This window comes from Phoca vitulina, unplaced genomic scaffold (genome assembly GCF_004348235.1).
Source record: "Phoca vitulina isolate PV1807 unplaced genomic scaffold, GSC_HSeal_1.0 scaffold145, whole genome shotgun sequence".
NCBI classification, from domain to species: domain Eukaryota; kingdom Metazoa; phylum Chordata; class Mammalia; order Carnivora; family Phocidae; genus Phoca; species Phoca vitulina.
Genome location: NW_022589848.1, coordinates 7,101 through 255,980, shown reverse-complemented (window position 1 = coordinate 255,980; position 248,880 = coordinate 7,101). Strand labels below are relative to the sequence as shown.

Sequence of the window (248,880 nt, the reverse complement as noted above, 5' to 3'; positions counted from 1 at the left end):
TTATCTGACATCTTGTATTCAAGCCCTTTCCTCTTTTTTTTTTTTTTAAGATTTTATTTATTTATTTGTCAGAGAGACAGAGCACAAGCAGGGGGAGTGGCAGGCAGAGGGAGAAGCAGGCTCCCCGCTGAGCAAGGAGCCCAATGTGGGACTCCATCCCGAGACCCTGGGATCATGACCTGAGCCGAAGGCAGGCGTTTAACCGACTGAGCCACCCGGGTGTTCCTCAAGTCCTTTCCTCTTAAAGATGCTTGTAATTTTGTAAACAATTAATGGAAAGTTAGACCTCAAGCCTCTCCTCCCAGTTCATAAAGCTCATTAGGTTGTGTTATCAGGTGGGCCTAATGTGCTTCAGAATTGGCTTTGCTTCGGAGGCCTTAATGAGAACATCGAATTTCAAATGAGGACTTTTAAGACACCTGCGGTCTTGAAAAGTCATGGAGTTTTAAGCTGTGGCGTCAGTCTAAGAACTTGTGAGGAAATTGTGGTGGGGAACTGCATAGGAAAAGAGAAGCTAGAGTAGGATTTCTCCATCAGGTGGGATAGCACATTCATTCATTCACTCGTTCAGTGTATATTTGTTTAGCTCCTGTCATGCCATTGGCAGAAATGCAGATAAATGCCCTTCCCCGTTCTCAGGGAGCTTATACTCTGGCTGCAGGAAGGCGAAAACAATGACAATACTATGCAATTACCCAAATGAAGACACTGTTGGAACAAAGGAGAATAAACAGCAAATTCTAAGTAGGGAAGCAAAGGAAGACTTTCCAGAGGAGATGGCCTTTGAGCTCAAGACAGGGAGGAAGGCAGTTCAAGAATAAAGAATGTCGTGTCTCCCTGGAGGCCAAGGGGAACTTGGGGTGAACAAGAAGCTCAGATGCCACCCACTCAAAATCAGAGGGAGCGTGGCTTGAGTTAGGCTCGATGGGAAGACGAGTATAAGCAAATGGGATATTATGTCCAGGGGAGGATCCGGCTTCAGACTCAATCCAAGAACTCATAGGTTGTCGTCAGTTCTTTCTCCGTATCCCCCACCGTCTCTCAGCTCTGCTGCTCTCCTTAGCTTCTGATTCATAGTGTCTCTCCAGAGTAAATGAGATGGCTACCAGACTCTTCTTTTCTCCATGTAGCAACTCCAATATCCATATACCAATTCCAGGGAAGTTTCTGATTGCCTCTGTGGGGTCACATGCACAATCATAAACCAATTATTCATGGAGGTTGGGGGAATGGGGATTCCATTCTGGGTGACCGCCTGGGCCATTCTTATGATCGAGGGGGCAGGCACCAAGTCTGACAGCTCCAGCAGAATCCCAACAGAAAGCTGGGAAAGAGATCTCTAAAGAAACTAGAAGAATAGACACACGCTGGGAATATAAAAAGTGTAGCTACCACTGACCACAAGAGCAGAATTTGATTACAATATGGCAGTGGAGATATGGAAGAGACGATAGACAAAATAGGTTTTCAGGGGCTATAATTGACATTGAGACTTGGTTTTTGCTCCCCTGATCTTCTAAAAAAATGGATTTCTGTCTTTGGCAGCTACCTTCTCCCAGTGGATGCCGCCACTGGGAGAAGATTGAAAGTATTGGTAGTCAGAGAGGGCTAAATAAATATACAGAGATAAATATATAAGTAAAAATAGATAGATAGATGATAATAGAGATATTTATTTGTTTATGATACCTTTCTTGGTTCCTCCAAAGAATTTGAGGCAACTTATAGGGATAATATAGTAAACTAAGAGTCATATTACCCAAGTTCTTATCCAATTTATTATAGGTGGGTTGCAAATGTAGTTCTTTGCTTCCTGGAAGCCAAAGCAAAGGGGGCAACATTATCAGTCAAAAAGTTTACAATGATTGGGCGCCTGGGTGGTTCAGTTGGTTAAGTGTCCAAATCTTGATTTCAGCTCAGGTCATGATCTCAGGGTGGTGGGATCGAGCCCTGTGTTGGGCTTCACACTGGACATGGAGCCTGCTTGAGATTCTTTCTCTCCCTCTGCCTCTGCCCCTCCCCGGTTTGCGCGCTCTCATTCTCAAATAAATAAATAAGTAAAGTCTTTTTTAAAAAGTTTGCGATGATCATCAGAGAAACTTGATCATTATTGATTCTGAAACCTGAAAAGGAATATCTCTCTGGCACTCATAAAGTTGTCATTGTGTAAGCTTGTAGTAATATCGTTCTGTCAGTAAACATAATAATACAGTTTGTGGGGATCTTAGAATGGTTTTCAGTGGCGGCTAATATCATATAGCTAAAGCACTGGTTAAGAGAAGTAATGTACTCTGTAACAAATCCAGGATATTTTGCAATCTTGGAAAAGTCTTGCAGAAGCCAGGTGAATCCAACAGTTAGATGAGTATTAGCGTTTATTGAGCTGTGAATCCCTTTAGTCAGGGCATGGGCTCCCCGTCATTCTTAGTGTCTTACACCCAATTTATTTCTGTTACTTGTATTACCAGTCTAGCCCTTAAATGCATTTGCATATATGACTTCTGGAAGAGATGTACATAACCCAGCAGTCCAAGTCCCCCTCCACATTTCTCCACCTGCATATCAGGATACTGTGGTATCTCCGCCCCCCCCCCAGCTGCCTCTTATACTAGTTTATCAAATGCCCCTTCCATTCTCCAATCTTCTTTGGGCGAATCATCCCATTCACCCCCTCCTGCTCTTGGCTTCAGGACTGGGAAGGTAAAGCTACCATCTTCCTAAAGACTCAGCACCCCCACTTGCAGCGTGGTGAGACTGATCCATGTTTTTGGATTGTTTGCATGACTGGCCTGGAAACTGAAGCCAAAGGAATTCCCAGTGAAAATGCTTTCATCTTGAGCCAAGAAGCCTGGGTAACTTTGAGTTCGGAATGACCATAGCTGCTTGTCTCGGAAATCTGAAGTAGCCCAAAGATTTGGCTTTCATTTTCTGGTGTGATGTGAAAGCAACACTGCTTGCCTAAGTAATGGGTAGTGGAGGAAAATCCATGCAAACACCTGAAATGAGAGTCATTTGTACGTGAACTCCCTGCTTTCTTTGAAATTCAAGATTCTGAGGATGAGTGAGTGTATTTGGCTCCAGCTAGTAAGTACAAAGACTCCCAAGATGGAGGAAGGCAACTGCAAGGTTTTAAAGAAGTAGCTAACTACCTCAGATGAAAACCAACTGTTGGATGATTTTATCGTCTAAGATTCTTGACAATGAATGTAATTTAGGAAGTGATACACATGTGTGTACTTTTAAAAAGAGGAAGTGGGCATTTAGAATTTTTATTTTAGTGTGTTGGGGAGAGCATTGTTAGTACTATATTGGCACACCAGCTATGCAAATCAGGGGGTTGGGCTGACCATAAAAGAAACAAGAGGGAGAGAGAGAAAATAAGGCTTGAAATGAACTGAGATTTCAAAACCTCGGTGGTTTATCTAGGGCTCTTTTTGATAAGGGGCAAATGGACAACAAATTTCAAGTGTAGTCAAAGAGGGCATAATTAAAAACTTTAATTTTTAATTTTTTATTGTTGAATTTGCCCCTGTCCTGCAAACCTCATTCATTTATATTTCCTTAACGATCCTTGCCTGTTTTTGGGGAGGTAGCCCCCAGATCAGCTTGGGAAGTAGAGGAAACTAGAAAGAGGTTGTTTTTTTTTTTTAAATTTTATTTTATTGACGTTATGTTAGTCACCATACATCATTAGTTTTTGATGTAGTGATCCACGATTCATTGTTTTTGTATTTGAAAGAGGTTTTTAATTGTTTAGGTATTGCCTACAAAATCCATAAAACCTCAGTTGTTCAGCCCCTCTCAGGCTGCCTTTGGCAAATGCCTTCTAAGCCCCCGCACTCCTGGGGTGGCCCTGGCTCTAAGGCTCACCGGGACCCACTGTGGTGACTGAAGAATGTCCTCACAGGAAATGGCCCCTCCCTGAAAGGCACACTGGGTAGCTCTCCAGCTCTGACTCTCACAGAGGCAACATGCCCAAAAGCACCTGCTTGGCAAATGGGCTCCAGGCACCAAAATGCATTGGAGGAAGTGGAGGTAAGGCCTGGAGTGGAGCTGCCCCCATCAGCAGATGCTGCTGGGGCCCGGGGGTCTCTTACTGAACAGCACTTCTATTCTCCTCAGTCCTCACATTCACCTCTCCTGCCCTTGGCCTCGGGTCCAGGAAGTGAAAGCTCTGTCTCCTTAAGGACCGGCACCCCCACTTGCAGTGTGGGAGACCAGTGTGGGAACTCCGAGAAGCCCCATGTTCTCTTCTACTCCCACTCTTGGTTTAGCCAGAACTGTAGGGAGATGGATTTATTACTCCCATACAAAACGTCCCACGCGTAATTATTCCTCCTGAGGCATGTATTACTTCCCTTAAAAAATTACTTGGCCTGACAGAGTTGCCTGGCACTTCATTCTCACTCTGATTCGCATCTGAGACAATGAAATTTCTTAAAACCAGCCTCCTTAAGCAGAAGGACAAGAGTCCTTCGCATCACTGGAAAGAGGAAATAGATGCTTTGTGATAGATTAGTAAAGTCCTTTCTCCTCCTTGCCTGTGAGAGTCACCACCGTTTTCACCTCGAACCCTCCTATCTAAATTGCTCTTAAGGTGAAGTATGGGCTCCCGGCTGTCTTTGAAATGCCATTCCTAATACGTGGGGATGCTCTGTGACCTAAAAAGCCCCCTCACAAGGTGAGATGACACGTCATTACAGACTGTAATTTCTACCGAGAACTAAGAGACATCTGGAGCGAAGTAACTTTATGAGGCAGAAAATTAAAGAACTCACTTCCAGCCTCGTCTATGGTCTGCCAGAGTCAGGATACATGCCACTATTCTCTGCAAAGCCTAAAAGCAAATAAGATATTGATTGAATATAAAAGAAGAGAGACTCTAGTAGTAAATAATCACCAAGAAAGTTTGAATGCCTAGTCTGGAGGGTGAGAATAAAATCTCTTTTCCCATAAGTATCGCTTTTCTACTTTGTATTCTTATAGCGTGGTGCAGGGAAGTAGATTGAATAGTTTTTAAACAAAGGCCATGTTATAACCACAAGCAGAATATTGCTCTAGAATAGAGAAAGGTATGAAGAAAATTACGCTATGGCGAAGAATTTCTTACAACCAATTAATTAGTTCTGGTGACTCGTTTCCTACCAAAGCTATTAAATGAAATACCTTTTGGATTCTCATCTTGGAAATTAGGAAGACACTTTCATTTTGCATAGCCAGACCATGAATTCATAAATTATTTAATATAATATTAATTTATACCAACTACTGACTATAAACCTCAATTAAAATATTCTGGAAAACTCATTACCCATCAACCTATCTCATAATGAATGTGTCATATCTTATTTAGAGAAAATAAATGAATGTCAGCGCAAAAGGTAATTGGGTTTTCTGAGCATCAGAATTCAGCTGGGATGGTAATAATCAAAATGTGGTCTTGAGGGTTGTAGAAACCCAAGGCTCTTCCAGATGGACACCGAAGAAGTATCCTGTAGTCACTTGATAAATATTTATTTCTAGCTTCATAAAAAAATATGCTTTCTTGTTTCTGGCATGAATTGTTTGTTCATGACAAATCTCATTTTGGCCCTCTCTGCTTTCTGCCAAATGGCTAGAGAAAAAGAGAGAATGGGGGACAGTATTTCAACCAAACTGAAGAGGTCTATGAATTGAAAAAGCGTGAGTCACTCACTAGAGAAGATCTTCTAGAGGAAAGAGGTGGGTCTCTAGCAGTCATGTGGTATGATCGTTAAGAACACAGGGTTTGTCTTCACAGACCTGGGTTTGTGTTCCAGTTCTTTCTTAAAGCACTGTGGCTGTTCTTGTTTGGACTTGCATTAGTTACAGTAATGCTAGCCATCGTAATAAGGAGATTCGATGCAGTATAATGGCTCAGACATAATCACAGTTCATTTCTCCTGTAACTGCCTGAGGCAAATCCTATAAGCAGCAGGCAGCTGTGCTCACGCAGCGAACGAAGTGACCCAGACTCCTTCCATATTGTGGCTCTGCCACCCTCTAGGTCCTTGGGATTGCAGCTGGTGTAAGGAGAAAGAGAACATGTGAGGAATGCAAACCCCTTCTTAAAAGCCTTGGCTGGAATGAAGACCCCTCACACCCACTAACATCCCATTGGTGAAAATCGATGATGGGTTGCATCTCGACGTAAGGGGATGGTGAGTGGGAAATGTAGTCCCTGTCTGTTCAGCTGCTTGTCAGGAAAAACTCTGTTAACTATGAACATGATGAGGAGGCATACATTTTGGCAGATGGCTGGCTATATCTGCCATAGGGCTGTTTATCAGAGACAATACATTCTGTGGAAGGGAAGTCGCTGGATTGTTGATGAAAAGTTTGGAGAGGTGAAGGACTTAAGAAAGAGTCAACCAGTAATGGGGGAGCAGGCTTGAGAACGGTGAGATTAAACCTGGGTAAAAGTCAGGTCAAGGAGCTCACCTCTCAGCTAAGCGGAGAGGCATCAGACATCAGGAAGACTAGAGTGCCACCAGTTAATGCCACTGTCAAAAGGGTGGGTCCCAATGATCAGAGACTTTCTCTTCCAGGGAAGCCTCCCTCCTTGGTTCTGTGCTGAGGGCTATAGTTACTGGAGTGGCAGAGGCTGGCCTCTACCCTCAAACAGGAAATGGAGAAAATCCTGTATTCAGGAAGCAGATGATGGCCCTTGGAGGCTGTGTAATAGAGAGAGAGACAGTTGTGTCAAGGAAGTGATACCCATGCTCTTTAAAGATGAAATGATGACAGATGAAAATGAGTTGGTGTTTGTCAGAACTTCTCTGCAGAGGCCTCACCTGGTTTTTCCTACCTTAGTTAGCTTTCTGTAATCTGAAGTATCTAAACATGATACCAAGTAACAGTTAAAGAAAAATGAGGTGATCACAGAATGAAAGCACAAGTAGATGTAAGTACATGCATGCTTATTGATTGCATCATTGTTTTTAGTAGCAGAAATCTGGAAAGATCCTTAATGTCTATCATTTAAGAGAATGGCTGAAGGGGATTACTATACAGCTATTAAAAAGAATGGCTTAGATCTGTATATACTGACCTGGAAGGATGTCCATGGATAAAGCAGGTTGCAAAGCCCTGTTTGATGTGATCCCACCTTTGTATAAACAAAGTGAAACACAAAACCCATATGTGTGTATCTGTTTGTGTAAGCATGGGGAAAAGTGTGTAAGAATACATTCCAAGTTTTAACATTGATATTTGGAGGAGGGAGGTGTTAGAGATTGGAGTTTTTAACTTTTTCCTTAAGTATCTGTTTTATAAGTTAATGATTAATAAACAAGAAAAAAAAGGACCCACAAGGGTGTTTTAAATCTCAGAAACTGATAAAATACAGAATGCTTCCTCCATCCAAACCCTGATCATCTACTTCTCTTTTCAGTAATTATTTATTGAGGATCTACTGGGTGCCAGGTGCTTTCATGGACATTATTTTATTCAAGCTTTAGAATAATCCTGAGAGATCTTATTTACAGGTGATAAAACAAAAGAAAACAGAGCTTTAGTAACTCGCTCAGGGTCAAATCACTGGGAAGATGGTAGTGAGCATTTGTGCCCAGGCCCTCTGGCCCCAGAGCCTGTGTGCTCTTGTCTGGACTTCACGCTCCTAAAATCAGGAAGAGAGGTGGCCCTCTTCCCTATTTCTGAGGTCAGGGAACTGAGCATTCTAACAAAGCCTGGTTAACTAGTAAGGGTCCTAGTTCATGAACAGAAGGGTGACCTAGAGCAGGTCAGAATCCTGTTGGGAATAATCCTAGTCCTTGCTGAAAAACATAAGCAAAAGGACTGGAAAGACCCAATCTTGAAAGAATCCCCTTGGAGGTGAGTCACTTGGTGACAGCCATAGGGGGGCAGAGAAGTACACTGGCTATAATCTTCTTGAGGGTCTCAGGGCAGTGGGAAGAACCGCTCTACTTTTGCAGAGAACCGCTTTGCCCTCAGAGGTGTTTTCGGGGGCCCTTGTGTGTGTCAGCTCACTCTCTTCCTTCTCCAGTTAGGAGCTCTCTGGTTATGATCATGCGTTTCCAACAACTGAAGAACTGAGAGGCCGTGGGTTTCTTCAGAACACATTTCCAGCCAGAGAGCATTGTGGAAGACAAAGAAAAAAACTCATTTCTAAGTTTTTGTTGGAATTGGCAATTCTGGCAAGGATTTAAAAAACTAGGATAGTTTCTCTTGGTGGGCTGAGCATTAGTGTCGAGACTCGAGGCTGTGGACAACCCAGGAGGCTTAGGTCACGCTACTGCGCTTCTGTGGGCTCAGGCGTTTTTGTGGCACACTTCCTGGGTCAGCTCTCTCCAGAAGTTTCAAATTAGTAGGAACGTGTTTTAATTAGACAAAATTGTAGATATTTCAAAAATAGCTAAAAAAGAAGAATGTCTAAGGCAGTGGTTCTCAGTATGAGTATCGAGTTCAGGCCACACCCCGGACCAGTTAAATCAGTATCTGGGGCCAGTGTTTCTACAGTTCCCAGGTGCTTCCACTGAGCGGCTGAAGGTGAGAGCGACTGGCTTACTGACCAATATTCTCACCCAGCTGCCCCAGCAAAGGTCCGGCAGCTGGGCCTGTTCTCAGGGCTGAGGTCACTCCGGGCGATGACTGACAGCTGGTGCAGGACTCTGAACCTCCGAGAGGACCCCTCTTTGGGCCCCACCCTTCACTCACTGGTGAGCAGCCTATCCTGCTCAATAGCCAACTCACAAAAGCCAAAATATATTTATGGGCTATAGTATTTTTCCATCCCAAACAAAAATAACTTGATTAAGGCCCATAAAAAATGATTAGTGTTACAACTTTAGGTTACCTATTTTATTAAATAGAAGACTGAAGTTTGGCAACTCTTAATTACTCTTACTTAAAATATCTATCTGGGTATTTTTAAGAAAGGGACAGGTAGACAGTTGTCTAAACTTCTATCTTCATGTTGTGTAAGTGATGAATCACTAAATTCTACACCTGAAACTAAAAATAAAACAAAAATAAACTATCTTCAGATTACATCATGGACCAAATAATGAAACCAGGTGGTCTGTGGGTGGTTCTGGAATGTTGACTGCACATCTCCGCTTTAGTTTATGATTCTCTAATACCTGCATGGACATTAGCTAATTATTCCATTTTGAAACTCTACTTACTGGGGAAAATCTGTAATCTACTTTAGACTTGGCATGTTTCTTCATGAGACCAAACAGAAGTGGTTAAAATCTGAACCATGGCAACAACTGGCCTCGGGAAAAGAGTAAACGCAGCATCATTTGTTCATGTGGCAAATTTGGTAAATGGAGTTTTGATGTGGTAACAGGCTCTAACAAGACCAGGGGCTTGTAAATGGTAAAGCGCTAACATTCCAGATTGATAACTGAGCCCTGACAGAAGTGGTGATGTTGCTGAGGTTGTCCTCTTTGGATCACACACACACTCACACACACACACACACACTCACACACACTCTCTCCCTCATATACACACACACACACTCTCACACACACACACACACACTCTCACATACACTCTCTCTTACACACACACACACACACACACACTCCACACCCTTCACAGTCTTCCTGTCAATTCTCCACATTGCTTTCCTCTGGAGTACTTTATCTTTTTCACTGACAAAAGCTTCACGGTGGGGAGTTCAGTTGAGGGAGTGCGAAGAGGTGAGAAATACAGCCAGTATCAGGCTTGCTAGTGAGCAAAAAGACATATCCTATGAAACAAAGTTTTAATTTTTATTTTACATATTTATACATAAAACTTTCAAGGAACCCTCTGAATCCAACAGAATGTTAATAGCACATCTAAAAATGAACTTCAGGTAGTCAACATTCACAAAATGTTGAAAACTGATTAAAATGTACGTATTACGGAGAGCGACAACTTCACTACGAGGCAGGCATGTATTTTCTGACTTGTAGAGATAGCACCGTCATTTACAGTTCTTCTTTAAAACTACAGTGAAGAATGAAAGTAGTCAGTGGTAAAATACTGCTCCAACTTAAAATCTCTAAACAAATAAAAATAAAGTCAAAACTACCCTCTTTGAGAACCATGACTTGTGATGGTGTCAGTACTGTACATTTTTTGTAACAATATTTTATTAAAATGCCTGATATTTAGTGGCACAGTAAAAAAATTAAAATAAATTAAGAAGCAAAGGCCAGTCACTGGACGTTAAGCTTCAGACATTATCAATGGCTAACACTGATATTCGTTTGTTTCTGCGCCACCTTTAGAAACAGCATTTTTACAACCACGGAAGCAAAGAAATTCTAGCTTGTCCTCTCGGTCGGATGGCTTCTTTTACTTGGCAGGCATTTTCTCTGCCATGTGTTTCTGCTGACTTTCCGCATGTCTGTAAAATGAATCATACGATCATTTAGTGCCAAGGGGGAAGATTCAAACTGCTTTCTAATCCACAGCTACAACAATCCCCCAAACTGAGGCTCAGAGTTACTCATAGTGAAACCCAGAGAATTAAGTAACAGTACTTAATCCAAATGGCTTTGCCCTCTTTAATTGGTATATTTTATGTACGATTCCATTTATTGAATAAGCCACTAGATTAACCTGAGAATGGTAGATGTCACTACTTTTGAGAAGAAAAAGCACGGTGCTTAAAAAAAAGAGAGAGAAGTATCTGGGAAAATACAGCCAACAAATGTTTCATGTGTTTCCATGTGCCAAGTACTGCTCCTGGTGCTGTGAATTTGGCGGTAAGCAGACACTCAGTTCTTTGGTTTCGTGGCATGTATATTCCAGGGGAGAGGGGCAAAAGGGAACAGATAGCAAAGAAGGAGATAGCAGATAGAATGTAAGTGCTAAGCAAAAAGTCTAAACAAGGTGTTGTGACAGAAGGGAACCGCATGACTGCTTTATCTAAACATGCACACAGACACAAACATAAGCATTCAAAAGGCTCTTGACAGAAATTAAAGCCAATAATCCAGTTCCCCTCTTACAAAACCTAGTCTTCCTAACAAACTGTGGGTCTCTGGAGATGCCAAGATTTTCCATGTTTGCATACTTCCCCCGCCCCCCACATTCGTCCCAAGGGCATGATCTTGGCAGTGAGAGTAAGCGGTAGAATGGGAGGAGTCTTCTTAGTCATTGAGCCCTATTACGGCCCGTGAGCCCCACATCCAGCCAACCTAGCCACTGGCCAGTGGAGACAGAGGGGGAAGAACGGCCAAGCTGATGACAGCACCTGAATAAGTGCGCTAATTAAACGTTTTCCCAGAGAGTGGGAGGGTTTGACGTCTGCAAAAGACAAATGTTTTGAAGGACAATTTTAGGAATTTATAAATTTGGCAAGAGAAAGCATCTAAGGCTGTGGTTTCCAGCTGTAATCAAAGGCTCAGGGGCAGTTTTTGTGTGCTGCCTAGATTTGGGTAGTCAATGACGTCAAGTTGAACTCACTGGTTTTGTGCAGAATGTCTCCTATCTATGGAATAGGGGAGACAAACCACAAATACTTTCAGAAATAGGGAAGTGACAACAGCGTCCTTGCCACATTCAACAGCCCACAAATAATTGGTGATATTCATTTAACAATAAAGGAACTTGAGAAAAAGAGATCAGCCCTTTATTCCTAAAAAAATATGCCCTTCAGCAGACCCTGTCACGGCCCTGTTTATGTGTATAGAACAGCCTTGATCACTTTCATCAAGTAGCTTATGGGACTCACTTAAATTCAGCTCAAGAAATATTTTGATGCCCACTGAGCTCAGATTCCACTGTAGCTAATTAAATTATAGTTTCTATAGCAGTTTAAAAATATGTATCCATGTGAGTACACACACGTGTGCACGCACACATTAGCGAGGGGTTTTTCTGAGCGAGAGGGACAGGACAGGAAATAGTTTCAGAAAATACTGAAAGCTGGGTGTTATTTTGAGACATACATACATACAAGCACGAATTTCATTAGCGTTTTAAACAAAGGAGGGAAAAGGTTTTAGTCCATAAAACTAAAAGGTTCTCATCAACTATTTATATGAAAGTCCTTATTAGCATTTGTTTGACTCAAGCCCCCCCACAAGGACTCCTTTTTTAGCAACAGTCATTACCGAGGACCTGTGCCAGGCGGGCCCCGTCCTGGGCTCTGGGGACACAGCAAAGAATGAAAATGCCGTGGCCTCTGCTTTAGATGGAGGAGGGGGCTGTGTGCAGTGAGTAAGGAGAAACAGCAGACGATTTAACACAATATGATTGGGCTCCACATGGAAGGGATGCCATGTTGCCAGGAACACCGAGAAGGGGGTCCTACCCCAGTCTTGGGGGCTGGGGGGACAGTCAGGGAGCACTTTTCTAAAGGGGCGTTCTTTAAGCCAGTACATCTCAAATTCCGCTCTGCATTGGAATCACCTGGAGAGGTTTAAAAAAATCCGAATGCCCAGGCCACCCCACAGAATCATTAAATCAGGATCTCCGGGGTGGGACCCAGGCGTCAGCAGTTTATAAATCTCTCCAGGCGATTCCAATGTGCGGCTGAAATTGAGAACCACTCATCTGCACTGACACTGGAATGGCAGAATGCCTCATTCTCCACTGGACAGGTGACGGGGACAGGTGAATGGGACTTCCCAGCCGGTCGCTCTCAGCCTTCTGGGATCTGGCTGCAAAATTCTGACCTTGCCACCTTCAGGTATGTTTAAGTACCCTCAGATCCCCCCCATGAGCAAAGGTACAGCTCGTAGCCAGGAAGGGACATAGAAACATCTCCCCACCTGCTCCACTTTAAAGAGTTCCTCTAACAATTGTAAATTAGTAACTCCTCTCCTTTGCACCCCACAGTTCTGCTTGCCCTGTTTCCCATGATCACACCAAACTTAAGGACTAGCTTAACACCCGGAGAGCGGACAGGGGCCTCTCGGCGTCCCCCTGGCGATGAGGAATGCCGGAACTGCTTTGAGGAGCGGAGGAAAGCTCTCTGCTGTCACAGGTAAGTCACAGCGTTTACAAAAGAGCTCACATTGGCTTTAGAAGATGCAAGTTTTGGTCTTAGATTTCACTAGTGATTTCCCATAATCTTAGTATCTATATACAAATCTCTTAGACAAAACAAAAAGGGACGTGTCTTACGGTTGCTGGAGCAGCGCCTGAATACATGGGTAGGGGCAATAATGTTATGTGAGTGTTATTGTGACATTTTAAATACACACGAATGTACTAAGAAGGTCTGAGGCCTTCTGGCTCTTTGTTTTTGTTTTTTGTTAGGGGCGCGGCAATACAATATCCAAAGCATACAACACAGAGTACTGCCCGTAGGTCTTTTTTAAGAAAAAGCCTAGACATAGTTCTATAGCATTTATTTTGCTACCCAAACTATTTTTATAACACTGAATTTAGAAAAATATTTTTTTACCCAGCATTACAATTGAGAAGGGGTCCTGTGGTAGGTGCTAAGTGCATTTTCCCTACATATGTTTTCAAAGCTTCTCTCGGATGGTTCTGGATCGTGTGGTTAATTCCTTATGTTACTGTGACAAGCAGTGTTCTTTCTCTCCTTGGGGAGCCTTCTACTCTCTGAATCCCATTTCTGGGATTAATAGTAATTATTACCTCTTGGTTTAAAGACTTCGTATGTACTGTCTCAGAAAAGGTAGCAAAGTAAATATGAGATCATACGAACGTTCACAGTATTTCATATACTTTATATACTTACGGGGATAGGCTTTTCTACAAAGAAAACTACTAAGAAATGCGAGATCTTGACTGGCCTTAACCTCCTTTCTGTATCCCGGTGGGGCGGGCGCGGCGGGGGAGGCAACATTCTTTCCCTCTGTATAGAGGGGTGCTTGGAGCCAGGCCCAGCTGGAAACTCAAGTCCTGGAGTCTCCTCCCCAGTGAGAGCAATCTGGTGGCACTGGTGTGGTGGAAAGATGCCAGTGTCCCTGCCTTCTGGACATGGCAGGTGCGAGCGAGAGCTGGGTGGCACCCACCGCACGGCTGCTCGTGTGCTGGACGCGTGCCAGCATGGAATGACTTAGGGCTGACTGCCCAGGGGGACAGTCCTTCAGGAAAAAGTCCTCCTGGGCCAGAACTGCTGACCTGATTTTGGTGGGGGTGTAAGAAATTCGAATGCACTGGGAGGGCGGTTGTGAAAAAGCAACACATTTGTGTGTGTGTGTTTAAGCAATGCATCTGGAAAGGAGTTTTAGGCACTTCCCCTCCATCTCAACAGCTGACACCAGCAGAGATGAGGTGAGTTACTCATGGAAGTAAGGGGAAGGAGTTCTCTAGAGCTTGCTGTTGCCTTAGTTCTTAAACTTCAGAGCCCCCTGGGCTTCTTTCCTTTTTCGGAAAGGGTGAGGCATCACTGACCTGGTCAAGTCCTCGATGTCCACCAGCATGGCGTCTTGCTCTGTGTGCAGCTCGTCTCGGATGAGGAGCAGCTGGACCAGCTCTTCATTCAAGCCTGGAGCAAAGAAAAGGGAGCATTTAAAAAACAGATAAAACTGCATCTAAGTCACAACGTGCAGCTATACGGACCCATTATACAAGCTACTTTTGCTAAGACTTGGAATTCTTCTATTAGCCTTTCACAAGCCCGGGAGAAGTCCTCAGTTTGAGAACATGACGAGTTTGCATAATTACAGAAGTGTTGGAAGAAAAGGACCACAGTATGAAGGATTTCCAATGACATTCACGTTAAAGTGGGAAATGAAACCGTTACTTGTTAGGGAAATAGCTTGCTAGAAAAAGCAGGGTTTTGTTTTGCACAAATGTGAACAAAAACGTCTGGGCCATGTTAAGTTTTCCACCTTCCGTCTTGAGGATGCTCCCACCCCCGACAGCTGGAGGGACATCCGGCACCAGCAGAGGAGGGGCCTCAGAGATGCTCCAAGGCCTCCTACGGCCCCGCAGAAGCAACAGCCCCGGGGCGGGCTGTTCTCAGTAATATCTAAGTCCTATCTCAAGTTATGTGAAAGCCAGATGCGTAAGACCTTGAAATCCCGGATGAGTGCCAAGGAAAAGATTCCTTAGGATTTATGCTGGGAACCAAACACACAGAGAGAGAAACGTTTCTAATCCTCCTGAAACCAGTGCACTGGGTGAATTTAGCTCCTGTTCCTGAAAAACAGGAACAAGCAAGGGGCTCTCTGATTTTTAACCCTTAGATCGAAGCTTCTAGGTCTGGACGCATGGACGCATGGGCCATAGCGTTCATTTAGCAGCAAGAGCTCTGGGCCCAGAAATAAAAGAAAGGAAGGAGGTATTCAGCTAGGTCCTCCTTGGAAATGCTTTTAGAGATCCTGACTTCAAACGATGCATTGATCTACCTTTAGTTCAGACTAGTTTCCAATTTAAAAAAGGGAGGGAAAAAAATCATACGAAGAGGTCTAAATTCATCGACTACTGAAAGGAGCTAGATGATAATTTTAGTATTTAGAAGTCAAAGGAAGATGTTTCAGTGGTAAAATATCAGAAAGCCTTTAGGTCCTTGAAAGAATTATAGTCCTAGTAATTTGCTCTCAACTAAAATTAAAATGTAGTAGAATTAAAAAAAAAAAACCCTGTGAATCTATGGTTTCTTAATTAGAATGTCAAACCCTTTCTCTTGATTTTAAAACAACACTGAACATATTAACTTAACTCTGAATATGCCCAATTCTATTTTTTTCACTATGTTCTCAGGGTAGCTTTTTAAAAAATTAAAAAAAAATCCCAATGGAGTTGCTTTTTATATTAGCACTCAGTAGAGGGCCCACATAGTGCATGGAATTTTTTTTCCCATATGAAGTTTTTCACTTTTTACTCTGGAAATTTTCAAACTGATATAAACGCAAAGAGATTGATTTAATGAATCCCCATGGCCATGCATCCAACCAGCTTCAAAAATGATCAACTCATGGCCAATCTTGATGCATCTATCTCCCCTTCTCCTACCAGATTATTTTAAAGTAAATTTCAGATATTGTATCATTTCATCTGTAAATATTTCAGTATGTATCTTTAAAGACAGGGCTCTTTTTTTTTTTTTTTAAAGTTAACATACCCACAATACCTCCATCATACCTAAACAAATAAATAAATCTTTTTTTTTTTTTCAGAGAGAGCTTGTCAGTTGGGGAAGGTGGGGAAGGACAGAGGGAGAGGGAAAGAGAGAATCTCAAGCAGACTCCATGCATGGAGCCCGACGTGGGGCTCTATCTCATGACCCTGATGTCATAACCTGAGCTGAAATCAAGAGTGAGCCACTCAGGTGCCCCATAAATAAATCATTAATAAAACATTCAGTCCGTGTACAAATTCCTTGGTTGGCTCTTAAGTGCTTTTTTATAGTTAGTTTGTGTGAATGCATTTGGTTGGCGTGTCTCTTAGGTGGTTTTTAACCTGTAAATTTTATAGAATCGTATGTTCCCAAGGTTGGAGGGCACATGGTTTCCGTTGGACTAACCACACTGCCCAAGTGAGCATTTTCTATGTTCTCTCTCTCATCAGGCAGAGCAACTGACTGCCCTTTTCTGCACAACCAGCCACCTCAAGGGAGTGCCACTCATCTGCCACCTACTTGGCACACTTCTCTGAGAGGCCCTTCTTTATTCTGGGGAGAAAAAGGCCCATAATTTGTCATCCTGTAATTGTCACATGCTGCTCATACATATTTTCCCCACCTGGAGTCCCCACAAAGTAAGCTGAATCTGACTGATGAGCTAAAATGAAGAGATACACAAGTAAAGTTGAGGGTATAATTGCATAATTAATGAAGTGTAACTACCAAATTGTAGTCTAGAAACACATGTTGCGAGCCAAATACACACCAGCCACTGTGCTAGGTGCTGGGGGTTTGAGATGAATAAAAAGGACCTATCACCTCTGCGAACCTTGAATAATTCTTGAACTTTCTGAACATTTTACGGTAAAAAAACCAAAAACAGAGCCTTGTGATTCTCTTCCTTCTCTTGCAGCACGCAGGAGGAACCCAAGGAAATGGACAAAGGAAGTGAATCAAGGAGGTAGTACTATCCCACGATATTTCACACTTGACACCCCATTTTCAAGCACCCGCACACTTACTTTCTATCTGGGAATGGAGATCATTGACTATCACTTGTAGCTGCCCGAGAGTCATGTCCCGCAGGTCGGTGGGCTTTAAACTTCTTTTCATCAGGCATTCGCTTATGTGAGGCATGTGTGGTAGCTGAAGATGCAGAGGGAAGAAATGGAGGTGTGACCCGAGCAGCCAGGGCACTGAGCACAAGACCCACTTTTCTCCTGACAGACCCGCTCTCACCCACTTCCGTTCAGGTTCTGCGCTCCACAGCTTTCCCAGTCTGAGCTTCCCAGCGCGAGCTCCCTGCCCCCCAGCCCCATACACCACGTTGTCCAAAGCTCTACTGGCATCAAAATGCTACACTACTCAGATCAAAAGCTATCCGACTGGTCATGAACACAGGCTGTGACAACCGTGAGTCAGTGATCATGTCCACAAATGAATGACTAGGGAGCTCCACGAATACCAATGACATGGATAAAATTAATAATATCCGCTCTTTATGAGTTTGCACATGTTACAAGCACTGTGCTGTGTGCTTTGGATGCTTTGTTCACTGAATTCTCACAATTGTGCTCTCACAAAGGTGTTATTATTCCCATTTGATAGATGACAAAACCGAGACTTCAGTAACTTGCCCAGAGCCCCGCGGCAAGTTAACGGCCTTGCTGGATTTCAAAGCCCAGGGCCCTTATCCACCATGCCGTACTGTCTTCCCTGAAAGGTGGGAATGACAGCCAAGGCGATAGTGAATTTACCACAACCAGTAGGTTCTAAACTGATACTGCTTTAATGACACTAAAATATTCCCCTGACAGCTAATACCACCTCTAAGAAATACAGTAGATATGAATCAAAAACAGTTTACTTTCGTGTAATCTCTTATGTATCTTTCAGTGATACAGTAGGAAGGAAAAGGAAACAAATATTTCTCAATGACAGTACTTTTTACAAACTGCCTTGTAGAAACCCAAGTTTGCATAACTCTGGGAAAGAACTGGGACCACGTCAACCATTTGCAGCCACCAAAACATTCTCTGGCGTTTCAGTGTCTACTGCTTACGAGATCAGCGACGGGAGACTTTTTCCTGTTCTGTTTTTCCACTTCTACTTGCATTTTGGCCATTGGTTTGGCCATGGCGAGGGCCATTTTGGCTTCGGCTTGCAATTTCTTTTGCCTTGTGAGGAAATCCATGTCATCCAGGGATTCGGATTCCTCTTCAGTAGTGTCTCTATCAGAATAGGAAGAACTCTGTTTGCTCTGTGAAGGAAAAAAGAGCAGGCCTGAGCTTTCTGTGTCAGGCGCCATCTTTGGAGATGGGCTGCAGCAGTCCCTGGGACCTCCCAGAGTGGCTGAGAGAGAGTCCCCTCCAACAACGCGACTCGCCACCTGATTTGGTCTGTACAAATCTCAAATAACATTAAAGCAGATGGTTTCTTTCCTCAGTGCCAAGAACAGACTCTGATTTTAGCAGAGTCACATAACAATAGGGAGAATCTACTTATGACAATAAACTCGAGAGGTCCCTTTGATTCTTGGTCTCAAAACTTTCCTGAAGGGATCAGACACAGCAAAATATTTAACCCAGAGCTAAGGCAGTGTGTTCTCTGGAGTGGACAGGATCTCAGGCGTCCAATGGAGTTCTGACCTTGCCCTGCACTCATGGACCAACACAGTTTCCCGCTGGTTGGTCTTTGGTAAGAAAGGTGATAAAGACTTCACAGAGAGTAAAGGATTCCAGCAATTAGTGGCCTGGATCATTAAGTCATCCTTTGTAGTATGTGTGCAAGGAATGAGTAAGGAATGTTTTATGCACATTATCTTGCTGGTTTCTCTGAGCAACGTCTCTGCGTGCTAGCGCTCCCATCCTCACCCGGATCCCCGCCGCTGCCTTTTAAAATGTGTCCCACTGCCGGTCTGCACTTAATATTTCTAAGCCCAATGGAGAAGGACTGGCATCTAGCATAATTTTCTGGGGGCATATGTGATTTCTCTCATGGCTTAATGTGAAAGTAGTTGCTAACTTTAACAGAGCTTATGTCTCCTTGTTGTATCACAGCTTTGATTCTTCATTGCCAAATTTTAGGAGCACGCTATGTCAAGAAATGGCACGAGACGTTCCTTTTTTAATCTCTGCCATGTTTTTTTCCTGACTAACAGCAACAAAAAAGAAGCTAGGTGACCAGGAAAGCACACACACAGAGCTTTGGTGGCTTTGGACTCACCATGGGAGACAAGGGGGTGTCCAAGCTGGTTTCAGTCTTACTGTCATCAGCATCGCTGTCCTTATCACTGCCGCTGTCGTTGACGAAGCATATCTGCAGGTTCATCCCACTCTGCAGCCTGCGTGGAAGCAGACAGGACACCAATCCTGCTCAGCTATTTGTTATCTGGGGGCACGCGTTACAACTGTCTGGCTTTGGTAACAGAAAGCAGGTTTAGGTGTTCTTCGCGTGGAGAAGTGGGTGACCAGTATCACTCCCAACTTACAAATGAGAACTTTTACTAAAGGACAATGATGATAACTTAATGAGTTCATAAGTTGATAAATGATAACTTTTGCTAATATTATTTTTTCTCACACCAATTTCATGTTAAGTGAAAGATAATTTAAGGCCACATATAATAGCCCCCGGCACAATACCAAAAACATGGTGGGTGCATAATAAAAACGTGTGGAGTCACTGAGTTTACATTCCTGTTGATAAAGATGAATGGGCTCCTCAGCCTGCTGTCATCTAGTGTCCTGTCCCATGGGGACAATCCAAAGAAGTGCACCAGAGCCAGCCTCCCAGGGCCACGGCTCTCTGAAGAAAGACTCCTTTTTTCCCTCCCCCAAATAGACAGAATAGGGCTGTCTGAAGGAAAACTATGCTTTGAGTAAGCTGCCAAAAGCCACCCAAGGGAGCTCATTTATGTCATTAAAAAAATACACCACAGGTTCACCGTAGAGAAACTTAAGGAAACCCTGAGCCCAGTCAGAATGGCCCAGCCTTGCAACCCAGCAGAGCGCCTGGAGCACAAGAGCCTCCGAGGTGGAGACTTCTCCGGAGCTCATGATGTCTGTGGTGAATCCTGTTGCTCCACGAGAGAGGCTGCTGGAGAGGTGACCACAGACGGTCGCCCAGTGGTGTGTCCGTTCCACACGAGGGCGGACCCCAGATACAACTTCTGTCCTAACCTTTTTTTGAAATTGAACACATTTCCATACTGTTTGGCTATGAAGAGTTTTCAAAGAAGTAATTTTCCAAGCATCCCTGGTAGTCCCACTGTGTGTGTCAGGGTAGAAGAAAAGGCAAAGGAAGCTCCTCAGCAGCGAGGGATCATAAGGAGACTTGTCTAAGCCAGGTTTAGGAAGCCGACAGTGAACTGCTCTGGCATTATTACTGTCACAGGGAGGAATGCAAAGAGCAACTCGTCTGATAGTTGACATTAGTATCTTTTTTTATTCCAATGGGCAGGGATGCTTTGTAAAAATTGTTCAGATGACTCACGTAAAGTGATTCTTTGACAACGATAGGGAACCTGGGAAAAGAAAATCTACCGATTTAACACAGGCACCGTCACTGTTACGTGTATGTACTGCCACCTATCGGTAACTTCTGGAATTACTGAAAATCCAGTAAGGAAAGGCAACCTTCCCCTGAGCAGACAAGGAGCCAGGCCCTCGCCAGGCCTGGAAGGCACACGTTCTGCTGTGGTCAGCTCAGGATGCCTGGGGTCCGTCGGACTTAGGTTCTGAATCCTCACTTCTTTCTCTGGGCCCATTACTTAACCGCTATGAACCTCAGTTTCCTTATCAGTAAAATGGGGTGAATAATTCCATGTTTTGTTGGAAGGATGAAATTAGTTCAGCGCTAGGCCAAGGGTAAGTATTCTGTACATATTCATAGTCCTCCTTTTTCTACTTTCTGAAAGCCCAAAGGAATACAGAATTTTAAAGGTGATGCGGCTTTGTAAAGGGACCTCTAAAGTCACTTACTTGAAGACCTCGCCTGGCCTTGAGTAGCTCTGACAGTATTCTCAAGCTGTCTTAAACTATTCGGCAGTTTGGGCTTCTACTGAGCTGGAATTTATTGCCTTTTAATTTTCTTCCATTGGAGTTTTTTTTTCCCCTGGAGAAATCTAATATGTTCAGGTTACCCTATGATCCCACATAATTAAGTTTTAAAATTAATTTAATTTTAATTTAAAACTCAAGATATATGGATTAGGAAATAGTGGGAAGTAAAACTGCAAATTAAACAAAACACATTAAAAGCATATTTTAAAATTAAAAAGGCATTTTAAATTAAACTTAATTTGAATCTAGGAATACGTAACATTTTCTATTTACTGAACTGCTAAAGTCTTGAAAAGAAGTGTCTGGCCACTGGGTGCACAGATTATAAAAAAATATAATAACCCATGATACCATTACAAAATAAGGTTTAAAACATCCGGGGATATATATTTTCATTCTGAAGAAAGTCTGATCATAAATTCTGTCATTCTGCCCCCAACTGACCTTTGTGCTAAGGATCAACGCAGACCTCAATCAACCAAACCATACAGCATTTCTAACTCAGGAAAGGCAAAGGAAAAAAAAAAGGGGAAAGATTTAGTAGTCAGAATGAAATGAAAAAACACCTCAGGTAGAAATTCAGAAAATCGCCTTAGTACCACATTATCACCGTGGGAAACTGAACAGAGCTTCTTACGGGGTGAGACTTATAATTCCTTACAGCAGTAATCACCAAGAATGTTACTCTCAGGAAAAGGAAATTATATGACATAACAGCTAATGGTTCAGAGGGGATTTTAGTAAAGACATCTTAAAATGGACTCAGGTTTCAAGAAGGATTTGTTTGCCTTTAGCCTTTAAGCAGGTTTTAAGATGAAGACGGCTTTGGGGAAACTCAATCGCAGTCCGGCTGGGGGGTGAGTGGGGCCACCTGGTGCTCTCGAAGGCCTCTGTGTCACAGGGTCAAGCAATGATAACCCCTGTTCTGCCTCCCCCCCTCCCTACCCTGGGGGGAAGCACGGCTGCTCTGAGGCTCACTCCTGCAACCTGGAGTCCCCGGCCTTGGTCCCGCACACTGCGGTGCACCCGGCCTCACTTAGACCCAGGCTACACAGTCTTGCCAGATCCATGCTGCCAGGGGTCTAATTTGCCTGGATCTCTCAAGCAACGTCAGAGGTGAAAACGAAACATGATCCTCATCTTTTAATTAGCGATATAATTTAAGGTATCCAAGTCAAGGTTGCTTGATGTTTCGAGCAGCATTTAGCAGAGTGTTGCACGCAAAAGGCTGCCTGCCATCTGCCTTGCCTGTCGATATTAGAGCTGGAAGGTCTGTGTCCTGGTCATCCCGGAAACCTCTTCCCCTTATGAACCGCGAGGCAGTGAAAAAGCACACTGCAGCCCGGAGTTACTGACAGGGAGCCCCGGGACCCGGACAGAGGGTGTTCCAGCTGGACAACGCTCACAAATATGAAGACACAAAGACTGTGTCTTCTGGGCATCCCAGCGTGAGTGGAAGGGGCTTTCTTAGTGACAGCGCCTGCTCACCAGCAGCAGGAAGGCATTTAGTCGGGAGGGCGTTCAGCACAAACATCTGCTGGCTTTTAGGGCGAGGAAGACCTTTTTTTGTAAAACGCCTGTGCTGACTTCCAACTACCATTGCCGGGGATATTATTAAAATACGCACAACGCCAAGAGGATGGCAGAGGTGAAAGGTTTTGAACTACCAAGAGGACGGTATCTCAAAAACCTAGCCAAGTGATAATATAATCTGGTATATAGATAATATTTTTTTCAAAATACAAGGGCAAGACCAGTTTATTCCCGGAGGAGACTGATGATCCTAAAGTCTGCTGTGATTCCTAGTAGGGCGGTAGCCACTGTGAATCTGGCCTTTGTCCTTGGCCGTGGTTTGAGGTGACTGGGACTGGGCTGTTGTGAGGCCCGTTCTGAACCCCAGAGCTACTTGGTGTTTTCTGATTTTAGAAATAGCAGTGTCCCAGCACCAGCTTAGACCGCCGGTGTCTACACAGAAACGTTTAAGATTCTGTGGTTTTTACCCCCTACACCATCCCTTAGTTAACTTCACTTGAACTGTTGCACTGAATTTGAGTTTAAAATGATGTTCGCTCGTATTGCCTTGTTGGGCTGTAAAACCACCTGTGGGTAACAGGCAAGGTAAGAGCTAGTTACTCAGAGACGTCAAAAAAGTTCCCCAGACCCGTAACAGCCTGCTTTGTAAAAATGGTCCCGATTCTCCCCTCCCTGCACCTGCCCCTCTGTAATGTGACCTTGCAGCTTCTCCCCTCAAGGGCTGGAGTCTATTTCCCTCCCCCCGGGCTGGCTTCTGACATGTCTTGCCAACAGGATGCACACGAAGTACCAGTGTTCCGGTGCCAAGTCTCCCCCTCAGGACAAGTCCAGGCTCGCCTGCTGGCAGATGAGTGACTTCCTAGCACCGAGCTCCATCAGCAGTTGTCCCCACTGAAGCCCCGAATGCCCGAGAGAGCTCGGCCAAGGGCGGTAAAGGCACCTGACCCACTTGCAGCGGACTGCAGACGCGAGTAAGCCCACAGGAGCCCATCTCTGATAGAACTGCTCGGCCAACCTAGAGGCTCCTAAACAGAAATCAATGTTTATTACTGTATGCCGCTGATACGGCTGTTTTTGGATTAGACATCATCATTGTGGTGACAGGTAACTGGTACAAAGTCACAAAGAAGAGACTACAGGCTGAACCTCTGGCTTTTGAATCCAGGGCCCTTCCCCCCATACTACACTGAACCTCAGGTCTGGGTTTATTAGCTCTTGCCCGTGTGTCTGCTAATAGAATCTTAGGGGGCTTATACCTCCTGCAGTTGCTTATACTTCTAAGGTAATTGTTTGGTTTTCCTCGAGAAGCGGACCGAGAAGGAACTACCCATATGCTTATGGTTTCAAACATGCCTTGCTCATTTTCTATCCACAACCAGAGTGGCTGTGGGAGCCACTGGCCCTGCTCTATCATTTGTTGCTCAATATCCCCAACTAGTTTGTGGCTGGGCCATTAAAATATGTTATTTCCATGTATTTTAATGGATCTTTGATGCATTATTCAAAGACTTTATGCACAATAATCACCCATATTTTTATAATATATCTTTTTTTGTTTCATGAAACCTTCAAAGGAGAAGGAATATAAAATGTGGGTTGTAATTACCTAAGGGTAGCTGTAAACGCATTTCATCTTTCTAAGGATGTGTTGTGAAGAAAGAATGCGAGAACAATTGTGGTTTGGGTGAGCTCCCGATGTCCTGAATGTGTGATGGGTCCCTGCGGGGTGTGCTGAGGTGGGTTAAAATGAGGTGTTGCTACTCCTTTGATAAAAGACTTTTCCCATCCCCAAACCCTGACACCCCCCCTCTTCTGCTACCCAATATTTGTTATTGTGGAAATACTATTCTAAAATGCTATTTCTTATTTTGTGGGATTGTGTTCATTTCTTTTTCTAAGCGGTGTGTAATGCATGGGATGATCATTTATTGGACTTTTAGAAAAGACTGGTATTTATGTAACAGGTGTGAATATTGCTGGTCCAGCATATATCATCACAGACACACACAAAATATAAATGATTTTTATACTAGAGAAGGGATGTTTAACTGTTCACTCATTCACTCATTCATTTGAGGATCAGGGAATACCTTCTCTGCAAACTCCACGGCACCAACATGCTGGTGCTAAATAGCTGCTGTCCGTTTTGGCCAGGGCATAACAGTTTCTAATTTGTTACAGTCCCTGCTACTCCCTATTGCCTTGTATCTGGGCTTTTTCACTCATGTATGTTTCTTGCTGACCCCTGAAGGCATTTATAGTTCATGACCCCTCTGTTAAGTGGATGCATAGTTAGTAGTTGAACCACGAACAGAAATCCGGTTTTTTAATGGGTACCAAGTCTTCCAACAGGTACCATGTGCTTGGATCATTAAATCATAATGTACAAATAGAAATGTGGACTACATAGAGCATTGGAAGAGAACTCGAAAAACACGTAGTAGATACTATCTATCTATCCATCCCTATACTCCCTATATGAGAAAAGAATACTTTTATGACCTGGACATCCATTAGTAAATAAGGTGTTAACCAAGAAGGGTGACTGAGCAGGGAACTGCAGAAGAAAGGTCTTGGGAAATCGGAGCAGGGCGGGGGGCGGGGGAGATAAAGGCAGGAGAGATGGGAAAGCCCACCCTCTGGCACGCACATGCCCAGAGAAGTTCATGGTAGCTCCAAATTCCATGCCGCAGAGAGGACTGGGGACAAGAGGGGACACCATGTCTCTTTATGTCCCATCCTGACCCCACATCTTATAGGACTCAGGCATTCGGCTTCCTCTGCGAAAGCTGAGGAAGGCAGCTCCAAAGGTGGCTGGGGTGTGAGTGGCCCTCTCTAGGTTTTTTTTTTCTCCTAATCCTGCACATAATTTCTTTTTCTGCTTCCTTTTCTAAGGCTAGTTCTGGACCTTCCATCTGTACATGTTCGCATGATGGCTGGATGGCATCCAACACCACACAGCCACAGAATCTTCTCACCACGTAAGAAACTGATAGAAAAGGGGAAGAGGCATTCATCAGCTTTTCTTTGGTGAAGCATCACAGCCCCAGTATCCTCACCTGATTCTCCCAAGAACTATGAATACTTGCATTCCCCAGACAGCTGTTGGTTCTAATTTCACATCGGTGTCCAGTTTCTTCACTAATGACCACTTACATGTAATTAAATTTGGAATTATACGATCTTAATGTTGAAAAAAATGCATTTCACCTGAAATATTTTCTACCATGAATTGAAGACCAGAATGAGGCTTCTTGTGTTATTGGAATGACGATGGAATAAAACAGTCATCTCTCTTAGGTACCAAATGTGGTCTACTTTCATCTTAATCAAAACCAAATGATTTCTAAGCAATTTACATTCTGAAATAAAAAGTTACTTTTTTTTTTTAGAGAGGAAGAGGAAGAGAGAAAATCCTAAGTAGGTTCCACGCCTAGTGCAGAGCCCGATGTAGGGCTTGATCTCACGACCTTGAGATCATGACCCGAGTCGAAATCAAGAGTCACACGCTTCACTGAATGAGCCACCCAGGCACCCCAAGAGTTACCATTTTGGATCATCTACTATGTGTTAAGGCACTTCATATATATATTACCTCTACCCCTTAGATACACTAAAGTATTATGAGCCTCATTTTACGTATGAGAAAACTAGGATTCAGAGGTTAAATTGCACAGGTCACAAAGATGGTATTGTACTCTAGAAGAATCTGTTTTGAGAGGCCAGGGCACTTTAAGAGGACAGAATAAATTCATGAATGGAAGAAAAGAAAAGATGAAAAAAGAAAGCAAAAAAACAAAAACAAAACAAAAAACTGGAAACAATTCCAATGGCTAACAATAAGAGATTGATTAAGTTTATTTGGTGAAATATATAATGGCCATTATGCAGCTAGTAAAAATACATATGATAGAAGAACAGTTATGAACATGGGCAAATGTTCCTGATACACTGTTAAGTGAAGAAAAATCAGGCTATAAAACAGTAGGTAAACTACGATTCCAATTTTGTAAACAAAAATGTGAAGATATATTATGCATAGAAAAAATGGCAGGAAATATACCTAGATCTTTTTTGGTGGAAGAAATTCAGTTGACTTTGAATTTCTCTCCTTTGATCTCCTCTGAGTTGTCATGTGTGGGCATTTAGCAGGAATTAAAAAAGGAAAAGGAGAGGAAATGGGTGAGTTGATTAGCACTTGTGTGTTGAAGAAAAGGTGAGTAGGATGAAATGTTTGACAGCTGGAAGAGGACGGCTGTGTGTCTGACTCAGACGTGGCTATGCAGGGAGCATCACTCACATATGAGTCAGGCTGGCCTTTTGGTTTTGGCAAGGGGCTTGGGACAGCAGATCCTCTTGGAGGGCAGCAAGAACCGTGTTCTTTTAAGCAAACATTTCTGGAGATGGACTCTTTTATCAAATGTTGACATCCCTTCCAGGCCCAGTCTCAATCCCATTCTCCCCGCTCGGATCTGCAGTAGATTGTAGACTCGGAAGTAATTGATACACATTTAAATGTCTGTGCTTTTAAAGCCAGCCTGCTTATTTACTCCTCTCAGCCCAGACAGAGTTTAAACTTGTATTTTTCTGACCTGTTACAAATAAATACAGATGAATTTCGGCTGCTGGAGATGAAGAAATGCTTGTGGCCCCCAGACCGATGATAATGTTCATGTGTCGGGGGTAAAGATATGGCAGTTGGAGAGTCAGTGCCTGTGCATGGTTCTGAGCGGTATGACTGGATTTGATGACAATCTCAAGTGCAAATTCTTTTACTCTCTTGTACACTGAATCCTGTTTTCACCACTTTTTATATTCATGTTTTAAAAAAGCTGGGCAATCACTTAGGCTTGGTTGCAGATAAGCTTTATCCCAAAGACATTCTTCTTTTTTTTTTTTTAAGATTTTTAAAATTATTTATTTATTTGACACAGAGAGAGCAAGCAGGGGGAGCAGGAGAGGGAGAAGCAGGCTCCCCGCTGAGCAGGGAGCCCGATGCGGGGCTTGATCCCAGGACCCTGGGGTCATGACCTGAGCCGAAGGCAGCCGTTTAACCGACTGAGCCACCCAGGCGCCCCCCGCAAAGACATTCTTTTTCATGATTTAATTTGTGGTCATTTGAATTATACACAGTCATTCAAAAGAACGTAGATCTACTGAATTTCATTGATTCTAAGAAGCGTGGTTGTTCATATTTTGCCATCTTTAAAGACAGGTGTCTCACAATCTCAGCCACTCCAGCGGCTGGTGGCATGACTTTCACTGAGCTGTCACCCCCTCAGCCAACAAACCAGTTAAGGACCACTCATGAAGAGGTGGGATCTGGTAGTTCAGGTATTCATGCCTTCTGATAAGAACAACAAAGCTCCAGCATCCAAACCTGCAGAACAAGGCTTGGAAGGTGATGCACAGCATCTCCTGATGGCAGAGAGGGGGACACTGTGGGGAAAAGCAAAGACTGACAACTCGGAGGCTAAGTGGTTAAATGGAGAGTTGGATGCTGAACATGAAGAGGGTTTCAGACTATCTTAACCAACATACATTACTTTTTTAAATATGTACAAGACACAGGTGATAAAAGTATATATCCAAATAAGTCCAGAAGGCTTCTTTCAATCACTAAAATAAAACCCTAAGTGTTAAGGAGGCATGTGGAATGGTGGTGGCAGGGGGTTTTCAAAGCATGTGATAATGTGGACGAGAGCAATCTGAGGGGCACGGAAATTTTCCAAGATTGAACAAAAGGACTGTGTTAAACCTCCAGATGACACAGCCCACTTGCAGTCAGTGGGAGTGTTTTCTCGTAGCAGTGAATGCTTTTGTGAACTCTCAAAGGAACGCAGTCTTCATCTGAGCTGCATGTGTCCAGACACATGTATGGGAACAGTGTCCAAAGGGAGTGCGAACAGCAGTAATGAAGTCAGGATCACTTGTCAGAGATGATGCGCCAATGAAAAATCATTCCTAGAAGCTCTTTTAATTAAACATTTAGCTGTCCACTGGAGCCATTTTTAAATATAAAATGGAGCCCTGTGGCCTTTTCCTCCCTGCCACCCACCCTTTTGCAACAGTTCCAACAACTGAATTCTCATTGGTGATAATAAAAAAATTCGTAAGACAGGGTACAGCACAGCTGGCTTTGCCTCTAGCAAGATGTCAACTTCCGCTTGCACAAAATTAATTGCACCTAATTAAACTGGGGTCATTGGCATTATTGTAAAGTGAGGCTATTTATTAGACAAAGAAAATTTCACAAATACCATTTTGCTTTTCTTTCAGGTTTGTGAGAGAGAAGAATTGCTTATATAATTAAATTTGCTTTGCCATTTTCATCTTATGACTCCTCAAAAGATCCACTTCAAATCTTGCTTTACTTTTAAAATTGTGTGCTATTTTAGAATAGTAGAGGTAATCCTTGGAGGAGGACATAAAAAAATGACAGGTTTCCTGTAGATTACCTAATTGTTTTTCAAACAGCGTAAAAAAATAATTTGTAAACTACCATTTACAATGACATGTATCTTGGAATTACTTACACGAAGGGTTTCCTAAGCAAATTATTGGTACATGTGTAGGAGATTAATAGGAAGTTTAAAAGATACGTTGCATGTTATAAATAGGTTGCTAGAGTATGTACCTATTACTTCAAGAGAGATGCCACGGAAAGCAAATTTCATTGTGTTGAAATGGGATTACCTCTTTCCTCACCCATGCTGGGTATATAGGACTACGCTGCTTCTTTCTCCAGGAAATAATGCAAAAATTATTACTGTTAGAGACAAAAGGATGATTTACTTTCCTGGCAAAATGATGCTGGTTCAACTTGGGATTCTGTGGCTATGTATATGCAGATTCCCAATTCCTCATAGTCAAAGCTCCTGTGAATCCAATTTCTTTAAAGGTTCTCTCCATCACTGTTATCTGTCCAGTTGATACAACTCCCTGGGCTGGGTGCCTCCCCAGCCTCCATCCCCAGCCCAAACCCAAGAGAAGGGGGTAGGTATCTATGATTGGTCTGGTCTCAGCCATTCACCAAGAAACCTGTAAGAATAACAAAGAAATGGGTTCTGATTCGGGGATGTTGGAATGGTTGAGATGCGTAAACAGTAATCATTATTCAAACCAGCTGCTCAAAAGCTCTCTGGGGAATTTGCTTCTCATAATATTTACAGTGTTTAGAGAGAAGGGTATAGCCTCTTCCAGGTGCCACCTTCCCGCTGTATACTTCATGAAAAAGATGGTATTTATATTTATATGTATATGTATGTAAATAAAAATCTATCTTGGGGTAAGGTAAGAAGAGAGGGAAGAGTCAGGTTTATTTTATGGTTAGTCTGGGGCGAGGAGAATGGAGAAGGCCACAGACGTTTTCTCCGCAATGTCAGATCAGGGTGTAATGTCTGAAAAATGAAAGGTCTCCCCGCTGTCTGTTACAATGACCGCTCTGTGCTCCCACAGCAGTCAAGCCGGCTCCAGGCCTTTAATAACACCGAGCTGTACCAACTCAGAGTCCCAAAATATTACGGTGATTCAAGATTAATTTCGTCAATGAAAAAAATAGTTTATAGGAAAGTATGATACTAGTATTAAGAGAAAAGGAGTATTTTTTTTTCAAGAACGTGACTACACTGAATATTTCTTAGAAACCTATTTCAAAAGTAGAGTAGGTAATTCACTTTTCTCCTTTCCTTTTAAGCTTTCTTAAAGGTTTCACCGAAACATTTCTAAACAGGGAAAAATAACAAAGGTCATATAGTCTCAGTTCGAAAAGGCTGATTATGTGTGGATTAGCATGTTCTGAAGAAGAAATGGCGCCTCCTATATTTGCTGTATTTCAGCGTAAGTCAAATTTAGTTAGTTGAGTTATGAAGCAATATCAAAATTTCTTTTGCTGCAGTATTAGGCATGAAATGTCTTTATGGGATTATTATAAGCCTCGCTTACATTTAACAGCTTGTCGCTCTTTTAAGAAGTGCTTTGGGAGACAGCACCAATTAGAAAAATTCAGTGGGGCTGAAACCCAAAGGGCAACTCGGAGGCCCTTACACTCACAGGAATAGCTCATACATGTCTTCCCAGAAGACCCTCAGCTTACTTCACAATTTCTCACACAGTGTGTATGAAGATAATTTTTACAGGTGAATGCACCTTCTTTAAAATACATAAATAGAACTCCATGATTTTGCCAAAGGTCCCACTTACTTGGGGACGTCTCATCTTAAAAGTAAGCTCAGCACCTCAGAATCCATTGCTTGGCCAATTAATTTTAAGTCCTCGGCCTCATTTAAAATTGAGCACTGAGCTCTTTGGAGTCATACAGTCAAAAAAGATTTACCTGGTTCTGATGATTTAATAATTCAGCACATGTACTCTCGTGCATTCTGGAGCATCATATTAATGGACTTCCAAGTTCTAACGTCCCTCAAGTGCTTTTGTAAGTAAGAGGTGAGGTATTTCCGGCTCAATGAAGAATTTCAGGGATTGTAATACATTAGAAAAAAATTAATTCTAATAGGGATGGCGAATGTGGGTTACACAATCGCAACTGAACATTTCCTGAGGCTTTTTTCTTACATTATTACTGACAAGGGGAAATGACAGTCAGTCTTTGCAGACTTTCCATTTACAGGGATAAAGCGATATTTCTTAGAAACATTAAGTCTCATCATTAGCCATCATCCTAAAGGGTATCCAAAAAGTCACCGTGTTCTCACTGAGGATGATCTCATCCCAGAATGTGGAGATGAAAACATCTGAAAAAACAGGATATAAATAATCTTCCTTATGGCGAGTCAACAAGCAGAGCTTGTTATGAGCTACTGTGAGATCCATATGTGTTTCAATAGCTGTGTCTACACCGGGGGTAGATGACGACTCAGTGATTTTCAAATTTGGCTCTGCCTGAAGAGTTTCGGGTAGGCTTTGGGGGCGTGTAGGGAGTGCTGGAGAGAGGTCCTCGGGTGGAGGCCTGGGGAGGGGCACTGAGGGGAAATGACAGGGAGGCATTTTCAGGGCAGGGGTATCCCAGACCCTCTTCTTCTGTCTTCCCAAACTACAGGAGGACAGCTTGGTTTTACACACAGGGTTTCTGCACAGGATTTTATTTGAGAAGATACTTCTGCTATTAGAAATAATGAAAACCATCCTCCAGGAAGCCATCTGGCCCAAACTTTCAAGAGACATCTAGTTCAACATGGCATTTTGAACACAGGTATTTGTCTAGTCTCTCTTCTGAAATCCTGGTAAAATAATACTAGAGGAAGAAAGAAGGCATAAACCTCTAGGGACAAAGAAAGTGGGAAAGGAGACAATAGCACACAAGAGAGTGTGAAAAAATGTTGGAAGATAAAATGCAGATGGGTGAGAGGTATTTGACTTAAGATTGCAATTTGCTGGGTGCTTGCAGGATGGCTGGGGGAGGAAGTACATACACGAGCACTGCCGAGGCCCAGACACGCTCAGGTACACTGCAGCCCGGGGAGTGCGCTGGCCCTGCACACCAAGAAAGACTCACTGAGCAACCGAAAGGACTATCCAGACCCTCTATTTGCCCTGTCCGCTGTGGCCTGGGAGAACGAGGAAGTTTACTATCTCGAGAGGTTGAACCAGGGGAGCTCTGAAATGGGGCACACTCAGCACAGCTGAAGTATCAAATGGAGGGCCTTTACTGACATCAAAGGAATTAAATAACATTCTACATGACGAACCTTCCACCATTCCCCTGCTAGAGCCTTAAAATACTGGCAGCCAGGCTTAAAACCCCTCAGGATGAGGTTGGAGAGTTCTCGGTGGCCACTTAGAGTCCAAAAGAAAAGAGCTTTACATACTTTTATCTGGAGGCACCCTAATGAAATAGTTGCATTTTTATTTGACCATTCTAAGGGGAAGTTCACAATTCCTTAATACAACAAAATTCAACAAATCTTTAGGGACTATGTATTAGGTACTAATTATTTTTATTTTTTTTAAAGATATATTTATTTGAGAGAGAGAGAGAGCATGTGAGCAGGGGGAGCGGGGAGAGGGGAAAGGGAGAGAGAGAGAATCCTCAAGCAGACTCCCCACTAAGCATGGAGCCCGACACAGGGCTAGAACCCAGGACCCTGAGATCAGGACCTGGGCCGAAATCAAGAGTCAGTCGCTTAACCAACTGAGCCACCCAGGCATCCCTGTATTAGGCACTATTTAGTCAATAGTTATGGTGGAGAACAAAATAGACCTGCTCTCTTGGAGCCCATATTTTAGTTTTAGACAAAGACAAAGAATGAATCAAAAGAAGAAAAAATATCTATATAATACAATATTAGGTAGTGATAAGGACCACAAAGGAAAGCAAATTAGGGTAAGAGGATAAGCAGGGTAAGAGGAGAGAAAGTGATAGGTATGTTGGGTGTTCACTTTTTAATTGGGAGGTCAGGGAAGGTCCCTCAGAGGAAACAATGTATGTCACCAAGCCCCAACCATAGAGTTCACTTACAGTATTTAGCATTTTACACTTAATTGTTGACGGGCAAAAATCAAAACAAACAAAAATAAACTCAGAAAACATCATGGACAATGTAGAAATCAGAAGAAAACATTTTAAACAATTTACCTATAATCAATACCTACTGTAAAATGAGAAAGCATCATTTCAAAAATTTTTGAAAACTTAAAGTGGGACAAATTTTTAGAAAAATACAACCCACCAGAACTGACTTAAGAAGAAATAAGAAGCATGTACAATCTTAACACCATCTAAAAACTGGAAGCAGTTAAAGCAAACACACAAAGTAAATACCAGGCATGAGAGTTATACAGGTGAGAAATAGCATATTCTAATATTATGCAGACTTTTCTTAGACATTATGTAATAATGTAACCAACTAATTTTTTTAAATTTTATTTTATTATGTTATGTTAATCACCATACATTACATCATCAGTTTTTGATGTAGTGTTCCATGATTCATTGTTTGCGTATAACACCCAGTGCTCCATTCAATACCTGCCCTCTTTTATACCCATCACCAGGCTAACCCATCCCCCACCCCCTTCCCCTCTAGAACCCTCAGTTTGTTTCTCAGAGTCCATAGTCTCTCATGGCTCATGCCCCCCCTCCGATTTCCCCCTCTTCAATTTTCCCTTCCTACTATCTTCTTTTTTTTTTTCTTTTTAACATATAATGTATTATTTGTAGCCAACTAATTTTTAAGCCAGCCTTGCCCTGATACAAAAACAAGAAAAAAATACCATAAGAAAAGAATACAGCAGACCCATGTCACTCATGAATATAAGTGTAGTAATCCTAAACAAAATATTATAAATAAAATTCAATAGTGTCTGAAAAAAAAATCCAACCAATTTTGCTTTATACTAGGTATGCAAGGATTGTTCAATATTTTAAAAATCTATACAGTAATTCATTAATAGATTAACAGAGGTAATCCTATAATGATCTCAACAGATGCAGAAAAAGCATGTAATAGTTATATGCCTAGTCATGATAAAAATTCTTTACAAATTATGAATATAAGGGAATATAATTAACTCATATAAAGAGAGACGTTAAAGAAAACCTAAAATTAACATCATCCTAAATGAGGAAACACTAGAAGTATTCATTTAATATGAGAAATGAGCTAAAGATTCCAACTACTACCATTTTTAATCCTCAATATATTAGGGCGCTACCCATGCAATAAAAGAAAAAAACCAGAGGCGTGAGGATTGGAAAGGAATAAAGCTGCTGTTTTTCAGATGACAGTATTTAAAAAACCCAAAGAATCTACAGACAACTTTATTAGAAGTAACAGGAGGGCAGACAAATAGTAGGAACAATATAACGAAGTGGATGTATTTAAGGCTAGTATAAAAACTAAGCTGCATTTCTGCTCACCAGCAGCAAAGCAACGAGAATGCATTATCAAAGAGAACTTAAAATAATATCAGAATGCCAAGTATCTAGAAATAAATACAACAAAGGATGTACAATACCTGTAAATGAGAAATTACGAACCTTATTAAGAGATACTCGATAAGATCTAAATAAAGGAGACAAAGGCCATGTTGATGGGTAGGGAGATACAATATTGTGAAAAGGCATTCTTCCCTGAATTGATCTATAGATTCAATACAATTCTAGTCAAAATCCCAAGAGAGTATTTTGCTGCACTTGATTAGATGATTTAAAGTTGATATGGAAGAATACAAAAGCAAGAACCGGTAGCACACTTCTGAAGAAAAAGAGGAGAGGGACTTGCGTGCCTGTCCAGATATTAGGACTTATTTTGAGGCTACAGTAATTAAGACTGTATGGTATTGGTGCCGGGATAGAAACACTAACCAATGAAACAGAATGTATTCCCATTAATGTATAGTATATGCAGAAGTGGTCTGTCAGATCAGTGAGTAAAAGAGGGATTGTTTAATAAACAGGATGGAAAAAATGGTCATGTGAATGGAAAAAGATGAAATTAGACATCTCCTCCATAACCATATCAAGAAACCAACTCCTGATTGATTACAGACTTTAAAAAATCACTTTCAACTCTTGGTAGGAAATCTAGGTTAATGTCTTTTGGACCCTAGGGTAGAAGATTTTTTGTACAAGACACAGAAAACATGGACTATGAAAATTTGATAAGAAGAACTCTGGTCATAAAAGACACAGTGAGGAAGTGAAAAGACAGGCTACAACCTGGGAAAAGATATCTGCAATACATACAACATATTAAGGATGAGTATCATGACAAAAGAACATTGATAAAACAATTTTAAAAAGCATAAAGAATACAATAGAAATTTGGATATAAGACCCAAACTGACATTTCACAGAAGGGAAAGCAAAGATGGCTAATAAACACAATGAAATACTATTTAATACCCACTGAATTAACACAAACATAAAAGGGATGAGCAATATCGTGTGAGAAAGACTATGGATCCACAGGATCTCTGCAACCTTGCTGGTAGCAGTGTAACTTGCTGCAACCACTCTGGAGAACACTTCTGGCATTATCTTCTGAAGGTGAACATTCACGTATTTTCCTAGTAATTCTGTTTCTAGGTGTGCACCAAAGAGAAGCTCTTGCATGTGGGCAGCAGGAGACATGTTCAAGAGTGTTTACAAGCAGTGCTGTTTACAAGAGCAAAACCCCCGAAACAACTCAGTGCCGATAGTCAGAAGAGTGGCTGAATGAAGTGTGATAGACTCACACAGTGGAAGATAATACAGCAGTCAAAACCATGGACTGGCAAAGGGAAAAAAATGGGGCAGTTCTCATTTCAAGACAAACAGTGATGCTTCTCAAGTAATCACAGCTTACTACATGGTTCAGTGTAAATAATCAATGATCTTAATAATGTAAACAATGAACGTTATTTGACCCCAGATTATGAAATAATTATAAAGGGAGAATATGGGGAGTTATATTGACATGTCTGTGGGAAGGCTGCAAAAGATGTGAATCATCATTTTCTATAGCTGGTAGTCAGTAGATGGTTATTTAAAGTAAAGACTAAGAAAATAGGCATTTTACTTAGAGATATATAGGTAAATTACCTTTTATTAAAAAGGAGTTAAAAGTTAGTGTTAAGAGTTAAAAGTTAAAAGTTATTGTTTCTGGAGAGTGGGACAAGATAGAGACAGATGGGACAGGGGACTGTAACTTTTGTGTTGTTATTATACATCTCGTAGTTATTGTTAATGCTATTTTCAGAGCCTTATATGCACGTGTGTGTGTATGTGTGTGTGTAACTTTGATTTTAAAAACAAAACCTCCCATTTGGGCCAGATGAATGTGACTTCGCTGAGCAGAGAGATGGGGCTTCTAGAAGAAAACTTTTCGGGGCTTTGGGGAATATTAGAGAAAAGCAGTAAAGATCTATATGGTCAAATCTCATTTTACAAAAAACAAAGAAACTGAGGCATGGTACAACGAAATTGTTAAAGTCTCAAAATCAGAAACTGACTAGGACTAATCCTCAGTCTCCCGGTCCCCAGGCGAGAGCTCCTCCTGCCACATCCTACTGGGAGGGGAAAGAGGTGCTTTCCAGCAAAGGGAAGGCTGGCCTTCCAGCTCTGGAATGACACGTGAGAAAAGTGAGGGAATTCTAGGAGACCCAATTAGCACCCAGCTGAGGATGAGATGCCGTGATTCTGCAACTCCTGTCTCCACGTATGAACCCGCAGCGGTGACTCCTACATGTGCATATATGAGAGCGTGTGTGTGCTTTCTGATTTTTGCTGATTCAGATGAGTCTCTAAGGATGAGACTGAAATACAAGGCTTACTGAAAGCCAGACAGAATAGATTTAAATAGACGTTAAAGCGTCTAATTCTGGGCATCACAGTAAGGAGAGAGTGGAAATCTGTTGGTTGAATAAATGCATGAACGCTATCATGTGTCTCCCACACCTGGCTTAACATGGTAAATATAGCCAGTATTTATACAGGGAGTGATTCATATGCATATTAAAGTTTGGGAAGCTCTAGTCTACAGCCCTGTTTTCTAGGTAAAATTATAATTTTAATACGTTTTAACTGGAATTAAAAGCTATGCAAATGACCAATGGTATCCTGAAATAAATTATAATAAATGAGCAATGATATCCTGAAATAAATTAAGATTAAGGAAAAATGCCTGGAGGACAGGTTAAGTACTGTAATAAACATCGAATGATCAAAGTGGGAATTGTATTTCTCAGTTACCAGTATTCATTGCAATCAAATGCATCAGGGGCTGGCGGGGGGGGATGCTGGATGCTTTGGGACTGCTTAATGGGAATTCTGGTGGTCTGCCACACTTCTCTAAGCATCAGTTGGCTTGATTAAGAGTGTGGCTTGATTCCCCCATCAAAGTGCAAAATCAGAATTGTGCTTAGGAAAAAAAAATGAAATATAGAAATATGACCTCAAGTGGCTAGGCGAAAACTAAAAAGCAAAAAACAAACCCAACAGGTGGGGAGGGGGCTGTCTAGAATCCAAATAAAGTGGTAGTATTATGGGGAAAAATACTCAAGGGCTTAAAGGATATCTTTTATTAAACGTATAGTCAGATGACAAAATCCATTAGGGACATATCAGAAAATCAACTCAAAAGAACACTCACCGAGAGGAAAGGCTTGGCTTCCCACTTTTGCTACAGCTGGTATAAATTCCTGGGCCATCATCAAAGAAACTTCCAAGTGCCAACTTCTGTCGGATAGATTCTCTCTCATTTTTCTGTGCCTAAAATTTCAGGAAAATAAAAAATGCTGATAAGCGGGCAGATCCATCACAGCCATAGCCTGTCTAACTGCTAAGTTTCTTAGAACTGCAACCTCAGAGGAAACACCAAGAGACCACAGCACAAGAGCATGGGAATTATGAAGAGCTGAAATTCACCCAATCTTTCCTGGTTTCACCTCCGCAAGCAATTTCAGTTCTTCAGAGCCTTTCACGATCACGGGTCTAGGAAATCACCACGGTGGTATTAAATGGTGGTCACCGGAAGACAACTAGATTATTGGGTGCTGCAATCTTCCTTCTTCTTACCTGCTAGATTTGACAGCAGGTAAGAGTAAAGTCGTGGAGGGCAAGCACTTTGTCCCAAATCAAATCACTTTTATCCCAAATGTGGCCTTTCCCAGGATCTTGTCTTCTCTCTTCTGTATATCGTCTCTTTGGCCCACTTTCTCTATTGCAAGAATATTAATTCATTCAGCCAATATGCACCAAGCCTCTAGGAGATGGCAGGTGCCACATTACAATGTGGAACCCAGCCCAGGCTGGGTCATCGCAGCCCCTGACTGCACCTAGCTTACAGTCTTGGTTCAAGAGTTCTCCTGATCTCACCAGGTTCAGAACCCTAACATAGGGCCTGGAATAGCTGGAGAATTCTAATTGGGCCCATCTGTTTCATATTTTGAAGGGAAGTCAGGGTCAGTGTGCATAGCAAAAGAATGTGGGAAACTATACTACTGTGATAATTTGGATATGTTTACAACACTTGGCTTCCCATAAAAGTCCCATAAAAACTCACCATGCTGAACTTTTATACCCTTTAAACAACAGGGGAGAAGATTAGAAATGGTTTCCTTAGTTAAAAATAAAACAACTACAAAAACATAGTGAGTGAGAAATCCTGGGGTGAGAACGAGAGCTTGGTTATCTGTTCTGTGGGATGATGAAGGATGGGAAAAGCACCTTCGGATGTTCTGAGTGGGGGCTGAAGACAATAAGCAAATTTTATTACCAAAAGCAGCTCACATGATTGAGCGTGGCTACGGAAGGCAAGATGGCCCTTGATTCTCCCCGTAGGAGGTTCTGGAGCCACAGCTGCTGCCACAATACCCAGAAATTACACGTGAAAACTCTGAGCTACCATCCGAGCATCACTGTGTCAGTGATGAGACGCACAACCTGCTGGAAGGGTCTCTTTTCACCCCCAAGTGAAGGTGGTGTACTATAGGTTAAGGCTGCTCTAACATGGTGGTTATCAACCACACGTGGCTATTTACATTTAGATGAAAAATTAATTAATTAAAAGTTCAATTCCTAGGTCACACTAGCTGCATTTCATGAGCTCCGCAGCCAGGGGGCTGGGGGGCCCCATATTCAACAGAGCAGAATAAAATACACGAGAGCACAGTGCTGCTGAGACAGTGGTTCTCAGTTGCCAGCTTCCACAGTTCGCGTCAGAATTTCCCAATCTCCCGCAGCCTTTAAAACACACATTCCCATAGCTTCTTGGTCTCTGGCTAAGATCAAGTGTAAAATACACACTCCAGGCTCCAGCAGCAGATTTTTAGTTTTGATAGGTTTGCGAACTTCTAGTTCAAGTACCCCTCATCTCTGTTCTCCTTTTCCCTAACATTTTTCAATTTTTGGCAACCATAGCATCCTTTCGACTCTCACACTTACGGATTATACCTGTATCTATTTATTTGGATAGCCGTCCATTTCGGCATGTCCCAACTGGAGCTGTGTCATGCCCAAGAGCTATAGGGTATGTGTGCTTGCGTACAGCCCCCCCCGCAGTAGAAGACTGCTTCATATAGTTACAGATGCGATGCTGATACATTGTCGCGGGCTGAGCACGGCAAAGTAACCGTAAGGTTGTAAAGGAGAGCAAGACGGCTTTTAGTTTTATTAAATTTATTTAATTAAAGCGACCCACCCTCCCAAATATGCAGGCTGGTATTTGTGATGGTTCTGCCAAAACAGAACCATTTGATATCATTTGTCATCTTTATAAGTTCATTTCAAAATCCCAATATCTGCCGGGCAGATTTAGTGTAGTTAGTGAACCTATTTCTTAATTCATATAAAATACAAAAGAGATTTTCACCCAATAATCTTTACAGTCAGAAAACTGTTGAGTGAAATTGAATATCCAAAACCAAAATCAGCAGGTAATATGAATGTTAATGACTAAAGTTCAACAATATGCTGGTGCCCAACATTAGCCGGGCAGAGGTTTTATTTGAAGAAAATACCTATCCCAGGGGTGAATGTGTGAACGCACCCTTGATTCCATGTCTATCTTTCCTGATTTACTTGGTCCCCTAGAGCTATCGATACTGGAGAAGGCCTTAAAAATATTTCTATTGACATTAATTACAATTCTCCGTACTTGGATATCTCATGACCAGTTGAAGAGGACTGTTTTATAATACACACTCTCTCACACTTCCCTTCTCTCTCTCTCTGGATCCCACTGAACAAATCAAGAAAAGTGTAAATAATATATATATCACCCATAATCCCACCCCTTAGATATAGATCACTGCTAACATTTTGGGTTTTTGGGGATAGCTCTTTTTAGCTTTTTAGCTTATGTATTTTTTCCTTTTTATAAAACTGGGATCATATTTGTTTATTCATTCTGAAAATTCCCTCATATCATTTAGTATTCTTTAAAACGCAATTTTTAATGGTTGTATATCATTCTAGCCTATGGAACTACCTTCTATTGTTAGTCATTTGGGTTGTATCCAATGAAAAGTAACACAGAAGTTAGCATTTTTACATAAATCCCTGCCCATGTGTCTGATTATTTCCTCAGGAAAAGTTCCTGGATGTGGAATTACCAGATCAACTGAGTGTGAACATTTGTTGAAGCTCTTGACACATTTTGTCACATTGTTCTAGAGAAAAGCTGTTCCAATTTACATGCCCACCAGCAACGTAAAAGGGTGTGGCTTTCACTACATCCTGGCTAACGCGGAGTTATTTTCACTGAAAAAAAAAAAAATGCTGTTATTTTTATTTGATAGGCAAAAGTGGTGTTCTTTTATGTTAATTTCTTGGATTAGCAGTGAAAATATTTAGATTTTTTTAGTTACTGTACTTGCTTTTCTCTGAATTACTTCTAGCTTTGCTTATTTTTCTATAAAGATCTAAAGTTTTGAAATTTTTATATTAAGCATATTAGTCCTTTTTTGAGTTTAAATCTAAGTGTTAATGTAGTTAAGTCAATAGATTGCTTTCTTTGAAGTGTCGTTGAAGGCATTGTGCTTGGAAAGCCCTTCCTAATCCAGAGGTAAAAGATCTCACTGGATGTTGGGAGGAAAATGAGGAAATTTATGGAAATTGCTTAGCAGCAGTGGTGGTGGTAATGTAAATGTGTGATAAATGGTAGCTATTATGGTTAATCCTCCAACAGTTCCTGCTTTGAAGATGAGGGACTGGAGGGTGAAGGAAGTTTACCCTCCTGTTAGACAGAAGACCTAGGATTCAAGGCCATCCTTCTGGTGCCGGATCTTTCTGCCCTTCCACACTGATGAGTGAGGTGTCCAGGCAAATAATGGTGGGTGCCATGTTGGAGATATGATGTGGGACTTACGAGTTATGGATCTACTTCTTTCCAGAAATGGGTGTGATGTGCTTCAGAAAAGGAGAAAACATACACACCAAGGCCCAATCATAGCCGCAAATATTTACAAAACAAATACCTTCTCATCAGAGCCACTCTCCTTGATACCACTGCTTAATCTTCCTTTTGGAACAAATGCCTAACATTTCAACTAACTATAATTCAACTGACTAGTGAAACAGTTTTTCTCTTTAAATTCAACAACTGGAATTATTTTCCTTTCAGTTGCCCATGTGTGTGTGTGCGGGGGTGGGGGGGTGGGGTGGGGGTGGGGGGGTAGTTTCAAAATTCTTTTGTTCTTTAAGGAATTATACCTGCAGGGCAATTATGTCCTCCAACCTCCTGAAGCCCAAATGTGCCCCAGTGTGAGGAACAGGGAAGTGTCCAGGAAAAGGAAGAGGCAGACTCAAAACTACACTGTTGGCTGGGCTTCTGGCATGTGGAGCCATGTCCATTCCTAAAATGGCCTTGGGAACTACCGTCTTAAAACAAAAGGAAAACATGGAAAATGGATAACTGCTTGCAAAAAGCAAATGGGCAGCTGAGGAATAGTGGCTCATCACTGTGAGACAGAAAGCCTATTCAAGACCAAGAGAAGAGTAAAAATGTGCTCAGAAATTCACCATTGTCCAGCCACAGGCAGTGAGTTTTTGTCCTCGCCTGTCGCTGAATTCCCTACTGCCAGCCCCTGTGCCCGGGCAGATAAGACTCACAATGGCTTCTGAGGGCACCACGTGAGCACGACCTCAGAACACAGACCACTGAGCGCTTCCAGCCCCCACACGCCGATGCTCAGCCCTTCCCACCGTGCCGCTGCTCAACTGCCATTCCCCAAGCTTGATAAGAACAGAGAGGGCTGTTTGGTAAAAGAAAGAAAAAGCAAAATGTTCTGCGTGAGTGGGTACTGGCCCTCTCCAAACGTGGTATGTCCCCAAGTCCTTTGCACACTTTCTTCAGGACGGGGTAGTGCCTGTCCCTTACACATGGATACCATTCCGAAATCCCCGCCTCTGGCCCTGCCTGTGGTCTCCGGCCTCTGAAGTGGGGGCCACCTTGTCTTTCACATGCTAACCTGCACATAAATTTGTAAATGGAAGACTGGGGGTATCTTGTGCATTTCTAAAATTTATTTGACACACTGTATTTTTTGTGGGGGTAGCTGTGGGGCCACCAGGCCTCTCAGGAACACGCTTTGGGAAATAACATCCTAGACCTCAACCCAGCTGGCACTCAGGACGCTGCAAACAGCTGCTTCCTTCTGACTCCTGCACAGATGATGAAACCCACGTAGCCGGAAAGGGCCTGTCTGATAAAAAGGGCGGTGTTCCTTAAACTCCCCAAAGGAGGAAGACGTTTAAAGAAGTTTGGTCTAGAAAATCAGAGGACCTGACTGATGGGAATGGCACAGCAGTCTGTAGGAATAAAGGCAGATGTGAGCTGGGGAGCAGCAATAATCTGGCCAGGCCAGGATTCAGTTGTGGGCCTGGGAGAAAGAAAACGGTTTCCCCCAAATTTTCTGTCTTCCATCTTTTCCCTGGATTGATCTTCCCCTCCACCCCAGTTCCACTTGTTTCTTACTTTTACTTGTTCACCAAGGGAACAGAAATAACCTTTTATTATTGGATGTGCTTGTTTTTTTAAGATTTTATTTATTTGAGAGAGAGAGAGGGAGAGGGAAAGAGAGCACACGAATGGGGAGGAGGGGCAGAGGGATAGAGAGAAGCAGACTCCTTGCTGAGCAGAGAGCCCGATTCGGGGCTCGATCCCAGGACCCTGAGATCACGACCTGAATCGAAGGCAGACACTTAAGCCACTGAGCCACCCAGGTGCCCCTGGATGTGCCTGTTTTATAATGCTAACCTTCTCAGTACTCAGTTCACTTCTAATCCTGGAAGATCCCCCTTCTGGCATCTTCCTTTCTGCACTGCTCAACTGCTGCCTGGTCAGGGCTTCTCACACTTCAGGGTGCATGGGAATCACCGCTGAGGAAAAACTTCCTAAGAACGGGGGTGGGGGGGCTGCATTATTCCAGAAGCTGATGAATACCATGGTACCCCATGGCCTGTAAAGAAACTCAGGATGCCAGGAGGTTGCTGGAACACCAGTATGCCACGTGGAGAACTGCAGAGGCAGACACACGTACAAAGTGGCCCTCTGTCACAAATTTCTTGAATCTGGTAGTTCTCAAACTTGATTATGCATGAGAATCACCTGGAGGCCTTGTAAAGACACAGACTATTTTTCTCATTCAGAAGGTCTGGGGTGCAGCTGAGAAAACGCATTTTTTAACAAGTTCCCAGATGCTGCTGATGCTGCTGGTTCAGATACTTTGAGAACCCTGGCTTTAAGCAATTGAACAGATCAAGTAGCTAGATGGAACACAGAGTGGGTTCTTCTCTAACTGAGTACACATCTGTTCCATGCGGATGGCCAGACTCTGGATCCAGGAGGATTTCATCTGCAGCTGCCCGGCCTTGCCAAGGCCTTGCCAGGATGCCTGTTTTGAAGCAATTAATGAACCCCTCGCTTCAGTGCAATCTCTTGCCTAGTGATATCGGCATCATCACCATTAACAGCATCCACCAGGGAATGCAACTGGGATTCTGGAGCTCCCTGTGGAAAAGCACTCTTCCTTTAGGAAAATAGAAGTCACTCTTATTTCTCTCCTCAGCTCTTAAGGAAGACAGCTTTACTCTAACGTTTATAGGCAGCATTCCAGTGCGGAGGAGTTGGAGGCTTTTAAACTCTGGGAACCAGAAGTACAGAACTTATTTGTTCATCAGGCAAATTGTGTGAATTTTCTTAAAAACAAAAAAAATACCCAAAAGAAAACCCAAGTATACTGATACTAGTTATTTTCCTATTGAAACAACCATGGGTTTGCCACAAGATCAAAATATGAAAACATCATTCTATAAGAAGATAAATTGTACACTTTTGGATGTCAAGTGCATAAATACACTGTGCAGGTTTTTTCAAGTTTTTGCCTCTTATTTTATCCCCTGGGAAGAGCTTTTCAATTATTAGTGGAAACAGAGGTTAAATAACCTGGTATCTTTCCATTGTATCACCGAATGGATACTTTTTGGATGTTTTCTTTCCCGTTTGTATTTCTGATGTTTTCCATTTCAGACACTTACACTAATCAGTCCAGAAAGAATTCCTGAAATGCTGTTGAAATCTCCTATCTTTGCATCCTTGCACTGATCTGCCTAAACAAGTCCTCTGGACTAGATGTCAGGCTGGGCTGTTGGGCAGTGTTGAGGCCTGGGTTCGGCTTGCTCAGCATCAGTACTCACGAGAGAGCTGGCCTTGGAGACCTAAAGTCCAGGACGGTCACCTAAGGGGAATGACTGTAGGGCCCAGGGTCTTCTGACACCTATTTCAGAGAACTGCCCAATATTAAAAGTGTGGGGATGCCAGTCCAGAGGATAGAGATCTTTGTTTACAATTAGTTCATCCCGAGGATGGCTTTGCATATTGACTGTATTCCTTCTCCTCACGAAATAGGGAGGCGATATAAACAGGAGCAGGTGGACACAAGTGCTATTGTGCAGAGTCCCTAACAGTCCCTGAATACTCTTAATTGTTAAGGACCAGAGCGAAGGTATCTAACACCTGGGGTTGAGGTTTAGTAGCCAATTACTGGCTGAATGGGGGAACTCTGATGAAGGTAACAGGGCCCCAGGTGCAATCCACAAAGATGACTATGTAGTGGAAGTGTTTCAATATAAACCCTGAGGGGATACACTGGGAAACTAAAGTTTTCCTCCCCTATGAGTGGCATATTCCAAACAGGAACTGCTGGGAGCATATTGTTTTTGTGTGTGTGTGTTTTTTTAAGATTTTATTCATTTATTTGAGAGAGAACACGTGTGCGCACGAGTGGGAGGAAGGGCAGAAGGAGAAATGGACTCCCTACTGAGCATGGGCCAACGTGGGGCTTGGGCTTGATCCTAGGACCCTGGGATCATGACCTGAGCTGAAGGCAGACGCTTAACTGACTGAGCCACCCAGGCGCCCCTGCTGGGAGCATCTTGAGCTCTTTCTGGTTCTCCCATTACTAGCCACGGAGACTACTTTTTAACACAGGGAAGTGTTGTCTGGGAATCTTTCTAGCAGGTGACATTTTAGAAGTCTCTAAAACCACCGTCATTCAGGATCACAGTGAGAACACAACAGTTCAAAACACCTACTGCATGGTTATGAAACAGCCCAACCTCCATCAACTTCCAGGAAGCTGATGTCCTCAATTTCCCATGTCGGGGTGGATTTAGGATTGGGAGAATCGGACACAGGTATGACCAGAAAGGAGGCAGGGTGTTCAGGGGATTTGGGGTCAAGAAGACCCAAGTTAACATCTTGACTCTGATGCTTACAGATGCAAAATAAAGAAACGCTTTAAGCCTCAGTTTCTTTTTCTGAAAAAAGGGATACTAATACCTATCTTACAGGTTGTTTTAAGGATTAAATGAAATACTATACAGAAAGGACCTGGCACAGTGCCTGGCCCAGAGAGAAACTTACCCAATGGTAGCTGTTGTTAACATTAAAGGGTAGGGGTGGGGTAAGCTGGTGAAAAGAGTGCAGAAATGGATAAAAGAGAGCCAGAAATGTCCAGAACTGGCAAATCTATGAAAACAGAAAGTAGATTAATGGTTGTGGGGGAAGAGGGGAACTAGAAGTAACTGCTAATGGGTACAGGGTTTCTTTCTGGGGGTGATGAAAGTGTTCTGGAATTAGCAGTGGTTTGCACAATCTTAGGAATATACTGAAACCCACCAAAACATACACTATGGAATGGTGAATTTTAAGGTATATGAATTATATCTCAAAAAAAAAAAAAAATACCCCCCCCCCCACAGGGAACTCACATACCACATATCTGGAAAATCCAGTTACCTGAAACAACCCATTCCTGACCACACTGGCTGACGAAGGCGTGCCAACAGGGTGATAGGATGGAAAGAACCCTGAACTAGGAGCCAAGAGGCTCCATATTTAGAGCATCTGAGACCAACCAGGCCAGTTCCGCCCTTGAAAGAAAAGGAGACCGTGGCCCAGAAAGCTGAAAAGATTGTCCCCAGGTGGCCGAGGTAAGGCCAGGCTCCAGGGTTCAGTAACTCCACGGAGCTCTTCAGGCGTATTCAGCCCTTCCAGGCAGGAAGACGTGAGGGTTAATGGAGGTCGACGGCTGCTTTCCCTCCGTAATTGTGTGGGGAGGGCAGAGCTCTTGTCTGGGATGGCAGCAGGCATTCTGTGCTCCTGTTTATTGCAGTTTATCTCAAGCAGTCATTTCCATTCACCTTTTAAAAAAAACATGAGGCGCAGCTGTGGCTTCCCTTTAAATATTGTTCCTTCCAGCCTTTTAATTTTTTCACGGGCTCCTCCCTCATCTTTCACCATAATTAGATGCACCACACTGGAGACAGCACCTCGGAGAAACAAAGCGAGCAAGCTGGCTTTTCCATGCTCTGACCACACACGGCACTGTTCACAGCTCCTTCTTCTGCAAGGAGTAGCCTGGGGACAGACCCAGATCCTTCTTCTGCAAGGAGTAGCCTGGGGACAGACCCGCATCCTGTGTCTGCTCTCCTCCGGGACAAAGCGGGGGCCAACATTCTATGTTAAATTCTCCTCATTTCCTTGCCCAGGTCCTGAGATGGCAAAGGCTGCACGTTTCCCAAGTCCCCGCTGGATCCGAACATTCTTCTAGGCAGCATCAATTCCATGTCAGCTTACTTGTTGGTGTGCCTCCCCACGTGGACGCTAAGCTCCTTGAGGCGAAGCCCAGCCTCCCTTCTGTGATCCTGGCCCCTATGCAATGCCAGGGGCTCTTAGGAGTGACGGCTGAGGAATCAGGATGTGGATCCCATGCTGCATGCCACCGGGGTCCTGAGGACAGTCAGCTGTGTGGGTCTTTGCCAAAAGTCAGAGGTTGCTCAGAGCAAAGCAGGACAATAATGGACTGAACATACACACCTGAGATTCTGCCGTGGTGCAGGCTTTCCTCCCTATATACTAAGATCTGTTTTACTACTACTCTACTGAATAAACCGGAGGTCCTTAATGAAACATCTTTCTTACCATTAGGACCTTCCCCCTGAGGAATAGGAACAGATGTATACTCTTTTCCTTCCTTTGCTAAGGTGGAATCTAATTTTAGTCATCGGAAAGTGACCTTTCCCCCAAAGGCTGTTTGCCTGACTCTAAAACAACCTTGTAAAATAACCCCTAGACACATGTGGCATTTATTAGTGTGACTGGTATAGGAAATTGTATTGTACCTAGGCAGGGGTATACCAATTTTCCAACTGTTTTTGACAACGGACCTCAAAGTGACAGGAAGTAAAAGAAGAAATTATTGAAACTTTTATATTTATAAACATTTTATATTAAAAAGATCTATTTGTGTATAGGTTTTTTACATACAAAATATGTATCTACAGTAGTGTATATGTATAATTTATGAATAGATCTATAGTAGAGGTATGGGTTCAAAAACATTTTACTGATGAATCCAAGGTCAAAAAAGCCTGCAGACCACTGCTTTACAGCATCTGATTAACTTTTCTACTTAGCCAACCAAACAGGAGAAACATGAGAGAGAAAAAACAGAAAAGGAAGATGTGAATTAGGAAAAGTGATTTTTATACTAGGTAACTGTTTTCCTAGTCTTTATATTTTAAAGAAAGCATATGTCTTGCCCTGATTCACCAGAAGTTCATGATAAAATTATCAAGTGTTGTTTTTTTTTTTTTTAGCATACTGAAGCCTTCAGAGTAACCAACATGTACATTAGTTTGAAAGTCCTTGGCTTAAGAAAAGTAGTTACAAAGCTGAAATGACAAGAGTGTGCTCATGTTTAGGGGCCAGAAAAATACAGATTGATCTCTGTTTATCCAACACATCTAGTAGGTTTCATCTCGTGGTCTTTTGTTCTCCCCTATTAGATACTGTTTCTCCTGAAATCACAGGTGGCATTCTCCTGCCTTAGTTAGATAAGGCACTATACAATGCAACTCTGTTTTGTTGCTGATGATGTTTTAAAGCCACTTGAGCCTCACATGTTTGTCATTTTAGTCAGTGCTGTATCAGGTTGCCGGCATATCATCGCTTGCTCATTCCAGGCATGTGGGCTCTCTCAGTTTCCAAGGAGGGAAAAACTACAGCGGTCATTACTCTGTTGTTACTGCAATAGCCACGGTATGTCTTTCATTTTTTCCTAAGTGCAAAGTGACCTATGCTTTTCTACCTGAGAAACGGTTTGAGCATGACCAGTCCTTTGGCACTGGAAACAGAGGCAGGCTGAGAACTATGTCACTTGTCTTCCGGGCCGGGTAAGTGACCCACTGTGATGGCTGAGTGTCCCATGCCTCTTTTGCACACCCGCTTCTGGCAGGAAGGGACAGCTGAGAGGTGTCAGAGTTTCAGTATTTGGCACACTTATCACTTTGCGCACTCGTTCCCTTCTTGTGGAGTGCAAGGGAAGAAAAATGCATAGGGCAACATGGCAGGTCATTTAAACCTCTTTTACACATTTAAGTTTTGGGTTCTGGAGAAAAGAGCATCAACTATTGTGAACTGCTCTAAGAAATAAAGTACATACTTAAAACATCCCCCACATTCAAACACAACTTAGTGTATAAGATATAAAATGCCATATTTTACATTATTATACTTAAGAAACTATCATGATAGAACTTTCTATATCTTACTCTGGGGGAAAAAAAGTTAATGACATAGTTGATCAAATTAAAAATTGAGCAGCAAGTTTTGCCATTCAAGGAAGCTGTATTAAGTAGGATTTACCTCTGAAGGAAAAGAGGTCTTACTTTCAGGTCCATGATGGAAGGAACCTTATTCTTCACACTGTGATGTGTTGTGACCTACACTTGACTTGTGGAAAATAATAAGGGGGAAAGGATGTAGTGTGGTTTGGCCTTCTGTGGACAGACAAGCATATGCTTGTAGTTTAATTTCATGACCTCACTCATATAACTAAAGCTATTTTTACTTGGGCCTGTTATTACCGACAATTACCAGATAAAACATTCCAAAAATATATTTACTGTCTTTCAAAAGAAAAGGCTAGCAAAGTATTGGCAGATACTATATCAATTTTTCAAAACCCCACTCTTCTCTTGGTAAAACTATATTTTTCATGGTTAAAAAAGTCACACTTAAAAGACAGGTTAAACATTCTAGTAATTATTTACTGGGGGTAAACTATCAACATATGTCAAAAATTTTTAAAAATTATTCTTTTCCATAAAAAGACTGCCTAGCAACTAAATGCATGATAGGGTTTTTTCAACTTCAGAATAACAACATGTGTATTCCAGTTACTGTATAATATATTAATGAAGACAAGCTGGGAAAAGCAGAAAGAAGAACCCTCCCAACTTAATGCCTCCACCTCTGCATTTAGGCTTTCCTGAATATATTATGGCAATGGCTACCGACTGTGGAATTTGGCCACTCCTCAAGGGTGTTCTTTCTCCCAGCTAGAAAAATGGTCTGATTGTTTACAAACAAAAGAGTTCTCCCCCCACCGCCTTACCTTTTTATAATTCCCCTCCATATCCAATGGGGATTCTTGACTGATGATGTCATCCATTCCATCACTGGCCAAATTCATCCTTTAACTCTTTAGAATTTCACTTAAGTAATAACCTCCCATGAATTCTGATAGGCTGCTGTGCCAATTGCCCAGTACCCTGGTTCCTGCTCATGCTGACATGGAGAGCCAGCTCAGAGCCTGTGCCTGGTTGTGCGTGTCCTTGCCCCTTCTCTGTCCCAGAGACACCGCCCTGCGCGGCCTCCCTGCTCTGTCCTGAGCTCTGGCACGGGGGCAGCTGCTGTTTCTGAGGCTTGCTCTGCCTTGACACACTCAGCTTGTTGAATGTCCAGCCTTCCCACGTCTACTGTCCCCTTCCCCCGAGGGATCCCGCCTGGATTCTTCTCCAGCACCTTTCTTCCTCCTCCCAATCAAGGGAAACCTGATTCAATCCCTCCCCCCACCCCCACCCCCCCAGTTCAGGGCTGAGTGTGGATTGGAGCCCTGCGAGGAAACCAGCAACCTTATTCCGAACCAGGGTAGTGTGAGGGATAAAAATAGATGCAAAACCCCAGCCTCCCAGACTTCAGTAGTGACTTAAAAGCCGGGTATCCCATGACAAAATGAAAACAGTATAATTTAAAGGCTAACCTGTAACACAGATGTTTGCTTTTCCCCCCTTTGTCCTATAACCAATCATTTCTTAAAATCAGATGGGAAAATCTCATCTGGTATTAGCCCGAGCACAAGGATAAAATTTATTTCCAACTCAGAGAAGGACCCCTCTGCCTCAGGATCAGCGCTTTGTTCTATCCATATAGGCAAGAGAAAAAGATCCATCAACTTTTCTTTAAAATCCAGTCAGTGGGGAAAAAAACTCCAGCCAGTGGCGGGCTTTTTCACAAAAGACAACGTTCCTTTCTGCTGCTCTCTTTACCCTTTTCCCATGGCTTTTGGTTTTTACTGGCTTTACATACAGAGAAGGAGAAGGCCCACAGCTGGGGGATGTTTTGCCGCAAGCAGCCAACAGAAGTGCACACACAAGCACATACTCGTCATTATCAAATTACTACCACCGTAAACTAAAAATACACGCACTATTTATTTAAAAAAAAAAAAGTTACTGTTTGCAGGAGAAAGGGGCCAAAGAAGAATTCAAAGGCCAAGCCCCCATTTAACAAGCCATCTTATACCCTGACATGCTTGGACAGAAAGCAGCAAATGTCCTAATCAGTACATTTTCCAATAGGAATTCCTGACCAACCTCAATGCTGTTAAGACCAGAGTTCTAAAGTAAAAATGCCATTCAAGATAGCCTTGACACGCTCACATTCAGTGGTCTGTTTATCTCCACGAGTTAAAAAAAAAAACAAAACATTTCAATTTGTGGAAGGCTTGTGGCATAAATGTGTCTTAATGTAGTTTACTGCAGCCCTCCGTCTATAAGGCAAATACTGTCCTGTGCAGTCCCTGACTCAAATCCAAATCCTGCCTTTAGTCCACCCTCGTGTCCCGAGCTCAGTCCCCGAGAGAATGACTTGCACGTTTGCCAGATGGTATGAAGACAAGTAGTATCTCAGAAGCCTTGCATTTGGGCAGGGTTTCTTCCCAGTACAGATCTCCCTTATCCTACGCTCCTCCAGACCCCAGAACCCTCACTCTACACAAGGGTCCTACTATGTGCATGCAGAATGCCTTCCAGGCCTGGGAGGCAACGCTGGCCACCAAGTGTGGCCCCAGCGTTGGTGTTCCCAACATTGAAGAATTCTCCAAAGCTAAGGCTTTGGGTAAAAATGTTTTAGTTTCAAGGACCCTGGGACTATTAAATACTGCCAAAGGAGGTTAGTTAAAGTGAAGGAAGCATGCATCTTATTATTGGACATATGTTAACATAGTAACATTAGCCACCCTTTGTGGAGGGGTCCCTAATGGGCCAGGCACTTCATAGGTGCCTCTTACATATGTCTTTAGTCCTCACGGTAACCCTCTGGAGTAGATATTATTATCAACTGCATTTTATAACTGAGCGGGAGCACGGTGAGGTGAAGGAACTTGCCCAAGGCGTGGCAGCTGGCCAATGGTCAGGCCAGAATTGAAACCTGGGGCCTCCGCTGCTGGGGCTCACATTCTACACGGGCGTGCTAGACCGCCTCCGACTGGTTGCCTCAGTAAGAAACAACCGCACACAATACAATAATCCAGCCTAGCTTTTACAAATTCAGGCTTAGTTCTGACAGGATTCTGGCAGCACACAGAATATCACGCACAGAAACGTTTTCTAAATTGCACATCTGGAACACCCAGCATCGATCACCACTATCCCCTGACGATTAGGCTTCAAGAAATGAAATAAAACTCCTTCACTGATGGTCATGACCTAACACGCTGTAGAGTGAATTTTCCTTTCTCGTTTACCATGGTGTTTTTAGCGCCACTCTGGCTTCTTTCCAACAGCTGTTATGGTTGCAAGCTTTTTCTAAGGGGGCAGGGATTTTGGTTTATCCGTCTTGCCTTCCCCACAGTATCTAGACAATGCCTTACACACGTTAAGTGGACAGTGAAGGATCTTGAATAAATACATGAAGAGAGGAGAAATGTATGTGTTACTTAAAATGTTTCCTCTAAATGCTCTACAGTAGGAAACATTAGTAGTTCATATTAGTGCTTTTCACCTGAAATCTTCTGTGGAAATCATGTATGTTCAAAAGGTAAAAATGGGTCTGGATGGGTTGAAGGGGAGGGGTTACCACAAGTTTCAGGAATTTCAATCTCTTGCCTAGGTTAGCATCCTAGTCCACTTAGCTATTTGTAATCAAGAGTTAACATGGATGAAATCATAAAAATCTACAGGTTTACAAGACTGAGTATAATACACAAAACTAAATTGCTAACATCTTTTTACTTTAATTTTAACCAGGTGGGTTTATATATATATAGTTAAAATGACTGAACTCTCACTATTAACTACATATATTTAAGTTAATATATATACACTAATAATATACTGACCACATACATACATATATAGGTATACACATACACTATTAATATATCATCTCTTGGAGAAGGGCACCTCAAAATCCAAGATGGAAATTTCCCCGCCAAATAACAGCAACAAGGATTAGTACTAAGAAAGTAGTAAGGACCATTCCCTTCCTCTAACCCCGACACCTTTTATTGTCATAAGTGGTTCTCTAATAAGTACTACAAAGAGACAAGTGCTAGAACATCACCCCGAAACACGGATGTAAGAGCTTGTGGGGTGGTCCCCAGTGGAGAATTTCCTTTGTCCCTCCACCTAAAGGAGTGCTCAGCACATAGACAGGTTCAGAGCTTAAACCCTTTCCAGGAGGAGCTGTACCACTGCTATCTGAACGGCTTGTGCCATCCTGAGATCTTTAATATTTTCCTACCATGGGGACTGATCTTTGATGCTTTCAAGAGTTTTTGCTACTCAAAGTGTGTCCTTCTGATGCAGCATTTGTATCACTGGCAGCTTACTGGAAATGCAAGCTCTCAGGTCCCACCCCAGATATACTGAATCAGAAATCTCATTTTTAAAAGAGCCTAAGAATTTTGAATGCTCCTTACATTTCAGAAGCACAGCTGTAGACCTTGGGAAAAAATTCATTAGAAGCTATTATCCTTCTATTTCAGACCACACTGCCAGGCATGGCGGCAAGACCCTGACTTTAGATGCTTGGGATCAACACTGTAATTGATTTCACTTCCAAGAGGTCCATCCAAATGAGTAGAGGAAAGGAAAAAACAAACAAAAGACCACCTCGGAAGACTTGAGCTGAGTATAATGTTTGGTGGTTTTGCAGTAGCTATGCAAACAAAGGGATAACAGCCCCTCATGTCCTTCCTACAGATAATTTGCCCTGGTTCTTTCCTCTACCGCTGACCTCTCTAAAATGAACTGTGCTGACATAGCATGGGCCCAGATGTTACCACTTTCCTTTGGAAAATGTACACACAGCCCCTCACAGTCCCTGGGCTTGAGAGGGCCTCTTCTTACCCCCTGCCCTGAAATTTAAGGACTAGAATGGAGAGCTTCAGTTTCCTGTCAAGGCCATAATCTGAACTGTGAGACGCACTGGTCACGTGAGCTAATGCTTTTAAATGATCATTAACGGCCAGTGGTGGAAATGATCGACTCTAAAAACACTCACCGCATTCCTGGGAAATCACTTATGCATTGTCAAAAGATTTTCCTATTCATAGATGGAAACTTTAGTTCATCTTGATTAACCCTTCAGCATCCCATTGCCTTCCCTTCAGCCTTAACATTCAAATGCCATGTACTATACAAACTGATGCCTGATTTATAATCTCTTTTCAAATGAACCATTTTTTTTCTTTTGTACAAAGTTTACCTAAATTTGCTTTGCTTTTCCATTAAGGTAGCTAGATAAGCTATGAAAACATACAGGTTATTTATTTAATTTTAGAAAGAGAACACATGTGTGCAAGTTGGGGGAGGGGCGGAGGGAGAGGGAGAATCTCAAGCCCACTTCCCACTGAGTGTGGAACCCAATGTGGGGCTCAATCTCATGACCCTGAGATCATGACCTCAGCCAGAATCACAGTCAGACACTTGGCAGACAGCCACCCAGGCGCCCCACAGGCAATTCCCCCCATCCCACCGCAGGCAATTTTTAAATAGACTTTTTGGTGCAGGCTAAAAAAAATTAAAATAATGGCACTGGGAATGTGGGGTGGAGGAGGTGAAAGTGTTGGCAGTAGACAGAGTACCAGACGTTTACCCATATCAAAAAGACTGAGGACCCCAGACGTAAATCTTTCTGCCCAACTGAAAATCTTAGGATAAGAAACACTACTGCAGTCATTTCGATGGCCGCATCACAACTTCCAAGTGGGACCAGTACTAACGCCCGCAGTGCGTTTCTCTGTGGTCTTAGCATTCTTGGCCGATTAATGGCTCACTTAACGTTGATTGTCACAACCTCTCTGATGTTGCCTTCTGAATTCAAGTGCTTTTGTCAAAGTACTCACTATTTCAGGAAGTTTGGTAGTTCCTGATGCTTCTATATACTGCACAGGGAACAGTAAGTACATCAAGATTTCAAATTTTCCCTTGGTATAGAGGATATAAATAAATACTAGGTCTACGGCTGTACCACCCTGAATGCACCTGATCTTGTCTGATCTCAGAAGCTAAGCAGGGTCAGGCCTGGTTAGTACTTGGATGGGACCGCCTAGGAATACCGGGTGCTGTAGGCTTGGGGTGCCTGGGTGGCTCAGTTGGTTAAGTGTCGGCCTTTGGCTCAGGTCATGGTCCCAGAGTCCTCGGATCAAGCCCCGCATCAGGCTCCTTGCTCAGTGGGGGGTCGGCTTCTCCCTCTCCCTCTGTGTGCTCTCTCTCTCTCGAATAAATAAATAAATACATAAATCTTTTAAAAAAATAAATAATAGGATATGGCTCAATTGGGATATGTCTCTCTTAATGTTGAGCTTCTGCATGTGAAACTGTGATTAGTTACCCAAGATCGTGTGTGTGTGCCTGTGTGTGTGAATGTGGGGTCTCTACTCTCCAGAAATCATCCATGCACTGATATTTACCATAGAGATGTTCCTCTTTCCTCCCCTTCCCTCATCACACCCCCTTTCCAAGAGTAAATACTAGATCTTCATCTTGAAAGTATGTTGCATATTTATTTCTTAAAATTACTTGAGTCTGAATCATGATGTTTGAAGTCTCAAGTGCTACTTTAAATAGGAATGATGTGTTGTGCTAAATTTCTGTTTCAGATCAGGCCCATAGTGAAACCCCGTTGAAACAATTTTTTTTTTTTCATCTGCGCACTTATCACTGGGTTCCTTTTGTGGTAAAACATATAAATTAGATTTTCAGCTATCTTGGCTAAAAACAAATGCAGATGAATTTACATCCAGAATTATTTTCTTAATTAAATAAGGTGATATATACGTTACCTCCTCCTCAGAGTAACACAATTATACATCAACCAGGCAAAATAATGAAGATGAAGTATTCTTCAACACTATTAACTACATGAAAATTTTTTTCCAATTAAAAAAATCTATAGACTAAGACAGAACATTGTTTCATCGAACTTATATATAAAATCCTGTATGGTGCCTGGGTGGCTCAGTTGGTAAGCGTCTGCCTTTGGCTCAGGTCATGATCCCAGGGTCCCAGGATCGAGCCCTGCATCAGGCTCCTTGCTCAGTGAGGAGCCTACTTCTCCCTCTCTCTCTTCCTGCCGCTCCCCCACCTGTGCTCTCTCTCTCTCTCTCTCTCAAATAAATAAATAAAAATCTTTAAAAAATATAAAAGCCTGTATCAAATAGTGCACAGAATGCTTTCAAATTCCCTTTTCTGTTAGGTCAATACATTTTTTTTCCTGGCTATGGATGAAACCAGGCTTAAACTGGGCAGAATCTTGAATGAACTCAAATTTGATATCTTGTTTTCTCATTCACAGGAAGAAAGGGATTGGGAAATGAGCCCTCACTTGGCCTGATGTCAATAGGGATAGAATATATTTCCTTTCCTTTGTTAACTATTAAATAACCCACTAGAATCTTGGCATGTTTACTATTTTCTCCAGCAAGAATTTAAAAAATATCTTGTACTACTTAAATTGCTATCTCCCTAATTTTATTGTTTGAGATCAATACAGGGCATCTTTTATCTTATGTGCTGGGTATGACACGTCAACTGGACTGAAACGTTTCACCTAAGAAAAATTTCCTGTTTCAGGAGGCAGTAAAACTACTGCTCTATACGGTAAAAAGATGCACTGAAACTCTGCAAAATCGATACTTTAAGGAAGGCAGCTTAGGGATGAGCACTTGCTTCAAAAGTGCTTGGGGATAGACCATGAGGTTCACCTTGGGAAAATTCTCTGCGTAAAGGAGAAATAGGTACAGAGGTATGTTCTTAATGCATTGTCCCTGGGAAGGCTGGGATGTCTGTCTCATTTATTTTATTCCTTGCACTACATCCCCCTTTTTGGCACATGGGACGTTTGAAATGCTGGGAACCGTCTGACAGGTCCACCAGCCAGATACAAGCAGTACTGTGCTGTGGTCAGCTTCACCACCTCCCTGTTGCAGTGCACAGATCTGAGCTTCCCTCTAGTGCTACGATGGGCAATCCTGATCCTGGGGACTTAGAACAGCACCAGATGTGGAAAATGCAATTCAATCCAACAGACATTTATTGAACACACATTCTATGTGTACAGTAGGGAAGTAAAACAAGGTCCTTCTTTTCAAGAAGCCTGTTGTCTGATAGGGGAGACAGACTTATATGTCACCAGCTGTAAGTGGGTTCTGTTAGAAACAAAAACAAAGTGCACTGAGAAGGAGAAATTTTGAGTGCGGGAAGAAAAGGGAAGTTTCCCAAAGGAGGTGGCATGTGAGCCCTGAAAGCTGTATGCACCTGCAATAGGGTAGGAGCAGGTGGTGTGTGGGTGGGAGCCATCTAGGCTGAGGTACCATAGCAAAGCAAAGAACTGAAGGCAATATGGGGGCAGGAGTGTAGGGATTAGAGGGAGAAGTGTTTCTGCCCGGGGTTCAGATCACAGTTAGCCCTTGAATGCCACGGAAAGGGGTCTGGAATATATCCTAAGGAAAATGGGGGAACATTAAAGATTTCTACTGTGCTTCCTCAAGACCAGGTGTGTGTTTGAAGAAGCATCTCTTTATGTTCCCAAAGGAGGAAAGAGATGAGAGTCATTCACATACCATTTTCCTTTTTTTCCTTTCAAGTCTCCATTCCCACAGTAGCTAAGAATGTGAGGGTGTGATCTATATCTGAGTCATAGGGGAATTTAAGCGATGGAAAGAAAGGGATGAAAGCATGTCATTGTTTTTATATACACACTAACCCCAAAAACCAACTGCAGGGAAAGAGGAGAAAATATTTGGGAGCTTTTAAGCAAAATGGACCCTTTGACCTAAACTTGTGCTTTCAAGTTAACAATATTTCAAAGCTTGCTCTCAGAGACTATTTAGAAGAATTTGTCCTCTTGAAGGCTGCCAGGCCTGAAGCTGTGGGCAAGGTTCTTTCCTGAAGAGATTGGCTTCCTCCCAAGACTGGAAAATGGAGGTCGACAGCTCTATCTTTTAACATGGCTACAACCGAAAATGACAACACATGCCTCAGTAACCTCTCAGCTAATGTAAATCCTGTGAGGGAGAAGTACACGAAGACGATGACAACGTGAGAACCTTTCGAAACAAAACAACCATAAAAAGTCCTGCCTGAGAATTTCCCTCTGAGCATCCCTCCTTGGGTTAACTTGTTCAAAGCCCAGTGCATCCAAATACGTCAAACAGAGGTTTTCAAGCTCTTGGTAGCAACGAAATGCTCTTTTTCAAAATAATCATCTACTTGGAAAAGCAGTGAATTAATTATACATCCATACCTTAGCAACAAATAATTGGGAAATGAAGTGATACATGGTTTTCCTGGGCCTCTTTACAATCTTCACTGAGCCCCTCATGTGCCTCAGAAGAAGGTGGCTCTTAATTCACGGTAACTGACTTATTCATGCAGAAAGGTGGCTTCTGGCAGGAACCATGCCAGGATGTTAACTAGGGAACATCCCATTTCATAGATGAGAAAACTAACAAGAAACAAAGGGATATTATGACCCACAGACGATGAAAACAGTGCAGGTTAATGGTGTGTGTGGGGGGGGTGGGGGGAGGAAGGATAGAGTAAGACTGAAAGTCATCCCAGTGGCTATTAAAATAAGAAACCACGATGCCATAGTATGTTTACAATGCCTTTATTCTTAGTCAATTTTATACATAGTAGGCCTATCCATCCATATTACCTGCGGGTTTGTTTTAAGCACTGGGAAAGCACATGGATATAAATATAAACACCCCTGCCATCATGGAGCTTACATAAAGTGAGGGAGACAGAAAATAGACAAATATGTAAAATATGTCTCTGATAGACAGTGATGAGTGCCAGGTATAAAAGTAATTAGGGAAGTGTAACAGAGACACTGGGATAGAACTGGGGAGTTGGAAATTGACATAGTTAAGTCCAGAGAAGGCCTTCCCAAGAAGGTGATGTTTCAGCAAAGACCTGAAGGAAGTGAGACAGTTACTGACAGGAAAAATACAGGATGCCAAGTTGAATTAGAATTTCAGATAAACAGAGAATGACTTTTTAGTATAAACATGTTCCAAACACTGCAGATTATCTGCTAAATCTGGCAACCCTACATGGGAGTACCTAGGGGAAGCACACACCAGCAGAAGGGACAGAAAGTTCAAGGCCAGGCTGGCATAGTGGGAGGGGAGTGAAAGGAAAGGGGAATGTGGAAAGTCCCAGAGGAATCAGGGGCGAGTTGATGCAAGGCCCTCAGGGTCAGGGACCTGATTCTGAGGAGGAGAATTTTGAGATGAGTGACATGCTTTGACTTAAGTTTTAATAGATCGTTCTGGATACTGTGTTGAAAATTAGACACAGTGGGGGGGGGCAGGGGGAGAGTAAGAGCAGGAGCAGTTAGGAGGCCGTTATGCTCCGATGATGATGATGATGATGATAGTAATAATGTACACCTAGACATATGCACCAAAATGTGCATATAATTTTGGGGAAATGGTCCCTGGAGCTCCATTCATGGACTCTTCATTAAGAAACCTTGGTATACATTCATGGGAAGAAAGGAATCAGTCCTACAAATAAATTCTTACTCACTAAAAATGCTACCCTAAGGAATTTGCTTTAATCACTGCATTTTCATCCTTAAAAACAAATAAATAAGCTTTCATCCGAAAAAGGGCAAGTTTCTGAAAAACATCCTACTGCTGATACTACCAGGTGCCTATGATAACATCAAGCCAAGGACTTAGAGAAACTGCCCATTCTGAATCCAGTCACGTGCAGTGCCAGGTGGGTTCTAAACCTAAGGTTTCTAAGTAGATTAAGACTTGGCTTCATGGTGAATGTTTTTGTTTTTACTGATTTATGAATAAAGGGAGGGTGTTTCAAACATACACACGAAGGTAGTTCTACTCCAAAACCCCAGAGAGATACAGAATCTACTGACGATTATTATCTGCCTAATACACTTAATTTTATTGTGAAAATAAACAATAAATATTTCAAAACTATTAAACACACAATGACAGTGTTATATGTTGTAGTTCGTGTAAAATAAAATCAATTTGTCTCCTTTCAGAAGCAGTCGGCTAACAAAACCCCTTCTCCTCATGAAATTGCTGATATCGGACCAATTTTTGACCTCTAAAACCAGTGATTTCATGACCAACTTAATGAAAAGGTATAGGGAATAATCTTATAGTAGTTTGCCTTTCAAAAGTTAAATTACATAGCTTCTCTGAAAAGAGAGTAGAAAAATTATTTTAATTTTATAGTAATTTAGTCACCTGGAGCCATGCCATCAATAGGCGAGGCTCTCCACAGGTGTTTGACATTCCCCATTCTCAAACCCTGTATTGTGTATAAGTGAAGTTTTGGGTTTTCCTCAGCATCTTCCCTTTCTCATGGGAGGAATTCCTGGGAACCGCAAATCTCGATATTTAGGCTCTCTGGACCTAGATGTACTATGAAATGAAAATACAATAAAACAAGCCCGTGATTACAAAATTCCCATCTTGAAGCAGAGAGAAGAGTGGATAAATATATTTTACAGGCGCACGTTACTTAGCTGAGAAACCACTGTCTTGAGTCCTGTGAAATGTACGATTCTGCCTGCATACATTTACCTCTGGGAAATCTGACCTAATGAGAAACACCTGCTTGTCTCAGGCAACCCACCTCACACAAGGCAGAGGCATTGTTAAGTTAAAGAACTGGTCTCTTCAAGCTTCTGAACTCGGTCAGTTGAGTAATCCCCCAACAGTAACCACCCTGGACTTGGATTAGCCATGCCTGCTGCCGCAAAGAGCAATTACTCTGAGAACATTCTCGTTGTCTGCTTACATCGAGGACGCTTTCAGTGTTGCCTTGACAGTCCAAGTTGCAGGAAGGAGTTATTAACACTCTCGAACTGGTCTTTTGAAATCGTCTAAGTGTATAATTCAAAACTCCACATAGCAAATTAGCACAAAGATGGATATGTGATACTAAAAAATTTTCCATGTGGAGTTTTTTTATGCACGTCAGCCCCTTAATTCTTATTTGCTAACCACTGAAAACAACATGCTAGTAAAAATAAGTTTGGAAAGACATACAAGTGCAACTTTAAACATCAAGTGCATGCTGGCCGATTTTTGAAAATGTCTCAGACCATCACTTACGCTTCTTATTTACATAACTTCCTTAAAGACAATCCTAAAAACTGGATGCAAAACAACTCCCATCCTATGCAATGAGCAAAAATCGCATTTTGCAATGTTCCCCGAGTGAATTCTGACCAGGTTTTTCCCTCCGTGAAGCCCCTTAAATTCAATTACAGTTTACAGCAGTTCCTCTTATTTGCCCAGACACAGAGAACGTGCAAAGCACAGATCACCTCAGTGGATTTCACGGTATGCTTTAAGGGCCAAGGAAGCAGTGCTTTCTGCCCCATTACTCCCCAGAAAACCTAATTACAATTCAGATACTGTATGCGGGGAAGGCCAAGAGTGGAGGATGGCAAAATCCCTTGCAAATCCGGCAAGAGGCAACCTGCTGCTTTGGAAGAGGAAGGCCTCCTCTCCCAGAGGATCCCGGCCTCACAATCAGGCTGTAAGTCTTACCTGATACGAACAGTTCTCCTGATGTACCATCTCAGTGCATCCTAGGGCCCAGACCCCAAAGCAGGACGGCTCAGCGAGGCTGCAGAGGCCAAGCGCGGAGCATCCACTGGCGGCGAGAACGCCCTGGGCAGGCAGGGGCTCCCCGCAGATTAAAATGGATGCTGTTTCGCTGAGCAACCTGCGCAGTGGCACCGCCTGTGCCGGGAAGCGCGCAGGGAGCCGAGCCGCTCTCCTCGGAAACCAGCAGCGAGGCTCACAAACATGGAGCTAGGACGGGGCTGGGGGAGGGGGCGCGCTCCTCGCTGGCACAATCAGCCAATTATATTATAGGCACAAAGAAAAGGATCAGTCTGGGGCTGGTGTGACCTTCTGGTGCTTTATGAAGGCAGCTAAGTGATGTGGAAACATGCTAGTCCTCATTAAAGGGAAAAAGGCCAGCGAGGGAGAGGGAGAGAGGCAGACACAAACCAGTGTTGCAGTTGAACATTTCTAACCTCCGGCATCATCCTGCCAGCCCACAGATGCTGCTTGCATGGTGCTTATAAAAAAGAGGCCTTGAGGATCATTTCAGAACTTTTAACGTGCGGAAGGGAAAACAATCCATTCTGAACATGGACGCTGAAGGGATGTTTCCTGTGTTGAGTTTTTGAAGTGTTTGTCAACTTTATAACGAAAAGGAGGGTCTTCGTTCCTTAAAAGGATGTTATTTGGTAATGCTTTTGAGTCCCCACTTCTTTTTGGCTTTTAAGCTTCCTTTTAAGTCACACAGAAATCGATGAAATAATTATTTCTAAAATTTTTTTAGGGAGGGAGCTTATTAAGGTATGAAAGTCAGTATAAGTCATTCGTTTCATGAAAATGAAACTAGATTGTAAGGTTTTTTTTTTTTTGAAAATAAGGTTATCTCTATATATAATCCAATGCCAGGACTTGAATATATAGATACCCTAATACAGGACATACTATCCTAGAGACAGACCATTCTACCTGAGAGTCTGTAATGGAAAGAATTCTGGACTTGCAGATAGTATTCAAGGGAAATACGTGTTTCTGAGGGCGGGGGGAAAGGGAGACAATTTCCGAAATGCTTCACAGGGTCATTCTGGGATTTTAGGATATATAGAAAGAAACAACTAGCTCTGTAAGTTCTTGAAACTAATTTAATGACGGCAAATTAAGAAAATAAACACAATAAAATAAAATTCCTTATCTAATTGCCATAGGCAATTTGTTTTGTTGTTTCTTAATAATATGGCCCTGAGCACATAAATGATACTCAATAAAGACTTGACTAAATTTAAACCACCAAATTAAAAAAAAATTCAATAGGGATATTATTCTTAATTAATTTTTACCTATCTATCTCTCCACCTCCTCAAAAACTCTTACTATTAGCCACACAGTCTTCATCATGCTACTGACAGAGAAAAACAAGTACTTTATGCCTGAGGAATGAAACCAACATGTTTGACATGTTTGCGCATCAAGCCCTATCTTAAGGAATGCTGGGAATTTGCATTAGGAATATATGGTGATGTATTTATAATTTTGTAAGAACACCTCTGTTGCTTGGGAAGAGAAAAACCTATTTTTAGAAATATTCTTCAATTTTGTGATTTGAGATTCAAACAGGAGAGAAGTTTGCTACCTGAGTTCCACTCCAGGGACACATGCACATGCATGGCTTCAGCTTCCCGGTTAGGGGAGTGAAGAAGGGGCAGGGAAGGCCCCATGGATGATCTCACAGGTTCGGGTTTTGGCACCGGGTTCACCGGGTCCCAACGAAAAGTACCCTGGAGGTGTAGCCTGCGGAAGCTCCTAGCTCCTAGCTCTTCTCTGTGGAGGAGAAAGGCCGTGGGACTGAAGGACTCTTTAGGCCTGTTCATTGGCAGGTGGCACAATGAAAGTTTGATGAATGAAGCAGAAACCTGAGCTAGATCATCCTAAACGTAGGATGAAGAAAAGAGGACAGAAACTTTTCAGGGAAAGGAAACAATATTCAATACACCCTCATCCCAAACTCCATCCTTCTCTATTGAGTCATCCACACTGGACAGAGACATAGACTTCTGTGTGGAACACCTTGCTATACAACCCCCTAGATTAAGTTTCTGGAATCATAAGTATGTGTAAGGAAAAGTAGGCCCAGTAAAAGTTCCTTTTGCAAGGTGATAAATAAGATGAAATGAAAATCCTATTCCTAATATAGAAGGCATACCCCAACTTTCCAACTACTTTGACAGTCTATGACCTAAAGACTCAGGAACATGCTTTCAAGCTGTAAAGGCCTAAAAAGCCGCTTCCAGGACTCTGTTCTCTTCTGAAAACTAAAGGCTCTGGGATAGATTACATAAGCTCCTAAAAACATTTATCATGTGTTGTTTAAAAAAAAAAAAAAGTCTAAACATGATCCCAGTCTTCACAGTTGCTGTTCCATAAATAGTGGAAGTGACTCAGAGGTGGCTCTGGGGAGAACAGATTTCTGACAATTGTATCCCAAATCCTGTCAAAAAACCCTCTCAAGTGGTATAAACAAGATTAAAAAAAGGTAATGTATCAAGCAAGCTTCCCTTTATAGTCATTCATTGGAAAGGACTTTGTGTTACAATTTAAATTATGATTTGCTAGTACAAAAAACTTTAAACAGAAACCAGCTGTTCCAAGAACATTTAAGCTAGAATAACTCACCAAACTACAGTAACATTTGTTATTTTTGGACCAAAAAATATTGGCAAACTGTGGAAGTATGGTCTATGTAGCGTAGAGATTCTTTTTTCTTCTTAGGTCTACACAACTTTCCTTCCCATAAAAACTATTGGGTTTCAGATTTAGGCAGGAGATACAAGAGATACACTGTTATTTTCCAGATCTGGAAACTGAGGCCTAAGAAAGTTGTGACATGCCCAAGAATATAAATCCTCCTCTCCTCGAATATCAACAACAAGGCATCAAAGCAAGAAAAAAACAAACAAACACAAAACTCCAGATTTTCTAGTTCATATCTTGTGAATGTGTTCTTATTAAACAATGCTAAATAGAGGCCCACTAGATTTGGAGAAATAAACCCCTTTGACTGAGCCAATGTAGGTTGGCCTCAAAATCAAAATCTATCATAAAGTAAGAGGCTGCAGTATCGTTCTACCTAAATCTGAATCAAAGGTATGCTTAAAAGGAAGAAAAATTAGAGTATTTCTTGATTAAGCTGTTTTTCTGGGACTGAGCAAACTATGGTGTCTGTAAATCCAGAAAAGTATTTTTTTCAATTGTGGCAGTTAATAGCAATAGAATGAAAGAGATTTTTGGGGTAGTGACTGGAGTGATAAAAGTCACGTCTACAAGTCATGTGAGCACACAGTTTCAAAGTGAATTATTGGGATTAGGGACTAACTCGGAGGGGGCAGGGGGAACTTTCTGGCACAAGCTGTGTGATTTGATAAGGGCTTGGCTTACACAGCTGTGTACATTTGCCAAAACTCATTGGATAATATACTTTTGCACTGTATGCAAAATTTACCTGAAAAGAATAAAAAAGATCTGGTGAACAAATTCTGAACTGTAGTTAATGATATGCAGGCATTTGAAATGCATCAATAAATGAAATGAACTGATGGATAGATAGAGGAGATAGTTTGATGGCAAGCTGTGACAAAGCAAGTTTAGTAAAACTTTAACTGTAAAATCTGGATGGGGCATAAATGGGTATTCACCTAAGAACTGTCCAGTTTGAAAATGTTCATAATGAAATTTTAGGAAACAAGGCAGTTATGGGGGTGGGAAAGATGAGCAAGGAAGTTATTGTCTTAAGCATTGTTTTAAACTTTTAAGCTTTTCCTTAAGAATTTTGGAAAAGCAGGTAGACATTTTTTAAAGCTTTCAGCTGTGCTTCCTTCAGAGCAATGGAAGAAAAGGAATTATGAAAAACATCAATCCTGGCCACATTAGGGCAACTAGGTCCTTGAAGGACCTACCAAAGAACACAATTGGTGTCATCTAGACAACAAACCTTGGAAAATGGCTTTATAGTTTACAAAGTACTGTCCCTGACATTTCCCTCAATTCTTACAACCTTGTAGTTGAGACAGATTCCTATTATGTGCTATGTGAAGAAGTGTTTCTGTCCTCAAGGAGTTTGGTAAGAGAAATAAGGCAGTATACAAATGATTGTATATAATGGTGCATGATTTGTGCCTTCAAAGAGATTTCGTTGTTTGTTCACTAGGAATTCTGGAGACGAGGAGAACTCTTAGCAAGGGTACACCAGGAGACTGCAGTAATCTTGTTCATTTGGTTGTTCACGTCTTGAATACCTATCTTTTTTATTTCTAGATTAATGTAAGTTTACTTAGAACTTGGATCTTGGTTGGTTTATTCAGTGCTAATATCCCCAGCATCTGAAATAGTACCTGGCATGTAACAGGCTCTCAATAAATATTTTTAACTGAATGTATAAATGACCACGACCTTCAGAACGTCATCTCATTTATCTTGGGCCTCAGTTTCCTCTTCTATCAACTGAGGATGTTAATTCCTTGTTTATTGGATTGCTGACAGGATGAAATGAGAATAACGTGTAAAACAGCTCTTGGGTGCTCAGGAGAGGAATAGAAATGGATTTTTCCCCCTCTCCTAATTAAAGGCAATGCAAGAGGTCAAGAACAAAGAGAGGCCTGAACGATGGAGGCGATAGTGGGGATGGAAAGGAAAAGACAGAGGGACGAATTGCATGAGACACCGTGAAAAACGAACTGATGCATCCAGCCAGCGGTCTGACTTGCGAGTGAACAAGACAAGGAGTCATAAGGCTTTGAGGGTACTGCTGGAGTAAAGCTGGTGCTGCGCAAAGAACAGGGAAGTCAGAAGGGGGAACTGATTCTGGGGGACTGGGCTGCAGTAATGAGTTCTTTTATTTCTCCCCATAAGTTCTGAGTTGAAGGTGCAGGAGGCAGCTGGGGCTCAGGAGACAAGTCAGGTCAACAGATAGAATTTGGGTTTTTTTTTGCAGGGACAGGAAAGTTGAAGCTGTAGAAAACTAGATGAAGGGAGAGATTGTAGAGAAAAAACAGTAAGAAAACAAAGACATCCTGTGGTAAGCACAATAATGACTTCCCAAAGTATCCACATCCTAATCCCCACCTGGGAAAGGGGAATTAAGGTTGATAATCAGCTGACCTTGAGATGGGAGATTATCCTGGTTATCTAGATGGGCCTAATGTCATCACAAGGGTCCTCAAAGTAAAAGGAGGAGGCCGAAGAGGAAGGATCAGAGAGATGGTAATGTGGGAAAGGCTTGGCCCAGTGTTGTTGGCTTTGAGGACAAAGGGAGAGCTCACAAACCAAGGAGTATGGGAGGCCTCTAGAAGAGGAAAGGAGATGGATTCCCCCCTAGAGCCTCCAGAAGGAGCACAGCCCTGTTGACATGTCCATATTAGTCCACTAAGACTCCTTACAAACTTCTGACCTCCAGAACTACAAGATAATTATTTGTATCGACCTAAGTCACTAAGTTGGGGTAAATTTTTGTAGCTGCAATAGGAAATTAATACTAATCTTGGGTGAAAGCCCACATTTAGAGAGCAAGAGGAAGCAAAGGGAATGTGGTTAACAGGGTGGGAGGAAAATGAAAACCAATGTAGTGAGGGGATGATGGGGGCTGCTGGCAAATTGCACTAAATTGCTTCAAATGCTTTTCTGCAGGGAAGCAGACAAGACTAGTAGGGTGGAAGGTAAACACAACCAAGAGCCATTAGTTCTGACTATTAGGAAGTCGTCGGTTCCTCTTGAGAGAATAATCTCAGTAGTAGTGTTTTAGGGTGGAAGCCAGGTTATAAGTGGTTAAGAAGTTGAAGGACTGAGTAGAAAGCAGTTTGTAAGGAAGTCTGTTGATGAATTAAAGCATTAGGGTGGTAGGCTGGAGTGCATAGTGGAATCAGAGGGGCTGTGGTTGTGGTTGATTTTTCAGATAGGGGAGACCCAAACATATATGTGTTCAGCAGGGAAGGAGCTAGTGAGAAGGGAGAAATTGACGACAATTGGTGAAAATAACCAAAAGGGCCAGGTCCTGGAGTTAGACCAGGAGCACATGATGGGTCTTCATTCAGCCGTGGACCTGAAGATATGATGAACAGAGTTATGAAGCAGTGTTGAGTAAGGAGGAGGTCACGGTGGTCCTGGTGGAGAAAGATGCAGGAGCACACGTGGGGAGTATCCTTGGGCCCTTAAAGGAGGAGCAGGTGGTTAAGACCTGAAGGGCAGGGAGGGATAAGGTGGGATCAGAGAGTCTGGACCAATATGGTGGAAAGCTTTTCCAAGAGATTTGGTAGAGGGTGCTGCTGTATTTCTTGAAAATATTCAGCTAATGCTATAGAAGAACAAGAAAAACAAATGGGATGAATGAAACTTATGAGGTGTGAAGAACAGATGATGAATATGTAGTAGCCTGTCAGACATATGTAAAACCGCATAAGATATTTAGATGGAGACAATGAGTGCGCAAGCAGACAGAGGCAGAATTCATGGTATGTGTTAAGTATCAGTAAGTCAGTCAGTAACCTGGATGTGTTAGACATGGATCAAGCGTGTGTGTGCAGGGCACAGAAAGGAATGGAAAGAATAAAGAAGCACCTAATATTCACAACACGCTAAATAACCCGAGGCATTCAATATTCATTAGATTGTACACTGACTGTCCACTGGTGACATCCATTCTGGCCCTACGTGTCCTCTGCCCAAAAAATGCAAATACGATCCATAGCTGCTCATCAGCAGAGGCGGCGAGCTACAGAGGAAGCCGGAAGGACTTGCCCCTGTGTCTCTGATAAACCAAGTTGCATGTCATTGGCAGGCACCTCTGTCTAACTGGGCCTCCCTTCTCCAACTTCAACTCTGGCTCACAACCTTATCATCGACAGGGAAGGTGGCTGTGGCAGAAAGGCTGGACATAGCAATATTGCATAACCTAAGATTCAGGTAGTGTGGTCCTACGCCGTATCCTGTGTATGTCAGTGTGTCCCCTTTCCCTTGCTTTTTGATGTGCATTCTCACTTGAGTCAATGAACTATGATTTGAGCATGTTACTTTGGTCTGCGACTTCTGGGATAGAGTGTCTGTAATGGACTTGGAGGCTCCTGTTGCATCGAGGTCATTTCTCACATGACAGAGAGAATGCTTGGTATCAGAATATTCCCACAAGCTCTGAGGCCCAGAAATGGGAAGTGAGAGAAGTATAAAAATGAGATGGGTTATAATTTTTTTATCCCTGTAACTATAAATAAGGAACTTATCTGAGAGTCTTACAAACCACTGTAAACTAATTTACTCAGAAGTTTTTACTATTCTGACCCTGGTTACCTTTGTTTCAGGTATTAAAAATAGTTTCCTGAGCAAATTATTAGCGTGAATCAATGGTTGTCACATTTTCTTTTCTTTTTTGAAGTATTAGAATCTGTTTTTAAAATGAAAACTGATATGCAAAATAATAGAAGTGTTTTTAGAGCAACATAAAATTTTTAGTTCAAATTTATGATATTTACCGATTATATCCTTTATTGAGAACATGAGGCTGTTTTGTTGTACATAAATATTTGAAAATAGAACTTACAGACGTCAGTTAAAGTTTTAGTCCAACTGTATTTTTACATTTATTTAGTTTGTTTGATTGCACCACATCAAGAGAATCTGGTTTCACATAGATAAGTAGTGGGAAATGGTAGCCAGCCTTTTTAATAGCTTATGTTGCAATCTCTGATATTCTTCATGAAACATATCTAGAAGCTTGACAGCAAAGTAATAAGAAATTTATTTCCAGATTGACTTACTAACACCATAGAGCAACTGCTCACATTTGTCATAAGGAACAGATAGAGAAAAGACAGAGTGCCCAAACTTCCAACAGGTCATCTCTCTAGAACCAGACCTGCTCATTTGAGGTATGGGCCATTCACTTGGCATTGTGCAATCTACCTATTAGGCTTGATGAGGGAATGTGCCCTAACCTGGCACTGAACTGTGCTGGGCCCCGTGGGCATCTCAGATAATTTTTCCTTCTTGGACATGCACAGGCATGACTTTTTAGTAAGACCAGTCCAGAGGTACCACCTACATGGTCAATGACACGTTTACAAGTTCAGTTTTAAGGACCTTTGTAAAAGACTACTTAGCCTGGAGAGATAAATTAATATGCTGATGTCAAAAAGGGGGTGGGGCAAAATACTTTGCATAGATATGAGGGAATGAATCACTACATTTGGGCTGAAATGTTATATTCTTCTTACCACAGCTTTTCGGGACCACTCTTCTCCAAATGCCCAAGGCCTCACAGACAATCTCATTTGTATCTATATTCAGAATTATTTTCACATCTCTTTAATTACCAATTTGATTTTTTTGGGGGGGGGCTGGGGGTGAGGTGTTTAGCAGCTCATAGAACAGGTGCAAGTGAGCCTTTAAAAATATCTCCCACAACCCTGGGTTTCTACAGACAACAGTTTGAAACCAGATGCGTCAGGCCGTGTTATAGCAGGCAGGCTCCCTCTCCTTCTAGAATAATGCGATGCTTTATATTTCAATAGAATCTGCCAAAGTGCTTGTTTATTGGACACGGTCCTAGTCCTCTCCCCATAGTATTTTCTGGCCAACGCTGACTGAAATTCGCATGCTGTAGAAAAATAGTAACTGACTCAGATAAATTTGGGTGAAGTCTACATGGTTTCATCCCAAATTTATGTCAGTTTTTAAGGACCATTTCTTTTCGTCTCCATTTCCCAGCCTTTGGAGTCACAGAGAGCAGTGGCAGGAAAGTGAAAGGTAGTATAAACCTGCCAGGGCTAACACAAAACTTTCAAACAAGAATAAGTTGGTCTGTCAAGAGGAGCCAAGCCAGAACTAGCGCAAAGTGTGCGTGTGTGTGCGTGTGTAGAGGAAGCAGGGGCACACTCTCCCTCCGTCCCTCCAGGTTTTTCAGTAGCCCAGACAGCTTTACCTACCAATACAAGTACGTGTAGCTACAGCACCACATGGAATCCCCATGACAGAAAAGGCTGTTCATTTCTCCAAGGTGGCGGTGCTTGACTTAAAACCAGGTTAACAGAGCATTAGGGAAGGGGACAGACCCTCATCTTGAAGAAAGGTGACCTCTAGTGGACAACGGTGTTTTAAAACCGGTTCCAATTGTGAATAGCATTAGAAAACAAAAATCATGTGAAAAGTGTGCTTCATTGTGTAACTGATCTTCCCAGGATGTTTTTAAATACCAATTCTAAACATAAATACATAAGTCTCCAGTTACATTAATGGAAGAGTTTAAAGTTACACCAAAGCTAAGACATCCACAGTTACAATCTAGGCTATTTTTGATAGTTCTGGACTTGATGGAGCCTCGGACCAGGAGTCACAGAACTGGGTTCTGGGCTCAACTGTGCTTCTTGCTAGGCAAATTCACTCGGGTAACAGCTTCATATCTAAGAGTCTCCACTTTCTGGGATGCCTGGGTGGCTCCCAGGTTAAGTCGGTTAAGCGGCAACTCTTGACTGGCTCAGGTCATGATCTCAGGGTCCTAGGATGGAGGACCCGGTCGGGCTCTGCGCTCAGCAGGAAGTCTACTTGAGATTCTCTCTCTCTCACTCTCTCCCTCTGACCCTCTCCCCACTCGCACGTGCTCTCTCTCTAAAATAAATAAATAAATCAATCTTAAAAAAAAAAGGAGCCTCCACTTTCTAATCTACATGGAATGTTTGGACTCAGAACTGTCATCTTCCTTTCCCGCTACCCCCACTACTACTTCTAGGCTGTCAAATAGCTACCATTTAAAATTAAGTTTATTTTATATCCCGAGGTTTCCAAATGAGCAACAATAAAATTAATATCACGGTAGACATTAGCATTGGGCGAGTCAGCAAAAAACTATTAGATTTCAATTCAAGGTCTTCCTTATATAAATGTAATAAAGATAAAGGCACTGATTTTTTTTTCTTTTTTACGTTGCAAAAAAAATATTTCAAAAGCTACACACACTAGATCATCAGTTTGTGATGACATTTTAGCTTATTATGAAAATTAGCCACCATTTTCAAAAGATTTATTTCAAAGAATAAAACAAAGTAATGATGAAAAAAAGAAACATAATTTATGTAGTATATCTCTTCTGGAACCTGCTCATCAACTGACATATTTTCCTAGTGTGTCACTGAACACAGGAAAGAGGCATAATTTATGAATAAACTCTATTAACGTAATCTCTAAGGAACTATTAAAATTCTTTAATCTTAAATCTTATTGTTCCCCCTCCCAATACCAGAGTAATGTAGAGATGCTATTAGTTATAATGGGATTTAGTGCTTAAGATCTTCCTTGGGTATATTCTCTAACTAGTTTTTCTGGGGCCAGTTAAGCAACAATCTGAAATTTATAATCTTTCTAATAGTCGCTTTTCAAAAGAGGTGTTGGAATGACTTTTATTTGCTGAAGGGTAGGAAAGCAAACATTGGTCCAAAAAGTTTTTCTGAAGTGTAATAAAGATGCTAGAATGTCATTTAATGATTTCATACACTTAACTTTATCTTAAAGCTATCGAATGAAAGTTTCTCATCTTTTAGAAATAAATTCTTTCTGAGGAGAAAGGTACTGGTTAGGAAATTATGCTCCTCCAGACAGTGGACAGTGAGTGGACTCATTCTTGGAGAGGAGGGTTAAAATCCGTCATGGATTATTCATAAGCAGGAAAGGTAATCTGCGTATTAATCCGGACTCTTCTAAAACTCCCCAGCTGAAACCAGTTTTCCTCTGCGAATATCAAAGAGAGCCTCTTTCAGAAACATAGGCTAAGCCAACAAAACATTCACTTATAAGTCCCTGGCGTTTTCATTACTTATTGAGAAAGTCAAGATAGGAATTAGCAGTGTTTTTGAGGTTCAGGGCGTCGCAGAATCCCTATCCACCTCACTCTGATATTCTCCTCTCCCTTCACCTGAGACCATAGAGTTGGCTTGTTTTCATTCTCAACAGTCAAGCAGAGCAAAAAAAGAAGAAGAAGAAAAAAAACAAAACCCTAGGAAAAGAAATACAATCCGTTATGACCAGACACCAATGCTTCCTCTCTTTCTCTCACGGCCTCTGACTTGCGTGAGAATAGCAGCCAGCTAAAAAGGCACACGTCTGCTTTACAGACAGCAGTAGAAACTTATACTGATGGTTTAAGCTACTTGTGTTTTGTTTTGAGGTTTTTTTAAATCAAATTCATGTTCCAAAAGACAGAAGCGATCTCTTCAGCAGAGCTGTTGCTACAACTAAGGTGATCAGACCTCTGGCCCTAATTTTAAATGGCATACATTTATAAAGCATCCTTTTAAAAGAAATTAAGCCTCATTCACTCCCCCAGTTGCCCTATTTGATAGTTTTGAGAGTTGCATGCTTTTTGATATAGTTCCCAAATTGTTATGAAAAATTAAGTGCTTGCAGCCTTACCCTTTGTGAATGAAAAGTACTTCTAAAAACATAAATCAGATTATGTCACGTCTTGGTTTAAAACTCCTGGTGGCTTCCCAGCACCACATGAGGATGAAACATTTAGCATGAAATAATAATTTCCTCTCCCTGCTGCTCTAGGTCCTGACCTACGTTCGGGACTTCTTTGCACTACTCACAGTCTTGCTCACTTCGCCCTGGGCGTACTGGCTGCCTTTCAGTTTCCTAGAAAAGCCAAGCTCGTCCCTGACTCAGGGCCTTAGCGTGTGCTACTTCTCAACCTGACCATGCCTCCCTCTTTGGCCAAGTAACTTCTGCTTAACGCTGGAGGCCTTTCCCTAGCCCCTGATCTAAATAAAGTCTGGCCTCAAATGTAGTCAGTACATTATGTTTTCTTTCTTAGCCCTTACCACAATTTGTAACTATTAGATAATTTGTGGGATTTGTAATGTTGACTTGCTCCACTAAGACGGTACGGCCCATGAGAAAGCAGGGGCCGTATCTATGAAGTCTACCATTATATAACCAGCATATGGCACAGTGCCAGGCATATGTAGTAGGTGTTCAACGAATATTTGAATGAATGCATGCCATTCTCAAAGTTCTCTCACGTCAGAGCCTTGGGCTTCAGGGCAGGAAGCATGCCTGCACCCAGCTGGTATTAGCTGAGTTCACTATTGCGGTAAAGCTGGTCAAGTGCCCAGCTCGCCAACTCAAGACAGTGAAGCCTCACCTGGAGAGCCAACGGCTGCCTGCCAGCTTGCAAGCTAAACCTGGTGAGGCCTTCTGACAACATCTCCCTCCTCACTGTGAATTACAGCTTTGGCAGGCTCATCGGGGCCCCCTCCCCTTGCTGATGTGTCTCAGCGGGAGGACTGACCGGGCCAGCTGGACCTGAGGCCAAATAATCATTCACAGCTTCCCATATAAGGCTAACAGGTACTAAGCTGAATCCACTAAGCCTCCGATTTAATTCAAAATCAGTAAGGAGAAAAAAACCCAGCCTAATGTGTTCTCCCCCTTCTCAATTGGCTCCCTTGTGTAATGGATTCTTGACTCCATAGGACAGCCTGGAAAAATAGCAAATAATTTGTCAACTTGTGCACCCCAAAGAAGGATATTGATAAGAGTAAAAAGTCAGAATCCTTATATTTAAGGAATGTTAATGTTCCAGCTAGTTTTCTCATTAAAAGAATAGGATGTAAAATGACCAGTAGGAAGGTGAACTGAGTTTGTGAAAGACTGATACCTTTATTTCTTATTTTTTTTAAAGATTTTATTTATTTATTTGAGAACGAGAGAGAGAGAGCGAAGAGAGAGCACGAGTGGGAGGGAGGGGCAGAGGGAGAGGGAGAAGCAGGCTCCCCGCTGAGCCAGGAACCCGATGTGGGGCTTGATCCCGGGATACCGGGATCATGACTGGAGCTGAAGGCAGACGCTTAACCGACTGAGCCACCCAGGCGCCGCTAAAGACCGATACTTTTAAATGTGCCCACGGTGGAGGTTTAGACCGGAGGAAAAAAGGCAAAAAAATATTTTTTAGCGTTTTACTTTCTTAGAAGAAAACAAACAAAAATGACAGCTAAAAAACAAGCATTAAGCTACAATTTAGGCTGCAGCTTTCCAGAAAGGGTTCTAATGTTTAAAGAAGAAATGCTGGATGTGGCTTGAGTGGCTCTAATCCAAACGCTCCCTCTCTGTAGAAAATACTTGCTATTGTGTATCACAGCATCATCACTATGATTTCCGCAGTAAAAGAACTACTACATTGTCAGTATTTCAGGTACCTGCTTGCCCGGTCTTGGTGACAAATTCATCTTGAATCTGGGTCAAGGGTGCATCGAGTACATGTCTGGCACTGTTGAATCTAAAAAGCCCGTGTAGACTCCTCATTTAACACCAGTCACCATTATCCAGGTTCAATGGCTTAATCTGTGGAGGGCTCTGCTCTCCCCAGACTATGAGTGCAATAAGGCAGGTCTGCCATCTGCCCCCAGATTAATGATGATTCCACCTGCTATGTATCCTTGTCCTGCCCTGCCCTGCCTGTGTCACCTCTTTCTTACCCAAGACTACGGTTCTCGAATGGACGCACCAGAGGATGTCTTCTGTAAAGACAAGGGGAGAGCTCCTACATGCAGGCATGAAGCATGCTCAAGGAAGAATTCAATCTTCTCTTTGGCATGAACAATAATAATTCAGTCATGCTTCACTTGGAGTTAAGAATAACTTTCAGATTTTCAACTTATTAATACGTAGAGGTAATGGCAATAAATGAAGAATCCTTCTGAAAGTGATGCTAGTTCCTCAGGTTGAAAAAAAAGATTAAAAACTGGGAGTTCATAGGTTTTAGATGAACTCAATTATTTTCTTATTTACAAATGGTATTGTTAAGGTGTTTTTCATTATTTTCAAAATCCCCTTCATCACTAAAATGTTGACACATCGATGGGATAATAAATCAAATGACCTGACCCCGCCAGGGTCATATTTTACTGTTATTTGGTTTTTTGGAGGGCAGGGGGCTGGAATAAGCACAGGACCAGCTACATGCTTTGCAGAGCCCTGTGCAAAATGAAAATTGGGAACCCTTTGTTCAAAAATTAAAAATTGCAGGATGGCAACAGCAGAGCATGAAGCCAAGAGCCTTTGTGACTTTAGAGGTTACATGCCCATGACGCCCGTCCTGGGTGGCAGATGGGGGAAGAGAAGGGAATCAGACATACAGTCATTTCATTTGAGAATTACGTGAGTTCTTGCTTTTGGAAGAAAAAAGTATCTCTGGCTTTTGGCACACAAATACCAATGGAAAGACATAATAACTTCCTTCAGTGAGGAAGGAAGGAGATGAAACTAAAGAGGTTGCTGGGGGGAGAGGAAGAAAATGACCTCTACGAAACACATGTCAGCTGCTGGGCCCAGGGCCGGCCCTGACACTGTCACCGACCTTTGCTGCTCTGGCATAGGATCGATTCCATACTAGAACCACAGAAGCTAACTGAGGCCAATGAGGAGTTGAAGCTTAACTGCTTTGAGTTTAGAAAGAGCAGGTTAAGAGATGCAGACACGGGACACCTGGGGGTATTCGGTAATTCCGGAAGGGATTTCTTTCCTGACCCACATCTTCTGCTTAAGACCACTCACCCCCACTGCTATCAGCTCAAACACCCCAGAACTCTTCCTTTGCCTTCAACACTAGCAGCCTCCCCTCCACTATTCGTCTTGGAGATCAGCCAGCCTTACCATAACATCTGTCCACTCTTAGTTATGCCCCCTTAACTCCCAGGTCACTGCTCATCCACCTAAGTGCCTTCTTATATGGCATCCTATACGCCTTCCTCCTCAGACCCCTGCCCCTCAGTCCTCCACAGGCCTTCCAGGGGGCCCTCTTCGTGGAACATTCCCTTCACTGTCTGGCTCTCACAGGAGCCTGAAGGCCCTGTCTCCCCTATAGCTCTTTCAAGGGGTGGCTATTTTCTCTCCCACCTCCCTTTTGCCAAGGGCCTGTTGGATGGGTAGATGTCTTCCTTGCTCCTGTCTTGCTTCCAGACAATTGTTGCTCCTCCCTAACGACCTGCTCTGACTCTTCTACCATCAGACTCCTGATACCACCTCTAATCAGCCCTCCTAGCTGCAGTCACCTCCCCCTAGCTTACCTGCTTCATGCCTTGAAGACGCACTCTCTGACGTGAGTTCTAATTCTTGCGGATTTCCATGTCAACTAGGACATCCCTCCGATATCTTGGCCTGTAAGTTCCTTACAGGAACTTGACTTCCTTCCTCTTCCATTCTATCTCAGTGACACCAACTCCCATGGTCCTATCCTGACCTTGCCATCACCAACGTCACGACCTCCAAAATTTCAATGTCAATCCTCTTATTCTCCAACAGTCTCATTTTCTCATTCCAGCCAACTCTCTCTAGTATTCTAATTCCAATAATTCTTCAACTACAGCAGGCCCTGCACCCCATACACTGCCCATCTTCCTCCATCCCTCAGTCCCATTATGTCCTCCCTTCTCTCCTACACACCTTAGATTCCATGGTCCATCATTATAACCACCAACTTCATACTCAGTTAGTTAAATCCCAACTGTGGTTAAATTGAGCTCTTTGCTACTCTGTGCCTCTTTTCAGGCTGATAAATGTGGCTGGAGAAAAATATACCACCACACTCACTTTAAATTCATGACAGCTTACCCCAAGTGTGCCCTTGGCACCGCCTGGTTTCCTCTCTATTTCCCCAGTCCATTTACTCCTGCACGCTCCTAGACAACCACAATGCTTCCCGAAAGAGTCGTCCCAGACTTACTGTCTACATTTCCCTCTGCCCTTTATTCTCTTTTGAACACCCTCCAGTCAGTTTTTTCTCCCCCATGTCACTGAAATGGCTATACCTTCCTAAATCTCAAGATCAATTCCCAGTCTTCCAGATCTTCTAAATCTATGAGCACTATTCAAGTATTGTATATTTGGTTTCCGAGACAACATTCTCTTCTGGTTCTTTTCCTGTGTTAAAACCTGTCCTCTGCTGATCCCTCTCTGCTTCTTCCACTTTTAGCTACTGGAGCTGTGCTGCCCAGTATGGTAGCCTTGAGTTACATGTGGTTACTTAAACTAAAATTTCAGAAAACTGGAAATTCAGTTCCTTAGTTGCACTAGTGCTATTTTAAGTGCTCAATAGCCACTTGTGTCTAGTGGCTGTCATACTGGATGAGCACATGGAGAATATTTCCATCACAGAAAGTTCTACTGGACACTGCTACACTAGAATACCCAAGGCTCAGTCCTTGGGTTTGTCCTCTATCTGGAACTCACTCTCTTGGAAATGTCATCCAGTCTCTTGGCTGGTGACTTCAAAACTTATACCTCTAGCTTGGACTGACCCCTTAACTCAGATTCCTTCATCTGACTGCAAACTCACCATTTCCGCTTGCATGTTTAATCGATATCTTAAATTTATAATGCCCAAAACGAACTCCCATCTTCCCAACACCTGACTCCTGCAAACTCTTTACCCACAGTCTTCCCTGTTTCAGTAAATGACAGCTCCAAGCTTTCAGGTGATCAGGCCTAAAATCTGGGGGTCATCCTTGACTCTTTCCTGCCTCTCACACCCTACAGCCCACCAGCAAATCTTCTTTGGCTGAACCTTCACATATATCCAGAATCTGCCCACTGTTCACCACCTCCACTGCCACTATTCTGTTCCGGACCACCATCATCTCTCACCTGGATTACTGCAAAGCTCTTCTATCCCGACTTTCTGCTTCTGGCCTTCCAACCTGCCTTACCTGGACAAATTCTCAACAAAATACTCAGAATACTTCTAAGAGATAATCTGATTATATTATTTCTCAGGTTTGCTCAAAGCCTTCTCATAGTCTTCATCTCACTCACAATAGAAGCCAGAGCCCTGCTAAGAGCTTGCAGAGATTTCTATCATCTACCTCCTAGCGCCCACAGGACCTGTTCTTCCTCTCATTTGGGCCCTGCCACAAAGCCCTCTTTAACAGTCCTTGATCAAGCTCAGCACTCTCTTACCTCAGGGCCTTTGTACTCTCTGTTTCTGCTTGGAACTCTCTTACCCCGGATAGCCTGTGACTTGCTACCATACTTTCTCCAGATCTCTCCTCAAATGTTGCCTTAGCTTTCAGGTCTTCCCTGACCACCCTGTCTAAATTTGTAATTCTTACTTGATGCCTCTCCCTGCCCCCACACTCCCTACCCTCTCCCTCTGCTTTGTCTTCCTCCATAGCACTTACCACATTTAAAATACTACATATGTTCTTGTTTGTTTATTGTTTAACTCCCGGTATCATATCAGCTCTAGAATAGCAGGCGCTTTGTTTTGTTTATAAGCTATCCCCAGCATCTAGAAAATTAACTGTAGCACTCACCTCAGTAAACATTTGAGGAGTGAATGATCAAAGAGAGGCACATATTTTCTTTCTTTTCTTCTTTATCCTCAGGTTTCAGTTACTTTGTTCTAGTAACTACCTCTACCCCTTTAGGGTAAAATGCACTTGATTTCAGGCAGAATGAAAGCTAAAGGTTTTAAAATATTCTATACTGATAAACTCACTTGATTATACACACACACACACACACACATATTATATATATACATAAATTATATATATACAAATATATATCCATATATTTTTCTTTAAGTATAACTTGTCTATAATTGTGATTTGTAGAAATTTTAATCATTTCCTCTCAAAGGAAGAAATCATAATTTCAAGTGTTTAGTCTTGATGTCTGATTTAAGTGGCAGAAGTTCCTAATACTTATTCTGATTAAGGTAGGTGCAGTGGGTGAAAGGTAAAAACACATTGATTTTAGAACTGGTTCTGCTCTCTTCTTCTAAGAAAAAAATCACTTTAAACTATAGAATTAACCTTAGGGTCACCCTCTTGGAGCTATAGAAGTCTTTTTACGGAATGTCCACCTGGAGTCTGGTCAGAGAGCTGGGAATGGCCAACAGCAGAGTTCTCCAGGTTGCCAGGTGACCCTGGTAATTAGTATAGGTTCATTCAAACCTCGAAATAGCTGGCTGATTCCAACCAAGGTCAACTGGCCCAGGGAGAGACGGCTCCCAGGACCTAAAGACCTGAGCCATCTGTCCTGAGGCTAGGAATACCAGGCAGCAGGCTAATCCCCACCCTGAGGCTCAGGCCTCATCTAGGGCCACAGGAGGAGAAAAGTTTGTGGGGGCCAATCTACGCGAGAGCCCCAGGTACCAGCTCAGCCTTCTGGTGGCCTCCCTTAGGTCACTGGCCTACAGGATAAAGATGGAAGGCAGATTCTAGACCAAATGCCTGGCTCAAATCAGAGCTTCATCAAAAGGACAAGTTGTATTATCTGTACATTTTCCAGTCCCTGTAAATCCCTTGGAGAAGTAAAGATTTCTCTGCTATGCAAATAACCATTTCCTTAGGAAGCAGTTCAGGGGTGGGGAAATGTTTTCTTAATTGAAGCCACTGGGTGGTAAGAACATGCAAGTGACCGTCAAACAGAAAAAGCAAAGTGATTTACTTTTAGGGGTGGTGGTTTTTTTGTTTCTTTCTGTTTTGTCTTGTTTTCCTCAGAAGAGTGGAGACAGTGGGGTGGTTTTAAAATATGTCTAAAATTCTTTGATGCTCTTCCCTTAATGAAGTGGAACCTAATTCCCTTCTCCCTGAGTGAAGGCTGAGCTCAGTGACTTTCTTCTAAACATGAGAGATGATGGACTCTGAGAAACAAACTGAGGGTTCTAGAGGGGAGGGGGGTGGGGGGATGGGTTAGCCTGGTGATGGGTACTAAAGAGGGCACGTATTGAATGGAGCACTGGGTGTTATACGCAAATAATGAATCATGGAACACTACATCAAAAACTAATGATGTAATGTATGGTGATTAACATAACATAATAATAAAAAAAAGAAAAAAAAAGAAAAGAAAAGAAAAGAAAAGCAGATACAACACACCAGCTACTGTGGAGACTAGGTTTAAAAAGACACATCCGCTTTCTCTCTCTTGTTTTCTTTCTCTCCGATCACTTGTACTAAGGGAAGTTTGCCACTATGTTCTAGAACACTCAAGCAATGTATGGAAAGGGCCACATGGTGAGGAGTGGAGGCCTCCAGCCTCCAGCCACGTGAATGAGCCAACTTGCAAGAGGACCCACTCAAGTCTTTGGAGGACTGCTGCTCTGATGGACATTCTGACCGTGACCTCATGAGAGACTCTGAGCCAGAACTACCCAGCCAAGCAGCTCTCAGATTCCTGACCATCAGAAACTGTGAGATAATAAATGTTTGTTGTTTCAAGCTGTTAAATTTTATAGTAAATGGTTATAAAGAAATAGATAACTAAGACAGAGAGTAAGGACCACACAGTTAAACTTTTTTTTCATTTTTAAATTAAGAACCTGAAACACAGAACTTTTTTTACATTAACAAAATTATATAATTTGCCAGAAAGGAAAAGGACTTAATGACATCTCTGCAGACCTGGGCAGGGCCTCGAAGCGGGTCACACCCGATCCTGCTCAGTGACTCTTTGCCCAGAAACTTGGCTTCTCTGAGCCTCAGTGTGTCCTCATAGTGTGGTTATGAGGGCTGCATGCGTTCAGGAGAGCAAAGCCCCTGGCACTGAGGGGGCTGATGGTAGTGGCATTCCTGTACCCCAGGCTGGCCTACAGACATGCAAAGGCCCGGCAGACTCCCTGACAGTGCTCTGCCCATAGCTCCAAAATGCCCCTTCCTGGGGAAGAGGATGATATGAACTTGAGGTGATAAGGATCAGAGAGGAGATGGCAGAGGAAAGCTGACGACAAGTTGTTCAGGGCGTTTCCAAGTGGTCAGCCTCGCTACACTATGTGTACACTCTTCTCCGCTTTACTTTTGAATCTCAGAGTGTTACTGTCCCCGCTTTAAAGTATACCCAGCTATGGTTTCCAGCTTTCCAGCTGCTTTCTATCCCTAGGACAGTAGTGTTAGACGCAGCACTCTGACCGTGGGCCCTGGGATAGGAGCACTGAAGCTACTGCTTTGGTGTAAAATGCTTTCTTCATTTAGCACCATCTGAGGATGAATGACATTTTCACACAATGGCAGCTTCCTCCTCCGTGCCCACTCCTGTGCTACTTGAGTGTACTATACATGGACTTGATAAACACTCTTGCACATCACCATTGACTGTGTTGCCTGTCTTTAGGGTGTACGTCTAGGCTTCAGTTGGCTTCAGTTGCTGAAGGTCTCACCATCGGATGAGTGAGAGGGGGCTGCATGTTTATTTTAAATTCGGGTTCTTAAGACTGTAGCACACTGGAAGTATATGTGTATAAAAAAGAAAATCCAAACAGTGGGGACACTAAAGAGTCTGGAAGACCATATTCCCGAGGCCATTCAAAACCAAGGTGTCGAGGCTATGACTGGCAGAAAACACAGCGACAAAAGTACAGTAAGGAATTCAACCAGGAGCTGAGAGCTTACATTCAGTTCCTCCACTGTTGTCATCTGGTTGAAAAGAAGTATTAATCTCATGGGTAATTCACCATAGGATCACTTGGGTTAACTTTAATCTGATCTCATCAGTAGTAAGGTGTTCTTTTCATAGCAATCCATGAAGAAAATAAGCCAAATTGTAGGCATTTTTAAAAAGGCAGCCACGGAAGTACAGATATGGACCAATACCCAGAATGGCCACACACAAAAGTGGGAAAATGACTTTAAACCCAGCTAAGCACTTCTCAAAGTGATTGGTTTTCAGGGAAAGAAAGACACAACTCGGTGTCCATGTTGCTTTATACGACACTTTAGGTTATTAGAATCTTCCTGGTGTCATTTTCACTCATGACACCCTGTTGCCCGCTTTGCCTTTTCAGACCTTACCAGTCATCCATGGCAATCATTCTTAATCCACAAAGAGAATTCTTTATCTGAGCATGGGTTATATTCTTGATGTCCAGGAGCTGCTGTTGGCTTAGTTTTATTTATCATAGATATTTAATTCCTTCACTTGGTCCATACCATTCCTTGGTTTATTGAGTGTTTAAGATAAAACAGGCGTGTTAACTGTACAAGGAATACAGAGATGAAACAAGACACATCCTCTCTTTCAAGGTGCAGATAGACACACAGACAGACAATTATACATTGCAGAATTGATATTATTTAGACATAATATATATAACTGGTTAGGGCATCTAACCGAGTCTGGGAAAAGGAGGGGTCAAGAAAGATTCTCTGGAGTAGGTGATGGCTGAGCTCCAGCGATGGGTAGAAGTTAACTTGGCAGGTAAAGGACGGAGTGTGCAGGGTAAACATTTCAGGCAGAAGGTAGAGCAAAGGCATGGAAGCTAAAAACAGCATGAGTTCAGCTGTTCAGCAGATCAGTTTTGGTAGAGCATAAGAAAATAGCAAGAAATGAGACCAGAGATAAGAAGGATCCAGACATGGGAAGCCTCTAATGCCAAATTTAGGAGTTTAGGCTTTACCCTGAAGAATTCATTAGAGGATTTGAGAAGGAGACCCACTTGAACAGATAGACAGGTAGGTAAATTAGGGGAGGGATTTAAAGGGTACAGGACTGGATGGGGGGAGACCACGTGGGAGAAGCTGTAGAAGTTGGGTGAGAATTAATAGCATTTGTAGAAGGGCAGGGATGGCTGTGATGGGGACGGGGATGATTTGAGACACATTTAGAAGGCAAAATTGGCAAGACTTGGTGACTGAGTGGTCATGGATATCATGGATATGATGGTGGAGGCCACTGCCGTTATCTGAAATGAAGGATACTGGCATAGACTCAAGTCAGAGGAGAAGATGATGATAATGAGTTAGTTTTGAATGTGCTGCATTTGGGATGGTTTATGATTGATCTTTTCTCCCACTGTCTTCAACACGCAAAGGAATGTATAAGTTAAACTATAGTCTAAAATAAAGGTAGCGGGGGGCGCCTGGGTGGCTCAGTCATTAAGCGTCTGCCTTTGGCTCAGGTCATGATCCCAGGGTCCTGGGATTGAGCCTCACATCGGGCTCCCTGCTCGGTGGGAAGCCTGTTCTCCCTCTCCCACTCCCCCGCTTGTGTTACCTCTTTCGCTGTGTCTCTCTTTGTCAAAAAAATAAAATCTTAAAAAAAAATTAAAATAAAAAATAAAATAAAGGTAGCGGGATGCCTGGGATCGAGTCCCATATCGGGCTCCCTACTCAGCGAGGAGCCTGATTCTCCCTCTGCCTGCTGCTCCCCCTGCTTGTGCTCGCTTGCTCTCTTGTTCTCTCTCTCCCTCTCTGATAAATAAATAAATAAAATCTTTAGAAAAAATAAAATAAAGGTAGCAAGGACTGTGTTAATGGATGATGTCACAAATCCATCAGAGCACACTTGCTCAGATAGTCCAAACACAGCTTCAGCATCCTTCTCAACACATTGCTCTGTCCCTGCAAGGTAGCCACCATCTGCTTCAGCACAGCAGGGTGGCCGCTACCTATTCAGTGAAGAGGGCATGCACTGGAAACCCATGTTTCTCCCCAATCTAAAAGCTTGAGAGAGTACCATTCTTTAAAAGATACATGTCATGATTTGGAGGTATCCTTGAAGTGAACTATACCTAGCCAAATTAAATAAGCAGGACCATGTTGATCTTGAGTACCAAAGTCAATGTGAAGTCTTACCATATTTCTGAGAGATTCCTAACTTTGTTTTCCTTTTTTAAAATTAACATATATTATTTGATTCATCAGTCTTACACAATTCACAGAGCTCACCATAGCACATACCCTCCCCAATGTCCATCACCCAGTCACCCCATCCTTCCCACCTCCCTCCCCTCCAGCAACCCTCAGTTTGTTTCCTGAGATTAAGAGTCTCTTATGGTTTGTCTCCCTCTCTGGTTTCATCTTGTTTCATTTTTCCCTCTGTTCCCCTATGATCCTCTGTTTTGTTTCTCAAATTCCTCATATCAGTGAGATCATATGATAATTGTCTTTGAGGGAATCCTAACTTAGTTGAAGGTCCAGGCAGGGCAGACCATGGTAACTGGTATCATCTGATTTAACATTTACTAACTGCCTGTACAATGGACTAGGGTTTCTCAATATGACTTCAGCAAGACACAAGCCTAGTAGATGCTCCTCAGAAGGTGTCAGGAGTGGGGAAAGGTCTTCCTGATGAGTTAAGGTAAGATGATTTAGATTACATCCCCCTCCTTGAGACCACAAGACACAGCAACATATTAAAGACTAAGAAATCCTACAGTAAAGATATCCATTTAACTTAGTTTATTTTTTAAAAGATTTTATTTATTTGTTAGAGAGTGAGAGAGAGAAAGAGAGAGAGAGAGGCAGGCAGAGGGAGAAGCGGGCTATCCACTGAGCAAGGAGCCCGATGTGGGACTCAATCCCAGGACCCTGGGATCATGACCTGAACTGAAGGCAGATGCTTAACCAACTGAGCCACCCAGGAGTCCCTATTTAGTTTAGCCTAGCAACACCCAGAGTTATTTTGGCATAGAAGCCTTCTGTCACGTGATACCAATGAACTGCCTCTGAAATTAGGAGTATTTCAGTCCTCAAAACATACCCATTTTCCAAATGAGAAACAGAAGTTTTAAAGTCACACAAGAAGAAAGTTGGCAAGGGAGATCTTAAATTCAGACTTTCCCTTTCCGGCTTCAGGGCACAGTTCATAGGATCAGATGAATGGGGCAGTAAATGTTCAGGGTCTGGGCCAATATCTCGGTGACACATTCATTTTACCAAGGGAATGTCAGGGTCAGCTCCAATATTCTCACTGGGCATGTGGGTCAGCTAAGGCTTTCTGGGGTGTTCTCCATCAAGGCTGATACCTCATTCTGTTTTTCAAAGTCCTCCACCATTGGGCCCTGTTTTCTAGCTTCTATAAAACACTCTATTCCATTTATTCTCTGCTATGGCCTCAAGAAGAATTCTGGCCTCTATGCCTTTGTTCATGCTGTTTTGGCTCCTTGGAAATCTTAGAGATCATTTGGAAGTCATCAGCAGGAACTTGATCGAGGAGCACGCTGGGGGTCCACAGCTGGGAGGGACCAGAGGAAGTAATATAGGGCAGAAGGGGAAGCTGGCTTCTGATGCAGCAACAGCAAAGCCTAGCTGATCCTGTAAGGGAGCTCTGGGGCTGGGCTGGCCTTTCAGAGTCGACCCAAGTTGGGAGAAAGAGGCCAGGACTTTATGTCCCAGCACCAACCGGGCATTAGATAAGGGCTGCCCTTCAGAAGGGCATGTGACCTTGGGCAAGGCAGCTCTCTTTGGCCATGAGCAATCCCCAAAGAGGCTCCCGGATGAGAACTGTTGACTGCTAACCTTCCCAGAAGCTGGGGGGGAATGAGCGCTCCATTACTGAAGGCAGGTTGGGGTGGTGTCATGGTTCTGGGCTGCCTGATAGTACCCTCTCCACCGTTCAGCTCGTGTTTTCCTACTTGATTCCTCAGGTCCAGAGAGTTGTCTGCATTCTAGATGCCAACAGAACTTAGTGTCTGGGCTGTGGGCTCTCTCACACTAACTTTACTTTTAGCATGTTTCATGGGTTTTACCTCCCCTACCTAGATTGCAAAGCCTCCCAAAAGTTTTCTATTTCCCTTGTGTTTAAGGGGTTTAAGAAAGTGATCAATAATCACTAATATATGTAGCAGAAAGGGTAAGGGATTTGGAGACCGAATTCCTAATTTTAAATCCCAGAATTGCCACATATAGATGTATAAAATTATACACATCACTTAATGTCTGTGAATCTTCGTTTCATCATTAATAATGTGGGAATAATAAAAACCCTTATTTTACTGAAGCTCCAGGGTTGCTCTGAGAATAATAAGATGGTAAGCTGAAAATGCTTTGTAAACTAATAAACTAAAATCAGTGTTTTCCCATGTTGAATACTAGACACCCATTAAAGGGAAAAACATTGGGTCAATAAATGTAAAACTAGGTAAAAATTCTTTATGCTGATAATACATGAAACAAATTTACAAATATAAACAAACATGATGTACAACCAATTAATCACAGTGAATAAATAGTTATTGTGACAGATGATATTGCTTTATTGGCTTTTACACATTTGGTACTAACTGTAAAGTGAAGGTTCATTCGGGTTGCGTGTGTGGATGTCCTGCATGCCAGGTGCTTACTCAGTTTTCTCATCACCGTCTCCATTGTCCACTGTGAAACTGATCATTCATCTAATGCACCAAGATGGTATGCAGCCTTCACAGAAAAACATTATGTATGTATGTTAAGTCTACTTCTATTCCTTTAATTTTCTATTTTATCTGCCAATTAGAACATGAATCAGGACTTTGATTTAGCAGAAGAAAGTCCATAAAACAGTGACTTTAGAAACTAAGGAACAAAAGATGAGATTTATAAACTGAAAACTATAAATTATTGCTGAGAGAAATTAAAGAAGACCTAATAAATGGAGAGACATTCTATATTCATGGGTTAGATGACTCAATATAATTAAGATGGCAATTCTCCTCAAATTGCCCTGTGGATACAACACAGTTCCCATCAAAATTCCAATAGACTTCTGGCAGAAACTGACAAGCTGATCCTAAAATCTATATGGAAATACAAAGGACACAGAAAAACATTCTTAAGTACAACACCAACAGCATGATCCATAAGACAAAAAAATAGAAAAAATAGATTCCATCAAAATTAAAAACTGTTGTGTTTCAAAAATTATCAATAATACAGTAAAAATATAAAACACAGTTTGGGAGAAAATATGTACAGATATTATTTCTGATAAAGGATATATATCCAGAATATACAAAGATCTCTTACAAACCAATAAGAAGACAGACAAACCCATTAAAAAAATGAGCTAATAAGCACATGAAGAGATGTTCATTATCATTAGTCACTAGGGAAATAAATGCAAATTAAAACAACAGTGAGATCCCATTTCATGACCACTAGAATGGGTATAATCAAAAAGACAATAATTATTGGTGAGAATATGGAAAAACCGAACCCTCATACATTGTGGGTGGGAATGTAAGGTGGTGCAGCAACTTTGAAAAAGTTTGGCAGTTTCTTTAAAAAAAAGTTAAACATAAATTTACCATGTGACCCAGCAATTCCACTCCTAAGTATCCACCCAAGAGAAATGAAAACACATGTCTCACAAAGACATGTATGAGTTCATAGCAGCATTATTCATATCAATGGAGTAGAAACAATCCACATGTCCATGAACTGGTGAATGGATAAACAAAACATAGGAGAGCCATATGATGGAATATTATTCAGCAATAAGAAAGAATAAATTACTGATATATACTACTACATGGATAAACCTCAAAAATGGTAAGCTAAGTGAAAGAAGCCAGATGCAAAAGAATTGCACATTGTATGATCCTGTTTACATGAAATGTCCAGAAAAGGCAAATCTATAGGGACAGAAAGCAGATGAATAGTTGCCTAGGGTTGAGAGTGGGATTGGGCAAGCAGGATCTTTTGAGGGTGGTGGAATTTTTCTAAATTTGGATTGTAGTGATGTTTGCACAACTTTGAAAATGTACTAAAAAATCACTGAATTGTACACTTAAAACAGGTGAATTTCATGGTATGTAAATTATTATCACACTAAGGCTATTTTTAAAGTCAGCTTATTGTTCCCATATAATAAATCGTCTGTAGATAGCCATACTCATGGTTGTCATGATGTTTGTTGGGGGTTTTTTGTTTTTGTTTTGTTTTGTTTTGTTTTGTTTTTTGCAGTCACTAGAGAGTCATACTCATTCCATTTGCAGCCATCCCTAGCATGTTTTCTTGCCCTCCTGGTCATAACTCAGTCTCTTTCTAGGCTAGAAAAGAGGAAAGAATAGAGAGTGCAAAAGGCATTAGCCTGCTAAGTGGCTACATTTAAGAATCTTTCTGGGAAGCGCCACCCAATAACACTTACGTATCATTGGCCAGAACAGTGTCACATGGCCATTCTTAAATTCAAGGGAGTCTGGGTAATACAGGAATATTGCTCCCTGCAGTGAAATCAGTCTTCTGTTAGGAAGAAAGGGAGAGTGGGTGTTGGGAGAGCAGCTAGCAAATCTCTGAGGTGGAGAAATACTTCTTGGTGTCAATGTAAACATAATTAGAACCAGAATTGCTTACGTAGTAGAGTAGTACTCGGTTATAAAGTGATAATCCAGGTGATCCAGAATACGCTTATTATTAATAGTTTCTTTTTCAAAATGAATACAAAGCAATTAAAATCTCAGTGAATATATAAAGGGCTCCAGAGAAACCATTGTTATTGTTGAGAAACACTAAATGGAATAAATGCTCATTGTTGCGTGTATTTTTATTTCAGAGACAAAAACTTGAGTACTGCACCATTTGGTATAGTAGAAAGAACAGGGTCTTTGAGTTTAAGAAATGTCTGGATTCAGAAGTTGGCCACACCCTTTAGAAACTATGCCTGGGGCAAATTTCATAACTTATCTAAGCCTCAACTTCTTCATCTCTACAAGGAGAATAATAAAACCTGCTTCAAAGGGTTATTTGAGGACCTAATAAGACAGTAGGTATGAAGCACATTCCTGTGCATTTGCTTCCCTCTGTCGCAAATCACACTGCAGCATGCTACAATGGTGCCTCAAACAAACAAAGGAGAACTCCATTTTCTTTTTCTTGCCAAAATTCAACAGCTGTGTCAGAGTTCTCCAGCCATGGTTTCCCCACATTTCTCAGACTGAGACTTTTTCTCAAGAGAATTCCTAAGTAGTTATTATCTATTACATACACACATACACATACACACACAAATGTGGTGGTATGGGGGGAGCAAAAACCAAACCAAAGGAAACACACTGAAGCTAAAAGTAAACCTGTGGAGAACACAATTCTAAAAATACTTTTATTTTTCTACCTAGTGTTGTAACCTTCCTAATAGTTAATCCTCCTTTTACAGAGTCACAGAGAGCACTTAGAAAAACATACCAACCAAATTTATGTACTTGGCACATTTTTAAAAGGTAGAGCCCGTGTCAAGTGCTTGTGAAATCAGATAAGTGGGGGCAGGGGGGTTCTGCTGGCACGAACCCCAGGTCGTCCATTACTTGCCCGTTATTCATACATCAGTCCCATGAAGCCAACATGGAGCCACTTCCATCACTTTCTCCCTGAAGCACAAACACAGCTTAAAATAGGACTGTTCAAACTGGTTGATTGGGATTGGTTTGCAATGTAAGTAGCTTTCTAAGTCTCAGTGAAACACTGACTGAATAAAATCTGTATTTCTGTAAGAACACTATGTATCTTAGAAGAGAAGAATGAATCCAAAGTGGAATCAAGCAATTTGTCAACTGAAAGCGAGAATATTTAGTATCTATCTTCATTCTCAACAAAATACCAAAATTGTATTAATAATGATGATCTTGACAATAAGTAGCATTGCCTTTACTTAAGAGACAAGAGGAGGCTAACAAAACTGGTACAATGATAGAGTTTGATTTTTTTTTTCCCCATCCGTGACCCATCTGACCACGATGGCACGGACTTGCCCATTTCCCTTCTCCCCGTGCAAAGGGGAAGAGAAAGCGAGAGTGTGACTCCTCTCCTGGAAGGGCTCTTCCAGGCTCCTCCTCAGGAGAGCCCCTGGCCAGGAGCAGCCCCGCTCTCTTCAGTCAGCAGCAGCCTGGCCTGCCAAAACCAAACAGCTGTGGGAACTTCTACAGCTGTGGCTGCCACCACTTCCCAGAACACTCCCCCGGACCTCAGACTGAGAAATCCTATCTGTCCTTCGGTGCCCTCCGCAGCCAGGGGCCGCTCATTTCTCCTCAGAGGTTAGCGCCAAATTTCTCTCATCCTGAGAACTGCCACGTTACACTTGAATTGGAAGTCAATTAAAAGCAAAACAAAATTTAGACAATAACGTTATTCCATTTTTCTCAAGATTCATCTTATAATTACCATTTACCTGCCTTTCCTCTCTGCACCTACCCCAAAACATGGAACCCAGGAAATACGCTGTTACCTAAAAAGCATGGACCAAGGGAAGGCCCCATCTAACCCAGCTTCACCCACAGCTCAAAATAGGGCTCCTAGTAGCAATGTTTGCTGATTTGGTTAAAATAAAAAGCTCTGAACAATCAGTGTCTTCTCTGCTACCCTACCAGCATAGTGGCATTCCACGTCACAAAACATGTGAATTTGGGGTTGTTGGCATACTTTCATATTTATATGCACATATTCCAAATACAATTGGTTGCTCAGTAGTTGTTGATTTGCGAACACAAGCAGGCTGATATATTTGATATGTACAAGTGAAAGCAGTGGCTAGGGAGGGGGGCAGGAGAGCTGAGTGACATCTGGGTTCTTCATTTACTCCGCAAGTATTCATGAAACATCCATGTGCCAGTGGCTGGGGGCTTTGGGCTCATTAAAGGACTTCTAGAAACTTCATTTTGCTCACACCCTCATTGTGTGAAGGGATGGCACAGCTTTTGTGATTCTCATTTCAAAGGTGAACCCAAATCTCTGGATTCTCTGTACAATGCTCTACTTTAAACACTAGGGGTCAGCAGCCTTCCAAAAGTCACGAGTCAAGGGATGAGCCCTAATTCCTGGGCTCTTGGGGTGCTGCTAGAAGCGGGTGCGGGCTGATTCTCACAACAGGGAGAGTCCAATAGATACTAGATGCTTTCCCAAGCCCTATTCCCAGTCTTTTATAAATATAACCTTTACGTTTATTTGGGTACCCTCAGCTTCTCATGCAAAGCCCAGGTGCTTGGGGGAAGTTAATCTGGGAGTGGGATTTGTGGCTCAAAGTTAACTTGCATTATCTCACCTCCCAGTTTCACGTACTGGGTCAGGGACAAACACCTGACCTATTTGGACCAATAAAGACTGAGGGAAAATTTGCTGAGAATGACAGGGAAAGTAGTTTCCTTGCTCTTCTTTCTGTAACCACCTTCTTCCCCTCTACTCCTTCCCTACCTCCCTTTCTCCCCCTCCTCATCCCCCACTCCCCCAGGGGGACGAAGAAACCCAAAGCCCTAGAGACACAGTCATCTGGTAACTAGGGACAGCTATAAGATGAAGGCGACTGCGAAAACAAAACAAAACCAAAGAAGCACCAAACAAAAACAAACAAAAAACCCCAGAAAAGTGGTGAAAAGCAAGAAACTGGGGAAAGAGTAGGGCTCCAGCCCAGCTCTTTGCTATGACCTCCCTCCCCTGGAGAGCTCTAAGCAGTCTGCTCCTTTGGCTCTGTAACAGCGGCAGTTGCTAAGTTCACTGGTTCAGTAGAGAACCGATGAGAGGGTCCAGGGAGTGCCTGTCCAAGTCCAAGGACCAGGAAAAACCTCTCTACTTTCCCTAGGCTACTTACACAAAAAGAAACATTGAATGGGTCCTTGTACCTTCTTGTATTTTTTAAAGATGAGGGGCTATGGTGATAAAGGGTATGGATTTTGGAGCCCACCAGACCCAAGTTCAAATTCCAGCAACTTTCCTTACTAGTTATGTGACTGTCTCTGAGCTTTTACGTCTATAAAATGAGAATGAATAAAGCCTACCTTTCGGAGTTGTTCTCAAGTTTAAGTGTAATAATGTATGTCATGGGTTGAGCATTCCAAAAATAGTTGCTAGGATTATTATTTCAATATTCCTTGAGAGGAAAGAGCACTATGACGGGAGAAAGCAGAAAAGCGGCCAGCTCCCTAAAAATTCTTCCCAATGCATGTATTTACTTCCTACCCATGATGAGATGCCCTGAGTGTATGTGTGCTGACGAGAGCGGGTCGCAAGAACTTCGGAATCCATGTCCCTCGTGCAGTCTGTATCTATGTCAGGGAGCTCAGACCTTCAAATGGAAGTCGCAAGCTTCTGAAAGTAAGAGCAGGTTTTGAGCTAGTGATTCATTAGTAATGTAATTCCTCAGGTAGGTCTTATTTGTAGTGAAGCAGCGTGCAAAGGAGCTACTAAAAATGATAAAGTTGTCATCTTTTTTTTTTTTTTTTCTAAGGCATGGGCTCCTAAACATTTCTATCATTCATTCGAAGGCAGGCACTCAGCGTAAAAGGTGAGGACCCACATCCGCACATTTGTCCCAGGATTCCCATCCTAGGCAAAGCATACATAAGGTATCCTCAAAGACAGGACCTGAGGCAATCTTTCTCTGTTACACAGTGATCTCCTTTCCATTCTTTCTGTGGCAGACTACTAGTCCCCCAGTAGCTGTTCTCTCCCTCTTCCTCATTGAGAGAGTATCTCCTCACCCCCACACCCCAGGATGAGACTCCATTTCCTAGCCTCCCCTGCAACCAGGGCTGTGTCACACACATGTGAGTACATTCCAGCCATGTGAGTCCATTCTGGCTAACTGGATCTAGACAAAGGCGTCAGGTGTGACTTCTGGAAGGGGTCCTGAAAGGAAGGGAGATGGGCCCTTCCTCCTTCCCACCAGCTGGATTACAATGTGATAGAAGGTGTTCAAGTCGCCAGCCTGGACCATGAGGAAGAAAGGCCTGTATTGACGATGATGGAGAAGCAAAACACGAAAAAATCTTCGGTCATCTTGAAACTGCCTTCAATTCCTGACCTCCACATTTCTTTTACATGCACGAGAAATAAAATTCTACCTTGTGTGAGGCGCTGGCATTTGAGGCTGTTTTTGGTCACTCACAGCTAAACCTAATCCGAACTGATATCTCCCTATATCCATCGTTTATGTTTTCTCCGTTCATTTGTGAGACCAGAACTGCACTGTTTTTAACAATGACAAGCCACTTACAAATGGGGTATGGATTCATCAGTCATTCCCATCATACTCCCCAAATCCCACTCACATCCTACAGAATGAATTCTACCCACGGTGTAACGTCGGAAAGGTCACCTCCCAGACATGGAAAGAAATAGAGATTTTTTTTTAAACCAAGAACAAAACCTTTTTGTTTATTTTACAGAAAAACCTATCTATTCAAGATGACTGCTTTCTCCTACTTTAGCCAGCAATTTTATGAAACGAAGACTATTCTCTTAGTGACCTAAACCTCTCAAAGGCTTCCTATCAGTTAAAAATAAAATACTTGCTACTTGCAGCATCAATTAGATACAATGTAATAAGAGACAATGTACTCTGGAAGAAGGTCAGGGGCTTTGGCTTCAGGTCTAGGAGCACTTCTTGGTTTTGCCACTCACTTGCAATGTGACCTTGGTAGGTGATTTAGCCCTTTTGTAATTCCAGTTTCTTCATCTATAAAATGAAACCTCATACAATACAGTTGACTCTTGAACAACACTGATTTGAGCTGCATGGGTCCACATATACACAGATTTATTTCAATAAATACAGTATAGTACTATAAGCGCATTTACTTTTTAAGTGATTTTCTTAACATTTTCTTTTCTGGTCAACAGTAGGGTATTAGTAGTTAAATTTGGCGGGAGCCAAAAGTTATATGCAGATTTTCAAGGGCAGGGGGGTTGGCACTCCTAACCCCTGCATTGCTCAAGGGGTCAACTGTACTTGCAAAAAAATTAAATGAGCTAATATGTGCAATGTACCCAGCACATAAATAGGTGCTCTAATAACAAAAGGTTCTTTTTGTTATAAATGAAAGGCTATGGAGTTTAGGTCAGTAGAACTGTGTCTTAAACTTTTTTTTAGTCTCTAAAACTTACTAGTTTTACAATAATGGACTTCGGTTACTTAAGACTCAGTTTTTTCAAATGTCAACCAGGCTTACAACAGCAGTGATATCATTAAGCATAACAATAACTGTTGACATGTTGCATGGTTATCAAATTTCAGGCACTGCATTAAGTCCTTTATTTTCATTACTTTATTAAAACCTGTATTTTCTACCTCCAAGAGATGTTTTTAAGGATGTAAATAAAAATGAGAAGCTGATTGTAAGGATACCGTGCATAAAACAAATTTATAAAGCTGTAAGGTACCTACTAATATAGTAGTATTGACCAAATAGATTACTTCTTTTAGAAGCAAATACCTTAATTTTTAGAAAGCAAAAGATGACAATCATGAAGGAGATATAAAAAATTTTTTCCTTCCTGAAACTTGTATTCAATTTAAAAAGCAATCTAAAGCTATATAACTCAGAATAGAGGCACCTGCTTTTGTTATTCCTTGCCATAAGAGATGTAACAAAATATCCATGCAAAATATATGAATTTTCTTTCTTTTTTACTTTAAATAGTCCTCACCATTTGATGCAGGAAAAAGTATCTGACAATTCCTAAGAAAAATATATTATGTACTCATATGTTCTGTGTGTAAATATATATTTAATACATTTGCATGCACTTTTTTCTTTTATTTATAAATAATGTTTGTGTTCCATAATGTGTTTGTAAATTGACCAGAATTCAGAAATTTCTCCCTTCAGAGAAACATTTACAACTGTAACTTACTTACAGTAACTGCTACCACCCCAGCTGAAAATTCTTCCTTATATAAAATCCTTGTATATACATAAACTTACTTTGTATATAACTTTTCTATAAATGCAAGAACATTTTGCCCAATTTTGAGTCACTCCTATTGGACATAATGAGGGACCAAAGGACTCAGTGAGGAGTGAAAAGGGGAAAAAAAGTATATGCCACAAGCAGAGGTTTCTGCAGGACAGCCTTCGATAAGATAAAGGAAGAATGCAGCCCACAGAAGATTGCAAACCGTTGGGGTGCCTGGGTGGCCCAGTCGGTTAAGCATCTGACTTTTCATTTCAGCTCAGGTTATGATCTCAGGATTGTGAGACGGAGCCCTGCACTGGTCATGGAGCCTGCTTAAGATTCTCTCCTCTCTCTGCACCTCTCCAAAAAGAAGGAGGAGGAGGAGGAGGAGAAGAAGAAGGAGAAGAAGAAGGAGAAGAAGAAGGAGAAGAAGGAGAAGGAGAAGAAGAAGAAGAAGAAAGAAGAAGAAGAAAAAAAGAAGAAGATTACAAACTGCATGTTTTTTTAAAAAAATGCCCTTAGTTGCCAACATTTAAAAATGGGGATTTTCACATAAAAATCCCATGACCTGCATTTCACCACAGCCCCAAGGAGCTGGTTGTGCACAGTGCTATCTAGGTCCCCCTAGTTTAAGTCCGCTGTCTTCATTTTTCAGGGCGGGGTAAGGGTTCCCTTATTTAAGGCATATGAACTTGCATATATGATTGAAGGTATCTTGAGTTTGCGCACACACACCTCTGCCCTAGGTAAAAATAAAAGACTGTGTAACTGTAGATCATGGGCCTCCAGCAGCAGAAAAAAGATCTGGCATGGTTCAGTTGTCCTTCTGTCACTGAGACCCTCCCTGCCCACCAGTGGTCAGAGACCACAAGTGGAGAATCACTGCCATATAGTCGCATAGCAACAATTACTGTGGAGGTTGGGGTTTCTCAGACCCAATGGTCTCATTGCAAAGTTTACCTTCTAGCACCAGATACCACTGGGTAGCAGAGTTGATGATGATATTCTGTCACTGTAAGGTGGTTTAGTTTGTGAGCCTGGCTTTGAATAGCTTTGAATCAGTCCCTTTCCTGGATCTGTTAGTGGGGGAATGGCAGCTGCAAGAGCGGCTCCTGGGGGAGAGGAGAAAATTCTGGCTTTTAGGACTTAGGCATGCCATTATCATGGTCAGAGGTATGCACTGACTGTGCATTGGGGAGGTTGGCCAGAGAAACACGTGGTCAACTAGACTTGACCTTTCCGTCTAAGAGTGAGATCAGGGAGGGAAGCATCAGCCTGGTCATAAAATCAGGTGTCGTGTGGGTTTCATTTATACTCATTTGTGTTACAGGATGACTGTAGCTCCAAGAGGCAGAGACTGTTTGTTCACTATTGTATCCAGGGCAGTTGAAGCAGCGCGTAGGCATACAAAGATGCACAATGAGTATGTGTGGAATAAGCGAATGAATGAAAACACCACTTCTTTCTTCCTGGAGGCCTCTTCTTCCTAAGACCAGCCTACCATCATCTCTCACCTGGAAGACGTCCGCTACCTCTCAGCTGAGTCAGACCTCAGGCCTCCATGTTTCTCCCACTCAAATCCAATCTCTACCCTGAATTCTCTTTCTAGAATCCAAATCCATTGTATCACTTCTCCATGTAAAACCCTGCAATAGGTTTCTTGTTATTCTTAGGATAAAGTCCAGGGGTGCCTGTCTGGCTCAGTCAGTAGAGCATGTGACTCTTGATCTTGGCACTTGTGAGTTTGAGCCCCATGTTGGGAGTAGAGATTACTTTAAAAGAAAATTTAAAAATCTTAAAAAAAAAAAAAAAAGGATAAAGTCAAAATTTTTAAATGGGACCCCAAACCCATCCCTCTCAACCTGGCCAGCCTTACTGAACTTCTCTGCGTGCCCAGCAATCTCCTGCATGGCCCTCTTTCCCATCTCCCACCAGACTGGGGGCAAACTCCTCGCTTATCCATCGGGTCTCAGCATGAGTCTTCCAGGTGTTCTCACCGCTCCTTATTCCCCACCATTATGCTGACCATGCTCCTCTGTAACAAGCTGCGGGGCCATCTGTCTGCTGGCCAGTTAACACGGTCAGGCTTGTCTGTCTTGTCACTTTGGTCCCTGACACTTGGCTCAAGGAGGGCCTGGCACCAAGGAGGCAGCAGGAAACTTTCCTGGAGAAGTAGGTTTTATTTTGTGCCAGGTCTGGTGCCATGTTCCTTGTGATTCTCCATTTCATGACCTCAGAGATAAGAAAGCTGAGGCTCAGAGTGCTGAAGTAATTTGCCTGGGGTTAGGATTCAAATTCCAGTCAGCGGACTCGAGAGCCTTCCTTCCCACTGGGCCATGTGGTGGCGCTTAGCCTTCCTTTTCCACCAGAGCAGCCCAGGCAGCATACCTGTGTCTGAGTGGGCTTGACGGGGCTTGCATCTGTTACCTCAGGAAGAAGCAATGCCTGAGGAGATGGAATTTTTGGTGGTTACTCAAGACTGTGCACACAAATAGGAATAAAGCCTCTTGAACACCAGAGTAAGGAATGTAGGTCAAATAAATCGCTCTGCCCAGCGTCTCCCTCTATTACCCAACTTTTCTCACTGCACATGTAAAGCCACAAGTAGAAGATAGCTAAATGGAAAATTCCAGGAGCTCTGTAACAGAATTAAAAACAAAGGCTCAAGAAATCAAGGAAAGGATTTTAAAATCACTTTCCTTTTGTATCATTCCAATTCAGAAGTTCAGATTCGTTAATTTAAGAGTCAACCAGGTAGGGGCGCCTGGGCAGCTCAGTCGTTAAGTGTCTGCCTTCAGCTCAAGTCTTGATCCCGGGGTCCTGGGATCAAGCCCCACATAGGGGGCTCCCTGCTCTTCAGGAAGCCTGCTTCTCCCTCTCACGCTCCCCCTGCTTGTGTGCCCTTTCTCGCTGTGTCTCTCTCTGTCAGATAAATAAATAAAATCTTAAAAAAGAAAAAAAAAGAGTCAACCAGGTATAGAAAACTGCAGTAAGCCTTTGGAAAAATAAGCCTTCTTTGGCTGTTATGAAGATGGAGGAAATGATGATGACAATGACACAGAAAACTAACATTACTTATGGGTCAGGTGTACATACACATTGCCATTTAATTCTCTAACAACCCTGTGAAGTTAGGTACTATTAATAGCCCCATTTTACAGATGTAGAAGTCAAGGTACAGAGGGGTCAAGTAATTTGCTCAAGGTCACAAACTAGAAGGGACAGAAAGGATTAGAATCCAGCTCAGCTGGTTCCAAAGCCTGCCCTGTTCCACTACACAGTACCAACCTTCTGGTTTGTGTAATACTCATATAAATTGCACTTCCTAATAGATTAACATTTTTAGAAAAATGTGGTAAAGATATGGTCTAACAACATTTCAGTACTAATTTGTGTCCTACATATGTACTGTCTACAATAAGAAACTTCACAAAGTTGATATAATGCTTAATTCCTTCTAAGGTAACAATGGAAGAAAAAGAAAAATCCCTTGGAGGAAGAATCTGAAGGAAAGACTTAGGAAGTGAGTGGATACAGGATTTCCACATTTTAACCTAAGAGACATTTAAGGACGTCTAATAAAATCAAGGTTTATAGCGACCTGCTGGATACTGTTACCAACGGAGGCAAAATATTCAGGTTTGAAAACATACGACGACGTTACCAACTTAGCAAATACCATGGCTGCAGAAATAAGCGGTACCATTGCCTCCTGCCGATTTAGAGGAATTAAAAAAATAGTCCTTCATGTTAATAATTTTGCAGGATTTAAGGCTGCACACAAAGATGTGGATCTCCTGAGCAGCAGAAGGCCAAAGACGAAACACAACAGGAAAAGCCAGTTAGGCATGGAAAAATGGATAATTCAGTAGCTGGTCGTTTAAGTCCTTATTCTAACTGAATGACATCATCTAGAAGGAAAACACTGTGGTGCTTGTCCAGAAAGTTTCAGTCACTTCCCTCCCTGATATACAGAGAGCATGGTTTTAGTTTTTATCTCCCTTTCATGATTTCATAGCCTTGGTATGCTCTCAGAGTGATTATTCATTTCTCCATGATCAATGTAAGGCTTTATCTTCACCCAAGTGTTCTTGTTCTTGTACATCTCTTCTTTGTTTCGGTACCATGACTCTCAATTCTTTGCATTGAAACTTATGTCCCACATTTTCAAATTCCCTTTTACTATTGTTATTATTACCTAGCAAGTGTCACAGAAGAGGGGGGACTGTAGCTGTGCAGATGGCTTTCTCCCTGTTACCCCCAGGTATCACTGCCCAGTCATGCTGTTTTCATCTCTGCTTTTCTCTGGGGAGCCGGGGAAGGATGGGTGCATGATGGCTCCAGCCTGGCAGGCCTCCTTTGCAAGTAGTAGCTCATCAAAGACTCCCTGGATTCCAACCAATCACTTCGTGCCAACCCAATAACCCAGACTCCTCTCTGATCCCCCCTCTCCCCCCCCAACACAGACCATCTCTCACTAGGTTCTGATGATTCAACATGCATTACATGGCTTGTATTTCTGCCCTTCTCTCTTCCACGGCCACCCTGTCTTCGTTCAGGAGTGTTTGCACTGCTTCTGATACACAACTCACTCAGCACAACCCTGGAGAAACACTGCTCTGCAGCCTCCCTCTCGCTGCTGGCTACCTTCCACACATGGTACTCCATGGCCATGTGGTCCCCATGCAGTCTCTCTTCTATGTCTCCATAATTTTACACGTGTTGCTCCCTCTGCCTCGAATGTCCTCTTCCACATCCTCCTGGCAAATCCAGGGTTAATTATTTTTAAAGACCTAGCCCAAGATTCTCTTCTCTGACCTACTCAAATAAAGTGAATCCTTCCTGTGGACCACCATCGTGCCTAAGCGGATGGGAAGGCCAAGATCAAGGTGCCCCCATATTTGGTACTTAGTGACAGCCTTCTTCCTATATCCTCACATGGTGGAGAGGGGAGAGGGCACTAATCCCATCATTAGGGCTCCACTCTCATGACCTCATCTAAACTAATTACACCCCCCCCAAAGACTTCACACTTCCTAATACCATGACACTGGGGGTTAGGGCTTCAACATACGCACTTTGAGGGGGGACAAAAACATTCAGTCCACGACACCAGCTATGATATTAATATCTCTAAGTGCCATCTGTAAATGGAGTGAATAAAAGTACCTGCCCTATTCAGCTATTGGCACTATCCTAGGAAGTACTGATGTTAGTGAGGAAACTAAAGCAAAGAGATGAAGCACATTTCCAAATATCACAGAGCTAGTAAGCAGAGAAGCAGGGGCTTAGCCCCCAAGCAGTCTAGCTCAGGCCCACATTCTTAACTAGTGGAAACCTGTATTCCCTACTAGGAAATGAACTGGCTAAGCTGTTGAGCTGCCAAGTGTCTAAATTTGGTTCTATCCTGCTCAAAGTTCGCAGAGTCTTAAGCAGAATTTGGCAGAAGCATGGGGCAGAGGCAGGGTGAGCTAATAGACTTATTGCCCATGTCTGTGTCCCAGCTCTATAGTACTGTTTCTAGCTCCTTTACTGAGCCCTTCACTTCAGCCCTACTCTTGCAGGTCTTCCCGCTCTTCTTCACTTCTATGAGACCAAAGTCAACATCATTTCTTCTATGACAGGTATTAGAACTCTGCCAGGAAAAATCAAATCAGAATCTGTTGGTGTGTCCAATAGATTTGGTAGTTTTAAGGGGCACCACCCACCTTCTGCTCATCATCTCAATAAGCAGCTAGACTTAAAAATCATTGCCAGGAGCTTCCCCTTCCCCTGAGCAGCTTCCTCCATCTCATGATCATCTTTTTGGTGACACCTACAATTCTTTTAGGGTCCTATTTGTTGGCCTGTCACTGGAGTTCTTGACCATTTTAATACCATGAAAATTGGCATTCTGGTGAAGCCTGTGGACCCCTTTATAGAACGATGTTTTTATATGCATATAGCAAAAAACATAGGATTACAAGGAAATCAGTTATACTGAAATACAAATATATTGACCATTAGGAGTGACCAGGTTTGACCCTGACCTTAAGGTCAGGAATCCAGACTTCTTGTATCTAGGGGCTGAACACACACTTGGTGGTCAACAAATGTTTGTCAGGAGAATAAATTCAAGAGTAAGTCACACTCTGTGGAGAATTACTGTTCTAGTGGCAGAAAAGTACTCTACCTGAGGGAAACTTTAGCAATGTACCATTTCAGAGCTGATGAGATTCAAATGTTATGCAGTCTATCTCTGAAGCAAGTTCCTAGGCATGTGAAAATTTAAAAATTGTTAGGCTTCTAAAAAATCAATAAAATCAAATTTCTGAATATGGTATCATCACTTCCAGCCTTTGGAAATATTCCTCTCTTGCCTATCAGAAACTAGAAAAGAAATGTGATTAACTCAGAGGTTTCTATACTCAAATGAGAAAAATGGGATTTGAATTTTTTTCCTGCTGCAGTGGGCAGAATAATGGCCTCTCCCAAATATGTCCATGTCCTAATCCCCAGAACCTGTGATTATATTTCCTTACCTGATAAAAGGGACTTCATAGATGTGATTAAGTCAAGGGTCTTGGATGGGGAGCTTATCCTGTATTATCCAGATGGGTCTAATGGAATTACCATCTTTATAAGAGGAAGGTAGGTAAAATCAGAGGAGGAGATGTAATGACAAAAGCAGAGGTAGGAATGAGGGGCCATGAGTCAAGGAGGGCAGGCAGCCTCTGGAAGCTAGAAAAGACAAGGAAACAAAGTCTCCTTTAGAACTTCCTGAAGGAATCAGCCCTGCCAACTACTTGATTTTAGCCCTTCAAGACTATTTCAGACCTCTGACCTCCAGTACTATCAGATAATAAATGTGTTTTAAGCCACCAAGTTTGTGGCAATTTGTTATAGCAGCAGTAGAAAACTAATACATCTGCCTGTATCCAATGAGCAACAAAATGGCCAATAGATGCAACGTAAGAGAACGAACCAAGCACACAGGTTGGTTGTTTCCTTTATGCCAGTGTTTTCCAACTGGTTGCATGTTAGGACCACCTGTGGAGCTCAGATAGATACATACATACATATATCCATAGACAGCCAGACAGGTATAGATAGAGATACACGCACACGCGCGCGCACACACACACACACTAATGCTAGGGTCCCAACTCAATCAGGCTCTTAGGATAAGAGAGTGATGCCTTGGATCTGAATATATTAAAGGCTCTCAGGGTTTGTGATACACAGGCAAGGCTAAAAACCCTACCCCATACCAACAAAAGTAGAATAAGATATAGTTTATATACAGCCCTTTTCATCCAAGGTAAATATAATGCTATGTATAAACATTCTTATTAATTCTTATAAGCTACTGTGAATCAAGGAGATGACAAACACAAAATAAAAATAAGCAAAGAATCAAACAGTTTGCCTACAGTTGTTGGCAAATCTCTGATGTGGTTAAACAAAGAATCCCAGTTCTTTCTAAAAATTCCATTCGGCACTCTAGTCACTAGAAGAGAACACATCTCGTCACCTCAGCCCCGATCAAGTCTCCATCCCGATTAGCCCACTGTCAGCCTGCAAGGAAGGCCTGAAAACCCCAAGGCCTGAAAAACGGTTAAGGCACTTGAGTTATTTATTCTTAATTCTCTTATTAAAACTTTAGAAATGAAAAGCCAGTCACCTAAATCCTTTCTGGAGGTAGGAAAGGGAGTTGCATAAATCCTAAACAAACTAATAACTTTAAAAGAAAAATTCCCTTCCGAGCCAATGACAGCTAAGATGCTGATTAACTGTGCAAATGAAACACAAATATCTCAACAATGAAAACTTTACTATTAAATTTACTAATGTCTAAAATGCCTACCCAAACTATGAATGATTATCAAAATGGTAATAATTAATAACAACAGGGGCACCTGGGTGGCTCAATCAGTTGAGGCTCCAACTCTTGATTGCGGCTGAGGTCATGATCCTAGGGTCCTGGGATCCAACCTGCATGGGGCTCCCCGCTCAGCAAGGAGTGTGCTTGAAGATTTCTCTCCCTCTCCCTCTGCCCCTCCCCCAACTTGCATGTGCATGAGCAAACACACACACACACACACTCTCTCTCTCAAATAAATAAATAAATCTTTAAAAAATAATAACAACAGCATGTTACCATTTATGGAGCACCTCCTACCTCCCAGACACCATGTCAAGTACTTTACACACACTATCTTTTAGCTGCCCTGTGACGTTAGTGTTTATTCTCACATCACAGACGAAGAACTGAGCTCAACAGGGTAAGATACCGATGTGGTAGAGCTGGAACTCAAAGCCGACTCTGTCCGATGCCCAAAGCCATGGTACTTGACAGGCCCTTAAGAAAGGCTTCTTGAACTGCTCTGAATGTGATACAAGGAGGACACTATCATTACCAACTCCATCAGCCCTAAGGATGAACACACAAAGGAATTCTCTAAAAAGAGAAACCATGGAATTCTAATCTTTAGGAGAAAATGAATCATTTTTTTTTTTCAAGACACAAGACAGACACACCGAGATAAGAACAGTTATTACGAGGACAGACTTTTATACCCAAATATGAACATGATGTCAAATAAAATCTCAAAGTGAAATAAGAATATTACACCGCATTCTATTCTCTGAGAAACTTAAATGTGATATTAAAAATAAGCTGAGATTTCTGTTTCCTTCATTAACATAAAAGTTATTTCCTAACGACTAGGGAACAATCTGTAGGATAATCTAAATAGATTAACAGATTCCCTCCATTGTTTTTTGTAAGCGATCCCTTTATCACAAACACTACCCTTACTTGAGATACCAAGGTTTTTTTTTTTAAATAGAAATAAGTGAAAAAAACTGATAGTAAAGACCAACAGAGGAAGGAAGGGAAGCAAAGAAAGCCATGAGCCTCTGCTCTATGATGCCGAGGCTGAGATGCTGTAAACCATATTTCTCAGGCTCCTTGGCCACCTGTCTCCCTGCTAGACCCTGCCCATGGGAGGCACCAGTGGACTGACCAGTGAGAGCAGAGGAGGGAGATGTTTCGTGAGGTCCAGCTTCTGTGGGGCATTCCTCCCACAGCTGCAGAGAGCACCAGTCCTAGGACAACCCTTCTGTGATCTGACTGTGGCTGCCAGATACGCCCCAGGGATGGTCCCCACGTGTGGCTCTGTGCCCCCCACCCCCACCACCACAACCTGAGCTATAGCCCAGCCACATGAGGCTCCTCCAAGGAAGATTCTGGTAACACTGTCTCTTCCTTTTTTTTCCCTCAACCCTCAAGGTGGTGGCTGCTTCTTGTAATTACTAGTCTCCGGATTACCTTGGTGTCCACTTTTTGTTCTTCCTTCACTTGTGTAACCAATTCCCTGTACTAAATCTACTTCCTAAAATTTGTAGAATGGTTTCTGTTGGCTGACTGGACCCTGGGATGATATGACAGTGAAACCAGAAGGTTAAACGTGAGAATGCACCTGCTTTGTGCCGTGTTACAGAGACTGCTGTGGATCTACATCTTGTCTGCACTGAGGTCCATGCACAATAACCCATAGGCAGTTCCAGGGCCATTCATCCCCATGTGCTAAGGTTATTTATTCAAATGTTTTTAACCAGAAGTTCATGGCAGGCATGGTGTGAGGGGTTATGCAGACTCAACCCACATTCTGATTTCTCAGAGCCAGTTTTAAGGGTCTGTCTTTATTCAAAGGGCCAAATTTTTAATGCTTGTAAAGGCAATTGCAGGATTCTGGAACAAGAACACTAAAACAAATAATATGAACATAACTTTTTTACAACACAGTTTGGTTCAAATATCTTTATTAAGAAAGGAATCCCATTCTTAATGTAAAATCTAAAAATAGCATGATGGAGGCAAGAAGCCAGAGCTTGGGAAAAACAACTTCTAAATGGACTTGGAACATTGTGAAAATATGAAACATGTAAATGTTTTTTCAAAGTCAAGTTCCCTTCATGTGCAAAGAAAGATGGAAATTATCTTATAAGGGGAGATTGTATCTTTACTCAAATTAACCACCAACAAAGGAAATTCAACATATAAAGGACACACATTAACAAATTCTAATGCTGCCCAAGTTCCTCTTTCATAAAAACAGTATATGTTACATCTAATGAAAAGTTGCTATAAAAATTAAATGTTTAATGATTTGCTAAAAGTATTTCCAATCTCTGTGGATTTTGTGCCCCACTGCTAAGTAGGGTTCGCAGTGCCGAGAGAAGCGTTCCTACAGACCAGTAAAAACCGAAGCTTTCCACTTAAAGGATCCATTCCCCAAACAATGGCCCTGTCTAATCCTCGTACAAAGTTCAGGGAGAGGGGGCCTTGGCCGGTCAGAACGTGACCATCCTTGGTGGGGGTGGGTGCAGCAATCAATCATCCCATTCCTTGGCTGATTCTCCAGCTCCTTCTGCTGTGTTCCATGGAGCTGCCCAAGCAGGGACTACCGCTCCTAAGCTGATACGATTACTCTGCTCACCATGCTGGATTTAGTTCTTATCAGAAATCAATAAATTTGCACTGATATTTTATACATCAGCCTGGTAAATCTTGATCTATTTGAGTCCATCTATGAAAAATAAAACTACCTTTCTTATGATCACAAAATCAGTTTCTGAGCCATGAGGCTAAGGGGCAGATCCTGGATGACATAAAGCAATGATTCTCAAAGCCTGGTCCTTGGATCAGCAGTATCAACCTCATCTGGAACTTGTTAGAACTGCAATTTCCTGGGCCTAACCCCAGATCTCCTGAGTCAAGGGGGTGAGGGCGAGCTTTTTGTTTTAACAAGCGCTCCAGGGGATTTTGATGCCTGCTCAAGTCTGAGAGCCATTAAATTAAAATGACATAGTTATTTGAGGGTGGGTGGGGAATGGATAGTTAATTTTAGGCATCAACTTGGCTAGGCCATGGTGCCCAATTGTTTGGTCAAATGCCAGTCTAGATGTTGTTGTGGAGGTCTTTTTTAGATGCGATTAACACTTGAATTCATAGACTTTGACTAAAGCAGATTACCCTCCACAATGAGGGTGGGCCTCATCCAATCAGCTGAAGGACTTAAGAGAAAAGATCGAGGCCCCCTGAAGAAAAAGGAACTCTTGCCTGCAGACTGACTTTGGACTCAAGACTGCAGCATTAACTCTTGTTGAAATTTCCAGCCCACCAGCCTGCTCTGTAGATTTGAGACTTGTCAGTCCCGGCAAGAGCCAATTCCTTAACATAAATCTCTCTCTCTCTCTCTCTCTCTCTCTCTCTCACACACACACACACACACACACCCCTACTGGTTTTGTTTCTTTGTTTCTCTGGAAAACTCTAATACAGGTTTAATATGTGTGTACATTAGAACTAGGATTCTGTGTTTTCCAGTACTGCATGCTTCAGTGCCTGGAACGTAGTAGGCTCTCTATATTTTTGATGAATGTATAAACTGTGGTAAACCCACTGAGAAAAGGAAGCGGATAATTTGGCCCTGTAAGGGGGCTCTTGGAAAAGAGTCAACCCTGAGGACACCTCCACTAAATTCCTGTGAGCAATAAACCTCTCCTCAGGAATCTTCTAGAGTGTATCAATAACCAACGGGAAATCACATTCAGGAATTGTATTTAGTGTTTCTGAGTTTAATTTCTTACCAGTGAAAGAATGCTCAGCCCTCAGCAGGCCATTCTTAAGATTTTGTTTGATCCACAGACCCACTGTTTTAAGTGGCATGAGCACAGCGACTGCATCTTGTCATTTCTGTTATGCTGTATGTTGTAATCTAGAACATGCTTTTAGAGTAGGTTCTTATCAGTACATTGTTTTTTTGGAAAGAGTGAAATTGAAAACCTCGTCTCAAATACTGTCGATTTTAGTTTCTGCCCCAATACATTAATCTAAAGAATGTACTTTCCTGAGTGATGGGAACAGAACTCATGGACTGGGACGCTCCCCTCCACATCCCTGTCAGACATTCAGCAGAATCAGCTAAGAACAAAGGCATAGCTTAGTCTCCAGGCTGAAGGGATTGTTTCTGAGGGTCAAAAGTCATCTTGATTAGACTATTTGAAAAGTTGGGATGGTCATTCTATCTGCCATATGAAATCAGAAAAAGTAAACATTCTTTGGCTAACCTCCACCCCCGGCCGACTGAAGCCCAAGTCAAGTTTCTTTGAAATCATGCCAGATGTTCAGTGCTGGTGGACTGATTCAGGCTGAGTGAAGAGCTGGTCCAAAGGCAGGCAGAGGTGGCAGAAAGGAGGATGAGGGCCAACAAAGTAGTCAGTCCTGAGGCTGAATTTTGGAAAGCCGTTAAACTACAAAGGTATTCTCTTGGAGGGAAAAACACTAAGAATTACTTTGTTGGATTTGCTCCCCGTTCACTTAAAAAAAAAAAAAACACCCCAGAATTTGAGGAAACTGATTCACATTTCACAATGCATCCATTTGGCTCCCTAAACTCTCAGCAAGGGCCCGACTCTGGGGCAGGGCCTGGGTCAGGCTGACAGTCCCTGAGCTCCCACAGACTGAACTTACAGGCCTGAGCCAAGTCTGTGTGAACATGTGTGAGCTAAACAGGCACTGGAAAATTAGAGGAAGGTGCCACAGCAACTTCTAGTGTTTAAAAGACAGCCCAAACAAAAACGGTTAGAGGGCAGGCAGAGACTCAGACTGGACATTCAACCCAGGTGGGAGCTACTTTGAAACAAATTCCAGGTATTTGCTTCAGAGTTTAAAAGTCTTAGAATAGGGGCGCCTGAGTGGCGCAGTCGCTTAAGCGTCTGCCTTCGGCTCAGGTCATGATCCCAGGGTCCTGGGATTGAGCCCCGCATCGGGATCCCCGCTCAGCGGGAAGCCTGCTTCTCCCTCTCCCACTCCCCCTGCTTGTGCATGCACACTCTCCCTCTCTCTCTCTGTCAAATAAATAAAAATCTTTTTAAAAAAAGTCTTAGAATAAAAATAATTAGATCTGTAATGAACCTTATTAACAGAAAAAAAATGGAATGAAAACTGTTTTCTTCTCTAAACTAAGCAAAAACGTCTCATTTTGCACGCCCCCAAACCAAGAGGGAGAGAAACAACTCATTATTCTAAATCTTCAGACTGTTTAAAACAGTTTAAAACTGTTTAAAACACAACAAAAAAGAAAATACACATACAACAAAAATACAGACGATGTATTGAAATTTCCCAATCAAATGAGTATCACAAAATATCACAAAATAAGTCTGATGATATCCAGCAGTTTGTTTCATATAAACTAAGTCGTCATTGTCTGGGAGAGAATAAGCGGTTCCAGTGACAGACAGCTCTTTTGTTTCTGCAAGCAGTGGCGTTCAGTGGTACCCTGGCTGTTTTGTTCAAACTTCTGACTGACATCCTCGTTATTCAGATTGATCAGGAAAATATATTTTTCTTTTGACAGAGTTGGGCTGCTTTTAAAGGAATTACTTGTTTCACATTACATCCTTCCACCGGAGCACTCAAATTTGACACCTTGTGCAGAACTCACAACTTACCTCCCAACAAAAAAACCACTGGCCTGTGGGGATGGCTCTGTATTTACATTCAGCCACACACATCAGCATTTACCAGGGTGAGGCTGCTGGCTGTCAACTCCTGGCTCTTAGTCAATATTTAATCACTGTGCAGTTATGTAGGGAGAAGGAAACATTCCATCTCCCCATACATGCCTTAAATATGAAAAAAGCTTCATTACGTTTATAGAAGCATGGTTACGCTTTTCGGAAAGGCTATCAAATTGAGAAGTTGCACAATGGTTCTGCTATGGCGTTTTAAGTGTATTGCCATTAATAGGTGTATAAAACGAATCATACATAATTGTGATTATTTTTCAAAGTATTACAAGCCTTTGGGTTCACTCTAAAACCTTTTTTTTAATGGAGAAGGGTTAGAGAAAAATCACGCAATACTCGTGTGGTTCATAACCTCTAGCCCTAGCTCAGTCTCCAGGTTACAAAGCAAAGCAACCACGCCAAGGAGAAAATTCAGATTCCTTTTGACTTTTACTTAATGTTAAAACCTGCCCAGTTTTGTTTTTTGATAGAGATTTGTAAATAATTTTCTTAGACCCAGCATGATGCTATTTTAAAGGAATAACTAAAGGAACAGAAGCCAATGGTTAAAGAAAACGGGCACCACCCACGTTACAGGGAGTCCTTAGGCTCCAACCAGACAAAAACATTTCATGTTTCTTGTGTAGCAAATGGCTCTTCTAACAAGCTGATCACCTGAGTTGGAGACGCTTTTACCATTTAAACAAGATCTGCAATGTTCCATAGGGAAAGCTCATGCATTACTTACAGTGTCAAGATAAAAGGAAACCGGCAGTGAAGGTGAATCAGAGTAATAAGTATTTAAAATGCCTTAGCTCAAAGGCACACAGTTCTCTTTCATTCCTTCTACTAACCACCGACCAGACGAACAGGTGTGGACTTGCTCTACTGGATGACCTGTGGCAGGAAACATTTCACTTCCAAGTTGCAAACCGTATTTGACATTCAACAGGTTTTCATTGTGGGTGGGTAGACGAGAGAATTCAGCTTTACATCAGCTCCTACATTTCATTGGTCCTGCGCTGATGGATGGAGGAAGGGAGGGGTTTCCCTAACTTTCCTGCCCCTGCCTGCAGAGCACTGGAGGCTTCTGAGAGGAAGTCCCAGGACTGAGTGCTCACGCGGCTGCCATTAGAACGCCTGACTCTCTGCCCCCAATCCTGTCGGCATCTGGCATTTCAACATCTCTGCCCAGTCTCAGGTCAGTGTGCCTAAAGCTTCAGGTAAATCACAAGTAGCTCATCAGGAGAAAGGCTGGGACTCCATTTGAACATATTCCCAGCCCACAGCATCCAGGAGACTTGATAAGAAAACCCCACAAATATGCCAACTCCTTTAAACCAAAACACTCAAGAACTTCCTGGAGCCTGAGAAATTTAACATTAATTCACTACTGAATTCAAATAGCTTCTTCCCACTTAATTCCCTAAAAGGCTCCATTCCCCACAGTACCCCAGTTCTCTGGGTACAAGGAAATGGCATTTCAAGCATTGTGTCTATCATTAAACTCTTTGCAGCATAAAAAATATTTTAAATTTACTACAGGAAAATACACGGTTATTTTATTGTATAAAGGATGGCTTTTAGGCGTAGAGGTGGGAAGTTCCATAAAGGAGGTGTAGACTCAGATGCCTAGGCTATGTTTGTTAGGAAAGAGAGTAATTTTTCTCAGGCTAGTCCTGACCTGAGTTCCACAAACCTTTCCAAACTCCTTCCCTGTACCCTTGCTGTCCCCCTCCTCCCCCCTCCCTTACCCCCTCCCCCCACCCCCCATGTGGCTCCCTAGGGCGGCTCTGGCCATCCCACCCTGCACTGGGTTCCTTTCTTTCCAGGTCTTGCGTCAGCTGTCCTCCTGCAGCTGCCTCTGCAGGTGGCCAAGCCAGAGGCTTCCAGATTCCCTGACCTCCCGTCATGGCCCTTACCTCGGATATTAAATAACCACCTGAGGAAATTGTTTAATGTCCACCTCCCTCCCCAAAATAAATATGCCACTTGGACAGAGCTCATAGCCCTCTCCTCTCCCTTAGTGTCCAGCAACATGCAGCTACTGAATATAAATGGCTGTTAAGTGACTAAGTACATGAATGGGCAAGAAAAAAATCACGGGAGGCACTGGGTTCTGCTGTAGCCTGAGTCCCCTCGACTTCAGCCTACCTGACCTTCTCTCCCTCCCTGGGCCTTCAGATGGCCGTTGCTTTTGCTAGACTGCCACAGGTGACGCTATGCTGAATGTGGTCCCAGGACTTCTGCAAGGAAAGCTCTCCGGCTGTGCTGCCCAACACATGGCAAGGACTCGGGCATGGCCCATTGTTTACAGCTGCCTATAACCTAGTGACCCACAGTCCCAGTCTATAGGTAAAACAATTGATGAGGAGCAGCTAGCTCAGGGTTGGGTGTCAAGAGAGCAGGAATGCAGCGTTTTATCTCTCTGAACCTCCACTCAACCAGAGGATCATTATGATTCCTTCAAACCAACACAAAGGGCAAGTTTTTGACTGTCTTAATGGACTTAGCCAGATTTATGGGAATAAGCATAGGGGTATTGGTGGGGACCTTCAAAGCGAAGGGAAGAAACATAAAGCCATGCATTTATGTTGAATGATTTATTTTTTTAAAGATTTTACTTATTCATTTGAGAGAGAGAGAGAGAGAGAGCATGCAAGTGCGGGGAGGAGTAGAGGGAGAGGGACAAGCAGATTCCACGCTGAGTGCAGAGCCCAGCACAGGGCTCAATCCCACGACCCCAAGATCATGACCTGAGCTGAAATCAAAAGTCGATGCTTAACCAACTGAACCACCCCTTGAATGAATTTTTAATTAATTAATTTAAAAAAAGTTTCCATTTATGAAGAATTCTCAAATAGCAGCATGTGGGTACAAGCAGATACTGTATATCCAGAGATTACATATGTTCGGACTTAGCAAAGACAAGCAGTTATTATGTAATGAATGTCAGAGAGGCTAAATCCCAAGTACCTGGTGCAGCAGTTTTACTAGTTGAAAATGGAAAGCACATGGCCCTTGGAGCCAGTGAGACCTGCGCTAGCTCTGTGATCCTGCCAGAAGCCTCAGTTTCCTTGTCTGTGAAATGGGAGTAACAGCATCCACCTCGCCTCACTGTGAGCATTAGGCACAATAAATGAAGAGTAGCCAGCTCACTACCTGCCCATAGTTGGCACTCAGTAAGTAATAGCTGTTGTTATTATCATTGAAACAGGTTTGACACATGTCTCTCCCGTTCTCACAGCAGCGTCACCCTCTTCGACAGCACGAGGCACGTTGGCGTGTTTACGGGATTCGGGTCAGCCTCCCCCACTGGGCTGCAAGCTCCAGGAGGGCAAGAAGCCCCATGACGTGACTGCTCCATGTGAGCCTCTGCTCAACCTTACCCTCTATACCTAACACATAGGAGGCACTCAGTATGTCTTTACTGACTGAATAGGCCATGAAGAAAAACAACGGCCTATCTTAAGGAGAGACCTGGCAGACATCATCGTGTGGACTGTGCTTTGCTGAAAAGCTTCATGGAAGCAATTTTAAAATCCAGCTCTTATTCCAAAATGAACTCAGAAAGCTTACTCCTTCAAAATTCAGAGACTTGCTACCCTTAGATCACACAAGAGCATAGTTTCTAGAAAATAAAGAATGGTTAGAAGACATTCTTTAATTCACATTAAAATACTAGTTGTTTTTATCCCAATAATTATAAGGAGGCTACGACTACTATTCTGGGCCAGGTCTGTCTGATTCCAGAGCCTGCTGATGACTACCCTCCTTATACAAAGTCTCAGCTGCATCACAAGAACACATCTGGACTGGCATCAGAGGGTGCTGGGGTAATGTTTGCTGACGTTTCAGCCCCGTGTTTGAATCTTGGTATTAGCTTCACCAGCCATAGGTTGAACCCCATGTGGTCCAGTTAGCTTTGATCCTGATGTCTCCCTTAGATCTGCCCAGTCACCCCATGAGTCATAGGAGTAGAATGAGGGTGTGCGGACAAGATGCCCTGGGCAGATGAGCCTACGACATCCAAGCGGGATGTCAATGTTCTGTTTATGACACCTCCAAAGTCTCTCCTGCTCTGTGTGCCTATTTCCTCATCTGTAAAATGAAGCGGACTGGGCCAGATGAGCTCTAAATTCCATTCCACCTTTGATATTCAATGATTCTGTGAAAGACTGAAAAATATTATTCTATTTAGTGATATTGGGCCTACAGATACATGAACTTGATTCATAAGTCAAGAGACTGCTGTCATCAGTTAGGGTTCCTGATTTGAAAGCAATAAAACCCACATCAGCTGACCTAAACTCACAGATTCAACAGGAGGTAGACACTAGGGCAGCACAGAGAAAGCCAGGGAGGCAGGGCAGGTCGGGAAGCAGAAGTGGGCCATGGTCCCTCAGGGGAAGACCCTGGCAGCCGGCATCACTATGAGGGCCTCCAGCTGTCCTGAGGGCCTTGCAGTGAGTGCTCTAGACCCCTAGTCCCAGGGAAGCATAGCCAGGGGAGGGAGAATCTGGGGCTGAGGTTCCAGAACATGAGTTAGCCACTTGCAATTACCCTCCCACCAAAATCACACACAGCAGGGAACGGGTAACTCCCTAAAAGGAACCTGGGCGCTCTTAGGAAGGGTAACTCACGTGGGGCGCAAAGCCCAAGAACATCCACCATGGGAGGAAGAGCCTAAGAATATAGAGGTCGGTGATGCCAAAATATCCTCTCCTCCAGCACAGCATCTAATGAATTTCAAGAGAGTATATAAATTTGAAACATTTATTCAAAACATTCTGGTCTAGAAAGCACAGTTTCCAATGTGACTTTATGGGTTTTGCTGAAAGAAACATTTACTGAGTAGTATCATAATCCGCAATACATTGAACATGTAATTAGTAAAAGAATTCTGGGAAATTTAAACAAGCCTAAGAGGAAATCACTGATCCTGTCAGCTGAGCCAGGCCACCAAAGGCAGGGAATGACTAACCAGGAAACCCTCTTCATGAGAAATCACTGAGTCATGGGGACATCCTGCTGCTGACAAAACTCTGTCTGGTGCCCATTAGTAGCTTAGTTTTTAAAATTCTGATGATTTCGGTCAACAAATACTGAACATCCTGACAGTTCAGTCTCCTTTCTTTTTCCACGCCTGCAAGAGTCTCAAACCCGCTTCCTCATTATTTCTAATCTGTGAAATCTCTCACATGTGTTTCCGCGACTTATTACTCATTTCACATCTTGAGTGACATTCATCCCCTAAGTCACTTACAGCTCTCTCTAGTCAACTGTAACTTACTCCCTTCTGCCTGAACTTTCATGCCAGTCACAGAGCCTTCACAATTCAACCGGAAGCTTAACTTTAAAGAAGTATACTCCCAAGCCGAAAAGCTGTTTCCTAAAAACAAACAAGCAAGCAAGCAAGCAAACAAACAAAAGATCTGGATGTTGGTGAGCCAAATAACATTCCCAAGGACAGTGAAAATTTGTGGCCATTTATAGCCCACAGAAAAGAGCCCATGGGCAAGTATGTAATTTATGCTACCCTCGGGAACTCCGGACACAGCCCCTCACATCCACCCTCCTGGTTAGAGAAGCTGTGCCCTCTACAGGTCTGCATATGCTACTCTCTCTACCTGCCTTGCTCTTCTTCATTGCACACGCTTTCCCCACAGGGCAGCTGCAGAGTTTCCACCGAGGAGGGACAGAGGAAGGCAACCTGGTTGGCAGAGGGGCTAGGAGAATGGTCTTCAAAACACACTTACAAGCAAACACACAGTGGAATATTTGCTTAGGTTTCAGGTTCCCTTGGGATGACTGTGGGGAGGTAAGGGAGACTATGGAGGGACAAAGCTCTCCCCTCTCTCAAGCCGACAAGGATATATTACTCATTACCTTTGTTGACTAGATTTTAATTGTAAAATCTAATATAAATCCAAATAAAGCCAGGAGTGTAGGTAATAATACTGTGTCCATGTTCATTTCTTAGTTTTGACAAATGTGCCGTGGTTATATGAGATGTTAACATCAGGAAGAGCTGGTGAAAGATATTCATGAACTTCCTGGACTATCTTTGTAACTTTTCTGTAAATCTAAAGTTATTCCAAAGTAAAAAGTCATGTCTAAAAAGCAAAATGAACAGTGTTTCCTATTTTTCTAAAGGAAAGTGAATCAAGACCCCAAACTTGTCTCGTTTGCTTGAAATCTGTGTTGACTTTGTACTTGGGAGCCAGTGGTTCTAAAGAGGAAAAAAAACAAAACCCAAAACTTCGCAACCTCTATGCTTCCAACAGTATATTATGTAGTAACAGCTGGAGTTAAATAAAATCTAAATATGATTCAGCAATCTTGAAGTTTCATTAGATTCCATATAATAACAAGAAATTTTATCAAAACTCACCTCTACTGCCACCCCTTGAATTAAATGGTCTCAGACGAATTTCCAGCAGATGAAAGAACTGAGACCACATATCCTGTGTGTGTGTGTGTGTATGTGTGTGTGTGTGTGTGTGTGTGTATGTGTGTGTGATTGTTTAAGGTAACTTTTTCTTAAAGAATTCCTCCCTTTTCATTAATCATAAGTAATGAAAAATAAATCACAGTATACTTCCCTGACTCCAAATAAAAAATCAGTTTTTGAACTGCTTTGAATATGAAAGAGAAAAGTAAATTCTAAGTAATGGGATGTGTATAAAAATTAACTAAAACAGAATAAGGTGTATGCTGTTAGCTTTCCCCCCTGCTCCCGGATGTTATTGTTTCAAATTATTTTAAGCCCTGAAAGGGGTGGAGGAAGCTACTCTGGTGTCAGTAAATCAGAACATTGCTTCATGAGTTTTCTTCCCTAGCATCTCTCATTTCTAGTATCTCACCAGACCTCTAGCAAGCCCCCGCCGCCCCCACTTCAGGAAAAGTCATTGAACCTCTCTGGGCCTCAGGGTTCTCATCTGTAAAGAGAGACTAGGTTTGGTGTGGGATGGGAAGCTGGTAGCCCAAAGACCATATTTTGAAGAACTGATATGCTTGTTAGCCCTACAAAATTATGTGGCTTTTTTTTTTTTTTTTTTGAGTTACTTGTCAAAGTTTCATATTCAAGATATTTCTCATAAAAGCTTGGTCTCGGGCTTCTCCTGATATATCAGAACGTTGACTATATTCTGGCATGGCAACAAGTCAGTCAGTGTGTTAGAACAGCTGCCCCTTTATGTCTGGGACACGCCGTCCAGTTCACCACGGTCCTGCTTCCCTGTGACGCCCTGCCCTCGTGAGTTACCTACACAGCTCTGGAAGCATCTGGGTTTGCCATCCTTACTATGGAATCCCTCCCAGCTCTAATATTTGGATTCCCAGTGTAATTGCTTATTAGGAAATTGCTAATTAGGCTGCCAGCACACTGGAATATTCTGTAGGGGTCTTACTTATAAGTTAGTGCACACACAACAGTTATATATTGGCTTTGTTGAGTGTTTCTGTATGAAACACAAGAAACATAAATCTAATACTGAAACCACCATACCATAGTAGAGCAGGTATTCAAGAAGTTTTAAAACCACTGCTACCTCAAGTTTTTCTTCTAGAACAAGATCTGACTTTAAGGGCTGTTTGGGTCAGACTGTGTGGGGCCATTGCAGGCTGAGCAACAACTCTAACAGGAGATCACTAGTTACATAACTTAAGTATTCAAAAATAAAATCCCAGTGGTCTTCTCTCTTACTCCTTACCAATTTTAGAGTGGAAATAAAAAGGACAGAGCACTCAAGATGCAGTTGCTCATAATAAAATGTCAGACCAGGTCAAATGGACCAAAAATTATGTAAGATTTCACAAAGAAAAAAAAATTGTCTGCAATTTTCATAAGTGGTATAATTTTTAGCTACTGGTGCCATGAGGAGAAAAACAGAAGGCTAAATTGGTTTTGAAACTATTTGAAAACATGTTATTTTTATAGGAGTTGAGATTAGCCTTTAAGTTCTCTTCTAAGGAGACACTGTGCAGGTTCCCACAGGTCCAGACCCTTCTTTAGAAATAAGTTTCACGCTACTCTTTCTTTGCATGGGGAAAAGGGGGGAACCAACCATTGTGCTGCTGGACTTGACGCTCAAAATGCCCCAGCATTTCATAACACAGCAGCTTTTTTGGTTCTGTTTTTATTTTTTAATGGTCTAACCTCAAATCTAAATTTACAACACTGCTGGAGATCTTAGGCATTATAAGGAAATTACCTCATTCCCTTTAAACTTTTTTAGACAGCAAAATTCTTTCCATGTATGGCAAACCCAGAAGGAAGCAGAATCAAATGATGTTAGTTTAGTAGTTGCCATGACTTACCTGTTGTTTCGTTCTGAACATGCCTACAATGTATTTGCGAGTGAGGGGCCCCTTGGCCACAGCTAGCGGGCCTGGAAGAGTGCCCGTCCTCATCTCCTCATCACCAGCTGGTCCATGAGGACACCTGGCCAAGGGCCCTGGTCATCAGAGGTGCCCAGAACTGGATGAACCATTTTCATACAGACTTTGAATTGGTTCTCTACAGGCTGAGGATCACAGTTGGGGGGACCTAGGGGAGGTTGCAATGGGTATGCACCACTGAGGGGGCAACACCGTGCCAGATGAGCTCACCCAGGCTCAGGGAGGTCCTGACGGGAGATCTGCTGCCCAGAGGCCTGGCTGTGAGGCTATAGAGATTGCGCTCTGCTCTCCGCCCTTTTCCAAGCACACTAAAAACCAGCCTCATCTGCCTGGGCAAGTGCAGCAGCACCTAGAAAAGCCCAACCCACAGTTTCTTGCTAGATGCTTTTTGTAAAAAAAAAAAAAAAACAAAAAAAACCCAACTCTGGATAACTCAGACATTCATTTCTACAAGAAAGAGTTTTGAAGGATCAATCATCTCTATTAGGACATGGGTTTTTGACAAAACCCTCTTGAATTGATATATTTGCAGAAATCAGCTGTTGACTAATTAGTGTAAAGCAATTACACTGGGAATCCAAATTGACTAATGCATGGCTTCTTGTAATCCATAAAAATTGAAGCTTTTTAAAAATATATATATATATATACTATACTAATATCCCAAGGAAGAAAGATCCACAATCACTTTCAAGAACATAAATGCCAAGGAGTAACTTTGAGAAATGGAAGGAAATAAAAGAAGAAAAAAGATGAACATGATACTGTTGATGATGGATATACCAAAAAACGTCATTCAATTACAAATAAATATAAAATATTTGGGTGGAGATTCAAGGGTATCAGTAGAATGTACAGATATAAGTGGCAATTATTAAGAAATCTGATATACAAAACTAGATGGAAGAAAACTGGTTAACTCTTTTGCTTCCAGTAAGCTTTGCTGTAACTTCACATCAGTTACAGGTAACTCAAAAATATTTTACAAGTACTTTTAAAAAACCATCAACCTGGAGCTGAACAAACACTGGTTGAGTTCATTCCTATCACCTGAGTACTTCATGGCCTAAGCCATCATCTTTCGGATTATACAAACTTTCTGGAGAAAATACCACCGAAGTAGGGAAAAATGGGAATAACCCAAAATGACACACACATTGAAAAATAGATCAGGTGGGGACAATAAGATGAGATTAAGTATGTGCAGGAATGGAAACAGAGAAAGACAAGTGACAAAGATTGGTGATAGAACATGCTTGACATAATAATTTAACAGATATATAAGGAAAATAACATCACAAAAGTGAAGTGGTAGCCAAAAACGAAACAAAGCAAAGAAACAAACCAAGAGCATCTGAAACAATGCGGGCTCTTACAGATTTGATGAGGCTTGGCTAAGTGAAGGAGAATGGTTATTATGAGTTTCCTGGCCCTGACAAGAAGAATTAGTGATGGCTCAGTTCTACACATTTAAATGGGAAACGAAGAAACATCATATGGGGAACACAAAAACCCAAACACATCTCCCTTTCCTGATGTCCACTTTTCTATTCCTTGTTCTCACCCACATTCTGACGAAGCCTGATGTCCTAGTGCAGACTATTTCATGGGCTACTACTGAACTCCACAAATACTTTTCTTTCTCGTTTTTTCTTGTTAATTTCCCCTCTGGGAGGCTTATAATCAACTATTCACTTAAAGCTCTACTTGCATGTGGGTGAGCTGCACAGAGATCTTCTCCCCCCTGTCTTTCTGAGCTCAGGCTCGACCTCACAGCCTGACAGTCCACGGAAGGACTTTGTCTGTAGAAGTGACCTGCGGAAGGGTGAACCCAAACCCTCACTGCTCCCCTCTCTGCCTCCCAGAACTCAGGCGGCTCCTTGCAGAGTTCTCAAGGGCCAGTCATCCTCTGGCCCCACAAGAGGGAAGAACTGTGTGGCCCAGTGGTGGAAAGGAGGCTGGACGGACAGGAAAAGGAACAATGACAGAAAATATCGTTGACCCAGGGAGAGCACTGTTTTGTTGATAGGAATACACACAGTGATGAGCTGAAGTCTGCATGGAAGAAAGCAATTTTATAATTGTCTGAAAATGCTGGTTTAACAGAAGAAAAAGAGAAACAAACAATAAAATGAAAACTTCTGATCAAGTGCTAAAAAGTAGAATCTACTTCCAGACTCGGACAGGCCTGGGCTGAGGACGCTGGGGGAAGCTGAGTGAAGGTATTTAATCTCCACAGACCTATTTCTGCCCTTGAAAACGATGAGGGTTTGATGAGATGACCTCTCGGGTCCTTTCTATCTTTAAAATCCTATTACTTTTCTACTTAAAAAGTTTAATTTCATAATTGACACTTAAGTTTCCACAGAAGTTGTATGCAAAATAATCTTCTGGTCACTGACAGTATAAAACATCATCTGTCCCATCTAACAGCTCAAGGAGCCAAAAGTGGTTAAGAAAAGCATTTGCAAAAGCCCTTTTTGTTAAAATACTTGGGACTGAATTTCAAAAGTAAGAAAACAAGACCATTCATGTCTTCAGGGGTAAAGGTCTAGGAGTAAAAACAAATTTCTATTTTTAAATGCAAATGTAATGTCACAGAGTTTAGACATGGACCTGGAATTATGATTACTAGCACTTGCGTAGGTAAGACACATACCCATGAAAAGATAATTGAGAATATCAATTGACATATCACTGAAAGAGCCCGGAAGCAGAGTCAGAAATTGACAGGTCTGGTCTGAGTTTTGTCGGGTCTGAGACTTCAGGTAAATCCCTAAATCTTGCTGGGCCTCAGTATTATCATCTTTAAAATGGAAATAAGTACTGCCTTGTGCACATTTTAGGTGTCATAAGGATGGAATGTGATAACATGAAAACACTTAAAACTAGAAAGTTTTTTTTTCAAAACCTAAGTATGCGGAAGTGGTACACAAGTGGAATAAAAAGTTCAGAAGAGCGAGATGATCAGGTACAGTTTCCCAAAGAGGGGAGGCCCTGAATCAGAGCGGGCCATGGAGAAGCAAGTGCTGGGCAGTTCGGTGGACAGTAGCATCTGGACCTGCTCCGAAGAAAAGGGCTCATGCCGGGCCTTCCTGAGTGAAGTAACAAGGAATGCCAGGCAAAGGATCTGGAGTTGAAAGTGTGGCAGAGCTGGAAAAAGATGGGAGGACGGTGACAGGATGTCAGCGGTGAGATGTTCAAAGAGCTCCATGAATGTGTGATGAGAATGTCTACATCTGTTTTTCAGATACGCACCCTGAAAATTTTCCTTAGGACGTTTTAAAGGACCCTATGTGCAAAACAATCGGTGGGCAAAGATCTCCTTCCGTCCAACTACAACACTTTCAAATGTTCCGCTAGAGGATGAATCATGTGATGGTAGTTTAAATACACACACAGCCCCAGAACGTGTAGTTCACCTGCAACCTGATGTTTTTGTAACCCAACCATATATTTCTTTAAAGTCTTGAGTACACGCTAATGGATAGAACAGCCTTTGCAGCTCGTAAACAAATATCAACATCAATTACAAAAACAGGCAATGATGGCACTAAACATTTCAAAGTAAAAGGTTGAAGCACAGAGTACATTAAGTCCTGGTAGTTTCTGGTTGTGATTAAAAAAAAAAAAGATTTAACAATGTCATGTAGCGCTCTCCTACAGGAATAAGAGATAGTTGCACACCACACAGAATATTTTCACTGCTGTGCCCCAGGCTGCCAAAGCACATGACTTATTAAACTTACAAATTTTACAATATTTTGTAGGAGTAATAAAGACCTCTTAATTCAGTCTATAAAAATGGGAATTCATATAATTTAAACATAGCCCAAGCAACTACAGAAACAAGCTACTTTAGCCATTCCAGCTACTTCAGCCGATCATTGATGGGGAAGGAGGACCTGGGCTAGAAGGCTTACAGAGTAATACATTGAAAACAACCTGGGGGCGCCTGGGTGGCTCAGTCATTAAACGTCTGCCTTCGGCTCAGGTCATGGTCCTAGGGTCCTAGGATTGAGCCCCACATGAGGCTCCCTGCTCGGCCGGGAGCCTGCTTCTCCCTCTCCCGCTCCCCCTGCTTGTGTTCCCTCCCTCGCTGTCTTTCTCTCTGTCAAATAAATAAATAAAAATTAAAAAAAAAAAGAAAACAACCTGTGTTTACTACCATTCTAGGAAGAAATATAGGCAATTTAAAGTTTGCTACTAGTTAATAGTACAAACAAATAAAAAGACAAATTATTTTCAAGTACTTAGGAAAAAACTTCATCAGGAGAATTTGCTGTCAACCATATCGATTAAAATTATTCTTATCTTCTCATTAAAAGAGGAAACGCACCTGTCACAGGCACTAAAAATAACAAAACCATAATTAAAATGTGTTGGGTCTACAACTAGAACTCTTCTCTAATTTAAAAATGGATATTTTTGAACAATGGGTGTAATGACTCTGGTTGGGTGGAAGATGGGATCCTGGTGCTCTCTCACTGTTTTAAGAGAGAGGGAAGCAATCACCCCAGTCACCTGAAGAGAGATATTTTGCAAGTCCCCAAAGACAGAGATGGAACAGAGCAAACAGTGGGAGAGGAAGCCAAGGTTACAGTGAGTACATGAATAATTGTGGTGACAGAAGCATAAAAGGGTGCAGCTTCTTTGGAAAACAGGCAACCCCCAAAGTTCCCTACCATATGATTCAACCCTTCTACTCCTAGGTATTTACCCAAGAGAAATGAAAGAATATGTTCCTACAAATGAATGTTCACAGCACTTTCATTAGTAATAGAAACTAGAAACAACTCAAACGTCCATCAACAGAGAAATAGGGTATCTCCATAAAATGAAACACTACCTAGCAACAGAAAGTAGTGAGCTATTGCTCTACACAATAACACAGATGAATCACAAAATAATTACATGCTGAGTGAAAGAAGCCAGACAAAAACTGAGTACATATTATATGATTCTACTTACATTCATTTTAGAAAAAACAAGCTAACCTACAGTGATAGAAATAAGACCAGTGGTGGCCAAGGGACAGGATGGGGAGATTGCAAAGGGGCACGTGGATACTTTTTGGGGTGAGAGATATGTTCATGATCTTAATTTTGGTGTTGGTTTCACAAGCGTACACATATATCAAAACCGACCAGATTGCACACTTCAAATGTGTGCGGTGGACTGTCAACTCTACCTCAACGGTTAATTTTTTTAAAAAAAAGAATCAGAAGTGGGAAAAGAGAGAGAAAAAAGAGGGTGAGTTTCCAGAGACAGAACAGGCTCAACTTGGAGGACCACACACACTGAGGACAGAAAACCTCACAGAAAGACGACTGAGAAAAAGAGGTGGAATAATAGTCCATTTAGGAAGAGGAGTACCTTGAGACAATGGGCACTGTCACCCCACCTGGCCATGCGGAGGGGAGCCCTTGAGTAGGTAGAAGAGTGATCTGGAGACAAAGTAAGATCCAGGAGAAGCAGAAGAAAAGAAAGTGGACTGCTTGGGTCTGTGCTGCGAAGAGGGAAACCGGGGTTTCCCTCCGATTGCCCAAGCCAGTTTACCAGTCATAGTAGGCAGGGAAATGAGAATTCAGGGTTGAATACGAATATCGGGGAGGAGGTCTCCCTTAAACTTGCCACAGCTGGTTCTAGATCTGACGTCAAAAGCACCAATCCCCAGTATCTTTCTTTACTCCTTAACTGTGTGGGGCCCTTGATGCTAATGCAGGCCCAGGGCAGGACTGTGGGAAACAGGTGGATACCAGAGGCCCAGGGGCTGGCCAGCTGGAGGGGGCGCTTCTGGGGGCAGTTCTGGTGTTGGGTGAACGGCTCCTCCTCCCCATGTGTGTGTGTCAGGCATTTGTGCCAAGCAGGAGGGAGCTACTGGGGATAAGGCAGTGGAAAAAAGAGACCTTGCAGCCCTCAAGGCTCCGACATCAAGATGGGGGGGGGGGGGTTGCTCCATCAAGGAGGTTGGGCCACCTGAGGGCAGGCAAATTTGTCTAGCAGGATAGCAGGATGGAAGGTCACCACAGTGTTTCCTTCAGGACTTCCTCTGGCACCTCAGAGCCCTGACCCCAAAGACAGTTCCGGCACCATCTAAGCCCCATCCTCTTCAGCTGACACTAAGGGAGAAATAAGCTGCTTAAACCCTTTCACACACAAAAAGGTAAGCCCTAGGGTTAAATCCCACCTAAATGTTGTATGTTTTTTAATTTGCCTCTAAATTTTCCCTAGATTAGGAATGGCTGATGGTCAACACAATTTTGAGATCTCATCCTTCCTTTTGAGATCTTGCTGCAGCCATTATTCCATTAAAACAAACCAAAACTAAACCAGGCCTGTGAGAAGAGACTCCGAAATAATGGGATTTTGATTATTTCCTAATTTACTTAGGTCCTTAATATTTACCAGGAAGCATAAGAGGGGACTTGTCGTTAGGAAATCTAGGGAGGGGGAAGCCTCTTTCCTTCCCTTTTACTTCAAATTGATTTTAGCCTTAAAATAAGAAAAAAACCTTAGTCTGGTATAAGAAGAAAGCTTTCCCTAGGTTACTTAGTGGGCTCTTAGGCAAATCACTTAACTTCAATGGGCCTCAATTTTCTCAGCTGTTAGATGAGGGGGTTAGCTTAAGTCTGGGGCAACTGGGCCTAATAAACCATTCATTCATTCATTCATTCATTCATTCTGTATTTGAGAACCTACTGCATCCCAGGCACTAGGTTACAGCAATTAAAAGAGAGGCAACACTACAACTTGATTCTAGAGAAACCAAAAATGAAGGGGAACCAAACAAGATAATGTCAGGTAGCGGTAAGCACTAAGAAAATACACCAGGGTGCCTTACTTTACTTTGGGGAAGGTGGTCAGGGCTGTGAGAGGTGAGTAGTCTCGAATGATGGAAAGCAATCAGCCACTTGATTCACAATAGAGGCAACCCTACTGGGGGTTTTCCTTCAGGTGGGCAAAGCTTATTTGGTTCTCTTCATAGGTAAAGGAGACAATATCCCTCTTTTTCATTTTATATCCTTCCTCCCAGTACTCTGTATTAATTCCATTTATATACACTTTTATTTTTATTTTTACTTTTTTTAAGATTATGTATTTATTTGACAGAGAGAGAAAGAGAGAGAGAGGGCACACAAACAGAGGGAGCTGAGTGGCAGAGGGAGAGGGAGAAGCAGACTCCCCGCTGAGCAGGGAGCTGGATGTGGGCCTCCATCCCAGGACCCTGGGATCATGACCTGAGCCTGAGCCGAAGGCAGACTCTTAACCGACTGAGCCACTCAGGTGCCCCATGTACACAACTTTTTAAGGAGGAGCAGAAGTATTTGACTTGAACAACTTCCTCTAGATAGGATTTCTCTTCTACAGGACTCCTTTGTTATTCTCAAGTTTCTGTCCTCATAGTTATAAATTCTCCCACTTATTCTGGGCAGGAGTAAACAGGATTTAAATCAGTGTTTTTCAAATTTCATGATAACAACCCACAGTGAGAAATAAGTTTTACATCATGACCCAGTGTATAAAACCAAAAGTTTTTAAAACCAAGCTTACTGTAACTACCCGCAATGGACGGTAGTATATTCTATTTTATTTCATTTCTTTTTTAAATGCTAAGATGATTTCATCAGTAACTTACAGTATGAAAAACACTATTCTAAACCGACACTGGCTAGTAATTTTGTTATTAACAAACCAAAAAATGGTAAAATTGATTAAACAACCTCAAAGGCTCTCCCCTCCCCTTTTTCTGTACACATACTTGCTTTAAAGAAATGGGTTCCAAATTTCTCTGTGTAACTTGTGGAGGAAATTCCCAGAGGGGACATTTTCAGAGGGACTGGGGTGGAGGGTGGGGAGCCAACATATGCAAATTGTTCAACAGGTGAGGCGACACCTTTAGTTTCAAAGATTGCCCAAGAAGGAAAGACTCATAAAGTCTTCACAATAACAACGAGGCTGTGGGTGTGTGTGTGTTGGGGGAAGGGATGCTGTTAAGTAATTTATTAAATTTTAAGTTCCTAGAGGGGAGTCAGTCTGCACCCTTACCTCTCCTCACCATAATTCCAGTCTCACATGGACAGATACGTAACTGCAACACTGAGAATCAGACCTTGCATTTAGCACATAACACACAGGTGCTCAGTAACATTTTGTTTCATAACTTTTAAATAATGGAGCTCACTGTCATCATCAAATCCTAACTTTATGTGTACAGCAATCATTATGTTCTCCTGGAATGTAAAAATGTCATGCAGTAGTAAATGAAATGTGTTTATCTTCAAGTCATTGTTTAAGTCCAGGGAGCTTAATCAGGTATTTTTCTCAAGCACTAAGTGGGAAAGGGATGTTTTCCATTGCAAGGTAAAAGAGAGAGGAGTAGCTGTAATGGAAAGAGTCCACATCTGCTAGTGGCCATGGTAAACAGCTGGGATTAAAATGAGTGTGTTAATTTAATAGGTAGTCTCTCAAGGGACACTAACCAGTGGGCTCAGTCAGCCAAGAGCTCTGTCTGATAGAAACCGTGCCAATTTCCCCGTGAGTCGCAGTTACTGTCCTCACCCCTGAAGTCAGAAGTGCATGCACCCAATTTCCAGTAGCCCCAGGGCCCTGGAGCCGAAAAATTACACCTGCAAGCAAGCATTCTCCTGCACTGCCGTACCGCTGCTACACACAGAAAGCAGCGCAGTGAAGCTGGGGGCCCTTCAGCCCCATTTAGGGGCATCATTAACGATTTCAAATTACAACTGTTGCTTTATCTCACAACAGTGATAAACAGCGGAGCTACATTCATGATGTTTTTCTTTTAAGTCATTTATTTGCTCTCCTCTCAGGGGCAAGAAAGATGAGACAAGTGCAAACCTGCCAGAGCTTCTTATTATAGATGGAGCCCTCCTCCTCTCCCTCTCTCGGTTCCACTTCAGCACCCCTCCCTCTCTGGATTTCCTGAACTGAGGCAGTAGCCTCCGGTAAGGAACTGCAAGTGGCTCCTTTTCAAAACAAGGAGGGATTCACCAGAGAGGCTGAGGCGACAGAGGCAACAACCACTCCCTCACCCTAGCAGGTCAATTCACCCCATTCCCCAGGTCAACAATAGGTCAGGTTTCAGAAAGGAACGAAGTCTTAGAGGAGGGCGGCCACCCATTCAAATTCAGGAGCATCCTCTTAAACGCGAGATGTGACAAACCCTGCTGCCATACCGGAGGTGTGGGCAGGCGACTGTGAGCGTGGGCACGGGGACAGCCTATATATAGGCGAGACATCACTGGTAACGAAGGGAGACCCACCACGGTCGACAAAGCCACAACTATTACGACTTGAAATATCACCCGCAGGGCACTGGCCTCGGTGCCAAGATCTCCCCGGATTTATTTTCAGGCAAGTGACTCACAACCTCGTCTCCATAAGTAATTCCATTAAAATGAGTCGCCGGTTCCACTAACCCGACTTTCCGCTGCCCTCTGGCTGCCACTCCCTCCTCTCCGCCCATCAGGCAAACCCAGACAGCTCCCAGACTGAGCAACCGTACCCCAGGGGAGCAGAAGGCAGGCTCTTAGGCCCGGCCCCCTCCCTCGGGGAAGGATGAATGGGGCCGGAGGCGGGTGGGAGCGCCAGGAGGGTGCGTGCGGGCGGTGCGCGGGGTGTGTACGCGTGTGTGCGCGCGTGGGCACGCACCCCGGCCAACTTACGGAGGTGGAGTTGGTCCTCGCTTGGCCCTGGTTCCGCACCTCCTGCTCCCGGAACTGCAGTCCAGCCAGATGCTTCTCCAGTGCCTCCCAGTCCATAGGGGGCACCGGGGGCTCCTCCGGGACGCACGTCCCACCGTCGGTGGGCTGAAGGCAGAGGACCCCAGCCGCCGGGCCCCGGCCGCCACGTCGGCCCCGCGCCGGCTGGGGCTTCTGCACCGCCCGGCGGGGGCCCCGAGAACCGCTGGGCCGGCCGGCCACCACCACCACGTTGCCATTGTGCCTGAGGTCCTGGGGGTCGTGCGGGTGGAGGTTGCCGTTGGGCACAGGAGGCGGCATGACAGTGGTGGCGCCCTTGCCCCTGCCGCCGCCGCCGCGGGTCCTGGCGCTCACGTCCCCCGGCTCCCGGGCCGGACAGCGGTCATCCCGGTACCCCCGCTCGTCGCGCTCGTCTTCCTCTTCCTCCTCCTCCCCGTCCTCCTCCGGCGCCCACTCATCAATCACCTTCTTTTGGTAGACCGGGAAGGGCTCCTCATAGTCCTCCAGGGCAGACACCAAGTCCAGGCTGCCCCCCGGCGACGACGAGGATTTGCACTCGGAGCAAGGGGTCACTTTGGTGGAGTTGGACTGCGAACTGGCGCGGCTGCTGCTGCTGCTGCTGCTGCCGGCGTCACTGCCTAGATCCATCCCATCCTCTCGGTAATCCTGGGGGGGGGGGGGGGGGGGGGGGGGGGGGGGGAGGAGGCAGAGAGTGAGCTGCCGGGCCGAGCCTGCTCCGGCCGCCCGCCGCCCGCCGCGAGCACCCCGGCCCAGTGCCCCGCGCCCGCCTGGCCTGAGGTGCGCCCCCCAAGGAGGCTTGGGAACCGAAGCCGGCACCAGCCTGAGGCTTCCCTTAGCCGACCCCTCTCACCATACTCCTCCCAGTAACTAACCCTCAAATTAGCAAAGGGGGTGCCCAGCCATCAGCGCGGACACTTTCCATAAGAGGGGCCCCGGGGCTCGCATGGACTTTGTTGTAACCATTTTGCGCCGGGCGCGCCCCTGCACCCCGCCCCAAGGATTCTCCGAGCACCACTTTCCCAGAGAATTATAATTCCCTGGGGGCGGGACCGAGAAGAGGGTGGGCGCTACTGAATTCGCACACCGTTCCGGGCGCCGAGACCACCCCCCGCCCCGGCCCCGCCTCGCCCCGCCCCCGCCGGCGGCGGGGAGCCGGGCTCTGATCGTTAGCTGAGCTTTACTTTCTAAGGAACCGCAGGCTGCTCGGAGGTCTCACTCCCGCCTCCGCGCCTCCCTGACCCGCCCCTCCTCGGCTCGCCGGAAGCCTCGGGGTGGGGGGGGGCCGCTCTCAGCTTGCGCCGGAGAGGGTGGCTCTCGCCGCCCCCAAAGGTGTGCGGGGCCGGGGCGCGGCGGCAGTAGCTGCAGGCGCCGCCGCCGCCGCCCTGGGGGAGGGAGGACGCGCCCTCCCGGCGGCGGAGCCGGTCCCGCCACCGAGCATGCCCAGAGGCTGCCGGGCGCGGCGTAGTCCGCTCTCCCGGTTTTCGCGGCAGCAGGCTGGGGCGGGAGGCCAGGCGGGGATGGGGTTGGAAAGGTCGGGAAAAGGCCGAGGGAAGGGGGCACTGGGCGTTAGGCATGCAGACCCGGCCAGTTAACAGGGGCGGCACCCTGGGGAGGGTGGTGGATTTTAACCCCCAGACGCACTAATATTTTCTGGGCGCGTCTCAAGCCCTCTTTTCGGGGCTCCTTATCCTGCGTAAGCCTCCTGGTGCCCCAAAGCCCGGGCGCGGCGCATCCTAGCCCACGCGGAAGTCCCCGAGTGATCGGGTGAAGGACCTCGCCCCCCCCCACGCGCGCACAGACACTAGCCCATGTGGGAGCCCGAAGTGACGTGTGCTCAGTGGTCATGCACCATCATTTCCCTTCCACCTTCCTCGGCCACTTCCTCTCCCTCCACCGCCCAGCTCCAGTCACCTTGCTGGCTCCCCTTCCAAGTTCAGGCTGTGGGCGGAACCTGTTGCTTTAGCTCACGCTTCCTTCCCCCTCCCGGCCGCACGCTGAGGATGACCTCAGAGAGGTGTGTGTATGGGGAATGGAGGGGTTAAGTGTAAGATGGGACTGATACCTGGAATTTTGGAGGAGAATCTGTTCTAAAGGTTCAGGCGAGCCCTCTAAAGTCCCCTTTGGCCACCTCCAATCAAGGAGACATTAAAGGAGGGGAAGACGTGGATATCAGGTGACCTGCTCCGGGCACGTGCACTGGCTCTGCGCCCTAAAATTTTTCTGGAAACCGAGTCAAAGAAACATATGCTGGCTTTTTCAGAATACACACTGGTTCCCTGAGTTTGGTAGCTCATCTAATTAGGAACAAGGTTCCGTAAAGTGAAAGATACCAACATTTGAAAAGCATAGATGGGTCATAGAACACCTTTTCAGGATTAAGAATTTCCTGTGAACCAACCAATTCTGACTTGTAAGAACTGGGAAACTAAGAAATGCCCTCTTCTCTGGTGCTTATGAAAAACACTTAGAACTTAAATGTTCTCACAGGCACAAAACTGTGAGGTGATGGATGTGTTAACTAGATGGGGGGGGAATCCTTTCACACTGTATGCTTGTATCAAATAACTACGGCACACACTTTAAATATTTACAATTTTATATGTCAATTATACCTCAATAAAGCTGAAAATTTTCGAAAAAGAAAAAGAAAAAAACCCCAGCACTTAATTTTACAAAAGATTGGGAGAACCAGTTTCCTTGAACTTCCAGATTTGGGCTGTTACTAATTATTCCCAGTGAATTCAAGCCTGGACCAGGCCACTACCCTGGCGTTGCACCCTCCAGATGGAGGAACAGGGGAATGCTTGGAATTCTTTAGTAGGGAGTGGCTGCCACCCTGACATTTCTTCTAGGTCCTAATTGGGACTGGGTGCAGAAACCCTTTGTTTAAGTAACTTCAGTGAAGTGTGACTCTTTCCTGTCCTAGGTAGGCCTGAGCCAGGGAAGATAAACTAATCTTTTAACTTGTCTGGAAGCAGCAATCTTATGAATACAGGAAAAGGGGCCTCTGGTCTGGCCCCTTTACAGCTCTTCTGTAAAACAGGACTGATTATAATTTAAAATGTCTTTTATGGTAACATCTGTAAATAGTGTGCCTTGTGCTCCAAATATGGTTCGATTTTGAGGTTGCTGTGAAGCACTGGGTCAGTTGGCTGCCCCCCTGTGGGATGGAGGTGACTTTGAGAGTGTTCAGAGATGTGGGTAGGAAACATTGCGTGCTGGGAATTAGATAGCTGCTTTTCAAATCACCATGTGATTTGGCAAGGTTTAGGTCAGGAAGAGCTCCCTGCTCTGTGGCAGGACACAGATAGACAAGTATTGATCAACTGGGTGATGAAGAAGAGCTGTGGTCTCAGTCCCAATTTTTAAACATTAGGACCTCCTTAGCCACCCACCCAGATTCCCTCTTGGGCTCCAACTCATCCCCCTGCTGCCCAGATGGTCTGTGTTCAGGGTATGCAAAATAAGGCCTTAGAAAAACATTTGGCAAGGTAAATCCATTGCCAAAACTGCATGGCATTTCAAAGCCAAATAGAAACCTCTTTGAATTATCTGTCTTTTTAAATTATTTTTCTGACCAGATATTCTGGATCAGATGGGAAAGTACCAGGTTTCCTTTTTTCTTTTCTCTTCATGCAAGGTGCCTGGCTAGCCCAGTTTCCATTCTGTTTCCAGCTTTCCATCTCCTGCCAAGAACTGTCCCATTTTGGAACAGGAAGCCCTGCCAATTCTTAGGCCGGCAACAGTCTACAGATATGTCCAGCAGGATGGAGAGATGATTTGGAAAGTGATTGAAAGGTCCTGTCTTCCTGTTTATAGGACCGTTTCCTCAGGTGAGAAGCTTGGGGCTTACAGACTTAGATTTGTCCCCTGCAGTCTTTGTACATTAGACATCAGAGATGTGAGTCAAGTGGGTGTCATCACAGACCAGCACCTTCTGCCAAAAATCACCAGTCCCTCTTGAATACCCACTGCTCCCACCCTAGTCTACACTACTCTGTCCTGAAATGACTGAACAGTCTTCCTACTACCTATGCGCATTGTCTGCATGCCAACAGACTGCCTTTCTGAAATGCAAATCTGAGCAAGTCTCTCCTGGCTTTCTCAAAGCCCCCTTAGCTCCTCATTGCTCTTAAAGGAACTGCTTCCTGCCCAACCTCCCCCCACCTTCTTCTGGCAAATTTCTAGTTATCCTTTCAGTCTAGGCTTAAATGTCACTTCCTCCTGGAAGGCTTCCTGATTCTCTATGCCCCCCAAAAGGGATCGGGTATCTTTCCCATGCTCCTGAGATACTCACTGCACTTATCACACACGCTGAGGTTGCTGTTAATTGCTTATCTTCTCTACTAGACTCAAGAAAACCATTTTATGTCAGGACCCAGGCCACACATACATATAAAAATACTTAAAAGTTTCATAAAACCCTTATTTTGGGTTTTAAAATCCTATCCTAATTCATTAAAAACAAATTCTGCCCACACGTCACATTGACGTTTTATCCCTTGAATGGATCAGGGCTCCTACCGTGAACAAATACTCTAAATTCCGTGAAGGGAGGAGCTATTTCTATTTTGTTCACGGTAACTGGAATGGAATAGAAGCTTCATCGGTATTTGTTGCTGGAATTATTAATAACATTGAATTCATTTAATTCTCCAAAACTCTTACGAAGAAACTAGTATCTCCATTTATAGGTATGGATGCTGAAGATAGTGAGGTTAAGTAAGTTGCCTAATGTCAAAAAAGCAGGAAAGCTGGGCAGCATAGCCAGGATTTGGACCCAGGTAGCTTGGCTTCAGAATCTTGGCTCTTCGTCACTCAGCGAAAGCCTCCGTGCTCTTTGGCCTGCATGCATATGGATAAATTTACCAAGCAAAACGCCAGAAAGCGTCTCCTTCCAGCAACTTCGAAGGAGTCCTCAGTCTCCTCCCTGCAGAGGCTCCTTGGGCAGTATTTATGTCTGTGCAGAGAAGAAGGAAGCTGGCAAGAGCCGCTGTTCTCCTCTGCTCACATGCGCCCCACCTCCTCAACTGTCAACAAGTTCGGCACTGATATTCAGCAAGTTGGGAGCCTTAACTGTAAAGTCAGAGTATAGACACCTCAGGAAAGGAAATTCCACATCATTATGAGCTACATGCTTCAAGTTCCCCCCCAAAACAAATCCTTCCAGAAGGTAGCCATCATGAGATTGGGATTTTCAGTTTTGTCGTGAACAGAAAACTGGAATAATACTCAAAGGGTAGGGATGAGAGCATGTTTCTCAGAGGCCAGTGCTATTTATAGGATTTAATCTGTCAGGGCGACATGTGAGAAAAGACATGATTGAAATATTTAAATCATAAGGAGCTGGGAAAAAGGTTTATTTGCAAAATTCCCAGACTAATTCGGAAATGATTGCCCCTCACGTTGAACCTTCTCTCAGTTGTGGCATTTAGAGTAATAAAGAAATAGCTGGCAAAGAGGTTCCTATTTCATCTTTATTACATGAATTACATGCAAGTCACATGCAGTACACAGATGCTCTCCCATTTCACCACCTGAATTTAACTACATGGGAATGTTTAACAGCACCATGGGGCCAAGTGTCCTGGATATAGAACATCTGGGCTTAGTTTCCAGCCCGGTCTCTAACCAACTTTGTGACCTCAGTTTCCTTATGACGGGGCTAGGCGGCACTATCACGGCGTTAAGCAAATAGTAAGAATTAATTGAACAAATGAATAAGTTAATGAATTAATAGGCTTCTTCCAGCTTAAAGACCCTTTGGATTTCATCCTAGACACTATGGGAAATATGGTATAAAAGTATCTCTCAATGGTTTCCTTCCCTTCCCTGTTGGGACATAAGAAGTTGGTTCCTCCACTAATTCAAAACCAACGTCTACATCTCCATTAGGCGGTTTGCATGCGTGGTATTTCTCCTGTAGAGCCCACCTTAACTTTTAGTCTGTATGTGTAGATATTTTGGAGATGGAGCCTATATCCAATTTTTTTCTTTCTTTCATTTGCAGAGCTTTATCTTAATGGAAAACATCCCTTAAAAAATACATTAACATCTTAAATGTTTTGATTCTCTAGAAAACCATGAGAGTGCATTTCTTTCCTGCATTTTCCTCAATAAAATTGAAATGGCAAAATCTAGGCAACTCAGACCTTAAAAGATAGCTCCAATGACCTATTTTCTAAACGTGAAACCAGGACACTTGGCTTGACAGATGCTATAGTGCTTATAAAAACTAGGTGAATGTATGAAATGAACATTACTCTAAAAAGTCTATAGGCATTGGTGAATAAGGCAGCTCTAACTTCAGCATGGGACGGCGTCTTTCTTTATCAGGGAAAAGTCCCACAGAGGTGTCATTCAGGGCCTCAACATATGGCCACACAGATTGTGCCCTGTCCGGTGGTACTAGGAGGATTGTGATCTGCACCACAGGTGCCTGCTGGGAGGAACCATTTGGCACCTTTTGCCCAGGTGGCGATGTAAACGGCACCCCCTAGGGTTATGCAGTGCACAATCTGCACAACAGTACACAGAGGCTCTGTTGGTAATACCACTGGAAGGAAATTTGTTCCCTGTTGATGAGATTGGAAGAGGAAGGCTGCTATTCTTTTCCTAATGAAGCCATACCTCAGATTGGATGGCATTGACAAAAATTCAACTTATTTAAACTCTCGTCTTTCTTTTTCCAGAAGTTCTCTGGCATCATATTCTACTTTCCTTAAGTTCCTGGCAATTCTTGAAAATGCATGTCTGTAAGCAACTCTGAATTTACTTTTTGAGCTTCACTGAAGGGCATACATTACATAAAAGGACATTTAGGAAAAGCTAGGAAAGTTTGTAGACTCATTGCATGAGCTCAGGGAAGCATTACAATACTGAAACCATGGGCACGTGATCCCAGGACGAGCTGAACCGCCTCCGAAACTGCGTGCGCCTTGTGCTTTGATATGCGAGGCTTGTCAAAGAGGAACATCCTCACAGGATGCTCTCAGAAGTAAAAACTCTGTTCTGGTCACTTCTCGACATAACTTTGGAAGTGTTACCAAAGCAGAAAATAACTGCTGGCATCGTCAGTGCCGAGAGAGCAGGAGGAATGCATCTGAACGTGAAGAAGGAGGTGGCTTGGTGGAACAGGAGGGAACTCTTCCCAGAGTCTTGCTCTGCCTCAGACTAGCTCTGCATTTATGGGCAAGGCAGTCTTTGCAGCTCTTTAGGCCACAGGCCTTCTCATGAAAGGAGAGCTGGATGAAATTGTCAGACGTCTCAAGGGTTAGGCAGCTGAGGTAAATGAGGGAAGTAGGCAGCATGGGTGACAGGGAGTTCCAGACTAAGTCACTGAGTCACGGGACAGCACAGCACAAAGGTATCCATATTAAAATTTGGAACAAAACCTATTGTTATCTTTAATTTATCCCTGGATCACCACTTGGACCTCTGCTCTCAGCTCTAGATGCCCAGAATTCTAAGGCTACATGAAAATCAAAGAGGGAAACCATCCATCTTGGCTTGTATAGGATGGTCCTGCTTTATACCTGTTGTCCTGGCATAATTATGAACAGCACCTTTCTTCACTCTCAAAAGTGTCCCAGTTTACATGATAAATTATATGATCACTCAAGGTAAGGGGGAATGTGAAAAATGTCCAACTTCACTAGTAAGGAAATGCAATTTCAATAATAATGAGGTAAGATTTTGCCTATAAAATATTTTAAAATTATTTAAAACTATAATACTCAGTGTCAGAATGAGTGTGATCAAAGAAACAGTCATATACTATTGGTGAGCTTATAAATTGGTTGATACAAACTTTCTGGAATACTATTTGAAATACTCTTTGATAAATGTCTTCCTAGAGTTTATACCCCATAACCCGTTAATCACGCAACAAGTGTTTATTGAGCACCTACTACATGTGGGAGATATTATAGTGAAAAGACAGGAACGCTATTTGCCCAAAAGGAAACATCAGTCTAGTGGAGAAACAGACATTACAGGAGAAAAAAGATACACAACAATTTAGATTACAATTTGTCATAAGTACCCCAAAAGTAGACTCATACAATGCTGAGAGAGCATGTAGGTAGTATGTGTGTTGGGGATGCCATCAGAAAAAGGTCCGGTCAGCGGAAGAGGGAGGGTGTTCAAGGCAGAAGAAACCTCTTAAACAAAGCTTTTGAGGCTGGAAGAAGCTTGCCTCCATCGAGTAGCTGCAAGGAAACCACTAGGTTGGAGCAAGAGAGTAAGGGGAAAAGTGGCAAGAAAAGGGTTGCCATTAAGATCTTTATCCCAACAACCACTTAAGGTTTGTAAAAGCAGGCTGACATTTTTATTTATTTTTTAAAAAGATTTTATTTATTTATTTGACAGAGAGAGACACAGCGAGAGAGGGAACACAAGCAGGGGGAATGGGAGAGGGAGAAGCAGGCTTCCCGCGGAGCAGGGAGCCTGATGCAGGGCTCGATCCCAGGACCCTGGGATCATGACCTGAGCCGAAGGCAGACGCTTAACGACTGAGCCACCCAGGCGCCCCCAGACTGACATTTTTAGAAATGTTCTCCTTGACAGAGAATTAAGAAAGGGATAGAAGGACAGAGCAGGACTAGAGTGGATGCAGAGAGACCAAGTAGGAAGCAAATGTGTAGTCCAGGGAGGAGATAAATATGGCTTAGGTGGGGGTGGCGGAGATGGAGAGAAATAGAAATATTAAAGCTATATTTAGATGAGAGAATTAACAAGACCTGGTGACTGAATAGATGGGGGTGGTGAGGGAGACAAAGATGTCACTGATGGTTTCCAGCTTCGTATCATAAGCAATTGAGTGGAAAGGTGATGTTTCTTTACAGAAATGGGCAATAAGGAAGGGGGTTTGGTAGGGAGCAGAGGGAGGGAAGATACTGAATCCTTTCTGGACATTTTCTATCTGGGATGGTATAAGACATACAAGTGGAGATGACAAGTAGATACCTGGATATGTGCGTCTGGAGCTTAGAAGAGAGATCTGGGGCTGGAGATAGAAATATGGGAGAGTGTGTATCTGAACGCTTGGGTGTAGGTGATATCTTCTGCAGAGACAGAGAGTAAGAAGAGAAGGCCAAGTTTCTAGCCCCGAGGAACTCCATCACTTACAGAGCTAGAAGAAGAACCAGTTTGTAAGAAAGACAAGGAACAGAATGGGGGGAGGAGACAATAGTTACTCTTTCAAAAATCTAGCCTAAGGACACAGAGATGAGGATCTAGATTTATGCATAAAGACGCTCATTGTGGCATTTACAATAGTGAAAAATTAGCTTCAACCGAAATGTCAAAAAATGGTGAGATGTTTAAATAAATTGTGACATATTCATTCTGTGGAATAAATGCAGTCAAACAAGACGCTTTTGAAAATTATAACATTAAATGAATAAAAGAGGATACACTATCATACATACAACATGACCCATGTTTTGAAAAATTAAATGTTTATATGCCTAGAAAAAGATGTAGCCACATGTTAACAGCGGTTAATGATAGATGGTAATATTGCAGGTGATTTTTTACCTTTGTATCTATTTGGATTTTTCAATTTTTTTACAATAGTCACAAAATGGGTAGAATATTTTTATGAAACAAAGAAAATTATGCATATTTATTTTACTTAAAAGGAATGGTTCTGAATTTGCTGAAGAATTCCATTAAAAACAATTGTTCAGGGGCACCTGGGTGGCGCAGTCAGTTAAGCCTCCAACTCTTGGTTTCAGCTCAGGGTATGATCTCAGGTTCATGAGATCTAGCGGGGGTGTGGGGCACCGCGCTCAGCTGGGAGTCTGCTTGAGTTTCTCTCTCCCTCCCCCTCCGCCCTTCAACCCCCCCAAAACAAATAAATAAATCTTTTTTTAAAAAAATTGTTCAGGGGCGCCTGGGTGGCTCAGTCGTTAAGCGTCTGCCTTCAGCTCAGGTCATGATCTCAGGGTCCTGGGATCGAGCCCCACATCAGGCTCCCCGCTCGGCGGGAGGCCTGCTTCTCCCTCTCCCACTCCCCCTGCTTGTGTTCCCTCTCTCGCTGTGTCTCTCTCTGTCAAATAAATAAAATATTAAAAAAAAAAATAAAAATAAAAAAAAAACTGTTCAGATGAGCTAAAATTTATTTGTATAAATTCTATGATGAGTCCTTTTATAAAACAAATAATTTTCTGCTTCCATAAATCACTTACTAGTTTGAAGTTTTTGAATGTCAGATTTTATTTCAAAATATAGATTGGGTCAGCACACTTTTGAAAAAAGGTTTGGGGTTTTAATGGACTGGAACAGGGGCTAAATAGTAAATATTTAAATATTTTCTGTAAAGGGCTAAATAGTAAATATTTTTGGCTTTGTGGGTCATATAGTCTGCTGCATTTTTTTAATCAACCCTTTAAAAATGAGCTCTCAGGCCATTTAAGAGTAGGCTGTAGGCTGGATTTGGCCCACAAGCCATAGTTTGCTGACTTCTGGACTGAAGGATGAATGCACAAGAACAATGCATAATACTTTTTCATTAAAAGCTAACATAATATTGGGACTATAGCTAGGTGAATCTTCAATTACTAGAGTACTAGAACCAGTTTGGGTTCATTTTCAGAAGCAGAATAAGTGGAAAAGGTCTAAAAAAAACGCTTTTTTTTAAAGTTTATATATCCTTAGCAGAAAATTGATCCTATGTAAATATGCCAAGAAATTGGTATTTTCGCCTAGAAAGTCAAAGCTAAAGGAAAATTTATTTATTTGTAAAATGAGAATCCTTTCATATTTCTTTTTTTTTTTTTTTAAAGATTTTATTTATTTGTTTGACACAGAGGCACAGCGAGAGAGGGAACACAAGCAGGGGGAGTGGGAGAGGGAGAAGCAGGCTTCCCGCGGAGCAGGGAGCCCGAGGCCTGCATGCAGGCCTCGATCCAAGGACCCTGGGATCATGACCTGAGCCGAAGGCAGACGCTTAATGACTGAGCCACTGCCCAGGAGCCCCGAGAATCCTTTCATATTTCTTCTGCAATCTTAGATTGTTGGTATTATGAGGGGACTGTTGTTGCTACATATAAGAATCTATTCACTTGTTCTATTCACATTCTATTCACTACGCCACAAACCTGGGGGCCATCCTTGTTCCCCTCTCCCCAACCCCTCCCCCTCCAGCATCAAATGTACTTAGTGCTGTTAGTGGCCCAAGCAGGTCCCTGTTCCTGGCCACCACACCTCCCCCCCAGCTGATGGGAGTACTGGCTACAAAGGCTCACAGCTATCCTCTATGGTGCAATTTATCCATCTGCCTTCATCAAGCCAAGCATACCATCTGATCCACATCCTGCCTGGCATTTCCCTCTTCCCTATCCTGCTTCTCTCACTTCCTTATAGATTTGTCTCTCAATAAACCACCTGCATCCAAACCCCTCTCTCAGGCTCTGCTTCTAGAGAACCTGACCTAAGACACCAAGTCTTGGCGAATCTACTTCCTAAATATATTTGACTTTCTGACCACTACGTCTGCTTGGAGAAAGGGTACTGGACTACATCACACTTATAATTGTATTCCAAACTATGAATAAATTTCAAAATTTAATGTATGAGGTCAGTAACTTTTATGAATACGAGGAAATGGTTCTTATAAAATTATGCATTAATGATCTGATAAAAACACCCATAAGGATAAACAAAGAACTTGGAAGAGGTTTAGCTTTCAATTGACAGTACTATATAGAATTATTGCTAATATTATTAGTACCAGTGAGTGGAAATAGCTGCATCTCCAATACTATCAATTTTGCTAATTGTTACTGCTTATATTTTTAAAATTACACTAATAACTAATAGCCTATAAATAATCTTCTATTATAAGGCCTTTCCTTTTTATTATACTGTAATAGGTTCACTGATGCTTAGTATGATGTGACTATTTGCTGACTATGAAGAATACCTTTCTTAGGATATGCATATGTGTTCAATTTATCTTCTCAATTACAGCTACATTAAAACCTTCAAAATTAGGTTTGCAAAACCAGGCTCTGTTCAAGCAGTGGCGACTGACGGACTTGTGACATCCTGCTCTATTGCATTCTGGCTAATGATTCACAATAACCTTCAAGAATAAGCACCAAGTAAATCAGACGGTTTTGCGTGGCTCGTGGGGAAATGTTCACCTAGTGCCTAGCAGTCTGAGGACTAGACCTCGTGCAGGGTGAGAGCTGAAAGCACCATGAACACAAATCCACGCAACAGTCAGGGAGATGATGTGCGAAAGCAGAGCATTTTCCCAATGGAACGCCAACAGTTTTTCCCAACTCCATCTAAAATGATCCCTCTCTTCACTTCCATTCTGGAAGTAGGATATTAGCCACTTCTGTGTTTTGTCAATGAAATACAATTTGCTTCAAGTTATTCATAATTGTAACTGGTAAATTTATTATGAAGAACAAAGCAGACCATTCTTGGGTTTAATAATCACTGAAACGGTTTCATGTCAGCCATTATTGGTAAATAAATTACTCAGCAAGAGAGGCTAAAATGCTGTTTTTCTCTTCCTTCCTTCATGGGGAATTGGTTAAAAACAAAACAAAATAGAAACCTCTCAGTACGCTGTTATTTAAATAGCGGCAAGTCTAGATTATTTCAATACCTGTAATGAGTCTATTTCTTAGGAATTTCTTTTCACTTTCATAAAATGACTTCAGTGAGTTATAGCCACATTCCTCAACCTGAGCAGAAGCATAATTGCCCAAATCCCTCTCCCACGCTCCGTGGAGGAGACAGGCTCTCCCTTAGGAGCGCACAGCACTGGGGGGGCGGGGAGGGGGTGTTTGGCCTGAGCTCACAGGTGGGGCCCAAAGGCAGTATCTGGTTCTCTGCAGTCAGGCCAAGTCACAATCACTAGGCTGCCACCTCAAGGATTTTGTCACACTATATTCCACCTATACTCCTATTTACATAGTATTTTTCTTTAAATCAATTCATTTTTAAATCCATTCAAAAGAGAAACTTTTTATCACTATGATAAATGGAATATAAGTATTATCTGGTAAAATACAAGTGAAGTGTACATATATATACTGCATTTTATCAATTTTAAGCATGCTTTTTTTTTTTTTTAAAGATTTTTATTTATTTGAGAGAGAGAATGAGAGAGAGAGAGAGAGAGCATGAGAGGCGGAGGGTCAGAGGGAGAAGCAGACTCCCTGCCGAGCAGGGAGCCCGATGCGGGACTCAATTCCGGGACTCCAGGATCATGACCTGAGCCGAAGGCAGTCGCTTAACCAACTGAGCCACCCAGGCGCCCTTAAGCATGCTTTTAAAAATAATTTTAACACCTCTGAAATTGGGATGTGTCTTAGAATCAGTAGCATCTTGCAATTAGAATTAGCAGCATGTCTGTTGTTCTTTAGTAGCATATAAACTAATGATGTGTTTTACATATCAATGGTACATTAGGGTTGATGAAATATAGTAAATTCTATAAAAACAATATTATTAAACTTGTAAAAATGAAAAGTAAAAATGCCCAACAAAAATTAGAATAAGTCAAATTGACATATAAAATGTATGGCTGAAAATAACTTTCTTATTGAGAGGAATGGCATTTTTTTATCAAAATAGCTAGATATCCTAATTGATGGTTTCAGACAAAGATGAGGATCCACATCAATGAGACAAATCTGTGAGTTTCTATGAACCCACACTAAAAATCTGAACTTGCATGAGGATACGGTTGGACAGCTCAAAAGATATTTCACTATTTCGTCTGTAACATATAACATATTTAAGAGTACATATACTCTGCAACTGCAGGAAGTGACATTTCAGTATATCACTGAATAAAAAACAGAGGTGCCTATGGAAGTCAGTGTTTGGGAATCCCTCCCTCTAGGTGTTATTCCTGGCTGTCCATACTTCTAATGGGCCTGGTCGAGGGTTCAGTTACTGAGGGTTTGGAACATTGATGATTATATTTGAGCACCTTGCCTCTGGTCCATGAGGTCCAGGTAAAGTTGATTACCATGGCACTACCTATATTTGTTTCATCCTGAGCAATATTCTCTGTGATATCACAGGTTTTATGTGCTCGTTTCCCCCTCCTCAAACATACATGATTATAAATACAAGCCCATCAAAAGACACTTGTCTGAGTATCACCTATAAATTATTGTGTACCACACTCTGGGAAACAGTCACTTGGAAGAAGCACCAAATAGGAAGGGCTCAGCAGAAACAGGGACAATTGGGTTACAGCTAGAACCAGATGGGTCAGGAGGGTTAAGAAGGGCAGTTAGGAGGCAAAGACTGCCCAGGGACTGCCCAGGACCAAGAGCTTTGACCTAGAGCCCTACCTGTTGGGGAGGGAGGTGCTACCTTAAGGAGATAACAGCACTCATTTATCCATTCTTCTGTTCATTCAATTACTCATTCATTCAAAGACCTACTGTGTGCCAGGGACTGGGTTGGACTTTAGAGAGAAAGAGTTGAAAGAGGTCAAAGAGTTTACAGTTTAAAAGGAAACAAAGAATATCCATGATTTCATTTGGGTTTCAAAGTATGTGGGTGGGCATGGTCAAAGAGTGCTATGAAAGAAGATATTGGAGGGAGCATTTAACTCAATGTGGACAGCTCAGGAAAGCCTTCCCAAAGGAGTGATGCTCGAATTGAGTTTTGAGGGACAAACAAAAGTTGCAGAAGTTCCCCAGGGGCCAACTGATGAAAGGACATTCCAATCTCAGGGAATAGTATGGTCGAAAGTTTGGAGGTGTAAGAAAGCATGGTCTCTTACCTACAAATAAAAGAGATTTGGTATAACTAGAAAAGACAGTGTGAATATATACAAGAGAATAGTAGAGAAAAGGCTAGAAACGGTAGGAAAGCAAGAGCTGGATGTGAAAAATACTAAACTTGGATTTGAACTTGAAATTGATAGGGACCTGAAGGACTGTAAACCAGAAATGGCTGGATTATATATGTGTTTTATGTTTTGATTGATGTTGAGAAAAAGTGAATTCTGTATCAAAACATAGCCTGAAAGCCTTAGCTAGAGTGCTGGACAGCACACAAGAAATCTGCATCATTTTAGAAAAGACTTAAAATATAATCAAGGGATAGTGGGCTGCTGACAAAGAGTAGAAGTGCAGATGATTACCGTCGCAGATGTGAGGCATTGAACAAGTCAAACACCAGCACCAGGAAATGTCCCAGGTGAGAACGAGAGTTTGGAAAGAAAGGAAGAAGAGAAGCAAGTGCTAAACTTCACAATGAATTTAGAAGGATGGCTGAACCAATAAATGACAATGACAAGGACAGCTGGAGTTCTAAGATAATTCATAGGATGGATTCTGTATCTATCTATATTCTTTTGATTCTTTTAAAAATAAATTTTTATTATGGAAACACTTCAAACATTTACATAATTGAAAAGTATAATGAACCCTCACGTACCCATCCCCCGGCTCTGGCAACTATCAATCAATCCATGGCAATCTTATTTCCCCTATAACCCTCCATATCCCCCCACCCCCCCTAGATTATTTTGAAGCAAATCTCAGACATCATATTATTTGAAGACAATGGTCTTTTTTCTCCACCCAAATCTGTGTTGGAACCACAGGATATGATGAATCTTGTACTGTGGCTAATTAGAAAAACACTGAAAATTAACAAATACAGAAGCAAAGTCTACCTAATAAACAGAAATTAAATATAAGACAATATGAAAATGATTATCCGTTATTTAAGGAAAGGGGTAGAACAGAATAACTTAAAAATAACACTAATTTGGTAAACAAGGTTACTAGCAAAATCTCATGAAATGAATTAAACTATGAAGTTAAATACATGGGCAGGAAACACAAGGAAATTTAATTTGAAAATGTGTAAAAGCATTGAAGAAATAAGCTATGAAATAACTACGAGAAGAGAAAGAAAAACCTGAAAGCAGAAAGAGACCTGGGCTGAGGGTGGGATGGGGAAGCAAATTAAGTGTAAGTTCGAATATAGCCTAGCCCATTTAAAAGAGATCCCAATCAATTTCCCCATTCTGTAATTACTTACAGAGCACCTGCTGCGTGCAGGGCGGTGTTCACTGCTCTGGAATGTCAGGTGCCTTTAGTAAAACCATCTCTGCTGTTTGAAGAGGAGTCAACAAGTGACCTGGGGGCAAGCAGCTGCATCTACCTGATTCTGCCTGAACCTCATCCAGATTCTTAATAAACACCTGGCTTCTTGAGACATGGAGGCAGCTGGAAGGGGTTCAAAGAAGTGGAACAGAAAATAATTAGAGGAAGAGATTGATTTTAACAGAAAGATCAAAGGAACCAAATATAGGGAACTTGGCTAAGCTAGGGCTCAAGAAAAAAAATGAGCTATGTGAGGCATGTAAAGAGTGAAGCAAAATAAGAAATACTGAGCTGGTGTACAGAGCATAACGGAGAGCCCTAGCATGGGCAGCAACACAGGGAAAGGCAGGCAGAAGGCAGGGCAAGCTGCTTACGGCACAGCGCGGTCCCATAGCCCCACTGAATACATTCTGATGTTAAACAGGCTTCTGTCCAATGGCCACCTTGTGCTAGAACAACAGCTTCCAGAGAGTACACATTATTTTTAACCTTTCAACTTTGGAAAAGAAAGTGTGCTAAATCACTCCTGCCCTGGCCAGCGGGAGGGGGGGGGGGGGCACAGGGGATTTATTTTCTTCCAGTGTAATTTGTAGATAAGTTCTAATGCTCCTCACTCCCACAGTTTTTCTCAGTCAGCAAAAATTTTACCAGTGAAGGCAGAGAGATAAAGAAGGAGAGAGGAGAGATGAGAAAGGGGAGGGGGGGCAGAGGGGAGGGGGGAGGGGGAAGTGGTGGGGGGACAGAGAGATTGACATCTGTACTGGTTCTATGGTTTCTGTTTTAAATTTTCACTGAAGGTCTTATTGGCTTTATTTGGACAACTGTTTTTAGTTCCTAATTTCTTTCAGACACTGGGTCTCCATTTATTGGAGGGAGTTAACTTTATCTCTTTACTTTAAAATATATCATACATACAAGGCAGGATATAAATACATATATGCACAGTTTAAAGAATAATGATAAAATGAACACCAGCCTTCCCCACCTCTCCATTTTAAGTCAGATCGTTTTGGCATCCTTGAAGCCCTCTGGGTATCCTACCTTGATCACATTTTTCTCTCTGCCTCTCTCTTCCACTTCACGACACTATCTTAAAATTGAGCTTAATCCCTTGCCTTTCCTTATGGTTTAACTGTAAGGTATTGTTGAGAGTTTGGCTAAGTTACCCCATGGTATTGCTGCCTCGTCATCCATTTTGTTGGCCAGGTGGCCTGTGGGGCCTTCAACTGACACTAGCTACTTGGGGCAATCACGTGCCCTGGCTAGCAGCTCAGAGTCACGAGCAAACGTATGCTCCTGATATGACACCTCTAATAGCCCTTGTGGTCAACAGTCTCCCCTGCTTCCCAGGGGCTTTTCCTGGTGTGCCCCTTAGATAAGACCCCCTGGAACTTACCAAAAATCTGCTCTTTTTGGTTTGAATGAGGTTTAGTATTGTCATTAAACCTATAGTTGAATACTCACCACTGTCCTCTACCCCACCCCCAGGACAGCACTAATAAGGGCCAAAGGGACTTGCTTCTTTTTTTTTTTTTAAAGATTTTATTTATTTATTTGACAGAGAGAGAGACAGTGAGAGAGGGAACACAAGCAAGGGGGAGCGGCAGGCTGAGGGAGAAGCAGACTCCCGCAGAGCAGGGAGCCCAATGCGGGGCTCGATCCCAGGACCCTGGGATCATGACCTGAGCCGAAGGCAGACCCTTAATGACTGAGCCACCCAGGCGCCCTGGGACTTGCTTCTTTACACAGTGGACAGGAAAATTAAAAATCATTGAGTTCATAACACTTGTTGCTCAAGTTGGAAACGGGGCTTAGGAAAATGGATGGATGAGCCATACATGGCCCATCACTGTGATGAAGCGGAGACGTCCGTTATTCTTCATCTTGTGGACAGTATCTTGGAATTCAGTATCCTTTGGGGACAGCATTATCGATGCCACACTTTTGGGGGCAGTGTCATCTTGCCCCAGCCCTGGGGTGGATCCAGTGGCAGCATCTTCTCCTCAGTGCCTGGTTCAAGGAAGAGGCACATTCAACTGTGTTTCCCTTTTCCTTTTGGCGCCTTTCCTTCTCCCTTCCTTCCTTCCTCCCTCCCTCCCTCCCTCCCTCCCTCCCTCCCTCCCTTCCTTCCTTCCTTCCTTCCTTCCTCCCTCCCTCCCTTCCTTCCTTCCTTCCTTCCTTCCTTCAAGACTTATTTATTTATTTGAGAGAGAGAGAGAGCAGGGGGGCAGGGGTAGAGAGAGTCTTAAGCAGACGCCATGCTGAGCACAGAGCCCGATACTGGGCTCAATCTCACGACCCTAAGATCACGACCTGAGCGGAAACCAAGAGTCAGTGGCTTAACTGACTGCACCACCCAGGCACCGCTTGACCCCTTTCAAGAGGCTGAAGCACTTGTGCATGGTCCTCCCTGGTTAGGCTGAACTCATCAAGCATTTGGCCACTGCCCAAAGTTTGGACAATGTGCCCTATCTCAATTCCCCTCAAATCCAAACTCCTGGAACTAGACCAGGCTTAGGTTTGTCCTACTCCAGGCCACCTCTGCTGTGAGTCCCCACTCCCTCACTTCTCAGCACCACCCCTGCAAGGCTTAACTGTGTTAGTAATTTGGCTACACAAGGGGTTCCATCCCACATGGCCCTCCCTAGGTTCTTCAGCAATTATGAGGCCATGAAGTTTACAAGTTAAATAAGTGAAGGATCAAAGCTTTTAAAGACAAGATGCAGGCAGTTTTAAACTTTCTGATTTTTTTTTTTTCTGGGAATAGCTTAAAGAGGCATGAAGTTATAGAGAGACATCTGGAAATTTCTACTCAGGATTTTTTTTAATTGGGGAAGAATTGGATATAACGTTATATAAGCTTTAGGTATGCAACATTATCATTAGACATCTGTATCCACTACCCAGCGATCACCAAGTCTACTTACCATCCACCACCATACAATTGGCCCCCTTTACCCACCTACTTAGCAATTTTATACTAGCTCTTTATAAATATAAGACATTCCATAAAGTCTAAGTAAAACTCTAGTATTTCTAAAATCCTGTGAAACTGGTATAAGTCAGTGGAGACACAGGGTATTAGAAGCTGTGATATCTGCAAATTATTGCTACAATATCTAAAATTCCCTCTTTCTTCTCTCTCTCTCCCTTTCTTTCTCTCTCTTGCTCTCTTTCTCTTTTTAACTCTAAGTCCAGGATGTTATGGGCAAAATATATGGCTTTTAGCAAAAGCTGGCTCTTGAGCTTTGAATTGGTTTGGGCTCATTCTTCTCTATTTTTATATCCTCTCTTTCCATTCATTCAACAGCAAGCGTTTATTGAACATCTAATAAGTGTCAGGTATAGTGCTAAGCACTGGAGATTCTTTTTTTTTAAGATTTTATTTATTTATTTGTCAGAGAGAGAGACAGAGAGAGAGAGAAAGCACACAAGCAGGGTGGGTAGCAGGCAGAGGGAGAAGCAGGCTCCCCGCTGAGCAAGGAGCCCGATGCGGGACTCGATCCCAGGACTCTGGGATCATGACCTGAGCCGAAGGCAGACATTTAACTGACTGAGCCACCCAGGTGTTCCAGCACTGGAGATTCTAAAGAAAAACAAAACTACGGCATTAGTGACTCTCTTCAGAGGAGCTTAAGAGCTACTAGAGGGACAGAGATGTGCAAAGAAAGAAAGAAAAGCGATAATGGTCTAGTTGTGTTAAGGGAGCCAATGGGGACAGCATGAAGAAAGTTATTAATTCAGAAGAGAGAGAAATAGGACTTGGGGAGGTGGATGGTTTGGTTTGCAAGAGGTCTTAGGGAAGCAGTGAAGACCTTGAGCTGAATTATGAAGTATGGTCTCAGGGCCCATCAGAGTCTGAAAGAACTTTTGATCAACCCTATTTCTCAAGTTCAAGAAGGTGACCCTCTCCAAATTTGCATGGCTAGTTGGTAGCTGGGACAGGACTTACTAGCACAAACCATTTGCTCTTTCCTTCCTTATACATGATTCTGGTTTCCCCTTCTGGGGCCGGCAGCAAAGTGGCCCACCCCTTGCAGGATGACACGTGTGCCCAGAGATGAAGGCAGAACTTCCTCCTCCTTGGCTTTTCCAGGCAAGTGAGATCACTTGATATTTTATTTCCTGGGAGCCTGGCTTGTCGTGATTGGGTGATGGGTTTAAAGATTTAATTGGGGGGTGGTTCTTATCTCACCACTTCTTCACTGATTCTCTTCTTCACTTTCATCTAGAAATTGGCAGGCAGGATGTGGTCGGGAAGTACTTGGCTTCATCAGCTCCAGCTGGAGGCTGTGGCGGATTGTTCCACGGGTCCCACATCCAGTCCCCTGTGTTCCTTTGGCGACTACCCTCCTCTGTTCTCAGAACACAAGATGCTGGTGGGAAGACCCACCTCCTGACTTCCACACTCAGTGAAACCATTCACTGGTGTGGGTAAGGCCTCCAGACAGCTGCCTCCTCTCGCTCCTCCAGCCAGCCCCTTCAGGTCAGCCTGGAAGCCAGGATGCTCCCCCCCCACCCCGCCCGCCCACCCCAGTACGTGAGAGGTGGGTTCCTCTGGAGATGAACCCTGGAGCATTCTGGGGGCCATTTGCAGTGGGGGTGCAGTGAGAAGAGATGGTGATGAGGAGAGAGAAGATAGCAGTGAGGGGGGTTCACTAAAATTCTGGAAGCTGAACTGCCTTTGTGGGGGAGGAGCTGATGCACCTGAAAACTATCTGCAAGGCTTTACTGCTCAAGTAAAATTAGGACTGCAATGCCTGCAATCTCTTCAAGAGATTTTGATATTCACTTAATGTTTCTCTTTCAGCAGAATAAATGTAGACTTGGTCCCTGTTATTCACGCGATTAGGCACTGGTTTTGTGAAATGATATAGGCAGGCTAATTCCTATTGACCCTTCAGGGAGAGAAATCATATATTGTTATTCAAGAAGCACATGTAATTTTATCTCTTTTTAAAAGCCTAAATCAAATAGATTACCTTTCTGAGCTATGAACAACTTGAAATGCACACGGATCCCCAAGGTTAAAGAGCAAGGGGATGAGGACTTGCATTTGAAAGAGCAAGGTCTACTGTCATTTGGTGCTGCAAAGATTCTCTTAAATGAATATAGAGGAAACCAGCTGATTCTGGAACTGAAAAATCTCTCTTTCAAAAAAAGAAAAGGATAACATAGGTATGTCATGGAAAACAGGAGTTTGCATTTAGCTAGCAGTCTTCTTGAAGGTGAAAATTCTTCCCCAAACCCCACCATTCCAGCCCTGCCCAGGCCGCCATCGTGTCTGGACTATTGAAAGAGCTGCCTACTGACCATCCCTGCTTTCACCTTTGTCCCTATAGGATTGACTTTTCACTCGGTAGCCAAAGTGATCTTTTAAAGATCATTTTTTTTCAATGAATCATGGAACACTACATCAAAAACTAATGATGTAATGTATGGTGATTAACGTAACATAATAAACTAAAAGAAAAAAAAGAAAAAAAAAAGATCATTTTTTTTTAAAGCTTACAACTCTTCAATAGCTTCCCAATGTAGTTAGGATACAATTCAGACTTCTTATGTGGGCCTTAGAGGCTCTCAGGATTTCTCAGTAGGAACAATATCTGCAGCACAGCATGAGCAGGGCAAGTCTCATGTGAGTCCATCCCAAGCAGTGCAAGATGTTAGCATCCCTGGTCCCTGCCCATTAAAAGTCAATTGTGCTCTGTGTTCAACTCCAGCATTTTGCATCCAAATCACCACCACTCCAGTCAGGGTTGGGGAGGGTCCCATCACCCCAAGCTGAAAACTGCTGTTAGCTTACTTGATCTGGCCCCTGCTTACCTTCAACCTCAGGATCTTTGCATAGACTTCTCTCTGCCTGGACTGTTCCACTCCCAGACTATCCATGTTTGGCTCTTTTCCACTTTCAAGTCCTAGCTTAAATGTTACTTCTTCAGAAAGGCCTTCCTTGACCACCACCTAAAACAGCAACACACACACACACTCTCACCATGCACACTTACCACCATACACAATTTTCTTCTTTATTTGTTTACTGTCTTTCCCTCCTTCTAGAATGTAAGTTCCATGAGAGCAGTCTGTTTTGTTTGCTGCTATATCCCAGCACCCAGGCATACATTTTTATAAATATCTATTGACTGAATAAAATAGATGCCATGAAGTTATATGTCATTTAATCACATACATAATAAATGTTAGGAAGAAGCAGAAAAGGATTATCAAACTCATTTTTCAGATAAAGCACTGAGATACTAAAAATAACAAATCCCACACTGAATGTGAATGATGGAGGGAGGAACAAAACTAGAAATGTCATTACCTCCTTATTAAGTCACAGTGGATTATTCAGTATAAAGCAATCCATTAGAGAGGTCACACAAAAAGACACACAACATACAAAGTCCATAATTAACATAGTTCCCTTGTCCCCACCACTTTCAAGTTAAATGCCCATGTGATGACCACTATCTATATAACAGTTGCATTTCATTTTATTTTACAGGTTATCATACCTTCTCAAATCTAGGCTCAAAGACTTAGATTCACCTTCAGAGAAGGGGAGAGAAAAGGAAATATAAGTTTTATTGTTCCCTATGGAACAAATTTGAATACTCATCTCTCATCTAATTCTAGTAACTAACAAAACTGATCCGTGAATGAAGCATAATGTAGGAATGGCAAATACACGGCCCCCGTGTTGCCCCCCTCCACTCCTGCACCCTTGGTGTGTGTGGCTCACTGATTCCAGAACTCCCTCCTGCTGAGCACCCAGTCCCCGTGGGACTGTTCAACCCAGTGCTCCAGGCAGCTGCTCCCAATGTATCAGAGTTGACATACAAGTTAAACATCTATTGCCAGCCTTGGAATAGCAGAAAGAGCCCATCTTTCCAGATAAATCTGAGTTTAAATACCGTATCTGTTTTTTGTCACTTATGAGGCCTTGGCTTTTTACCCTCTTTCTGTTCGTTTCATGTTATCAGACTTGTAGGGTTGTTGGGGAAATTACAAATAATGGATGTAAGGTGTGTAAGCACAGTGCTTGTTACAATTAGAATTCAATAAATAGTAATATTTAACTGTGGTTAGGAGAAGGCTCTATTTCACTCTCAAGAATGGAGCAGGTATAATTTTGGAAGGTGGAAGGGGTGCAGGTCACTAGAAACACTAGAGTGAGATTTAGCATTGGACTAGAGGAGTGGTTCCCAAAGTAGTTCCCAGATCACCTGTGAACTTGTTACAAATTGCAGATGTTCAGGCCCCAGCCCAGACCTACAAATCAGAAGCTCTGAAGATGGGTCCCAACATTCTGTATGCTAACAAACTCTCCAGGTAATTCTGAGGCACACTGTCTCTAGTTTAGGAACCACTGCAATAAAGAGAAGGACAGGGAGGGAAAACAGAAGTGATGATGTCAGGGGAGAAGAATGTTTGCTCACCTGGTGATTAGTTAGAGAGGTATCAAGGAGTGCTGCCCCTCAAAGAGGCTGTGACCCTATCAGCACCACCTCCCGCCCCCAGTGGCAACTTTCCCCAGGCAGGCCAGCAACTTGCCATGATACACAGGACAGAGCAGAGCACGCTAAGAGAAAATGGGCTTGTATTACCAAGTTAGTAAAGGGGTAACTTCCCAAAGGCAGCCCCAGCGCAGGTAGACAATAGAACTGAACTTGAAAGGCTCTTTCCTTGAGCAGAGGCAGGTGGCCATTGGTTTTGGTAATTTTGGATGCAGCTTTGATTGAGGGCAAGAAGTTGGTCTAGACACTTCCTCAAGCTTCCCCAGCTTGGCAATTTCTTGAAAAAAACAGCATCTGACAGCTCAGGATGAATGGGGGTCGGGGGTGGGAGTGGGAGGAGGTGTGTTGAGAGATGCAACTCCAGCTGTTGCATCTAGACCACTTGCTTTCCCCCATGCCACCTCCTTCTTCCAGACACACAAGTATTTCCCATGCAGCCGAAAGTTAAAAATATTTTTTAAAGAACATAATCAGGGGCACCTGGGTGGCTCAGTCGGTTAAGCGGCTGCCTTCGGCTCAGGTCATGATCTCAGGGTCCTGGGATCGAGCCTCGCTCGCATCAGGCTCCCTGCTCTGCGGGAAGCCTGCTTCTTCCTCTCCCACTCCCCCTGCTTGTGTTCCCTCTCTCGCTGTCTCTCTCTGTCAAATAAATAAATAAAATCTTTAAAAAAAAAGAATATAATCAATCTGAGGTCCCGTGTGACCCACCAGGGTCACACCTGTTAAACCTGTTTCCAAAGTTAACCCCTGCAGCAAGATCTAGATTGCCTTACCACCTACTTCTCTTCGGTTCCACCTCATTAGAAACTTAAGTTTTCATTAAAAATTTAATTTACACATCCTTAGAAACATTCTCACTTGCAGAATGTTCTAAAGGGTAAAGACAAGATCTAAGGCCAGTATCTTATTAAAGTACAAGGAGGATCTTGTTAGAGACTATCAGACACTCAGCTCCAACGTAATTATTGAGCACCTACACTGCCAACTTTCCTGCCTTTCCCACAATCGTGTGCATACATATCATTATCATTTCCATAACGCAGCATGTAGAACGGAGGCTCAGACACAGCAAGGAACTAGCCCAGGGTCCCACAGCTACTTTAAGTGGCCAACTGTGGATCCTAAACACCAGCGTCCTGACAGAGGTGGTAGTGAATCTACAACTAGAAGATCAGCTATAGGGGCGAACTTCCCTTAATTTAGTTAAAATGACAGCTCTTAATTCCCAGCTGATGTATGCACTGTACTTCCAATGGAATGTTTCTGCTGCTGAAATTGATCACCACCTTTCCAAACTACTGGAGAGAATGTTTTCATTTTAAAAGTATGTTATACACAGCCCTCTTGCCAGTAAGTCACACTGTTCTTGGCTTGAAGTGAACAACGAAAACTGTAAAATTAACACTACCCATGTTCTTAATGACAGCTGTGTGAATGTGTTAGGAGATTTTACTAAAAAATAGCAATTGGTTATTAGGGAAACACTGGAAACAGGTGCCTCATAATAACAAAAAAAATGTCCTTCAAAAATGCTTTTAAACTTTCTTTTGGATAGATCACCTTTGCTGAGATTCTAAGAGGGCTTGCTATTGTTCTTCAAACATACAGAATATTTTTATACCAAAGGAAACCAATCAACTGTTCTTCATATCTCTGAACACAAAATTCGTGGAAGAGGGTTTGCTTTAAGAAGAACTTCCCATGAACCTGGTTAATAACTAGAGTGGGTTTCCTAGGAAGATGGGCATCTTTTTTTGTAGGAGGGTAGGAAGAGGGGGTGAATTAACTATGGTTCTAAAGTTGTGCTGTGGAGCTGGTTTCCGTTCTCATAACACATTTCCTCCCCCAAGGAACAATATAGTTTCCTAAGTCATAGAAAAAGGAAAAAAAAAAGTCACATTTATGGAGGCTCTTCTGGGTTCAGGTTCCTCTAATTCTTTTCACATTGTTAATTATCTACTCTCTTTACAAACAGGAAACCAAGGCTCAGACTGGTGGTGTAACTCGCCTAAGGTTATGGAATAAATGAAGGGACTGAAAATGTAACCTGCATCTGTTCAATTCCAGTAACTGATTTCTCCACTCCACTGAAAGTCCCTCCCAAGAACGCACAATTTTAATGGTGAGAAAACTGAGGCACAGATAAACTAAAAAGCTTGCCTGAAGTTGTAAAGTCAATATGAGACTGAAGGTCACTGTGTGAAATGTTCAGGAAGCCACATTGTTTTTCCTTTTCCATGCCTTGATTTAGCTTATGAAAGATCACAGTATGTTACTTTGAGAGATTTTCCAGCTTTGGGGATGGGCTTTTGTTTTTCTTGGTAGCATTGATATTTGAAAGCAGTGTATTTGACACTGCTTTCTGGATTTAGCTTGATACAAAATGAAGCAAAGTTAGACTCTCGCACCCTGCTCTCTTCCAAATTGTGAACCCAAACGCGGTAACTTTTTGCTCAGGGCATCAGCGTTTCCGAAGGAGTAAGGCCCAAGTGGAGTCTTGTGATTTTTCAGAATCAATAGATCTTGCTATTCAGCAAGTGATAATCACCATTTTGCCCACCCATCAGAAGTGAGAAGAGAGGAACTCTTGCACTAAAGAACCCCTGTTGATAAAGCAATCTTTTTTCATGAACATTCTGTCTTCAGAAAACAAGGGATAGAGCACTTGTTAAAAATAAAAAGAATTCATCAGTGAATACTCAGATGAATGAACATTTTTTAAAGGCATGGAGTATGTAAGGAATGTTAATCCAGCATCTATGTTCACTCCCCCACACAACAACTGTAAAGAAATCACTGGCCTCCGAGTGATGAATGGCCCTAGATTCAACTAGGAGGGAAGACAACCCCAAGCCCTATTAATTTGGCATCTCCCTTTGTAAATTCCTGGGTGGACTTCTTTTTCGGCTCTAGCTGATGAACGGGCTCCGTTTAAAGGCTTTGGGATACACTGTAAAATGACCATCAAGTGTTTCTCTTCATATGCCATGCCCACCTCTTTTTATCCTATCAATAAAATCCCAGCCCCAACTGTATACATCTCAGCCTTTCACAGACACATGCTGTTAAAAAGTTCTATTGGTTAATTTCAAATCAATATCTTAGGCGGCTGGGTGGGAGGGGGGTGGGAATCAGGAAGCTGAATTAGTAAATAACAGAGCAGTAATCAGTTTAAATGAGACTTCTTCCAGCCCTTTGCTTGCAGACGACATGAATTTGCAAGCTTAGAAAATCTCTCTTCTCTGCAGGTGGTACTGTGGGGATACCAGAGATGCGCTTCCACAATCACCATCTTATTCATTTATTTAGTCTTCTACTGCAGTCCCCCATACATGCACCGGCACCCCCATCCTCTCGTGCTTTGTGCAGTCCAACCCTACCTGTTAAACAGCCAGCTGCAAGAAGGGTTAAGGCTGCAGCTTCTATGCCAGTAGACATTGCCAACATTCGGATATACTTTCTCATCTGCAGTCAGCCCTGTAGCTGCGGCTCCTGCAAAGCCTTTAGCACTTGCAGAAACATTATTTCCTCCCAGCTATGTTTGGTTTAAACTTGCAGTTGACCAGGTTCTCTTGCTCAGGATCTTAAACTTAACCCTGCAGGCTTTTACCTAGAATCTGTCCCTCTTCCTCTGCTGAATTTGTTTCCCCTGCCCTGTTCTGGAATGCCTCAGAGCCCGGTGTAACCTTGATGCCTCTTCCCCACTGGAAGTTAGAAGCATCCTCCCCGCTGCATTACTGCACGTTACCCTAGTAACCTTGTTTTTTCCTTCAACTCAAACTTCTCCAAACACCACCCCTGCTGACCCTGAAATTCTCTAGCCCTAGATAACAGCTTTTCCAACCCGCCCTGTCAAGAGAGATGTTGTAGAGGGTAAACTGGGGAAACAAGGTTTGGGAACTCACCTGCACAGCTGCAAGGATCAGACACACGGATGGGGCTGCCGGCAAACTTCCCAGGGACCGTCTGCAGCCAAGTCTCTTGGCCTTAAAGGGACAGGGCACTTTTCACCATATAAGGAAGACAGTTTCCCCTGTCTGCTTTGGGGCCTGTTTGGGCAAAGCAGCTCCTTCTCTTGATGATTGCAGAGGCTTAAGCCTTCCAGGGAAATCTGCAGCCTGTCAGTTCTCAGGGATCTGTGCCTAGTAGGCAGCTTAATAACAGCTGGGTAAGGCACAAGAATGGTGTTTGGCAGGCCATTTTCAAAGGCCAGAAAACCCTTTATATGGGGCTTGTCTCCCTACAGAAAAGGTTTAAGGTGACCGGGAAGACTTTCTCAATTAGATGAAAGGGCTTCTGCCTCTATTTCAGGTTTGGTTTCCAGGAAGCCAGCGATCCTGCTCATCTCAAAGGGGAGGGCAGCTTGATTCCCTTCCTCCTGACTTTGAGACAAAAGAGAGGAGACTCAAGCGCAGTAAATCTTGTAGAGGGAGATTTTGATTAAGACACATTAGCAGTGTGCCCTGACAATGAGTGAAGTGGAGATGATTTTGTTATTTCAGCTGGTGGAGGCCCTTCCTAAACAGATAAACACACACAGTTCTCAACCAAGGCCATGACCACTGCCAAGAGGCCTTCTTGGGCTCCTGTGGCTAAAGCCCACAGCTGAAGTTTGAGGGCTGCTTTATCTTTCAAATGTCAGAGATGAGAAGGTATTTTAGCAAAAGCAAACATTTTCTGCTGATGATATTCAAAATGCAAGTCTGTCTTGTTGGTTTGGGGTGGATTAAAAGCAGTTATAAAATAGTGGGAAAAAGTGGAGCTTAAGTTAGTTATCACTTGGGTGGTAATACACTTTTTTCTTCACTGCCAACTGGATATTGTCTCTTTATTACTATGCCTCATACTTAGTATTTGTACCATATATTTGGGATCTTTTTAAAAATTCAATTTGGTAGCTTGCATTCCCACCAACAGTGTAGGAGGGTTCCCCTTTCTCCGCATCCCCGCCAACATCTGTCATTTCCTGACTTGTTAATTTTAGCCATTCTGACTGGTGTGAGGTGGTATCTCATTGAGGTTTTGATTTCAATTTCCCTGATGCCGAGCGATGTTGAGCACTTTTTCATGTGTCTGTTGGCCATTTGGATGTCCTCTTTGGAAAAATGTCTGTTCATGTCTTCTGCCCATTTCTTGATTGGATCATTTGTTCTTTGGGTGTTGAGTTTGATAAGTTCTTTATGGATTCTGGATACTAGCCCTTTATCTGATATGTCATTTGCAAATATCTTCTCCCACTCTGTCGGTTGTCTTTTGGTTTTGTTGACTGTTTCCTTTGCTTTGCAAAAGGTTTTTATCTTGATGAAGTCCCACTAGTTCATTTTTGCCCTTGTTTCCCTTGCCTTTGGCAATGTTTCTTGGAAGAAGTTGCTGAGGCTGAGGTCGAAGAGGTTGCTGCCTGTGTTCTCCTCAAGGATTTTGTCTCACATTGAGGTCCTTCATTCATTTTGAGTCTATTTTTGTGTGTGGTGTAAGAAAATGGTCCAGTTTCATTCTTCTGCATGCGGCTGTCCAATTTTCCCAGCACCATTTGTTGAAGAGACTGTCTTTTTTCCATTGGACATTCTTTCCTGCTTTGTCAAAGATTAGTTGACCATAGAGTTGAGGGTCCATTTCTGGGCTCTCTATTCTGTTCCATTGATCTATGTGTCTGTTTTTGTGCCAAGACATACTGTCTTGATGATGACAGCTTTGTAATAGAGCTTGAAGTCCGGAATTGTGATGCCACCAGCTTTGCTTTTCTTTTTCAACATTCCTTTGGCTATTTGGGGTCTTTTCTGGTTCCATACAAATTTTAGGGTTGTTTGTTCCAGCTCTGTGAAAAATGCTGATGGTATTTTGATAGAGATTGCACTGAATGTATAGATTGCTTTGGGTAGCATAGACATTTTAACAATATTTATTCTTCCAATCCATGAGCATGGAATGTTTTTCCATTTCTTTGCATCTTCCTCAATTTCTTTCATAAGTGTTCTGTAGTTTTCAGAGTATAGATCCTTTACCTCTTTGGTTAGGTTTATTCCTAGGTATCTTACGAGTTTTGGTGCAATTGTAAATGGGATCAATCCGTTTATTTCTCTTTCTGATGCTTCATTATTAGTGTATAGAAATGCAACTAACTTCCATGCATTGATTTTATGTCTTGCAACTTTGCTGAATTCCTGTATCAGTCCTAGCGATTTTTTTGGTGGAGTCTTTTGGGTTTTCTATATAGAATATCATGTCGACTTTCTTCTTATTGCTCTTAACTCACCCATCCTTCTCTAGTCCTCTAAATGATGTTATAGGCCTTGTGTCAAGAGGTTCCCTTGATGGTGCCATTATCCCCAAGGAACCTCTCAGACAGCTGAATGATTCACTGGAACTAGAGGTGGGGCCCACGTGCATCACACAGTGTACACCTACATTATCATTTGCCCTTGAATTAACTGTATATCAAAGTATTATCTTACAATGTCCATTTTTACCTATTATTTTGTGATTTGTGGACCTGGCTGGGATAAAGCATTATGTTATAGTAACATTGAGGAAATGTGTCTCACCAAATTTTTCCTTATGTGGGAAGGCTTCCAGCAGCAAGGGTTCTAAATCTGAAAATGTTTATCAATAAACAAACAGATATGTTTCAGAAGATGAGCTTATTCAATGAATAAAGGAGAAACCTTTGGTATAAATTAAAAAATTATATAAAATGCTGACAGCTGTTGAAGGTTGTATTAAATTAATGCATTTATATCTTATAAGGTATTACAAACTCAAAGAAGGGAAGTTATAAAAAGCAAACTGAAAATTTGCATCAGGAGGCATTAATATTTTTACAGCCTTTGACCCAATATCATATTTTCTTTCCTAAAATTATTTCAGAGATTTTCTCTCATGGGAGATGGAGAGGAAAGGGAGAGAAAATCATGTGAATCAAAATGAATGAATACATGAACTAAGATTTTAATAAGCTTAATAAAATGTTTCAAAGAAAGTAATTATTCTTTTTTCTGATCAAATGTTAATAGTGCAAACTAAAATTTATCTGTTAAAGATGTAAATTGATCTAATTTATTTAATATTCTTTTCAACTAAATACATATGATGTAATAGTATATTACCCATTTTGGAAAACTAAAAACAAGTATAAGAAAAAACCAACCAAACAAAACAAACTAAACATTAGGTTTAGTACAATGGTCATTTTTTTTTCATTAATCCTTCTGTGGTCACAAACCCTTTGCACATTACGCCTCTCACCGTCAGTAAATACCACTTTACATGTGTTATTTTTATGTTTACGTTTAAGGTTAAGTTTATTCTTAGGAATGTCATAGTTTCTTTGTATTCTTACATTTATTATTTGGTTTCACAAATTAAAAAAAATACGTGAATGCTGATGTTAAAAGTATAAAAGGTGAGAAGGGGAAATCCTCCGTAAAAGTACCTGGAGGTATCTGTTAGAGGTTATGGTGGAGCCACAGAAACACATTAATCCCATCATTTCTCTCATGCAAAATTCCCCAGGAGCCAATACACAGAGGACCTGCAGAATGGGAACCAGAGAATAATGTTGCTAGTGGCTTTAAGTGAGCTCTTCACCCCAGTGAGGAGCTGCAAAAGGCCAGGTTGGAGCCAAGGTTACATCAGCGAACCCTCTGATTCACAGCCCAGATCAGAAACAGCTACTCCCTCAGGAGGCAGCATGGAAGGAGATGGGAAGAAGCAGGTTTGGCTTGGAAGTAAATAAAATACTGTCTTACTCAGGCATCTATTATTTATGGTTTGATATGTTTCCTTCCATACATTTTCCATGCTTATGCAAAAAATTACTACTACTACATACATTGTTCTATCATTTGATTTTTCACTTAATAACATTATAACATGAACATCTTTATGTAAGGTATGCATTTATTGCATTCCTTTTAACATCTGAAAAATACTTAGCTGTACCAAAATTTATTAAGTATCTCCCTGCCCGGCCGATGGATGTCTGTTTCCAATTTTTGTTATTATAAATATTCACACTCTAAATAGTAGGCACTATAGAGAAAGATAACGTTTTAGTTGCTGCCGCCCCCTGCCCCGCAATGCCATGTCTTTCTAACCCTGTATATGCTTACTTATGCACATGGGCAACAATTTCTCTAGGATATGGGAGAAGTTGACCAGCTAGGTAGATGGGAATGCTCATCTACATATTAATAGGTACTGTTAAATTGAACAAGTGCTCTTTTTTAGGTCTATGTTCTTAGTCATTTTTCACTTAAAAATATTTTTTTTTCTTGAAAAGTTAAGACATATACAAAATAAAAACACCAAATGGTATAAAAAGATATATGGAAAAAGGTAAGTTTTCTTTACCCTATTCCCCATTCCACATCTCCAATGGCAAAGTTTCTTGGGTGCTCTTTGAAGTGTGTGTGTGTGTGCGTGCGTGCACAAATGCAATCATAATATATCTCTCTGTATGTATCTCTATGTGTGTATATATATGTACACATACACATAGATATGTCATTTGTGTGTGTGTTTCTGCAACTTGATCTTTACATTAATAATATATCTTAAAGATTATTCCATATCCAGGCCTGCAGATCCCCCTTATTTTTTTTAAATAGGAGGATACCATAATGGCATCCTTTGGGAATAGGCCATAATTTAACCCATCTCATCTTGACGTACATTCAGATTGTTTCAAGGCTATTGCAACTATAATAATTCTGTAATGAAGATCTTTATTTGTCACATGTGATTTCAACAATAACCAGAAAAATCCTGTTGATGTTTTTACTGGTATTATATTCAGTTAATAATTTAATTTTAAGAAAGTGAATATCTTTATAATATTTAACTTTTAATTTAAACATAGCAAAAGCCATTTTATTCTCTCAAGATTCAGTCATATACATCCTGCATATTTTTTGTTATTTTTATTCCAAGGTATTTTATTCCTCCAAGTACTGTTTTAAATGGGAATTTTTTCAATACATTTTCTAACTTGTGGTTCTTATATAGTAAAGTTACTGGTTATTAGTTACTGCATTTAACAACTATTTCCAATAGTTTTCCATTGGCTCTCTTTTATTTATTTTTTAAGATTTTATTTATTTATTTGACAGAGAGAGAGACAGTGAGAGAGGGAGCACAAGCAGGGGGAGTGGGAGAGGGAGAAGCAGGGTCCTTGCCAAGCAGGGAGCCCGATGCGAGGCTTGATCCCAGGGCCCTGGGACCATGACCCGAGCCGAAGGCAGACGCTTAACCGACTGAGCCACCCAGGTACCCCTGGCTCTCTTTTAGTTATGTGGTTATATCACTTATAAATAGTTATTATTTTGGCTCATCCTTTCCAATTTTTTATACATTTTTTTCTTTTCTCTAATTGGGTAGTACTTAAACAATATTAGTTAAATGTGTTAACAATATTTTTTTTCTTAAAAAATATTTTATTTATCTCTTTGAGAGACAGAGTGTGGGTGTGCTAGAGCACAAGCAGGGTGGAGAAGCAGAGGGAGAGGGAGAAGCAGACTCCCCACCGAGCAGGGAGCCTGATGTGGGGTTCCATCCCAGGACCCTGGAATCATGACCTGAGCTGAAGGCAGACGCTTAACGACTGAGCCACCCAGGTGCCCCAATCTTTTCTACACTCTAATGGGAAACCTTTTTGTATTTCACCATTAATCAAGTTGCTATCTTAAAAAAAAGGAGAATAAATGGATAGCTCCTTACTACTATAAAAATAACATGCATAAAATTTCAATTTGACTAAGAGTTTATCTGGAACAAGTTAATTTTTAATGACTAAACTTGATAGCTCAAACACCCGCTGTCCTGACTGCTAGGTAAAATTCTCCTTCTAACTGTCCCTCAGCTTTTTCTTCAGGTTTCCAGGTGCTCTCAGAGGCCATTTCAAGCACACCCAAGGCAGGCGGGGCCTCCTTATTTTCTGTGCTCTGCTATCACTACCAAAAATGACTTTCAGGAAATGCTGCTCAGCCCAGCTATCCTCTGCTGGTGACACTGCAGCTAACCCCATTCTGATCTCACTGAGGATGAGAGGGAACTCTCCTCCCTTCTGTCGTTCCAACCAATGTGAGACAGATTCTCCCCTTCATCTCATAAGACAGCTGGTATTGGGATTAAACATAACAAGATGTTACTAGACTAGGAAGTGAATGGAAGAGAAATAGTATCACACATCCCAGACTGGCCTTAGGGGTCTCCCCTGTGGGGGCTGGTAACCTGCCTCAATCTTCATCTGCTTCTACATGTCAAGAGAATCTTTTCCTCCTGGAGTTTGGACAATACTAACTACCTGCCCAGAGAGAGGAGGAAGATAATCTCTGACATAAATGTAAGGTCCACTTCCAGAGTTCTTATTTTCTGTCCAGGATTGATAACTTCTAGAATGGTAGTCAGAAGATCCATTCCCTTCTAGGAAGCGCTTATCCCCCATTCACAGACATATGGCCTGTCCCGAAGGCACCAGCAAGACAATCATAGTGTAACCTGACATCATGAAGATTATAAATTTTAAAAGTGCCCTTGAGAGTTAACACCAGGTGAAGCCCTCTTTAAATTACTGTTAGATTATAGATTGACTTCTTTTTAAAGACTGGAGTTTTAAATTCGGTGATGCCACGGGTGTGACCGGGGCGGAGAGGGCAGAACTGGAATTATCTGGACACCCGTTTGGAGGAAAGACTGACCAGTGCATGCTGTAGGGTATAGGGAGTGTCCTGAATAAAGGCTAATTGATTTGTTGACTATTGTGAAGGCTTTAGTAGCAACACTTCATTTCATATAAACTTACAGGCATGGAACCAATACTCCCTGTATGTATTCCATGGTGTGCCCTGCCCCCCCCACTCCTACAGTAGCCAGGAAAGTGAGGTTCAATCGAATTATCTCTTCTAGGATATTTGATCCTTTCTGTAAGATCCATCAATTCTTCAAGCCCCTATTACTTTGTTTGAACTCCTTTTTACTGAATAGACACATGAATATTATTGATATTTGCGGTTTCATTTTTCTATCTTTTGAGTCCACACTCCTTCTGAGGGTAGGAATTTACTCATCCTTTGACAAGACTGTTGAAAGTCATGCTGGGGGACGCCTGGGTGGCTCAGTCAGTTGAGTGGCTGCCTTCGGCTCAGGTCATGATCCCAGGGTCCTGGGATCGAGTCCCACATTAGGCTCCTTGCTGAGCAGGGAGCCTGCTTCTCTCCTGCCTGCTGTTCCCCCTGCTTGTGCTTGCTGTCTGTCTCTCTTTCTCTCTGTGTCAAATAAATAAATTAAAGAAAAAAAAAAAGTCACGCTGGGCTCTGTTCAGAATCCTAGAGATACATCCATGGACAAAATGGGCAAAGTCTCAACATTCTGGGAGCTTACGTTCTTGTGGGAGACAGACCAATAAAGAAATAGAGGAGAAAATGTCAGCTAGTGATAAATTCCATGAGGAAGATAAAATAGGGTATGTGAAGGGAGTGACTGCATGTTGATCAGGAAAGGACTTTCTGAATTCTTGATTTGTAAGCTCATCACATCTTTCTTCTTGGTCCCCACAGCACTTCACCTTGCAAATGGTTGGTGTTCAAGAAGAATGAGAGAATCGTTTATTTATTTATGTTTTGAAACCTGACGCAGATTTCTTTTGTATGGCTTTTAACTTTCAGAAAGCAGAATTTGGTCTTTAATCTCCAAATCAGATGGCATTCTCAATGGCCTTTTAAAAATTTATTTATTTATGTATTTATGTATTTATTTATTTATTTACTCAATAGCCTTTTCATGTAAGCTGCCCTCCTAGGTTTCCAGAACACTGCCAGTTGTCACTTACACCGAAAGCACATACGCTTTAGTATAGTATATGTGCGGCCGAAGTGAGCACAGCACGTACGCAAAAATAAAGTGATCTCAAATTCTGGTCAAGAAACATCTGCTAAATAATTGGCATTATTCTTAGACCATCTTCTCTTTGAGCAATTTTGGGAACTCCCCAGTTGTACTTCTGTAAAGGGCTGCACCTGGGAAATGGCACGGAGGCTCTCATGAGGAACGCTATTATAGGCCTCTCGCCCGCGCTGAGAGGAGAGGCTGTTGCAATAAAGGCCAATGAGCCTTTTTAGGAAGGAGAGTTAGACCCCTGTCTAAAACTGCTGCCTTCCATAGTCAGAAAGACAGCCTTCTTTAGATTCTTCTGGAAAGTGGTAGGATGTTTATTTAGCTGGCGGAGTGGTTCAATATGACCAGCTGATAAGCAAGGCACTAAGAATTTGCTGACTTCAAGGTGAAAGACTTAAATCCTAAGGTAGCCTGACCACAAACCTAAGCAGGGTGTGGCCGACAGGGGGTCTGGTTGTTACCTTGACATGTGAACTCTACCAAGAAATACATTTCTGTACCTGGAACTCTCTATCCCTGGACTTCCTAGGAAGTTGGAGTTATAAATGACTATGGTTTGCAGCCCCTGGCAGCTGCGAATCCGGTACAGCAGAAACAGTCCTGCTAACAATGTATTTTTCTTTCTTTCTTGTTAGCTTTTAAGTGAAATCAAATTGGGTGGGCGTTTCCCTAAAGATAGCATAGGGCACTGGGCTTCAACATTTTTGTTCACTATCTCCTAAAGGAATTTTGAAAAACTATGCATCTTTTTTCAGTTTTATGTTGTAATGTAAAAAAAAAAAAAAAATCATCAGAAGCTTGAACAGTAGCAAAGAATATAATCTACAGTTTGTTGTAAATATTGGCTTTTTAAAGGGATACTATTACCCAACTTGTTATAATAAATCCAATGGAATGCAAATGTTACAGCAACTTGATACCCAACATCAGCCAGCAGGTAAGAGTTGTAAATTTTACATCTTTCTGGTTCCCTCTTGAATTCTTATTTCCATTCCTTTACAGAATTTCATCTTAGTAAAATGTATTTTTGTGCTTAAGAGTATTTAATTATTTACTTTTTTATACTTTGCTATAAAAATAAAGTGGAATTACAATTTGTGGCCATAAGACCCTGTTAAAAAAAATTCATCTAGATTGAGCTGTCATTAACATTATTATCCGGAGTACCTGTGGCAGAGACAATGCTGTGTTCACCACTCCTTTTTCTCTTCCTACAGGTATAGGAAGTTTATATTTCTCAGTTTCCCATTGGGAGTATGGGCTAAAATGATGTATTGCTTCCTGTCCTAGGCAGCTAAGAGTGGCTTGAGTTCTATGCTCTCTTTCTCTTGTCTTCCCAGTTGGAAGCTGGGAACTCTGAGACAGCAGAGATGCAAGATGGAAGCAGAGTTATCTGCCGTGAAGGAGAGCCTCCTTGTCTGTACCAGTCTGAGATGTGAAGGAGCTGTAAATTTTTGTCATGTTAAGCCACTGAAGTTTTAGGTTTCTTACACTATGCTGATCAATATATGGCAGAACTGATCAAAACAACATGAACATATTGTCGCTTTTGATAGGTCATTATTAAGAGAAGAATTTCATTATAGAAAATGTATCTTTTAATAAAAACATTCAGAAATCTTGCTCATGTAGATGGGAATGAAGGCAGGTATAGCAAATGTCACTCAATTCCCTTTGAGTTATATGCATACCTGAGTGTAAATCACCATAGCACAATTTTGTAAAATGGGAGAAACACTACTGGAAAAGGGAGGTAGGAAAAGATTTCCTAGGCCATCAATCTTAGGAACAAGTTACATGAAATTTGGAGATCTGGAAATTAGTTCCCTTAAAAAATATCTATGTCTATGTACCCTTTTGGAAAGTCTGTGAATGCCCCATGTGACACTTGTACCCCACATTAAGAACAAGTCTAGGAATGAGGAAGGAGAGTCATGAGACGGAGTGTCCCTTGACCTGATCCTCTTTTGGCTGCAGACTTTCACACAAATCCTTGGTCCATCTTTTCCTGACCTTCCTTCTGATTTCCACCAGCTCACAATAAAAAAGATTCTGATCAAGATCAAGATTAAAGTCTGTAATATATAAAGTTATTTTAAATCAATAAGAAAAATATGACTACTTCAACAGAAAAAGATGGGCAAATGATATGAACAGGCAATTCACAAAAGAAGAAATACAAATGGCCGTACCCATAGAAAATGTTAAAGCTCACTTCGAAATCATAGATGTGCGACTTCAAACAACGAAATACAATTTTGGAAATCAAACTGGATAAATCAACCTTTAGTGGTGGTTGAGAGAAGAATATCATTTCTAGAGAGTAATTTGGTAATGCGCATCAAAATTCTTTAAAAATGTATAAAGTTGAGCTAGAATCCCACTTCTAAGAATTATCCTTTTTTAAAAGATTTATTCATTTATTTTAGGGAGAGAGAGAGCAGGGGGAGGGGCAAAGTGAGAGAACCCTCAGGCAGACTCCCTGCTGAGCGCGGAGCCTGGCGCTGGACGTGGGGCTCCATCCCACAAGATCAGAACCGGAGCTGAAACCAAGAGTCGGATGCCCAACTAACGAGCCACCCAGGTGCCCCTTCTAAGAATTATTCTAAAGAAATAATCATGAATAGGTAAAAAAAAAGAAAGAAAGAAAAGAAAAGAAAAGATTCATCCTCAAGCTTTTATCACAGTGTTTTAGCCAAGGTTCTTTTGGTTGCAAGTATTAGATTGCAAGGCATCTTTCATTTAAAATACCTCCTCTCAGCTACATTTTCTGGGTCTCTTAAGTTAAAATTCTTGACTGATTTAGACTAATTGCTTGCTGACTGCCAACAGATTGGCTTTATCCAATCGACTGTTGCTTGTCTGTGAAGAGAACTATCATAAGGATGCATAGGATTACTTCTTACAGGGGCTATATGTGGGGTTAGGTTTAGGTGCCCTATGCTCCATAAGAGACAGGAAATGATATACTATGTTTATCTAGAATGGTAAAGAATAGAAATAATTTAAAAGCCCAACCAGCATGTGAACTATGCACCTGACATCATGTAGTGAAACAGTCATTCGTTAATGACATGGAAATGTACTTGTGATACATTTTTATTTCTAGAGAAAAAAGCATGTCCAAAGGGAATAAACAGTTGAAGCTCATTTTAAGAAGTTTATATTTATAAAGAAAGAAAGTGCTATGGATAGAATGTGTCCCCTCCTCCAATTCATATGCTGAAGCCCTAATCCCCAGTGTGATGGTATCCAGAGGTGGGGCCTTTGGGAAATAATTGGGTTTAGATGAGGTCATTAGGATGGAGCTCACATGTTGGGATTAATGCCCTTATAAGAAGAGAAAGAAACCAGAGCCCTCTCTCTCTCTCCACCATGTGAGGACACATCAAGAAGGGAGTTTGCAAACCAGAAAGAGGGCTCTTACTAGACACTGAATCTGCAGGAATCTCGATCTTCGACTTCTCAGCTTCTCAGTTCCTCCAGAACTGTGAGAAATAGATGCTTATTGTTTAAGCCACCCTGTCTATGGTATTTTGTTGTGGCAGCCTAAACTGACTAAGAAAAGATACACATCAAAACTTCAGTGGTAGAAATATTTGGATGGTGGGTTACTGCTGATTTCTCTTTTCTTATCTTTATGAAGCTATTTTTTTTCTAAATTAATTATAGTTAACATATAAAAGTATCTTAATAAGAAAAACATTAAGGTTAAGGAGTAGTTCTCCAATATTAAAGAGGACCAAAGAAAACCAAATTAGAACCTAAATTCTGGATGAACTAAGGTCAAGAACTCAGACAAGAGGCTGCAAAATATTTACCCAGTTCCTGGAGCACTGGACACACATAGGCTTTGGTCATGAGCAACAGCAGATTCTAAGTGCTAGAGCCGGGAGAAGAAGAGATGCTATTGAGTGAAAATACCTCACCTACTCTTTGTGCTAACCACTTTCCAGGAGCTGGGATGTGAACTCTAAAGCCCTTCAGTTATATTTTTTGATTTCTATATGAAGGCACACAGTTTAGTGAAAAGAGGACTGGACACAAAAGACCCAAATCCAGTCTGATGGTTTACTAGTTGAGTTACCTTAACGAAGCCAGTAAACCTCTTTGAGCCTCTTTGGAGATAATAATAATAATAATACCTACTAAGCGCCTGACTCTTGATTTCAGCTCAGGTCATGATCTCAGTGTCCTGAGATCGAGCCCTACATTGGGCTCCAAGCTCAGTGCAGAGTCTGCTTGTCCCTCTCCCTTTGTTCTTCCCCCCACACCCACCCCATGCTCTCTCTTTCTGTCTCTCTAATAAATAAATAAAATCTTAAAAAAAATAGGTAACCTGCTTTCCTCATATGGTTTTTTGACAATTGAATAAGATAACATGTGAAAGTGTTTGAAAAAATGATATGATACAAATGTGCATGTGCACTCATGCTCACAGGTTTCTCTCTCTCCACACACACACATGCAAACATGTATACTACAAATGTCTCAAGTGTGTGTGTGTATATATATATATATCAAAATGTGGAAATAATAATTAGAAGCCTAAACCCCTCCTTTGACTTTGGCTAGATGTAAATGAAATTATAGGTCACTATGGATTTGATGAGCTACCTTGAGAAGACAATGTCTTGTTGACCCAAGTACTTTGAGAAGTGCTGAATATTACTCTTCTCCATAAGATAAGAAAGAGGAGGTTAGAGAATATTTACTTGCTGGTGAAAACTGGAGCACAATAAACAAGGAACATTGTTGAAAGATAAGCTAGAGGAACAAAGGTCTTGTTTAAATTTAAATATTTGCCTACAGTGTTTTAGAATAAATTATTGCCCTCTTTTTGAATGTTTATTGAGAAAAGGATGACACTAAGATATTCAAATATTAGCAATAAATATGACCATTAACCACAAAGTCTGAGATTACTGCAAAGCTTGTAAAATACATCTGATATAAGAAATATATTTGTTTGCTTGGCTATAAAGTATGTTTTGGGAAATTATATTTGTTCCCAGGCTGAATATGAACTCTCTGCTTTGGACAGTAAACCCATTCCTCAGTCAACAGACTCACCAACAATATATATTGGATAGATTCTCATCAGCAATTAACCCCCCTACAGTATATACTGGATAGATTCTCTCATGAGTTCAAACGTTCCAAACACTTGGTTCTAGCTTTCTCTTGGTAGACCACCTGGTAAATCCCCTGAAACAAAGAGTGCTTCTAGGATATTCAATTCAAACACAGCGAAGTCTGATTTATTTCACAATGTTATTGAAGGTTACCTCTGAGGAGTTGACAGTGCAAGTGAGAGGAGAAAAATAAATTTTTACTCTAAGTATTTGTGTATTGTTGGAATATTATTTCATCAAGCATTTACTAGTAATAACTACATTTTAAGTGTTTTGACTATAGCACAGGACTATATAAACTGTTATTCATATATCCGTGGGTGGGAGGGGGCAGGGCTTGAGCTTCTTTTCTTCCTTGAGCAGAAGTGGACCAAAACCTACCCTCCAGTTACTTGCCATGAAGCTGAATCCCTTCACGGATGTATCTTATCAACTCCCACATTATTGGCCTGCCCATTAGTTTAAAAATAATGATTTAATTATCAGCATTTAAAAGCTCAAGTGATTTCTGCATAAAAATACAATATGGTGCTAAAATGGATTATTGCTCTGCATACATTCCACATGTCCCCCACCCCCTCCCGTCACACCCCCCCAGAGGCTGAGCAGCTAAAAATGCCCTTTGTAATCTGGGCATCCAGAAGTTGTTTAGCTTTAGCTTTGAGTGGGCAGATGCATTCAAGTGAGATATAAAAGACAGAGATCCCAGCTGCCCCTGGTGGCAGGCATGATCAAGGACGCTTTGGGATTTTCTGCAGTAGCATTCTTGTCACCAGCTTTGTGGGGATCAACAAGTGAGGTCAGCAGCACCTTTTAGCTGTTGTTATTTTTGTTGCCAGTATGGACCTAACAGGTGAAGCTTGGCTCCAGGGCCAACAGTAACAGCATCGGTAGCTTCCTAATCTCTACATTGTTCCTAGAGTTCACGGTGCAGGGGAAACTTCCTGATTTTCCATCTTCCTGACCAGCAGAGTTGACAGCTTCCTTGGGGGCGTGTTCTTCATTGTTCCTCTGGCAGTCAGTCCTGGAAGCCTGGCCTCAGCACACTGTAAGCCCCCAATTCCCTGTTGGAAGCCCTTTGCCCTTTGTGCTTAACATAGCCAGAGTAGTTTCTGTTTTCTGTAACAGAACTCTGACTAATGCAAAGGAAAAATAAGAAATGTGGTAACTTCTGGCCCTGATTTGGGTTATGGTAACAATAGGCTTGTAATGAGCAGTAGGCTCCAACTTGCAGAAATCCTACCACACCTCAGGGTAGCCCCCAACTGGAGGCCATTTATAAAGCACCATTTTTTCACTTTATTTGTAGTGTCTGCTTGTTTTTAACAGACATCCCACTTTTCTTTTTTCTTTCTTTTTTTTTAAATGCTCAACAGTTTTTTTTTTTTTTTTTTAAGATTTTATTTATTTATTTGACAGAAAGAGACATAGCGAGAGAGGGAACACAAGCAGGGGGAGTAGGACAGGGAGAAGCAAGCTTCCCGCCGAGCAGGGAGCCGGATGCGGGGCTCGATCCCAGGACCCTGGGATCACGACCTGAGCCGAAGGCAGACGCTTAACGACTGAGCCACCCAGGCGCCCCGACATCCCACTTCTCTTAGTTATTGTACCTGCCTGGACCCGGTAGGGATTTTAGTTTGCCACCCCACTAATACTTACCTAAAGCTTGTTTGAAAAACATTTTTTGATTTTCTAAAGAATGCAATTCTTCCATTCTAAATATACTCCAAAATGCCCCCAGGTCAAAACTAGAAAGCTGTACACCCAAACTGCATTATTTAGGTCGCTGATAGAACTGTTTTTGCTGAACTATGAAACTAGTTGTCTTATTAACCTTAAGGTTGTTGTTGAGTAAAGTGTAACGTCTCTTCTATGAGAACACAGCAAAGCAGTTTCTTTCAAGTCAAGTTTTATCTTATAACCATGTAATAGATCATATTTTGCTTTTACATTGGCTTTTAGAAAGGTGGGGCTAAAGGCTACCCGAGTGATTGACTTCTCAAAGTGTACGTGACGCATACTTGTACACTGTGTACTAACTCTACTCCTGTGTCTCATGGTTACTCCTGTGGTTTTCTCTTCACTCAGATTTCTTCACATATATATTTTTTAAATATTTACTTATTTATTTTTGAGAGAGAGAAAGAGTGTGTGAGTGGAGGGAGGGGCAGAGGGAGAGAGAGAATATCTTAAACAGGCTCCACCCTCAGTGCAGAGCTTGAGGCAGGTTTCGATTCCAGGTCCCTGAGATCATGACCTGAGCTGAAATCAAGATTCGGACGCTTAACCAACTGAGCCACCCAGGCACCACTCAGATTTCTTCACATACTAAAAAAATCCTATTGTACTAAGTTTGAAATCCATTTTAAGTCCCTCTTGTATAATGAAGAATAAACATTTAAATAAACTGCCTTCACTTCCCCTGCTCTATTCCTTTTATTATGTCTAATAGACACCTGTTCCTCAGTTCTCTCTGCCTTCATATGCTTGGTTATGTACTTCTGCTAATGTCTTCACAGACCAAGGCTATTCATGGGTATGCTCAGGATTTTGCAATCTAACAAAATTTTTAAAGATGTAGTCAAGTCGAAGAATGAGGAACTTTTAGCAAAACCCAATTTGTTCAGTGATTTTTTACTGAGTAAAAGTCTCAGGAGATTTCTGTGTAAACCAAATGCAAGACAGTCTTTTTGGGAAGCAAAGGATTATACTTCTTTTGAAATATCCAGTATCTATCTGATCTTAAGCTCACCTGTTTTTTTTTCCATTTTAATTAAACATTTTATTTTGAGATAATTATAATTCACATGCTGTTGTAAGAATAATATATGAACAATCTCATGTACTTCTTACCCAATTTTCCCCAATGGAAATATCTTGCAAAACTATAGAACATCACATCTACGGTACTGGTATCAATACAGTCAAGATACAGAACATTCACCAGCAGGATCCCTCTGTTGCCCTTTTATAGCCACACTTCTTTCCCTCCCAACCCCACCCTTGACAACCACTAATCATTTCTCCATTTCTACACTTTTGTCATTCCAAGAATAACTAGTTTCTTTTGATGACATAAATGTTCATCAAGGTGACAACATGACATTTACCACCATCCTCCCCCAACTTTGATTCCTTATCTGCCCTTTTCTAACCTACTCTGTGCCTGAGAAGGCTGACCTTTGAAGACTATATCAGACTCTCTTGTTCTGTGGCTTCCAATTGGAGTCAGTCATGGCAGAAGATGGAAGGAGTGGGAGAAGAGAGATGTAAGAATATTCATTCCCTTGTGCATTCACCCTCCCCCCATGCCTTGTGGTGGGGTAATGGTGGAGGAGAAGGGAAGGAGGAGGAGGGGAAGAAGAAGAAGGAGGGAGAGGAAAAGGAGAAGAAGCACTACCACCACCACCAGAGAGGAAAGTTCCCAGATGAGGAAATGGACAAAGACTTTGGCTAGTTTATTTGCCTGCCTTCAAGGGGTGAAGTTATCTTGGATAGTGAATTAATCAAATGACTGTGATGGACTGAAGATTAGAATTTGAGATTGAATTCCTTGATCTGGCACAGTTCTTTGATCTAAAAAAAAATTCTTGATCTAGGTAAGGGTAAGGTTTAATTAGATTCAAAGCAAAATGGAGAATCATGGGATTTCTTTTAAAGTTTGTGGACCACAGTTCATACTCCCTACCATTAATGGTTTGGTGCTCCCAGTCTTACTGCTGGGTTACTCAAACCCAGAATCTACTAGTTTGCAGTTTAAAAGGCTTATGTTCTGCCTTCCATGAATAAATTGTCATTGTCATGTCATGTCTATTTATGGATTATAGCCAACGTTTAATAAACACTATGTATTAGGCATGGGCTGAGCATTTTATATTCATTATTTTATTTATCTTAGCCAACAACCTTGTAAGGTAGATGTTTTCCTAATTTGACAGATAGGAAACCTTAAGTTCAGAGATCCTAAATAATTTGCTCAAGGACACACAACTCATAAGTGGAGGATATGGAATTCAAGTCTATCTTTTAATAATTGTGCCATATTGCCTCTCAATGAGGTATATTGTTTTCCACCTGGAAATGGAAAGACGGGGCTGCGCCTTCCAATGATCTTGATTGCTCTTCCCTTCCTTCTTTCCCTGGATAGCTCTTACACATTCTCAATTTCTGATTAAGAGTCATATCTTCAGGGAGCTATCCCCATCCCCTGCCCAGGTATAGCCCTCATGAACACTATCATAGCAATGTGGATTTCTCACTGTAACAGTTGTCACCATTGAAATTTATATTTGTTTGTGTGATTTTTTTTTTGATCAATGTCTATATTCTCTCCTCTAGACTGTAAGCTGCATGAAAGAGGCCATTTTGCTCCATTACATCTTTAGCACTTATAGCACAATGGCTGACATATGGTGAGTGATCAATAAATGTTCATTGGTTGAATGAATCCTTTTATCTTCATTTCATAGAATTATAGATCCTCAGAGTCAGAAGTCATCCCAGCTGCTAACTATCCCACTCATCCATCAGAAGTCCTGTGGCATTATTGTAATCAAGTGGTCAACCAACTGTTCTTGAACCATCTTTGGACCACTCTGACTACTAGAGCCAGCCATTGTTCAGGAGAGCATACTGATGAGTTCCAGTTCTATCCACCTCCTTCCCCTCCACCCTGCCCCCCAAAAAGAAACCTTCACCCAAGTCTTCTCTTCTTCAGGCTGCATGTATCCAGGACCTTAGACTATTCTCATATAATCATCTTGTCCACATTCTTCTGAATGTGTTTCTCATGCTCAGTATTCAGGACAGAGATCTGAACTTTAGATATGTTCTGACCAGATTTAAACTAAGATTATGCTAATTGAATCTCATCTCTGACTGATATAGACTGCGAAGGAAACCTCAATTCCATTTAAAATATGTGTAATGGAGGTAATTATTTAATCACTATCTAGTGTTTCCCAAGTACCTGTGCTGGGCCTCTCTCTTCCATGCCACTCTATTCCCTTTGCCTCACTAGAAGCCAAGGATTCTCTCATGCACCTATTTAAAGGATGTGTAGGAGGCTCATGGATATCTTGAACAATCAAAAAATGGGACTTATTTACATCGGACAGTGTAGATGGAATTCAGAAAAGTCTTGGGGTGCAAGTGAATGTCCTTAGGCTGGACAAACCACAGGTGGCATGAAGACACCTGTTGATAGAGGGAACAGCAAAGTATCTCTTCTGTCTATGCCTCATGCAATGGTCTTTAAAGTGATGATTAGTGATCTCAGCTTCCTCCTGATACTGGACTCCAACAATGGTGGGCAATCTTCTGATGGCGACCATCCTCACATCCATCAAGCCTCTTCCTGTTGTACTTCACGGGTACCCCAGGTCAGGTCATTTTCTCTTTCGTTTCCTGACCTTAAGAGCTGTCCTATCTCTGTATCTGTTGGTCATCTTTAGGACCTCCTTAGGAGGGGTGGGGGCTGGTAGCTTGGCCCTTCAGCTAATCTCTTTCTATTTTGATGTCATGATCTCTGGGCTCCCTCAAGATAGTCCTTTGATTTTCAAGTCTGCCTCAGAGTTGCAAAGCTGAACATGTACCATTCTTCTCTTTTATTCTCAATCTAATCATTCTACTTTCTTTGAGACACTGTGGTCACATAAAAGGAAGTTGAGAAAAGAAAAGCAATAAATTAATTTTTAAAGATGTTATCTTGTTACAATTGTATTGCTACTAAGCCCTATCTGTACTTGTGCCATTAATTCTTTTGGCTTTGAGACTAGGATCCAAATACTTTTAAATGGAGGTCTTCTTGGTGTTGAAGAAACAGATTATTTTCTGTAAAAGAAATCCTATTTTAATTTCCAACAGAATTGCCTAATACAAAAAAAATACAGTCTTTCACTTAAAAATGTTCTTTCATTCAAGAAATATTTATTAAGTTACTACTGGGTGCCAGGAAGTTTGCTTTTTCCATTTCTGTTATTTAAAGAAAGAGGGGTACCTGGGAATCATAGGAATCAATATACTGGTTGGTCATAAATAAGATAGTCTCTGTTCTAGTGAACTAACATTCTAGTGGGATTTTATGGATATGGATATATTCATTCATTTATTTATTTATTTATTTATTTATTTATTTAAAGATTTTATTTATTTATTTGACAGAGAGAGACACAGCGAGAGAAGGAACACAAGCGGGGGGAGTGGGAGAGGGAGAAGCAGGCTTCCCGCGGAGCAGGGAGCCTGATGCAGGGCTCGATCCCAGGACCCTGGGATCATGACCTGAGCCGAAGGCAGACGCTTAACGACTGAGCCACCTAGGCGCCCCCTTTATTCACTTATTTAGTTGTTCATTCGACATGTTTTCTGAGCCCCAGCTCAACATGTGGCACTAAATACAGGAAAGACATGTCACCTGCACTCACCATGCAGTGGACGGTTAAACAGATAACACAGTAATTACTTTAAAGTATATTTAAGGTTATTTAATGTAGACAAAGAAGGTCTTGACAGGGCATCATGGAGGACTTTCCAGAGGAGGGGAAACTTGGGCTTTACTTTCACAGATGAGTGGGAACTTAAGAAAGTAAGGAAATGTGGAAGGGACACTCTAGAACATGCAAAACACAGAGGCAAGAGAAGCAAGACTATGTTTGGAGAGTGACACAGTACCCGGTCAAGTAGGTCAAATAGAATGGCTTTTGTCCAAATACAGTTTAACACACAAGAAAAAACTCAAGTTCTCTGAATTCCTGTGTTCCTTCTTTCTTGAGAGTAAAAGCTTGACTGTGCAAGTGGAAACCATTCAAATACTTGCTGGTATGGATGACCTACATTATGCTGAGAGACACTGGTGCCTCAGAAGTGTTTCAGGGCACTGGAAAGTAGAGAGGTGGCGGTTGGCTCCAGTATTGCCTGGGTGTCCAATTTCTGTAAAATATGGTGGTAGGTCTTGCTGTGGGATCTCTACGTCAATCCTCAGGGTTTTTTGTGGCACATTTTACCCATATCTCTATGGTGGGTCAGCTACAAATCTTAGGCAGAATTCATCCTAAGCTACTCGCAAACATCACTTACTGTCAAGCTTTAATTCAACTTTTCCTCTACCATGTGTTCTTAGGTTAATAAGGGAGAAATGATTTTGGAAAGAGAACATTTGCAGAAGAAAATTTGAAAACACTTTCCTTTAGGGGCGCCTGGGTGGCTCAGTCGTTAAGCGTCTGCCTTCGGCTCAGGTCATGGTCCCAGGGTCCTGGGATCGAGCCCTGCATCAGGCTCCCTGCTCCGCGGGAAGCCTGCTTCTCCCTCTCCCACTCCCCCTGCTTGTGTGCCCTCTCTTGCTGTGTCTCTCTCTGTCAAATAAATAAAATCTTTAAAAAAAAAAAGAAAGAAAAAAGAGAACACTTTCCTTTAATGCAAATGGTTAATAGAATAAGGTTTTTCATTCACCCTGGAACTCTACTTGATACTGCAGCTCAAGTTCTTCATTCACTTGATTCTTTTTGGCTGATCCTCTTTTGCTGCTCCAGGCCAAGCAGAAAGGCACTACGCTGGATTCCGATCACTGACTGAATTAAGATCAGAGTTATGAATTCAGCTCAAGGTCCCAAATAATAGCCTCTTCCTTTATGCTTTAGTACTCAGAAAATGGCAAACAGAGAAAGAATAAATGCATATACTCTGTCAATTATACTGACCATTGTTTAAGGAAGAATTGTCATTTCTATAAATAGAAATGCAAGAAAAATTAAATCACTGACTGCTTTTAACTGATTAGTCTACTTGTTTCAAAAGGTCATCACAAACTCTTGCTACACTTTGGTTTTGAAAATAATCCTTTTAATGAAAATATGAAATATATATGGAAAATGCATTTTTAAAGTTTTGAAATGTGTAAACCATGTATAATAAAGTTTGTATAGTTGAACCTTAGAAAATTAAGTGCAAGAATGCAATTGCACTTTCGGTTTCAAATGCTGTACTCATTCTGAAATTTTCAATCAGAAACTAACATCAGGTTCTAAATTCACCTGCTAGGAGGAATCCAGGCAATTTATTTTCAGAGTGCATTTTTTCCTTCCAGAATTCAGTTTAGCTTCTTGCTTTTGGTGGGTGACTTTTTCAGATGTAGAGAGCTCTGTACCAAACATTTGAAGTTAGGGCATGACTGTATGGGTAATAACTTTACAAATGTCCTCTGCTTAACAGCAAATACTGCTTTCTTTACCCAGGTACAATGCTTATAGGTTATCTGCTGAAAAGATCTCAAAGCATTATAAATGTGTAGGTTTAACTAATGATGTACTATACAGTGGCTAACTGACCATAAGAAAAAAATAAAAAATAAAATATCTCGATTAAATGTTAAAATGCCATGTGAGCCAAATGTCTGTAGGCTACCTGTGGTCAACCTCTAGTATAAAACTGTGTTAATTCTTGCTTTGTTTGTTTATTAAACAGGCTAGGATTCCCTTTACCATGGACCATATCTCACCCATTTTGGTTTCCCCAAAAGTCTAGAACAGTGCCTGGCACATAGTAGAGGTCCAAATATTTGTTATTAAACTGAACTGAGCTCTGGATAAATGAGGGCCAGAGTAGGGTACTTTTTCAGAGCTGGACAAACTTATTAAATCTAGACACTTTAAAAGTTAAACATTCAGGGGTGCCTGGGTGGCTCAGTCGTTAAGCATCTGCCTTCAGCTTAGGTCATGATCCCAGGGTCCTGGGATTGAGCCCCACATCAGGCTCCCTGCTCAGCAGGAAGCCTGCTTCTCCCTCTCCCACTCCCCCTGCTTGTGTTCCCTCTCTCGCTGTCTCTCTCTCTGTCAAATAAATAAATAAAACCTTTAAAAAAAAAGTTAAACATTCATTACAAACCATGTCCATTCCATGCAGAATTTTCCTTTTAGCTATTTGCAGACTTTAAAGCTTACTTCTTTCTTTGTATTTTGTCAAGAGAAGATTAGGTTTGGCTTTATGTACTTTTGTGAAAAAAGAGATGGACAGAGTGTCTAAAATAACTTATAGAAGATAGTGATAGGACCAGGTGTTATAAGTAAAATCCCTTTATTATTTTGACTACTATTAATTTCTTGAGATATTAGAAATATTATGACTGAATTAAAAAGTATTTTAGTTTAGTCAGAATTTACTCATAAAGTGAGAACTGAGGAAAGCTCCTCTAGTGCCTCTGAAAACTGGGGTGATGAACCCGTGATTCAGGAACACTGACCGGTCATACTATAATGACCACTGGGGATTTCAGCTTAGCTAGGGAAATTTTTTTTCTTTTTTAAAGATTTTATTTATTTATTTATTTATTTATTTATTTATTTATAGAGATGGGGAGAGAGAGAGAGAGTAGAGGGAGAGGGATAGAGAGAATCCCAAGCAGTTTCCACGCACAGCACGGGGCCCAATATGAGGCTCAACCTCATGACCCTGGGATCATGACCTGAGCGGCAATCAAGAGTTGGACGCTTAACCAAATGAGCCACCCAGATGCCCCAAAGATTTTATCTTTTTAAAGTAATCTCTACACCCAACATGGGGCTCAAACTTACAACCACGAGATCAAGAGTCACATGCTCTACCAGCTGAGTCAGCTAGGAACCCCTAGGGAAATAATTTTTATAATTTGTTTTTTATTACTACAAGTAGGTAAACTCTCTCAAGCCCATATATTATTCAAAGTCAACATTGATTTATTTCCCAATTAAGACAGGAAATTAGTCAGGATTTTCGCAATGGCCCCAATGTTCACCCCAAGGCACCCCAAGGTGTGGATTTGGATTGGAGTAGGTACTATTATTGTCATCAGCCACATTTTACAGATGAGGAAGTTTAGGTTGAGACATGATAAGCTTCAGAACTAGTAACCACCACACCATTCTGACTTTCATACTGCTTGAAGTCTTTCTAATCTCCCCATTACCCTTTTTCCTATGCTACCATATGTAAACAGTTTACATAAGAAAATAGACTAGAAGGCAAAGAAGATCAATGAGGATTAAGACGACCACTACAAAGCCCTGAGAATACAAGACAAATTACAATAAAAATGGACAAATCCACAATCATAATCACCAATTTTTAAATATATATATACGAAAATGGTGACACTATGTTAATTATACTTGAATTTAAAAAATAAATTAAAAAAATTACAGATCACATAGAAAATATCTAGAACCCTGCATGTAGAAAATATGCCTCTTTTTAAATATTTACCATATATTAGATTAATAGGAAAATAGAAGTTTATTTATTTATTTATTTTTAAAGATTTTATTTATTTATTTGACAGAGAGAGAGAGACAGTGAGAGAGGAAACACAAGCAGGGGGAGTGGGAGAAGGAGAAGCAGGCTTCTCGCTGAACAGGGAGCCTGATGTGGGGCTTGATCCCAGGACCCTGGGATCATGACCTGAGTCGAAGGCAGATGCTTAAGGACTGAACCACCCAGGTGCCCCTAGAAGTTTAAATATAAATTCTTATAGAATGGAGATCTCACAGACCATTTTCTCTAGTGATAGAACAATTAAATATCAAATTATCAGTTAAAAATACTATTCATATGAACATTTAAAATCACACCCAAAACACTCATGGTTCAAAGAATACATGGCTGGTAGTGGGGAAGGCTGCATGCATGTGGGGCCAGGAGGGATATGGGAACTCCACCCTCCACTCAGTTTTGCTATGTACCTACAACTGCTTTAAAAAGTTATGTTTGTTCATGTTTTTTTAAAAAGGATATACACACATACTCTCACAATGAAAATGACAAAAATTTTATAGTTTAGTGACAATGAAAGTTTATCTAAAATTAAAAAGGGGGAAAATCTACAATTTCTTCTCTAGATAGCCGTAACCACTCAAGAAAGTCTGTTTTATATTGTAGAGGGATATATCAAATGTTTACTCTGCCAGGTCTTGTGCTTAACATTACTATATTTAATTCTTACAGATCTCCATGAGATATCTCTATTTCTATGAGATAGGAACTCTAATCATCCTCATTTTAAATGAGGAAATTGAGTCTCAGATTAATTTACTCAAGGTTTAACAGCAGAAAGTAGCCTTACACTAAAATCCAGGTTTTCTGATTACCATACCATATTATACCATAAGTGAGAAAAAAAGCAGGGTTTTTTTCTCACCCTGCTTTTTTTCTCACTTTTAATTTACTCTTCTGTCTCAATACTGTATCTTTTTCAATGGATGCCTAGTATTTCCACAATTACAAACAATAGAGCAATGGACACCCACAAGCATACACCTCTCTTGTTCAATTATTTACTTGAAACGACCAGATGTTGTATTATTACATCAATGACTTCTTTTAAAATCAGTATCTATAAAGTATATTTTATTCTATAATCCATTTCCCCTGGGGTGCCTGGGTGGCTCAGTCCTTAAACATCTGCCTTCAGCTTATGTCATGATCCCAGGGTCTTTGGATCGAGTCCCGCATTGGGCTCCCTGCTCAGAGGGGAGCCTTCTTCTCCCTGTCCCACTCCCCCTGCTTGTGTTCCCTCTCTCGCTGTGTATCTCTCTGTCAAATAAATAAGTAAAATCTTAAAAGATATATATATATATATAATCCATTTCTCCTTATTTCATGCCTTTAATTTGTTGGAGAAACTGAATCATTTGTGGTCGAAGAAACAGGATCACTTGTCCTATAAAATATTCTATATTCAGGATTTGACTGATTACTTTCTTGTGATATCATTTTTTTCTCTAATCCCCTCTATTTACTATTTATTAATTAATATAGTGTTTTGATTAGATTCACATTCATTTTTTTAAGAGAGAATACTTTGTAAGAGCCAACTGCATCTTCCTGATGAATGCAACCCACTTTCTTCTGATGTTTCAATATCATCTTTTGTTAAGATTGAAAACTTTCTGAAGAGTGGGCGTGGTTACCTCTGAGGTCTTTACCATGTGAAATGAGATGGCCTGGCATTACAGAACACCGGACCAACAGTGCATGTTTTATTTATTAGCTGTATGGAGCAGGCACATGAGATCTCTGCCTAGTACGCTTTATCCACCTCTCCTTTCCTTCTTTGACCAATTTGGAAAGCCTCTCTAGTGTGCCTTTCATGAACCATTGAGAGAAGCTGCAGCACAAACTACTTGCCACCAGTTTCCGGGGATCCATTTCCATTATTTTATAGATATTTTCACTCTAGTTCTTTCTGCCACCACTAGATACTCTTTGAAGGAGAATTTCCACATAATCCTGTCATATCTGGCCTTAATGAAGAAGACCTGGAGAGAATTCTGCTAAGATTCTACTGGCTACCATTGTCACTGTTCATTTTCTGGCGTCCAATCTTGTCTCTCCCCTTGGATGTGATACTTCATGCAGTCTTACCATCACAATGTGAGCAGCACTCCACACAATAGTGCGGATATCCCGCACAACTTTGGTTCTGCCTTCCTTGTTTACCTCTCAAGTCTGAATTTTTGTGATTAAACACCATGATGGCTCCATTAAACCCTCCTCAATTAGTGCTACCTGCTTCTTTGGGGTTGATGCCAACCCTCAGAGTGGAACCTAGCCAGAAATCCAGATATAACAGAGTGGTTAAGAGCACAGGCTCTGGAGGCAGGCAAACCTGGGGTTGAAATCAAGGTATAGCACTTTTTGGCTGTCAAGTTTCATCTTCTATAAAATGGAGCTGTTAATATTTGCTATATAGGGTTATGTTGTGAAGATCAAATGAAATAACAGGAAATGCCCAGGCTTATGCCTGCCCCATAGTAAACACCCAAAGATTGGAAGCATTGTTTTTAGTGTTATCATATTCCCATATTCATGCTAGGTTTCTAGCCCTTTAGTTCCATGGGGCATGGAGACATAGTTAGGATGTCAAAAATTAGTATTTAATAGAGAACAGATACAATAAAATAATGAAACAAAGTCAAGTTTAATAAAATCTACATAGTTTAAAGTAATATAATGTTCCTGAGGATAGAATAATAAAATTATACAGCTTGGGGGCGCCTGGGTGGCTCAGTCAGTTAAGTGGCTGCCTTCGGCTCAGGTCATGATCCCAGGGTCCTGGGATCGAGTCCCACATCGGGCTCCCTGCTCGGCGGGAAGCCTGCTTCTCCCTCTCCCACTCTCCCTGCTTGTGTTCCCTCTCTCGCTGTGTCTCTCTCTGTCAAATAAATAAAATCTTAAAAAAAATAACATAAAATTATACAGCTGGAAGGGGTCTTAGAGGTAACCAAATCCAATCCCTCACTTTACAGATGAGACAACTGAGGCCCAGAGAGATGGAATGATCTTATTTAAGTTCCTCTACCTACTGAGCAGGTATACATTTTAATGTGAACCCATGTCTGACTTTGGCCAGCTTGTTTTCCTCCTCAATTCACTCACTTGATAATGACTCACTTCATTATCTTCTGGCTTTGTACTAACTACTGAGATGATGCAAAAATTGGGGGAAAAAATCTCTGAGGTGTATTTCCTATGTTTTCCAATGAAATGAAAGAATCAAGCGGAAAAAAGAGATACACGTAAAGAGTAGTAGGGGCATATTCTTTGAGTAGTTGAGCTGATATCCATTACCACTCCTGGCAGGCACTGTTTGGTTCCGGAGAATGTATTCCTACATTTAAATGTTATGTTCAATAAAAGAACAGAAAGATTCAAAGACTTCCCTTTGAAAATAATTACAAAATGACCATGATAATACATGAGAGGAGTTTTGTTGTACCCCCACATTTAAGCTCTGTGAGAGGAACAAGTGGAAAATGGAAAGCAAGCCACCATGACAGCCCATTGCTGAAAGCAGGATCCCCTGGTGCCAAATGTTCAGTTTAAAGGTTGCTCGTTTTTTGTTTCTCTTTAACTATCCCTTTAATCTCTTTGTCTCTTGCTAATTATTATGCATAGACAAATATGATTATCAAATTTTAATTGCACTGTCACAGACAGCGTACAAATGATGATAATAAAATAGCATTTGCAATCTGCTTTGGTAATTTTTGGACTGTAACTGTGCCTTAATTTGTACAAATGCAATGCATTTCATTTGTCTTCAAAGTAGTTATTATTCTATCCAACTTTTTTTTTTTTAAGATTTTATTTATTTATTTGACAGAGAGAGACACAGCAAGAGAGGAAACACAAGCAAGGGGAGTGGGAGAGGGAGAAGCAGACCTTCCGCAGAGCAGGGAGCCCGATGCGGGGCTCGATTCCAGGACCCTGGGACCATGACCTGAGCCGAAGGCGGACGCTTAATGACTGCGCCACGCAGGCGCCCTGTCCAACTTTTTTTTTTTTAGATTTTCCATTCCAATAATGCTTTTCTAAAAACTTGGTTGATGCATACCAATACCATAACAATTTTTATCTTTAATATTTTATATTTAGGCAGTTTTTCAAAGTAGGCTGGATTGTATTTCACACTGTTCATTTATTTGTCCAACAAAATTATCGAAGTACCTACTCTGTTCCAGACATAGTTAATATTAGACCCTGCAGATACAGAGGTAAATAATGTATGACTCTTGCCTTGTTAGACCTACTACCATCTATGGGATCATATCCATCCTCTTGGCCTTAATTATAATCTATATATGTGCTAATGACTTTCAAATCTCCGTTTCCAGACTTGTCTCCATCTTTTTCTCTGATCCCTAGATCCATGTGTATGCAAATACCTCCTGGACAACTCTACTTGTTTATTTTAAAGATACCTCAAAATCAACAAGTTTGAAACTGAGTTTATCTTCTTTCTCTTAAAGCTGTCTTTCCAGGGGTGCCTGGGTTGCTCAGTCGTTAAGCGTCTGCCTTCAGCTTAGGTCATGATCCCAGGGTCCTGGGATCGAGCCCCACATTGGGCTCCCTGCTCTGTGGGAAGCCTGCTTCTCCCTCTCCCACTCCCCCTGCTTGTGTTCCCTCTCTCGCTGTGTCTCTCTCTGTCAAATAAATAAATAAAATCTGTAAAAAAAAAAAACCAAAAACTGTCTCTCCATCCAAACACTCCCAATTACAGGCATGGCACCCATAATCATCTAAATCCAGAAATCTGGGATTATCCTTGACTCCCTCTTCCTTGTGTCTTTTTTCTAATACACCAATACATTCTACCAGCTCTACCTCCTAAGCAGCTTTAAAATTTGTCCACATTTCTTCATTCCTACTGGTACTATCTACTCCACTATCATCTCTCACCTGGATTGAACAGTGTCCTAATTAGTGCCCCTGTATCTAGCTTCTCCCTGCCCCCCAAACACTCCATTTTCACAGGCAGCCACAGTAATTCTTTTTTTTTTTAAAGCTCTAATTGGCTCTAAGAAATGATGCACAAATCAGACAGCATCCCAACTAGCAAGTAGAAGGGAGCTTCCCAAAGTGATCATTCTAAAAGGCAAGTCTGATCATGTCATTCCCTTCTTATCATCTTTTAATCACCTTCCTATTATTGGGGGATAAAAATCCAAATTCCTTAAAGAAAGTTTCCTGAGCTCTCCACTAGCCAGAGCCTCCATCACCTCTTCATCTTGGTGTCTTGCCAGCCCCTTGCCTGTCTCCATTTGTAACGAACTTCTTTTAGTTACCTGAAAAGAGGCCCCATGCATGTGCTCTCTCATTTCTAGGCCTGCAATGGGCCTTCGTTTTCCTAGAACATGCTTCAGCCTCCACTAAAGGATAGCTCTCTGGGGAAGCCTTTCCTGACTAGGTAGTGTTAAGAACCCCCATTACCCACAGAACCTTCTACTTTCGCTCCGCTGATACTTACTCACTTTATTGCTGTTCCTCAATTGTCTTTCTTCCTTGGTAGACAGTAAGACTGAAGAGTAGAAAACTTGTCTAAGTTTTCTACTATTGTATGACATAGTAAATAAAAGTTGAATAAATGAATGAGACTTAGAAAATAAATATGTTATCTATGATAGGTGCTCTAATAGAGGTAACCACAGAATGCTATAGAAACTGAGGGACATCTAAATTGGAGCTGGGCTCAAGGAACACATATACTGCTCTTTGTACAGTGCACAACACATGGTAAATTGAGTTTGAAGTGCCAATAAGATTAATATGATTTAATTTGACTCTTCATGGTGAAGGGTAGCAAAATATGCCACCCCAAAATGTGCCTTGTAGGCATTAGGATTATTTTGAGAAACAGCAGACACAGGAGATGCTTTGAAAATAGTAAAAGTTGCCCTTACGTAAGGAAAAAAAAATATATCTTCCTCCTTTTTTTGTCTCTCTCTCTGTCTCTCTCAGAGAAGGATAACTTTAAATCACTAGAAACTCTCATCAATGGAGATGTAGGAGAACTGAAATCTGCATAGCAAACTCCACTTTTCATGCTCACCTCTCCATAACTAGCCTCTCCACACACTTTTTCTTTTTCTTTTCTTTTCTTTTTTAAGCTCAAGATGGTATTTAAGCTCCCTCTGTGAGAGTTACTCATTTTTCCCTTAGTATCTCCCATGTATACATGAGGTTTACATCTTAATCAACTTTGTTTGTTTTTCTCTTGTTAATCTGTCTTTTGTTACAGGGGCCTGTATAGAAGAAGTTAGAAAGATGGAAGTGAAGTTATTTTTTCCTCCCCTACAACAGGATGAAGGGCATCCCAGGTAGAGGCAACAGTCAGCACTTGTGAAATAATGGAGGGGTGAATCAGAAGCAGAAGTTATAGGAGCTACACACGGTCCTATATGAGTGGAATAAAGAGAGCATGGGTGGATGGTAGGTTGCTGGAAAAGGAAGCTGTGAATGTAGGCAGGACCTAATAATGAACCATGTGTCCTAAGCCGAGGAGTTTGAATGTTCTTCTGAAAGTTATGGGGATTCAGGCCAGGAAGTGACATATATTTTGGAAAAAAATATCATGGCTGCATTTAGAGGGATGAATTTGATGGGTGAAAGTGGTGATGGGTGGTGGTAGATTTGACTAATTATTTGGGGGGAGGGAGAGGGTAATAATTCAGGCCCAAAGTGTTAAGAACCTAAATGATGCAGTGACAGTGAAGATAAACCCATAGGGCTTGGTGACGGAGAGAATAAGGAAGAGTTAGTGAGATTCTGTTTCAGGTGAATGTATGAATAGTGGTCTCCTCACTGAAAGTTCAGTCTGGTTGGGGAGTGGGGGGCGGATAAAGAAGTCATGTGTTGTATGGAACATAGAGACATTTACCAAGAGAAGCAATAGGACAAAAGTGGCTAGATCCTCATACCATTACCACAAAGCTTATTTAACCAGAACGTAGCCAAGGAGGCTCAAATCTGAATCCCTGATTCCTCCAATGCCATCAGGCCCTGAACTGTTCAGAGACAAAAGCCCCATGGTGCCTTGGGTCTCCCTGTCTCTTGAACACTTCAAAACTCTAGTGAGAAGAGGGATAAAGGTAGAAGAAAAATGAAACTAGGTATGAGATAGAGCAGCTGGGCAGTTCTAGGAATGGGAAGCTGGAAGCTAGATTGAGGTGAGAGTGGGGATCAAGTGGAAATTTCTTTGGTAATGGGAATGAACTAGGAAAACAGGGAGGAATGAGGACTCTGGAACAAGGGTCAGTTGTAGGACAAGACCTTGGAATGTGAGATGAAAGCCTATGATGAAAGAAGAGAACATGGTAGTAGCCATTTTGAGGCCAGTATAAGGGTTTGGTAGCTGAGGATGGCCTAGGAGTGGGAACATTTCTCTAATACTGTTCACCATGCAATGGGTCCTTATTAGACCCCATTCAAGGTGTTCAGTTACAGGGTCAGCATAGGGCCTCCAGTGCCCAGCACAGCCCCTTCCAAAGGGCAGGAACTCTATAAATATTTGTTGGATGTATTGATAAATGAACACCAAAGATACAAACAGAGATTTCATTTAGGAGGAAATCTTGCCATGGAAAACAGTGGAGCAAGAAGCTTTAGAGTAGTCATGATGGAGCTTGTCTTTCATGGTGGGACAAAGCTTCTAAATAACTTGACGGCCTGTTAATTGCACTATACAGCAATCAGTCAAGCACTGGGACCTGGTGTGATGGGCACACTGGGCACAATCAACGAATCTATCAAGAATCACAAAGCAATTGAGAAGCTCAGTTGGAAGGGATGGAAGTACTGCTGTGTGAACCCCAGATACCTGGTTTCAAGGCAAATTGAGCTGAAATATCCCCTTATTCTATTAGCCTGGTTTCTGGAATTAGCAGTAGGCTCAAGAGGAGACATTTCTCTCTTGAATTAGTGACAGGACTGCTGCTCAGTCATAAACTTAGGGGATTCAGGTTATTCCAACATGAGATCATTTGATTTTTTTTTTAACATGCAGTTGGCATAATTTTCATTATGAAAATATTTTAGTACAATGTCTGGGAGTCGAAAGTCCTGCAAAAGGATCTGTTGATATCAAGCTTGAAGGTTAAGTATATCATCACATGATAAAAAGGAAAACCTAGTTCTTATAGAAAAGATCCTATCCACACACAGTTGTGTGTGTGCACCTATATTCACCTACTTGTACTCACCATGGCCATGGGCCTGAATTTACTAGCACAGGCTGAATAAAGCACAAAGTGAGGATTCAAGCGAGACAAAGCTGTAGTTGCTGTGGAAACCATGGCACTGATCTTCATGACACATGTACCCTGAGCTCTAACATTCTGTAAATGACTTAATAATGGATGAATCCACTTTTTGGAAACAATTTTCAAAACTTATTAACTGAAATATTTTAAAAAATGGGAAGTTTCTATAGTTTTTGTAAATTTCAGCTCTAAATTTCTGCATACCTGTATCTCTGAAAATTGGAGGATTTTGTCGTTTGCTTTAAATGCAGATGTACAGAATAGATGCTGATTCCATGGGATTCATGTGGGGTCTATCTATAGTCACAATCAAGAATATGCAAACAAAATCATGGATATCTCATGTATTCTTTTTTTAAAAATTTTATTATGTTATGTTAATCACCATACATTACATCATTAGTTTTTGATGTAGTGTTCCATGATTCATTGTTTGCGTATAACACCCAGTGCTCCATGCCGTATGTGCCCTCCTTAATACCCATCACCAGGCTAACCCATCCCCCACCCCCCTCCCCTCTAGAACCCTCAGTTTGTTTCTCAGAGCCTCATGTATTCTTAAAGCTTTCTCCAGTTAGTCTTGAAATTTCAATCCTAACTGAAAGAGGCGCTGTATGCTCTAGCCTAAAACTTTAATAGCCAGTGTACCAAACGTGGCAGCTCAATTACATATAGATTGGGACCAAATTAATCCTTTCTGATAACTTTATCTACTTGGTCTATACCGAAGATGGCTGGCTGGAAAATCATCTCCGAATTTCTTTCCAAATATAAAGTTGGCAGATTTCATCTACTCTCTCTTTATATATATATTTTTATCCTTGAAGGAAAGAAAGAACTTCGAATTTGCATTTTTTTGTGTGAGTGGACTGTTTCTGCTTCAACGAAACCCAAACTTTTTAATAATGTTAAATATTGTCATATTTTTAGGTAATGAGTTATTTTTGAACTGCCAATTTATGGCAGCAATTCTTATTAAGGAAAAAATCCCTCCCTCTTAACATTTAGGGGTGATATAATCTTGGTAACAGCATAGCACTCAATTTCAAGATTTAGAAAAATTGATTCTATCTCCATAGCTCTCTGTGAAAGTAAATATAAATTTTTGTCCAAATCTTCAGTTATCTCAATAACACTAGTTTTGACCTGTGAGAACTGTATGGTAAATTAATATAATTTGCCAGTGGCCTGCTCTTGAAACCTATGGGCTGACCAAATCCTTGTATAATAAAATACTATGGCCCCCACATATTTGCCACATGGTAATTTTGTTATACCAAGTTCATTGTTAAATATGCTTTCTTTTTGTAGAGACTGAATAAGAAAAGTTGTTGATGCAGTAGAATAGTATTTTGAAATGTTACTGGGTCTATTTTTCTATTTTAGTAATTCCCCTTTACCCTCAGCCTGAGAAAAACACACAACTTAGAGAAGAGATAATACAAAGAAGCTGGTGAGAACACAGTCATACTTGTAGCTTTGAGTTTTCATAGAACATCTTCAAAGACAGAGCTTTTGACTCTGAGCACAAAGTTCTTGATATAAGAAAAATTTTCGATGTTATTATTTGTTTAATTCCAAAAGCTTGGATATCAAGACAAATTATGGAGGCCTCAGAGCATAGACTGGATACAACAAACATAAAACAGGAAAAATTCTTCAATAAACACAGAGTATTTTTCTGCATTGTAGAGAGGAGACAGAAGCAAATCTGGGATGGAGGTTAAGCTTGACAAAGAGGGAGAAAAGGAGAGCTCACTTCTTCATTTTGCTTGAGTCTTGGTAGGGAGGGCAATGGGATTGTGAAAGACAAAACACTCAGAGAAGTTCACAGATCTGAGTGTAGAGGGGAATTGGGCCTACTTCCTGTCTGGGAAAATACAGCTTCCCAGGTGAGGTTTTGGGCAGAGAGGACCTGAGGCAGATCATATGGCTCCACAGGTAGCCTAACAGCTGGGAATTTTCTGTGTCTTCTAGAAGGCACAGGCTAGGACTAGGTGCAGGTCTGTGGACCTAAAGGGACCTTGTAACTGGGATGAACAAGAGTTAGGAGAAGAAGTGCAGAGTGAGTGTGGGTGCTTCTACAGCAGGTACAGTGAGAAGAGAGGCTAATGAATGTCAAAGAATGAAAAAAGTGGGGCTAGTATCCGGAAGAGGACAGATCCCATAGACCAACCCCCCTCCTAAGATGTGCAAAGCCCTGGAATTTATGTTAGTTCAGAGTTACTGAGTACTGAGTTACTGAATATTTACCCAAAGAGACTGAATGTAACCTGGAGGTGACTGAGTTACCTTTAATCAATACATTTGAAATTTCCACCATTGGCAGAAATAAGGGCCCAGGAGCTAAATTCAATTATAAAAATAAAGACATTTATCTTTTTTATATTCATTCTTGTATTTTTAATTTCTAGAGATCTACCTGACTTTTTATAAACTGCTTTGATAATTTTTATAGATCACTCCTTTCAGGCATTTTCTCACTTTAAAAATTTCTTTAAATATAATGTGTTTCCTTTTAATAATCTGAATGTCATAATTCAACATCTGAAGTTTCTGAATGTCTGATTCTCTTATCTGTTCTTCCTGCTGCTTCTTGCTCATGGTGCTTTTTTTCTTTGTGTACTTGGTTAAACCTTTGCTGCTGTGCTGCTCATACCACTTGAGAAAATATAAGTGAGAATTCTCAGAGGATTAATAAGGCAACATTATCTTCCCCTTGGAGAAGGCTTGGGATTACTGTCAGTCTGATACCACTCTAAACTAAATTTTTTGCAGTGATACAAATTTGGGGCTGCACAGACTTCAAATGTTCCCATGGCTACAGCCTCTTAGGGTGGAGTTTCCTTTTTCTTTTCCTCCCACCCTGCTCTGTCCTAGGTGAAAGCAACTCTCTGTGGGAGGGGGATGGGAGGCCATGGGCTTCCCTCTGGTGTGGCCCTTCGTGTTCCACTTTAATATGAGGTTCATCTAGTACATTCTCCACATTTGTGGGCCTTGGGATTTGATTTCCATCCCTCTCTCCCCAGGAATCCATTGAAGCCAGAGCTCACTTTCACAGTCTAAATAGTTAAATGGCCTTGGAACAAAAGCAGCTTCTAGTGCTTGGCCTACTTTTCTGTGTTCTCGTTTATTCTAGGTTTTGGCTTGGTAATGCCTTACTATGTTTTGGCCTATTGATGTTTTTAATAAGGATGAAAGCATATTTTATTCAGTATTTTTAGCAATGTTCAGCGGGAGAATTGCTCTGAATAAATTAGCTCCTCATTCCTGGGCATCAGAAGTCATACCTGAGTTATGTGAGTATAAAATTTCAAGCTCACTGTATCTGTTGTGAGGCAAGAAAAAAAGTGTTGCGGATTTCAGAAGGGATTAAGAAAACTGATAGAGTAATATGTTCCCTGTTTTGAGTTCCTTGTAGTTTTTGCAACTAAAGCAAATTGGTTAGGTAAGTTTGGGAATTTAAATAAGCTCTTTTCACAAGAGTGGTAGAGCTATTTAAAAAAGAAAGGGTGAGAAAAATTGTACATCATATTGATTACATAATTAAAGAATTGTAAATAATTATCATTTCTCTCACCTTCTCCCCCAATTTTGGGTTTTTGATTCTAAACAGTATCTGAAACATAGGCAGGAAACAGATAAAGAAACCATTATTCATAATTAAAAAAAAAAAAGCACAGAAAAAAAGTCCTTTACTTTAGGTTTGACATTAAGACATGAAATAGCTTTGTCCTGAATTGTCTGTTGTATTTCCTATAATGAATTTAATTTTTTATTTTTACTAAGTCCTATGGAAGGATGCAAAACTAATAGGAGACCAAGTTCCTATTGTGAAATTTATAATCTCTTTTGGGAGGATATGCACAAAAAGTAAGCTCTACAAGGAGTAGGGACTTTTGTTTCTTTGGTTCACTACTATATTTTCAGGGCCAGGTACAGGTCCTGCTACATAGTGGTGGCTCAATAAAAATTTGTTGAATAAAGGAAATTGCTGAGATGGTTATAATTTGACAGGTTGGGAAGGAAACTGACTCCACTTGCAGTGAGTTCACACGAGTTCAGGATGATAAGAAAAACCCCAAGGTTGGCAGGGTAAGTAGGACCCAACTGCATCTTGAGCAAGGTTTTGAAGTTTGATGGATGGGTCATGGATAGTTGACAAAGAAGCCTCAAAGTGGGTGAGAGGAGAAGGAATTTCACACAAAGGAAATAAAGTGTTTGCAGACAGGAAAGGGATGTCGAGATTTAATCTAGACAGTTTTTGTTGTTGTTTTGTTTTGTTTTAGATACTAAATGTAGACTTTTTTTTTTTTGATTCATCAGTCTTATATAATACCCAGTGCTCATTACATTACATGCCCTCCTTAATGTCCATCACCCAGTCACTCCATCCCTTCATCCCCCTCCCCTCCAGCAACCCTCAGTTTATTTCCTATGATTAAGGGTCTCTTATGATTTGTCTCCCTCTCTGGTTTTGTCATGTTTCATTTTTTCCTCTCTTCCCCTATGATCCTCTGTTTTGTTTATTAATTCCACATATCAGTGAGATCATATAATTGTCTTTCTCTGACTGACTTATTTCACTTAGCATAATACACTCTAGTTGCATCCATGTCATTGCAAATGGCATGATTTCATATATTTTTGATGGAGGAGTAATAGTCCATTGTGTGTGTGTGTGTGTGTGTGTATGTGTATACCACAACTTCTTTATCCATTCATCTGTTGATGGACATCTGGGCTCTTTCCATAGTTTGGCTATTATGGACATTGCTGCTATAAACATTGGGGTGCAGGTGCCCCTTTGGATCACTACATTTGTATCTTTGGGGTAAATACTCAGTGATGCAATTGCTGGGATGTAGGGTAGCTTTATTTTCAACTTTTTGAGGAAAATCCATACTGTTTTCCAGAGTCTAGGACAGTTTTTTAGAAAAGATTTATTCTACCCCCACTGGGGTCTTGTCCTTAAATGATATTATGAGGAAGCACATGGAACTCTGATTGGAATGGAGATGGAAAGCCCTTGAGCCCATCTGTCACCTTCCCTCCCCTAGTGGTAGCCCCTATGGTCCTCTTAGGAACCTCCAGGTCTCCACTGAGCACCATCTGAAGGCATCTTATGTCGGCCCAAGTGAACAAGTGCATATGGGATGAGTTGGGGACAAGGCCAGCAAGAAGCATTGGGAAAACAGAAGGAAGGCCTTTCACCACTAAAGGTCAGGTCTAGTCATAATGAGGTGATCTAAAGGAACCAGGCTAGGTCCTCACTGAAGGATAATATGATAAATCTAGAACCTCAAGGAGGACTATTTCAAAAATGATGGAAGGGAAACACAAGGTCAGGATAGCAAGTAAGAGACAGTTGCAATGACCCAAGCGTGAGTGAGTGTCTGAACTTCAATTTTCATGTGAATTATCCAGGTAACTTATTTAAAATGCAGATTCCTAAATCTTACTTCCAGAAATTTTGAATCAATAGGTGTGATATGGAGCTCGGGAATCTGAGGGTTTTTTTATCCAGGCATAACAGACACACAATGTTACCTTAGTTTCACGTGTACAACCTGAATGTTGAATCACAACTGGTGATTTGACGAGTTTATACATTATGCTATGCCTATCACAAGTAGCTACCATCTCTCACCATATAATATTATACAATACCATTGACTATATTCTCTATGCTGTACTTTTCCTGCCCATGATTTATTCATTCCATAATTGGAAGCCTATACCTCCTACTCCCTTTCATCCATTTTGCCCATCCCCCACCCACTTTCCTCTGGCAACTATCAGTTTGTTCTTTGTATTATGCTTCTGTTTCTGCTTTTTGTTTGTTTGTTTATTCTTTTGTTTTGTTTTTTAGATTCCACATATAAGTGGAATCATATGGTATTTGCCTTTCTCTGTCTGACTTATTTGACTTAGCATAATACCCTAAGGTCCATCCATCTTGTTTAGTTGGTAAGATCTCATTTTTTATGGCTAGTAATATTTCATTTTATCTATATATACCACATCTTCTTTATCCATTCATCCATCAGTGGACACTTAGGTTACTTACATATCTCGGCTATTGTAAATAATGCTGCAATAAACACAGTCATTGTAAACAATGCTGCTCTATGTTTATTTCTATGGTATAGAAATACCATATGGTATTTCTATTTTTAATTTTTTGAGGAACTTCCATACTGTTTTCCATAGTGGCTGCACGAATTTATATTTACAAAAAAGTATACAAGGGTTTTTTTTCCCTCCACATCCTTGCTAATACTTGTTATTGGGAATCTGAATTTTAACAAGCATCTTTGATAATTCTGCTGCAAGATCAAACTTAGAGAAATATTATTATAACTGAATATTTCTCACTTCTACTTTCCTCGTCTTTGTCATTTTATAGTTAAAAGTATATCAAGAATATGGAGGAAGGAACTACTTCAGTCAACACTATATTAAACTGAAGGCATCAGTGGAGTATATGAATAAAGCAGTTGCTTGAATGTCAGTTGTGAAATTAGAGCCCAAAGGACATTTTATGGGGAGTGCATTGGTAGAAATTACCCCAGCTGCCAAGGTGCCCAGATCAAGTAGACATGCTCAGATACTATCCTTTGTCTGTTGTGCTAAGGTCACCGGATGGTGAATCCAGTCCAGTCATTTTTCTATGATAATATCCTTAGGGGGATGTCTAGAAGAAGTACATAGTTCCCCTCTAAAATCTAGATTGTCAAAGATTTAGCATACTCCAATCATCCTCTGTTATTAATGTATCACAAATTCATTTAAACTTTTCTTGATTTCCTTTTTTCTTTTTTAAATATTTATTTATTTGAGACACAGAGAGAGTGAGAGAATGTGTGCATGTAAGCAGGAGGAGGGGCAGAGAGAGAGGGAGAGAGTCTCAAGCAGACTCCCAGCTGAGTGTGGAGCCCTACATGGTGCTTGATGGGGGGCTCGATCTCACGACCCTGAGATCATGACCTGAGCCGAAACCAAGAGTTGGGACACTCAACCGACCAAGCCACCTAGATGCCCCTTGCTTTTCTGTAGTTCACTGACATCATTGTAACCCACATGTAAATGGGCATTAAATAATCAAGCACACAAGATGCACCAGCTGCTTTCTCATATTACTTATCTGGAGCTGAGGTATTTCCTGGAGAGGCATTTCATGCTCAACTGGCTTTTCTGGCAGCAACTACTGAACTTTAGCATTTGTGTTCTTTAGACACTTGGTATTTACCTAACATGGGAAAGGAAAAGGGAAGGAGAGAAAACTATTTATTGAGGGCTTACTCTGTACTAATCCTTTTAAATATGTTCTCTCATTGAGAAGTTGTATTATTTTTATTTTAAAGAGGAGGAAACAGCCTCAGAAAGGATAAGTACAGGTTCAGAGAAGTGAGGTGAGTTGTTCAAAGTGTTTTACAGCAAGACAACAGAGGAAATTAAATAGGAAAGGAAATAGAAAAGACTCATGGCCATGGACAATGTCCCTGGCTATTGAGAATAATGTGTATGCTCTGCTAGAGGGTTTAGGCTAATGTGGAAGCTTCTCTGTGAGAGTTCCAACATCTCCTTCTTGGAAGTCACGGGGTTGGGCTCCATGAGACACTCAGATGAGAATACCTCAGGCTACCCTCTGTCCTTCCCCTTATCTCCCCAGACATTCATGCAGACTGTAGGTACTGGGTTCAGCTTTACCTTTCCAGAATCTATCTAGTCCAGACCCTCACTTTATAGATGGAGTGAACAGCAGGGCATAGGGAGTGGTGATTTGCCCACAGTCATACAGAAAGACTAACAAAGTTGGGAGTAGAAACCAGACCTCCTGTCCCTGAGCACCTGCCCTGTTACTACCTCTAGTCCAAAACTAAAAAAATGTAGGCTTCCATTTGCTTCCTTGGGGAGTCTAGCTGTGAAATCAATGGGGGAGTTTAGAGATGCTTTTGGGCAGGAAAGGAAGATATGGAAAAAGTCCCTAGACTAGGACTCCTCTGGTTGGAGAGAACCATTAGAATAGTGTTTTTCCACCAGGTTCTAGGAAAGCAAATGCTCCCTCAGATTTTCACAATGTGCTCCAGGCAGAGTTCTAATCTCTGGTGATCAAAGTTTGGGAAAGCTGAATTAAAGTGCCTTTTCTGAAAGACCTCTCAGGGCCTTTAGGCTACTAGTATAAAGCTCAAACTCCAAGATGTGTTATATTAAATATAGAGCTTTCCACATACATTTGCAGACAGGATCCCCTTCTCACTGTCCCCCCACCCCCCGGGACAGATAAACTATTAGTAGCTCATGGAAAGGTCTGTGGAACCTGGTTTGGGTAACACTAAGTTATGCCAAGTTAGGTAACTAAATTGGAAGATTTTTTTGAAGTCCAAATGATGACAAGTCCAATGAAAAGAAGAGAGAAGTAGCCCAGAAAGAAGGGAAACTCCCCCTGAACAGTAAATGTGGTATCTCAGCAAGTCAATGGAATATTCTTTAGGCATAAAAATACGATATTTTGAAAACACTAAGATAATGTGGGTAATGTTTATGGACTATCATTAAGCAGGAAAAAAACCCTAAAAATACAAAATTTTCTCTATGTTATGATTGAAACTATATGGAAAATTACATGTGTATGTGAGCAGGAACTAGAGGGAAATATGAAATAATGAAATCAAATCTTAATTAGGGCCATAGACTCACCAAAGGCTGTTAAAAAATTCTATTACTTGTGATGATGTCAGTTTTACAATAAAAAGTAAAATAAAGAGATGGCCCCTTAGAATTTAATTTGTCCTTCTTTTTCATTAATGATTTTTTCCCCCTCTTCCTTTTCTGGGAACCCAAACCTTCTGCAAGATAATAGTAAGTTTAGAAAAATGATGCTATGCTTGCTTCCTCCACCAAAAAAAGAGAAAGGGAAAAAAAAAGCAATTTCTCATTAAATTGTGCAAACTTCACTTGCTGCAGAGAGGAGATTAATACCCATGTGCCTGGACCACGTGTGGTATATGATTAAAACTTGGCACCTACAGATTAGGAGACACTGGGGGATCAGTAGTCATTTCTTGTACATAGTACTTTTCCGCCTTCTTTCGGATAAGTTAGAGCAGTGAATTACAGGGCCAAAATTCTGAAAGTTGATATTTGGAACATATGTAGCTTTATACTGGCTTTAGGATTTTTAGTTATAACCATACAGAATAAAAATAAAATTTAAAATTATCTATTTTCAGACTGAGCATTCAGAAGAAATCCGGGAATACTATCTCTCCCAGGTTGTGCTGTTCATGCTTTACTGTGTAAAATCCCCAAAGGTATTAATCATTGTAATACATAACTTTAATAATACGTGGTGAAGCAACGCATACATTATTTTAACATATTTATTCAAAAACATGTATTGTATGCCGACTACGTGCCAGGTGCTAGTGATACAGTGGTGAAAAATCCCTGTCCTCATGGGGTTTATATTCTAGGGGCAAGGCATATAATAAAGTAGGCAGATAAGTGAAGCATATATGTGCTAAGGAGAAAAACAAAGCAAAGACAGGAGCTGGGCAATGTGGAAGGGAAGATCTCATGAGACAGAAGGCATTTGAGTAAAATATCTGAAAGAGGGGGGTTTGTGTATCTCTGGGGTGGAGCACTGCAGGCAAAGGAAGCAGCGGGTGCAAAGGCCCTGGAGTAAGAGCGCCTGGTGTGCTGGAGAAGGAGAGCCGAAACTGGGGCCCGGTGGGCAGGTGGTGAGTGCAGTGCTGCTCTGAGGGAGAAGAGATGCATAAGAAAGTGCACATTTTCGCAAGTGGGTGAACAATGGTGAACTTTCCCTGAGCCCCATACTTCTGAAAACAGTGCTGGTTAAGAAGTCCTCCCCACCTCCTTTGTGCTCTGGGAAATGGCTTAGTGCAAAGAACCACCCTTCTCCATATGACTTGGATATGGTGAATGGACGACCCCCTTGTCCTAGGACAAGGCCAGACACAGACCCTTCCAATCCCAATTCTTTGTGTTGTAAGTGATTAGCTTCTGAACCCCCCAAACTAGCCAGACACAGAGGAAACGTTCCTTATTCCTGACAGACTGAAACTCCCCTTATGACAGAAGCATCCCAATTGGAAAGTCATGTTCCCTGTGATTTGTCCGGTCCTCTTTATACAAGTCTAAGGTGAAACTATGCTGCCAAGGGGCTCTGATTTTTGCATCTGGGGTGCTCTCCTGATAGCAATTGGGAGCATGAAATCAATTTCCTTCCTTTTGTCTTTGACAGATAGATACATTATAAACCCATTTGAGGAATTTTTCCCCCTTATAACATGTTTGCCAACAAGCCTTCTCTAAATTTAAAAGTAACTCTCTTGGGTTGAAATCACCTTCATGCAGGCTTCAAGAGTAGAGACAGTCATGATTCAAATTTAATTACTAAATTCTAAAGTCGTACTCTGAGAATTAAATTGGGAGTCAGAGGAAATAGTTCATCAATAGAATCCTTTGGGCAATGTTCACTATTGAGAAAGTGAATTTCTCCTGTTTTGCCAGCCAGTGTCATTGATCCAATAAATAACAAATTAACCTTAATTAGTTTATTTTCTCTTATTGGGATATTTATTATGTGAGGGTATTTTACTATTTTGGCCTTCATTATAAATAGATAAATTATAAAATTTAAAAAATGTTTTATCAATACCAATAAATTTTTGCTAACACAATTTTTTACCAAGAAAAAGGAAAGATCCTTACCTACTTTGTTTCTAAAATTTGTCTATCAACATCTGGCAGCTGAAATTATTTTGTTTAACTAGAATTTTTTGAAGTAGTCAATTGTACTTGATGTGGTAGGGAAACAATTAATCATTCACACCTTAGTATGAATTAATTGCTGTAGGCTACTTTGCTTTTAACTGGAGAAACCATATTCAGGGAAGAAAGGGGACTCTGAAACAGAGTCATGGGTGGAAGGGAGTGTAGGATGATTTATGGGAATGCCGGCTTGGGTGGGAATGCTGTTGTACAGCTGAGATGTTGGGTAGCTAAGAACAGCACAAAGCCACGGGTCCAAAAGAGGAGATGAGATGGACACGAAAGACCGACAAGATTTATTCATTTAATGTTCCTGACCCAATTCCTAGAGTTTGCACAGGTTTGTGAAATAACTAGAGTACTAAAAACACATCTGATAAAGGTCCCTCTTTCAAAGACGGATTTTGAGTAGCTAAAGATGTACACATTGAGAATTCTCTGTGTCAGTATAACTGATGGACTGAGGTGTGATCAGGAAGCTGCTCACCAGGTAGCGCAGACCCAGGTGATGTTATAAAAAGAGGATGCCCACCAGACCAGGAGATCTGCCAAGCTCGAGTGGAGATTGCCCTGCCATTCCCACTCTCTACCACTGGTGGGTCCCAGGTCAGGAGTGCAGATGAAGGCTCACATACCATATGTTAAAATATTTAGAAGCTGTCAATTAGTCTGGTAAACTGTTAAATATAGATGTTATCTAACATATCTCCTATCTTAACAAATATACCTTCAAAACTACCCGGAAGATGAGGCTCAAATTTAGGGTTCTATAGTGCAGGAAGAGCTGGCTTACTGGTGCTCAGCCTGCAGTCTGACTCCCTTCTCTTTCCACCCCTGCACCATGGGGCTTGTGGGTATGTGTGTGGACCTCTCCCCCCCTTTGCTGTATGTCCAAATCCCATGTCAACAGCTCCCGCCACCCCCCATTGCCCACCCCCCGGCAGCTGGCCACGCCTTGGGCCTCTCAGCATGTATGCTGCTGACACAGTCTGCTCTTGAGAAAAAGAATGAGGGGTAAGAGGGCTGTATAGGTCAGGGAGGTCAGGGATGTAGGTTTGGGATCATCTGAGCAGGGAATTCTAGGGTCCTGGATACTTGGATCATCACCTAGAAGGGAGGGCTTGGGTTCCAGGTAGACAAGACCCCTTGGTCTCTTGAACTCCTCATTATGGGAGTTGGGGATGTGGCTAGAAATATGGCTACAAGATGGCCAGAGAGGGATCCTCTAAAGCATGTGGCCCTTTAGGGACCTTTTAAAGACCTTCTTGCCAGGGTCTAAGGGCAGTGCTGTTGATAGGTATAATCCCATGGCAGTCATTGTCTTCTACTGTTGTGTAGTGTGTTTACTTCATACCTAGTAATTTTCAATGAATGGACTTCATTCCATAATGCGGATTGAGCTCTCAAGGAACCCTTATTATTGACTGTATAAAATCTTGAGTTAAAAGTTGTGGGGAAGCTGGGTGGCTGAACAATTGTAGAGCTTGGAGCACACAGCCTAGGTAGCAGCTCTCTTGGACAGTGCTGCCCCGTCTACTCAGCCAGTGAGTCATACCTTCCCATAAGCCCTCCACTTCTCTACTCCTCACCTCTTGACATCTGCTTTTTGAGGGCCTTGCCCACAGCTAGAGATATTGCCAAGGTCTTTCTGTTTTACTCAGGAAACTCCATGTGTGAAAGGAATGCCTACTTGAAGATTGAGTTTCAAAAATGATCTGTATTGTTTGTTTGTTTGTTTGGTTTAAGGGCTCCGAGAAAAAACTCTTTGTTGCCAATTCAGACCAACAAGATAATATTCTATGTCATGAAAAAAAGCTCCTTGCAATAAGGGCTCCCTAAAGCTTTCATTTTGACAGTGAAATAGACGATTCTGAAGTGCTCAATGAGTTTAATTTGCTAAATAGTAATTAGCTATGATTTAAATAGAAGATTATTTGAAGAACTGAATAAAATAACACTGTTTATCATCAGCATAATAATCTGAGTAATTGACTGCTCTCGAACTTTGACGTAGATAGAGGGAGCTACCATCTGTTTCCTTAGGAAGACTATTTTTGAGAGGAAGAGTTGTAAAGGGTAAATCTTTCTAGAGCTTGGTGCCCTTCCACATCCACAGCAGCACTTGTAATTCCATATGTAAATATTAACACACACTTCTGAGCCCAGACCTGATTCCAAGTTTTCTGCCATGAACTAGAGTGGCCAGGCATGATTTCTCTTTGCATAAGTTTTGATATCTAAGGAGGAGGGATTTCTGTTCTCTCTCAGGTGTGCTAGGGAGGAGTTTTATGAAAGTAAACGGGCACTAACTAATAAGTGAAGTTGTTTAGGGCGATCAGCCCTCCTGAACTGTCCTCACCAGAGCTGCCCCAACACATGGTGCGATCCAAACCCACAGTGTCGACCAAGTCCATGCAGACCCACAGGCAGTTTCCTGGGCTTTTGCTGGCACAGTCCCCAGAGATCTCATAGTGATGCACATTGTGTCTCTCCTACTTAGGGTAACTGTTTTTAGAGTGTGAGGAACAAAGACCCATGATGTACCATACACATAAGCTAATGTACTCATCATCATAGTGGGGGTGGTGTCATCCTTTGATTCATACGAGTATTTCAGGGATGTCTGTGACTCTGCTTTTCCTGAACTCACAGGGACTATGTAATCTAATATATGCCATTCTCCCCTTCCCCATTATCATCAGCTATAACAAACGGGATTTTTCAGAGCATAGAGAAGCTGTGCCCTATAAGCTTAGCAGTTTTTGAGTCTTGGACAAGACATACACAAGCATGTCAAACTAACAAGTTCAACATTTCTGCCTCTGCACATCTAAAGACATACAAATCAGCTGCCTCTGTACTGTTTTCTCCATCTTGACTTCTGCCTTAAAGCCAGGTCCTCAAAGCACAGACCCTCCTAAAGTACAAACCCATGTCTGTGGCTGGGGCTCCATGTGGAGCCCATCTGGTCCATAGTGTCCTCCTCTTCCCTCCTGCTGCTGTTGGAACAAAGTCGCTCCCACACGTGAGCTCTGCAGACCCTGTTACCACTGTGGGGCTCTTCATTGTCTCTTTCTGATCCCCTCCCCTACCTTGTGAGTTATCATTGGTAAGGAGACCTGGGCATGTCCCCGGGCGGGGGGTGCAGGGGGGAGAGCAGATGCCCCTGAGTCATATCCTAATTGGAACCTGCCAAGCCTATGAATTTTTTTTCCTAGGTTCTTATTTACTGGTCAGTGGTCTTGCTTAAATATGTATCATTCCTCCATCCTTATCTTGTTCTCAATTCAAATCTTTTTTTTTTTTTTTAAGAGATAGCTTTTCCCAACCTTCTGGAGATTTGAATCCTGACCTATATTTAAGGACAGCGACTCAAGTTTCTGCTATGCATGGACAGGTCTTCTCCAAAGACAACTGCTATGAGTCTGGCCATGACTTTCAAAGACTGCCTGAATTCACAGTTGTTGTGTCTGGTTCACCTGGGGATATGACAGGAATAGATACTGGGAATTAAGCCCTTGGGGGGTAAAATTGCCCCTAGTTAAGAATCACTGCTTATAGAAAGTGGCTAACCTGGACTTTGAATCCAAATCTGTCTTCAAAGCCAACTCTTTTCCTAGCTAGAGACCAAATTAACACGTAAACATCAGCACTCATGTAAAGAGACTGCCTTGCATGGCAGTAGAAAGAGTCAATGTATTCTGGTTGTTACAGCAATTAATGTCATTTCAAAGTAAAGGAGCTTATAATAATAATAGCTAACATTTATTGAGTGCTTACTATGTTCCAAGAAGTGTGTCAAGCACTTTATACACATTGGTTCATTTAATCATCTCCATAACCTTGCAAGGAATGATATGCCTGCAGACTCAGCATGTAATAAAATAGATCCAGAAAAGGAAATTTTGCCATTGCAGCAGCATGAGAGCATTCTGCAACAGCTAATAATTTTTCAAAGTTCAAGTCTGGGGTCCTTGTGAGATATTAGATTTTAGTGACATCTACGATTCCAATTATCCCCAACTATGGAATGTATCTGGTCAGGCCTGAGCTGTCAAAAAAGGATTGTTTTGAACAATTTTCATGGAGTCAACCAATTAGTTGATAGGATCACACATCCTTTTTGGTACCAGGCACCCTCTCAGGTGTGGAACTGCATGTCACCCCCTCCCAGGGGAGTGCCTGGAGATTGCTGGGAAAACGGAATCAGTTAAAAATTGGCTTCTTGCATTTGTCAGACTCTTGGTTCCTTAGCACTGTCTCTCCTAAGAAACCATAGGTTTTGAAAGTGTTTTCTAAATCAAAGTCGTAGTCTCAGGAAAAAAAAATGTGATTGCAAATACATTAGTTTGAGTTAAGCCAATGAGTTAATGATAATCATTTCAGGGGAAGAAATTAAAGTCCAATTCCAGCAGAAGACAGCTTAGACATCAGCACCATGCTCCAAATAAATGAAGGCTGCCTCAGAAGTTCATCTAATAACTTGATAATACACCAAACCATATTATGGTTCCCACAGAAGAGAATTCTGACTCACAGATCAATTACTCAGGCTGAAAATCTTCATTGAGTGTACTGTTGAGGGCTGGTTTATGGAATAAAATGGTTTGAACATGGGATAGAGAGAAAGAAGAGCCTGAGAGAATGGAGCAGTGATGCTAATTCTAAAGTATAAGCCTCGGGACTGCTGAAAAAGAGAAAGATGAATAAAAAGAAGACTCGATGAGGAGAAGCCCCAACTGCCCAGGGCTCAGATCAGGAGGCTATGCTATCAGATCCATGACAGGAGGTCTCCTGAGGCTTCACTATGCCCACAAGACTCTCAGCACCCTTCCTCAAGACAGACTGGGTTGGTTGGGCATATGCAGAATTTGGAGGCTGTACAAGAATGTGGGGGTGAGATTGGGGAAAGCTTGAAGTATCAGTGAGGGAGGGCTTCTGGGAAGTGTGAGAATTTGTACAGTGTTCAAAGCTCTACACACCTGTTCCTTTGGCCATCAGTGGGTTAGCGTTACGAACGTGGCATCTGTGAAGTTGCATGGGGCCCATGCTCAGAAGGGCCCACATTCGGTCTCACACTCTGCTGTCACTCTGTCAATGTTCTCACTAATTTTTAAATAACGGTTCCCATATTTTCATTTTGCACTTGGATCCACAAACTACATAGCTGGTCCTGGGCAGCATATACTACCCCGATGTGCCTCTGTGATATGCCATCTCTACATTATTCCAGGACCCTAGAGAGGATGGGGCTGTTTGGGAGGGGGCTCAGTAGTAACTCAAGGGTTGCGCACCAGACACTAGGCTGAAAGTTCTTAGAGGAAACAGGGAAGTATCCCATTTCCTTAATTCTAAGATAGTATCAAATACAGCACTCCCTTGGCTTAGTGGCAGCTTCTTTTTTTTCCAAATAAAAACAAATCCATTAGCTATACATATAAAATATCCAACTTACACTAATTTCAGAAACATGAAATTGCGAATCAAAAAGAAAAGAGCATCTTAAAATAGCAGAAACCATAATTCATGGTGAGTTTTCATCAGCCCTCCGAATGAATTCTGGACCGCAAAGGAAAGCATTCACCTTGCCCTGCTTGGTCTCTCTTTAGTTTAGAGAACTTTCTGGGCTGCTTAAATCCAACTAAAAATTGGTATATTTCGTGAAAGAGCAATGAAGGTGCTCTTTGACGTGTGATTAGTTGAAAAACAAAAACAATGGGACACTGAGGCTCTGAGGTCTAACTTTGATGTTGTTGAAAATTAGTGAGAAGAAGCCCTTGAGCTTCTCTTTGTTTGTTTGTTCTGCCTGGGATAAGCAGACTTAATGATTTTAGTGCCTTGAATGTTCTAATCCATCAGAAAAGCAGAAGATACATCACCGAGATTTTGCCCACAAGTAGAGCATTGAGCCCTTTTTCCAGATACAAGCTTTCCCTAAGTCAGATCATTTTCTTAAGAGTTTTGGTTGACATCCATCCTCAAGGTGAATGCTTCTTTAGCTGTTCAGAATTTGTGGTCTGATAAATCTCTCTTCCCTAAAGAGCCCCTGAGCAAGGAGCTAGTTGCCTGCAATAGACACTGACTCACAGGTTCACTTATGACAAGCTCAGGCACCACCTTCCTCCCATATGTCTCTTACCAAGAGACTTGAAAAGATTCACCCACTTCTTCCTCCCACAGCTTGAGGACAAAACACAGTGAGTTAACTCTGAAAAGGGCCTCAGCATTTGCTCCTTACCCTCAATCACAAAGAATGCATTACAACTACCTGGGCGTCTGATGCAGTGTCATAGGATTGACTAATACTTGTATTTACCCACCCGACAAAGCTTTGTTAAATTCCTGTTGCGGGTATGGAGCAGAGCATGGTGAGGGGGTGGAGAGAATCTGAAGACAGATGAAACAGAGCCTCTGACCTGGATAGGGTGAGAGGGCTCTTAATCTAGTAGAATAGAAAAGGTCTGTGCCTAAAATCTGTACCGATGAGGAAGGTCGCCCAGCTCCTCCTTCCTATGATCTCCTCACTTCACCTCATTACATAGAGTGCTAGCCCTTCACATCCATATTACCCATCTTAAAGACTTTCCTGCTGGATAGACAGCGGGTCTAATACTCTTAATAAATGATGTGAGCAGAAGGCCGATGCACAAATACTTAAGGATGGTGACGATAGGAATGATCCATTTCCTATTTGGTTGCAGGCAAAATGAGCCTAGCTTTCTTTGGGTCCCCCTAAGAGGAACCTTACTGTAACTATGACAGTGACAACAACAACAAAACTACTGCTGCTTCTACTACTACAACTGTGTTTGAGTGTCTCCACATGGCTTATACTCTCCCTTGTTTATATACGTTGCTTCTTACCATTATGACAACACTGCGAGATATTTATCACGATCCTGCTTTCCCTGAAGAAGAAATGAAATGCCAGGAGCTGGAGTTCAGGCACAGCTTGCCTTCACAGCACCCCACAGCAGCCCTTCCTTCAGGGACAACTCTGGTCTTGTGCACCGCCCCCCCCCACCCCCCAGGGGAGCACCCAGGATGAAAGCTCAGGTCCTCTGGGAGCATTGAGGAAAGGGCTGTGGGAAGAACCAGGACTGCATTGCTTGGAATGGAAATCGCAAATGTTAGGGTAGGACCTACTGTCTCACAAGCATGTTTTTCTCCTGGGCAAGGATTAGCATTCTAGAACAACTAGAGCCCTCGCTTGCTTCTAAAAAAGCACTGGAGCTTTTTTATTGAAAAAGTCTAATGACATGAAGGGAGGAAAAGGAAGAAGTTCTCTTCTGCAGAAAGAGGAAAGAGAGAAGTTCATTTCTAGAAAATTCACTTAGTAGCCTGAACTATTTTAAATAGCTACTCAGCTCTTTCCAGCTAATGGGAACTGCTGGGTTCTGAACACCCTGAAAAAAATATTTTCGGAGAAGCCCAGTACTCCAGGCCCTACCAGAGCATGCAAATTTGACATCTATGTTATCAAGGTCCTCGTGCAAGCCCCGTTGAGAAAAGGCATTTAAGGAAGATAATGGGACACTCTACCCATTCACCCCTCCAAGTGTTTCAAGTTCCACTGAGGTCACTAGAATATACTTGAGGGAGCTAATTTCAGTTTAGTTAAGACAGATCGGTTGGTTAAAATAAGTTTTTAAATGCCTACTTTGCACAAGGCATGTGGGATTAAAAAAAGATCCAGTCTAGTGGGGTCTCAGTGATTTAACCCCTACAGCCCAACATTTGTTGCCACACTATTTCATGAAACCCTTTGCCATTACTAAGCATCTATTCCAATAAACTTTCTCTCTCACTATTTTGGGCCCAAGGTCGCCCCAAAAGGGACTTTTCCATCTTTTCCATTAAAGTAGTGTTTTTGTAACATATAGAACACCATTAAAAAATGAAGTAGAATAGAAATAATATCCAAGTGCAGCATACATTAAGAGTAAGCACCATCTTGTGCAGTTATGTTTAGTTATACGTGTATGTGTATACTGGGATGTGATGTAAAATAGATTTCTCACCGTGGGTCATGGTTTGAAAAGTGGGAAAAGTCCTGCAGTCTCTATTTTCCCAGCTCTTCTCCTCTTCAAGCCAGACCCCCTTACTCTTTCCTTTTGGAGGTCATTGTGGTCATTGTGGTTTTGTGCCTGCCTCTGGGAATCAACATTTCAAACACTCTTCCCTCCCAGAGCTAAATGACTCAAGACTAGGACTTTGGTTCCTGTTCATGTTCACTACCTGTGCCAGCTCATCCCTCAGCCTGCCACCCACCGTAAGCATGAGGCTGGGGCCCGAAGCTCCTGGTCATCCATGTGGGGGCGAATCAAGAACCTAGCAGGCATACAGGTCCCTCTGCATTTGCACTACAACTATTGTCAAGCTAATAGCTATTACTTTACAATGCCTCCCACTGGTTGCCGAGAGTGGTGCTTTAAAACAAAACAAAACAAAACAAAAAACAAACAAAACAAAACAAAACAAAACACAGGGGTGCCTGGGTGGCTCAGTCAGTCAAGCATCTGCCTTCGGCTCAGGTCATAATCCCAGGGTCCTGGGATCGAGTCCCGCATCGGGCTCCCTGTTCAGTAGGGAGTCTGCTTGTCCCTCTCCCTCTGCCCCTCCCCCCACTCATGCTCAAATAAATAAATAAAATCTTAAAGAAAAAAAAAAGCAAAGGCTTGCCTGAGGGGGTGGACCCTGGGCCTTGCAGAGGGTCAAGAGCATAAAGACTGGACATCTCTCCTAAGATCTCCAGAAGGCTCCTCACCTGGGGCTCCCTGCCCTGTCTCCTCATGCATCCTTCTTTGGCCATCTCAGTGTGTAACTTCAGAATTTGATCCTAGCCACAAGCTTCAGTTCCTCCACCTGGGGTTCGGTAATGAGAACTAATATTTCTTGAGGGCTTACTGTGAACCAGATGCTACACTAAGCACAGCGTCACCACTATTCCACATATGCTCCCAGCCAGAGCATGGCCTGGCACAATCTCACCCCCATTTTACAAAGAAACAAACTAGTCTGTGGCTGGCCCAAATTCAGTGGGATTTGAACCTGGCCAGCTGGCTTCCATGCCTGCAAGCTTCATCACTACATCGAGCAGGTTTGGGATAGCCTTAAGGATGGTTGGCAGAGCTGCCACATATGGCTGTGCAGATTATGTACTGTGCAACTCCAAGGGATGTCATTCACATTGCCATCTATAGAGTTGCTCAGTGTGCGACCTGCGCAACTGTGTGCAGCAGCTCAGAGTTTAACTGTGCTCATACAACTCTCTGCTTTTCATCAACTAACTACTGACTGGGATTTGAGTTGTTTGAAGAGGAGGTGGCTGTGGAACAGGGAGGTATTTCATTGTTTCTGTTTCTCCTCCAGGCAGAACTATTCCTCCCTGCTCTGGATTAAAGTCTTAGGAAATGTGGGTGATGAGAAGAGCCCCTCTCTGCTCCCTGTGCACAGTAGCACAGAAGTTGGGAGCCAGGGGGAGGGGGAGAATGGGCCCAAGGAGACGCTAAACTGAGCAGGCAATCAATCATCTGAGAAGCTCTTTCGAGTTTCTTCTGGCTTTATTTCGGGCATTAATTGGAAATGTCTGCCCCTTCACAGAATCTGTTTTCTCACTAGAAAGGAAAGAAGGTTCTAGCTGAGCCTGGGGATGCTACGAAGGGATGTGATAACTTTTCACACTATTGGCATTCTCCACTGCTTCTTCCTCCAAAGCCTCACATTGAGCTGCTTGTATATGCGACCTGTGAGCTGCAAGGAGAGTCCTTTCATCCTGGGCTCCCTTCTCTGGAGACCACCACGCAGGGGCTGGAGAGGATTTTATAAGGGTGTCCAATGTCTGGCTTGTTTTTATTATTTTTCTATTTTTCAGCTTTATTGAGATATAATTATATATCTTTGGCCAATACAAAACCGGAACACAGGCTCTTCTGAGAGCTGCTTCTGGGAAAGGGCAGTGGGGCAGGGAACCGAGTTCTGCCTTGATCCCATAGCACTGGCTCAACAATCTTGCTGGGATCATAATTAATTGCTCAGAAAAGGTTCGTTGTCACTGGAAATGATACGAGGGTAAAAAGACCCCACTAAAGAAAAATCATCTTAAAATTGGCTCTGCCATAGCGAAGCCGTGCGTGCGTCTGAGTCCTGTGGTTGCACGCACCGTATCCGAACTGGGGCACAATTACCCAGCCTCGGGCAATTTACTTCTCCAAATCTCAGGTTATTTGTAAAATAGGAAAATAGGGATGATAATAACATATTAATGATAATATCTGCATCATGGTAAACACCAACACAAAGTACGGGGCGGGGCGGGAACTCGAAGCCAGTATCGGTCCGTGAGCGACAGGGAGAGCAATGCCATCCCCCTCCCTGAGCTCAGAGGCACGTGGGGCTGGAGGCGACCGGCTGATCTCATGGGGACTGGTTTCTTACGTGCCGCTTGTAGCTCAGCTATTAAGGGATGTTCAAGGGTGTTTGTGACTATCTGATTTTCAATTCATATACCGTCTTTAGAACTCAAGCTGCCTCCCCTGAGGTGTGATCCCACCAGAAGTGCTCAATACACGGTAGTATTCATTATCAAAGGTTGCCCAATTAACAAGCGTCCGAGGATGTGTGACAAGTGAAGGTGATAGTTGAAATTTAAGAAATAGCTTCCTGTTAGACCGAAGGGCCTACAGCTACTTTATTTCTTTAGTTCATAAGGCAAAGTATGAAAATTTTATTTTTCTTCATAGATACTTGTGTCCCTCCCTTCCCTACCACTTTCCCCCCTCCTCCCATTCTCCCAGCCCCCCTCCCAAATAATTGTTTTGTCAATTCAATTTTTAAAAATCGGGTTATTTTGGACCCATTTTTCTGACTGTTCAGTTGGTAATTTAGTCTGTGCCACAAGGAAATTTACCTCATGCCATCTATGCTGAGAGGACTTTCTGTTATTAAGAGTAGTGGAAACATGGTTGCCAAGGGCATGGCCATTGTTAAATGGGTGATGTGAATTACAGATCAATGTCCCTAAGGCTTAAAGTGGAAGAGGGATGGTTATCAATGAATTCTCTCTGAGAGTAAAACTTGCCCTATGATTAGCAAATGTTAGCCTAAGGCAGTGATTCTCAACCTTGGCCCCATGTTAGGACTACCTGGCGAGCTTTCAGAAAATACCCATGCCAGACTCTGACTCCCAGATTTAATTGGTTTGGGGTGGGGATCAGATACCGGTATTTAAGGCTTCCCAGCTGATTCCACTGTGCAGGCTAAACCTTTCGGTATGGTCTATACTCCTGGTTCTCAGACCATTAAAATCAAAGTACTAGAATCACCTGGACAGCTTGTTAAAACACATTGCTGATTCCCACCCCCCGTTTTGATTCAATATATCTGAGATGGGGCAGAGAGTTCCCAGGTGATGCTGACGGTGCAAGCTCTAAGCCATACTTTGAGGACCACTTGTACCCACAGTCGCTCACGATCCACATTCTGGTGTCCTCTATAGTCTTGTATTAGAGTTCTCCAGAGAAACAGAACCAATAGGATATAGAGGGAGATACAGCAGACCCTCCTTATCCATGGAAGATGTGTTGCAAGACCCCCGGTGGATGCCTGAAACCGCAGATAGCACCAAACCACACGCATACTATGTTTGTCCCTTTACGGTTGACCCTTGAACAATGCAGGGGCGGGGTCAATGGCACCCTGTGCAGTTGAAAATGCATGTATAACTTTAGGCTCACTTAACTACTAACTTATACTAACAGCCTACTCTTGACTGGAAGTGGTAACATAAATAGTCGAGTAACACATATTTTGTATATGTATTATATCCTGCATTCTTTTTAAAAAAGTTTAATTAATTTATTATTTTAAATTCAAGTATAATTAAAAGTGTTATATTAGTTTGAGGTGTATAATATAATGATTCAATATATACTATATTCTTATAATAAAGTAGGCTAGAGAAAAGAAAATGTTATTAAGAAAATTATAATAAAGAGAAAATACATTTACAGTACTGTACTGTATCTATTGAAAAAAAAACCCACATAAAAAAAAGACATGGGCCTACCATTTCAAAACTGTTGTTCAAGGGTCAACTGTACACACATATCTATGATAAAGTTTAATTTATAAATTAGGCACAGTAAGAGATTAACAACAGTAACTAATACCAAAATAGAACAAGTATAACAATATACAGTAATACAAGTTATATGAATGACCCCCTCAAACATCTCATTGTACTGTACTTGCCCTCTTCTTGTGATGATGTGAGATGATAAAATGCCTACGTGATGAGCTGAAGTGGGGGGAATGACAGGCAGTGTGACACAGCGCTAGGCTTCTACTGACCTTCTGAGGATACACATCAGAAGGAGGATCATCTGTGCCCAGAGCGTGGTTGACTGCAGGTAAATGAGGACGGTGAAGGTGAAGCTGCAGGTAAGGTAGGGAGGACTACTGGATATAATAGGCAGTTTATTCTAGGAATTGATTCACATGGTTAGGGAGGCTGAGAAGTCCCACCACGTGTTTATCTACAAGCTGGAGAACCAGAAAAGCTGGTGGTGTAATTCAGAGCCGGGTTGGGGATGGATAGGGGAGGCTGTGGTTGTTAAGTCCCAAAGTCTGAAGGCTGGAGAACCAGGAGCTCTGCTGCCAGCGGCAGGAGACGATGAACATCTGAGCTCAAAAAGAGAGAGATTTGTCTGCCTTCCTCCGCCTTTTTGTTCTAGTCAGGCCCTCTATGAATTAGAGCATGATGCCCACCCACATGGGTGAGGGCGATCTGTGTGTCAGTCTACTGAATCAAATGCTAATCTCTTCCAGAAACACCCTCACAGACACACCCAGGAATAATGCTTTACCAGCTCTCTGGGCATCCCTTTGACCAGTGAAGTTGACACATAAAATTAACTACCACAAGCCTTATTTTTGCTTCTCACTGTTTTTACACCCTCTTCCACCCATCCAGAATGTATGTTCCTCTAATAAATACACTGTGCTCCTTCTACTCTATAGGTCTCTGAACACACCTTTCCTTTTGCCTGCAATACCTTCCCAAGTCACAAAACACACTTCCTTGAGAAGAGGCTGTAAGTCAATTTTCACTAATTGGCATTACGTTTCCTCCAGCAAATGTAAAGTAGGGAAGTTGTACTGAATTTGTAATGTTAATACATACACTTCTACGATATGTAGCTTTTCATTAAGTGAGGTTTTATTTTCAACACTAACATAAATACAAAAATAAACTATGGCCGTGCTTTCTTTTCAACACTTGGGATGTTTTAATACATTTTATATGACATCATTATAAGCCTTTAAAAAATCCCTAATTTGTAAGAAACAAATAAGGAAAGAGAACTGCTGTATTATTAATAATGGAACCACAGATGTGACACTGAGTCAGTATACATCCATATAAATAAATATAAAATAGATTCTAGGTCTCTCCATGCTCTGCCCACACTCAGCCAGAGACTCCTTTCTCTTGTGTGACTGCCTCTGGGGAAAGGGCACAGACAGTGTTGATCGGAAAGAGATGAATGAAATACCCTTTTCTCCTGGTTTTCCTGGTCAGTTAGTGCCTTATTACCCTTCTTGGCTCCCATTGCTTCCATTAAATCCCTTCAGATGGGTCAAGTAAGAAGAGAAAAGCAAATAAACCTCAAATGATGGAATAGGAGATACTGTCCAATTTAAACTTTGTCTTTTTCACACTGAGTTAGTGATTTTAAAAGTAAGGAAACCTCTTATAAGGTCTGTCAAAATTGAGGTCTAAAGCAATTATTTTTGCACCTTATATCCCACTGTAGCTTGTTGAAATGAATAATTTTGATGTGTTTTTTGTGAGCAAGGAACTGCTGGAAAAATATGATTAAAGCATTCTATATATTCTCTTTCTCTCTCTCTCTCTCATCTATCATATATATTCCTCCTGTTGCAATGAAACTGGCTTTACTTTTCCTGTCCCACGGTTTGTCCACCTAGAGAGAAACAATCTGAGGTGGAGAATTAACATTTGAAAGACTCAAAATAGCTACAGCATATAGAAGTAATTAATGCGTCTGTCATTGTTCTAAGCGATGTATATGTGTGTATATCAGATATTGTACATATATTACCTTATTTAAGCCTCACAAAACACTGTGAGATAGGTGTTGTTATTGTACATATTATTATTTCCATTTTACACGTAGGGAAATTGAGGTACACAGAAGTTAAGCAACACACCTAAAGTCAAGCAGCTAATCAATGGCAGAGCTAAAATAGGAGCTCAGTCCATCTCTAGAATCCATGCACTGTGCTACCATTCTAAACTGCTTCTTTGGTTATCTGAATCTGCTTCACCAAACGGTCATCTAATAAAATAAAATCGCCTAGACAATGGAATTTTCACTTTTCATTGAATTGTGCTGCTTTTATCTACATCTAGGATCAGCTGGTCCCTTTCCACCTTTAGCTAAAACAATAGTGGAGTGGTATTGTGGGGGATGTGTGTGGTGGGTAGAAAGGTTATCATAGTCTCTCAGGTGAGACCTCCTTAAGATCTTTTGGAAGGTGGGGACTGAGAGTGAGGTTTTTTGTTTGTTTGTTTTGTCATTGTGATATTCTTGGTCAGAAAAATCCTATCTGACCTCCAAGACTTCTAGGTCTCTAGGGACATGGGCAGCTCAGGACCTAACCCAGAGAGATGGCCCCTCTTGGTGTGAGTATATATTAATGCCCTTGAGGTCGTTCACTTAAGTTTAACTCAATCAGATCTGAGGTAGGACTTTGAAGGTGGGCAGAGAGGTCAAAGCTTGACTCACCCCTGGGGTGTGTATGTGAGTGTATGTCAGTTGGTAGGACGAGTGGGGAGAGGTTCAGGGGAAGTTCTGAGGTAAGCTCTAACAAAAAGTAGAAGACAGATGGCTGTGAGAACACCTGAGTGAAAGGGAACCCCCCACCCCCCGCATGTGACCTCTACTTCCTGCAAGTCTATTTTTCATATATTTGAAGAAAACACCTCCCACACCTGGATCATCTCCAGATCCATTGTGTATCTAACTCCTAAACAGTCCTCTAGTTCCAGTTTAGTATCTTTTCCAGAAAGGTCCCTCTGCCTACCCTCCCCTTCTCTGAACATCACTGAGATTCCCTCACCATTGGTTCCAGTCGGGCTACACTGAACTCCCATGAGAGAATCTTTACAAGTCCAGATTCTCTATTCCCATCGACAGGTGTTCTGATTCTGTAGGTCAGGGATGGGGCCTCATCCTTGAAAAACCTTCCTCCCCAAATAAGTGTTAATTATCTTTATAGGCAGTGGTGTGCTGATAAACTGGTTTGCCATAAATGAATTAATGAGTGCCCAGATTTTCATGATATAAGTACTCCCACCATGACTGATTTCAAGCTATAAGCTTAACAACCGGCTCACAAGATTCTTGCATATTTAACAATTGGCTTTTGTGAACTGGTACAGACTGCTTTCAGCACACCAGTGTTAGGTAATTTAGAAATCTCTATCAGAATATTTTTTAAAGTTCTATTTCCTTTCACTCAGAAATACTAAGATATTATCAATATACTTACATATGTAGGCCAAGATATATTACAAAGATATTTGTAACAATGAAATACTAGAAATAACCTAAATGTCTACCAAGAGGGGACTGGTTACATACATTACGGAATTTCCGATCAGTGAAGTACTACGTAGCCTTTAGAAGAATAAGGTAGATCCATATGTACAGCCATAGAACCTTATCAACTATTCACAAGATGCAGTAAGTGAGAGAGTAAAAATATTGTGGTGTCATTTCTTTTTGAAGAAATGGAAAAGATATAAAAATATATACATTTTTATGCGTTCAAAATTTTCGGAGGGATGCAAAGTAATTATTAACAGCTTTGGTCTAGAGGGTAGAAAACTAGGATTTTGATTATATACCCTTTTGAATGGTTTGATTCTTTTATTTATTTTTTTTTAAAGATTTATTTATTTATTTGACAGAGAGACACAGCGAGAGAGGGAACACAACCAGGAGGAGTGGGAGAGAGAGAAGCAGGCTCCTTTCTGAGCAGGGAGCCCAATGCGGGGCTCAATCCCAGGACCCTGGGACCATGACCTGAGCCGAAGGCAGACGCTTAACGACTGAGCCACCCAGGCGCCCCTGGTTTGATTCTTTTAAAACAAGTGCATTATTACTTTTTTTTCCACAATGACAAGCAGAGTGTCCTCTTGATTTTTTTTCAATCAGAAAACAAACAAATAAAAGCTCTCAGATGATTCTGATGCATGCTAGATTCGGAGCACAACTGGGTTGCCTAGTCGTGGTTTTTGCATGTGGTTCCCGGGAGTTAGGTTGTCTCCATGTCTGCATGCCAAAGTCCTGAGCAAGGGCCATTGAGCCATCAAGTGGTGTGACTTTGGGAAGTGAATTAACTCTCTTGGGCATTTTTTCCTCACTCATCAAAAGAAGGGCTTGTGCCAGGATTCAGGGAATATTAACTCAAAGCCCTTGGGACCCGGTTATGAGCGGGTGTCCTGGAAAACCACAGTCATACTGCCTCACCGCCCTGCTCCCGCACGCCCTACACACACACCTAAGGGAAACGTTCACATTCAGATTAAACTAAACAAAATACTATGCTGGCCAACAAGACATATTTCACTTGTAGGCCACCCTGAGTTAGGTAATCTCTAATGTCTTCCTAGACTAACAATACTTGTCTTTATGTATTATCATGTTGCAAGCTGTTAATGACTAAAATTTATATCTGTAATACACATTATCATATACATGATGATGGTAAGATGAGAATAATAGTAGTAATAATAATAATAATAATAATAACTTGAAACCAAAAGCTCAGAGCTCAAGTCTTAGTCTTCCTAAGTGTATATAGGTGTGTGTATATAATTTTATTTTTTTGTAAACTAGGAATCACAATGTTTTCTTTTCCTTTTTTTAAAAGGTTTTTTTATTTATTCATTTAAGAGAGAGAGTAAGAGAGAGAGCGCAAGAGAGCACAAGGGGGAGGAGTAGAGGGAGAGGGAGAAGCTGACTCCCTGCTGAGCAGGGAGCCCGATGCTGGACTCGATCCCAGGACCCCGGGATCATGACCTGAGCTGAAGGCAGATACTTAACCAACTGGGCCACCCAGGGGCCCAAGAATCACATTGTTTTCTTACAGGATTTTTGCTACATAATGATGTGAAACTTCTCAGCACAAGGCTTGGCACATAATAGGTGCTAATTTAAAATCTGCAAGTATTATTTGATTATGAGCATGGCCTATTTTTAAGCAATGTATAAGGTGTTTAACAAATGTATTCCTATAATTTGCACATAGCTGGGCATGAGCTTGAAAATTAGGTATTTATTTCAGTTCTTAAAACATGGAGAGATACTTACTGGAAAGTGCCTCTAAAACATGTAGAAAGGATTATATAAGTTTTGTGGTATAAATAAAGAACTAAAACAGCTAATTTAGCTTTCGTGGAGTTTAATCCTTACAGAAAGGAGTTGCATTCTGACTCCTGAAAGTCTGAAATCTTGGACGGCTTCTTACTGAATAATAGTTGTCTCTGCACACCTAGCTAGAGCCCCCTACTCCTGCCTCGTCACAGCTCAGTGAATGGCAACCAGATTCTGTGTTTCCTCGCTTCTGTCACCCACTGGGCTGACAGCTCAGTGAAGAGAGCTGTTCTGAGTTTCATTACACATCCACAGGATCTCCCACAGTGACTGACATTAGTATCACTCAGTATATGGCTGGACAGATGGGTGGGTAGGTGGATGGGTGGACGGATTACCCTTTCCTAGGCTGCAGACTGTGCCTGATCCTGTGGGCTGATCTAATTTTCCTTTTGTTTTAATCCCTTTGGGCCAATGTCTAAAAGACAACCTGCAGCAGATAATTTATGGATTGATTCAAGTACCTATTGATTTATCTTCTCTACGGAATCTCTGAAAGAAAACTTTAAATTCATGGTCTTCCTGAGGTAAGTCTTACCCTAATCACTTAAACCCTCATTCTTCATTAATTTCAGCCTTGAGCATACTCACAGCAATTTTCTTTTAAAGTATTTGTTTTCCTGCACTATTAAAATATATTCATTATATGGGTGCGTGTACATGTTACATGTATGTGTATATATGTGTGCGTGTGTGCATGTGGAATATATCATATAGATCTAGCAGAAATTCAATCTCACTCAGACATATTCGGTCATGAGAATCTGTGCACAGTTGAAAGAGACTTCGCTCTTCTTCAGCATATTATAGCTATGTTCTCAAAAGTAGTTTAAGGTAAAAAGAAAACGGAGAAAAGGTATTAAAGCAGAAAGGTAGCTGTGGTGCTTTTGACTTTTATTCCTGATGACTCGCCGTCATCATCCATACCCTGAGCTTCCTTTCAGATCATTGCATATTCGATTCCCATCGTCATTTGCGTGGTAGAGATAAGGAGAGACTACACTAAACCAACTGTCGCTCGTGCTGCTTCCTGCTTCCTTTCTTCTCGGTGACCATTCCTTTAGGATTTGGAGATTTGAGTTCAAAAATAGACTTTAATTCACTGGGCATCAAACATTCAGTCTTAACTCTCCCCAGCAGCTGCTAGAGTCAGAAGGAACTAAATGTGGTGTCAAAAGATTTCAATATAATCCCCTCAAAACGACTAGATGGTGTCCTAGGTTGCTTGAACTTGGGTTAACCTTCCAAATGCAAGGAGATCGCTGGACAACACAATGTATGATTCCATCTTTCCAGAAGCCTCCCTTCACCGGGTTTTCATGCTTCAACCTTTTGTGAGAGGGGAAAAAAAAAAAAACCCACTGGCGTCTTATTTGAATTATTCATGCCGCTTTCTGTTCTGCCAATTCCAGCACACATTTGAAATCATTAATATGTCATGACTTTCCTTCATCTAGGTTTCTCAGATTTTTTAGAATCATGAATAACCACAAAAAGGCTAATGTCTTCATTAACAAGGATATTATTTTTATATTTTTAGTTCATTATTTTCAGTCTTCTTAGCACAATTTTAGAAGTACTGAATGTTCGATGAAATAGGCACTGAAAATTGTGCCCGTCAGGGGGTTGTCGTGAAAAATCTTAGAAGGCACACGGTTGCACTTTGAAATGAAGCCTTGTGGTTTGAAGGTGCTTTGGGCTGTGCCATCTGGGTAAATACCTCATCCACTTGCTACAGCCTCATAATTAGCAAAAGAAAAGATGAACCATTTTGATATGCTGAGGGTCCAGTCTCATCCCAACGACTCTGTTACTCATTCCCCAGCAATCTCTCTTCTCTGATGAGCTTCTTATGTGTCCATTGTGAGCCAGGCCTATTGTTGGCACACAACAGAGAGTAAGGCAGGCATGGTCTCTGTCCTCATGGAGCTCTTTACTCTGATCAATCAGATCACCACAGCATAAGGGGCTACCAAGCCCAAAGGCCTGAGATAGCAGGAAATGCCAACTAGGAACGCCAAGTTATTTGGCTCATGCAACTGAAATGGAATTACTTAGTGAGACAGAGAAGATTATAGGAAGAACAAGTTTGTAGGGAAAGATTAGAAATTCAGTTTGGGGCTTGCTTGATATGCCAGGTCAACATCCAAGTGGAGGTTTTGAGGAAGCAGTTAGTTGGATGCATGAATCCGAGTTGGGGTGGGATGTCCAGAGGTGTTAAAGATGCCTATCTGGAAGTAGTCAGCATGTGGATAAGTTTTAAAGTTGTGAGACTGGGTTAGATCTCCAAAGGAGTGAGTGTGGACTTACAGGAATGGAGGCTTGAGGGCTTAACAGGGGCAGTCCAATCCACAAATATTGGGGAAATGAGAAGAAGCCAGCAAAGGCCATTAGGAGTGGAGTGTCCTGGAATCAACAGAAGACAGGGCATCATTCCTTCCTTTCGTCTGTCTCTAGCATTCTCAAAGTTTAATACACACAAGAATATCTGAACAATGAATAAGTCATGGGGATGTAATGTACAGCATGGTAAGTATGGTTAATAAAATTGTGTTGCATATTTGAAAGTTGCTAGAAGAGTAGATCTTAAAAGTCCTCATCACAAGAAAAAAGAAAAAAAATTGTAACTATGTATGGTGATGGATGTTAACTAAACTCACTGTGGTGATCATTTCACAATGTATACAAATATTGAATCATGTTGTATACCTACAACGAATATAATGTTATATGTCCATTATTCCTCAATAAAAAAATCTGAAACAGAATATATAAAACTGATGCATTGTAATTGATTTGCAACATAAGGGGTTTTCAACAGTTATTTTTAATGTTTGCCATTTTTCATCTTTTTCACTGACTTGAGAATCCAACCCTGCTCCTCAGGGTCTGATTAAGAGTGACTCCACAATATTGTTATCTGGACATTAGAGTCATGGAAGAGAGACTGTGAAAAAGCCAGATATCATGTTTTTGTTTGTTTTTTTCTGAGTAAGAAACAACATCAGTACTAGGAAGGGCAGAGTTTTATGAATTCACACACTCCCCATTAGGACATCAAGGCTCCCATGCATCGTTTTCACACACATTGACAGGCACTTTGCTGCCCTATCCAGGTGCGAGGAAGTGGGCCAGGCACCATTCTTGGAACATTTGCCAGACTTTAAGAGCATTAGTCCGCAAGCCACTGATTCTGCAAGGACAATGCTGGAAGCAAAATGGCCTTTGATGGGACCCTGGAAGCTTCATAGCTTCAGGTCAGGGTGAAGGGCCTCAGGCAGACAATGACATCCTGATCCCACGCGTCTGTCCTGGGTTCCAGCTTCTGTCTTCTGGAGAACAAACCCATCACCATGGTAACTGCCGCCGCACAATGTACCTCCAGGTGCCCCTCAAATCCTTTCAGTTGCTTCTTCCCCACTGATGGCACTTATTAATTTAAAATCAGATCTCACAATTCTCTTGTCTTCAGGAGGCTAATATCTCTTTTAATCCCCCCTTTTACACTTATGACTGGAAGGTTCAGGACCCTCAGCACTGTTTCCTGAAGAGTTAAATGGCATTCAGGCAACGGAAAACTTCTGCCAATAAAATCAAAATCTAAACCAGTTGCCGTTTATTAGCACTTAAATTATTCTCTCCACTTGGCATGGATCTGTTGGTCAGTTTAGACTCTGTGACAGATTTGGCTGTAGTCACGTGGAGCGTGACTAACAGCCTTAACTACAAGCCTATAAACGGAGCGTGATGTACGTGTACATTATCACCATCTAATAATATCTGTGGGCTAATTATATAAAGGCGCAAGTAAATGAACACCACAGCGACCACCATGCACGAGTCCAGAGAGGGCTGTAAATGTGCTTGGGCAGCTGACCCGGGCTTTCAGGTAAAGCTAGGGTAATTGTGGAGGTCACTGATCTGTGTCCTGCACAGTTTATTGGCACCATCTCTGTTTGAGGATGATCACTTGCATCTCTTTTTGGTGATTCCTAATCTCAAAGTTTGTTTTAGCTAAAATAATTGATATAAGCTTCTGGCCCTTTCAATATGTGTAGGCCTATAATAGCACGTGTGATAAATACAGGGGAAACCTATGATGTTTTTAGTCATTTATTTGATGTGTCCATTCAAGACTGGCACTGTGCTCAAGGAAGGAACCCTCCTTTCCCCCCCGTCCCACCAACTCACACAGCGTAAACACGATAGGGCAGGCCATGTGACTCAGTGGTCCTCAGGGGTCGCTGAAAGGAAGTAGGAAAACACATGGGAACACATTGCCACATGGGCTTTGTGGAGGGGGAGCTCCACACAGGTAGCTCTGGTGGCAGAAGACCTGGCTTGGAATCCTGTCCCTGACACTCCGAAGCTGTGTGACCGGGCAGTTTATAAACTTCTCTGAGCTTCAATCTCTTCATCTGTAAAATGGAGGCAGCATCTTATATTTGAGACTTGAATGAGCTAAAGAAAACAGCTTTATGCAAGATGTTTTATATTCAATTTTCACCAAACCTATGGAGAGATATGATTATTGTTCCCACCTTATAGATGAGGAAGCTGAGGTTCAGAGAATCAAAATGAGTTGCTCAAGGTCACATTGCAAACCAATGGTAGAGACAGGATTCAAACCCAGAATGCATCCTGTTTACTATATTGTGTTGCCCTGAATAGACACTGTGAGTGACTGAAAGCACAGCCGTTTTGTGTTATGAAAGGAGGCAGTCCATGGGCAGCAGGAACTGAGGTGACGTAACATGGCGGGGATGTGGCTGGTACCACCACTTCTGCTCAGCACCGCTCATTGTCACTGATGGGTGACAGATCAATGTATCGTTTTGAATGTGTGCAGATTGTCTTTGCATGATTTATGAGGAATTTTGGTACTCAAAGTTTGTTACTTCTTATTTTTTGAAGGAGAAAGTAATTAAAATCGAAGTGTCCTGTAACTCCATCTATGCTTACACCACAACTCCATGTGGGCCTTGACTTCCTCCTCTTACCTCCCTGGCACTCACACTCAGCTCCTCCTTGCACCTGCTTCCATTTTCCCCCCTTCCCGCACAGACCCATTTCCTCAGATGATGGGCACACAGACACATACCGGTCCGTGCACTTGGAGAGTAAGGAGGTAAAGACAAGACCAACCATACGAGTTGGGGTTTGTAGATCGTGAATCGTAGACCATAAACTGTTAGGAATGAAAAAGACTTTAGAGATAATCTGGCCAACAGCCTAGTTTTATAGAGGAGGAAACGGGCCCAAGGTGACCCAGCAAGTTCACTGCGTCTGCAGAGTCAAATGGCAAACAAAAAGTGAGTGTCGAATCTGAGAGAGTAGGAAAGGGAAGTGGCAAATAGGAGAGGGTGAGGGAGGCTGCCAAGGGAGTGTCCCTAGTGCCAGATAGTAAAAGGTGGTTCATGGTTTACTAAGGTTAAAATTTCCTAACTCAGAAGCTGGAGTGGGGGAGTGTCTCTGACATCTTTATGTGATTTGCATGCACCTATCTTTCTAATTATTTATATTAGCAATTTATTTTTTATATTTTTATATTTTTAAGATTGTATTTACTTATTTGAGAGAGAGAGAGTATGAGCAGGGGGAAGGGCAGAGTGAGCGAGGAGCCCGGAAGCTGGCCTTGGTCCCAGGACCCTCGGATCATGACCTGAGTGGAAGTCAGCGGCTTGACCGACTGAGCCACCCAGGTGCCCCTATATTAGCAATTTAAAGAACAAAATTCTCTGATTTGAGAATGATAAAAGCAAGAAATAGTGACTGACACCAAATGTTAAAAACAATGTCCTGAGAATATGCAATGGAATATTTAAGACTTCTTTAGCAAAATCTGAGCTTGGACTCACTTTTATAGAGGTAAGATTTAATGATTATGAGAAGCTAACCCTAAACAGTTAATTTTAAAGATCACCTCACCCTGTTTGTACCATGACTTCTAAGATGTCTCATCCTTTTTTGTGGCTACCTCATTCTTGTCCTTCAGGTTTTAGCCCAGATGTCATTTCCTTTGAAAGGTCCCCTGGTGGTCACCATGGTACCCCCTACGCATCCTTGTGATCACTTTCTTTCGTAACACCCTTACCATTTTCTTTGTGACACTCATCATAGGCTGCAGTGGTCTTGTTTATGTATCTGCTTCCTTATTTCTCACCCACTAGGATGTAAGTGCCACTGGGCCACGGACCACCCCTGGCCTACCACCTGGCAGAGCAGACACCAAATGAAAACAGAGCAGGTTTACTACTGGCTGAGGTAAGGCTAATTTTTGAAACCTGAAGATTAGTAGTGATTTGGTTGGTTTTATTTCCGTTTAAGTGTATGTAATTCTTAACAGGGCTATTACTACATTAAAAGTGGTAAAGACTCCCTATAACTGCCTTAGCAAAAGATTATAAATGCAAATATAATTTTTCCTTCGATAATGCACAATAAATATCTTGAGGATTCTAAGAGAACCTAATGAAGATGATGGCCTAAATAATGAATAAACTGCTTTTATTAAGTAAATATGGGCCAACTATACAAGGCAGTCGCAAAGGTGCATTTTACCTGGTCTCTTGAAGTTAAATTGTAACATGTATACTTCTAGCTCTACTTATGGTAATATTTTGAGTAGTTTCACAATAAAATGCTTTAGGCTTTCAAATTTTATGATAGAGTTTTTAGGAAATTAAAAGTTTGCTTACTAAAAAGTAATAGAAAATGATAAGAAAAATTGGGTCTAATGCTTTCATAATTATACTATTTGCATTTTGTCTTGCAATTGCTCTTTACAGAAGTGCTAATGGAAATTGTTAAACCTTTTGTGAACTTACAGAAACAAAAATGCATTTTAATGTGGTTGAGGCAGTAACCAAACAAGCATATCGTTAGCGTTAATGATAGTGAAACTGCCTAGGATGCTGTGCTCTTACAAATGGGAGAAGAGTTGGCCACGTTTCCTGTTATAAAAGGCTTCCAGTGACGCGTGGGTGGCTCCGTCGTTAAGCATTTGCCTTTGGCTCAGGTCATGGTCCCAGGGTCCTGGGATCGAGCCCCGCATCGGGCTCCCTGCTCCGAGGGAAGCCTGCTTCTCCCTCTCCCACTCCCTCTGCTTGTGTTCCCTCTCTCACTGTCTCTCTCTCTGTCAAATAAATAAATAAAATCTTAAAAAAAAAAAGGCTTTCAGGAATTTGGCTGTCTATACTCTTCACCTATAGGAGATTCAAATGAATGCTGACATTTCCAGATTTACCTGATATACTTTCTCCCTGTTTTTTTTTTTAAAGTTTCAATCATCAGAGTTGCAAAAGTAACACATATTTGTTGTGGCAGTTCAAAAAAAGTGAAGTATCTCCATAAAACTGTCTTTGTTTTCCCCTCTAATTCCACTCCTCGTATAACTGATGCAAATATTTAGGTTGTAAACTCCTTATTTTGTCCTTTGCTTGTATAAACATAAACATTAGCTATACTAATAAAAATAATAGCAAATAACACTCTTGTAGTGCTTAGGTTAAGTTAGGTATTTTTTTTAAGGACTGGACATATATTATGCTATACATATAATCCTATGAAATAAGTATAAAGAATTGCTCCATTTTATAGATTAGGAAGCTGAGGCACAGAGAAGTCAAGTAATTTGCCAAAGGTCACACAGCTAGTGTGTGGCTGACATAACATTCAAATGCAGATAGTCTTAATTACTAAGCTATCTCTCACACTTGGTGTTCTGGTTGGTTTATGTATAGAGGATTGCACCATATGTTTCCCATAACTTTTTCACATGCCTAAAAAAATACCATTGGCTTTTTTCTAGGCAATGAAGATAGATCTAAGATATTCTCGTGCCTGGTGGCATCGCTTTTCATTGGGTAGATGTATCATACTTTGTTCAACTAGTCTCCTAAGATGAACATGCAAATTGTTTCTATTTTTTTGCCATTACAAATAATAAACAATAAACAGTCTTGTACATAATTATCTATGTACTTGCACTTTTATTTTTCTCAGAATTGGGCTTTTGGGGGTCAAAGAATATGCACACATTTTAAAGCCAAATAAATACTACCTGTTGATCTTCCCCAAAGGTAGTGAAAATTTATAGCTGTACCAAGAGTGAATCATAGTACTTGCGCCCCATACCCACTCTAGGACTTTTCTCACTACCTAATACTTTAAATAAAAGGTATTTTGTGAATATGTAACTTTTATAACAAATCTTTTATTTTATAGTTTTGCTATTTTGTCCTATTCCTGAGAAAACATTTGTGGGCCAGTCATAAAATGATTATATGAAAACACAAGTAAAATAGTTAAATGGTGGAATTACGAATGGCTGTTGGGAATTTTCCCCTTTTTCCTGATTTCAAATATACAGTTTTTGTTCTTCCCTGCCAACGGTGTTCTTTTCTTATTATTCATTCTCTTTTATCTCTATCATGCTCCAGGGAGGATCAAGGGGGGATAGACCACCATCTGTCCTAGATAGTTTATACCAGATGATCTCTTAAAGTCCCTTCCAGCTCAATGGTTCTTTGAGAATATGAATTTTAAAAAAATCAAGTTACAAATTCCAAGATGCTGGCTTGTGATTTTATGGGGCTTGTGCGTGGTTCTATAAAAAATGTAGCCATGCTATTAAAACAAGTAGAGTGTACTCGTGTCTTGGGAAAATAGAATTTCTGGAAATATAGCAGCAACCAGAACTATCTAAAGGTTGTATATTCAGGGTTGTTTTAGATAACACTCTGACGCAGGACCCTCTCCACTTTGATCCTTTTGATTCAAAGGCCACCTTAAATATAAATATCTTAATCAGAACTATAACCACGGTGATAAATTTTCATTGAGGAAACTATTCCTGAAATGGACTTCATTAGAGCAAATGCGAATCTCTTAATCAAATTTCTATATAATGCAGTTATATCATCTCTCTTTTGTTCAATTTTAATTCTTATTTTACTGAAATTATTTGCATTGGATTTAATTCTTTTCCATCTAAATTGAACAGATTTATCAGTTTTCTGTCTATATAAAATTGCAATGATTCTACTGTCATTTTTTTGATGGACATTATTTCCGCAGAATTCATTTTTGCGTCTACTTTTGTAGGTCTAAGTTTTGTGATGAAGATTTGGTTCTTTTGTCATTTTTATTCAATATTACATTTTACAATATGCAGTTTTAGCCATCGTCAGTTTTGTGTTGACTTTTCAGCCATCAACATCCATTGTTTATCATGAATTTGAATAAAAGGCTGGTGGTTTGCCTGTATCTTCTAGCTAATCCATAATAAAATTGTGAGCACTTTTGTGATAAAGAGAGAGAGAGTGAGCAATAGAGAATGGAGACAGATGTAAAAAGAGAGCATCACAGTCCTGAGGAATCACTGCAGAGATCCTGAGTGCACAGAGGGACCAAAACATCTGCAGGTTGAAGGGTTTGAAGCAAATGCCCTTGGGGTCAAAATGGCAGAATCAAACCATCTGTTTTCTTGTTGCTGATGTGAATGCAGATATCTCTAACTTCTCTCCTTGGCATTCTCTCACCAGGGTTCTTACCCAGATACTCAAGTCCCACTCTGTCTGTCTTTGACCTCCAAAAAGTCAGAAGGTGGAGGTGGCGTATGTTAACTAGGATTCCTTTCAGGTCTGAGTGACTGAAAATCCAGAGTAGATGGAACTCTGTTCTCACTGATCTGCTGGCAGGTTCTACTACTGGTGGAATCTTGGTGTAACTAAGCCAGAGAGCAAGGGAGCCTGACAGAAGCTGCCTCTTAGGGTCAGCTTCTAGGGCACAGAAAAGGGCAGAAAATAGTCTCCATTTGCGCACAAAGACTATCCAGCCTAAGGAGAGAAGACACAAGCTGATTTAAGATGAGACAATATTCGATAAATACCATAAGTATCAGTTTCTATAATAATCCGATTAGCTCCCATTGATTGACTAGTTAGTTGCCTAGCACTGTGCTAAATATGTTCCAGGCAGTATCCCATTCAGTCCTCCTGACTATCTTGTGAGGTAGGCATAATCGTTCTTACTTTAAGAAATAGGAAAACAAGGGCGCTTGGGTGGCTCAGTCGGTTAAGCATCTGCCTTCAACTCAGGTCATGATCCCAGGGTTCTGGGATCGAGCCCCGCATCGGGCTCCCAGGGAGCCCGCTTCTCCCTTTCCCTCTGCCCCTCCCCTCTGCTTGTCCTCTCTCTCTTTCTCAAAACAAATAAATAAAATATTTTAAAAAAAGAAATAAGAGAACAAGGCAGAGAGATGTAAAGAATGTGCTGAAGATTACATAGCAAGTGACAGATATTAGGGCTCTAAACAATTTTTTAAAGATCTTACTTACTTATTCGTCAGAGAGAGAGAGAGCGCGAGCACAAGCCGGGGGAGCAGCAGGCAGAGGGAGAAGCAGACTTCCCGCTGAGCAGGGAGCCCAATGCGGGACTCAATCCCAGGACCCTGGGACCATGACCTGAGCTGAAGGCAGACGCTTAACCGACTGAGCCACCCAGGCGTCCCGGGCTCTAAACAATTCTGCTTTGCCCTATAGTCATGCTCTCAACCACAGTGTGATTTCCTACCTGTGGGTCAGCAGGAGCACAAGGCTTCCAGGTGGAGGCGTGCGGCTGCCTCACTCTAACTTCCTGTCAAGGGTCAGTCCAACACTCTTTCCTCCCAGTTTTTTTAAGAAAGGGAAATTGGGGGCTGGGAGCAGAGAGGACTGTGTTGGGGACCACGTGACAATTTCAGTTTTTCACCATCCATTCCTGTTCCCTTCAAGAAGCTCTTGCAGCTTCCTCTCTCAGCGCCGGCTTGGCTGGCAGCCAGTTTCTGAGAAACCTGAGCCATAGGCAGGTCCAACTCATTGGTCTGGTGGGATTTAGGGAAAGAAGTGGTTTACCTGCCTCAAGAGCTTACTTCTGGGCAGAGATCTCTGGATAAATCGTTTTCCCCATGACCCTGTAGGAAAGAAAGCCTATTTGTTGGGATGAGCTTCTTGAAGATAGAGAATGTATTTAAAATTACAAAATCTTTCCTGCTTCTCAAAGAAACCAAATTGGAAGAAATCCTGATTGAGTTTGACTGGTTTTCCATTTTTGTTTCTGTCAGCAACTACATGCAATTGAGCTTCTAGACAGGACATAGGAAAATGAATGGTGCTGAACAACTATATTATCTTGGACCAGTCCAGTGGGGAAAAGTAGTAAAAAGCATCAGAACATTAGCCCTAATGGCTTTCCAGAGCAAAGCGCAATGGCTATGAAGACACACAATTGGCGAAGTCATTTGACAGACACTCGTGGCCAGTACTTTGTATAGGGCTAGAGCTGTCACTGACTTCTTCTCCGTATGAAGTTTACCATTACCACTGAAAATTCTCACAAGCACATTGTGTGCCACTAATCACAAAGAACCCAAGAAGGACCTACGGTTCCATTTCCCCACAGCCCTGTCTCCTTCAATTCAATGACAAGTTTCCCGAAGGGAGTACTGGGCACTTGGGATCTCGGCCTCATTTCCCATTCAACTCTCAGCTCCCTGACAGGTTGACCCTCTCCTCCTCCAGCCTCCCTAATTTCTCCATTGAGCTCATTTCACTTGGGAATTTGCTTGACCTCAGGAGCATTTGTCATTGTCCACCACTCCCTTATTTCTGGATTTTCTCTTTCTCTTTGTCTTCTGATTTTCCTCTGCCTCTCTGCCTTTCCCCTTTTCACTAACTTCTCTTTTCTCTCTTGCTTCCCCTTAAATTCTAATTTGCTCTTTGGTTCTTTCCTTGGCTATTGAGTCTCCTCCCTTAACACCCTCTCTATATTGTTTCCATTACCTTACCTTCTAGTCTTCACCCAGCAGCCACACACTAAGGCACCCAATCTCTAGCCTCAGTCTCTCTCCTGTGTTCCAGGTCCATATAGATACCCAGCTTCCTTCTGGATGTAGCAGACATCCAGAGTCTTTGCTCTGCCCAGACTCCCTTGGGTCCTTTTCAGTATTTCTGTGTGTCACAGGCTCACGCCCCACTCTTCAAGCCTGCCCTTGTGGCTTCTTCCGAGGGCTGTCTTGGATTACTAGAGCAGCTTTGCCTACACGCAGGGAGAGTTGTAACTTTCCAGGTTTCTTTCTATGTGCATGCCCATCCCTTCCCCCAATCTGCCTCATTGTCACTCAAGAAAAATTCTTTATTTAAATTCAACTTATTCAACATATAGTGTATTATTAGTTTCAGGGGTAGAATTTAGTGATTCATCAGTTGCATAAAACACCCAGTGCTCATTCCATCAAGTGCCCTCCTTAATGCTCATCACTCAGTTACCCCATCCTCCCAACTTCCCCTCCAGCAACCCTCAGTTTGTTTCCTAGAGTCCAGCATCTCTTATGGTTTGCCTCCCTCTCTGATTTGATCTATTTTATTTTTCCTTTTGCCTCATTGTCACTCTTAGCCAAGGGCCGGTGGGTACAGAGTATGAAAGCCCAGCTCCCTTGTATTGAGTGGTGCGTTGGGTCTGCCAGGAAGAAGATGCCAAGGTGGACTTAATAGTGGAAGTAATTCTTGGAGGGTAATACCTATGAAGGTAAAGGACAGAGGAAGTGAGAGTAGGCAGAGAAAACCTTCACAGGTCTGATGTCTGTGAAAGGAGAGAGAAGGAGGATTAGATAGAATGAGCCTCAGACTTCAGTGCAGTGCTGAGAAAGTCTCAGCTAGTCCAGTGGGATGCTCTAATGCAGACTGTAGAGGAGTCCCAGAAATGGTGAGTCGTTATAATTATACTCCTATGCTCAGTGGGCTGGAGGCTGCTTGGGAGGCACATGTTCTCTCTGCTGGAAAGCAAAGGCTGAAAGCACCAATAACCAATTGCTAACAGCCAAATGCATTCTTGAAAAGAGGACTTAGTTGCTTGTTCAACTGGTTGCCACAGGTCGGGGAGCTGTGAGATGTATCTGACCCATCAGAATTTAGGCTAAAGCCTGTGTTGCCTCCCCCACGCCCTTATTAATCTCCCCCTGGGAGCACTTCCTTTATAAATAACTTGCACATGAATTCTTGACTTATAAGCTGTTTGGGAGAACCCAACCTAAGACATGGACAAATCCAGTGTGATATTCTACAGACTCTTTAAATACAACATTATCAAAACTGAACACCTTGTCTTTTCATTTAGATTTTTCCTTCTCTATAGCCAGTGACGCCTCTGCCCACCCAGTTACCCAAGCTTGAAACCTGGGCACCACCTTTTGATCCTATCCTTATTCTGCACATGCAATACATGACTAAATCCTGTTTCTTTTCACTCATTATTTCTCAGATCCATATCTCCTCTCCAATCCTACTGACATGGATGCCACATCACGATCTTTTTGCTGGATTATGGCAACAGCTCCGTCACTAGTTTTGGCCTCCAGGATACCCTGCCCTAATCTATCCTCCACATTGCAGCCAGAATGAGCTACCTAAAAGTACAGGGGCTGTGTGGTGGAGGCAGAATCTGTAAATTGTGGGAAGAGCACAATGGTCATTCTAAAGGTTGCAAGCAGTCTTTCCATTCTACAGTGCAAAAAAATTTTACTTTGAGAGTAGCCTATCCCTTGTTCTGAAAAGAACCCTTTGTTTCTTTTGCCTGTGTAGATAAGTCTTTTTTTTTTTTTTTTAAGATTTTGTTTATATGAGAGAGAGAGTGCGCGCACATGCGTACGAGCTGGGGTGGGGGAGGAGAGGCAGAGGCAGAGGGAGAAGCAGACTCCCTGCTGAGCAGGGAGCCCACGCAGGGCTAAAGCCCAGGACTCTGGGACCATGACCCGACCCGAAGGCAGCCGCTTCACCAACTGAGCCACCCAGGAGCCCCTGCCTGTGTAGATATACGGCAAAAGCCAACTTACTGTTTTTGAAAACGTCAATATGATGGGTACTTCTTGGCTCACTAGGGTCCTATGGCAAGGATACTGTTGGTGAGTATGAATAGGCAGCACTCCATGTTTCAGATAAGTCTGATCAGAGAGCCAAGCTGGGGTGGTGGTGGGGGTAGGGTATTAATTGGATGGAAGGATATTTTTCAAGTTCATGCTTGAGTCATGGCTTTCCCAACTGTGGCGTGTGTGAATTATCCTATCCTCTTAAGAATTTCTAAAAATGAAAACTAGCCTTTTTCTCCATTAGAATAGTGATTTGTTAGACTAAACAGAAAACAATATCAAGTTATATGTATGTGTTTGGTTAAGGTGGACGTTCTCTACCTCAAACTTTTGGGGGCTGCTGGCCTAGCTATGCTTTGGGGATCAGTCATTTGGGGGATACAAAGATTAAGTTCAACAGTTTATTACAGTCTTCTTCCCAACTAGAGTGTTAGCTTCTTGGGGGCAAAATCTTTGTCTGCTTCAGTTTTTATTCCCTTAAATTCCCAGCATACAGTAGTTGTTTAGTATTTTTGTCTGAATGATAATCTGATTCTTACTACTCCATGTTGCAGAATGCTTATATTCCAAGTACCACAAGATAAACACTGAACTTGAAAAAGTAAGAAAAACAGATAATCTTGTGATTTTATAAAATGATGAAGTTAGCTTTTAATCTGAATTTAGTGAGCATTATTCAGTCTGCAGAATTCTGTTCTACTTTGTTTATTTTGGAGCAGTAAGTACCTTTACAGCCCTGTTTAGATCAGTATGAGATAAGCTAATCTTGTTTCAATCCTTCTGTGGTCACCAATGTGACAGAAAAATGGCTCATACAAAGCTCCAAATGGATAAAGAGAAAAAGATCAAGAAGAAATGTGGCTCATGCCTTTGTATCACACTAGCATTACTGATAGCCCAAATAAAGCAGAGAAAATAATCATTTGTAGAATATCAGTCTATAATGTGTACCTTGGTATTTATACAGTTCCTGATCAATAACAAACCAGTTTTAACATGTTTGGTAGGCTGTAATGATGGGCCAAAGCATGCAAAATGAAATTTAATTGGAACAAATGAAAAATATCATTCAAAAGCTTGAGATATGTAGCATAACTTAAAAAGACAATTTAAGAGAGTTTATTTGAAGCTCAAGACAAATTAACAATGCTATTTTGCTGCTAAGAAAACAAATTCTATCTTAGGGTATATAACTAGGATATAATGCCTGAGAAAAATGAGCGGACAAGTTGTACTTTCTGCAAGTGCATCAAACCATACCAGAGATATTGTGTTTGATTCCACGTATGACTTTTTGAGATGGCCATTGACAACCTAGAAATGTTCCTATGTTGAATGGGGAAAGGGAAGAGTTCAAATTCACTGTAACTGTTATTAGTAAAAGGGGGCTATGCTGCACCCTCTGCCCTGTTCATCTACCTCTGCCCATAGATAAAGTAGGGAAATATGATAGATCTCTTAGAGTCAAACCATAAAAGTTAACACGAACTGGATGAGAAGAGAGAGATCCCATGAAACAGTATATAAAGTGCTATTTATACAGTATTAATATACATTAAACAAGTCTGAGGAAGAAAGCATCTATTAGAGAGGTGGGAACATGGAAAAAATGAGCCAAAGAAGAAACAATGAGTCATGCCTAGCCAAGCCCAGTTCAAGACAGAAGGGGTCTAAAGTTATGGAGTTTTGCAGATAGTCAAGGGCATTTCTACTGTGACTGAAGAATAAAACCAGCTCTCGTAATTTGATCCCATTAAACATTCAAATCATCTATTTCCTTGTGTTCTGATTCTGTGCTCACCAAGCAAGCTACCTTCTAACTTCAAAATGACTTCCCACGTGGGCTTGCCTACAGGGAGGGAATGTGCCAGTGTGCCATCTGAGTATTCTGGGATCTGTGACAATAATGGCTCTCGTTGTAAATGAGTCTGTTGGCATTCTGTATCTCATGGGCTTGGCTAATATGCATCTGCCCTGGAGGGTCAGAGCCACTTTTGATGTACTTACAGAATCTGGTTTTAGAAATTGCAAAGCAGAGCCACAGACTCTGGATCACAGTATATTCACCAAGGTAACAAATTCCACTTCACTGAGAGTTCTCGGGAAACAAGAAAGTCTTCTGGAAACCAGAACAATAACCTTCTTATGAATAACCATAGCAGGCATTGTCATTTGATTTTTAGATATTACTTCATCAAATCTTGACTTCTCTTACTGAAGGGGCTAAATTTGATTCAATCAGCACAATGAAGTTTCACCAACTAATAGGCCATTCCTGACCACCCTAGATCTGACCACCCACTAATCTTCATGTTCAGTGCTTATTTACCTTTCTGTCCCTCTACTCCACTAAAACAACTAGGACTAGCCCTTTCCTCAGCAATCTCCCCACCCCTACCTAAGAGCAGTTATTCTACTCAGTGTCACAGCCATTTTTCCATTCTCCTCCTACTTTATGCTACAGACCTCACACCTGCTTCTATTTTTGTTCCTGAGTTCTTGTATTCCATACTGTCTCCCATCTGCCAAGTATCCTTGGTTTGCTGGCTTCTATAAGGTCCAAGAGGCCGTCTCTCTCGTTGGCTCCATAATCTGCAGCCTGTGGGCAAGTAGTGCTCTGTCCCTGTGTCCAACCTAATGTTTTACATTCTCAGATAAAGCATTTAGTTTTTATTTCCAGCCTGAACCTTATACCTCCTGAATCTCTCCTTGTCTGAGATAGGTGATCAGGCAGTGCCATCCATAAGAGCCTTGCTCGAGATAACCCTTCATCGAATATTTGTTTGTTGACTGAATAACCATACCATTTGAGAAATCTATAAACACTCTGGCGAAAGTTAAACAGATGAAAAGCCTTAAGAAGATGGAGTTGAAATCTTCATGCATTGAGAGTTATGTTGTGTGAATAAGGAATTATGTTTGTTATGCGTAGAACCCAAGGAGGTATAGATAGAAATTTCATGGAGTCGGAGGTGGGTGTATATACAGGGGCAAGGAGGTTTGAACACAATGCAAAAACTTTGGTACCAGTATTACTAGTATCCCTATTCATAGTAATATTACCACATTGACATTAAGGTTTGTTTAGCACTTTACAGTATATGAAGGGCTATTTATATGTATTGTCTTATTTAATCCTAATAAACAATGAAATAATTTTATTGTGCTTTGCTATTTTACATACAAGAAACAGAAGCTCCAAAAAGTTAAAAACCACTGATCATAGAGTCAGTAAATGGCAGAGATGGGATTCAAAACCAGGTCCTTGGGTTTTAAATCTCCTCCTCCACATTTCCCCTCAGCTGTACTGCTTACACAATAAAGCAGCAAGAATGAACTCTGTTTGGAGACCCAGCTCAGGTTGAGAACATAAATGATAAAAATCATTTAATGTAAAAGTGTAGCAAAATCATCCCCTTCTTTTGCTTTAATGTAGACTTCCTTGTGCTACAATAAAATGTCCATAAAGAATTTAGCACCATAGTTTCTTTTCTTAGAGACTGCCATTTGTTTTTCTTCCTTGGCAGTCTATCCACCGTGCGGAGTGGGCCTCTGAGTATTTCCCAGTGTGCTGCAAACTGTACACGTGCCACCCATTCGGGTGAATTACACTCACTTAGGAGCCAAGGCAAATGTCAGGTGCTCATTCCGTAATCTACGCTTACAATTTTTCTGAATTTCCTTTGAAACACTGCCCTATTTGGGTGTCATTTCTGAGACAGGTTATGGGTCATGGTTGCCATTTTCAAATGAAGATTTGAAAATAAAAAGCCCTATTCATATCCAGCCACAGAAAACCATTTAAAGTCATCTGCATGAAATTGATGTTAAAATTTAAGAACATAACTATATTAACTCTTGAACAAACGAGAACATAGACAGAAAAGAGTTTTGGAGAACATAGCTCTATGCAAATACGGGGGAAGTCATAATTACTAAAACTTACACAGAGGTAAATCTTCAAAATCTAGCTTTGCAGCAGCAGAAATCATTAATGCTAAATGATTAATTATCCAAAAGAATATAAATCCAGATTAGTGATAAATGGTTCTAAAAGCAGAAAATTTCTGTCAAAATTTCACGCTGAGGGGATAAGGTAGATCTAGGAATATCAACCAAAACAGGAAACTTGATTTCATGATATGATGCAGATTCAACAACACCTCTTGAATGGCTACTGTCTAGACATTTTTTACATTAGTTCTCTCAATCAGGTCTTCCAGTAAATCTGTGAGGTAGATATTATTTCTTCCATTTTACATATAAGAAAATTGGAGCTCATATGATAGGCTCTTATTCAATGTCACATCAGTAGTAAGTGAAAGGCACCAGGATCTGATTCTAAGTCAAATGTCTGTCTCCTTGCCACTTTCCAAACAGAATACACAGATTTAACCATTGTCTTTCTAATGGTCGAAAGAACTGCTTCAGAACTCATTAACTTTGTATGTATTTCTGTTCAGAGGGAGCTACCAGCTGGAGAGGCTGCTCTTTTGAAGGCATTTCTGGGGCGCCTGGGTGGCTCAGTTGGTTAAGCCACTGCCTTCGGCTCGGGTCATGATCCTGGAGTCCCGGGATGGAGTCCCACATCGGGCTCCCTACTCAGCGGGGAGTCTGCTTCTCCCTCTGACCCTCCCCCTTCTCATGCTCTTTCTCTCTCATTCTCTCTCTCAAATAAATAAATAAAATCTTAAAAAACAAACAAACAAACAAAAAACCAATACCTGAAGGCATTTCTGTCCCCACAGAGGTACAGAGTGTGGGTCTTTCTGGCCATTCAATGGTGATGCAAGCAACAGCCAGGGTGGGCCATGTATTTCAGGGAGACATTACAGCCATGTCAGATTGCAAGGCTGTACTTTTTTTCTATCTGACATTTTTGAGGAATCTGCTTTCTTGTGTTGGGGCTAAAGACTAAAATTCAGGCCCAGGTTTCTTACAAATGAAGGCAGAGAGTTGTAGAAGAGTCAGTTGCCTATCTCTGCTTTTCTTCATGCATGCATGCACACTCTCGTGCAGAATCTAATCTGGCCCCATATGGATAGAAAAACACGTTCCCTGCTTCCTTCTCAAGAAAAAGATAAGGTTTATCCCCAAAGATGAAGGCCAGAGGATTACCCAAATCACCAAATGGAGAAGATTAGACTTAACCCCCAGATGCAGAGACCTGCATTATGGAACTGACCTGAGAAAGGATTTGCAGGTCTATCATACACAGTCACTGGTATAATCAGGATTAGAGCACCTCCATTTCTCATTTGTACCTCAGAACTCAAGATAACTTCAGACCCTGAGAATCGATGTTCTATGTGCTGGAAAAGTGGACAGGACTGCACAAACAGACTTTTTGTTGTTATTGTTATATTGCTGTCAAACTATTTTATCTTTAATCTCCAAAATAGAAGAAGCATCACAGCATCAATTACTTCTGTGAAGTTAAATAAAATTATCAAAGTGTAGGAGATTATCTGTATTAGTCAATGGAAAACTATTGAATATTTACTCCAGAGAAGATATTATGCTAGGTACTAAAAGGGAAGGAGAGAGAGAGAGAGAGAGAGAGAGAGAGAGAGAGAGAGAGAATCTTTAAGGATTTAAAAGAGTAGCAAAAACATTTGCCATTTATTGAATATCTGCTATATTCTGGGAACTGTACTAAGAGCTTTATAAACACACCATCTTCACAACAAGTTAAGAGGTAGACAGTGTCCTATTTTGCAGAATATGAAAGTGAGACTCAAAGATTAAACAAGTCAGTTGTTCAAGGTCACACAGAGAGTTAATGATGGGGTAGAGATTGGAACTCTGGTTTAAAGTCCTCTGAAGGCTCTGTCCAGCACACCACACTGTCTTCCAACCTAGGCGGAGAGATCTGTGATGAGGGTCTATGAGGAAATAAAATAGATTTTTAAAAACCATAGGCTCATGTTTCCCTTTAATATGTAAAATGTTATACACTGATTATAAAGATGCCCTCAGACCTCTTTGGGTTTACTGTCAGAATTCCAGGACACATCAATTTAAACAGTCTCAGGGATGGTAAATCTTTGATCTTTTCTCTTTAGACAAAACCTCATTTTTTTTGGTATGGGTCTGCTTTTTGGAAATAGTCAAGTTATTAATGGCTCAATCCAGTAAATGAGTTAAACTAAGTAATAAAAGAAAAAAAAAAGGAAAGAAAATAAAGTGTGATCATAAAATAATGAGAATACAATTATATATACTTCTTGGAGTGTTTGTTTCTGAACCAGCACTACTATCTTACTGTCTTACCTCATGTGCATATAAAAAGAGAGAGAGAGAGAGAGAGGAAGATTTTACAATAAAAAGGAGACCATATTGAAGATCCAATGAATGGTAGAGAAATATGAGTGATGAGGGTCAGATTTCGGAGGGCTGGGATGGGTCAAGGTTCGTAATAATAACAACTTGATCTGAAATTATTTGCCCTGTAAACTTTTCCCTCAGTTACCTCTTTTTTTCACCGAAAAAGGTGAAACTGACCACCTCACATAAACATATCAAAACTCAGGATTTAATTTTTAAAAATATTTTAATGTTTTGAATAAGAAGTTACTAAGGATCATAAAATATTAGAAAGGAATAGATTTAAGATGTAAATGTCTGGCTCATTCAGAAGAGTCAGCACTTTAAAGCAATTGTCTCAAAGAAGGGCACTCAAGGTAATCCACAAGGGTTCAGGAAGAACATTGTAACTTCCACTTCTATTAATTTTTAAAAATCTCTTCCTTTTAAAATTTCTATTTTTATATATGTTTTATAATCTATATAACCTGTTAGTTCAATATTACATGAATATAATTGATAAATAGGTAAACACAATATGTAAATATAAGATATACTACATCTATAGTATCTATACTATATCTATAAACTATATTAATTGATGAGGTGGTATGTGATCAAAATTCTTTGAGGACCACTGCTCTATATCTAGTCAAGAAAGACTGAGCAGAGCAGGGACAATATATACAATATAGTGCTATCAAATGGCAGACGCAGCACCACCTTTATGTGATTATTTTTTCCTGAAGTAGAGCCATAGGAGGTTGTCGGGAATAAATTTTTCAATGATTTGGCTGTTTACCATCTTAGAGTCTTTCATGTTCTTTCTGCCCTGTGACTTGGACTTAGGCTGATGTAGTTGAATGAGCCACTCTTGCTGGGTGAAAGCCAATAAAAGAAAGTCTCAGTCTAATGTGCTCCACTTAAGGGTGGAGAAATAGGATTATGACCTAAGTGAAATGGACAAGACTGGCTACAATTAATAAGATGTTTGATCTCCATGGCTGAGATGCATGCTGAAGGAGTGGTTTCGTTGACTGGTGCTGGGAAGTCATTATGATGCCATGTTTGGTATTGTCAAGCATGAGATTAAAAAAAAAAACAAAAAAACTTGTAAAATAACTGTTAGAGCTGAAAGAGCTTAGAGGTCGTCTGGTCCCCCCTCTCATTTTACTGTAAGGAAACTGAGATCCACAGAGTTAGAATGTTACATAAGATTATGTTATATGAGACTTTGTCTCATTAACACCAGAGGGAAAGATAGTCCAGGGTCTTTTGGGCCAGCCCAACTCATGGTTGGGCTCAGAAAAAGGAACTGGTACTTGAGAACAAGAAAATGTTTTACTTTATAAGGAATGCAAATTCCACATGACTTATGTTAGCATGTTTTTCAAAATTTATATAGGAAAACTGTTATGAGGACACAATTTTGAAGAGTCCACATTGTGATATATGGATGGACTACATGTAATGCTCCAGAAAATATTCAAATATAGCAAATCTTGGTTTTATTCTATGGATATAAGCCATTTAGCATTTTATTTATCCTCTCAGGTCAGAAATATTAAATATTATAGAAATGTTTTGTAATGGCCAATGTTGGAATTTTCCCAAGCATTTTTATGGATAATCCTTGGGAAGTTTTCCATGTATTTTTTTATTGAAAGCAACTGAGAACATAATGCAATGGTAACTCTCATAAGGAAAGAATTATTTTACTCTGTACGACTTTTCTGGAAGAAGCTTTTTAGCCTGTGTGTCCATTAATTTAAACATTTCTTCTGAGGATTTCTAGTCTAAGTTTATGCTTCTGCAATATCACTTGCCTTTCCCATATTTCCATTCCCCCTGTCTAGAATGTCCTTCTTGCCTGGCTAATGTCTCTACTTCCTTTCAGATATAGCTCAGGGGTTGCTTTAGAGACTTTCCCTTGGCTACTCCTGCATCTCCCCCTTAGCAGGAAAAATGAGTCTTTTTCTTTTGGAGTACTTATCAGGCTCTGCTGAAATTATCTGTGGAATTTTCTATTCCCTATGCTAACTCTTGAGTTCCAGGATAAGAACAGAGAGTATCCTCTTCATTTATTTTGACATTTTCAGTGCCTAGCAGTAGTCTACCTAGCACATGGTACCTGCTAAAACATGTTACTAGAGAAACACAAATTATTTTCAGAATCTTATTAAAGAACAACTAAAAATATCCTAAAGTCTAATGTAGACTAGTTATAGTAATTTGCTATTTAATTCAAATGATCAACACCTCTTGCATCAAATAAACCATTTTGGTGCTTTGAAAGAAACATCTTGCATTTGATTTACGTCAACAGTGTGTTATTGATAAGTCTTCTTAGAGCTTTGGAGTGAGCTAAGAGAATTCTAAGTAATTACCTTTTGAGAACATGAGTTGCTAAAACTACAACTAATAAAGTATTGGAAAGGCAAGATGGTACTCTGGCCTCTGTCTCTTCTTTGAAAATTGTTTATTTTGTTCTGTTTCTATCATCTTACATTAATGCCTATAGTTCAAAAGGAATTATTACTTTAATATACCAGAATTTTTTTTTTTTTTGTCCTAGGCAGCCATGCAATGCATGCTTTAGAAATGTAGTCCCTTGATAAATGTATTTCATGCCAATTTCTCTCTGGATGAAAAATAAATGTTTTAACCTATGATTCCATGTGTCTGATCCTGGTGGGCTGACACATTATAGATGCATATCACTTCTAAATTTAAATTAAGGAAGGAAAATAGCTGTGAATTTTATGACCTAGATAAAAATCATATTCTTTTACACCCCTTATCCTTAGAGCTTGATAACTTCTTAGTTTTGAGAATTGATCTAAAAAATCTAATTTCCTTCTGACTATTTATGGATCTCTCTCCCTTTCTATTCTTCAATTAGCATTGGCAGGGAAAAGAAAGACTTGCCAGTGTGATGCTTGAGGTTTGATTTTCTTGTATTAATTTAAACCTAAACTATTGCAAAATTAAAATACTGCCAATGAAGTTCCCATTAAAAAAAAAAAATTTAGCATGAGTCTTTCCCACTGTATTCCATATCCACCTAACAAAGCTAACAAACTAACAAGGGATATACTTTCATCTTTCTCCCAAATATCCATTATGCCAATGATAACTTTTTTCAAGAAATAAGTCTGATCTGTGTGTGTTTCTAAGTCCCATTGTCCCCCCGAACAACTAGATTTGTGTTTATGAAATGTACCCCCCTACCTAAATTTTAGCATGTTTAATTTCAACGGGGAACACTTTTTATGTCAAGATTAAGGAAGCCAGACTTAGAAGGCATGTGCATGAGTAACTTATAGACAGGAAGTGAATCATGCAGGGGTGATATTTCAGAAAGCCCAGATATGGCCTTATCAGTTGTTCAAACATTTAAATACCCCCATTCTGATTAATTAGAGCTGCTTTCCAGGCTTCTCACACACCCTTCGAGTCCCTCAGCCCCCTTCCAGAGAGCCCCCTCCAGCTCTACTCCTGCTCTGATTAGCCTTTGTCTGGGCATTTCCAGTTGTGAGATCTTTGGCTTTTCACTCTTAGGCAAATGATACGAAGAGGGCAACAGATTCACTGGAAAACATGGAGTTTCCAACTGGATCTCAACTCCCTGCAAAGTTAGAATTGTAAAACATGGAGTAAGAAAAAATAGTTGAGACTCCATTTTGGAGCCCACATTGGGGAATGTCTTCAGAAGATTCTTGTTTTTCTTACGCTACACAAGCCAAGGTTGTGTGCTGGGCTTACTACTAAAGCATGTGTGCTTTTATACATCAGGTGGAGCCTCTCAAAACGCAGCCAGGGAAGTTTAGTTCCTTTGTTTGCCACCCATAATTTTCAGCTTGTGTTGTCAAATTTGCATTTGAAGCCCCTATTAAACCACAGCATCAAAATAGTGATGACAGTCGCTGCAAAATATAAGAAATCAAAAGAAAAGAAAAAAAAATACCCAACCTCTGAAGAGAAGAATGGCCCCAAATGCGGTAATTATGCAGAGCTGTGAAGAGCCTCATTCACATATAATGCATACTTGGCGTGAGGGAGGAAGTGCTGTACAAACAAATCTGAGCAGAACCTACAATTCCCATCCGCCAAACACTGTGCAGGGGCTGCTCCTGCCGTCTAGACGGGAGTGACTCAGAAAAATAAGTAATTTGTAGTGGAGCATAGGCACTCGGGGAAATCTGTCAAAATCAGCGTGGAATTCGTAACAAAAGGAAGATAAATTTGGTTTGTCTTTGTTAAACCAAACACTAAACTGAGAGAGGTGGGTCTCTAACTGTTCAGCATTTCCTGTTTGTTTATTCTGGCTGGGAAAACTTTGATTCTTACAGATTTTGATGAAATCTGATATACTTGTTACAAGATAAATACTTTAAATCCAAAATAATACATTTACATAGATTTTCTTTTCTGCTTCTTATTTTTATTGTACCAAATGGAATAAAAAGTAAACCAATCCTTTTTCCATTCCTCATTTCTATCTCCCGGAGGTAGCCGATTTCAACTCTCTTCATCACCTTCTCTTTTGGAATATACAATCTGTCCACATTTCTACCTAGCATGCCTGGCCAATTTTCCTGTTACTAAGCAATCTAACCTATCCAAACCCTTGAAAAACAAATCCCCCATCTTCCCCATATCCTATCTTCTTCACATGTTGCAATATTTTAATAAATATATATTTAGTGTTTACATTTTTTTCAGTAAATATTACTCTACTGCTGACCTAAGGAGTCTCCTAAGATTACAGATTTATTTATTTTTTTAACGAGTTAAGACTTGCCCTACCCCACCCAACTCCACCTTAGGCTTAGGACCACTCTATATTCCTTTTCTCCTACTCCAAATTTTTCAGATCTATCAAATCACCTATCACTAATATTTTACAAATATTTAACTGTGTCAGATAATCTAATTGTTCTAATCCTCCCTCTTTAACGGAAAGTTTTCTTCCATAACCCTCTGTTGCTCTTCCAACTTTGATTGCTTCTCTGTAAGCCTGTTATATGCTGATGTCCAGCACTTCCCTACATCTTTCTTTGACTTATTTCTTGTGCCTGGTGTCCCCATCTTTTTTGGTTTACTTGTTTATATTGCCAAGAATGGATTCTCAATATACTTCCTAATCAAGAATGCATGAGAAGTAAGTTATTTTTTTGGCTCTGGAAGATGGAAAAAAGTCTTTTCTTGCCCTCACGCTTCAGTTTTGGTATGCCTCACTTGAAATTTCATGCTAAAATTGCTCCCCTCAGAATTCTGAAGGCATTACTTCATTCTTTTCTAGTTTTCAGGATTGTTGTTGAGAAGTCTCATGACATTTTTTTTTTGGATCCTTTGTAGCTGATCTATTTTTCCCTCTCTGAAAACCATTAAGATTTTCGTTTTCCTCCTAGTGTTCTGGAATTTCATGGTGGCATGCCTTATTGACAGGGTCTTGTTTTCACTTTCTCTTCCATTTATTGTGCTGGCCATCAGTGTCACTTCCCAATCTGAAGACTTGTGCTGTCCAGGTCTGGGACATTTTCATGTATATATCTTTGATATATTTCCTCCCTTCACTTTTTCTCTGTTCTGTCTTTTGGGACCTTCTATTAGCCGTATGTTGGGCCTCCTGACTTGGTCTTCTAACTTATTTTTTTATCCTTTGTTTTTGTTGTTCTCTTTTCTGGGAGATATCCTCAATTTGACCCTCCAGTTCTTCTACTTAATGCTTTTATTTTTGACTTTACATTTTCAGGATCTTTCTTGTTCTCATCATTCCTTTTCCATAGCAATTGTGGCAGAGATATCCTACTTTGACCCAATGAGTCATCCTGTAATAAAATCTTCTCTTCTTGAATTCAGGCTTGCTTCTAGCCAATAGAATATGGCAAATTTGGTGGGATAGTCATTCTCTTGATTTGTTTATGTCATACTGTAAAGGTGGAAGTTAAACTAGAACTATGTTATGTTATATAAGAATCTGTCTTAGTAGAGTGAGAGATTCTCCCTGGCCTTGAGGAAAGGAGCGTCATTAGTGAGAGGGGCTAGGAGAGTGCCACCTGGTAAAGAATTGCAATCGGCTTCTAGGAGCTGAAAGCAGAGTCTCCTGCTGACAGCCAACAAGAGAACGGGGATGTACGTTATACGTGGACTGAACACAATCCTTTATTCTATTAAGGTATTTAATAATAAAAGATTAACAATTTGTTTAAAAAAGAGAGAGCATGGACCAACAACTTCTTACAACCACAAGAGACTGAATTCTGCCAACAACCACATAAGCTTGGGTGAGAACTCCAAGCTTCAGAAAAGAACACAGCTCAGCTGACTCCTTGGTTGCAGCCTGCTGAGACCATGAGCAGAGAAACCTGCTAAGCCATACCTGGACTCTTGACCCACATAAACTGTGAAATAATAAGTAGATGTTGTTCTAAGCTTCTAAATTGTGGCAATTTGTTATGTAGTAATGAATACCAAATAGGGCAATCTGCTATTCTAACCCATTGTTGTAACATCACCTCTTATCTTTCTGAAGATTTCTTTGCTTTCCTAATGGTTTGTTTCCTCTACTTAAAAAATACATGTTTTTATTGCTTTCATGTCGGAGATTTTCCACAAATCTCTGACAAAAACTGGATGAAAGTTCACAATTAAAGCAAGGGACTAAACAGTTACTTGAGAGTGCTGTGGAACTTACTGGCCAGAGTGATATATCACCTTTTTGTGTTTGTTTGTTAAGGACCCCCCAGTTATACTAATTATAGGTTTTTATCTCTGGGTTCATTTAGTTTTCAAGAGAGAAACTTCTAATCCCCTGCCTGGTGGTGAATGTCTGGTTCCTGCCTTCCGGAGTCAAGGTAAAGAGAAGAGGTTGGATTGAGAGTCCTAAAATGATTTTAACTCAATCTTTCTATCTTTAGTTCTGAGCTTCACACTTGGTCTCCACAAACAAATAAACACTCACCCAGGTTTTTAGTTTTTGCTGATTTCTGTGTGTTAATACCCTCCCTTGGTTGATTTCAAGTTACCAGGAGTGTGTGACATGAATATATGAACAGAGTTGGGAAGAGATGTGTACAATTGGCTCTTGAAAGCCCTTATGCACTGTCTCTAGCACAGTACCGGGTCCCAGAGTCCAAAGAGTCTCCATTTCAATTTCGCTGGAGAATAAACCTTTAAATATACTGCATGTATGTCGGTCACTGCAATAGAGAGCTGGATATTGCAAAGGAGAAACTACATGGAAAATGAGGGTTTAGTGTTAAAATTTCCCAGGTCCTAACTCTTAATTCAATTTTGTAATCACAGGACCTCGGGGTTTGAAAACAAAAGAATGAAATTCCTGGGTGTGGCCATGAGTTTTCTTGGACTTAGGAGATTTTCACATTGGTGCTTGTTCTCTGGTGTCATATTGGATGACTGAACTAAATCAAGATTCAACCTTCTGGGTATAATCCCAGAAGAAAAGACAATTTTTATTCTTAGAGCCTTAATTAGAAGTCTCACATGTGTGCCCTTTAACAGGTAAGGGGCTTTCAAATTAAGGGTCCACATTTCCCTGACATGGTTTAAACCTGTCTTCCTTTGTGAGCATCATCAGCATAAGTGACAGATTTATTGGAGCTCATCACATCACCCTCCTCCCCTAGCAGTTCAGTTGGCCCCCAAGTCAAATCAGGTTAGAGCAAAATCCTGGGCAAACTAGCAGTGCCCCAGGTCCTTGCCGGATGATCCAATTCCAAAGCAAGGCCCAGTTCCAAAACTTTTGTTCCTAGTTTGAGAGACATGGCTACAATACAATAGAATACTGTTTGTGCTTTCTCTCTGACAAAGGAAAGGGCAGTGGAGGCCAGAGGCCAGTTTACTAAGACTAAGCTTCTCTTCTTTCCCTAAAGTAAAAGGGGAGAAGCCTTGGCAGCACCCTGAGGAAGAGGGAGTCCTGGGAAGAAGCTGGCTAGTGTCTCTATCCCTTCTCCTCTCTACTTGAGGGTTTCTATCTGGCCCTTCTAATCTCTGCAGAGTCTACCAGGCCAGCTGGGCAGCTGCATTCCAAGGAAAAAGTGCCTCTTTGAAGTTGGCAGCTGTAGATGTCTAGCCCTATGTCTTGCTGAAGCTCTGCCGAATAATCAAAATAATTGAGACTTGGGCTGCCTTCCTTCCAGAAGAGGCTTCCTAGGGCAAGATGACATATGGCCACATTTTAAGTCCTCCAAACAAGCCAGTTGCAAGGTGGTTGCCAGGTCAAGTAAAATCCAGATGGTGTCCTCTGCATTCCCAAGGTACTTTGCACATAGAGAAAGCACAGTTTATTTTTTCTTACCATATTGGTTTTGTCTGCCTCTTTTTTTGAAAAGTGAAATTTTGAGGTTTTTTTTTCTTTATAAAAAGTAGAATATGTATGCATTAGGGAAAATGTAGAGAATGCAAATAAGTGCAAAAAGAGAGAGAGAGATTAGGTTATGCCATATTATAAATCTGTACTGCTTAATCCTAAAAACATTTTTTCATTGTAGTAAAATACAATCTTAACCATATTTAAGTGTTGTAATTCAATGGCATTAAGTACATTCACAGTGTTGTGTAACCATCACCCCTATCTATTTCCAGAATTTTTTCATCATAATAAGTAGAAAATCTGCAACCATTAATCAATAATTCCCTATCTTCTATTCCTTCCACACTCTGGAAATCTCTATTCTACTTTCTATCTCTATGAGTCTGCCTATTTTAAATAGTTCATATAAATGGAATTATACAGTATTTTCCCTTTTTGTCTGGCTTATTTCATTGAGCATACTATTTTCAAAGTGTATCCATGCTATTGTATGTATAAAAACTTCATTCCTTTTTATGGCTGAACAATACTCCATTTTGTTTATCAAAACGTTTTGTTGAACAAAATGTTTACCACATTTTGTTTATTCATTCACCTGCTGATTGAACTTAGATTGTTGCCACCTTTTGGCTGTTATATATGAACATTTGTCTGCAGGCATGTGTTTGAGTTCTTATTTTCAAGTCTTTTGCATTTATACCTAGGAATGGAATTGTTGGGTCATATAGTAACTCTACGTTTAATTTTTTGAGAAACCACCAAACTGTTTTCCAATAGCTGTTCCATTTTACATTCCTGCCAGCAATACACAAAGCTTCTGTAAGGGTTCCAATTTCTTCACATCCTTACCAATACTTGCTATTTTTTTCTTTTTAAATAATAACCATTCCAGTGGGTGGGAAGTGGTATTCCACTGTGCTTTGAATTTGCATTTCCCTAATGACTAATGATGTTGAGCAACTTTTCATGTGCTTATTAGCCATTTGTATGTTTTTTCAGAGAAATAACTATTCAAGTCCTTTGCCTATTTTTTAATTGGTTTGTTTTTCTTTTGTTTGTTTCCAGTCACTTTTATACATTTTTAAAAAAATTCCATAGATGAGATCATGCACTATGTAATTTTGTACCCTGATTTTCCACAAAACTATTAAGATTACTTGTTTGTTTTTCTCCTTTATCATACTAAGCGCTTGAAGGGCAGTGACCAAGATTATGTTCTGAACCTCATATTTTAATCAAAGAAAAATTATGCTTTTTCATGCCTCTGTGTCTTTGGACTCCCTCTGGCTGCCATGGTCTTCACAACTTCCTTTACTTGCCTGGTGATCTCCTACTTGTCCTTCAAAACCCAGACTTCCCTGACTTTTATTTATTTATTTATTTTTAAAAGGTTTTATTTATTTATTTGAGAGAGAATGTGCAAGAGAGAGCTCTCGCATGTACAAGTTGGGGGAGGGGCAGAAGCAGACTCCCCACTGAGCGAGGAGGCCAGAAACCCGGGCTTGAGGTGGGGCTCAAGTTGGGGCTCAATCCCAGAACCTTGATATCATGACCTGAGCTGAAGGCAGCCGCTTAACCAACTGGGCCACCCAGGCACCCCTGACTTCCCTGACTTTTAAAGCAGAGTTGATAACTTCCTTTTTTTTGGTCTCACCATTTATCACAATGTATTGTAATAATTTATTTACTTGTCTATCTTCCCTCCCAGTCTGTGAGGTCCTTGAGGGCAAAGTGATTGCTTTATTGATCTTTGCATCTTCAGTACCTGTCAGGGATCCTGGAACATTACAGATGTTTAATAAAAGTATGTTGAATGTTGTGTGAAGGAAATGTGGACATTTATTTTAAAAACATACAGTATTTGTCTGCAAACATAAATGAAGTTCAATTATTTCTTTTGTACAGGGATCAGGGAACAAAAGTAACAACAACTAACAAAAAAAAGCTTTGTGGTTTACAAAGGGTTTTCGTATGCTCTGTTTTATCTTTATAACAATCTAATATAATCAATATAAATTGACCCCACTTTATAGACACAGAGGTTCAGGGAGGTTGTGACTTGCCCAGGGTTACATAACTGGTGAGTGTTGTACTGTGGCAGGTTGTTTTCATTTTGGAAATCACACTCTGTTGCTGATTGTAAGTGCCAAGGCAATGGGCAAGACTTATCCTTTAAGCTAATTTCCCAACCTCTGAACTACTAAGACTTGGTGGGAATAAAATGTTAAGTCAGAAGTTCAAAGATAAACTGAAAGTTTTTTTTTTTAACAAAATGGAATAGAGGGAACTAATCTCTAAAAAAAGGAAACCTCTGAAATAAGCAAATGGAGAAGATTTATCCAGAAAAGGGAAATTCAGTCTCTTCTTAAAGATTAAAAATAATTTTAAAAACACAAAGTCAGGTGCTGCTTTGAGATATCGTTAATATTTCAAATTTTATGGCCATGTTATCAAGCATTTATATGATTTGTTATTTTTGACCCTGTTTTATTGCCTTTGTTTCATATGTAGAAAATGCCTATTCATAGCTGTGTCCATGTGTGTTGTTGGCTTTTCCTAAATTCTGAGTTTAAATGAATAGGTTTGGGTTCACATATCTCTTATATTTCATTCTTTTATTTTTCCATTTCTAGAATTTTCATATGATTACTTTTTATAGAGTCCAATTCTCTGGTGAGATTCTAAATCTTACCTATTTTTTGAACCTAATAATCATTTTTTTTAAGTTGGTATCTGAAAGGTCCAATATCTGCATCACCAGTGCATCAGCTTTCATTGTCTGTTTTATTTCGTTTTTCTTCTTTTCTTAGTCTTATTTCTTGACATGCATGGTAACTTTTGATTGAATGTTAGACACTGTCAATGAAGCATTGTAGAAGCTCTGGATGATGTCATCTTTCTTCAGAGAAGATTCTATTTATTCTCTGGCAGGTATTAGCAAATCACCACAATCCAGTCACTTGAGGCTGGGTTTCAAAATTTGTGAGTTTTTTCTTATTTGGTCACTTGCACTTCTTGAATGTAGTTCTCTGTGTGCTTAGAGTATTTAACAGGGCTCTCTTTGGTAAGACTTGACCTTCATTTTTTTTGGTCTCTCTGGTATTATGACACGGCCAAAAACTCCACTCAATTTCTCAGTTATGTTCTGTTTGGCTTCTTAGCCTTTTGCTCTGTGTACCTTAAGAATTAACAAATACCCTGAGATGAAAACTTGCACAGAATGTTGGGCTCACTTTTATGCATTATCCTTATTTCTTGGGATCTTGGCTCCTGAAGTTCTGGCTGTGTTAGCAAGCCCTTTTTTGTAGTCCATTGAGCTCTATGGGCTTATCTATCTTTTAGCAGCTGCATTCAGCCCTAAGATTTTTAAGAATGAGCAAATGCCCTAAGGACTATAGCAAAGCACACAATATTGGGATCATCTCAGTAAATTTCTCTTCTCTTCAGTATCTTGGTCCTCAAGTCCTAGCAACCCTAGGTGATTAGAGTGTTGGAACTTTCAGTCCCACCCCACCCCACCCCCCAATCTCAGGGTAGGGGAGAGGGGCTGGAGTTTGAGTTCAACTGCCAATGGCCAATGATTTAATCAATCATGCCTATGTAATGAAGCCTCCATAAAACTCCAAAAGGACTGGGTTTAGAGAGTTTCCAGTTTGGTGAAAATGTGAAGGTGAAGGGAGAGCATTGTGCTCAGCGGTAGCCTGGAAGCTCTGTGCCCTTTCTTCCACACCTCACCCAATTTATGTCTTCCATTTGGTTGTTCCTGTTATAACCTTTTATAATAAACTGGTAATCAAGTAAGTAAACTGTTTTCCTGAGTTCTGTGAGCCACCCTAGCAAATTAATAGAGCCCAAAGAGGGGGTCATGGGATCCTCAGATTTATAGTTGGTTGGTCAGAAGTTCAGGTGACAACCTGGACTTGCAATTGATATATGAAGTTGGAGGCAGTCTAGTAGGACTGAGCCTCTAATCTGTGGGATCTGATGCCATCCCCAGGGAGTTAGAGTCAAAATTGAGTTAAATTATAGGACACTAGCTGGTGTCAAAGAATTGCATAATGTATGAAAAACCCACACATCTGGTGTCAGATTGTGAGAGTAAAGGAGACACACGCAAGAACGTGTTTTTCCTTCAGAATAGTATTTTCCTCATAAGGTTGCTGTAAGGTTTAAATGAGGTACTTTGCTAAGAACAGTGCCTGGCATACAGTGAGTGCCAAGTAAATGTTGCTTTCTTGCCCTTTCCTTGCTTAAGGCCATCTCTATGGATTAAATATATTTGCCTCACTGTATAGTTTGAGTTAAAAAAAGGACAAATAAATATTTTAGAAGAACTTAAAAGGTTCTTTCCTTCCACAGTGGCTCTGAGAAGCCCATAGTCTATAATTACAAAAGTCCCACTGCCAAGTGGCAGCTGACTACCAGCACTGTCTTCCCCCGACACTTGCCAATCTCAAGGTGTGTCCAAAAGAGAGGGCAGGAATGCAATCTAGACCAGGTTTCTCAGGGCCTACCTTAGAGAGAACCATATAACAGCCTACAGAATACCAGCATGTGAGGACATTTCTTGTAACTGGATGGTCTTGTTAGTTTGACCTGAGTGTGAAAAAGTCAACTACTATCTATACTCTCCAGCACCATTTTGCTTGCTAAGCTTTGTTTAGCAAGGAATTTCATTTGGAGGAATTTAATCTCTTAGATTTATTATTATATAATATAATGGGTCACTCATGTTCTGGTGGACCACCAATGGGAGTTGCTGAAATCATGTCTGGGTAGATCCTCCAAGGAACATAGGCAGGAATGATGGATTCCAGGTCCCATCTGATGCAGTAGCTGAAAGGGCACACGGCCCCTGATGTGAATGTGAAGATGGACTCAATAAGGCTTTGTTTCCAAAATAAGTAAGTTGCTTCCTTTGATTTTTTTTTTTTTTTTTTAGAGAGGAGGGGGAGGGTCAGAGGGAAAGGGAGAGAGAGAATCTTATGCAGGCTTCATGCCTAGTGCAGAGCCCTATGTGGGGCTCGATCTCACAACCCTGAGATCGTAACCTGAGCCAAAATCAGGAAATGGATGCTGAACCAGCTGAGCCACCCAGATGCCCCTCCTTTGATTTTTTTTTTTTTTTTTTAAGGTAAAAAACTATGGGCTGGGATCCAGAGCGGAAAACCCTTCAGTGCTAGTTTTAGAAAATGCTACGAATTTGGTATAAAGTAACTATGATCAGTGTTGAGGTCAAATTCTCCTGGGGTAACTATTATTAACCCAGAGTGGTTTTGACAGCATCTCTCTCCTGTTCCACCAAAGACAGTCCTGCCTTTGCCAGTCTTGTTCTCCTCTGTTGTCCATGTCTGGTGAGAAGCATAGTGGGCCCACGTGTTGAAGTGCTGAGGCCGAAGGTGAAGAGTGAAGGAAGGAAGGAATCTGTGAATCCTGAGAGTGGAGGACAAGTTTCTTCGGGGAGTGGGTGGGAGGGGGAGAAATTGAGAGTCAAAGAGAAAGGTTTTGGAGCAGCTGTGGGGTTGAAGCCATGGTATGCTGATGAACCAGCTCTTAGAAACAAAAAAGAGCCCTGATTGATAGCATTTGCCAAGTTCCATGGTGTAAAGAATCTCACCAATGCAAAGTCAACTAGATAGAAAAATTTAGCATACCACTGGGTGGGAGGGAAGTAAAGAGGAAGGAAACGATTTAGTATTTTAATTGCTGTTAACGTTCTTTGAGAAATAGGGTTGAAAAATCCTGTTACCTTGGGATCTTGAACTATGTCTTTAAAATACAATGCTATTCTAACTGGTCCAAATGAGTCTCCTGGTTAATAAGGGTGACTCTCAGAAGGAAGGAGGGAAAGAGACCAAAATGTGTTGAGTCCTTGTTATGTGTCAGGTGGTTCACCTACTTTATGCTGTTCACACCACACAATAACACTAGGAGGCAACAACACTAGAATTGGTCTCATTCTACGACATGAGGAAATGGCAGGTTCAGAGATTGGA

General features: G+C 41.7%; 1 protein-coding gene and 1 pseudogene across 4 annotated transcripts; one reads left to right on the top strand and one right to left on the bottom strand.

Annotated features, from left to right (window-relative positions):
- Nucleotides 1–9,721: 9,721 nt before the first annotated feature.
- LOC116628940 (schwannomin-interacting protein 1) lies at nucleotides 9,722–149,041 on the bottom strand. Of its 4 annotated transcripts, none has more exons than XM_032399250.1 (8): nucleotides 148,789–149,041; nucleotides 126,800–127,501; nucleotides 37,719–37,837; nucleotides 19,256–19,373; nucleotides 18,093–18,290; nucleotides 17,053–17,176; nucleotides 14,356–14,449; nucleotides 9,722–10,384 (listed from the first exon to the last, which is right to left on the bottom strand). In XM_032399250.1, exons 1-8 carry the CDS (start codon nucleotides 148,852–148,854, stop codon nucleotides 10,333–10,335), a joined length of 1,473 nt encoding a protein of 490 aa, XP_032255141.1. In that variant the 5' UTR covers nucleotides 148,855–149,041; the 3' UTR covers nucleotides 9,722–10,332. The 4 variants fall into 4 exon arrangements, with proteins under 4 accessions (XP_032255141.1, XP_032255142.1, XP_032255143.1 ...); XM_032399251.1 differs by lacking the exon at nucleotides 148,789–149,041 and adding an exon at nucleotides 127,729–127,887; XM_032399252.1 differs by lacking the exons at nucleotides 126,800–127,501; nucleotides 148,789–149,041 and adding an exon at nucleotides 61,744–62,654.
- On the top strand, nucleotides 55,156–55,272 carry LOC116628941 (annotated as a pseudogene).
- Nucleotides 149,042–248,880: the final 99,839 nt, after the last annotated feature.

Bases quoted from the DNA above. Each gene is read 5' to 3' on its own strand.
- LOC116628940 (XM_032399250.1), bottom strand. From the start codon at position 148,854: ATGGATAGTCTGGGAGTGGAACAGTCCAGGCAGAGAGAAGTCTATGCA. The intron at 19,374-37,718 runs GTGAGTGTTCTT...GCTTCCACGCAG, and splicing joins AAGCCAAGCCTTTCCTCTCG to GCTGCAGAGTGGGATGAACC. The intron at 17,177-18,092 runs GTAAGCAGTAGA...CTGCATCTTCAG, and splicing joins AGTCTCCCGTCGCTGATCTC to CTACCACACATGCCTCACAT.